Genomic DNA, 254,998 nt, shown 5'->3' on the forward strand with positions numbered 1-254,998 from the left:
GGGGACTTATTTTGGGGTTTATTTGCAACCTTTCACTGTCTCCTCAGTTATACCAAGTGTGCTTGCATTCCCTGACGTGTAAATATTGAGGGGATGTTGTCGCGCTCTCGAAGGCGTACCCTCCCTGTGCCTCCTCCCCTCTGAAATGCAGAGGTTGGCTGTAGCTGGTCAGAAGAGGGTCAGAAGAAATGGCAAGGTTTAGGGGCTGCTGGGCCAGCAGGCCGACCCAACTACTATGGTAGTATCATCCACAGACCCTTGCGGGCCTTCCTTCCGTTCCAGTTTCCACTATACGAGAGAGCTCCAGTCAATTACCATGCGCTACAGATGAAATTTTCACAATCAATCTACAGAGTCTTGCCATATGAGAAGGGTGATCAATGCTTATTCTCTCTTTTTTCCTCATATTTTTTCTTTTATGTTTCTTCTGCTTCAAGAAATGGGGGACCCCCTCTAGGTTACGTACAAAAATTGCTATGACATGTTGCATCCAACATAAGGAAGGACGGACACAGAGAGAGGGTCGGTTTTGGGCTAAGTACCATAGTATTCAAGTATCTATCCACTTGAGTAACTGTTTCGAGTACACGATCAGCGCACTTACCCGGTACCGCACCGTGCGCACCCACCATCTCGGAGGGGACAGGCTAAATTGTTTACTACACTATGGTAGCACTATAGTACATAGTACATGCTCTTCCAGGCAGGTAACATTGAGATCAAGCCTCGACAATCAACATTTGCAGCTACCGTGTATACCCGCACCCATCGCCTGCAGGCATTCCCCTTTTTACACACTACAGTCAAGGAGCAGCAGACGTGGAGAAGGCAGGGTAGCACCACTTCACCGAACCCCTCATCACACATAGCTTCCCTTGCCACCTCGTATCTTACTGATGGATGGCCAGTCAGTGATAACGCGAACAACTGCTTAATCCATGGCTCGGGAGCGATGCTCCATTATTTACCACCAATGGGTGTTTTTGGATAGTCACGACAGCGGAGGATGAATGAATGGAGAAATACAGGACACAGAAGGGCAAGCCGAGAAAGAGGAGGACAAGACAAGATGATGGATGCATATAACGAACGGCGGCCGCGCCCCATCGACACACATCCTGGCTTGTTTGTTGTCACACGGCAAGCTGTCTCGCAGCCAGATGTGTCGATCATAAACATTTCATCATGTTGACGACATTTCTCACCCTCCTCGCCGCGCTCGCACTGGCAGCCACCGTCACCGCCCAGGGCGACACCCTCGGCCTGGCGGATGGCTTCCTGAGCTTCAGTACACAGAACTTCGACCTCGAGCTTGTCAAGGATGCGCAGGTGCTGGTCTCTCTCAAGGCATCGGGCGGCACCTTTGACTTTTTGCCATTGGGCTATCTCTCGGTCCGCGCTGGAAACGGCCAGTATCACTGGGGAGACGTCACGTTTCGATACAGGACTGTCGGCAGCACAACCTGGATCGATGGCGATTCCTCCCAGGCACGAAACCCTGTAGCCTCCGTGTCGACAGCCAGCAACAGCACGGTCCTTGCAGCCTCCAACATGGCAGCGACCTTGCCGTCCGATACGGCGGGTCTGGGCGTGACGAGAGAGTGGCTCGATGTGGACGGCGACCTGGGGCTGTCTTTCACCCTCACTAATAACGCCAGCACGTCCATCGAGCTGGGCAGTCTGGGCTTCCCTGCCGAGTTCAACAACATCTTCACCAACTACACCGCAGAGGAGACCCAAGAGTACTGCAGCCTCTCGGACCCCTACATCGGGATGCATGCCGGTTACATCCGTGTCTCGCCCATCAACGGAAATGGTGCCGCACTGGTCGTCACGCCGCTTGGGGATACACCCCTGGAGGCATACCGCAACCTCGATGAGCCATACTACGACAGCACAGCCTACGAGAGCCAGGTCTTCGAGGGATTGTATGAGTGGCAGACGCTGACGGAGGCATGGGCCGAGAACGAGTGGAACGCGAGCGAGCCCTGGAACACGCCGTCCTCCAAAGTCCTGGCCCCAGGCGAGGCTTTGACCTTTGGGCTCAAGTTCTCGCTGGCTGATGGTGGCATCGAGACCATCGACGACGAGGTGCAGGCGCAGGGCGTGCCTTATGCGCGAGGCATCCCCGGCTTCATCCTCCCGGCCGACCTCACAGGCCAGCTTCTCGTCAACCCTGGGTCCGCCGGCGACATCGCCAACATCACTGTCGACCCTGCCGGGGCCCTCACCGTCACTGAGGGCTCGAGCAGCGGCGAGTACGACGTCACACCGTCCTCCAGCGCCTTCGGTCGTGCCCGTCTCACAATCGCCTACACGAGCGGTCAGGTCCAGACGGTTCACTACTATGTTGTCAAATCTGGTCCCGACCACATTGCCGCGCTGAGCAACTTCCTCACCACCGAGCAGTATTACACCAACACGTCGGACCCATTTGGCCGTGCGCCCTCTGTCATTTCGTACGACTACAGCGTTATGGCGCCTGTCCTGCAAGACATGCGCGTGTGGATTGCAGGGCTGTCCGACGAGGCCGGCGCGGGCTCTTTTCTCGCGGCGAGCATGAAGCAGGCTGCGCAGCCCAATGCCGACGAGATCGCCAAGCTCGAGGATTTCGTCGCGCAGGTCCTGTACAAGACGCTGCAGCCGCCCCAGAACGGCACATACGACGTGCGCATGAGCATCTTCTACTACGGCTTAGCCGGCTACCCTTACTCGAGCGCCATCGACTGGACGACGTGGGAATCTTGGACCGAGCCTGAGGCGTACGCGACGGACCGAGCATACGACTATGTCCACGTCGCAGCGAGTTACTGGGGCCTGTACCGTGCAGGGCGGGCCTACGAGGGCATCCTGACGCAGCAGCCGTGGGACTGGTATCTGAACCAGAGCTACAACACCGTCATGTCCGCCATGGCGCAGGATAGCGAAGGGAACTGGCTCGTGGGCTACTCGACGGATGGGCTGATGGGCGAGACCGTGTTTGGCGAGCTCCTCAAGGACCTCACCCGGGAGGGCTGGACGACACAGGCGGCGGCCCTCGAGGCCAAGATGCGCGCGCGGGCGGAGCTCTGGAGCACTATGGACGACCCCTTTGGCAGCGAGATGGCGTGGGACTCAACGGGCCAGGAGGGAGTATACTACTGGTCCAAGTACTTTGGCTACAACTCTACAGCGGAGAAGACGCTGGCAACGGTCCTGGGGTTCCAGCCCACCGTCGCCCATTGGGGCTGGAATGGTAACGCGAGGCGGTACTGGGATTTTATGTAAGTTGCTTGTCCTTTGTTTACCTGGTGGTCATCCCTTTCGATTTTCCCCCTCTTTTCTTTCCAAGACAAGACGAAACTACAAACTGACCGACTTCGTTCTTTTCTCTCCCCCTTTTCAAGATACGGAGGCAAACTGGAACGCATAGAGCGCCAGATCCACCATTACGGCTCCGGTCTCAACGCGCTTGTCGCCCTGTCTGCCTTCCGTAGCAACCCCAACGACACATATCTCCTGCGCATCGGCTACGGCGGCATGAACGGCCCACTGTCCAACATCCGCGCTGACGGCTGCGCGTCGGCCGCGTTCCACTCATGGCCCGAGACACTGCAGTGGGACGCTTACAGTGGCGATTACGGTCCCAACCATAGCGGGTTGGTTATGGGCACGGGCACGTATCTCGCCTGGGACGCAGAGCTGGGCCGCCTGGTGGCGTACGGCGGGCTGCTGGACGACGACGGCGCGGGGACCGTCACCGTCAGCCCGCGGGATGTCGCCAGGAGGAAGGTGTTTGTAGGACCCATCGGGCTGCTGGTCGAGGTGGATGCTGGTGTCATTGAGAGCTTCGCGTACACGACGGCCAACGCCTCGCTGGTCGTCACGCTGGGTCAGCTGGACGGTGTGCCGACCACGAACTCGACGGTCATGTGGCTGAGCCGTGAGGAGGGGGATGCTGGCTATGAGGTCACGGGCACGAGTGTCACGGAGGCACGACTGGGTTGGCAAATCCCCCTCGGATCTGGTTCCGTGTCTGTCAATATCGTGCCGTCGTAACTAATCCCTCTCTCCTCTTGGATAATCAACAAGCTGGAGAGAAAATAAACAACTCCCGAACCATGTTTGTCGTCCGTCCACGTAGCATCTAATCCCTTGATGACGGAAGAAACTGTCATACTTTGAACATGATATCATTCTGAGGACTGCAATATGCACTTCTCTTGATGCAGAGAGAGCACTTGCCGTGCTCAAGGATCTTGCACTTTTTTTCCCTTCAAATTTTTTTTTTTTTTCATTTTTTGATGGTATGGGACTCTAAAGGTCTATCCACTCTACAGCCACGCTTCCTAACGGCTGTAATCCTTTTTTCTCCTCTTCCTTTTGTCATCCTAGGCTGTTTCATTGTTGGGCAAAGTTGCTTAATCCTGCACACACGGGCATTGCTTGCATGCCACACCCAGGAATGCTATGTACTGAACAAGAAAGTCCTCAAGGTCCTCAGACGTTCAACTCAGCAGCCTTGGCCCCCTTGATAGACGCCTGGTACGGCGCAAGCTTCTTCTCGAGCTTGCCGCCCGGTCCGCAGAACTTGTCCACAATCTGTGCGCTGCGGCCAACGTACAGCTCCGGCCTCATCATGTTATCAAGATCAGGCCAGATGGGCTTGAAGAAGTCCGTATTCCGGATCCTCTCCACGAGATCGTTCGGCTTGCCCTCGTTCTGGACTTGGTGGGATGCCTGGAATGAGAGGACACGGATTTGCTCATGAGCACTGGGGTTGGTAGTTAGTAAACAAAACCATTCCCTTGTTTTCTGCTGTTTCTTTCCTTCTTGAGGTTGTAGGACTTACTCCTGTCTGGACACGCCCATTGCCGTCAGCCTCATGATGATGTTCTCGGTGATCATGAAGGGCAGCTCTGCCATGATGTTGGAGTGAATCTTGGAGGGAAACACCACAAGTCCCTCAGTCACATTCTGCAGGGTAATGGCGATGGCGTCGGCGAGAAGGAACATCTCGGGAATATCCATCCTTCGCTGCATAAGTAGAAGTTAGCCTGGCAGGAACATGGGGGCACCGCATGACAAAAGGCAAGAAAGAGGATTCCTTACACATGCGGAGTCATCCAGCGATCTCTCCAGCCACTGTGACGAGTGAGTACTGTTGTAGTTGGCGGCCTTTCCCTGCAGCACCCGCGCGAGACTGGCAATTCGTTCACACCGCATAGGGTTTTGTTTGTACGCCTAAAATTTGAGAATTAAGATTCAAGTGTTAACATGCGTCAAAATTGAAGAAGTAAAAAAGAAGGAAAAAAACCAAACCATGACATGGAAACGCGCCGAGGAGGGGGGGAAGAGGCAGAAGAAGCTGAGACTGACCATAGCACTGCTGCCAATTTGGGAAGCCTCTCTAGGCTCTCCGATCTCCTTCATGAACGCGAGATGTCTCAGATCAGAAGCAATCTTGGTCACGGAAGTTCCCAGGCCCGTAACGGCGTTTGCCACGAGACAGTCAACCTTCCTCGTGCTGCGACGGTGTGAGTCTCTCTCTGCCCACATTCTGTATGAGTTCAGGATTTGGCGTTTGTTTAAAGACTTACTATGTCTGTGTAGAGATCTAGTGAGATGTTAGACAGTGTTGCTGATGAAAATTGAGTAACACTCTTGTATACTTACATCGTAGCATTCGTCGAAGCCAGCCTTTTGACAGAGAAGCTCGTTGAGCTGCTCACATTTGGCGTGGTCGCCACCAAAGCTGTGGAAAGGTCAGGATGATTGGTTCTGTCAGTTCCTTGCATTGACCAAGGACGAAGACTCACATCTCGAGAAAGCTGGCCTGCGTACCCGTGGTACCTTGGGCACCACGGAATTTGAGCTCGTCTCGTACCCGTTCCAGGTCGGCCAGGTCCATCAAGAGGTCCTGTGCCCAGCCGGCGGCTAGGAGGTGAGATTGAAATCAGCACAATACGCCAAAAAAGGAGAGAAATGCAAGTGGCTTGCCAGGACTCACCTCGCTTGCCGACAGTGCTGATCTGAGCAGGTTGAAGGTGGGTGAAAGACAGGGTGGGTTCAGACTTCCACTGGAGGGCAAAACCCTGGAGGTTGTGCAGCACCTTGGCAATCTTGGGGATCAGGAGGTCGAGGGCATCCCTCATGAGAATGAGCTCTGTGTTGTCGGTGACGTAGCAGCTCGTCGCGCCATAATGGATGATACCAGCGGCAGCAGGGGCAACTTGGCCAAAAGCGTGGACGTGCTAATGTTGAACAAGAAAGGAAATATATAGATCAGTATACGAGGAGGCAAGTCTTGGGCTATTTCTCATTCATGATATATTTCTTACAGCCATGACATCCTACATATTAATACTTGTTAGCTTTTCTATGTTGTTGACTTGATATGAATTTCTGCCCCTCTCTCTCGGTAGTAAAGCTTACATGCCGACGCTTCTTCTCCTCGACACGGGCAATTTCAAAGTCTTGATCCGTCACGGTCAAGTGGGCCTTCATCTGCTCGAGGGCCTCATCGGTGATGGTGTTGATCCCAAGCTCCTTCTCGCTCTGGGCGAGGTAGAGCCACAGCTTGCGCCAGGTCGAGTGCCGAGATCGCTGGCTGAAGAGACCAGACATCTCCGGGCTGCAGTAGCGGCCCGTCAGGGATGTCTGGTAGGTATCGTACTGGGAGGCCATTTTGGGCAATATCACCACGGTTGAACGAGCTCACAAAGATCCAAAATTTGGCGATGGTGGGGCAAGAGCCATGAATGCTGAACAAAAAAGTTCGGGTTCGAGGTTGAAGCTTAAATACAGGGGTTGTATGATTAGGTAAGTACATCACCCCGCCATGGTGTGTGGGTTCTAGCTTTGCGTTGTTGCCGCCTACTATGTACATTGACGTGGCAGGGCGGCCTTGGAGAATGTTCAGCCCTACAATCTGTGATCAAGAAACTTATCATGGAAATGACTTGTCAGTTAATTGAAGTCGTAGGGATATTTTTAACAAAAAACAAACACACATACACGTCATGTGCGTACAAGCCAAGGCTATGGTCTTGTCTTTGGCTTGTATCGCAATCCAACCGACTTGGGCTGTGGATAGTGTTCAGTGAGCGAGTGAGTGACCTAACTGAGGCAGTGGCGACCCCCATGGTATACTTGGACCAGCTAGCGACAAAGCTCTAATGCACCTGAGTCATCAACAACAGCATGTTACAGTGGCTGATTGGTGATGATCAGTTTCTCGCCTAGACCCTGCTAGACCCTGCTGGGCTGCATGGATGCAGGTGGATCTTTTTACCCATGCATCCATGCTGCTGCTGGGCCTTCTGTGTCAGCATCTGCTAATCATCACTAAGTCTAAGTAAGTATTTTCTCTACTGCCGAGGAGGAAATGAGGAAGAATGTAAACCAGACGATATGATATCCTCTTAGCAAAGCATCACCAAATCATTTCCAATCAATCCAAAAACTCATCATCTCATTCATGATTGTTTTTTTGGCCTGCCTTGAGAGCTGTGCACTGAAAACTATATGAAGGGCATCATTCTCTGGGTCTCGTTTCTCGTTGCCTCATTTGCTTTGCTCATCTTCAATATTCAAGTTTTGACTGACCTGATTGGATCCTATTCATCACTACAACTCAACAACTTCAACGTCAATACACTGTTGTCACTCATCACGACCTACAGCGCAATCAAGACTCAGAATCGGGAGGAGGAGAAGAGCTCAGAACTCATGCTCAAATCCACCATGTCCAAGGCACTTGACCACGCAAAAATCTCCCCCCACAGGTCCGCCACCCGTGGCCACAGCGACCATGGCTGGCTGAACTCTTACCACAGCTTCAGTTTCGCAGACTGTACGTTCATGATTTTTTTTTTCTTTCTTCTCAGACAGTGTTCCGCCCAATATAATTGTAACATTCAAATACTAACAAATCCTTGTTTCCCTTCCTTCAGGGTATGACCCACGCTACACCAATTTCGGTGCCCTGCGCGTCCTCAACGAGGACCGGGTCAAGGCGCTGTCTGGCTTCCCCACGCATCCCCACCGGGACTTTGAGATCTTCTCGTACATCCTGTCCGGAGAGCTCACCCACCGGGACTCAATGCTCCGCAAGGGCGCCGAGGGCGGCCAGTCAGACAAGTTCTACCGCATGCACCGCGGCGACGTGCAGTTCACGACAGGCGGCACGGGCATCGCGCACTCGGAGATGAACGAGCACCGCTCAGACACGGTGCATTTCCTGCAGATCTGGGCCATCCCCTGGAAGCGCGGCCTGGTCCCTCGCTACCACACGAGGAATTTCCCCGACGAGGAGAAGCGCAGGGGCTTTGTCCCGATCCTCAGCCCGCTCAGGGCCGGCCAGGACGCCACCAAGCAGGAGGAAGACGAGGCGCGGCCTGCCGTTGAGGGCACCATCCCCATCCATGCCGACTTTGTCATGGCCGCGGGCATCATCGCGCCGGAGCAGAAGTTTGAGTGGAAGGTGGGCGCCGGCGCAACGTTTGGCGCGGAGGCGAAGCAGGCGGGCAAGAGAAAGGTATATGTGCACCTGCCCATGACCAAGGGCGGCAAGGCCAAGATCAGGCTGGACGGTAGAGATGACGCCGTGCTTGAGGAGGGCGATGGGGCGTTTATCGACGGTGTCAATGCGGGTGACAAGCTTGCTGTCGAGAGTGTAGGCAGCGCAGAGGCTGAGGTTGTGTTGCTGGATAGTGAGGCATAATAAGTGTAGTATAGAAGTAGAGAGAAAAGGAAAAGAAAGAAACGAAACAAATAATATATATATATATATATATATATCATGTCTACATATACTTCCCCACATGATTCTCAAGTCATTGATCTTCCACAGGAACTCCATAGCCACCACCTCCCGAGGAATTGATCTGCATCCACTCCCCAGCCTGCAAGTTCACAACAGCCTTCCCACCAAGGCTGATTCTCTCCTGCTCATCACCTCGGCCCGTATATTTGAACACAAAATTCAGCCCAGCCTCGCCAGGGAACCCACCCGCCATACCATACGGCCGAAAGACACGCCTGTCCGACAGAATACTAAACTTCAACGGGATGCGCGCCTCCACCTCTCGCGTGATGCCGCACCCGCCCGCCCACCTCCCCTTCCCGCCACTGCCCCAGCGGATCTCGTCGCGCCTCACCAGCACGGCCGTCCTCTTCTCGACAATCTCAGGGTCCGTGGCCCTCGTGTTGGTCGAGTGCACGTGCGTGCCGTGCTCGCCGTGGTACGCCTCGCAGGCGCCCACGCCGCCCGCCACGGTCTCGCCGTAGTTCCAGCCCGGCACGATCCTGCCTGTCTCGGGGTCCTTGCCGCCCATGCCCCAGCCGAAGCTGTTGGCGCAGCCCGAGCTGGCGGCGTGGCGCCCAAAGGCCCGGAGGATGGTGTCGATGACGCGCTGGCTGGCGAGGGTCGAGCCGCAGATGGCCACGGCGGGCGACGGGTTCAGCACGGACCCGGCAGGGACGCGGATGTCCACGGGGGCGAGACAGCCTTCGTTGAGCGGGATGTCGCTGTCCACGAGGCAGCGGATGGTGTAGATGATGGAGGAGTGGCAGATGGAGATGGGACAGTTGTAGTTGCCCCAGATCTGTGGCCCAGACCCGCTGAAGTCGTACACGGCCCCTCCAGAGTTTTTGTCGATGGTGATGGTGACACACATGGCTGTCCCGTCGTCGAGGTAGTCTGTGGCCGTGAGAGGGCCTGGGTGGTCCCTGGCCATCCTTTTGAACCAATCCCGCACCGCAAACTCGGCGTTCCTCTGGATCCCGTCCATGTACTTGTGCACCACCGGTAAAGAGTACTCGTCGCAGAGCTTGCGCAGGAGGACAATGCCCCGTTGGTTCGCAGAGACCTGTGCCTTGAGGTCGGACATGTTGTCGCCGATGCGACGAGTGACGCTGCAGCCAGGAAAGTCGCCGGCCCGCTGGAAGGCAGCCCGCACTTCGTCCTCGAGGAATTGGCCCCTGCTCACAATCTTCATGGTCTCGATGTTGATGCCTTCTTCCCAGAGCTCCTTGGACTCGGGCATCATGGAGGTGATCCCCTTGCCGCCAATGTCCGTGTGATGGCCTCGTGACGCGACGTAGAAGGCAATCCTGCCGTTCCAGAACACGGGCGTGACGACTGTGAGGTCGGGAAGGTGTGTGCCTCCCCACTGAGGGTGGTTCGTCAGGAGGACGTCTCCGTCTTGCAGTTTTCCCAGCCAGTGCCGGTGCTGCGCCTGGATGGCAAACTGCATGCTGCCGAGGTGGATCGGGATGTGAGGTGCATTCGCCACAAGTTTTCCTTCGGGGGAGAAAATCGCACACGAGAAGTCCAGCCGTTCTTTGATACTCGTTGAGATCGAGGTCCGCTGTAAGGTGTTGCCCATCTGCTCCGCAATGGCCATGAAACGATGGGCAAAGACAGAAAGCTGGATCGGGTTCTCAACTCCGTCTTGGGCTTCAGAAGAGTCGATGGTCTGGATTGGCCGTCCGCCATTCTGCAGGAGCTTTTCCAAGACAACGTGATGAGATAAAATCACGGCCTTGAATGCTGGCTCCACCAAAATCGTCTGTGTCTCGTCGATGATCAGAGCTGGCCCGACAATGACACTCCCCTTGGGAATGGCCCCAAGTCTGTAAACCTTACTCGTCACCCACCCTGTCTCAATGTACACCCTCTGTTCAGAATGTGGTACTGTGCTGTTCACAGACGGATTCGCCAAGACCTGTTGTAGTTCGTTCCAGTACGGCTGCTCCTCAGCCTGCCCGTCTGCCCTGCCGGTGCCTCTCACCTTGACCGATTCAATCACAATGTCTCTGTCCATGGAGAATGCAAATTCTCTCAGATGTGTGTCTCTAAAAGCTCTTTCGTAATCTCCATCTTCAGGTTTGGGTATTGTTATATTCGTGTCCGTCCCAAAGTACCGCAACACCAAAGACTCTTCGAAACTCAGCAGCTGTTCTTCTGCACCCTGACTCAACAATTCCCTGGCTACTCTCTGCCTTAGTTGCACCAGCCGTGACTCAATGTGTTGCAAGGCCTGAGAGCCGAGTGTACCTGCAAATGGCTCCAACAACTCGTACTGTAGCTCTGCCAGGGAGATGCCATGCGCAGAAAGAAGCGACGACCATCGATGGATCAGAATCCTTTGAATCCCCAGTTTCTCGGCAATCGAACACGCATGTTGGCCTCCCGCCCCTCCGAAGCAGACGAGATTGTGGTTCTCGGGTGCAAAACCACGGGCCTCTGTTGCGTTACGGATGGGCCGGCTCATTGCCTCGTTGGCAATGTTCAAGAAACCCAAGGCCACGTCCTCCGGTGACAGGCTCTGCCCGGTCTGGCTGTTGAAGTCGGCGGTGATGTCGTTGAATTTCTGTACAATAACAGCCGTGTCCAATGGTTGGTCTGCATTCGGACCGAATATCCAAGGGAACGACGAGGGAACCAGGCGTCCGAGGAACAGATTCGCATCTGTCACCGTCAGGGGCCCTCCTTTGCGATAGCAAGCCGGCCCAGGATGCGCGCCAGCGCTCTCAGGACCAACAACCAAGAGACCGTTTCTCGCAAACAGGATGGAGCCGCCACCAGCCGCCACCGTAGCAATGTTCAACATCGGCACATTGATGGTCCTCCCGGCGATAGTGGCCTCTGTGATATAATCGTACCTCCCATCATACCTCGAGACATCTGTGCTTGTTCCGCCCATATCGAACCCAATAATAGCCGCGCCGTCTCGCTCGTCATAGCAGGACCTAGCGATGCCGACAACCCCGCCAGCTGGGCCGCTCAGCAAGGCCTCATTGCCCCTGAACCTGTGAGCCTGCTTGAGTCCGCCGTCCGAGCACATGAAGTCGACTCTGTGCGGCAGCGTCTCGAAACCGCTCTCAAAGTTCTCCACGTAACGTTGGATGACAGGGTAGAGATATGTCTCTGAGCAGGTCGAGTTGCTTCGGATCAGAAACTTGATGTTCGGACTTGTGCTGGAAGACGTCGTCACGCAGTGGAAACCAAGCTCTCGTGCTATGTCTGCCACCATGTCTTCATGCGCATGGTAGAGGTAGGCGTGCATGAAAGAGATGGCCAGGGATGAGTAGCCCTCGTCCAGCAGCCCTGCCAGCTGGCTCTTCACGACCGCAGGGTCTGGTCTCCTCAGGACACGGATAATCTCTCCGCTCGCCGTCCTCACGAGATCTTCATCTGTCAGCTCTCGGTGCTTGTCTAGAGGCTGGGGATTCAGGTCGTAGTCCTCAATAGTAATACGCTCGTCAATCTCGACGACCTTGTCGTGCAGCGGCTTGGCCTTGCGCACTTTCAAGTCGAACAGTTTGGGTCGAGCCTGGTCCCCAATGATACAAACATCCTTGTGGCCTTTTGTCGTCAGTAGTGCGAATTTCTTTCCCTTTTGCTCGAGCAGCGCGTTGGTGGCTATCGTGGTTCCGATGCGGCACGAGGCTGTCCACCTAAGCAGTATTTAGCTGTCTAATGTTGCTACCACTGTTGAGTTCTTTACCCTATTGAAATTTTTTTTTTTTGATCTTTTTTCACTGTTCAGACTGACCTATCCGAGAGCCATCCAGCTTGTCTTGCGCAGGAATCTCTCTCCCCTCTACTATTTCTAGCACTCTTCGAATCGCCTCCGTGGGGGCATCTCGATAACTCGCTGGGTCTTCGGAGAGCAGCTTGAATGTCAACGGCTCTCTGTGGGGAATGTGGGCAATGACATCGCAGAACGTGCCGCCACGGTCGATGGCCACTCTGATTCCCGACATTTTTTTTTAAGACGATTAGATCAATGCACACTCCACTTGTTGATACTAGGACAGACTTGAGGAGAAACTCTTTTCATTATTTTTCTTATCCTTGTTTCCAGTGCTTGCAAACAACCGCATGTCGCAATCTAAATGGCATCTGACCACATCTCGGGGCTATCTTGTCCGGCCCGGTCTCGGATGATAAAAATAATGAAATCCAAACATGCAATGATCGACGCCAGAAAGATGCTTTAACGGACAATAATTGTCTATCGATGCTTATGAAGAATAGAAATCCAACAATGATGAGAACCCAGATACACGAGAATTTCATAAAACAAGTAAGTCTCAACCAAGATCCAATCTTATAATAATATTCTTAACCTCCAAGCCCGCCAGGTCTCGCACCGTTCGGATGACATTCACAATCCCACCGCCCGACCGAGATAATCGCCAGCTCCGGGCAATACGCATACGCCCTCTGCTGATTCTCCTGGCCCCTCGCCCCTCGAAACATGCCATCCGATGAGTACGGGTGAAACCCAAGCGGCATCTCCTCCGGATCCGAGTGGAAGTCGATCACCACGCCAAACTTGATGGCCTGCTCGCCGATGGGCTGCTTGGCCCAGGGCTTGTCGAACAGCGCCATGGAGAAGTAGTAGTCCTCGGACGCGTGGTTCCCGTCGAGCGCCCACTGCTCCATCGGGTACGTGTGCAGCAGCTGGACGAGGTGCTGCACCTTGCGCAGCGAGAAGCCGCCGCCCATGGCGTGGGGCCGCGAGGTGCTCTGGACCGAGACGCCCAGGAAGGACCAGTCCTCGTCGACAAAGTCGTTGAGCGTCTTCTTGGAGGCCGAGCAGATCATGCTGTCGTCCTGGAAGAGGAAGAGCCACTCCGCCGGCCACAGCCACTCCTCGTACAGCCAGGGCCGCGTCAGGAGGTGGTTCACGCTGTTGTAGTCGCTGATGGCCGAGACGACCTCGTAGGGGATCAGGTCGACAAAGAGCTTCTTGTTCTGCATGTACCGCTGTATGGTTGGGTTGCCCTCCATCATGGCGACGGACTCTTCGGAGCCCATGAAGCGGAACGACCACTCGGGAGGGACGACGGCGATGAAGTGGAGCAGGAGAGGAATCAGGTATGGCAGTGGCCTGTTCTCCATGAGAAGGGCGACACGTTTTCTGTTGAGGGGGCCGTGGGGGGTGTCGACCGCTGTGAGGCCCGTCCTGTCGTTCACCATCTCCAGCGCCATCTGCGCATGCCATGATGTGTTGAGCCGGGGGACAACCGTCGCCTCCTCTCCTCCCACGGAAAAGACCTCAGGTGCCGACGTGGGTGGCCCATCCAGAAGGGATGACAGCATGATTCTGTAATTCCAGATCCATAAGAGAACTGCTGTCGTCAGGAATCCGAGGGTAAAGGTGTGGCGAGCATTGCTGGCGTTTCCGAACCAGCCTGTGCGTAGCATAATGTCCCAATGAAGAAGTAATCACAACGCTTCAGCAGAAAGGGATTTTGCTAACCATCACATCTCGGAGCATGTCCAGAAAAGAAGACTGGCTTGCCTGTGGTAAAACGGTGACTTATAGCTCTGGATTTGCCGAGGGAGTTCAATTGTCTGTGGCTGGTATGTACTATAGTACTGTTTGCATTCCTCCCTTGCACCGGCGTCTCACCTTGGCCTTAAAGGCTACAAAGCTCCCACGCATACAGATAAAAAAACCACAGGGGTGGACTTGTCTCACTTGTCTCCGCGCCAGGCCGCAAACAAGAGAAGGCAGATCTGGTCCGTCGCCAAGGGTCCTAGACCTGTAAGCGGGCTGGTGGCCAAGAATTAAGAACCACTGTTCTTGGGCAGTCAATTCCGTCTCGTCAAGCTGTAAAAGTCGACGTGCAGTAGGTGTGTAAGTGAGTATCCTTTCCCTGGAACTACTGTAGCACATTCCCTTACTGCCATGTCTCACAAGAGGGATTATCGTGAGCGAGAGCCAGAGCCATTTCTTCTTCTTTTCTTCTTATCCTCTTTCTCGTCTGGCTTGGATAAACAAATCGAGTGGACAAGGACCGGGGGGGGGGGGGTTTGAGCCATAGAGACCCAGGGTTTAGAGGACCATGTTGCCAAAGTCTCTGTGCTGGGAACATGGCTTTCACGCCGCCACCGCTCTGGCTGACCTGGAAGCTAACAAGAGTCTTGATAGCACGGGTGAGGGCACTCCAACAACCATTCAGGTGGCCACGCTTTTGCTGATAGGACTCATGGCGGTAGCCCCCCCCCCCTTTTCGAAGTGCTTGGGGGTGATGAGAATGAGCTTGGGAGTAGTCTCTCCAGAGGGTGTAGGTAATGGTCGGATCGCCGATGACCACTTTATGGTGGCTTGAGATAGTTTCGGTTGACTTCTCACCGATGGCTTGATCCTTTTTCGCTTGGGTCTCATGTTCCTGACGTCTTCAGGTTTCCACAGTGCTTCGCGGCCCGCAAGATGCAGGTAGACAGACCATCTGCATTTCCCCGGGAAAGTTGTCGCACTTGATTCCAGTCCTCGACAACGATCTTGATCGCGGTCCAGAAGGCGTTCAGACCCGATGCTGATGCACCCAAATTGTGGTGCGAGCCTTCGCTGCGAGACCGTACTCCGTGAAGGACTTAGTAGAGCCTGACGGTTATTGGCGAGATCCTTTTTTTCGTTGATCGGCTTCTTCGTGGCAACCGACGGCCTGCCTCGGGCCACGAGCATTCACCAGGCCTTTTGCCCTTGAATCGTCGCACGTACATGGTCTCGACTGCAGTAGATCGGTGGTAGCCCACAGCCTAGATCCAGAAAAGTGTCCATATAGAGAAGTCAAGATGTCAGTGTAGAACTGCTGCAGTCAGGAGACGGCTGGCCATGACGATATGCTTGCGTGGGTGGCAGCAGCGGCTGACAATATTTAAGGGGAGTTAGGCATGGCCAGCGCCAAGCTCCATAGCCAAGGGGATGCAGGCTGTATGTGTGTGAGTGTGTGCTTTTGTTGCAGGTGGGCAGAAGAGGGCAGTGAACCGAATGCACTGTTGCAGCCCAAGCGAGGAGGACAGCTGGACCGATTATGGCATGAAGAACATGAAGTCAATACCTGTTGCTCTCACTGCAAATCGTAGATATATCCACCTGCTGTAGTATCATTAGCAAAAGACGACAAGTAGGGAGGTGGAAGACCTGGAACGCGTTCTCGTGTGCAAGTTCATGTAATACTTAGATCAAACAAAAAGAATGTGGAACTATAGCTTTAAGAGGTTGTTGGCAGCATCATTGAGAGTTGCACAGGCAGGCAGGCAGTGAGGCAGGCGTAAGGGTGTGGGGCAATGGGGCTGCCACGGCTGAGATTGCACATGCAGAGATTTCGTGCTTGGGTGCTGAGACGAGTGCACAGGCACACACAACAGCAGCTCTGCAAAAAGGGTTGAGAATATCGATGCAAGGAAAGTCGTGTCCTTGATGAGGTCAGGCTGCGCACTGCTGCCTGATTCAAGTCATGGTCATAATCGTTGCTCATCTGACAGCAAGACATTGAGCTTCTCTCTTCCTTCCTCATCTCAGCACGCCAGGCACTGATGACAATGAAAGTGCAATGAAAAGTCTCGATCAAGAATGAGGGTTCCAAAAATTCCCTAGCCAGCCGAAGCCAGCTAGGAGTGGTCATGTTATAGTTTTCAACTAGCAAAAACGCATTCTCAGGCGAACCTTCACTGAATTGCGTAAAGCCCGTGCACCAGGATGAAGAGGGAAGAAAAGAGAGGAAAGCAGCAAAGCTGCAGCGGTGGGAAGGGGGGATTATATATTCCCGTGCAGGGGTGCACAGACCATCTGCGCCTTCCTCTCACCGCCTGGCAGAATCACCATATCAGGACTAGCGTCAAGATGTACCTGTGAAAGGTGGCCTGGTCTGAGTCACTACTCACAGAGCCAGTGCAGGGATCAGCTTCTTGCGAATCACCCAAGCAGGCGCAACAAGTGAGTAAGCTGCTCCCCCCCCCCCCCTTCTTCTTCTTCTTCTTCTTCTTCTTCTTATTCTTCATTTTATTTTTTATTTTTATTTTTTAATATCATCCTCCTACTACACTTTAAAATCCATACAGTGTGGCACAGGAAAGGGGCTCCATTGAAGGCATCATACATGAGGTCATCCACGGATTCTCCATTAAATAAAAATATATCATCAACCATGTTTCATAGAACTAGAACTCTTGTTGTATAACGACCTCCACTGCCTTCTAGAATCACAACAGCAAGGCAACAGCACCAACAATGACCGCCATCCCAGCACCAGTTGCGCTCTTCCCTGCGCCACCAGTCACAATCGGGCTGCTGACAGACGTGCTGGTAGGTCCGACCTTGGCGAGACTGTATGTTCCAGTCACGGTGTCGTTGCCGTACGCGTGTCCTGCCCCGTAGCCCGAGCCCGAACCATCATTGCTCGCCGCCTCTGGTGCGGAGGATCCCTCGGCACTGGTGCTGCTGGTAGGAACGGCGACGGTCACGGTGTTGAAGACGTTCTTTGTGCTGGTTGCGGTGGCAGTGGTCGTCACGGAGAAAGAGCCCTGGCCGCCCTCCTCAGCACTGGGGCTCGGGCTGGAGCCAGAACCTCCCTGGGACGGGCTCGATCCTGACCCGTTGTTGTCTTGGGCGCCCATCGAGCCTGAACCGCTGTTGTTGTTGTTGTTGTTGTTGTTGTTGCTGCTGCTGCTGCTGCTGCCAGTTGATCCTGAGTTGGAAAAGCCGCTGCCAGTCGATCCTGAGCCACTGTTGCTGCTGCCGCTGCCGCTGCCGCTGCCGCCACTGCTGCCAGTCGACCCCGAGTTGGTGGAGCTGTTGTCGGCCGATCCTGAGGCACCGTTGCTGCTGCTGCTGCTGCCGCCGCCAGTCGATCCTGAGTTGGTGGAGCCGCTGCCAGTCGATCCTGAGCCGCCATTGCTGCTGCTGCTGCTGCTGCCGCCGCTGCTGGTCGATCCCGTGGTACCAGTCTCAGACGAAGAGCCATGATCGCCATTGGCGTTGCCAGAGCCCCATCCTGAGCTGCTGTGGCCGCTACCAGCCGATCCCTTGGTACCAGTCTCCACTGCCGACGAGGCCTCAGTGGCCGTCGAGCCTTCCTCAGTGACAGGGCAAACAGTCGTCGAGACCGGAACGATAACCGTCGTCACAGATCCAATACGCGCAGGACAGTCCGTAACAGTCGCGGCGCATGACGTGATGGTGTATGTCGAGGTGCTGTAGACTGTGCTTGTGGTCCACTGCTGCTCCTTTTCGGTGTGCGAACCGCCGGCCGGGAAGACGGTCGTGGATACGGGCCAGCTGGACGTCGACAGGTGCGTGCCGGCGGGGCAGTCAGTAACGGTGGGCGCGCACGAGGTGATCGTGAGGACTGTGGTAGACCAGATGGTGCTGGTGACGTCGTGGGCTGGGGCTGGTGTCACGGCCGGAGAGGCAGTGATAGGGCCTGCAGTCGAGGTAGCCTCAGAATGACCAGGCGATGAAGGAGTCCCGGTGTGGCTGTTATCGTTGTCGCCTGTGGGGGAGGCTGGGTTGGAGATAGGTGGGGAGAGATCAGTAGCGGAGGGAGCCTCTGTCTCGCTGCTCTCATCATCATCACTTGTGGTGGAGGCTGTGCTAGAAGCAGGCAGAGGCACGTCAGAAGCTGAAGGAGCGTCGGTCTCACAGCTCTCGTCATCATCAGAGGCCGTGGTCGGGGCGGGTGGAAGGTCGGTAGGTGAAGGGACTTCAGTCTCGCAGCTGTCATCATCATCATCTGCGCCAGCAGGAATTGTGCTGTTGGAAGTCTCTGGCCGCGTGGGAACAGAAGTCACATGGGGACCACCAGGTCCGCTGGGGCCGATCGGCAAGGTATGAGTGGACCCAGCGCCAGGGAATCCGGCCACGTTCGAGACAGAGTGCGGGTGTGCGTGTGGACGCGAGTGCGGGTGTCCCGTCACGCTTGGCGCGGGCTCATGTGTAGGCATCGAAACCGAATGAGGGTGCGAGATTGGGCGCGAGTGAGGGTGCGAGACTGGGCGAGAGTGAGGGTGCGAGACTGGGCGAGAGTGAGGGTGCGAGACTGGGCGCGAGTGCGCGTGCGAGACTGGGTGCGAGTGCGCGTGCGAGACTGGGTGGGAGTACGGGTGACCAGTCACTCTTGAAGTGGGCTTAGAGCCCAAGTACGGTGGCACCGATACTACAGTAGGGTGGCCTGGTGACGACGTGTCCGCCGAGGAGCTTGAGGCTATGGTACTCGCGAAGGAGGAGGAGGAGGACGACGACGACGACGACGACGACGACGATGAGCCAGAGCTTGTCAGCGCACCGCACTCACTCCTGAGAGCTTCGTAGAGGACCTCATCATAAGACACGTTGTCTTCGTTGAGATTGGCAGAGGCAAACGTCTGGTCCCAGAGCATGAGGCCACCAAACATGGTAAATTCCTCCGAGCTCTGGATGGAGCAGAGAACCTGGCTGGCGGTGGCGGCGTCCACATAGCCGTTTGACGCAGCCAATGAGCTGCCAGGCAGACCGACATAGAGCAGAGCTTCGGCGCTGGGTGTGGTAGACAGGAACTGCTCCCAGTTTGCATAGTTGAAACCGTCGTTCAGGCTTCCATCAGTGTTGACCATGTTGCACTCGGGGTTGTTGTAGAACTGGATCCAGAGGCGGTCGAACTTAACATTCTCAAGGAGGTACATCATCTGGTTGGTCTCGTCGAGAGGGCACTGGGGAGCTCCCGTGATGATGTCGTCTCGACCAGATGCTTCGATGTTGCCCCGAAGAGTTTCAATCATTGCCTGATAACCAGCATCGCCGGCTAGAAGAAATAGGTGTTAGCGCCTTGATTCACCTTGAATGACTATTTTCGATGGATGAATGAAAGGAGGGGAGACAAAAGAGACAGATCTTTGACGAACCTTCCCATTCGATATCAAAATCATACCCATCAACCGCGACGTGGCTATCCCCATTATCAAAGGGACGAGGCTGGTCAACCAGCGAGGCGTCATAGGGACCAAAGGATTGCCAGATGAAGTTGGCAAAATCGACGCCATTGTCGTGGCTCGAGATGCTGTAGCTCCCAGTGGTCGTGTAACCTCCAATCGAGAGCAGGATCTTCTTGTTGTACTGTTGCTGACAGATCTCGATGCCAGGCACGAGATATGGGCAGTCATCCAAGAGCTCAGACACATGGCCGTCCTTGGTGTAGTATCCCGCCCAACAGTGCCCAGCGAAGTTGTCACCAGGGTAGCCTGAATCGCCACCATTCTCGGGCGACGTGTTCACGAAGCCCAAGGTGATGTATTCGAAGGTGGACTCGGCGCACACATCGGCTAGGTAGGCGTTGCCGTTCTGCCCGAAGTAGACATTGACGGAGCTCGCAGAGGACGATGCCAGGGCTGGCACTGCGGCAGCCGCAACCACGAGAAAGGCCTCGTGGAGACCCATTATTTTATATGTATGTATTAAAGAAGCAAAATGCTTTGAATTGAGAACGAGTGGACTTGGCCGTAGCCGGATAGAACAAAAGAGTGTAGGTAGTCTTGCGATCAAAGACAGGACGCAAAGAGATCTTCGCAAAGCCAGATGGCCCACCGTCACTTGGTATCTTGACAAGACGGACGGAGAGAGGGATGGGAGAGAGAAGAAGAAAAGAGAAAGAGAGGACGGCAGAAACGCCGGCGAAGTTGATTCAACCTACATACATATTTGGTCCTCGATACAAGCGGCCTGCCTGGCAGCTCAGGAACATCCCCACCAAAACCACCTGAGCAAGGAGTAGGAACCTGCCAATAGTCGGGGTTCTGGCCTCACGACAGTGTCATGGGCCATGGTGGCGGACTTCTGAGCCCTGCATCCTCACCACGCTACTCTGTAAGCCCCCCGCGCACACACTGACTGCAGCAATTTCCTGTCTAGATGCAGGCAGGCGGAGTCTCGTCATGATAGAGATCCTCCTCATGGACACATCCAGCTGCTTGGATGGGGTCAACATTGGGACTAGCACCAGAGGCCTTTCCTTCCACAGATGGTGTCGCGAGGAACAGGAATAGCGTCAGGTCCCAGTGCTGCTGGTGTAACCGTGTCGAGAATGGCTCAAGGAGAATCCCCATTGGACAGGTCCACAGTATTCAGGCGGCTAAGGTTGGCTTGAAAACAAAAAGGTGACGGAGTACGGGCGTGACAAGCAAGTTCACCAGTCAAGTATGTGCATAGGAAGCTGTGTGAGGGTCTGAAAGCCTGATCTTGGATGTAAACGCCCCGGTCCCATGTTATCGGGTCCAGCTACAGACGAGGCGCTCCTGTCTGCAATCTCCCTTCAGACCGCTGAATACGACAACACCTGAGGCCTCACGATGATACTAGTCAAGAGTCAAGTGAGGCTGAAGATGTCCCCCTGCCTGACACCTGAACGCACGCACCTCAATGAGACCTACTAAGGACGTTGTCTGGCGTCTCGTCAGCTTCGTGGTCCATGAAGAATGGGGAGGGTTGACTACTTGTCTGTCTGTGCATAGGATCCGCCCAAAAGGAAGGGGAAAAAAAGATAGGGAAAAAAAGCCACACAACAAAATGTAAGTACTAGGGCCAGATTACAGCCTGTTCAGCACCAAGCTCGAGATCTATAAGGCATCTAGGCCCACGAGACCCCGTGCGTATCAAGTAATCCATGGTAGTCTAGGAAGTGCAAGCCTCGGCGTGCTCGGATTAGGGGTTGAGGCGGGCCGGCGATAGCTAGGTGTCCAGGTAGCCCCTCACAGCGGCTCTCATGACTCAAGAGGGGTTTTGAGGCCGCGGTTTGCTGACCAACAGCAGAAGACTGTGGCGTAGAGGTCTCGGCACAGCTGAATGGCGATGGGTTTGGAACACCTGCTGCAGCAACTCAACTTATCCAAACAATGACTTGCCGAATCCCAAGACCAACATAATTTGTCTGTCTGTGAATCATGATGAGGACGATATTGTTCTACACTGCGTGGTCAAGTTGGAAAGGGACCCGGCTGTGGGAACTTCCATGGATAAGGGCTCGGAGAATAAGATTGACATCAAGTTTAACCTTGATCATCCCTTAACTATGACTATGGCCGACGGAGTTCCCAGGATTCTATTTTGTGCATTCTCCACCAGAGTGGGTATAACTAGCACATACCAAAAGTCCCATGGTATACATTCTCTCAGAGGAACTTTTCTGGGGACGTGGTTCCAAAAGGACGCAAAATATTCTGTCCAGGTATATTGAGGGTGGTCGCTGCTATGGTATATGTCCGTGAACAACATTGAACAGACTGAATTCACCGCCAAGTTATGTTTTGTTCGAATTCTTGTCTGGACCGCTCCCACTCCGGGATGATCACTGCATCAACGAGCCCCTGAGTTAATATAGCGCTTCCATTTCCCTGGTTCCTTAGTATCAGGGGCAAGGTTCCTCGGTTGTCGCCGGATCAGCGCTGTGGTCCAGGACAGCACTGAATGACATGCATCCCCCAATACCACCCACCCACTTGCGATGCAGTCAGCAGGAGCACGGTGCACAGCCAAAATCGACTACTTACTTCCATTTCCATCGTCCTCCGTTCCTCCGTGTATCATGCGCTTTCAGCAAGAGCCCTACGCGCTGGCGAGATGTGTAGTCCTGTAATTATATCCTCCGTGCAGGGTCTTCAAGAGTACAGTAAACAATGTTGTCCCGATTCGTGCATACTCCCACGGACCAGGATGAGAAGCATATCCACTAGACCCTGTGAACCGCTGAGCTCATAGAAGCCAGAATAGGGAAAAGAAGATTAAAAAAAATTTACAGCCGGACCAGTGAAAAGGTACTGTACCATAGTAGACGTGAGGCTCTGTGGAACAGTGGAGTCAGCACGCGATTCCCAGGTGCCAAGCCCGAACCAACAGGCGCCGTCTGCGAGCAGCAAATTGAGGCCTGGAGGACATGCCAGGGGTGTGTAGAGAGGATCGTACGATGAGGAAGTGAATGATGGAGCGGGCCGCACTTCCGGTGCAGAACCTGATAATAGATCACCTCGAGTTAAATGCTGGATATTGAGGCACTCCACTAATTGTATCTTAGCTCTGGCAAAATCCCCTTCCGGCTGTCGCTTCCATCCCCTGTGATGGAACGAGCCACTTGGTGGTCTACTAGTAGGAAAGAAATCTCCTGCACGCTACAGTGGAGTACTACATGGTAGTCTCAAACAGGCACCAGGATGATAGAGCTCAGTCGGACACAAGAAAGGCCATGAATATGCTGTACTTCCTGCATACTTCGCCTTTTCCAAACACCTACTGAGATACTGTCGCTCTGCGGCATGTTTGCTCTGGCAATGCCATGTTTGAGAGCTTGAGGGTCTGAAACTGTATGAGAAGTGTGAGTGGACGGCGAACACCGGCCAAAGTGGCTGTCCAAGTTCACACTCTTAGGCAAGGCAGGAGGGCCAGCAAGCTTCCAGGTATTGACAATATTGAAGTGACGAAGAATCTGCCATTTCTTCCTCGGGAAACCCATGCTCTAGACAGATTTCGCCAATGAATACTATATGTTAGCTTATCATACGCTTCAGTCACTAAAGCTGCTGATCATCCTAGCATCTGCATTTTACTAAAATAAAAAATAAAAAAAAATTGCTGTGACTGAGAAACAACTATCGTCAATTCCTATGTTGTGCATAATTCTCTCTTCTTACTCGTGGAGAAAATGTGCATTTTTGATACTTTGTTTCACAAGGCTTGGTCCGAGGGACTATTCTATCTGGATACTCCAATGATCACCTACTTACTTATGTGCACTCAAGTAGGTGCATTCACAGGTCGAACCACTAGTCGCTGGACACTCCTGAACAAGCAGCATGCTCTCAGATGGAAAGCATTTATATCCACCTTGCAGCAACCTGGAGACCCAGTGAAGATGGATCCAATGACAAGCCATCCAGAAAAACCGTGCAATAGGCACCTCATCTCATGAGCATTTGATCAGTGTATTGTTTTGCGTTGGATTAGGTGATCACGGGAATTCAGATTATATTGCCACAGGCTTCTACAGCTTCGTTGGTTCAAACTTCCAATCATGATGAAAATTCATGCCTCTTGTAGATTATATTAATACTGTTCAAAAAGAATCGAGGTAACTTCCGTAGCAGAGGTCTCGTAGATAGATCAGCAAAGAGGCATCTGGTTTCAGTACCTTGGTGAGACTGTGTCCAAATGTTGGGATGGGTAAGTACTTGAGTAGGTAGGGTTTATGCAGATGGAGGTTTGGTACGTTAGAAACAGCACTACTAAGTACTTAAGTACTTACTTATGTACCATGTCTTGGCTGACAAGGTGTATTAAAGAAACATTTGTCACTGCGCTCAGCAACATTCGTTTCTCATGATCTATTGAGGTCCAAATTTGCACCAGAGATAGCCAATATCACGTTTAAGTCTTGTACGCAAAGCTACTGTGAAGCATGTACCTGAAATCAAATGCCTTCGTGGATGAAGTCTATATACTATAGGTGGCATCAAGTATGTCGTGAGCTTGAGTGAATCTTTTGTAAATTGGCAATCAGGAAATGAGTGACAAATTTGTGTCTCTCACAAATACTCCTCAGAAAGCTGATTTTAAGTCTTTTCCATCTCTTTTGGTGTGTTCATTCTTGTTGATTTAGGACTGAGGACCAGGGGCTATAGACACACTCTGCACTTGAGGAATGAAGAGACGTGGCGATTTTCATCCCAAGGTGTCTCTGAGTCCTGGGACTTGAAGAAGTACAGACGAAATCTTTCCATTGTCAGATCCGAAGAATGGGGGTTCATTGAGTGAAATTCTAATTTGTTTGCAGCCCAGGCAACCGGAAGAGAAATCTTGTTGCAGAGGCTGGATTTCTCAGAGAGGACTTTGCTTTGCTTGCCCACCTTCGTTGTAACAGGGTGATCATGTTCCCTGAAACAACCCACACACAACTCGTCACACAGTACAGAGAATCCCACACGTATTGAAATTCACATTTGGAGCTTTGCCTTCGAGAGAGCTCAGACATTGCATTGCCCTCTTCATTATGCATAATAATTAAAAAGGTGCGCAGTTCAGTATGGGAGGGGGGGGGGGGTGAAGTTCACAGCTTACAAAGAAGGGAAAAGCCGTGTTTGGCGCCTTGGCATCCGCAATGACGTCGAGATAATCAAAGAGCGGCGATAGGCCGCAGACGGTAATTAGGCGCCTGCCCTTGGTGGGGGCGGGGTTGAGACACACACGAGCACTGAGCCTCTTTGATCGTAGGCGGCTGAATCGTCCTCTAGCTTCAACTACCGAGAACAAAGATCACCACTCCCGTCAACTCCCGACCAGATCTGCTTCTTGCCACAAAGCACTTTCATCATTATCTAGCTTAACATAGTGCCTGGTAGCTTTATTCTTTGGACCTTGACCCATTCGTGTCTGTTCAGCACACCAGATCCCGTCGCTGTTCAGAGCTTGGTTGCCTCACATCATCCGGCAGACCCGACCGTTTGCGAATTGCGCCATCCTTGGATATAGGCAAGGAAAGACACCAAGATGAGGTCGCAGCTCAAGAAGCCCTCGTCTGCATCAAGCAGAGATGCCGAGCTATCAGCTCAGTTCTCCCAGGCCTCCCTATCCGGCCTCCCGCCTCTCCAGAACCGCGCCGCCCAGAGCTCCAGCCCTTATGTCCGTGCACACGCTTCTTCGCCTGTAGCATGGCAGCTGCTGGACGATGAAGCAACACAGAGGGCCAAGAAGGAGAACAAGCTGGTCTTCATGAATATCGGTTTCAAGTCCTGCCATTGTCGGTCTTGCCCACCTCGCCTTGTCTTGACAGCTACATCTCCCAGACACGATGTTGGTGCTAACACCCCTCTCTTCTCCAGATTGCCATCTTACCACCACAGAATCCTTCACGCATCCAGAAGTCGCTAGGCTGCTGAACAAATGCTTCATCCCCGTTGTTGTCGACCGTGATGAGCGACCAGATATCGACAATATCTACATGAACTATATTCAGGCTATCAACGGCTCCGGTGGCTGGCCTCTCAATGTTTTTCTGACATCGGACCTCGAACCCGTGTTTGGTGGGACGTACTGGCCCTCGCCTGGAACGGAGCTGGTTGGCATCGATGGTGAAGAGGTGTCCGAAGATGAGAGGTTAGATTTCTTGGTCATACTGCAGAAGATGAGAGATGTGTGGCCTGAGCACGAGGCTCGCTGCCGCCAGGAGGCCAAGGAGATTGTCTCGAAGCTGCGAGAATTTGCTGCCGAGGGAACACTCGGAACGAGAGGAGTAGGTTCAGCAACAAATGCCGGAACTTCAAGCGCTGCAGTGCCGCCGGATCTGTCGGGGAGCCCGATGGCCGCCGATTCCGATTTGGATCTGGACCAGCTTGAAGAGGCTTACACGCATATTGCTGGGACCTTTGACCCGGTCAACGGTGGATTTGGGGTTGCGCCCAAGTTTCCTACGCCAGCAAAGCTGTCGTTTCTGTTGAAACTAACCCACTTTCCGCCCTCGGTAGCGGACGTCGTGGGCGAGAAGGAGGTCACACACGCCACGCATATGGCCCTGCTCACGCTGCGGAAGCTACGCGACGGAGGTCTCCGTGACCACGTCGGAGGCGGGTTCCATCGCTATTCTGTCACGGCAAACTGGTCGATGCCACACTTTGAGAAGATGGTTTCAGATAACGCTCTGCTGCTGGGCGTGTATCTCGATGCTTGGCTGTCTACCGCGGCCAAGAAGAGCAAGATAGAGAAGGAGGATGAGTTTGCGAATGTTGTCTTTGAGTTGGCTGAATACTTGACCGCTGCTCCCATCCAGCGACCCGACGGCGGCTTCGTCTGCGGTGAAGCGGCCGACTCATATTACAGGAAGGGCGATGCGCATATGCGCGAGGGCGCATATTACTTGTGGACAAGAAGAGAATTCGACCAGGCACTCACAGGCCTAGACTCACAAGTCAGTGCCGTTGCGGCAGCACATTGGAAGGTCCTGGAGCATGGAAACGTGGACCGGGAACAGGATCCCATTGACGAGTTCATCAACCAAAACGTGCTATACACGGTCAAGGATGCGAAGGAGCTCGGGCAACAGTTTGGCATCTCTCCTGAAGAAACCCAGAAATTGATCGAAGTGGCAAGAGAGAAATTGAAGGCCCATCGGGAGAAAGACCGTGTCAGGCCGGAGACGGACGATAAGGTCGTTACCAGCACAAACGCAATGGTCATCTCAGCTCTGGCGAGAACAAGCTCAGCGGTCAAAAGCATCAGCCCCGTCAGTGCTGAGAAGTACCTGAAGGCGGCAATAAATGCAGCAGATTTCATCAGGGGGAAGCTGTGGGATGATTCGACCAAAACCCTGTTCAGATCTTATTCTACTCAGCGAAGCACGACACAAGCGTTTGCTGAAGACTACGCCTTTCTCGTCGAGGCTTTGCTGGACTTGTACGAGACGACGGGCAATGAAAGCTGGCTACAGTGGGCTGATGCCCTTCAGAGTAAGTCATTTCGTTAGACCTTTGTTTTCCCTCACATAGTACTTACTGAACGGCTGCACAGAAACCCAAATCGACCTCTTCTACGATCCTACGGTCCCCAGCACGTCCCGCCCGGTCACGCCGATGGCTCACCACTCGGCATGCGGTGGCTTCTATTCGACTACGGACGAAGCGTCGCACGTCATCCTGCGTCTCAAAGACGGCATGGACACCGCACAACCGTCCACGAATGCCATTTCTGCATCAAACCTTTTCCGGTTAGGCGTCATGCTCGGCGATACGCACTACACGAAGCTTGCTCGTGAGACCATCAATGCCTTCGAAGTAGAAGCCTTGCAATACCCCTGGTTGTTTATCGGCCTGCTTGGAGGTGTAGTTACAGCCCGGCTTGGGGGCATCGTGTGGGTCACAAAGGCCGACAAGGATGAGGAAGAACTGAGACGGAAGTTTTACGAGTTGCCACGCGCGGGCCTGAGGAGTCTGGTCCTTTCACAGGGAGGAGACTGGCTAGGAAGCACACGCAATAACAAGGTGGCTCAACTAGGCGAAGGGACGTACGTCTTTGATGGGGAGTACCAGCCTTTTAAAGAGGATTAATTTTCCTCGAATCGGCCTCATCTAGGGGTATTGAATGCATATCTGGGCGTCTAGGGCCGGACTCGAGGGGTTGGGGAATTTTCCTGCGGCGTGTTTGGTCTGTTTTCAAGTATTGCTTGTCGCGTTAAACATCGTGGCAGATGGATAATCTGGTTCCATGGGTGGGCTCAGGGGCGGCGTTGGTGTAAATTGAGCTAGATTCACAAGTGCGGGTCCCCCCCCCCCCTCCCTTTCTTTCTTGAATGGCCTGGCGTTCGCGGAGCATGGCTCATCGATCATTCCTTCGTGCGCGGGCCTGTTGCTCCTGAGCGGGCAGCCGTAGTATGATCCCAGAGGTATTATAGACAATCTCACCGCAATCAGTATGACGAGGTCGACATCATCGCGTGGGTCTCGAAAATCCATATGTGTGCTGGCCTCCCACCAGCCCTGCAATTTGACCCGGAAAGCTCATATGTCAAAAGCCAGATCTAACCTAGATATCGCCGTCACTATATCGACGTCACGACTTGGCCTTCTCACGCGGAACGCTACCAACTCTGGCGATGACCCCTCACGGATTGGTTTGGTTCCTACGTGGCTCCATACCTCGACCCTGCGGTCGTGTGTGTATACATATATTGTAACTTGGACGACGACTTCACCGGGCTCTACTCGCACCACACCGCACCACATCGAGCGAGACTAATGTTAGTTGTGCGCCAGCCTGCTCACTTGACTACTGAAGTAGTTAGCGCACGGCGGTGGATGGTCCTACACGCGCCTGGCACTGCCGATGATGTGTCCTGCAGGCTCTCGCATGGCAATTATTATTCACTGGACTGAAGCCAGATGGGCCTGTCGGGGGATATCCGCACTATGCAAGATGTGAGAGGACGGCCTACATCCGATACACATGCCATCTTTTATTTCATGTTGCCTCAAGTGTGTGCAGGTGGTCTATGCACAAACAAGCCGCACCGGCGAGCACCAGTTCTACGATGGTCTATCGAGGAAACAAACTTTTGTGAAGGCATAGCAAGGAACAGCGCTTTCGAATTACTGTCACTCGTTACTGAAATGGCCGAGTCGACTGTGTGGAAGGTCGCTGTGTAAATACGAACGGAGGTCAGAGATGGGTAAACCGGCCAAGCTCTTCAAAGACCGTGTCAGAAGAGCAAGCTAAAATGACTTCTGCGTAGTGGTATGATAGATCAACGAGCTTGGGCACGAGACACTATGTCCCCAAGCCGTTCAGGGATAAATTTCGACTACAACTCATCCGTCACGGCTTGCAGATCCGGTCGCAGACGTCAAGCTACAAATGAGAGACTAAGTAGATACTTGGTAGATATCGGAGGGTGAGGAGCTCTCATCACATGTCAATCCACCTTGATTCAGACTCAGATCTCCTAAGTTTAGTCTTTTCTCAAAGGAACAAGGTGTGTTGTAGTTATACATGATCGCTACCAACCGATGAATCATAGTTTACTGTGTTATGGCCAGACACTCCGAATAGTATTTCACATGCCTGACCCTCAAGAGTCTTGAAATTAGCAAACATCCCCGAAAAACTATATATGGTCGAGGAAACCCACCACTTTCCGTTCCTTCCCCTCTTCTTCCTCAGTTATCCTCTTGCTTCTGTAAACTCAAGCAATCTTTGACTTCTTCTACCTTTACGAATTCAGCAAAAGCCACCCACCAAGCGTTGACTTTTCAAAATTTCGTCTTTAACGAACATCGCCTGAGGTGCCTCACCTCTATTATTGTCGAACACCTTCTTATATTTTTTTCTTATACTTGATAAAAAACTTCCATCCCGTAGCGATCAATATGTTCGTCTACAGGATCCTCGCCCTGCTCTGCCTGCTCCTGATGATCGCTTTCCCCAACGCCGTTGAGGCAAAAAAACACAGAAGCGACTTTATTGTCGACCGTTTGAGCATAATCGGCCGAGAGACGCTGCGTCTCAACAAGACGCTTTACAAGTGGGATGGGTCTCCATTCGGTGCGCTGGCGATCCAGAAACAGCACAACAGGCTGGTCGACACCATCAAGCTCTCCACCAGCGAAATCATCCACAGCAGAGACTCGCGCTTACTGTACATCTCGGGCGCTATCAGAGTCAAGAGAGCGACCAAGGCCCTGATTACGACAACATCCGACACGCTTGAGACCCTGATAGCTATGGATTACAGGTTCAAGGACATCTTGATGCTGAAGAAGGTCCGCGACAACCTGAACGAGATTCGGGAGGTTTCAACACAGATGAACAACGCCATTCTACCAAAACTCCCGATAATCGCAAGGCCCATCGCTCGTCATGTCATCTGGACTCTGGACCAGCTTTTCGTACATGCCGTCCAGATATACGACTCCAGGCACGGAGACGGAGGCAATGATTAGTCTGACCGGATGACTTGGCTCTTTTGCCTGCGGATGTCGACACAACCTGGCTCTATGGAGACGTGTTTGTACAATCTGCTGCGGTTCAAACTGTTGGATACTTGCTCAAGGATGACTTGTGTCGGGTTGGCGTCATGGAATTGGAAGGCAAGGCGGCGGCGTTCTGAATATTCGAGATACCCTAGCATGGTTAATTAAAAAGTGTGATGATCAGGTCTCTACAGACTGACGATGTCTCGATTAACTCTATTTTTGATTGATCCCATTTTCCAAATTTTTTACATGTGCTGTGCCAAGTCTTCTCTGTTCGTCTTTTCTAAAACAACCCAGTAAGCAAATACAAAAATAACTAGGAGGGCAGGTTTGGCAGAATCGAGATGGCTCATTCTGATGTTAGATGAATCAGCAGTGATCACACAGAACGTTGCTAAGTACAGTACAGCAGTAGGTGGAAGCTGAGTGACCCCAGCTGTGCGCCCGCTATTTCCTCCCCCTGGCATAGCATTATCGCCCCGCCATTTTCTCTGCTTATCAAGCAAAGTTTTAATAATTCAACACCCTCGACAGTCGCAACTGGTGGTTTTCCTGAGGCTCCATTGCACTCAGCTCAACCTTTGTAGGGACTCTATCCCCTTTTTCCCCCCCTACAAGCACGCCCAAGAACCTCTATTTCTCTATTTCTCTTGAAAGCCCGCCATAATGTCCTCGAACAACCCCCACCACGACCCCGCCACGGGCGACGAAGAGCAGGACATGGTCGACCTGGACGAGGTAGCCGAGGAAATTGCTGCCGAGAATGAAGATGGTGACATCGACATGTCCGATCCTGAAGACGACGAGCACGAAGAAGTCCAACTCGTGAACGATTCCGTCGCGTACTTCGACACCCACAAGGACTCCATCTTCGCCATCGCACAACACCCCACGAACCCAAACATCATAGCCACTGGCGGCAGCGAGGGAGACGCGGACGATGCGCCAGGCAAGGGATATGTGCTCGTGATACCACAAGAGCTGGACCAAAGGGACGACGGTCCGGTGCTCCCCCCTAGCTACGCGGCGGACCCCAGCGCTGCCGCGAGGGAGCTGGCAAGTCAGAAGGAAAATATCCAAATACAGCCAGTATTCTCAATCGACGGACACACGGACTCGATCAATGCGCTGGCATTTACGCTGCCCAATGGAGACTTTCTCGTGTCGGGTGGTCTGGACGGTCGGCTGCGGGCGTACAAGGTCGACGCGTCGAAGCCGAGCTTCACGTTCCTAGGCGAGAGCCAGGAGGTGCCCGAGATCAACTGGCTGGCGCCCTGCCCAAATACAGATTACCCCAACTCCGTCGCACTCGGCGCCTCAGACGGCTCGGTGTGGGTGTACACGATCGACCCCTCGGATACCGCGACACCTCTACAGATCGTCCAGACCTACTTCCTCCACACCACGTCCTGCACGGCCGGCGCTTGGACTTCTGACGGATCCCTTTTGGCAACCGTCGACGAGGACAGCAGCTTATACGTATGGGACGTCTGGGGCCTGGCGGCCGCGAAGGGTCTGGCCGGTGACAATGGCCAGACGGTGGTGTCTCTCACGGGACAGGACCAACGGTTCGAAGTCGAGGGCGGCCTGTACTCTGTCGCAATCGAGCCAAGAGGCGGCTACCTTGCTGTTGGCGGTGCCGGTGGTGCCATCAGGATCGTCGGCCTGCCCAGGATCACAGACCAGACGGCGGGCTCTGCACCACAGGCAGGGTCGAAGGCAGGCAAGGCAAAGGGCAAGGCGGCTGGAGGCAAGGCCGCCGGTGGTGAGGCACAGGCGGGCCAGATTCTGGCATCATTGGAGGTGCAGTCGGACAGCATTGAGTCGCTTTCCTTCGCGCCGGCATCAGCACCGATACCTCTGCTTGCCGCTGGCTCAGTCGACGGTAGCATATCGGTTTTCGACCCTAGCCGGCAGTTCAACCTGAGGCGGAACATCCAGGGCGCGCACGAGGAGTTCAGTGTTGTCAAGCTGGAGTGGGTGAAGCAACCACAGGGAACCGGGTCAGGGGCAGCAGCACAGCAACAGTGGCTGCTCACGAGCTGTGGTATGGACGGCGTGGTGAGGAGATGGAACCTTCAGGGGGCAACACCTTCGCAGCATGCGCCGAATGCCGCTGTGGCGGGGCTGGAGAAGGAGTGGAGAGGTCACAGGGGAGATGGTGAAGGAGGTGGTGTTTTAGGATTTGTGCAGGGCAACGACGGCAAGAGAATCGTGACGGCTGGTGATGACGGACTGGCTTTGGTGTTCCAGGTGTAGGCAAGCATGATTGCACTTAGTCTAGCCCCGACACGAACATAGATTTGGTCATGAGTTTTTTCTCTCTGAAGATGCCCTTTACGGTACGTCTGCTCTGGCAGCTAGTGATACGGTCTTGCACTGATGATTCTTCTCGAGCGTATCATTTCTAGCATGAGCCCTGCCTCGAGATGTGACTAGCAGCCGCGAATTCCAATTCGACATCATGCATGGCTTCTATTTAACTTTCACAGACTGAACTGCAGATATAAATTTGCAAACAGAGATTCTATTTATGAATTCTCAAGTTTGCTATTCGGCAACATTCAAAACAAAAAAACTATGCCCATAGAATAACAGCGTCGCATTTTTATCAACAAATATGTCGTCAAAATCACAAGACCATCGTCGCTCCGGGCTCGCGCGCCCAGACCTCTTGCCCGAGGACAACGAATATATTGCCATGGCCTGTCTCACGGAAAAGAATGCTGCCGACCAGAAGCATCTCAGCAGCCTGAGAAGCATCCAGAGGACCGCACAGAGTTTTGTCCGCGACGGCGCCAACGCCACCGCCGACCTGCTGCTCGACATCGAGGAGCTCAGACGCGTGATTGAAACGAGGTCACGCCTTCACGACGAGGCTGCTGCTGATCTGGCCGACGCCATAGCCGAGTGTGGCCAGCGCCAGGAGTTGTCTGGGGGCCGGGATCTCTCTGCTCTGCTGCGGTCGTACGATTTCCTGGTGCAGAGGACGATCCGGCGTGCGGATGAGTTGCTCAAGGAACTGGAAACGAGGGTGCAGGCCCTTCAAAGCTCTTATCACCCGGCGGGAAGGCACGCTCAGCTGTTGGTGAAAATCAAGGATGCGGTGGTTGATGTCGAGGTAATCTTGAGGCACAACCAACGTTCTTTGAACGCTCATGCTAAGGAAACCGATAATGACAGCGTGTGTTCTTCTGGGGAGATTTTTTCGCCTTAAGAACTGACAGGCTGCTGACAGGCAGCTTGTCCATCATGTCCTAATTTCTTTTCTGCCTTGAAAAACCCCTGGAGTGAGCCTGCAATGGTCTAGATATCTGTGAGTGGAGAAGAGTGATTGAAATGTATTAAGGAACGACTTTTACCATCTGTCATTATATCATTTAGCAATTGCCTGTTCCACCAGGTTGAATTCTCGAGAATTGTGAAGAGACTGGCAACTGAACGCTGATTATGTGAACTATTCATGCATATACTAGAAATGGTCTTCTCCTTTTAGCTGTTGCAACAAAATGGGCATGCTGATCGCGATGAAGCACGACAAGACCGATAATCCATAGACTACAACTAGGTGCTCATCCATGTTACTGCTCGGAAACGAGAAGGGGGATTGCTATAGACCAAGCACGTCCACCACCTAATCAGAACCAAGTCAACCAGAACGTCCAAGGCTGAGCTTCGGAGGTTCACCATAAATGGTCGATATCGTGAGACTATGTGTGTCGATTTTACCCCACAGAAGTTGAAAAGGGAGCCTGAGATGCTAGAATCTCATGCTATAGCAATGTTTCCACTTCCTCCACATTCACCATTGTCAACAGCTCAACACGCTACCCTAATGCATCACCACTGTAAGTGCAGCACAGAACTATCCAGTCAGACCCTCTTCAGATTCACTTACCATGAAATTTCCATAGAAGATTGTCTCTTGGTTGCTTGAGAACCAAGAGAACACCAGTGGTACAACTACAGCCACCACCACTCACTCTCTCTCCTCGTTCAATACAACCCAAAGGCAGTCCACAATCTTGGACACATAATCAAGAGAACCTCCTTCAAGAAGGCTGTAATACTATCACCCAGTCAGCAACATCCTGGTACACAGTTACTGAAGATACCCCTCAAGATGTGCAAATGCTTCTTTGTCGAATTCGTCTGTAACTGCATCCAGGCAGATTGTCCCCACCACAATCCTCTGCACCACTCTTTCCACAAAATGGAAGCAATCTGGCAGGTCGACCACTTCAAATGGAAGTACTGCGCGTCCTTCCTCACAGCCTCAGGCATCCCTATTCCCAACGGCAGTACAATGTTTTCCGAGTTCGACGTCTTGAGCGTCGATAAACAGCCGAGGCTGACGAGGAAGCCGAGCACGCTGAAGAGACTATTTCCCTTTAGGAGCGACAAAGGTTTGTCTGACTCTAGCCAACGCGCCTCGACGACCGACCGCGACCACAATACTCCTCCTGCTATCCGCTCCAGCACCGGTCATGCGATGAGACAGAGCCTGGATGTGTTGGAGCAGAGCCGGCACAGGGGCAGTCAAGGACGTCAGTACCTTCCCCTGAGACCCAGCGAGGACCAGCGTCATGGGGCCACTATCCCGGTCTGCGAGGCCATCTCATATGAGGGCTGGAGGATCCGGCGGAGTTGTCGTTGGTGCGAGGATTACTGGCTGGGCCGTCGGGGAGTTGTGTGAGACTTCAGAGAAGGTTGTCTCGTCGAGACTGAAGTCTCAAGAATGAAGGTCTCGTGGCTTTACATGATCCACCAAATTATTTCATGGCGAGCCTCCCCTGCTGTTATAAAAAAAAAAAAACCCCCCCCCAATTTTGAAGAGTTGAATCACATCAATTACTTCCACCAATTGTGTGGAGATACTTTGTGGAAGAAGTTTAAGTCGCGCGCATGAAACCTATTCCCCAACATAGTGGTGATCTTCAGGGCTCCAGTGCTGTTCTGGCGCTTCTAATAGAGTAAAACTGGCCGTAGCAGCGCCTAACGACCGCGTGCCTGGAATTGCCGGGACGGTAAACATGCCCTGCAGTGATTAAGCTTAAAGGCCTGACCGGCCCAGCCTACCTGTACACGAGAAAATGACCTGCCCTTTCTATTCATTCCCTCCTTTTTGGCTCTTTTCTCCTCCAGATTTCGAATTTATGTTTCTGAGGATCTCTATCTAGAACACCAATATCAATATTACCAAGTATACAGTATAGGTAGAGTAGTATCGAGGTCCACTTTGAGGTGGCACAGAAGACTATGCGAGATTTGAACTGACAAAGGAGAAGCCTTGTGCATCCCAGAACACAGGACGTTCTAATATAACACCCCCAACTCGTCCTGTTCAGTAATAATAAATATTGTATTGTGCAATCATCGCGACTTAAATCAGCTTCCGCAATCGGAGCAATGTTGAGCCGCTGACACCATTTTAGGCAACAAGACTCTGAGTCCTCGTGCATCAGCACCTCTAACCGCTTTCTCGATACATGACCCATTACCTCCAAAGTCAAGGCCAAGATTCCCAGTTGACTCACTCAAACCTGTATACGTATCCTCACTTCCTTACCACCACCACCAACCACCACACAATGCCACGCAGCGCCCTTTTCGTGATCGACATCCAGCACGAGCTCCAGGGCAACCCCAAGACCCGCGTGCCTCACCACGAGCGCATCCACACCGCGGGCACGAGGATCCTCTCGGCAGCCCGGGTCATCATCGACTCGTACAGGGAGAAGAGCCATGAGTCACCGTCCATCATCGTATTCGTCCAGCATGACGAGCCTGCCGAGGGCGGGGGCATCCTGGTGAAAGGCTCGGAGGCATGGCAATTAGTCTTTCCGCCTCGCGAGGGTGTCGACGAGGAGATCCTGCTTGCCAAAACTACGCGTGAGAACTTGACCCGATCTCTTACTTCTTCTTCTTCTTCTTCTTCTTTCCTGTGTGTGTTTCTTCTCCCCCGGCGAGGGCTGATATGTTGTGCTGCAGGGGATACATTTGAGTCGAACCCGGATCTGGCCGACAGGCTAAAGGCTTCAGATATTACTGAGATCATCACGTTTGGCCTGCAGAGCGAGTACTGTGTCGTGTCGACGTCCAAGGGGGCTCTTGACCGCGGCTTCAAGGTCACTATCCTGCAGGGAGCCCACTCGACGTACGACGAGGCGCCGAAATCTGCAACGGATATCGAGAGGGACATCGAGGATGAGTTGAGGCAGAAGGGTGCAGAGGTCATTCCCTGGGAGGATGCCATAGCAACGTGGGAGCAGCGGCGAATGATCTCCAGCTACCCAATCTTTTCCGAATTGGCATAATTATGACCATGGATCAATCAATCGATCACTCTGAGATGGAGAGCAACAATGTGTAGTAGATATGCTTGGATGCATTGAGGACGAGCTATTTACCCCCCCCCCCCCCGAACAAAACAGGTCTGGTGTCAAAATATCAGATAGTTTGACAAATAATGCAATGTGAAACTGTTGGTATTTTTTTTGGGGGGGGGGGGTATCATACTGCTCACTGGGGAGCATAACGCGTCAAATCCTTTTCTGGCGCGTATGTTCTGCTCCTTCGAAGGCTTCCATCCAGCAGTGCCTGTGCCTGATCTAGACAGACAAAACAGCACCGCGTCTCGCTACGAGACTGTAATCTTCCAGGCCTTCCCTGTCCCATTGAACAAATCCTCGCGGCCACCAGACGGCTTCCAAGCAACCCTTTTCAACGAAGACGAACACCCACCTCTAGACAGTTCACCATCCTGGCGCGTGTTCCCTGCTCCTCAGCAAAGCCGCCTTGCTCCTCAGCATCGTCCTCATCGATAACCACATCTTCAAACGCCTCGAGCGTCATGGTGCGCAGGCTGACCATAACATCCGCCTGGTTGGTGAACCAGGCAGCGACGTCGAGCGTCTTGGGGATGGCGCGGCCGGTACCTCGAAGCAGGATCTCCTCCTGGTTAGCCGCAGTAGCGGGGGAAGAAACATGGAGGGCATCAATCCGCTTGGTGAGCGGTAGGCCCTTGGTGACGGCGTTGGAGTGGACGCCCGCGGGACCATTGTCGAGGGCCTTGCGCACACGGCTGATTAGGCCCATGAAAGGTGACTTTGTGCCGACATGAATGATGCGCTGCTTGGGGGACACAGGGGAGCCACGGTTCAGAGCCTGAGCTCGAGTTAAAGGGCGCTTCTGGACTTTGGAGTCTGCATTTTGTTTTCTGTGTGAGTCTGGTGTGTGCTGAGGTGGGATGAAGAGCGTGAGACAACACAAGGGGGGGGGGGGTTCAGAACATACTGGTGGGCCTGGGTGACAGCTTGTTCTCAGGCTTGTCCGCTGTATTGGTCTTTCGATCAGGCATGTTGCCAAAGACAGTCCACTTCTTGCCAGCCATGATGGACAGATCCGAGTGGCTTGTGCTCAAGGCTTTGTTGCAGGGTTGTTGTTGGTGTTGGTCGTTGTTTCGTCAATCACTCTCCAAAGAATTCTGAGTGACAGTGTTTTTGTTTGAGAAGTATGAACATGTCGAAGCAACCTTGCTTCATTGCTAGTGATATCAGAAATTATCTTTGGGAGCAAAAGACACTGGATGAAACCCAAACTTTCATGATAGCTGGGGTTTCACAGGCATTCAAATAGCAGCCTCGAGATCAGATCTGATATATCTACTAGTGAGTGAAGTTGAAAGAGTCTCCTTCAGTGGGTCCTTGTTCCCACTGCAGAGCGCGTGGGCACTAAAACATGGACAGACCCACTTTAGACAAAAGGCGGATCAGCGGGTAGTGAACTTTGTGACAGGGGGGTCTTGGAGAGATGGTTGTACCAGATGACGATGGTCACATTAAATAGTACTATACTGAACACAGTAACTAGCTCTAGGAGAGCCCCCTCCTCTGTCAGAAACGACCACAGCTCTTTTGGCCACAATCCAGCTCTCTCAAGACAAAGCATCCAGTCAGCCATCCAGTCTTAAATATCCCTGGACATGTCTGCTTTGGAGAAGTGAGACACTGAAACACCGTGGCACTGGGGACGAAGATGTCTGTAGAAGTTTGGCCTTCTCTCCGTCCGGAACAATTAAGACCGGCTGTCGACCAGACACAGGTGAGTTTCCCCCCTCCCTCTTCGCATGTTCAGCACTGCCTGCTCTGATTGTATTATCATGGTGTTTGCTATGGAAATAACGGTTTGTGATGATGATTGGATCCTTGTCACACGACCTTCCGTCCCGTCTCTTGCTCGACCCAGGAGGACGCAGACCCGACTGACAACCGCTGCTGCTCGCCCGCAGAGACGAGAACTAGAATGGCTCCTCAATGAACTGCACGAGACGCTTCACAACCTCAAGTCCGGCCTTGAGGACTGCTACGCCTTGCTGGCACCTGTCGACCCTGGCAGCACGCTCGTCGTGAGCACCCCGCGGAACGAGATCGTCAAGGGACATATCACTCGCGTTGGAACACGGATAGTCAAGGGCGTACGTACAATACACATATATATGCACCCACCCATTGGCCTTTCTTTACGAGCAAGAATCTGACATACACACAACATCTCTACTAGACCCTCACCCTCCGTCTTCGGACCCACCCCCAGCAGACCTACACCATCTCCCCGACCTCCCCCATCAGCCTCGCCCCGCTGGCGACCCTCCATACCCTCCTCAACCACTCCGTCGAGCTCCTCACCCTGACACTGGCCCACACCACACCCCCCTCGACGCACGCCTCCTCACCAACCTCTCAACCGCCGCCCTCGCCGACTCACAGCACGGCGGCCTTTCTCGCCGCGCAGCTCCTCCTCCTCTCCCAGTCCCTCGCCGAGGCCGCCTCCCTGCTCAAAGGGCCCCAGCCCCTGACGGCCTCCGACGCCACCTGGGTGTCCAAGTCGTGCGCGCCCGACCACTTCGTCCCGCCCACCAGCAGGGACCTGAGCGTCCACTGGGGCGTGCAGGACAGCTGTCTCGTGCTGTGGCTGCGCGCCCTCGAGCCCGCCGACGCCCCCGTGAGCGTCGGGCTCAAGCTGGCGCTGGCAATCGGCACCGCCAGGCGGATCGAGCACGACGAGGCGGATCAGGTGTTTGTCTATACATACCCGGAGGAAGGAGAATTTGGGACCAGCAGCGGCGGCGACGGGAGCGGGGCCGGAGGAGCGAAGAACAAGAGGGGCGGAAGCTCGGGTGCCGGAGGGGGTGGAGGAGGAGCCCTACAAGGCAGCAATAATAAGGACGACCAACACAGGGGTAATGAGGTGCAGGTGTATGTCAGGGAAAAGGTTCGAGTCGAAAGTGCAGATCCGAGTCTTTTGTCGCTGAGTGCGAAACTGGCGGCGTTGATGAACACATTGGAGCTGGCCAGAGGAAATCTGGCTGCTGTCATGGGGGAGGAATTTTGAGGTGTCTGGCATATAACAAGTGTGGGGAAAGAGAGAGGAGGGGCCTGCTAAATACCCTCCTAGCGACGAGGCTCTCATTGCATATATTGTACGGCGTTCCAGGGCGAAAACGCCACGGCAGGCGGGCTCTAATTGCCAATACCTGCGCTCACATAGAAACGGGCACGCCAAATAGTCCAGTGATGATGGCTATGAACAATTCTCTTATAGAAGACTGTCAAGTCTGATCCCAATTCCCTTTTCCCGGCGCCGTTTCTCAAAAGCAAACAAGAGTAATGCATACAGGCGTTATGAATGGGGGCCTCCGAAGCACCTTCGCAAATGCCAGAGAAGCTTCCAGGTAGACGACGAGCTCGAATCTCTGTATCACACTTCCCGACTATGCCACAGGTGACCAAGGCATGGGTATCAAGATCCTCGAGTGCATGGTCTGGATCAGCGGCACCGTCTTGTGCACCGTCTCCGCCCAACCCGGTATGCGCCAGCAGTCCTCGCGGCGGATCTTCCTCTCCTCCAGGTTGGCGAACTGCCACAGGTGGTGCACCGTATTCAGGTCTCCAATTTGCACGAACCAGGCGCCAACGCCCTCCATCACCTCTCGGCGGGCCTGCAGGCCCCTACGCCAGTGTGTCTCCCACTCGAGGAGGTTGCCGGGGTGAAGCGTGTAGGATCGCAGCTCGAAGACGCCGCCCAGCTGTCGGGGAGAGGTGGTGGGCCAGAAGCTAAACTCCTGCATCAGTGAGGTCTTCTTGCCCTCGATCAGCTTCTTGAGCTTGCGGTCGAATTCGGGGAACTCGGGGTGGTGGGAGATGGCGTTGAGAGAGCCATGGTAGCCGGTATAGCGCTGATACTCCCATATATGAACTATTCTCTTTTGTTAGGCGTATGCCAGCCACAGTGAATAAAAGCAGTCGGGGGGGGGGGGGGTTTAGGAAAAATTACACACCAAAGGTATCACAATCCCCGACCTCTGTCCGCCAGCTTCCGACCAGATGGACCTTGTTCTCCGGCAGAGAAGCCATGCGAGGGTACCAGTTGCCCACGAGGTCGACGTACTCGTCCACTTTGTCTGGCTTGACCTGGTGGAACACGATGCTGTGGACGTATTTCCCCCGGGCGAGGACCTGCGAGAAGGACGCCTCGAGCTGCGCCTCGTGCTCTCGACCCTCCTTGGTACCGTAGATGAGCTTCGCCAGAGGACCCTCCTTACGTGTTCCATCTTTCTCGGCGAACTCCTTGGCCCGTTCTTCATCGCCATCGTTTAGTGAGCCCAGGCCCGAGGTGTCAGTATCATGGGAAGAGGGAAAGGCACGAGACGCACTGGCTTCCCGCTCCTGTTGAGCTGCCACCAACTGCTCCCTGAATGTCTTCTGCTTTGCGTTGAAGGACTCGTGGTTCTCGGGGTGGATGTCGCCAAGGGCGGGAGTACGTTTCGAGGACGCTGCCTGGGTGGTGCCAAACAGCCTCACCGCGCTGGAGCTCGGAGCAGCTGTGGTCGCCTTGGCGGCGGCACGTGCGAGGCGTCGTGACAACATTTTGATGATGGTCGTACTTGATAAACAACAAAGTAGGATGACGGAAACGGAATGTAGAACAAACAGTTTTAAGGGAGGGAGAGTCTGGTATATCAGAGATGTGGTATTGAGATGCGGGTCCCGTTTCGTTCTGAGACGAGGATGGTACGATTGTGGAATGAAGTTTGGGCGAAGAATGCGCCGTGACAGATGGAGAAGAGAAGATGGTTCAGCTTGTGAATGTGGGTGTGAATTAACACCTTGACACGAAGTAGAGTTGGAGTACCGTTGCCGTGAGGGGTCCCGGGTGGTGGAGGTAGAGAGGTGCAGGTAGCAGGTAGAGGTCAAGGCGAACGTTGCCAATCGCAGCAGAAGCAGAAGACAAGTGGGGGTTGTTTGGTTGGCGAGCTGCAAGACGGGAAGTCAAATTGTCACCAGCCGTCAAGAAGAATGTCCAAGATGCTCTTCCACGTGGACTGTTAATATGCGCTGGTAACCAAGACGGACCGAAACAGCTCTCGGTAAGATGCCGCGATCAATATGAAGGAGGGCGGTCTTGCTATTCGATTGGCCGTTAGAAAGGGAGCTGTGTGGTAGTGAAAGAATCCCGAAACATATAGCTCTCCCCGCACTTTGTGACGAGGTATGTAGTGTTTGTGCAGCGTGTGCAATTGTGCCTTTTGTGGTTGGGAGGATGAGGACAGCTTCCCCAAAGCCTAAGTGAGGGAGCTACAATACGAGGTAGCCCCCCAGAACTGGAGCCCGGCCAAAAGCTGGGGTAGATGAGGGGGGAAAGGGCAGGGGATGATGTCACCTCAGGTTCCTTTTCAGGAAATGGCAGGGGTATGCAAAGGGCAGTAATGGGAGCGCTGACATAATACAGCCAAGCTTGCAGGCTACATCTGCTGCCTCAGGCCACTATCGGGGATTCGCCGGAACAGCTCGAAAAAGGTTCGAACAGCCAACGACGTCGCACCTTGAAGCCGTACTATCGAAAGCAACTATCACCACCCCATTCCGACTCTCCCTCACAACAGTCGAGATACCCACTCATTCAAGATGTCTTGGCTCGGAGTCACCCCCCTAAAGAAGTTCCCGGCGCCCGTCCGTACGTCAATTGCTATCCGAGCTCTCCCCTGTCCGAAGCGCTTTTTTACTGATGATCCTATAGTGAAGCCGATGGCCCCGTTCTTCGCTGCCGGTACGTAACCATTGTCGAGCTCGAATGCCACCCACAATCGATTGCGACGATGCTCTCTTGCCGTAGTTGCGGGATTTTGAGCGCTGGGGTTGAGGGAGAGAGAAAGAGAGAAAGAGGAAGCTGATGAAAGAAACAGGTCTCGTCATCGCCTACGGCATCAATGCCGCACAAAACGCGTCTATGAAGAGTACGTCTCTGCGAAAATAAACCTTGCGTTGTGCCTGTAAAGCTGACACTTTGAAACCAGGCGATGAGTTCAAGAACGACCCCAGGAACCCCCTCGCCAAGGCTGGTGGTGCACACTAAGATGGACGTTCGACGGACGAGGAGCATTGAGAGGAGCGACTTGACGATCGGAACCGATGCGACGACCGACCTGGCGGCTTTTGAAAAGGCATTGGGTGTATCATAGACAGCATCTAGACGAAAAATTCGATCGAGTTCCTTGACGACCAGATGTCATGACTGACCGCGAGCCTTTTTACTCCGCTGCACAATCGGTAACATTTGGTCCTATCCGAACCTTAGTCGGGACTCGCCCTGCGTGCTCGAAGTACTCCTTAGTATATATGGACAAGATTAGCCTGTATGTGTCGAAGTGACAGTCTCGCTGTCACGGCCAACCGGACTGAATATGCGAGCCGGACGGCTGGTCAGCAGCACACTTGTACATAAGACTAAGGTTGCGTTTCGCCTCCTAACATCGTTGTACAAGATAAACCAGGCCGGTCCAAATGCATGGTATCTTGAATTCGAAGAACTTTGATTACAAACATTATGATATGACTTGATAGTGAAGTGCTAGGTGCAAAGGCTCTGCCTGTGCTGTCCCCTCGACACATGGCTTGACTTGCGCATAGTGACTTGCTCCGAGCCCATTGTCTCAATATCTATGTGTCGAATACTTGTGCGTGGGTGAGAAGCACCGGGTCCGCGATGGCTAGGTGTATATAGGCTTGCGGTTGTATTGATCTCAGGCAGGCTGGTAGGCCTCGCGACTACGAACATCGTATGCCTAGTCCACAGACACGGATACTTTTTCCCCCTACGCTAAAGCTTTTCGCGTGGTACTTATGACGCCGGTTGTCAGTCAGGCCTTGCTTCTCTTCGTCTTTTGCCTGCTTGATCATTGCGTTGGGGAAACAGCTGGTGCAGCATTGTTGCAATCAATGACACTTTCATATACAAGCTAGGTCTGTCCTCTACTCAAGGAGTACAGCTTGAAGCTAGGAAGCCTTAAAATCCAGCCAGTCCACAGTGTCCTTCCAGGTTCCGAATGGTATCATCGCCATCTGAGTCCAGGATGAATGCCATGACCATCATCAGCCGCCTCTCCGACTGACATAGAGAGCCCGGCCCTCCTGTGATCTGTACACGAGATACGCGCGCAGCTTGCCATGTGCCGGAGGAATAAAGATACTTCCGGCCAGCACCGTTATTAACGGCTCCCAAGCCTTTCCATTTGCCGTGTTCCAGCCTATACAATATCACTTCGTATCGTAAATCACGCCGTTGATTGTCGCAGAGATATGCCGGTACGTTGCAGCAGAACGTTCTGGAGGTCTTCTCTCGCAATTATGGATTCCTCCAGAACATCGTCTTTGCTTGCCCCTTTGAGAACAAAGATCCAATCACCTGGGGCGCCGGGACCATGCATTATATGTAAGGCATCTCGAGGCGCTCAGTCCCCTTAAACTTTAGTTGTGGTCGTTGTATCCGTCGGCGAGGTCGGCGGTGGGCTCTTCGACTTCGGTCGGTACTTCGGTTCCAGTATCCCAAGCTTCAAACAATGCATTAGCTTCCCAGGGCATCCACTCAGTGATCAAGATACCCACCATTGAGAGAAACCTCCAGACCGTATCCGTCGGCTGTGCCCCAACACCGATCCAGTACTTGGCCCGGTCGATGTCGATCCTGATGTCCTTGTGTAGTTTCCCAGACGTGTCGTACGAATCCTTCTTCGGTATGGGATCGTACGTTCCTATGACCTCGAGAGGCTTGCTATTTCGTGCCGTCCTACAATGATTGGAAGGTGTATTGATTAGCCACTAAGCGGTCTTGGAGACGAGCAGAGTGTGCGTGGAGCAGGCTGTACCTTGCATGTGCGACGACAATATTGTAGAAGGGTGCATTGGTTCGCCCGAAGCGGGCGAGTCTTAATTTGACGACCATGGCTGCGCTTGCTTGGCTTGACGAAGTTGCTCCAGCAAGCGACGGTGAATGCACGCGATCAGAGGTCGATGGTGGTAGTTGCCGGCCTGCAACTTTTTGGGTGGGTCTTCAGCTCACGTTGGAAGTCCAATCAGCACGCGGCTGGCTTAGTCATTCCTGGCGTGTAAGTGACGTCGCCGGGAGCGGCTCCCCATCAATCGAGAAACTCCAGGACAAGTTTTGTATGAGGTTCTGATGCTTTGATCACATTTCCATCTTTCCCTTACTGATTACACTCGGATCACGCGAAGGCAATATTTCAAAATATTTCGGACCATTTCGAGACTTCCACTGTCAGAGAAGGACGACTCCATCATGGGACTAAAGGTTTCGCTTTCCCTACGTAACAAATCCACCTTGCTGGAGGGGCACGCATTGACAGATTCCAGTACCTCGGTGCGAAAGCTGCTGCGGCTCTTGATAAGGAGCTCATGAGCACAGGAGCTTTCTCTATCGATCAGCTCATGGAGTTAGCTGGTCTCTCCGTGTCACAAGCTGGTGAGATCTGTCATTCTCGCGTCGTTTCGCTGCCGCAGCAAGGCCGCATCGTGGTAGGAGCCACACGTTCTGAACCAGGCTGACCGAGATCTTCAAGTCTACCGTGTCCATCCTCCGAATAATGGCCGTAGGGTCTTAGTTGCATGTGGGCCCGGGAACAATGGTTCGTTGCCAGATAATGGCTCCCGTGTCGAATCCGCAAGTGATGCTAAAACCATGCATGACTCAGGAGGCGATGGACTCGTTGCAGCACGACATCTATTCCAGTATGGCTACCAGCCGACTATCTACTACCCTAAGAGAAGCAAGAATGAACTCTACCAGGTGAGAAACCCAGTCTCGATTATCATCTGCAGCCAGGTCTTTGGAGCCTAGAAGCCAGCTACTTCCGGTCACCAGAACCGCACAGAGCAGGGATGCCGTTCTCTCTCAAAGTCATTATTATGCCTTTCCTTCCGCCTGTTTGTATTATGTGTTGAGATATCCCACCCTCACTATGCCGTTTCCTTCTGCCCTCATCCAGGAAGGCTTTCGAACTCGACGGACAAAGCTCACCAGTTTTTTCTCTTCTTTGCTTCCCCAACAGCGCCTTGCCAAACAACTAGAGGACCTCGAGGTACCTTTCACCGAGGACTTCCCGACGGCCATCAAGTCCACCGACCATATAGTCGACGCAGTGTTCGGTGCGTTCTGCCGTTCGTGTGTTGCCAGTTGGGTTGTGATGTGTGCTCACAGATCACAGGTTTCAGTTTTTCAGGAGAGGTCCGAGAGCCATTTCCGGCCGTGATTCAGGCCATGGAGGAGACGAGCCTCCCCGTAACCTCGGTCGATGCCCCATCGTCCTGGAACATTGAGAATGGGCCGCCCCCAACAGGACTCGGTAGCACGTTCAATCCTACCGCGCTGATTAGCCTGACAGCCCCCAAGCCTTTGGTGAAGTATTTCAAGGGACGTCACTTCATTGGGGGAAGGTACGTACTGCTCGCACTCCGTTCTCCATTGCTCTTCAAGATCTACTGAACATGAAGCCAGGTTCGTGGCCCCAGCCATTGCCAAGAAGTTCGACTTTGATGTGCCCGATTACCAGGGGATCGACCAGGTCGTGGAAGTCGGTCCCAACGGGCAGAAACTGTGAAGTTGTTGATCGCGAAGGCGCGCTGGTCGCTATAGGGGCTTCCAGTAGGGCTGTTTTCTACCGTCGCAGATCGGGGGTCCATGGGTGTTAACTAACCACACACCCACCAGACCGGCTGTTTGGGCACACGGGGCTTGGACACCGCCCTCCGATCATGTGCTCTTCCCAGGTGGTGGTGTCGGCCGAGCAGCCAGAGTCCAGGCGGTATGTCGGACACAATTTGACGAATATAAGATACTCCTTCCCGCAGATTGGGCAGCCGCAAGTGTGCCTCTCACACATCAAGTCGAATCATGCGGGAGTCTCCAACAAATTTTGAAGATGACAACTCGACTTAGCGGACAAGTAAAAATGCATTGTCGACAACAACACGAAACTGTTCTGGTATTATGCACGGGGATGGGCGCAGCTTTTCCACCCTTAGGGTCTGTCAGCATGATGGCAACTCTAGAAATCTTATCCTGTCCAGGAAGAATCAACAACACCTGTTCCACTACACTAACATAAAAGATGGGGCGACCGAACGACAGCTGTCATCAAGCCGCCTCAAGGAGTAGTGTTCTGTCGTATTTTTGCCACAATGTAGTGGTATGAAGAGTACAGCCTTGGCAGTACAGTATACTGCTGTGGCTGTCTTGTTGGGAAGCCAGAAGGAGATGTGGCGATGCAGCGAGTGGACACGGAGCACAGCTTTGCGAACACAAGGGACGTTGTTCGTTCAGCACCTCGCCTGACTGACTATAGACCAAAAACTCGAAAGGGCCGAACCAAACTTGCCGAAGCCGAGCAGCAAGTCCTACTTACCAAATAATTATGGTCTTTCCCGAGAAACCTCCTTGCGACCTTTGCTTCCTTCGCAACAGTAACTGCATCCTGACCTGGGGGTTGCCCACAGGTTGAGCCGGAGCATTTGCTCCCTTAGCCGCTAGGATAGGCCCGTGCCATGGGCGCTTACTACCAGCTAAATCACCACAGTAGGCCCTTCCACACACTGAACATCCGAGTCTAGGCCCAGTGGACCGTCGATCGATGTAAACGGGGACGTTGCTATAAATCGCCACTACTCTTCCCTGCATTTCCAATCTAATATGCAAATGGACGTTCAACACCTGCGCCCTGAACTGCACATAAAGCTGCATAACATGGTTCGCGGCGTCCGCTATTGTTTCATGAATATGCAATAACTCAACATCTTTTTTTTTTGGGTCTCTCACGCCCATCCCAAATCCTCGTCTCGCACTCGACCCGAAATCTCCGAGGCATGCTGATGATCCGCAAGCCCTGGGCCACATACCGACCAACAAGCGACGATCGTACCAATGCGGCTTTCACGCAAGAGGTCTGAGGAGGGGGCAGGGGGGGGCTGATCACTGCAGGAAGGGCGCAGGCAAATCATGATTGAGCCGCGGTGTGCCGGCTGGGTGGTCATGCATGTCGCATGCAAAGCCCGTGGGTCACACTTCCCACCATGGTTGTGAAAAGAGCGATTTCTGTATTTGAATCCTGCAGCGAGCACATGAGACGCGCAAGAAGAATACATGGGGGGGGGGATGGAGATGCCACCCTCGATGGGACCCGGGTCTGTCCCGGTCGAGCTGTTCATCCGGCACGTCTGCAGAAGGATCTTTTGAAAGTCCCACACACGAGGACGGGACCCCTAAAGAAGACTACACTATCCTCCAGGTGCAGTAGTCTCGACGGCGGCAGGTTCCAGGGGGACACGACCACGACCCGCCGCAGTGGATCCCGCCCTGCAGAACAAATTATTACTATGTCTCTATGTAATGGACCTAACAGAAAACGTACTCAGGGCCCGCCGCCATTTATCCGTACGGTTTCTCACGAGAGAGCGACATTGATGGACAATGGGTCAGTCGACCGGCCTGGATCTGCGAGATCAACAAGCCATGGTTATGATCTTTGTGGACTCTTGTGGTGGCAGAAGGCAACAATCTGAAAGGCTCTCTTGTACGACCTCACTGGCAAGAACTCTATGAACTTGGGGCAGATTGACTGGCAAGAGGCGCACGCAGGGCAATGCATCTACGGCATTCCAGAAGAATACAAACATTTCGGTCCCAGCGTGAGGCGTAGTCTCGGCAGAACGCAGGTCAAGTTGAGGCTAAACTCGGGGGGAACTACCGCTGTGGTACTGTCTAAACCATCTCGGGGAATGTAGACCAGCAAAGATCGTGAGGCTGACCAGGCAAGCACCTTCGGAGCAATATGTGCGACACCGACGTCGTTGTCCGACTGTGAATGTCGCCACAGGTGGCTGTTGTCTTTAAGGCTCCAGCTTCAGTCTCAGGTTTACGTTTTCCGTGAATGCGTTACGTCAGATGAAAAGTAATCACAGGTGAAGCTGAGCAGAACCACCATGTGCATCATCACGACGAATCAGCTACCGTGGTGGCGTCTTACAAAACCCTTCCACGCCAATTCGATCAGCAAGATCTCGTGTCTTTGCAAGACCCAAAACGATGTGCAGTCTAGTATTGCTAATCACATTACGCCAAGCACAGGTTCCTGTCGATCTGTTCTCCCAATTAAGAAATTATTGCAACGGCGTGACCTCTTCATCCGAGCAGCCCGAGTGTTCTCTCAAATCTCGACTAACTATGGTTGACCCATCGCCGGATCTTCTCCGAGATCGTCGTCGAGAGAGCGCCCCAGCCTGCGCCACAGCGTCCTGCCGATCGCAGTATCGCCACCAGTATATACAGGTCTTCTTCCGATGCTCATTGGACTGAGCCACAGATGGCTTGCCGCCCATGCACGTTCACTGAACGATCTCGTGGCTGGGGAATGAGTAGTAGATGCTCTTTCACCTGCTTCCATCGCGGGTTCAGCCACGATGAAATCAACTTTCATCCTGTCCATCCGCTACCGAGCTGGACTATCGGCAAGCCTTTTGCCACCGTCATCTCGATGCGTCGACCCAGCTTTACAGGCTTCCCAAAGAGCATGTGATGATAGACGGTCTGCGGCGGGCGGTGCAAGCCTGCCGAAACAAGTCGCGTGTTCCCCCTCACCCATGCAAGCAATATGTTTAGACACCGAAACTGGCGCTCGGTCAGGATTCACGGCTGGACTTTCCCCCACGGATGAGGTATGCATACGCGAGAGCCGGTGTCAGGAGGTTTTCGTACATCGCGTTGGGAACAAAGCAGCCTCGCATCTGCATGTCAAAAGGGAGCGTCTTAGTTGGCTCTCACTTCCTGATCGAGGGTGGCAAAGCCATCCCTCCTTATTTCTTCTGCCGTCGAATCATCAGCTTCTAATAGCTCATGTCGGTTCAGAGGCGTGATGATGTCCTCGACGCAGATCGCTTCAGCCATTGCGATCAGCAGCCACAGTCATTCCTCCCCTCGAGGGAAGCCCTGATCGAGAAAAAGACATGTCCTTGGCGGTATTACCTCTACAAGGTCCAGTTCCATCTCTCGCCTCCTCACCGCGATTCGTAAGCCCAGTCAAAATTTCGTAGATAGCTTCGCGTTCCCAACAATGTTGTGGGTCTGTTCAGGAGCGAAAGCTCCGGCGTGGCGAGCATGATGGACTTTTGTCTGATTGTGCAGAACATTACTTGATCAGCGTTGCTACACTAGTCGGGGCATGAAGGGAACAGTCCTGTTCTTCTGCCTGCATAGTGAACAACTGGGGGAAGTGTCTTACTAGGAGGGTCTGCAAGGTGGCTGCCCTTCCCGTCCCTCACTCGGCCCTAGATCCAGCTGTTGGCCGCACACTCCTCGCAGGATCGCCTGAAGAGTTCGGGATCTTGGATGTCTTCACAAACGTCGAAGCAGGCGACGCCTAGAACCCGCATCGGGCACGGTGAGAACCATGTCGTATCGATGGAGCAACACGTGAAGCACTGAAGAATCGTAATACTGCACATGATTGTGTTACTGTCATGGACTGACATGGTTTGGTTGCAGCCTGTGGTCGATCCGTCCGTCTGTCTCTGGCTGCTCTTGGCCATGTTTTTAAAGGGCTCATCGTACTCTGGTCTGCAGCCGCTTTGGACTCACGGCCGGTCGATGTGGCTCAGATGTATGGTTTCAGAAGCGAGACGCAGGCTGCTCGAAATGCGAGGTTTTTCATCATTGTATCGGGTTTTGTCTTTCAGTCCTCCTGCACTTTTTACGGTATTGAATCTTCCCCCTGGCTACTTCAAGAGTTTGGGCTGTCACCAGCGTATAAGACTGCACTGCCCCTGACTGTTTGGTGGCGTTTTATTTAGGTCAAGTCTTGAGGAAGGCCCGACGCACATGGCATTGATATCTTGGTCGCAATTTGAAAAGTCGACTTCCCTCACCCCCGCACATAGATGTCACACCTCCCAACCATTACTGAGTTATTCGAATCGGAATTGCTCTTCCCGTCGAAATTGGTACGGACCTACTTTTTCGGACTGTCACCTTATTCTCCCTCTTTTTCTTTCTTCCTAGTTTCATCAAAAGAGTCACATGGATTCCTTCTGTCATCCTAGACTTCGGATAACCAGAAAAACAGACGGATCAATTTATAGAGGGCATTCAAACTTTATGGTACGTCCGTTTCAGCAATCGCAGCAACTCATCGTCCCCTCCAGGGCCGTCTTCTACACAGAACACGGTCCTGAAACTCTTGGAGCGATCATGTATATTCGGCCTTTGCCTCAAGCAATCCTTTTTAACCAGGGTGATAGCGCACTGGGGATACCCAAAGTACGCCACATTCTCCTTGGTTGTTCATCCAGCTACATCCAGAATAACTTTTCGGGCACCACCTCCTCGCAGGAATCGCATAATCAAAGTCCGCTCGACTCTTCGCAGCCATCACCATGCAGTGCCGTATCCCATTCCTCTCGCTCCTCCCAGCGCCTACTATTCGAGTCCTAAGGCACGAGTATCTCGTCGATACCCTTTTAACCCTGGCCCCGACAAGAAGCGCACCCAGCGGCTCGACACGAACCTCTTCCCATGTCGCCAATAGTACCGACCTGACCTTCCGAACATCAGCTCCCCTTCTGATCAATATGACCGATAAAATCACCGACACGCTCGTATGACACGCAGCCTTGCGGGAAGTCAACGAGTACGCGTCGCTGTGCGAGTGGCATGTGGAATCGGTGCCGTATTTCAAAACCAACGCGCCAGCCTTCGAATGCTGGGTCCCGATGCCTCCCCCCTACTTGTGTCTATAACACTGCCGCTGTGGACGAGCCTGCAGAATAAAAGCATCGCGGCCGTGGATCAGGCTATATTTATATCCCAATCGTGTTGGAGCATGTAATCGTACGTGGGAATGCAACGTCTCTCAAAGGCGGGCTAGGGTTTGTGGAAGTTGCACCTGCAGCCGCGTGTGAGGAAGGAGGCTGTCATGAGAGCTTGTCTTAGTTGCTCTAGGTCCGGGCAGGTCCAGATATTTAACAGGTGCCGCAGCTCGTTGAGGTTGTTTTGCTAAGCTGCTGATTTTATTGAGTCAGCGAGATCTCGATTGGAAGTGGTGGGAGGAGACACGTTGTGTGACACCCGGTTGTGAGTCCAAAACTTTGACAGGTCTCTCGCTCAAGCAAGACGGATGTAAGTATATTGTATTGAGATGGCCAGAAAGCGCAACCACCCCCCCCCCCCTTCCGCGAGGCGACCCAGGGAGCTGAGGGCCAGGACAAAGAGGAACTTGGGGGGGGGGGGGGGAGACAGCCTGCTTGACGTAGCCGTTACCTAAATGATGCAACATCAGACACAAGATGAATGCGTTGCTGTCTTCTTGAAAAGACTACCCTTTCGCCCTCGCATCTCATTTCTCATTTTGTTCATATGAAGTTCTTTCCTCACACGGGGCTCTCTTTCGCGACCATCTGAAGAACGGAGAAAGGCAAAGACAAGCTATAACGAGTCATTTTGATTGCGAATGATCTTGGCAGCAGGGTAAAATTCCCAAGCAATCATGCCGCTCGTGGAGACCGGCTCTTCTGCTCAATGACAGGAAAGGCCAAACATCATGACTAGCAAATTCAAGCAGAAATACAGGACTCACAGCAACCCTTCTGTATTAGCAAATACATTGTAAAGCTGCCCACCTACTTCAAGATGAAGATAGATACGATAATTTCCTCAGAAGTATTTCAGAAATATCGAAGGAAGAGATTTATATATAGACAGCTTTATAAGTTGTTGATAATATTACGATTACGGTATTATGATTAATTATTATAAGTTCTGAATCTTGACTATTCTTTCAGACTCAGTGATGCACAGTGCCTTTTCGTTGAGCACGTGGTAGGGGTGTAGGTCAGGAGCCTCCCCGAGCTCCTCTTCCACCAGAGCAAGGAGCCTCTCCCGCAGCCTGAGCTCGCTGGCCATCATTCGGCTACTCCAAATCATCTTCGGATCCTGGCTCAACGTGCTCTCGTCACGGTAGAGAATCAGCAACTGCACATTTTTGAGACCCTGTTTTTGAGCCTCGTTGACGTCGCCAAGCAGTCTCTTGAGCGTATCCTGCATGCGGCCCTCGACCAGATGTGCGAGAAACGCATCGTATCGGACCTGTCCTGCTTTCGGATGGTTGCGATAGCGTCCTGTCACCGCGACCCCCATGCCGCCAGCCAGACACTGGATCTGGAGACCCTTGCCGAACTCCTGGGCTTTCTGGAAATCATCCCAGACCTCGATCGAGTCATGGTCCGGGTCCCGAGGCTTGGGCTTCGTGAGCTTGTTGATGGGCGGGTTGTGAAACCTTGTGGGTGAGAGTAATGAGGGCCGGAGGATAGATGTCGGGAAACCCGGGGATTTAGAGAAGGAGGCCTTCAAGGGCGACCAGCCATTGCCCGAGTAGAGACCAAGAGCATTCTCCTTGGGCCTCTCGAGTTGGTGGATGACGATCGTCCCCTTGAATCGCTGTTGGCGAGCTAGTTTTGTTTGGAGAGACATAGGTGCGTTGACTCTGATGGTTGGAGAGTGTGGGCGAGGGTCGAGGTGCTTCGCATCCGATGCTGAGATTTTAACGTCCTGAGACGCTTCGATGATCTCGTTTGTCTTTTTATTCAGAGGGTGTTCTTGCTGCGAGAGTAATTGCTCCTCTGCTATCAGCCCGCGAGCCAAGGCTTGAGAGGAATATGCTGGCGGGAAATTAGAGATATCCGCAGAATATTGATTGTCCTGATTTGGTTTTATTTTGAAGTCAGATGTTGGCGGTCAATAGGAATCCTCTTTGACTTAGCTTCACCATGTTGAACTGGACAAACTTAAGAAAATTTGATTTTGTAACATACCTGTGATACAATCAAGTACTGCTTAATTATTATTAGACCGTTCAATAAAGAATGGTCTCAGGCAGTGATTCGTGAATGTGGATGATGGGAGAAAACAGAAGGGCGAAAGTGGGAAGAAGAGCAGTCTCACTCATCAATGATTACTTGTGTGTGGTGATGGGGGGCTGCGGTGCAGAAATACTGCCAAGAGGACAGTGGAAATTCAATAAATGGTCTGAACTATGGAGACCTCGTTCGAAACGGCATGCTGCGAATCTCGGGCTGGTGATGGGACAATCCAGGCGTGCGACCCGTTGAGCGACCACAATAAGCTTGACCCAATGGCTCGGTGCCTATGGCGGGAGTGCATACCTTCCTTTCGAGCAAGACAAAAGAACTTGAAGTTTATGTACTATAAGGAAGATATTGATTTCGAGTCTGCCTTCCCTTATGGATATACATTATATTCAGTGATGTGATTATCTCGAGGCTTTGAAGTGGTTGCTGACCGCGCATTTCGGCCCGAGCCTGGCCGAGCGTACATTTTATTCTCCAAGAGCAGCCACCACCGTTATAATCTCATGTCATCACACAATTTTGCAATGGCCTATAGCATTATAAGTGCCGTTAATTTGTTGAGGAGGACAAGAACCTGAAAAGCCTGTTCGAGGTTCGAGTTCAACTGGGAATTGTCAGTGGTCACCGACACTGCCTTTGGCCTGCCTTGCCAAGGGGGGGTTTTTTTTTGGGGGGGGGGGGGCCTCACCCACGGCCACCCTGTGTCAGCTTTCTAGGCACAGATATACCCTGCTCTCCCGTCAAGATTCTTGAAGGCATAACTATTATGAGATCAGGCAGCAGTCTAATGAACTTCAGCCTTGTCGAGATGCATCGTACTGGCACTAGCATCTGGGCTGTTTCCCACAGGCATCTAGATTGGGTTTTGGGGGTGGTGTCATTGAGACGGTCCGGCTTGACAGACGAACATGAGATTGATGCACACGACGATTGCTCAAAGCTCGTACAACGATTGCACAGATGTAGGAGTAGCAAGGGGGTTTCGCAAACACAGCACATCGCAGGAGGCAAATGTCCAGTACAGTTGCCTCCACGCGCCATGTCCTCTGGTTGGGCCGATGCCTGGGCTTCGCGTTCCTCATTCTCACCGATCACCTAGTAAATTCTGCTTAGGTGTGTTGTTGATATTTGAAATCTGATCATCTTGGACTGCCTCGTCCTCCTCTGAATTGTCTGGGCCTTTGTTGTTCAAATCCCAGAAGCGTTGCAGTTGATAAGGGATTTTTTCTCTTCTTTTGGAAAAAAAAAAAAAATCTTTTTGGAATGCCGCCCAGTCTATCTACACATCCATCCCAAACTGCTGCTGAATCTGCTTGCGCTTCCCGACGTCTTCCGTTCCCGAAAACCCCAACACTTTGTCTAGTAGCCGTCCTTGCCCCACTTGTTGTACTTCTCGTGCAGCTCCTGAAGGTTCGTGTCAGCAATTGTCCCTCCTCGCAGGATTGTAATCATCTAATAGTATTACCTTGGGCAGGTTGACGTTGGGAACGACAACGGTGTTGACGGCGCTAGGGGCTTCCTTGGGCTGGGCCGACCTGTCACCGCCGGGGTAGTACTGGTATTTGCCCTCACCACCGGTCTCCCAGGGGCTGCCGGCATGGGGAACCTTTTGCTCAGATGTAGATGAAGTCGGGGTACGTCCTGTTCGGGGTCTCAGTTTTCTTCCGCCATCATCCTCAGTCTTTGCGTTGCCACGTACCGAAGTAGAATCCAGCACCGCCGAGAGCGGCAACCATAACGGCTCCGAGGATCTAGAGATTATCGCCTATCATCAGCGTCCGCCCCGTGATTATTTCTCTACATGTTTCATTGGACACCATGCCCAAAGTGTTGAGAGAGCCATTGTGCGTGCGGGTCGGAGTTTGGACTCACCATGAGCTCGGGGTTGCGCTTGCTCTCCTGCTTCAGAAGATGCTCGCTGCCGCTGGCCTGCTGGGCCTGTAGCCGGCGGACGCTGGTAGAGAAAGCACGGGTAGCGATTCTGGATGCCATGGCTGCTGTTGTGACTTTTGCTCGTGGAGTAGGGATGCGATGGGTTCGTTTGGCTGGTACAACTGGGTTCGAGATGTTTGTCGTCAAAAGAGACGTCAGAATGAATCGCAGGTCGTGTCTCTCGTACGATTCCACCCGCGGTGGAGCTCCAAGGCGGCCGGAATGACATAATGATCTTGTGATTGGCTGCTTGTTGACAGAGCTTCTCATTGGCCAATGCTTCCATAACTGCTGGCTACAGCACAGTACGTACTATGTACATGTCACAGTACATGTACGGCCGGCAGACAGCCGAAGCGAGGCGGCGGACAGCTGCTAGAGCTCTCTCATTTGCGACCACATCGCCCCCATTCCTATTACGGTACCCCCCTCTTCATGGGCCAAGGCAGCCACAATTTCTCTACCTGAGAAGTAGTGCAGGGCCTCAGAACCTTGTAGGCACCCGGCCGGGGCCTGAGCGGCGTGCCTCAATCTGCAAAGGGGCTGGAACTTTTTATGATGTGATTCGAAACCCATCCTGGCACTATCTTTTGAGACTCGACTGTTCCGTTTCAAGGACACAATCAATCTCTCTCTGCCTCGAGGGAAAGCCGTCTTTCACTTCTCAACGATACCATCTATCAGGTGCGTCGCGAGGCCCGTGATCGATCAAAGGGCATCTCGAAATCCTCGTCCCCTATGGACCCATCTCAACACACCCTGACGACCAGTCGCCTACCAACGGAGAATAACGTACCCTGTGCAATCTGAGTGGGACAAACAGGGGCGACCAGCTGGTTCCAATCGAAAGGATCCGGATCCAATACCGCAATACGCGAAAAGAGCAGTTTGTCCAGCACGCTGTCCGTGCGGACCTAATTATCTGACGTGAACTGTCATCGGCGTCGCCCTCTTCTCTTCTCTCTCCTTTTCTGTTTCGCCGCCGCCGCCATCATTGTCCTACCTCACGTCACTCTTTTTGACCATCTGCGCCTCGTTGCGCTGCCACTCCTTTTAATCAACATAATCACATTCTACTTTCTTTCATTGGGCTACCTCGAAAAGCCTTTTTCTTTTTCTCTCCCTTTTTTTTTTTTTATTATTATTTTAAATTTCGATTTTTGGGCGCCGAATCTGCATATTCAATTCACACTCCCGTGTGACCGTTTCCCCCCAAGTCAAAGCACAGTACAACGTCGCAATCTCCCGTTAACACGATCCGGGAAGGGCCCTGTACAAGGAGCAAACACCAGAAAGTCTAGCACACGAGACAACCTCGAATCCTCCCATTCTATCCCGAGCCACCTCTTCAACCCCCGCTGCAATCCTGGATCGCCTTCGTCGACCTGCGCAGGAACATGAAGTTGTAGCACGACGATCCCACGAGACAGACGATCTGACGTACGTGCAAAGCGGAAAGTTTTCCCGGATTTCAAGCGTGTGAATCAAGACAGGATCGGCGACATGGCATCTCAGGAGGGCTCGAGATCAAATACTCCAGCTGGCGCCACAGGCAGCGACGACGATGCCGCCCCCCACTATCCCGGCAGGACAATCGGCGGAGGCCCGCCGAGTATCATATCCTCGCGGATGACTGATATCGGAACAGAAGACGGAAGAGAAGGCGAGGCGCAAAATGCAAATAGGCAGAGCCAGGGGCCGTCGCAGACGAGCACAGTCAGGTCGGCAATCTCCTCTCAGAGAACTCCCGCAGCCTGGCCGCAGCCTATACCGCTCCGCCGGGGACTGTCTGGGAAAGGAAAAAGAAGCAGTCTCGCCGGGAGTGTTGGGGGGAGCTCAACCGCAACCGGGGGCCGGCCTGCCAGCTCGGCCAGCCGAAGTCACGTCCCATCTGTGCAGTCGTCTGCCTTCTTCCGGCCGATGAGCTCCCAAAAGCTTCAGGCGCAACGAGGCGCAACGCGACCGTCCAATATGAGCAGGCATGTGGAGGTGATTGGCAGTGGCGACGAGGAGTCCCCGTCGAGCCCCCAGTTCGGCGCAAACGTTGTGCGCCATAGCATCACATCGAACACAGCCTCAGGGCGATTGGTCACGGATGAAACTCCGCCTTCCCGTGGCACCGAGATGACCGGCCATGGGACCTACGATCGCCACACTGCACACACTAGAGACAGCGTGACCGACAGCGTGCGGCCTCTGCGGAAGAAGACGGCGGAGGAGAAGGGTCTGCAAGTCGCGACGGATAGGCCATTTGACAAGAAGTCCCAGCCATCGCCTCTGACTGCTCAGTCGATTCGGTCGAGCTTCATGATGAGGAATGGCGCCGGCTCGCATACGTCCAACCGTGACAGAGAAGGGGCCGAGAAGCTTGAATCTGTGGACTCGTCTCCTCAGTACCAGGGCCATGAATCCCACCACAAACGATCGCACAAGGCAGAGGCACCGCGGCCTGTGAGGCGTGAGATCAGCCGCAACTGGGAATATTTCACCGGGAACACTGTCTTTTGCTTAGGAGGCAGGTTCCAAAACACCAGATCTCGGCCAGTCAACATTGTGACCGGTACCCTTCTCATCCTCCCTTGTATATTGTTCTTCGTCTTCTCGGCTCGCGATCTCTGGTATGATGTCTCCCCGGCGGTACCAATCATCTTTGCCTACATCACTTTCCTCAGCGTGTCTTCTTTCTTCCATGCCTCTGTTACCGATCCTGGTGTAGGTTTCTTCTTTGCTTATCTCTCCCTTTCCCCGTGATTTCGTCACGCCTGCTGACTCTTATTAGATCCTGCCGCGCAACCTACATCAGAACCCCCCGCCTGATGTTGACGAGGACCCGTTGAGACTGGCTCCGCCAAGTACGGACTGGATCCTGATAAAGTCAGCCGAGTCTTCCACGGCAGCCATGGAAGTGCCCACCAAGTACTGCAAGACATGCCAAATCTGGAGGCTTCCACGAACGCATCATTGCCGCATGTGCGATAATTGCGTCGAAACATCGGACCACCACTGCGTGTGGCTCAACAACTGCGTGGGCCGACGCAACTATCGCTACTTTTTCGCCTTCGTCTCGTCCACGACCCTGCTGGGTCTTTACCTCATCGGCGCCTCCCTGGCACAGATTTTGGTGTACATGGATCGCGAAAAGGTCACATTCGCACGTGCTATCAACCACGACGCTGTGCCTTTCGCAATGGTCATCTACGGGCTTATCGGCACCCTCTACCCTGCCGCACTCATGGGTTACCACCTGTACCTAATGGCCCGCGGCGAGACTACGCGCGAGTTTCTGAACTCCCACAAATTCCTGAAGAAGGATCGGTTCAGGACTTTCACCCAGGGCAGCTGGTATAAGAACTGGACCGTTGTGCTCTGCCGTCCACGCCCTCCGACGTACTATAATTTCAAGAGGCAGTATCATGCGGGTGACCAGCGCCTCGCGGCGATGAAGCTGAAGGAAAAGAGGAGGGATGCGAAGATGAAGAAGCAAGAGGACGTCGAGCTGGACAGCATCCCCCAGAAGGGCTTCCAGGGCCCGACAGCGCTGAGGGGCTCGTCTCCGAAGGCGGCATGATCCCGTTTCTTCTCTGCTGCACTGTACTGTCCCTTCATCAACCGTATATTTTTCTGGTGTCTCTTTCTTTCTTGTGTATACTCGATTGCTTCTTCATCAGCGTGTGTCATGAGCGAAACGGTGCCTTTGGAGGAGCCAGGAAGGAGAAGCGGCTCGCTTTTGGATATATGCACGTCTTCGTTAATGTGTTGGCGCCTATGCCCAGGACCTTACGCCACTAGACAAACTCTTATATCAGCGTTCTACATAGAGCTAGCGAGACGGGAATGTCAATGTCTAATGTTTCCACGATGATTGAACAAGCAAAAGAGTAATGCCACCCGAGAGCGAGTGGGTTGGCAAGCCTGAGAAACCTGACCTCTTAGCATCAGTGATATCATATACGCCCCTTCGCAGGTTCCATATTCAGCTGAAACTCCTTGAAGCCTTGTCCTGTTCTTCTCTTAAGTCCCAAGTCCAATTGATTCCCAATCCTGCAAAGCCCACTTGTGTGTGAGTCACATGTCTTGTCCAGAATCTTGCCCAAAATAATGTCCAGGAAAATACCTTGGCCAGATCGTCTTCAAAGAACCTAGCAACCATCATACTTTCTGTGGAATTCCACGAGATACCACAAACATCTTCCCCTCCCCCTGCAGCCAGCCTGCATTTCACTAGGTATACAGTAGTGATAGGCGGCTTACCAGGTACCTTGTACTACTACACATGCTACAGTAGCCTTGGGTGAGTAGCTAAGTTGGGCGAACCCATGTTTTAGTGTGGGCAAGTGGGGCAAAAGCTGCAGGTGAAACCAATCAGGTGCCAGCAGCCCCCCAAAAACATAATGCAGCAACGGCAAACCGATCTGAATGACGGCTTGTTTCCTCTTAACATCAACACTGACTGACTGCATTGCACTGCCTCTGCTTCAGGACCCGCAATCCTGCAAATCTTCCTTTCCAACTTCATTCAGTCTCCTTCCCAGAAGGCACTTCTCTGACCAAGTTCACTATCTTGGACGTGTTTGCGCGCTTGTAGGCCTGTTCGGATCTGACGCGAAACAAAACGATACACGCACAGAAGCAAATGAGAGCAGCTGAAAGGACGCCAAACCACCCCGTCTTTTACCACGCTCCTTTGTATCCGGCAAGCCAAAAGTTGGAGCCAAGACGCGCAACGAGGCTAGGACACAAGACAGGCTGGGCTGCCCAACCCCGACAATCCCGTCACATCGTCCACAGCGCGACCGTTTGAGCTTTCACCGCGTGTCTCTAGACAAGTCTTTTTGCCCATTTGTCGACATTCTCTTCCCCATCAAGAGCCAGACTGGTTGGGAAAGCCGCAGGACGTTATCTGCGCTAATCCAGGTACGTGCATGCATTTTCAGTCAAGTCTGCTCGTTCACCCGCTGCTGCAACGAGGGGTTCCAAAAATGGAGCCAGCCATTTCTCGCTCGCAGAGCAACGCCCCGCTAGGCGACCTAAATATTACGAACTCGCACTCATTGTTTTCGCACCTCAGGCAACGATCTGACCTTCGCTACATCAAACCCTTCCCACCCAACCTTTTGATACACCACATAGCATCGTCCTTCCAAATCATACTCCCATCATGGCGGACGGTGCACCCGATATCAGCACTGTCCTGACGAATTCGCTCAGTCCTGGTCAGTACCTTCCTTCCCTCGAAAGCCTCGCTCTGGCCCAACGACCCCTCTCAGCCACCCCAGCTTTTGAGACCCAGTCGCGTCACGATGCTGTCCTAGGATAGTGAATGAAAGAAAAGTCTGCTGACAGCCGCTTAGATGCGAATCTTCGAAATGCTGCTGAGCAACAGCTTACCCAGGCCGCCGACAACAACTTTGTGAGTCTTGCTCGTCCTTCTCTCCTCTTTTCCACGCATCCCCTCCCCCCCCCCCCAGAACAGTAACCACAGCTAACCACAGATGATTCTCCTCTACCTAGTCACTGTACCTCGCGACCCTCGTACAAGCACTCGCAGATGAGAACGGCGAAGGTCACATCCGAGCCGCTGCTGGTATTGCCCTGAAGAACGCGTTCACTGCTCGAGAATATGCACGGCAGGCAGCACTGCAGCAAAAATGGCTCCAGCAGACAGACGAACCGACAAAAACCAGAGTCAAGGAGTTGGCCCTCCAGACACTCGGCTCAAGTAACACACAGGCTGGCCAGGCGACGGCTCAGGTCGTCGCCTCCATTGCAGCCATCGAGCTGCCCCGCAACCAGTGGCAGGATCTGATGGCTTCGCTCGTCCGCAACGTGTCCGAGGGCAGTCCTCACCAGAAGCAGTCCTCTCTAACTACGATTGGCTTTATCTGTGAGAGCCAGGATCAGGACCTGCGGGCCAGCCTGGTCGGCCACTCGAATGCCATCCTCACGGCCGTGGTTCAGGGTGCTCGAAAGGAGGAGACGAACCTCGAGGTTCGTCTGGCCGCCATAACGGCCCTGGGCGACTCCCTCGAGTTCGTTGAGAACAACTTCAAACACGAAGGCGAGCGCAACTACATCATGCAGGTCGTATGCGAAGCTACTCAGGCCGACGACCCTCGGATACAGCAGGGCGCTTTCGGCTGTCTGAACAGGATCATGGGCCTCTACTACGACAAGATGCGCTTCTACATGGAGAAGGCCCTGTTTGGCTTGACCATCCTGGGCATGAAGAGCCAGGATGAGGATGTTGCTAAGCTGGCCGTTGAGTTCTGGAGCACTGTCTGTGAGGAGGAGATCGCGATTGAGGATGACAACGCACAGGTAGGCTCGGCTGCTTCTCCCACAGTTGTCGACATTGCCATGAGGACTAACACGTTTTAATAGGTCGATAGCTCGGACCAGATGCGACCTTTCTACAACTTCGCGCGTGTCGCTACTAACGAGGTTGTGCCAGTTCTATTGACCCTCCTGACGAAACAGGACGAGGATGCAGCCGACGACGAGTACAACATCTCCCGTGCTGCCTACCAGTGCCTTCAGCTCTATGCACAGGCTGTCCAGGCCACCATCATTCCTCCCGTCATCCAGTTCGTCGAGGCCAACCTGCGCTCTGATGATTGGCACAACCGGGACGCGGCAGTCTCTGCCTTTGGCGCCATTATGGAGGGACCCGATGAGAAGGTGCTCGAGCCCATAGTGAAGTCGGCCCTGCAGATCCTCATCCAGATGATGGAGGATCAATCTGTCCACGTTCGGGACTCGACGGCTTATGCTCTTGGTCGTATCACCGAGGGATGCTCGGACGCTATCGACCCGGCCACACACCTCGAGCCTCTGATTCGATCCCTCTTCTCTGGTCTCCAGACCAACCCCAAGATGGGTCCTTCCTGCTGCTGGGCGCTCATGAACCTTGCCGAGCGGTTTGCCGGCGACCCTGGCGCGCAGACCAATGCTCTCACTGCTCACTTCAACGACAGCATCCAGTCCCTTCTCACTGTCACGGCGCGGCCCGACTGCGACAATGTGGTCCGCACTGCCGCCTACGAGGTTTTGAATACATTTGTCACCAATGCCGCCCAGGACTCTGCCCAATCGGTCGCCCAGCTCTCGAGCGTCATTCTTGAGCGTCTTGAGAACACAGTTCCCATGCAGAGCCAAGTCGTCAGCGTGGAGGACAGGATCACACTCGAGGACATGCAGACAAGTCTCTGCTCTGCCCTCACAGCGATAATTTCTCGCCTGGACAAGGAGATCGTGCCGCAGGGCGATCGCATCATGCAGATCCTCCTTCAGCTGCTGAGCTCAGCTGGTGCTAAGTCTAGCGTTCCCGAGGCCGCCTTCGCTGCCATCAGCTCGCTTGCGAACGCCATGGAGGAAGAATTCGTCAAGTACATGGAGGCATTCCTGCCCTTCCTCCACAATGCGCTCGGCAACCAGGAAGAGCCCGGGCTGTGCTCCATGGCTATCGGCCTTGTGAGCGACATCACCCGATCGCTCGGAGAGCAGAGCGCGCCCTGGTGCGATGGCTTCATGAACTACCTGCTTAACAACCTGAGGTCCACGACCCTGTCCAACCAATTCAAGCCCGCTATCCTGCAGTGCTTTGGTGATATTGCCACTGCCATCAGCGGCCACTTTGAGAAGTACCTGTCGGTCGTCGCGCAGGTTCTCCAGCAAGCAGCCACTGTGACCGCGAGCCCTGAGGCAGGCTATGAGATGTATGACTACGTCATCTCACTCCGGGAGGGTATTATGGACGCTTGGGGCGGCATCATTGGCGCTATGAAGGCCAGCGAGAAGAGTGAGTCTCTTTCTGCATAATTCCTACTCCAACAGGGCCTGATTGATACTGACCGTTTGCTTTTGCAGCCCAAATACTTCATCAATACGTTGAGTCCATCTTCCAGCTGCTCAACGTTATTGCCAACGACATGAACCGCAGCGAGTCCCTGATGCGGGCCTCCATGGGCGTTATCGGCGATCTTGCAGATGCATACCCTGATGGACAGCTCGTTGAAGCTTTCCGCCAGGACTGGGTTACCGCCATGATCAAGGACACGCGGTCCAACCGCGAATTCGCGCCTCGGACCATCGAGACGGCCCGCTGGGCTCGTGAGCAGGTTAAGCGGCAGCTCGGAGGCAGCGCCAACCTCATGACAACCTGAGGAATAAATTGGAGCTAGCTCCCTGTGGCTCCCCCTTCTGTATTCCGCAAATCACATTCTTCCCTTTTATGACAGCCCCACGAACGATGCATCACGACGCAACTGGTCTTCGGACCATTCACTCCTCTCTGTCTCTCGAAGCTCACGAAAACTTCGCACGAGAGGAAGATTGCAGCATTACCCGATCTCAACCCCCCACCCCCCATCCCTTTTCAGACATCACACTACCCCTGGACGGCAACCCACGACACTTGACAACATAAATGTACACAACCCCCCGTGCGTTACAGGTTGAGGAGTCGATATCCCCCCCCCCCTCTTTCCCCCCCCCAAATACCCCCCTTCCCCAAAGACACTACACTTAGAACACCTTTTGAAATGCTGCTAGCTTTGTTATGTTGCTTATTCACCCTGGGTTTTCCCATATTGGCAAAAAAAAAAAAAGAAAAGGGAAACCACTCGAATAGCAAATCATGTATCGCCCACGCCACGGCTGGGCAAACTTCACGTCATGTAAAGAAGGGTGAAAGAGAGGCGTCAAAGGAAAGGCAAGAAAGGCAAGACAAGAGTCGAGCCGAGCCTCGGATTGGACTCCCTCCAAGTGGACAGGAGCCACCGGGTAATGCTCGCGTTTTCAGGATCGGGGGAAGACTTTCTAGCGATGGGAAAGTTACTCGATGTTACTCCTGGGCCGACTCGAGGAGTTGAAAGAAGACAAAGACGACACATCACGGCTACCGCAGACTTTGTTATTTTTCGGCCGATGGCATCCTTTGACCCTTTTGGCTTATGACGAGATGCTAGATGGCGTTTCTACATCGAGTTGACTTGGCAAGAGAGAGAAAAGAGCTGATGGCCGGAGTCTGGGAAGACATAGACGATGCCAGGCTATTTGGTCGAGTGACCATGGCTACTTTATAAGGCTCGTTTTTTGGTAGCAAAATCAACACCCTGAATACCCCCCCTCCTTCTTATCTGACATGCATTGGACGATCAATAAAATTGCTCTGATATGCATACCTCGTAGAAACTTTCGCGCATCTCACACGGGAAAGCCGTGGTTGTTGTAATAACATGTGGACCAAAGATGGACCCTTTTGGTTTTTCTTCCCTATTTTTCATTATGACAAGACAGGACTGGTGGAGAGAGACCTGCTGACATCATTTCCATCCACGTTGGTGTCTCAAGCAGACCACACCCGAGTTTAGCCGTAGCAACCGTTGCACCGGGGCCCTGTTCCTCGTGACGACATAGAAGGATCCAGAGTAGCTTTCGTTAGCTGTGGAGTGTAGAATGATCTGATGATGTGCAATGACAGAAAAATGAGGGAGGGGAAAGGAAGAAAAATGATGGTCTTTCTCATATGACTAATTTCTGGGGGTGCTAATCATCAGACCGGTGCAGGGCCTGAAGCGAGAAAGGATGGATAAATATTTCTCAACGAGAACGAACATATTCTTGTACCTGACGGACGAGTAATGGAGAACGTGGGAAAAATTGGGCCACGTGAAACCCCTCAGTCTGGATTCCTCCTCCTCTGTGGAAAGGAAAAAGGAAAACAATCAAGACTCTTTTTTTCTGACACGGAACGAGTTTGCATGCTTGGTTAGAACAGAGAGAAAAGGCAAGAAATTCCTACTCCAGCAGCGAAATCGCATTACCCAGGTACATATACAAAGTACTACGTACCAGCGCGGGAGCCAAAGTCGAGTCTCTCATCCATCACTCTCCTTTGCCAATTGCATACTTTGTTTTTTTTCCCCCACGGGTAATGAACAAGAAGGCCGTTCAAAACGGGCTCTCATATCGACCATACCAACTTTACTCAGCACATTTTCACTCAAGGGGGGAGAAAAAAATTGAAAGGGGAGAGAAGAAAAGAAAATAAAGATGAATCCTAATCACAGTCTGTCCTCTCACCAGCCAACGCCACCATCGTCAGAAAAAATTCACCGTCCTCCCCAGGCTCACTCGCAGTCTCATGTCCCTGCGGTTCCGACTGCCTTCACCCGCCGCAAGACTGCCATCCTGGCGCAGCTGGCCCTCCCGGACGAGGAGTACGCGGACCTCAGCCCCAAGGGCACGGTAGACGCGGGTATTCGCGACCTGATTGGGGAGATCAACGGGGCCGAGGGCCTGGTCACCACGTCTAGCTGCGCGGGGCGGGTGAGTGTGTTCCTGGAGGGGAGCCGGAGGAAGCACGGCGAGGGCGAGGGTGGGGCAGCAGGTGGTGGTGGTCGGGATTTTGGCAGCGGGGGCGTGCCGGGAAGTGATGGGGGTGGGGAGCTGCCGTCACATCAGGTCGTCGACCCTGGGGAGGAAGATGGTGGGGGGGAGGAGGAGGAGGAGGAGGAGGAGGAGGAGCAAGAGAACGGCGAGGGAGCTGCAGTGAGGGTGTCGAGCACGGTGGCGGGCGTGGGCGGCAAAGGCGGCGGCGGCAGGTGGCTGTTTGTGTCTCACGAGCCTGTGGAGCTGCACGGCAAGCTGGACAGCGAGCCCAACATCGTCGGCGCCCTGCTGGGCATGGATGATCCTATCTTTGACGGGCGAGAGGGGGCGCCGGCCCAGGAGATGAGCGGGGGCGAGAGCAGGCTGATCCATTTCAAGTTTGAGCCCATGGTATGTTTTTCTTTTGTCTTTTCACCCCTTAAGGCCTGGCCACAGTGATGATGAGTGGGTTGGAGATCTCGTTTGTCTAATTTTCTTCTTTCTTTCTTCTAGATTCTACATGTTCTGACGGCGTCACCTTACCATGCGCAACTCATACTCCGCTGTGGTCTACAAGCCGGCTTCCGAGAGAGCGGCGCCATCAACCTCATCCCCCCTTTCTCGTCTTCCAATTCTTCGTCATTAGCAACACCACCACCACCACCACCAGCAACACCAATAGTGGCAATCCGGTCCATGGGCCTCGGCCTCGAGAGCCTGATTGGTCGCGAGACCAATGGCATCAAGCACTGCACCGTGTCGGGCGACTATCTCAAGGCGTTAATTAAGATCGCCAACGAGAGGTTTGGGGAGAACACGAGGCGCATCGAGCGGTTCAGAGGCCTGCTGAGGGCGGCCGTTGGCGGAGGCGGTGGCGGGACGGGAATCGGGAGAGTGAGGATGGGCGACGGTGGCGGAGCGTGGGAGAATGCCGAGATCAGGCGGGAAAGGAAGAGGTTGGAGGGGTTGAAGAGGGCTGAGGAGGTCCGGAGGGCGAGGCTTGCCAGGCAGGAGGGGGGAACACGAGATGAGCTGGCTGGGTTCGAGTGAGGCCCGCCCTGGAGAGAGATCAGATGGGCCATCGATACACTCTCAACGAGGAGTACGTATTAGACCTCCAAGATGTTGATTCTTGTCTTGCCTCTGGTAGAGCCTATATCGCTCCCAAGAAGATGACATTTCTCATTCATAATACTCGCAGGTGACAACACCGCGTTTCTTCACCTCGCTCGAGATTGTAGTGCATCAAAAGCTTGGTTTAGCGAACAGTGTCAAAAGGCTTTTTGTAGATTCCCTCCATCATGCAGAAACCCTCATTCTATGATATACAACACATACGCATCCCTTCTCCCCTTTTTCCTTGCATCTCCTTTGTCTTGCTCTTCATCCTATGCACGCCTTGCCTAGAAGAAACCAGCCCCCCTCACCCCCCTCTTCTTCTCGGTCCGCTCGCCTTACGAGATGATCCTCTCGACCCAGCCCTTCTCCATCCTCCTCACCTCCTCGCGGAACCGCTCCACCTCCCGCCAGCAGTCCAAGGGTCTGCGGTCGTTCTCGCGAAGGCACCGCACAACATCACCCCTCGCCTCCTCCACGCTCTCCGGGACCTCCCGAACCAGCCTGCGGGCCTCGACCTTCTTGCGCAGCCGCTCGACGTCCGCGTTGACAGCGTGCTGAGAGAGAGGCGCCGCCCCGTCCTTGTCCTTGCTGCCCTCCCCCTCCTCCTTTCCCGAGCTGCCTACTTTCGACAGGACGGAGCTGAGCTGGGCGTCGGACTCGCGCGAGAGCTTGCGGAGCTCGGCAGCTACGCGGGCCTGGATCTGGGACTCGAGGAGGGTGGTGCGGGTCGTGTCGGTCTGTGAGCCATCCCCAGGATACCGTGTCAGCCAAAGGTCTTTGGCCGCCCATCATTTGCCTCTCTTTTCCTCCTCTGGCTCTATTCGTGGTGGGGGGGTGGGGGGGGTACACACCTCTGAGCTTGACTGTAATGACTCAACCATGTCCTGGGATACACTGGCGGGTGAAGATCTGTAAGGGGACGGGGTGGAATTGTATCAATTAATCTGAGGATTCCCAAGGAGGCGCAAATACAGCGCGCAGAAAACACTAAATGCAACCAGGAACATACCCCTTCCAAAGGTATGTCGGCGCAGGGCCAGATTCTTTCGACGAATTCGCGCCCATCCTGTCTTCTCCTAGTCGATCGTTGTCGTTGTCGTCGTCGAATGAACGAATGAATGAATGAAGTGCACTTGTTCCAAAAAAAGAAAGCGCCGCACCGTTACCGAGTTCCCGCTGGGCGGGCTGTTTTTGGGTTCCGCTCGTCGTTTCCTCAAATTCGCGATAACGCGATTTCAAGCTTTAGCCTGCCGGGAAACAGGGGGACACACCCCAAGCGCCTAGGGAAGGAATGACGTCCGGCCAAACCTCCCCCCCTCCCCCAAACCTTGGCGCTCGGGAGCTGCCAGCTGGTGCACAGCTGCTGAGGCTTGCCGACGGCTGGCGGTCGTTGAATTATGCCTCGGTTTTAATCTTTCCAAACGCCCAACTTTAGCTCGCGGATCTCGCAGCCTTAGCAAGCTTAGCTCCCGCCATACTAAATGGGTTGCTTGGTGGGGGGGATTTGCGAAACGCTGGCCGATGGATCTTGCGCCTATATCTAGAGTGTACTGCAATTTACTATGTGGCTTGCTTCTATTCTTTCGGCAGGGCCGTGGTAGTGGATGTGTTCTTTTTTTCTTTTTTTTCTTTCTCTTTATTGACGCGGAAGAGAGACCTAATCGCAGAAAAGATGGGCAGAGAAAGGGAGAGATAGGGAAGTGAAGCTTTCACCTGGGCATCCTGATTTTGAATAATGGAGATTCCCTGTATATTCTGCTGCCAGTTGTCTACATGGTGGCATACTGGCTGCCCAGAGTCTGACCTGTTCGACACGTGGATGCCACAGGCAATCATCTAAAACAGTGCAGACAACCATAGGAAAAGTAGTGGCTCGCTGCTTAGAAGACGAAAAAATTCACTTGGTCATATTACAAGTCCCACGAGGGTGGGTTTTGCAGCTCGGCACCGCCCGTATAGTGTTGGTCTGTACAAGCGCTGTCACGGTGATCTTCCTCAGTCCAGCCTTCCACCATAGTACATAGTAGACAGGGCCCCCAAAATGGGTGATAAGAGCCAAGATGATTGAGATGGTGCTCCATAACCGCCAAGACTAAATAACGAGATCTTCTCGCCAGATCATGAGACCCATGGCCTCGTGTTGGCGCACCGACTGGGCTGCTCTTGTGGATGGGCGTCTTGGATCATCACGGTTGGGCTGCTCACCATTGGTCGAGACCGAGCTTGACAACTCTAGCGCCTGCGGGCCCCTTCGAGGTCTCATCAAGCTGTTTCCCCTTTCCCACGTTTCTTGCCCTCGGGTCTGTGAGTTCGTGACAGGGAATTGGGAAGAGGACCTGGCCAAGGTCCAGAGGCCCTGTAGCGACATGAAAGGTGGCTCCCTGTGCCTGGAGGGCAATCAAGATGGTGAAACAAGGGTGGGGATGCATGCATGCTGCGTGCAAGCTCTGCAAGCTTGACATCTGGAGCTCCCCTGCCGCGGGGGCCCGGCGGCCGTGGTTCGAGAGGAGACGTGGCTCTGAAGATTGGTCGTCATCGGTGAACGTTCCCTCCTTCGAATGGAAGGATATCGGGCATGCGTTCGTGGGCCTCTTCACTCGTCATGATCACTGGTGGGATAGGGAGGACGTCGTTTGTCGGCTCCCCTTGTTTCCTTTTCTTGGAGCCACTGCATACACACACACTCTCTCTTTGAGGCTCCGCTTCCCGAGTCTGCCGAATTACATGCTGCAACCCTCCCTCGGCGGCGGCTTGTCTGAATCGGGACGGTCGCGGCGGCGGGATGAGCCTCAATTATTTCGCTTGGGTATGAGAGGCTGCAATGGTGGGGAACATGAATGGCCATGTCCCCTACGGCCGAGGTCCTTCATTGACAGGTCAGAACACCAACCCTCAAGAAACACATGATGGCCGATCCTCTATCAGGCTCTCCTTCTCTTTTTCTCTCGTTTGTAGGATGAAGTGGGTTGGGCAACACTGCAAGCGGCGTCAGCGCCACCAGCGCCGTGTCGCTTGGCCAGCCATCCCACCCCCTGGGGATAGAGAAGGGGGGTGGGGTGGGGGCGGTCACCCAAACGTCTGACTTCTGCAGGCTTTTACCATGATCAAGGTGACGATGACAGCTGATGATAGGCCTGGTCGAGCCAAGGCCCAGGTGAAAGAGGCAGAGGAGCAGCAAGAGAACAAGAAGAAAATCGGAAGAGACGGCTAGAGAACGTCACAGGCTGATCAATGTTTCCATCCCGTCTTGGTTTTTGAATGTTGCAAGGCTGTCAAAGAAAACATGGAGGTGGTTTGTTTATGGGATGATTCAAGGCAGTGAAACTTTGAAACCCTGTCAATGCAAGTGGTAGCCGCGAAAGGGGGGGGGGAGGCGAACAACTGGGATGCGAACGACGTCGTGTTCTACGGTGTAAGACCCCCCCTGAATCGGCAGGGCTCATGCCCTTCTAGGCTTGGCCTGCGTAGCTGAGCCAGGGGGCCTGCGGGCTGCGGCGAATCGCTGCAGCGTTTCGTTGCTGGACAGGGGTGGTGCTGAGGGTCCTAGGTGGTAGGAAAGGCGCGGAGCCGCCATGCATGGCGCTGCCCAACCAGGGTCTTGACGGGAATTGATTTGCCCTCGTTCAACGTCTCTCGACGCTCCAGCCACTTTGACGCAGAACCAGGGCACAATGACTGGACAGCAGGAAATCCTGTGCGGCCAAGCTGAAGCTTTCCCCTTCTCTTTGCCTCGTCAAACCTTCTGTTCACAGGTGGGGCCCCCGCAGAGCAACCGGTATGAACATGCCACGAAATTCATTGATAGGTCCAGAAGGCGTGGGACGTGACACAGAAAGGTCATAGAGTTCCTCGGGCAAAAGCAACAACCTGCCCAGCAGGATGGTAACGATCACACAAGCATTCCCTTGACTATCAAAGAGAGAGAGAGACAAGGGGACGACAAGGGCAGGAAGTGGGGGGCCTACTGCTCAGGGTGCTCCCTCCCTTCGATGACGGGACTAAACCTGGTTATCTATCAAATGTTTTCGTGCCTACCTCGTACTATGGCACTTATCCCACTTCCTCCTTCTCGTCTTCCCCCTGCCTGTCGTTTCTCGCAGTCCACTCTCGGCGAGGCTTGGGTTGTCCCATTTCTCGTTCATATCTCGGCAGAGACCGAGCCAGAATCTGCCCACCCAAGAGCCCCACTCCTCCTCCTTGTCGTTCGCGTCCCCTGCCTCGCCATGCTGTCGCCTCCCACCACCTTCTCTTAATTAAGCCTCGACGATCGTCGTTCCCCTTCGCCTCGGTTCCCTCCTCCTTCTTGCTCGGTACATTTTTGGTGGCAGACCGGTTTTGACAGTACATCCAAAGGCAGATAGATCCATTTGGTGATCTCTACCTTCTTCCATTCTCAACTTTTCTCCTCCACTTTGGCCTGAGCTTTCCCACGCGTGAACAGGGAACCGCAAACATCATCTCCCAAGGCCACTTTTTATTTTCCTTCTCCTTCTTTTCTTCCCACATTTCGAAGACCGATCTTGTCAAAGGACTATCCCTCCAGCTGGTAGGAGGAGCCAAGGGCCGGAAGACAATCAAGGCGATCAGTCAGAACAGTTCACTTCACCACAGTCAACAAACATCTTTCAGTCTCCACAGCTCCGACCTGGCAAGCTTCACGCTGCTGCATTCAACCTGTGTATCACGTCGTTTATGACAGTTACATTCATTGTCTTGTACCATCTTGCAACACCTTGGTCCCCGAGACATACAGCAGAAGCAGCAGCAGCAGCAGCAGCCGCAGCAACAATACCAAACCATTTTCTGATACCCCAAACGACTTGTTGATCGAGCCACCACGGTCCCTACCATCACTACCAATTTTTCCATCTTACCAAAACGATATTGAGCATCCTTATCCGCTGGCACGGATCAGCCGCTATTCTCATCATTTACACTGACAAAAGGCCTTGTCACAAACAAACGCACAAAGACAGCTAGCAACGACATTGTGGTCCTCTTCGTTCGCAAACAGAATGCAATTGTTGACAAGAATACAATCTACCAGACGACAATAACCACTCTCGACTCTGGGGTTCAGGGGACAGGTAGGATCTGGAATATAGGTCCTGAGCATCTCGCCTTGGCCTGGCTTCGACCTGTCGAAGCTCGATCTGCTTAGTTTCAAGACTACCAGACCCGATCGATCAACAGATCCTTCTTCACCAGCTTTTGTCTCTTCCCGAACCTTCCTTTCTCAAGTACACAACATGGATTTCCACCGGCGCCGGCTCGCCTTCGCGGTAGAGTCCACCCCTACCCTACTTCGCCGAGCTACAGATGTTGTCGCTTCGGCAACCTCCTCTATTTCTGCAGCAGAGGAGACCATCGCCCCTTACGATCATGGCCTGAACGGCGTTGCCCAGACAAACAACATGATCTTTAAGCAGGGCCTGTGGTGGACGCTGGGCGGCTTTGGCTTCATCATCCTGTTGGTCAGGATATACCAGATCGCTTGGGCCCACATCCGACAGGTCTCGGCCATGTCCGTCGACGGAGAGAAGCAGACCTACTGGAAGTACGCACAGGCACACTGGATGCCGTCCTTCAAACAGGACTTCTGGTATGCCCCGCTCTGGAATAAGCGGCACAACCGCGAGATCAGACTCTCCTCCGCCATGAACATGGGCACATTGCCCTCGAGGATGCACTTCATCCAGCTCGCCCTCTACAGCATCAGCAACCTCGTCTATCTCTGCTACGTGGATTGGTGGAACCCCAACAAGTACTCGCTGTGCGCAGAGATCCGAGGTCGCTCTGGGACGTTGGGCGCGGTCAATATGCTCCCGCTGTTCCTCTTTGCGGGCCGCAACAACCCGCTGATCTCGTGGCTCAAGATCAGCTTCGATACCTACAACCTCTTCCACAGGTGGCTTGGCAGGCTGGCGGTGGTCGAGATCCTCATCCACCTTCTGGCCTGGTCGATCGTGCAGCTGACGGCCACGGGATGGGCTGGGCTGATGGACCGGGTCTTCCATGACCCCTTCATCGCATCGGGAACCGCCGGCACTTGGGCCATGTTCCTCATCCTCATCCTGTCTCTCTCGCCGATCCGCCACGCTTTCTACGAGACCTTCCTCACCACCCACATTATCCTGGCCTTCATCACCCTCGTCGCCTCCCTCATCCACTGCTTCACCCCCAGCGAGATCCCCACTGGTCTCCCCCAGCAGACCTGGTTCATGGCCATGTTCATTATCTGGATGTTCGACCGCACCGCCCGCATGGTCCGTCTGACCTACTGCAACTGGTCGCACCGTGGCTTTACCGAGGCCATCGTGGAGGCGATGCCCGGCGAGTGCTCTCGCGTGACCATGCACCTGCCCCGTCACGTCGACATCAAGGCCGGCTCCCACGCCTACATCCGATTTGCTGGCATCAAGCCTTGGGAGAACCACCCATTCTCGATTGCCTGGGTCGATCACCACTCCGAGGAGCTGCCGACGGACGAGAAGGAGCTTATGATCCTTAAGAAGAAGACAACAACCTCCGTCTCCTTTGTCATCGGCGCCCAGACAGGTTTCACCCGAGACCTCTACAACAGGGCCAGCGAAGCGCCCAACGGTGCCATCAGGACTCGTGCCGCTATGGAGGGGCCTTATGGCGGCCACCACGAGCTCGACAGCTACGGCCACGCCGTCCTTGTTGCGGGCGCCACCGGCATCACCCATCAGCTCAGCTACCTGAAGCCGTTGATCGAGGGCTACAACGAGGGCAGCGTCGCCACTCGCCGCATCACCCTCATCTGGATCGTCCGTGACTACGAGGCGCTCGAGTGGATCCGGCCGTGGATGGACGAGGTGCTGCGGATGCCGAACCGTAAGAAGATCCTGACCATCAAGCTCTTCATCACCAGACCCAAGAACAGCAAGGAGATTGTCTCTGCCAGCACGACCGTGCAGATGTTCCCCGGGCGGCCCAACATTCCACTGCTGATCCGTAAGGAGGTTCACGCGCAGATGGGCGCCATGGCGGTCACTGTGTGCGGGCCGGGCGCGCTAGCCGACGATGTCAGGTCAGGTGTGAGGCAGGTGCAGGACGAGGGCACTGTGGTGGACTTCTTCGAGGAGAGCTTCACCTGGTAGATGGGAGAGGAGGCCACGATGCCTTCTTTGTTTCCAGAAGCAGCGAACTCACGAGATACCACGGCGTCAAATCACGAGACCACGACGAGCTGGCAGGGGCAATCTTCTTTACTTTCTCTTCTCCTTTTCGAGGAGGTGGACTTTTCTTTTTTAATCTTCGACACATCATTACTGGTGGGCGATCCAGAGCCAAGATTTAATCTTGATCTGGTGATTTTAACTCTACTTTTTTGTACTGCTTTACTCTTATTTTTCTGCCACCCATATGCAAGCGTTTATACATTCTCTCTGTTCATAACTGCACTTTGTTTTACTACACCCACATGCCTTACTACGGAGACTTGGCTGTCGCGCGGTGAGGGAGAAGAAAGAAGTAGAAGGAGCCAGTGGAGAGGACGGCAATATCCAAGAGGTGGAAGATATTTTCCCTACACATGATATCCCAAACTGCATCGTTGTTGCATTTAATTCGGAGTTGGAGAGGTGGACTCTTAGATGAAAGACTTGACTTTCTGGGAGGAAAGAAAGGAAGATGGGAGAGGGAGAGAGAGAGAGAGAGATTTTGATATCCGAACTGTACATAGTCCACACGATGCTTTCCCTGTATCTTTCCCATGGGGTGTACAATAGTCACCCGTGTATAAAATGATTAGCATTGATTTGTTCACAATATGATACTCTACAATATTTTGTATCTTTCACTCGAGGTATAGAGAATTTGTCTGGTTGCCCGATGATGCTGCTCATTGGGACAGGGGCAAAGTCGTTGGAAGATGCCCGAGCCTCTTTTCCACCAGGGTCTTGTTTCTGCTTCCCCAGACGCTCACCTACAGCCGGGGTAAGCTCGTGCCATTTTGGCATGATTTGTTTCGAAGACAACATCTTTCGTTTGATGAGGGACCCCGGAAGGATTGGTGTATTGCGGGAGGACTTGGGTATTTTCCGATGGTGGCACGATATTGTAAGTTTGTGGTACGATGCGGACCCGGCTTATGAGTATCTGTCTGTGGAAGTGAGATGTTGGGTCTGGTGCCTGGGAAAGGGTTTTGAGGGGGGGGGGGGACCAACTTGACAGATGGATGGATGAGTGGGGAGACTGCGTGTGCATAAAGTGCTTGATTGCCTGGGGTTCGTCGGATTGGGATGGGTGGATGATGAGTGATGCTCTAGAGGAGGAGAGGAGTGGTGTATATCATGTGAAGCCCCCGGGGGGGGGGGGGGGATGAGGACCGTCCTGTAGAAGATCTGCTTTGGTGTGGACAAGGCAGTGACATATTAGGAAACGTGATCAGTCGGATGTCAGGTCGAGTCTGCACCGTAAGTCGAGATGGTATGAGGGGAGAGAGCAAGAGGCTTCATCCGAGTACATAACGGTTAAGAGAGGGTTGAGCGAGAAATAGGTTCAAACAGCAAGACAAACAAAGAAATCTGCTGCTGGGGTTGGTCACTTTGGTCAGGACTAGAAAAGTATAGTCTTCTTCAATGGATGCCATTTTGGTCTTATTTTGCTTTTTTACTTCCTTTTTCTCTCTCTGCTTTCCTCTCCTTTTTCTTTTTTTTTCCCCCCGCTGCACACCGTGCCATCGCGACAAGGCTTTCTCTCAAATTTGCTCCTGGAGACTTTATTCCCCTAGTATTTCGTTAATACAGAGGGGGCGAATGAGGGTAGGAAAGTCAAACCGCAATCACTTTTTTAACCCCCCCACCATCCTTAAACCTCGCCACTTTTCCGACAGACCGACGTATTTGGGTTTTTGCTAACGGACAGAAACCAAAGGACAAATGTGAGTTACAAGACATGAATCGTGAGCCCGGTAGGAATATGTCTGCAAGAAACCCATCATATCAAACAACACCTTCTTCCCCTGAAGTTACATCTCGTCAGCTGCGGTCTCCAGGCGATTGATGATATCGGACTCAGGGTTGGCATTCGAGGCGGTGCTGCCATTCGCTGACGCCAGCTTGTTCAGGATGGGGCTCTTGGGCTGAGAGACGACAAACTATAGAGCAGATAGTATCAGCATTCATTCAAACGATATGGATTGAATGTAGAGAAGGGAAATGAGCCGGGAAGGGCGTTTACATTGCTGGCGGCGCTCAGCAGCGCGACTAGGGAGCTCTGAACAACATCCTCGTGGATACCCACGCCCCAGAACCTCTGGCTGGAGCCTGCAGTGGTGCACTCGATGTACGTGGCGGCCTTAACGTCACGGCCCTTGCCGACAGCGTGCTCCTTGTAGTCGTTGACATCGACGTCGACACCAATCTGGCGCAGGGCATCCGACAAGCTCGACAGGGGGCCATTGCCGCGGCCCTTGAGCTGGTACTCGCGTCCCTCAACCGAGATGACGCCCTCGAACACCCGCTGGAGGTTCTTGGTGTCCTGCGTCTTGCCCGGCTCGGGTGGCGCGGGGCTTCGCGACCGGTCCGGCGAGATGGTGTAGTCCACGATGGTGAAGCGCGGGTTATCGCGCAAAAAGTACGTCTTCTCGAATAGCTCTGTGATCTCGACGGGTAGCAGCTCGCGGCTGCGCTCGTCGGCGACCTTCTGCACGACCCGGCTGAAGTCCACCTGCAGGCCACGAGGTAGGTCGAGGTGCAGATGTTGTTGAATGATCCAGGCGGCGCCCCCCTTGCCACTCTGCGAGTTGACGCGGATGACGGCCTGGTAGTCTCTGCCGATGTCCTTGGGGTCCAGGGGCAAATAGGGGATCTGCCAGTAGTCGTCGTACTCGGCGCCAGACTGGTCCCGCGCCAGGAATCCCTTCTTGATGGCATCCTGATGAGAGCCGCTGAAGGCGCAGACGACCAGGGAGCCGCCGTATGGCGCACGAGGGTGGACCGGGATCTTGTTGCAGACCTCGACCGTGTGGATGACCCCCTGCAGGTTCGAGAAGTCGACCTTGGGGCTGATGCCCTGGGTATAGAGGTTCAGCGCCAGCGTGACCAGGTCGACATTGCCGGTGCGCTCGCCGTTCCCAAACAGACAGCCCTCGACGCGGTCGGCACCAGCCATCTGCGCCAGCTCCGCCGCGGCGACCGCACAGCCTCGGTCGTTGTGCGGGTGCAGGGACACGCAGACCTTCTCACGCTCGGTGATGTGGGTGCAAAAGTACTCAATCTGGTCGGCGTAGACGTTGGGCGTGGACATCTCGACGGTGGCGGGCAGGTTGAAGATGATGGGGTTCTTCTCGGTGGGCTCCCACTCGGCCTTGACGGCCTCGCAGATCTGGACGGCAAAGTCCAGTCCCGTGTCAGAGAAGGTTTCGGGGCTGAATTCAAAGGCCCATTCGGTGCCCTGCTGGGCGGGGTCGTCCTTGGTCAGCTGACGGACCAGGCGCGCGCACTTCTTTGCCAGCTCCAGACTCTCCTCCTGTGTGAAGCCGAAGACTATGCGCCGGAAGCACTCGCTGGTGGCGAGGTAGATGTGTACGATAGCCTTCTTGGCGCCTTTCAGGGACTCGACAGTTCTGCGGATGAGGTCCTCGCGGCAGGGGGAGAGAACCTGCAGGTAGACGTCGTCGGGGACGGCGCCTGGAGTGTCGATCAGACGGCGGGTGAAGTCGAAGTCGGTCTGGGAGGCAGAAGGGAAGGAGACCTCGATCTCCTTGTAGCCCAGGTCGCAGAGCATCTTGAAGTAGGTCCACTTCTCATCACCGTTCTAGAGGAGGAGAACAAGGTCAGGGGAGAATTGTTCATCAAATCCAGACCACAGCAGCCTGAATTAGCGAAGGAGGGTGGTAGAACAGAACGCACCATTGGATCGACCAGACTCTGGTTGCCATCTCTGAGATCTGTTGCCAGCCATCTTGGGGCCTTGTCGATGACCTTGGAGGGCCATTGCCGGTTGGGCAGGTTGATAGGCGGAAAGGACCTATATTTCTTGGAGGGATCCTTGAGCCTGCAATGTTGAAGCGGAAGTGACAACCAGATTAGTAGCTGACTGGTTGACTGACTGACTGCGCTGCATAGGTGATGCAATTGATAGCATTTTGAGTAAGGGTGGGCGCGTGAGCTTACATGGGCATCGTGAAGGTTGTTGCCGAGTGCGGAAGGTGATTCTTTGTTTGTGTTGCGAGCTCGGCGGGTTTTGGGCGCGAGGGGGAGGGGCAATTTTTCTCTCGTTTCTGATGTCAGCCTTTTCTTGAGGAGGGGCAGGAGCAGACTAGGGTCTACCAGTAAAGAGTCATCAATTTCCTTTGTTCAGGAATGAACATGTGAGGTTGGAGCTTGAGCTTGCCAGCAACAAGGAGGTACAGACAAAGAGGGAATATGAATTAAATACTTGGGAAGAGGGAAATCTGAGAGACCAACCAAAAGAGTCATCATCCATGAATTGATTGAGTCACCATCTTTGCCTTTTCTTTTTTCTTCTTTTTTTCCTTCTTTTTTTCAAGCAAGATTGCCCCCATTCCCGTCTGGTATTCTGGGGTAATGCAGGGGTCCCCTCTTGTACTAGCTCTTCTCCAACAGCAGGGAGCTAGCTACCTACAGTACCGTGAGTGCCTAGTACTGCAACTTTCTATTCACTCAATACTACTACATTAACGTGGTATCGCTGTGGGTAAGCTGGCATGTGAATTCTGCCCAACTGCGACACAACAGCACACCAATAATAGCATGCGCATATGCGCAAGCCCAAGTCAATTGTACATAATATGGCCTCCAGAAAGAGGAGGGGTATTAGTTTCCAGAAGAAAGAGGTTGGCCGTCCTCGGAGCTGACTTTGAGACTTCGGCTAGGGGAGGGCGAATCATCATGGTCTTGCAGGGCTCACAATGATCCAAAATCATTACGGAAATAGGGCTGGGCGAACTGATGGGGCACCAAGCCTTTCAGACCCAAGCAAGGCAATACTTCTTGACTCCGATTCTACAATCTTTCACCATGAACCCGCGAGAATCTTTGCCAAAACAAAACCAAAAAAAAAAACCGATTGTAGCCGCGGTTGCCCCGCTGACCCGCTCTTCGCTCATCAAAAGATGGCCGGTTCCTTCAGTGCCGGGCCGGATGGCATAGGTAGATAGACACATCGCAGCTCATCCCGACTCAACATGAAATCTGTTTAGCAGGAAGCCGGTACCAATCAGGAGACCATCTGCTGTAAGGAAGTTGACAAGCTTTCATTATTCTCTCGATCACTACGTTATCTTTCTCTGATTGTGTGCCGCAATAGAACCTAACGCCGATTGCCCTATTTCGTTCCGCCATCACCCAGCTACCGATCCGCCCAAAAAGTCAAATGCCAGCCAGGGTGGAGAGCGCATAAATGTATATCAGTAGAGCCCGCAAGACAGAACAGCGCCCACCAAAATCAGTCCGACAGAGAGAAACTTGAATCAGTACCCGTATACACCTGGTCCGCCTGCCGCCCACCCGTGGACATTTGTTGGTCCGTCAATGTAAAACTGCAGTTCATGCTCGTACCCGTCATTGCCCGGCATGGCAGCAGCGCCTGGTTGACCGTAGTAACCAGTCTGGCTCACCACGACATTCGGATCGTAAGCTTGTTCTGCCTGTGCCGCCGCAGCTGCTCCCTGGTGCGTGTCAAAGGCCTCCAGAAGCAGGCCGAGGCCGTCAGTCGTCTGGCGTGCCGCAAGCTGCTGCTGCTGCTGGTGGTGGTGGTGCACACCACCCATGGCTTGTGCTTGTTGTGCCTGCATCTGTGCCTGTTGCAGCTGGTTTTGCGCCCGCATGTTCGGGTCAATGTACATCATAGGCGTCGGCAGTGTGGACGGAGCTGGCAGAATAGTCTGTGCCGATTGTTCGCCGTTGCGGTGCTGGTTCTCGTCGGCCTTGCCAGCCTGGCTTGCCACCTGTCCATGCTTAGTAGTAGGGGAAGAAAGGGCAGTCTGCAAAGCCTCGGGAACGGGGTCGCGCTGCAGGACTGTCAGCCTCTTTTTAGTTCACAATGTGAGTACCTGAATAAGATACGTACGCCATCTGCCATGCTCCCTTCAATACCTGCGACAAGGCCCTTATTATCACGCGCAAACTTCTCCAGTATCTCGAGCCATCGCCCTGCCAGCGGCCAGACCTGGCCTGCCTCGCTGAGGATGCTCATAGCCCGCTGGAGCATGATCGGCCCGTCAGCTCTGAGTGAGAGGTCTGGGCAAACTTTGGGGACATATTAGCATTTTGCAGGCCTTCGCTTCTCGATCTCTCTCGTGTGTTCTCGCTTGGTGACCACGTACTATTAGGATATTTGCAGAGATAGGTGGCCATATGACCGCAACTAAAGACACAGAATAACTGGAAGATGGTCAGTCTCATCCGCACGGGCGAAGAGGAAGCTACCGGCACAGGAACCTGCTTACAGCCATCTGGGCACCCATTGTGTCATCATGGGCTCTCTCCATGAACTGCGTCTCGATCTGTTCGTGTAGGAGCTTGACGTTCGTGAAAAGCTCCATTGACATGTTTGACCAGAAGGTCTGCAGTTCGGGCTCTGCCTGCTCAGAGTTAATCATCTCACTCAGATAAGCCTTGCGCAGCACGATGTTGCAGAGTCGCGTGGAGTTGGTGATGCTGAGGTAGGCAAGGTCCTGGCCGCTCGCCTTGTACCCCTTCAACAGCAGTGGGCTCCACACGTGGTCGTGCGGCAGGCTGGACTCCCAGTCGTGCAGCCTCTGGACAAGCTCATGATACTGGCTCGTGTCCTCCCAGGGCCGTGAACTCCGGTCATACTTTACGGCTCGACGAGACACCCTACCCCAAAAGTAATGCGTCTGGATCAGCGTTGCAAAAAGAGACCGCCTGGGGTCGGAGATCAGTTGTGGGTTCTCGATCGCAGGAGGCGTGTCCTCAAGAGCTGCCCGTGATGCGGGCTCCTGGCCTCTGGCGAAGTCTTCCTCGCTGCAGGGAAGCAGGGCAGTGATGTCGCTGGCGGCGAGGGAGATAGGGGACTCGGGGCCGGAGTGAAGGTTGTCCTGGCTGTGCAGCATCCACAGCGTCCGGCGAGCGGACTCCGAGGCGATGACCATCTCCTTAGAAGGGTTCTTGAGGGTGTACGTCTCCTCCCGGTGAAGACGCAACAGAGCGGCCATCCGCATGGCGATACCCATGTTCATATAGCTTCTCTGATTGTATCCGCTGCCCTGCTGGGCAATGCTGAGCAGGTAGAAGGCCTGGCATCTCTCCAGGCTTGGAGTCTGGTAAAGCTCGGACAAAGCCACAGCCGAGGCGCGATCCATGAACGTCTCGGCAGCCTTCATACCGTCGCCATGACGCTCGACCAGTGCTGGTGTGAACCGGGCTGATATGCTCAGGATGCCGAGCAGCAGGAAGACGCTGAGTGAGCGATGGTCGGTTCTCAGACGATCGACAAAGGCCTGCTTGGGGATGAAGCCGAGTTGGAAGTAGTTCCGAGTGAACTGGTTCACGGCTTCGATTGTGTCCGCGAGCGGTGGTAGATAGTCCCATTGGTCAACGCCCTTGACGTTTTTGGGCGGGACGGGAGGTGCAGGTATGACGGGTGCGTCGAGTATATCACGGCGCATCTTCGCAGAGTCCCGTTTGTGGGCCTTGTCGGCCCTCATGCGTGGGTGGCGATATTCGCGGTCATTATCGGGTTGGCCGCGGACGGGGAAGATGCTTGGAACAAGTCAGTACCTTGCATATTATTTACTTAATCGAGCATCACGTTCGTGGGCTAGGAATCAATATACCAAGCATCTGCACCAAGACCGGCCTCGGCACATGCATTGCATGGTGGCTTCGCCTTGTCGTGTACACATTTGCTTCTCATGCGACGGCACCTAAAATCACAGATAAGTCAGGTCAGCGCGGATGAACGACGGCAGCAGTAGAGACCGAACAGACTGCGCAAGGCGAAGCAAGGGACAGGGCGAGCGTACCGACGACATGCTATGGGAGCACGACGTTTGATGGCAGAGCCAGACTCTTGCTGCTGCTGCTGCTGCTGCTGCTGCTGCTGCTGAGATCCCTGCTGAGATGCCTGCTGCGGCGTCTGCAGAGACTGCAGCAACAGCTGCTGTTGTTGCTGTTGAGAAGGAGACGAATCATTGGGAGAGGGCGATTGGCGATCAACACTCGGTGGCTGAGGATGGAGAGACTGCTGAGGCGGTCCCACTCCGACACCAGGGACGAGGCCTGTATTGAAGCCTCCCGTCTGGACCGAAGGTGGAGGGCTGGCGTCGTCCATCTCGAAAGGCGATTAGGGGAGTTCTTTTCGCGATGAAGGCCGGCAACAAGACTCGCGCACGCGATGATGTTTGGGCCGTCGGCAGGCAGAAAAAAAGCTGCAGAGGAGCTCGTGTGGTGCCCGTGGCAAAAGAGTTCCCACTTTGTTGAAAGTGGGCCGAGTCCAAGGATTCTGTGCTGGGATCTTGGACTTGTTGGTGTGGGCTTGGGGGCTGTCAGCCTGTGTCAGGCGGGGTACGGAGGCCCTGGGGGCCCTTTCTTCGATCAGATCGATCTTTGGAGGAGGTCGTGCTGCAAGGGCTTCCAGGGCCTGTGCTGCCCCAGTGGTGGAGGCACCTAGGCCAGTCAGTAAGCTCTGTTGAAGGCACAGCGCAGGCAGGGTTAGGACATGTTATTTTCTCAGTAGGAATCAACAATGTCGGAGCTGGGTCGTTTCTGGGAAGGAGTAGAGGCAGTCCATGGTGTATAAGGGAGTTGGATTGGGCATCAATGGCAACAAAAGGGATAATCAATCATATCTACATGTCTGTCTACACCGAATTCCGACCGGCTGGCCAACCAGCTATGAGTGCTAAGGAGGTGCAATTGCTTTTGCCAAACGTGGTCGAGAATTCCCCCGCCTCACGGAAGTATGAGGAGCTATCTTATCTAGTTCAATACTACATACATGCAGTACACACACCTCTTGCTGGAGGTACTCTTCGTGCCCCCTGGCTGTGTGTGCACACCGGTGTGCCACCCTCACCTTTCTCGACCTCAAACAGGCAATACAAGAACATGAATTGCTTCCACAGAAGCATGTTGGGCTCTGCTTTATATATTTTGATAAAGCAATGAGGAGGGGTAAGTCGAAGGTGGTGATCTGCACCATTCACTGCACCTAGCCATGTTGTCATACATGACGGGTATATTGATACGTTGCGTGCAACCACCTTTTCTTATTTCTGGCCACGAGAACAAATTAGCCCAGAAGTGGGAGGCCTGCCTGGCCATCAAGGAGTAAATGTACTGTACCACACCTACCAGTAATAAGATGTCTACTGTATCTCTGGCAGGGATAACTTCTCGGCGGGCACCTTCTCAATACACTGCTGTAGCTGCCGTAGCTGCCTGCCGTTGACACCCAGAATATCCACCTAGCAGTTGACCCCTCGAGAAAAAGAGCACACCATCGCGCCATTGAAGTACAGATAAATCCTCCTCCCCTTTTCCGAGAATCGAAGCTGTTTTTCCAGTCCTTCTTTGTCCTTCAGAGAAAAAAATCCAATCAGACTTGAAGGTGGTCCTCTCCTGTTTTTTTTTGCCTCCTCTTGTATCCTTACCACCTTTGCCTTCCTCCAGCAGATCGTTGGTCGGCTTCCCTTGCCTACGGTTGCATACCAACTGTCTTGCATTCCGTTGCCACCGCTGCAGCCCCATCGAGAAGCTACCCCTCTCACGCTCTCCCTTCACCCAAGCAACCCCCAAGATCACCTGAGATCGAAAGCTCACCGCATCCCTGACGACATGCAGTCACGGTCTCTCCGATTCTTCTGGCGAGTCGCAAAGCAGGTGGCGACTCTGGTCCTGACGTCCGAGAAGGGGTGACGGCCGTTACTAGGAGGTGTCCGTGGGTGGACACCGCCCTCGTTCTTGACCAGTCCTCCGAGGGATTGGCCCTGGGGCGACTTGCGACATGGCACTGACATGATGACTCCCTGCGGCGGATACGACGATTTTTCGGGCGCTCTCTGCTCGAATCAATTCTCAACCTTCAAATTGGTCTCGGACCTTTCATGGGGTGCACGGAAAGGACCCTCTCGGGGAGGGGAGGCCGGACCCTTTTTTGCCCACCAGTTTCACACAGAAGAGTCGTAATGGGTGGTGGACATGACTCTCATCTCCTGCCCTCACCACATCTATAGCTTGTCCACTAATGTCGCCTCTAGGGCCAAACGCCCCAAGGCGCAATCCGGGTTTGCGGTATGAGTTTTGCCTGTTTTGTTCGTCCGCAAGCACGGCACGCTCTTCCAGCTATTGTGCCGCGCCTTGACAAGCCGCTAGAACTTCTCACAGACCTTCTCCCGACTCAATCCCCTACGGCCCTCGGTACGGCTCAGACGTGGTGGTCATCACTAATCGGCCAACACACACACACAGACACACAGACACACACACACACACACACATACAGGCATTAGGCGTCCCTGCAGGGTGCAGTGCATCAGCAAACGCGTTAGCGGCGTGTCATGTCAACCACGAGGGGCACTCACGCAATCCAATACCTTGCAGCCCAATGCAGTGCAAGTCTTGGGCAGAACCCGAGGACGGTCGGCTTTATTTGCTTTTTCTTTCTTTCCTTTCCTAATTCGGGATACGGAATTGCTATTCGTCCCCTTCCTGCTATTTTGAGGTCGCAGATCGGGCTGCAGAACCCGCATTCACGGGTCGCCCTGGTCTGGGTCTGCCACCTGGGATATTATGCCGTTTCTGCAAGTGAGAAAAGCATAGTGTGGATTTCCCCATCGGCGACTCCAGCCAAAGGGACGTTTGGACGCCCCTCCGTACACTAGACCCTCCTCCGATCTGGCATGCTGGCAATAGTTGCAAGCCTAGCTGACGATCATGTTGGCACGAGCATTGTCGACGGTCCAACGAGCGTTGAGCCTCGGAAGGCTGACCGCAAGATGATTTCGTCACGGCCCCTTCGGAAACACTCTCCACTCCTCCCTCCTGTGACCCTCCTCTTGCGGTCGGGCGCTGGGTTCCAGGTATTTGACGGCGCCTATCGAGTCGTACGCCGCTGATGGATCAAGGACCGCCGAGAGTCCTTTTGTCCCGCTTGTGAGCTGTCAAGTCACCCTCTTAAGCTGCATCATATTACTTGGTATTTGGTCCCCGCGAGTAAGGTCAGCACGTTGACCATCTGATCACATGAATCAGTGTGAGTGTATTCCAAGACATTTTCTTCTTGTTGATGGAGTTCAAAATGCCCATAAATCTGGCAACATGGCTGGCATTCTCTCGTCTCCTCGCCCTGTCAACAACATCGTGGAAGGGACAATGTTACGCCAAGTCCACATCACGGGCGACAACCCCAAGGTGGCCGTCTTGGCACTGTTTTGCATACCTGTCTTCCTCTGGTTCCTCCTCACTTCTCTTGGCTCTCGAAGACGATCTCCATGCCCGCTTCCCCCAGGGCCCCCTGGTAAGTTCCTGTTGGGCAACCTCGGGCAGCTCAGCGCACACCCCGAGCAGGACTACATGACGTGGGGCAAAGAGTACAGTACGTGTTTGCCTGGTTCAAAGGTCAATGGCAGATTGTTACCAGGACGTCACGAGCTGAGAACTTATTTCTTCTAGACTCCGATGTCATCCACATCAAGGTTCTGGGCCAACACATGATATGTCTGAACAGCAACAAGGCGGCCGTAGACCTCCTCGACAGGCGAGGGTCCAATTATTCTGACCGGCCTCGCTTCACGCTCTTCGAAGTGTACGTCAACACTACCTTTTGAGAGAAAAGTGCTGCTGGGCAGGCACAAGAAGAAAAAAAGGAGGACACAATGCTGACATCCATCATCGTTATCATCTCCATTCAGCATGGGTTGGGGCCTCACCTTGACTTTCCTCCGCTGGGGGCCTCGCTTCAAGCTCCACCGGCGCCTCTTCCAGACAACCTTGACTCGGTCTTCCATCAAGACTTTCCAGCCGATACAGATGCACGAAGCTCACAAAGCAGTACGATCTCTTCTGAAGACTCCAAACGACTGGCGAGACGTCACGCTTCTTCTCACCACGAGTATCATCTTTCGCATCGCCTACGGCCAGGAGATTAAGTCCAAAGCATCGCCTTACACTGGCATGTCTCGCGCAGCCAACGATGTCACAACCAACGGCGGCATAGCAGGGTCCTCGGTCGTCGATATTTTCCCGCTCGCGCGGTACTTCCTGCCGTCGAGCCTGTCACCAGCGCTGAGGCATGCGAGGCAGAGCAGGGAGACCATCAAGACGATTCATGAGGTCCCCTGGGATAACAACATGCGCGACATCAAAGCAGGCACTGCAACACCAAGCTTCATGAAGACACACTTTGACCGCTGGGTCAGCAATGCGAAGGCCGGCATTCACCAGGAAGCCACGATCGAGGATCTGAAGGGGGCGACGGCAGCTGTGTTCATCGCGGGCGGGAACAGCACATGGGGCACAGTGCTGAGCGCGATTTTGTTCCTCACCAAGTTCCCCGACGTCCAGAGGCGCGTCCAAGAAGAGATTGACACTGTTGTTGGCACGGGCCGGCTCCCGACGTTCCAAGACCGGCCGACGCTCAAGTACCTAGACGCCTTCTTGACCGAGTGCATGCGGGTCCTCCCTCTGAATCCTCTTGTCATCCCACATTGTAGCCTGAAGGACGATGTATACGAGGGCATGTTCATTCCGGCTGGAAGCGTGGTGTTTGCAAACGCCAAGGCGATGACGCGCGACCCCAACACATACCAAGACCCGGAGAAATTCGACCCAGATCGATACGCTAAGGGGGAACCGTCTCCTCCGGGAAATTTCGGGTTTGGGCGGCGAAAATGCCCAGGGAATCATCTCGCGCTTGCGACAGTTTACATCTATGTTGCGACAATGATGAGCGTGTTTGAGATCGAGAAGGTCGTGGATAGAACGGGGAGAGCAATGGAGCCCGAGATCGAGCTGACTGTCGGCCTAGGAGGGTTAGTAGTCTCACCACTTTGCCGGGTGGCCACGTCTCTCAAGTGTCATGTGTGCTGACGATGTGCTAGTCATCCCGCGCCGTTCGAGTGTCAGCTTAAACTTAGGTCACCAGAGCGGGCCTGGCTCCTACAAGATGAGGAGATGCAGGAATACTATTGACGTCTTGATGACTGATGACTGACGATGGCACGCATAGAAGACTTGCATTTACGGGGACAAAAGTAGTTTTAGATATAAATAGACTCCCAAGATTTACTCCACGCTGCTGCTTTTCTTCCTCTTCCCCGCCCCCCCCCCCTTTAAATAGATTTTCACTCTTCTTCTTTTTCTTCTTAATTTTCGTCTAATTTTCTTGAACTTTTCTTTCTTTCCCATCTTTGCCTTCTTCAATAAACACACGAAGTTTTACATGCGTTGGCCTGTGCAATGATAAACGACCTGACTGCCAACTCCATTTTCCAGCATCACCGTAAGGCGTCAGTATTTGGGATTGTGCATAGTGCGCTCGGCGCAAGACGGCGAAGTGAAAGTGTTTTCCGTCATCAAACTGCTATTAGACCACCCTAAAAAGACCAAGACTGTTGTCTAAAAGTTTAGAGACGACCGCCTCCAATAGCGTAAAACTTGGGCCACCTCCGACTTCTCCTTGTATACGGCCCTAGTTCCAGTCAAACTCCCTGAACGCCCTCCAAATGCAGACGGTCCTAGAGGCGATTATCATTTGTGTTCGAGAAAAAGCTGAGCACTTGCCGCGAAGCTGTTGAGGTGCTCGATATTACAGCATATGATGACCTTTCCTCGATGGGAAAGATGCCGGGATTTCGGGCCGCAATGGGGTCCGTATTCTGCTGGGAATAAAGACCTTGGGAAAAAGACAGAAATAGGGCGGTGGTCCCTTTCCTTCTCCTTCTTTCCCTCGCGGTGCAACAGGCCCATGACTAGTTGTGACGTGCTGCTGCAGCAGCAAATTGCTCTGCTTGCAACCGCTCTAACTCTTCCATCGACATACCGCTCTGGTCGAACTTGTTGAGTTTCTTCTCACGGCCCTATCATAACATTTGTCAGCTGCTGCCGTATCGCATGGTCTATGGGTTTCATTGACCCCGCGAAGGCGGGGAGGAGGGGCATCTCACCTTCTGCTGCTCCTTATGCTCGGACGCGGCCTCGAGCACGGCAGGGACGTAGTCTGAGAAGCCCAGCTGCTCGAGCGCCTTGGTGATATGGTCGCATGCAATGGTCTTCTTGGCCTCCTTCTCCGAGATCTCGTTGGCCTCTGACGAGACGAGAGTGATAAACTCGACGCAGCATTCTATGAGCAGGTCACGAGCCTCTTTCGAGAAGGCCGTCCCATTAGCGGGTGGTAGGATTTCGGTCACGATTTTCTGGACCGTGGCTGGAAGAAAAGTCAGCATCGCATTACTCTGGATACAGGGCGCCATCGAGACTTAGAGAGCTGTTGGATGAATCTTCCGAGAACGATCCGCCCATTCAGGACTCTGGAGGCCCAGATGAGGCCCAAGTTGACATCCTCAGTCCGGATCACCGATACTCCCACCACCGACCCCTTCTTAGGACGGGATGAATTACTCACCCTTTGGCAGTGACAGGTCGTCGTTTCCTGCTTTCCCAGTCAGCATACATTCACTAGTAGCATCTTCAGGTGTTCGATGGGGTTTCACACCGACAGACATGTTATAGGAAAAGGAGATATGGGTGATATTGGGATGCATAGGAAGAAATGTCTCCTGGTATATGGCTTCGGATTGAGGAGAAAACAAGGGCTGAAGGACGAGGATCAAAAGAAAGTGTGTACATAATCAACTTTGACTATATAAGTCTCAGCAGCACAGCAAAGCATCAATTGCATCATTTCAGGATACTCGCAGATTAGGAGCCAGTGGTGACACCTCTGCAGTGAGCAGTGATGGAATAATGGATGCAAAAGACACCAGCAGTAGTATCGCTGGAGAACCAGCAGTAGTTGAGATCAAAATTTATCACTTACCTCCAAATTCGTGGTCAGACATGGTTGATGATAGAGGCAGCCGAGGCGATGCTAGGGTACACGCTTCTTAGTGGATTTGACGAAAGGATACCGGGTAAAGTCAAGCTGGAAAAGGGTTTTGAAAGAAAGGAAAGAAAGAATTAGAGTCATGAAATCAGATCAGACTCGTCATCGCATTATGCTCTTCAGAGTTGGAGCAGCATCGTCAGGACAGGTAGGCGGGCTTTTCTTTGAATGATGGCCACATGCGGGAGAGCTGCCTTGCCGCGAATTGAGGTCGGCCTTGGGCCTTTAAGTACTTTTGACTCGATGTTTTATGGTTCCAGAGAGAATGGCAGCAACAGTCAGCTTTGGGGCTGCCTGCAAACCTGTGGCTTGGTATCGGCTTATCGTTCACGCCGCTAGCCATTTTCAGCCATAGCTTGTAGGTCAAGCCACAGTTCCACCCCCCAAATATTTTCGTTTGGAGAAAGTTGCATGCAATTTTCTTCCTGTTCCAATCTCTTTCTACCACTCATCCCCTCGACACACACGCATACGACTCCAACGCTTCGATGGTTTCGTTCGCGCGAGAGACTAATGCTCGGCTGTGGCAAAGGGATGGAAGGCGTTTCGTCTATGCCGTGCTTGGAAGTTGCTTCCAGATGACCACCGACTACGTTCACGTTAAGTACTAAAAGGTATGTGTGTTCCAGCTTCCCCCCTTCTTCTGTGCTTTATCCTACATGATGAGCTTCATGTCGCCCCAGGCATACAACCCCATGGTGATTGACCTGTCTTTCCAAACGGACGCTTCTGATTTTTACACATATTTCTCGCTCTCTGCTTGTCATCTACTCTCTTGGAAGATCGTGCTTGCTGACCCAGAAATCACAGGTTTGTCACGACTACCCTCAGTCCTTGGGAATCCCACCCTCCACCTCGACCCTCTCCAAATCTCGAAACCTATTTGCCATGATGTTTGATCATGTACTATCAAATCCTGATCACCTTATGATGACCACTTCTTTTGATTCCTGAGCAACAACAACTCCATCCCACACGTGTGCAGACCGTGGAGTTGGGAAGAGGCGCTGACCCTGTTACGAAGGGATGGGCAATAGACCGACTGCTCTCCGCATCGTAATGGATATGTTCAAGGTGAGCTTTTTTCTACTTAAAGACACGCGACGACATGCAAGAGCCTATGATTAAGAATTTACATTCCATGCTAAATCCGAAGCAAATAATGTGGAAGAAAATGTATTGCTTTTCATCTTTCGAATGAGGCTCTTCCAGTCGTCTTGACCTCTCTAGCATCGCGTAGCCCAAGCTATTTGCTAACTCTGTGTGTGCAGTGAACCCCTCAGTCCCCCTGGAACGCCGCCAGCTCTGGGCCATTCCATTGCAACCATTTACCGCTCAAGTCGGGCGTAGCATTCAGCGCGAGCTGCGCAAAGACTCGTCCTGGGCCCTCTGGCTTGTTTAGCTTTCCTTCCTCGAATACAGCGAGAAAACCGGCGTGGTCTGCAGCATCCATGTGACCTTTGCCATGTTCTCGCAGCAATTTCTGCATTCCCGTATCGGTCCTGCCTGGATTGCCAGAGACGGTAACAATATCCTTCTCCTCGACTGCCAAGTGTTGGGCGAGGGAATGCAAGGCTGCCTTTGATGATCCGTAGGGACCCCAAGCTGCATAACCTTTGGAGGCTGCTCCTGAAGTGACCAGGACGATGCGGCCCTTGGTCTGACGAAGGTGAGGTATGGCTGCTTGTACCTGACGTCTTCTTAGTATGGAGTTCCAATAGGCTCACCAGTATGCGACACTTACTAGAGCAAGAGCGCTGAAGAAGTTGATGTCGTACAGCCTCTTCCAGTCGTCGACTGAGCTGTCCGCTATCCGTTTGATGGGCTCCAGTGCTCCATGATTGACGATGAGCCCATCGATCTGGCCCCCAAACTTCACAGCAAGGTCTGTGATCTTGGTAGCATTCTGTCGTAGAACGTCAATACATAGATTCCCCTTCTCTAAGTCGTTTCCTGTGCCGAGTTCTTACCTCTAGTTCAGTTAAGTCTGCTGCTATGTACTCTACTTGCGACGGGTACTGCTTCTTAACAGCATCGAGCTCACTCTCAGTGCGGGCAACAAGCACCACCTTGTGCGACTTCTGTAGGAGGTATTGTGAGATGGCCAGGCCAATTCCACGGCCAGCGCCTGTCACGATGATGGTTTTTGAAGTCATTGTCAGGGCGTGCCACCAGCAACGTCGAGATCGAAGTGCGTGTCTGCCAAGTCTTGCAGGTTTTGTCAATCACACACAGAAATTTGAGGTCATCAGTGGGGCTTTGGTGTGCTTACATAATATAGAACGTCTTTGAGCCGGGCCTGGCCCTTTTATATGCAAGTGATTCTGTACTGATCAGTAGAGTCTGTAGGCTGTTGCTAGTGAGACGACAGCACTGTAGCTCTCTCTCCTCGTTATACCTAGCGAGACACACTGCCAAGATATGCTTTCTTCCGAAGCAGCCTAGAGGCCAGCTCCTCTGCGTGTCGCAGGGCTTACGTTGAGCGTACCACTTGTTTAGAGATCATAAGTAGACTCACATCCTGGAAGCCGCCTCACGAACTTTCCAGCTTCACTGGCGAGACCATACCTGCGTTGAGATCTAATCATGGCGTGTAGCACATGTGAGCATGCCAGTTCGATCAGTACAGAGAGAGCTGCGCTTTCCATTTGTCCTAGTTTCAACAATCAACCGTCTGTGAGAGTCTTATTACCACCACTATTATCCAATATAGTAAATGTTCAGTGTTATTGTTCCAGATTTACCCTCATATAAACATTTGAAAGATTGTCAAAAAGACAAAGGTGTCCAAACTTGACAACAAACCACATTAGGCAATTACCCACTAAGTATAGTAAATAAAGCTGCCAAATTATACTTCGAAACTTGACTCTATTGCACTACACTCATCACGCCATGCTCCTCCTTCTGCAGTAGATTAGCTCAAGTATACCGGCCAGTATAACCGGAAATTTTCTCCATTAAGAGACCACTACAGACCGCTACCAGAGCAAGACGCTCGAGGTTATGATGGACGAGGCCAAAGCCGACATCATCGTCGGCCCACGTCTACGCACCGTCAACTGGTGGGTCTAGCGACCTGCATCGGAGTCACCTTCTCGGGAGGATTCCGCGCCTCACATGTACAGGGAGAAGCCCACTATGACGATTCCTCGCACACCTCTTAGAAGACGCACAGATGGAGCCTACGTGGAAGCGACTCGAGAAATGGTGCTTGACGCCATCACTCGCGGACTGTCTACTGTAAGGGCGCTAATCTCCGTGCTCGACACAGTGACATTCAGTGAGGACGAGGTTATTACTTGGATATTTGCCGTGATCGCGAACGAGAAAACCCTCACAGACCACTACTTAAGTAGACTAGCAAGATACAGGGGCTGGTGGAGGGGAAGAGCCGGGAGTATGGTCAAGGCCGATCGGCACCATGTCAATATGGCGAAAAGGCGAGAGTTGAAAGTCAAGAATTGTTGGTGAGTGTGTTGGCTCCGCCTCCCTGAATTTGCAAGCGAGCGCTTATGTAGCTGTTCTCTAATTATTTCTTTATTTGTGTTTTCGATACATGCTTTCCAACAGGATACGTGTAGCATCTATTGTTGTGGCAGTTGAAGTACAATTTCTGCGATATCATGGCTGCATTGATGACGACAATCCTGGTCTCCATGAATCGATGCATGGTTCTGCCTGCCTATTCACAGGCACATTCGGGTGATTCTTCTGCATCAAGATTCCTCGGCACTATATGTGAAGTTAGTCATATCACGAGTAGACAAACAAGTTAATTTCCTAGAAGCCAGCATATCTTGCCACACGACGAACATTAGCATACATGGTTCGACCTAGCCAATGGCGAGCGCTGCCTGAAACGAGGACCCAAATCTCCCAAGAAATATTTTCTTCATCATGTACCCTTGTCTCGTGTCATGGTTAAGGCTACCTCATCCTTCAGCCACCCCTGCCTCTTCACCACTTTTACTATGTTCTTGTGTACGGCGCAATCCATGGATTCGGGCCGCGGCCCGCCAGTTGTAGAGGAAGGTGGAGGCCAATACCGTCGCTTGTAAGTGGCACAGCTAGTGGACGAATCCTTTGTTAAGTGTATTGGCTGTTCAAGCATAACAACAAGCATGTAGCGGTCAAGTCAGCACTGCAGGCAGGGCAGGCAGACAAACCAGGGGCCCTGGGACTCCAACAGGCAGCCTGGCCCTCATTCTCCTTTTGCCATGTTATCCACGGTGAGAGATCATGATGAGTGGGAAAGGTATAAAAGGATGGACGGGGCTCAGATATAAAACAGAAGGAAGAGAGAAAGAAGAAGATTAAGGGGGAAAATAATAATAAGAAAACCTTCCAAGCTCATCGTCGCTCGCTTCAAATTCACACATCCAAAAGCATCCCGTCAACATGCGTTTCACCAGTATTCTCGCTTTTGCCCTACCAGCAGTGGCCTTGGCTCAGGTAAGTTTTCAAACAATTGCTTACTTACTGGGTGATGAGTACCAACTTGACACTAATGACCTATTGCAATTATCCAGAGCACTTTCACCACAACAGCGTCAAGCACAGCTTCGGCCACCAGCTCCGCAAGCGCCACCGCCACGCCGCTGGACTACGAGACCATCTGTGAGTCTCAAGCCTATGGGTATAGCGACAAATGCCCACAGTGTCTATCGGCATGCGAGTTGGAGATCACCGAGGTAGCCGCCGAGCAGTGCTACTACAGCGTGTTCACCGAGGTGAACTACATTGAGTCTATCTGCGAGGCGCAAGACGGGTACAACTGCGAGACGACAGCTGTGAATGATGTCTGTGGCTCGTAATGTGTTTTACTTTCCCGTGTCTAGAACACATTGGCCGAGCTAGGAATGGATGGGTGGCTGATTGAAACAAGGCTCGGGCGAAATGGCGAGCTTTCCACATTTTTACTGTCGGTCGATTTGCTTCGGTTGAATTTGAAGGGATGTATTAGGTTTACGCGGAGAAAACTCACTAGACTTACCAAGAGACACTATTGATTATCATCCCGTTGCTCTCTCTAGAACACTTAGTATTCTGAGGTACGCTTCCTGTTGCTGCACTGTTGAAGTCTTGAAGTCACGGGATGTCTTTCACAAATGTTCCGAACGCCACCAGGAATTCAAAATGCCCATGAGGTATTTGGTTCCGAATTGAATCATCAGAGGGGAATAGGACAACTGCACTAATACGTCCAATTGAACCTTATAAACTCCGCAAGACAAACATTATAGTCAATTATTTCCCCTCCTAAAGCGATCTGAGACCCTGTAACAGGAGGGTTCTCAACCTCGTATCCTAAGGCTTGAGATGATTCTCGGCTCAGGCGTCACAGACCGTCTTCGTAGTTGGGAACCCTTCTTCGATTCCCAGACCCATCGAGATCCCAGGGCTGAGCGCTCAAGCCCCGGGCCCAGTTCAAGTTGCCCACCGGAGGGTTTCTTGCTTGTCTAGATTGCGATATTCGGGCTGATGAGGCTCGAGAGTCTCCTGCGGAGACCAACGGCGTGATGCAAGTCAGTCAGCTCCAATGGCCTTCCGTGGGGGTGAGAGGTCAAGCCAGGCGACAGGCAGATTGTTTTATGTCTTAGGTACTGAGAGAATTCCAGAAGGTGCGATGATAGGGGTGCCGGATGCTTCGTAGACCATAGCGAAGGAGGCCAAAGAGGCTGCCTATGACGGTGGTGTGTTGCATGGTATGACGAGGGGAAGGGGCTGACAAAATAGACGGGTAGGAGGTAGACGGTGAGGGACAATTACCTGGAGCGTATTATTCCTTCTCTATTCGTAGATAGGGATCGCTTGGAGAGTGTGTAATCAGTGAAAAGTTCAGCAGCTCACAAAGTGTGTTGAGAATTGGAAAGAGGAGCAAGAGTCTGCTGGACTATGCATCTGATAATCGATGGTAGGGAATTGACGAGAGAATGAGAATGATCAGTACAGGACCGAGACTAACAACTTGAGGTACTTTCACGATCCAGGAAACATCTCATAGCAGGTTCCTCCTGGTTCAGAATGTCACTGTGTAGAATTGGCAATACTGCATGTGAGTCGTCACCATTTGATCCGTGTGGCCTTGCTCTCAGATGGTTAAAGTTCAAGATGGTCGATTCAAGTCTCTCATCTCGCCTTGGAGTATTATGAATTGAGACGTTTAACCTCAGTTGGGTAAAGATGATTAAAAAAAGACTCGTCCTCTAATCCCCATGTGCGGACTCAGTCTGGGAGGCGCACTCGACCGCCATGGCCTGACTTGACTTCTCCCAGGCACCTGAGTAGGTTGATCCCGTGCTTTGTAATTGAATCTTCAGATTTTGACGTCCAAGGTTTTTGAAATAATTTAGCAGTTCGTCTGACATCCTTTCAGGCTTCAATCCGATGGAGAAATGACAATTTTGAGGGGGATCAGCCAGATGCCTAAGTCTGTCTGCTGTGCTGAGCTTTTGGGAAGGGCGGATTGCAGTCAACCTCTTAAAGGGAGATAAGCCCCATCCCGTGTCTCACAGACTCTACCCTCGTCGATGGCTGCTGTCAGCTGTGTAAGTATTTAGCGATCTTCGGAAGGATCGCATGCTCTCGTTGCGGAAGAATCACGACGTTGCGCTCCGTGACGAGCTGGACCCCCCCGGACTCCCTGTGAAGATTTCCCATCAAGAAAAGGCAACATGCACAGCTATTGACAATTTTTTCGAGACTATGCAGTCACTGTAATTTGGTTCATGTTGAGATAATATCTTGACTGCCCTCGTATTAGTACGGCAGTGCTTGTTGAGATGATCATAGAGGGAATATTTCTCAACCGTTTGCCCGTGTCACACCACCAAAATCAACTATCACATATTCAGTAATTCTTTGCAGACTAAATCCAAAGTAAGGAAACGGATAACTAACTGTAAAGCCCTCTCTCGATTCACGTAATTCGCAGCGCACTGTAAATATGCAGAGAGACGGTGAGACAAGGAAAGAAAAAAGAAGAGAAAGGGAGAAAGGGAGAAAGGTCACACTCGGCCGATGGCTTACCCTAAGTGCGTGGAGCGTCTACGTGGCGGCGCTTACAGAAACGGGACATGGAGGGTGTGACTGGAATCAGGACAACCGAGACTTGGGTGCCCAACGAGTCGATAGATTGAAGCAGTGATACCCAATGCTTTTCTTGTGCGCATATGACCTGTGGGAAAACCAATGCAGCAGCAGCTTCTCAACCATTCAGATGCTGTTGATGACTCTTCCCCCAGAAGGTTCCCGAGGTAGGATTCGGGCCAAAATAAAGAAAAGAAGATCTATTCTGACATGCAATGTTTCGTTTTCCCCACATCAGAACAAAAAGTAAGTTCTTCTTCTGACCGATCCCTCGTTTAAAGGTCGGAAGGTAACATCAAGCCTTTGAGAGGGGTGAGGCAACGGCACACGAGTGGACGTGGACGTGAGCCGTGAGGGCTTTAGTGTGGGCGTTGGGCCTGAAAGGGCAGCTTGCAGCTGTGCCCCCCTACCGTGCCAGGGCCTCTTCCCCTAATCCCACTGTCCACTGATTCCCACCCCCTTGCCCCCCCCCCCCGCATCGAAGGTGCTGCAGCACTGCAACACTGCAGCACAACACTGCAGCACCAAGGTGGAACGAGAGCAAGTCACTGGAGCTGAGGCGAGCATTCCACCGATTCGGATTCTGCTTGCTGCATTGGCGAAGTCAATTTCTGGCGAAAAGTGATGGATTCTTGCCACTGGGCCCAATCACATCACATCACATCCCCTCACCTTACTCAGGGAAGGAATGAAAAAGACAAAAGAGAGAGAGAGAGAGAGACATAGAGAAAAAAGAACAATACAAACATACCTACAAATCCCAGGCTACCCCAAGATGACAAGACAAGAAGGACGGAGATTGATTGAGTGACTTGACTGGAGACTGACACACTGGGGGGGCCTTCCGTTTACCAAGGTCAGTTGCTATTTACTTCAGGGTTCAATTGAAAAAGAAGGTTGGGAAACTGGGGCTTACCCCGTACATTTTTGTACTTGATCAGCTCGTCTCCACTACGTCAACCTCTTCCCATCGAGCCCTGCCTGGCCCTGCCCTTCACCGTTCAGGTGCGATCCTCCTCCTCTTTCCTTCCTCTCCTCCTCCTCAGAACCTCACCACCACGTAATTTTTTCTCCCGCCCCCAACCAACGAGCGACTCATCAACCCCAGAAGGGTCAGGTTTTCGGGACAGCCTGAATACGAGGCAGAGAGAGGCAGACAGACCAAGTTCTAGCCCTGCGGCTAGGACAAGCTCTTTAACGGCTGCGGCCCGCAGGCCACTACGCGCCCACCTGATCCCGTCACATCCCGTCACACTTCCCAAAAACCCAGATTCAGCTGCAACCCCAGCCGCAACTCAACACATCCCAGCCCAGATGGGCCACACCGACCGAGAATATGTCACCCAGCAATCGCGATCCCGATGCCGACATCGAAGAGCCGCCTCGTGAGAAGCGAAGAAGCAGGAAGGACAAAGGAGACAAGACAGACAAGGACCGCGACCGAGAGTCACGGCGCCACCACAAGCACCGGACGTCAAACCCCGTCATAAGCACTGGCTCTTACGTTTCCCAGTCCAGCTCTGTTCGCCGCCACAAGACCAGGGACTTCTCTGGGTCCAAGAGCCGTCTAGAAGAGTCAGACTCTATGACAGACCTCGTCCCCGAGCTGAACCGCAGTAGGGAGCGTGTCAGCATACCCTATCCGAGTTTCAGCAAGGCACACAGCAGGGAGGCTGTCGGCCTCGGGAGCAAGGAGGATGTCTCCTCCACCACGTCGGCAGCGGCTGCTGGTGGAAGAGGCACCGGTACAGGGCCGCCGACACCAGAGGCAACTGACATCGGGGCCGACGAGATAAAACGATCCAGGTCGGCCGATTTTACCGCTAGGAGGGGGTCTTCACGCAAGAGCAACCGTCCGCCGAGCCCACCCGAAACCAATCTCGAGGAGAAGCGGACGAGAGCCGGCTCGCTGAGGGAGAAGGAGAGCGACAGGCCACGCTCACGAACCTCGGCGGGCTCGAGGCCGACTTCGAGAACAGATGACAGGTCCAAGGTCTCTCTGAAATCCAGGACGTCAAGCCAGGCGACATTCGTCAAGTCACCCACTGCCAATGCACCACCCTACACCGAGCCGGGAGACGAGGACACACTCGCGAGCGCACGTGGGTCAAGAACAACGGCCAGGACGACCACCTCCAAGAGATCAGTGTCCGGACAGACATTAAGGCCGCCAGAGCCCGTCGAGATTGTCGATGACTCTCCCGAGTCCGCCCAGGACTCGTCCTCCCCGAAGACGCCTACGATAGCGACTCCCCAGTTTCCTCCCCCACCCGCGTTCCATGACGAGAAGCACGGCATACCACACCACATCCGATTCGAACCACCTCAGCCAGTACGAACGCCAGCAACAGACTTCAGCACTGCAACGTCTGCTGCTGCTGCGGCAGCCCCGCCGCCGCCGCCGCCGCCTCCGCCTCTCACCATCCAGGAAGCCCCCAGGGTCGACTATCTCATGCAGAACGGCGGATTACCGAACATTGTGCCCAAGAACTTCCTGGCAGTCCTTCCCAGGCAGACTGGGACGAGGCCCTCTAACCCGCCTTTGCGTGGGGCAGATGTTCTGTTTGCGCCCTTCTATAACCTGTTGGACAACTACCAGACAGTGCTGAACAATTCAGGCTCGATTGCCGTCGCCACAGGACATCGGACGGTGGCCAGGAGGCTACTTGATCGGCTGGAGAACGTCTTCAATAGAGATCTTCCCGAGGAGGGTTGCAGTTGCATCATGTGCGAACGGTCACCAGAGCCGCATCGGGGCTTAGGCTGGGGTGAGGTCTTGGAGCGTGTCAGTGGTCGGGTTGAGATACCCTCGTGGCCGCCATTCGACATTGGTATCCTTGGCGTGAAAGCTCGCGAAGACAGGGATGATCTTCCAGCACGACCCTCATCCCCGGTGAAGATGGATCCCGACATAGCGGAAGAATTCAGAGAGCACTACCTTCAGCAGTCCAAGAAGGTAAAGATGGCCGTGGATAAGTGGCTGACAAGCTGCGCGGAAGCTCCAGCGCCACCGCCACAAGAGGTTGACGATGAGACGTTGACCTTTGCAATTCTCACAAGTCTCGACCAGGAGGACCGTCCCTTCTTCAACGCTCTCCTCACGGGCTCCAGGGAGCTTCAACCAGCCCTTCGCGCCCCCACGCCACTACGCAAACCTCGAGCTGATTTCGTCATCAAGTCTGGCCTGGCCTTGCAACGCCTATATCGCCTCTCCCAGGCACCACGCGATGCCGAGGTTGTCTGCTATCTGGTAAAGTATCCCCAGATGCACGACCTGCTTAGCACTATATGCGACATCAACCCGCCTGAATGGGAAATTCTCATCTCTGGCCGCTTCGACGGCTTTCTCTGGTCCGGCGCTGAGGACGATGAGGCTGCCACGCCCACAGGCGGACCATCGCGTGGCTCGACACCAAACTTTTTCGCCCGGCCGCCGTCACGCGGTGCGGCTATGAGCCCCAACAACATCGCCCGCCATACGCCTGCTCTCGGCATCGGCTCTCGCAACGCGACTCCCTTCAGCCGCGGCGCGACCCCCGCCTCCTTTGTAAGCGGCGCGTCCTCTACTTATCCGGGCCGCCATCCCGTCTCCAACGATGAGGAGTCCGAGATTGCGGTTCTTGCCGAACTGGAGCGTGAGATCTATTTAGGCATGGAGGCGTTGGAGGACGCCTTCGAGGGCCTACATCAGCGCGCGGAAATGGTCCGCACAGCACTGCGGCAGCGTGGAGCAGGTCTCTCAATGAACCTACAGCACCGTCGTGGGTATGGGTTCGGCGAGGCGGGTGGTGTTCAGGTACTGCCGCAGAGCGGCGGGTCTGCTTCGGGCCTGGACCGGCCAGCGTGGGCGGATGAGTCGGAAAGCCTGGCGAGCGAGAGTGATGACTGGGGTATGGGCGACGAGTTCGAGCTGCGCCCGGACGACAGCGCGAGTAACATCAGTAGTTCCAGGCAGAGGAGGCCCAGGAGGAGGGATGAGAGGAGGACAACGCCGGCACCGATTCGGGAAGAGGATGAAGGGTGAGACATATCCGATTCTGCTTATTCCTACTTGGGGCATTGGAGAATCCTTTTGGAACGGGGAGGATGAAGATGTTATTTAAGGCCATGAACAAATGCAATAAGATGAGTGGATGATCATCATCATCCTGGGGACTGCATTGGATGCATGGAAGGGATCTTTGTGTGTTTTAATCGTTGTTGTTGTTGTCATTGCTGTTGCTCCTACGTTTTGGGATCGTTTTCCCCTTGTTCTTCTTTCTCTGTCAGGCGGATACCACTGATGTATGATGTTTGGTTCTGTCTTTCATCTTTTCATCTGCATCATTTCGCACGGCGTCTTATGCGAATTCCCTATTTTTTTTCTGGAAAGGGGGGGGGGAGGCTCTTCAAGTCAATCCAGGTTATCTACATGGGATAGGCAGGTACTTGAATGCCATGAATGGATACTTGTGCTTGAAAGTTCATACTATCCATGTGATCGGATTGCGTAGATGATGAGCTCGAGAGGTGAGGTGAGGTGAGGTGTTGCTACGTACAAGATCATCCAAACTAAATGATTGACTTGTATAAGAAAGAAATGCCTATCCATTTGCGCTGATCTGATTCAGGAGGGGTAGAAGAAAGAGGACGAGGACGAACGGGACGTTGATTGGATAGCGCGTCTCGTGGTAAGCTTATATCGATGATTTCCAGCTCCGGTAATGTGTCCAAACCCTGCTTGATGCCTTGACACGCGGGGTTGCGGGCATGTCCTCGTCTCTGGCGGCGATACAGGTGATGGTGCAGTCCTGCATGAGACAGGCGAGGTGGATTTGGCTTGTGACCTGAGCGAAGCCGTGCAGTTCCTTCGTCGTCATGGTGAGATTTTTGAGTCTGAAGAAGGTAGCGAAGCATCCGTAGTATGCTTTGGCCTCGAAGACGCCACTGGTCTGTCAGGGTGAGAGTCAATCTCATGGTGCTCAAGCAGTCCACGGTGATCTCAACCAGCTCTCCTGGGAGCTTTGCAAGAAGAATGATACCATTGTGCGAGGCCGATCTGCTCGAGACATGCTGCAGGATAATGTCCACGGGTAGATGAATGCATCTCTCGGAAGGGAATGAGGTCAAGCAGTTTTCGCTTTAGATTTGTTGGTATAAGAATAAAGAGGGAGCAAGAGCGTTGGAGTTTGACTTAGGTGTCGCTCTTCCGTATTCGAGAGAGATATACAGTCTCTCGTCCCTTCCTTGAACACCACACCACAGGATCAAGGAGAATCACATGACAACCTCTATCGTTGGAAGGCTGAAAAAAATACGTCCTAGTTCTCGACTCTTTCGACCATTTGTAAATACTTATATACCTACAGCCTCATGATGACTCTTATATTCCCGACGGTCTGTCAAGGGTGCCAGAAGACAGCTTAAAACCCTTGGTATAGTAGCTAAAGAAGAGTTACTAACTATCGTCGGCGCGACAGAGGACTGCGGCCAAGGATGCTCTGCAGGACAGCTTCACGATCTAGAGACGCTAATGGCGATGAAACTAAGGAGAGCAGCGAGACGGCGTCGAGTCAGCGCTGGATGGGGATCAGCACTCCAACTGTAGCCAGCCTTTTGTTCATCACCGGAGTATCATACAGCACAATGGTAGTACATACAGAGTAAATCTCCGACATAACATCATCATGAGGGAGAATATCAAGGCAGCGAGGTCGTTCTCGACCAGGCCAAGGCTCCACAGTGATATCAGCCTCGCACGCCAATATTTTGGTGCACATTTCAACAGGCATAATGATTGTACTATCCATAGTACTATAATGCAATGCTACAGTACTACGTAGTATGCAAAGTATGGTATTTATCGGCTGGAGGCGGCCCTTTGGGAAGCGCCTGGCCCACTTATGGTGCAGGATCTTAGTCTCAGAGATGCCACCAAGCCAGCCAACCACGAAGAAAATTTTTTCTCGGATGGTTAGAAAAAAAAAAGAAGATGAAAAAAAAGAGTGTGGCGGATCTGCTTGGCTACCCCGCCAACGAGGGAACCCCGCGCCTGTCGGGCTGACTTGGTCGTGCGCTCATTGTTGCACCCTCCGCCACAGTTTTTTATCCAGAAGATATATGTAGAGCTTAACAGAATCTGCTTGATGATCCTGGGATTAGAAAGCTGTGATGACGGACTCTAGAGGGTTTTGGTAACTCTGTACAGTGTTGACTCATGCCAGCTTGAGGAAGGTGGGGAGTTGATGGAGGGGTTACAGGCTGATGTGAGAACACACGGAGCCTGGTTTTTTTTTTTCTTTCTTTCCTCTTGTTTCTCATGGAGGGGCAAAAGGGTTGGGCATCACTGCCAAAAATTCGACGTGGACAGCGGCTAGGGCTTATGTAGTGCCTTAACACGACCCAGGTAGCGTTTCAGACAGGGCATGAGAGGGGTTATATTCAGCCTGCCGGGCAGTTGAGGCCCCTCCTTTGATGTGGTGCTGTCAATCAATGGCATGTCATCTATTTGTGTGCCTTCTTCCGTTGGGAGAGGCGAGTCCCCAGAGGGCATCTCAGGAGCCTTGTCTGTCTGACGATGGTTTTGCTATCTCGTGTGCGACTCCCTTGGGTGAGCCTTTGGCTGGAGCACCAAAGGCAAGCAACAGTCTAACCAGAACATGTTCTGCATGGTAGACACCATCAGAGAGAGCACGAAAATGGAAACAGATACACCCCCCCTCTCTATATCTCAGAATTTAGATCGTTGAAGTCTTTCCAAGAAACAACACATGTTCACCCTCCATTGCTGGTCAGACTGCTATGAGGGTTTAATACGGTTCACCGTTGAGAGCAGCGAGGCAGGTAAAGGAAGGAGGAGGTGCCACTTGCAGACCTGCGAGCTGTTAAGCAGTGACTCAGTCATGGTCTGTGCGCCAATACACTAGCGGCAAAAATCCAAGGGCGGACCCACAGGGCACCGCTTGAAATACCTGGCGCCCCTCGCAAATTCTTTGAGCTTTTCTCCCTCCTTCCTCTCCTCGTCTGCACACCGAGATCTATTGCGATCCATCCTGCAAACGTACGAACAATCCCCCCCTTTCCTCTCCCTTTCCATCCTCCATTCCATCTCTCGATCAATTTATCGAGCATCCCATCTAACTCTTGACTTTCAACAGTTTCCATTCGCGAAACCTTTAACTACTTTCACACAAACAAACCATCACCATGGGTGAGTACCACAACCCCGCCCGCGTCGCCGCTTTATCTTGCGCATCACATCAAAGATGTGCATCGCGAGAGCGTCTGCGAGAAGCGCAACATGGTAACTAACAACAGAGTAGGTAAGGAGGAGAAGACTCACATCAACGTGGTCGTCATCGGCCACGTCGACTCCGGCAAGTCGACCACCACCGGCCACTTGATCTACAAGTGCGGTGGTATTGACAAGCGTACCATTGAGAAGTTCGAGAAGGAAGGTATGTATCAATCAGCTGCACATATTAATCTCCTCCCCATCCCCAAATTCAACTTCCCATACCATCAGCAGCGGCTGCGCTGTGTTCTGTCTCAGTCGTCTGCCCTGTTTCGCCCAACGCACATTTTGTATTTTTTTGGTGCGGGGTTCAGCAACGGTTTCGCTCTTATCTCAGATAAACGTGACCACCCCTGTACACCGCCACCTCAAAACATTCTCCTCCCCCTCCCCCACCACCGCACCCATGCACCTAGATAAGCTCTTGATAATAAGTCTGTCGATGCTAACATTACTTTCTTCACAGCTGCTGAGCTCGGCAAGGGTTCCTTCAAGTACGCCTGGGTCCTTGACAAGCTCAAGGCCGAGCGTGAGCGTGGTATCACCATCGACATTGCCCTGTGGAAGTTCGAGACTCCCAAGTACTATGTCACCGTCATTGGTACGTCCCTTTCCACCCCCCTGCACAATTGCTCCCCCCTGGCGATGCCATGCAGGCCTGGCAGCTTGGTATTCCTTGACTGCTCGCTGGCCCGATTCTTTCCACTCCACAACTCCTGCTGACCCCTGGTCCTTACAGACGCTCCCGGTCACCGTGACTTCATCAAGAACATGATCACTGGTACTTCGCAGGCCGACTGCGCCATTCTCATCATTGCCTCCGGCACTGGTGAGTTTGAGGCTGGTATCTCCAAGGATGGCCAGACTCGTGAGCACGCTCTGCTTGCCTACACCCTCGGTGTCAGGCAGCTCATCGTTGCTTGCAACAAGATGGACACTGCTGAGTGGAAGGAGGCCCGTTTCGAGGAGATCAAGAAGGAGACCTCCACCTTCATCAAGAAGGTCGGCTACAACCCCAAGACCGTCGCTTTCGTGCCCATCTCCGGCTTCAACGGTGACAACATGATCGAGAAGGAGTCTCTGGACAAGCGTGCCTCTTGGTACAAGGGCTGGAAGAAGTTCGACTCCACTGGCAAGGAGATTTCCGGCTGGACTCTCCTCGACGCCATTGACGCTGTCGAGCCCCCCAAGCGTCCCACTGAGAAGCCCCTGCGTCTCCCCCTGCAGGACGTCTACAAGATCGGTGGTATTGGAACTGTGCCTGTCGGCCGTATCGAGACTGGTGTCCTCAAGCCCGGTATGGTCGTTACCTTCGCTCCCTCCAACGTCACCACTGAAGTCAAGTCCGTGGAGATGCACCACGAGCAGCTCACCGAGGGTCTCCCCGGTGACAACGTTGGTTTCAACGTCAAGAACGTCTCCGTCAAGGAGATTCGCCGTGGCAACGTCGCCGGTGACTCCAAGAACGACCCTCCTCTGGGTGCCGCTTCTTTCGCCGCTCAGGTCATCGTCCTGAACCACCCCGGCCAGGTCGGTGCTGGATACGCCCCAGTTCTTGACTGCCACACTGCCCATATTGCCTGCAAGTTCTCTGAGCTGCTCGAGAAGATCGATCGCCGTACCGGCAAGTCTGTCGAGGCTGCCCCCAAGTTCATCAAGTCTGGTGATGCCGCCATCGTCAAGATGATTCCCTCCAAGCCCATGTGCGTGGAGGCCTTCACTGACTACCCTCCCCTGGGTCGTTTCGCCGTCCGTGACATGCGTCAGACCGTCGCTGTCGGTGTCATCAAGTCCGTCGAGAAGGCTGTTGGCGGTACCGGCAAGGTATGTTACATACTCACATCGTCTCCCCCCTCTTGACAACAATCGCTAATGACCCCCCGTCCATAGGTTACCAAGTCCGCTGCCAAGGCTGGCAAGAAATAAATTGCCCCCGCCTTCTGATGATGCCCTGATGAGTAATGCGGTCACACATTCTCATCAGTTCAACCTTCTCCAACCTTATGACACATTGCTTCGGATCTTTGGTGTTCGTTCCGGGTGCCTGATGAGCTCTATGCTGTTGTCTGGGCACATATGAGAGGAAAAACCGTCGGTGATTTCTGCGGTCTGAATGAAAACAGATAGAGGTCCACTCCTAGACGAGAATAGGGTCGCAGTAATCAGGAATTCAGTTGTGTTCATGAATCATCTCCTAACAACCCTACCATACCAATGTGATATTCTCTACGTGTGCTTCTACTGGTTGATAATGCTGCTTTCACATTGTTTAGAGTGATGTTCATGGTTTTTGGAATCTATGATGCTGTGTGTCGCCCCCCCCCCCCCTGGGAGGACAGGAGCGGAACGAAAGTATTGATGTATCATGCAGGCCTAGTATTTCTTCCATAGTAAATTCGCCGAGCCCGAACCTCTTCAGAAATTATCATCTTTGGCATAACATTCTGCGGAGGAATCGATTTGACAAGTGCGTAAAGCATAGAACTGGTGGAGAGAAGAATTCGTTATGAGGACGGCGTTTGTCAAAGCGGCTCCCTGGGATATTTTTCTATCGACACCCACCAAACTCCGTCACCTTCTACAAACCAACACATCGCATATTTGTGGACAAAAATTCCCATCTTTCTTTCTTTGATCTGATGTCCCTGTTCTACTTACTACAATATCCTGTTACAGTTTCTTTTCCTTTCGGTCTGGCTCCTTGGTCTACTTTGCACCGAGCCACCGGATTGTAGTCCTGACCTCCTTACCGGCGTCCTTTGTGCGCATCAGATTTCCCTCCAGTCCCCTTGCAAGTGTATAGATGGACCGCAGGTACTGCTGCGTGTTTATGCTGTCCGCATCACGGCGCAGCTGCCTGTCACCGCTGGGGACGGCGTCGAGGCTCAGCTCGGCGCGCCGGCGGCCGCCCTGTCCGGCCTCGATGGAGGTGTAGTTGAGGCACCAGCCGTTAAAGGTTGTGTTGACCGGGCGGTGCAGTTCTAGGCCGGAAAAGGTGTAGGAAATGGGGCGGAGGGCATTGTAGGTAGAAGACCGGTGGGCCTCGGTATAGGCAGGGAGAGGTTCGAGGGTGGTCTTCGATTTGGACGTCCTCGACTTCGAGGAGCGAGGGCGTGATGCCTTGGTGGGATCTGCGGGAGCTCGCCTACGCGGCGTTTTCGAGAGGAATGGGCTGTCGGCGTCGTCCTCGGGCTGGTAGAACATCCACATTGGCAGTGCGAGGTTCTCTAGGCGCGGCGGCGTAACGAGCTTGCCACGGTGCACCTCGAGGCGGGCGTCGTCCAAGAATCGCACGAGGGGCGCCATGGCCTCCAATGTATAAATCTTCTCGCGGGGGAGCTCGGCGACCAGTCTCTGAGTCACACGGATGTCGACTTGCTCTGTGGGGAGCAGGATGTCGGATACATGGGTGTGAGAGATGGCACGCAGGGAGTCGATCTCGATGATTTCCTCGTCGGTGGCCTTGATACGCAGCTCAAGATGAGGTGCGAGGGGGTCGGGAGGCTGGCTGGGGTTTTCTGAGTATGGGCTGAAACGCAGGAGAACGAGGCTGGTCATCGATGGCGGTGATTTGTAGGGGACCCAACCAGGGAGTTGCATGCCGGCAAGAGGTGGGATGAGAGGGTGAAGAGCACGTGGAGAACTCGATGGGTCGACGTTGTCGGGAGTTTTGCTGTTAAGATCTTGGGCAACGCTGTCATCATTTAGGTGGAGGATGTGGCCAAAGACTGCGTTCGTCCTGACGCGAAAAGGTAGCCAACTTGAGGGCGTTGGCTCGGTAGGAGCTGGCTGAACCACTTTCTCCTGGGCCCTCGGAAAGGTCAATGGAACCCCTGCCAGCGATTTGTAGAATTCGTCGTGCTTGGCTTTGAGCGTTGACGTGGGTAGGATGAGGTCTTCTGGCGTAGCCTGCACTTTGTACTTTATGATGCTCTCGTCCAACGGCCAACTGGTGGCTATTTGTGGTGCTTCTGTATTGAGGGGAAGACAGAGCCGAGCCCACCTCTGATGCCTGTCCGACCAGGACAGCTTCTCTTTGCCACCGATGGCATCGACCAACCTGCCCTTGCCTTTCGTATTAGGGTAGATGGCCAGGGTTTTGCCTGTCCTAACAGAGGCATTCGTCGCCTGTAGGAGGCGGAAGACGACATCGCCTGAATCTTCCAAAGCAGATTCAGTCTCACTTCTGATGTGGATCCAGGTAACGATGAGCTATCGATGGAGTGTCAGAAAACTGCCGAGATTCGTACCTTGCGGCCAAGGGCTCTCTTGCTTACCTCTTTTTGATCTTTATTCAGTTCCACGGCGGTGTTGGTGGCTTTGCTCAGGTCCTCGATCATGCTGGTGCTGACTTTTTCCATAATGTTGCTCTCCAGCTTGAATCTCTTCGTCTTCATCTTTTGTAGCGTCTCGTTAATTGCTGACAAGCAGACCTCAGCAACGCCTTTCGGAGCCACGATTCGGATCATCTTCTTGGATCTAACGACCTGGATCGATCTTCCAGGTCCGTCACCGAGGTGAACTCGGCAGATATTCTGCAGCCAACGCTGAGCGCCCACTACAGAAGACAGTCTCATCAGTCTCAGCAAGCACAAGTCGGCAGCTATGGAACAGCACTTACATGTAAGGAGCTTGAACTCCGGATCCCTGATGCGGAGTTCCAGCACACCAGGGCCATCCATCAACTCCTGCGCCGAGATGCCCCAGCACTCGCGCATCAGCTGCATCGTCAGGCGCTGCTTATGCCGCATAGACTTGAGTATGTAGCCTCTCAGTTGCGGATCAACGTCTTGCAGGGCATTCGGAGTCTCTGGTGTCCATTGTGTCTGCTCGAGCGTCCATGGTTGTGGCTTCAACAGCTCAGGCAGGACACCGAAGAATGGGCTCTCGTCACCATCCGCCAACCGCTGACGATGGCGTTGAACATAACCGTGGAGCTGGGGAACGGTGAAGCCTTTCATCAGATCCTCAAGTACCCGTTTGAACTCGTTTGTTGGCAATATCCTATGTTGCGGTCGCAACTCGTCAATATTTTCCAGGACGATGTCCAAACTCAATCCCTCCTCTTGGTCGATGTGCTCTTCAATCCCCAAGTCTTCGTCAGCTGCCTCAATTTCTTCTTTCATGATTCTCCGCTTCCATTCGCCCCCTTCCCTCAAGACAATGATCTCGGCTTCCTTCCCTAGTGCGGCCACCGAGAGCCTGGCCCTATCTTCTCGAAGTAAGGTATTGCCCTTCCGATATGCGTTTGCTTTGGGCTTTGGCAGTTGCTTGGACTCGTGGCCTGTGCGTTCCCGAATGAACAGTGAATCGCCAACAGTGCCTGCATCAGCGTCGCCATCTTGCAGTGATTCAGTCTCGGGAAGGCTGTCCGGGCGCGCAGGCGCACGCGCAGGCGCATGAGAGGGCTGCTTTGCATCGTAGATCGGTGTCTCATCGAGGTTCTCTTTCTGAGTCTTGGTCGACTGCTTTCGGGAGGAAATTGGTCGGCGAGAACGGGCCTTTTCGTTATGGCTTTGCTGGGTCAGAATCGCAACCAGATCCTCCTCCTGGCGCCCCGTTGCCTCAGAGGCAAATCGCCGTCTCCGGACCCGACTTTGCGGTCGAGCCTGCGCTGAGGCGGCGATGGCGGGGGTGGCTCGGCGGGTAACGGCGCGCAGTTGGCATCCAATGCAGATGGAGCCACCTGCTACCGAAGGGGAGAACATCAAGGCAATTTCATGAGGTGTGGAAATGTCCTTCCCTGGCGTCGAAGAGGGCGGGGGAGGCGAAAGGCTATTCACAGCTTTTATTCACAGCTTTTTATGGCCTGCGCGGGACGAAGGAAAAAGCTCAATAATTTTTTTTTTTTGCCGGGGGCAACAACGGCAGAGTACAGGGGCAAGGATCGGCCCGCAGCAGCGCGTACAGGGGTCTTCCACACTTAAGCCAGTCGCGTCTCCCATTCAAGACGCTGAGCACAAGATACTGACAGCGCCTTAGAAGCATTGGTCTCAGGCTTGAACCGAGGTTTGCAAATCCAATTCTCACAAAACTGTGAAGACTGTCGACTCTAAATTAGCATTGTCTTGTCCTTTGTCCTGCAATATGCCACCATCTGCTAGAAGGCCACGCCGTGTGAGCTGCTCTCAGTCAAATTGTTGTTTCCCCTCCAGCTAATCAATCCATGCACACAGGCTGTTGACGACGAGGGAGAGGAGTCTGATGAGGAGCAGAGGCCTAGGCAGCGGCCTCGTATGGTTTTAGATCCAACCGAGCATGAACGGTCAGAGAATTACGAGGAGGAGGAGGGAGACGGGGAGGACGAAGTGGAAACCGAACACCCCCGGCGACAATCTCAAACACCAGAGACAGAGGACGACGCGTTGATCCGAGAGCTTGTCAGATATGCCATGGCTTGTGATTTTGCTCGGGTACCAATACGAAGAGAGGGAATCAAAGAAAAGGTCCTAGGGCGCGGGAATCGATCATTCAGGAGGATCTTCCAGGGAGCCCAGGAAAGGCTCCGCGATGTCCTCGGGATGGAGATGGTCGACCTGCCCGTCAAAGAGAAACTGACCAAGGAGGACAAGAGAAAAGGCGAGAGTCCCTCTTCATCTGCCCCACTGAAAATCAGACACACCCATACGGATGCTAACAACTTGACTTGCTCTATACAGCCATCAAGTCCCAAAGCAAGATCGTCCCATCTAACTCGTACGTCCTCGTCTCGATACTGCCCAAAGCCTACAAGAACCCCAAGATTCTAGCCCCCTCACGGCTCATCTCGGCCGACGAGGAAGCCGCCTATGTCGGTTTCTACACTCTCATCGTCTCTCTCGTTCGTATCAGCGGCGGCGAGGTAAGCGATTCGGTGCTGAAGCGCCACCTGCGGCGCCTCAACGCCGAGACCAACGCATTCGCCGATTACAAGACGGAGGACATCCTCGCGAAGCTGCAGAGGCAGGGGTATCTGGTGAAGACCGGTGATAGGCAGGCGCAGCAGCATGGTCAGGCGGACTCAAACACGACCTGGTTCATCGGGCCGAGAGGGAAGGTAGAGTTGGACGACGAGGCCGTGGCGGGCTTGATCAGGGAGGTCTGGGGCCCCGTGACCGACGCCGACGCCAACGAGTTGGAGGAGAAGTTGGCAAATACCCTGGAAATACAGGCGGGACAAAGCAATGGGGACAGCGTCGCGGACGCCCATGAGGACGAGAACGGGTTGGATTCCACGAGCGACACGGAGGAAAATGGCGGACCGAGCTTCAGGGCACCTAATCGGCTCACATCTCCAGAGGAACGCGAGTACTAAAAACAGACGAAGGCGTCAGACAAAGGCATTAGATGTACATGATTCGCAGAAGCGATGCGAACGAGGCTGTGTTTATCCTGTTCCAATTCCTGCGCCGGTGGACCAAACAATCGACGGGCTGGCTGCCTTTTTGCTGCTATATGAATAACAACTAACAATGATACCCCTTTATTATTTGCACGCAGATCCACCTGCGCACTATTGCGTCTACGCCTGATGACACTACGTAATAGGTGAATCTCCATAAGTGCTCTGCGTCGGGTTTCAACGATGGGGCTTCTCTGCCCTCCGCAGTGCACACGACAAGGTAGCGGCGCTGTTTGTTGCTGCTTTTCCCTTGCAAGCCGACTGTACAGCCGCAACCATGAGGCGCGTCGCACGCCCCGATGTTCCAAGAACCCAAAAATAAGGGACAAGACTCCTTGTAATCTAGGACCTGATCCAGAATCAAGCTCTTCAAGTACCACCGCCCTGCTGCTGTTGTGAGGCAGGCAGCGCGAGGAGCTCATCCTCCCTCGGTGGTGGGGGACCCACGGGCTGGACCATCTGGCGGATGAGCTGCGCTCTCGCCTTGGCCATGGGCTCGTTCTGTGCCAGGGACATGTAGGCCAGAAGGGGGGTGTGGCCGACGATGCTGGTCTTGGTGTCGCGGTGAATGTTCGTCTTCCACTCCCAGCTCGTCGTGTCCGGATGGCCGGTGCCGATGTACTTGGCCTGCAGGCGCTCGAGCTCCTGCTGGGTGCGGAGCTTGTCGGCCTGTAGAAAAGAAAACAGAGCCTTATTGTCAGCGACCACTTGTAGAAATGGAAGGGAGAGGGGACGAGATGAAAAGGGAAGGGAGGGGTGACATACCATCTTGACCTATCTTCACACACACACGGGTTGTTGCTTCTGGGTTGCAAGTGTTGCTGAGGCTCAGAGGCAAATTAATTGGTAGGTTGCCCGCTGGCCCAGTTCTGTTTGGCTAGTCACGGCTGTACTCGGCTAATTCCATGGTTAGAAAGGCCGTACACGTTTAGATGCATGCACCCCGCTATCTTCATCCGGAGATGATAAACTTGGCACATGTGAACTAAGATAAAAGTACACGGCCAGTACGCTCTTCCAGAATAGATTCAAAACACACTGCAGATGTTTCTGCAGAAGAGCATGTTAAGAGGTATACATTCTCTGCCATGCATGCTCCTGTGAGCAGGGTTCTATGTTGGAGGTGAGACGCACAAAGACCAACCTTTCAAGCTCAACCCAAGGCTACACCTGTGATTCTAGTCGTGCTCCAGCCAGAAAGACTAGTCATCCCATAGCTTCCCAAGGCATTTCCGTCCTTTCCACAGTTTCCACCGTACGCCAATATACAACGCCGCAGTAATGTACAGATGCCTCCTGCCAGTGAGTGTGTCAAGAGGACGGCATCACCGTCACGCACCTTTTGCGGCCGGTAACCTTGGCCACTTTTTGCCTCGATAAGGGAAATGTAGTTGTTGAGACAGGACCATAGAGTCCACGAAGGCAACTCTCAGTTGAAACTGACAAGGCAGCGAAAAAGATTGTCAGCAAGTCCGTCTCCACCAAGGCGCAAGAGAAAACATGGAGATTACGGCCGTGTATACGTACCCCTGTTGCTTCTGGCGGACGATGTCGCCTTTTGCGCCCTTTTGCTTGCCCTGATTGCTTGTCAGTACTATTTCATGACCTTGATCGGTGTCTGCAGCCGACATACCGACAAGCCCGCCTCCACAACCAACTTGTCCATCTCAAAGAACTGGCTGACCACCGTTTGCCGCTGTGGAAGAAGAAAATGTCAGCCACCGTCATTGCTATACACGAGACACGTTCGGAGAGGCCATGTAGATGGCAGAGGCAGCAGGCTTCAGCGCACCTTCAGCATCTGTAGCTCCTTCAGGCCCTTCTGTAACAGCTCCTGAACCTGTCTCGAGTCCTCCACGTTCTTGTTCTCTCGAAAAGCATCTCGTGTCCGCCTCTTCGCGTATTCTCTGAAATTGTACGATGCGAACTGCTCGCCCTGTCGGAGAAGCTGGCGGTACTGTGTTGTTTGACCGTCAATATAGGAAACTTCGAACCCAACGTGTACCTTGAGAGGCGAATTTCTGCCCTCCCCTCGCCTCGCCGATGTCGCCTCCAGAGGAGAGCAACGGAATAGAAGAAGTACTTACCAAAGATTTGACCTGGTGGGCCGAGTCGCCCTTGAGCGACGACGATAATGACATGGCGAGAGGCTAGTCTTTGCGCATCGAGAAGGGAGTGGTGGAGGTGGGAGAGACAGGGAGGAAGATCTGGGGCGGCAGTAAGGCCTTTTGAGCTTTGATGCCGCGGGTTCAGAATAAATTCGGGCGCGGCGTAATGATGTAACACTTGCCGATGCCGAGCGGCCGACCAAAACAAAAGGGAAAAAAAAGTTCGGCCTTTCCGATCTGCAATACGGCATACAGGGATGAGGCAATTTTTCTAGCTACACAAGGTCCCCGATAATTACATACTTTTCTAGGCTGGGGGTCCTCAGCACTCTCTCAACCATTTCTGCGAGAGGCTATTCATTCATTCATTCATGCACGACCAGTCACAATTGGAGTTAGTTAAGCTAATTGTATCTTATTTACATGGGGTATCTGCTAAAGACTAGTCTTTTTGGCTATGCGATATATCATGGCCATATCGTCTCGGTCGCTTCAATAGCATTCTTGTGCTGGAACTCGTTGAGGAGATCTTTCAGAGATGCCAGATGAGAACGGATGTTCTGAGGCCGATATTTCGTTTTACTGTCGTCGACGAAATGGAGAGCGCTTGCGTCCCTATCAACGTCGAGGTCTCGTTGCTTCCGTTCAGGAAAGTGAACGCCTTGTCTATGTCTCTGGAAGTTGAGGTCCGCGCATCGCACAGAGCAGTACACGGAACCTTTCCTAAAGTCATTCAGGCATTCCTTGCATAGGAAGGGGCCCGAGCCGTCCATGTCCATCTCAGTATCCTCGTCCACCAACTGCACGCAATTGTCACCACCGGCACAATCATGTGTCGTCTCCACGTGAGATTTCTGTTTCTTTCAGTTAGCTCCATTAGATGTCTTGGGCGGCCGCGACGCTGAGGTGGAAGCAGGCTTACCAGTCCGTTGTTACCAGAGAAACACGCCGATGAGCAAAACACTGTTGGTTTTGCTCGGACGCCACCTTCGACCAGGACTTGACAGAGCGGACAGATCATGTAATCCTGCAGATCAGGGTTTCTGCCACAATTGTGACATGGTGGTTGCTCGTACATTTCGTCGGGAATCTGCGGTGGCTTTGGTTGGCTGCCCTTCCGACCGGTTGCCTTCTTGGACTTCTGCAGCTCGTGCGCGTTCTTGGCTCTACGGAGCTCTTCGGCCCGCTGCCTGTGCTGTTCCTTCTGTCCCTGCGCCCCTATGCTGGAGCGTCGGTCCACCGAAATCTTGTTGATGATCTCGTCCATGGTTGCTCCCTCCTGAAGCCTCTGAAGATATGTCTGGATTTTGGCTGATGCTTTCTCGTCCGAGGTCTCCTGAAAAAAGGTCTCCTTGTAGACCTGAATTCTGGCCTCTGGCGTCGTGACCTCCACGAGGCGATCCAGGGCTATGTCTGCCTCCTCTTCCTCCTCCTTCTTCTTGGTGATGGCCTCCCCGTTAGTCGTGCCCGGACCCTTGAGGGCCTCCCTCACTTCTGACACGATCTGCTCGAAATCGACTCCTTTGGTGCCGATCTTGTCCAAGACGTCCTTCTTTTCCAGCAGTTCCCGGAGAGCCTTCCCGATGCTCGGTGACGCCCTCACCTGCTGCTCGTACCACCGCCGCCTCTCCAAGTCGATGCGCGCATCAATCCTTTCAAGGTCGCCTTCATACTCGCGCGCGGATGCAAAGAGACTGTCCAGATCTCGCAGCAGGCCGTCCCGCCCAGAGAACCATTCCCGCGGCGCATCACCACTGGGGCCCATATATCTGCTGCGCATACGGTCGATGACCTTCCCATAGCACTCGCGACACTCCAGCACATGTTTATATCGCGGGTGGTCGCGCGCGCATGCAGCGGTGAGCTGCGACACGTCCTCGGCGCATCGAGCGTGCTGCGCCCGCTGGACGGCGAGATAGTCCCATGCCTCAGTCATGACAAAAGGCTCAAGACTGATAGAGGACTGGAAAGGCGCCAGTATGCGCTGATATCTCAAGACGGGCGACCTCGTAAAGTCGTACTAGTTCCTGTTTGCGATCGAATGGCAGAGCTATCCTCAGCAGTGATCAGATTGTCGCAACCTCGCAAAGTAGCCCAGGTAGCTCCCAGAATATCCGCTGCTGATGAAGATGGCGTCCAAGAAGAGGCTTTCCTATCAGTCAACGGCACCCCTATCGATCAGAAAACCAGTCTATTCGTATATATCGTCTGACTTGCGGTTGTGAAGAATCGCGCATCCGGATGAAAGAGAAGGCTCTATGCGTTATGAAGCGTCGTGCGCAAGGCAGGGGGACAGCGCTGAAGGAAGGTTTGATGCCGTCTTGTGGTTTTGACTATCCAAGTCGGAGGTCTGCCAGAGATATTACGAGGGATATCCGCGATCTTATGAGATTTGAGTCCAAGAGAAAGGTTGTAAAGTCGCCATGAGAGGTACACGGTTGGCAAGGTTGGTGTTCGAAGTGAGATCTCGGAACTTGAGGCGCGTTGAAAATCAAGGGTTAGGGCGCGAGGGACCCCCCTGTCTGAGCCTTACCTAGCGTGAACGTAAGCTGCAGCCACTAGCAATTAGCAGTGAGCATCACCAACCTGCGGGAGGTGCCACTGCGACGCGACTTTCAACATCATCATTCTCCCGACGATTACTCAATTCCCACCGCCCTCCCCCTTTCGTTACAATCGGCGCATGTTTCTTGATATTTCAGCACCGCTCGAACTTACCAGGCTCGACGCAGGGCCCAGGTCGACGACTTATCCTCGAATAATACCAAACGACTTCGATTTTAGCCAGCAAAACTGCCTCTCTCTCGCCGGCGCGCGTATACGAGAATTCTACTCGACAGTGTGACGCGTTATCAATCGAAAGCCTGATATAAAAAAAGAGAGTTACAACAATGGCGCCGAGTGTGAGTCTATTAGATGAAGCATCAACGCCTAATATGATTGGTACGGCTCTGAAGCTGATGATTGACGGCGCATTGCAGTACAGGACCAACCCGAACACTCGACGTGGTAATCGAGGCGGTTTCCCAGAGCATGACGACTTTGAAGGTACTAAACCAGCGATCAATCCCTGCTACCCTGTGTTCTCTACTTCCTTTCCAGCCAAGCTGGCATATCTTGAAGGCCAGAAACAAACAGCCTCACGAGCAACCAAAGGTTGACCATGAGTTTGCAGGACTTCCGGTTCGACAATGGCGCAAGACAGAAATCACCGTCGCACCCCCTCAAGAGACCGAGGAATCCAAAAAGAACGACCGCTGGGCGGTGGAGCTCCCGCACGGCATGCCAAAAGACTCGGAGCAGCTTCCCGCCCACAGCCTGGCCCTTCTCAGAGCTGCACGGTCTGGACGCCTTTACAAACGCCCAACGCCTGATGACGAAGATGGCGACGGCGATGGCCTTCCTGGTGAAAAGAGCGACAGGAAAGGGACCGGTAGTCAAGAAGGCTACAGGGCCAAGGTCTGGAAGCAAGTGCCCCGAAATACCGAGGGTCCGACCATTTCGTATCTGGCCAAGAGGAAGCCAGGCACTATCACTCTGCCTTCCAAAGCCCTGGCGCTGCAGACTACCGGCCCGACCATCACAATGGCTATCGTGAAGCGGAATGATGCGGCCGGGAATTCATACACACAGGAGGTGACGATCGCCCCTGGTCAGCAGATCGAGGGTGAGATCATCTCGACGAGTGTCATCCCTGCGCCTGAGCAGCCAGGGCCGGCGTCCACAGCAGGTACACCTGCCCGGAGGAAGCCCCCGATCCCTCAGAAAAAGAAGGGTCGTGGACGTGGTCGGGGCCGGGGTCGTGGCAAGATCCCGCTGCCTAACCCCAGCATACGCCCAGAGCCGCAAGGTAGCACTGGTATGGATGGGGTGGCTGATTCCAAGAGCGATGCCACTGGCCCTAGTGTGAGTTGCAACCTGTTCATCTGTCCGAATCGGTTCTAGGCAGGAGGTGACTGACCAGAAGTTGCAGGGTGTCAAGATTGAGGGGTCCGAACACGACAAGAGTGGCCAGGACGTTGAGATGATGGACTCATCTGCAGTCGACGAAGACGGCGACGAAGGGGAGGGAGATGGTGATGACGATGAAGAGGGTGAAGGAGATGACAGTGTGACACCTGCTGAGAACGATGACCACGAGATGGAGGATGCCCCCTCTCTACCATTGTCAACTGCTCCCACAGATACCGCTCTCACATCAACAGCGCCAGCCCCGGATGCCTCAGATCCAGTCCTGAACTTGACAGTTCCTCCATCGAAACCTTTGGGCGCCGATGGTCCCGTGATTCAAGGCAGTCCCCTCAAGAATGTGATAGTGCCGTCTCCCGCGGAGCCGTCGACTCACATCTCACCCGTTGCAGCTCCATCCCCTCCAAGTGCTCCTGGCCTATCAGAAGTCCCTGGAGAGCCAACACTAGGCCTTCAACCATCACCTGTCGAGGGCAAAGACTTACAGACTGCAGTTCCAGAGTCGATCGCTGAGGCCATTGTGGAGGACCCTCCGCAGCCTGCAGAAGCGGCGGCTCCGACCTCGCCCCAGCCAGCTCCCGAGGAGACGCCTGGCGTTGGTATTGTCGCCATCACCGCTGCCCAGGAACCCGAAGTACCAGCTGCACCGATACCAGATCAGCCAGCCGTGGCGCTAGAGGCCGTCGAGCAACCTCCACCGCCTGTCGAGGAAGCTCAGCAGGCCGCACCCTCTACAGCTGATGTTCCACTGCCCACGAGTGAGGAGCCAATGCCAGGGCAGGTACCGGAAGTTGAGCCTGTGCAGGAACCCCCAACATCTGCCATGGGACCGTTCAAGGAAGAGTCTACAGAACCGGCCACAAAGTTGTCTACGGAACCGCCTACGGAACCGCCTACGGAGCAGCCTAAGGAACAAGCCACGGAAGCACCTACTGAGATACCTATGGAAGTACCCACAGAAAAGCCTACGGAACCACCTACGGAACCACCTACAGAACCGCCTACAGTACCGCCCACAGAGCAGCCTACAGACCCCATGTCGGCCGAACCTCCAGCGGCAGTAGAGGCTCCAGCTGTTGACATGAAAGCCCCCGTTGAGGATAGCATCGAAAACGGACCGGATCTCCTTGGCCCTCTTGATGCCGCATTAACCCGGCAAGCCGAGGAGGACACGCCACCAACTTCGGCGCCTGCCACAGCACCAGTTGAGGAAGTAGTGCCGCCGAAGCAGGAAGAGACGGTGCCTGCGGGTGGTTTGGGCGTGGATGAGTAGAACTGGCCGCTGCCTCCACAGCCTCTGGCAGGTTCATCACAGCCTTTTCCAGCATCGATGCCACAGAGCCTATTGTTCGGCCAGTCACCTCACCAACCTACAGGGCCTGGTTTTGAATTCCCCCAGCACGCGGGACACCAGGGCTCGTCCTACCTCGACCCACTGCCTCCACTCCCTCAAGTTGACTATCTATCCTTTTACTTTCCGGGGCTTCAGAATTCGTTTCTCCTCGGCCCGCCCCTCCAACCCTCACAAGTCCTCCACGAGACTCAGCCTATAGCGGCCCAAACCGCAACGGTCCCTTCCCAGGACCTCCAGGCTCCGGGTCTTGAACCTGCACCTCCTGATTCACAAGGTGAGGCGGAAGAGCCGGATATATGGGAATTTGTCCTGCTAGATGACGTGGAGGACATTCCGCCAGGCCCGTAACGGTGCATGGGAGTTGTCATGAGCTGGAAGCATGTATGCTCTGCTAATGATCATTGTTCCTTATCGAAATGGGAAAGGAGATAGCGTTCTGAGTACGCTGTGACTACTAAACGATTACTCCCAAGCGCAAAAAGCGTGTTACTCTAGACTTTTAGGGATAGATGAGGTCTATGTGGTTTTCTGAGTGAATGCATGGATATATCATTAAATGGACAAGAGTATTGTAAGAGATGCAGCGTGAGCCAAAATCCTCTTATGAAATGCAAGACACTTGTTGGTTTTCGCTTTTGATGTCACACTCGATGAGGTGTGCTGGTCTGTTCGAGGATTAAGCACAATCATGGGGATCATAAGTCTTTTCTTTGCTGATGAATAGCTGCGTTCTTGATTATGTGTGTAACTCAAGTTGTCACCCTGATGAGAAGAGTATCAACTACATGCTTACTTAATGATTGAGTACTCATGTACTCAGTATGCGCCCTTTTCAGTGTCCCTCGTCTATCTGCCATGCGAGGCTGACAAACACAAACCAAAAGGCACAACTCCCTCCTTCCCCCATTCTACTTCTCCCAATAAGGCATGTCCAACCCCACAGTCCTGCACTGGGAGGGTGTTAAAAGAAAGAGAAAAAAAGGAGAGAAAAAAAAAAAAGAAACAACAGCCGCAGCCGCGCGCCTCTTGCCCCTCCGTCCCTCGAAAAAGACAACCCAAAACACCCCCCTCTCCCCTTCCCCCCAATCTTTTTCCCTTTGGAGGTGGGGACCCACTCCATCACCCACAGTGCCGTCCCGCCGCAAACATTAGCACTGTATTGCGCCATCGAGCCCAAATATGCATGATTGCCGATAACCGTGCAGCCGACAGATGCGGCTCTGTCGTCGCATGGAGACCGGGGCCGACACCCGCCAGACCCACCGCCGACGTCCTCTCTTTCCCGTTGCCGCCACGGGAAAGCCTTCACGCCCTTCCCTCTGCTTTTGCCTGCGCTTCCCCCTTCCCGAACCGATCCGCGCCCTCAAATGTTTTCTTACGGTTATGAAAAGAGAGTCAGCACACACAGTAGGAGAAAGTTGTGTGTGGGAGAGAAACCCGAACCCTGGGGCTTGGTGGGACTGACGAGACGGGTTAGACAGACCTCATCGTCTTGGGAGGAGGATGAATGGTGAGTAGTAGCAACCTGAAGCTGGGTGTTTGATGGCGGTTCACTGCCAGCACTAAATGGATATTGGGACATTGGCAAGTAGTTACGATTTCATCGCTTCTTTGTTTCTTATAAGAAATTTTAAAATGTTATAATTGACTGCTCTATCTATTTTTGATAGCCGTTTTTATGTATGCCCGAGTGCTTTTTACCATGCAACAAAGTCTGGTTGGATGGCAAAGGGGAATAATCAACACTACACAGAATATGCTTCCGCCAACGCCAAGCAATGGAATCCCATTCAGTTTTTCAACGCCCAAGAAGGAAAAAAACACCTCCACCTTAGTCCCTTTTTCTTCAACAAGCCGATAAGAGCAACGCTTATAATTTCATCAGATCATCCTTTTCGCACCTCGTCACCCTATGACGAGACCTGGATGGCGGATGCATCGTGATTGCTACCGCTGGTGCTGATGCGCTCCTGGTTCTGCTGAAACGCCTGGGCCATCTCCTCCTCGCGGCGCTTCTGCTCCATCTCCTCGAGGTACTGGGCATATCTGCTCTTCTGGTTGTGGATGCCGCACTCGGTCTTGTCCTGGCCCTTCCACCGGCCTGCGCGCTCGTCCTCGCCCGCGGCCACGGGGCTTGTCGAGTGCCAGTCGCCGACGCTCTTGTAGCCCCTGTCGAGGAGGGCGTTGTAAGGAACGTCGTTGTCCTTGATGTACCGGTGGACCTGATCAAAGTTCCAGGTGACGAGCGGGTTGATCTTGACCACGCCGCGCTCCTCGTCCACCTCGATGACAGGGATCTTGTCGCGCTGGCCCCCTTGCGACCGCCGCCGGCCCGTCAACACCGCCGCCACATTGAGCTCCGTGTACGCGCGCTGCTGCGGCTCCACCTTGGCGTACCAGTCGTACATCTCGGCGCTGGTCTCCCACGAGCGCTCGCCAAAGATGGCCTCGAACTCCTCGGCTGTATTGCAGCCGTCGGGCTTGAAGACGTGTACTTTCGTGTTGGGGTAGCGCTGCCGCACGCGATCGACAAGGTCGAGCGTCTCCTGGAAGTGGTACAGCGTGTCTAGGAAGATGATGTCGACGGGGCGGGCATCCTCAGCCTCCAGCTTGGACAGCATGTCCAGCGTTACAAGGCCTGTGAGGCCAAAGGCGGTCGACTGGTACAAGTTGGGGAAGAGAATCTTGCAGAAACGCAGGATGTCCTGAGGGTGCATGGTCTCCAGGCGCGCGTTGAGCCACTTGAGGTGGTAGGGGGTGAAGGTCACCGCCGGAAGGGTCATGGTGGATGATGTGGCCGAGGCGTAGCCCGACTCAAGGTCGTCGGCCGACGAGGTGTCCGATTTTGTGTCGAGGGCCTTTAGGCGAGGCGATGCCTCTGCCGAGGATGTGTGTGAGTGGGTGTAAATGCCCATGTTGTGTGAGAGGAGGTATGTGAGGTGATGATGACGTGTGTTTTGGTATTGCTATACCACTGGGAAGCTTGCTTCCAAACAGTGCTGGGCTGCGCGTGTTGAGAGATGTTTTGAGGATATATAAGTGTGTGTAAATATATTGACGAAGTACTCGAGGGCTGAAGTCTCGAGCCCTTTTTTGCGATGGACAAGAAGCAGGTCGTTGCTCAGACGAGAGCAGATTTATAGGAAGAAGTGGGAGGAAGGAAGAATGCAAGATGTTTGTATGGATGCAGTATTTGTCAGGCAGAAAGGGAGGTGAGTGTGTGTGGTTGGTTATAATATCAAGGAAGGAACAGAAGAAGAGTAGGAGAAGCAGCAGCAGCAGGGTCTTTGAAAGATATTCTCGGCCGCCTTGGGTCCGTCATTTTTACAAACCAACCAGCTCAGGCCTGGGAGGGAATTGCGGCATCGCACATCATACGAAACGGAACGACGGGATACCTTGGCTCCTAATACCTTGCCTGGGGCCCTTGAAGGGCGACCATCTGTCAGTCCTAGTCCTCCGTGTCATTGTCCCCTCCTCTTGGCCCCCTCTCTACCACCCACTCGTCCTTCATCAAGCACGCCCAGGGCATGGCTCACAGCCCAATGGCCCATTATTAATCGCATCCTGACTACTGTTGACACCGTTTCCCCCCCCTCCCTCCCCTCCCGAGGTCATCTCGCTCTCCCACTTTCTCTGGTTTTCTCGACACGAGACTGGAGCAAAGACGGCTCCCCTACTGGTACAAGGAGTCTACCTCGAGGGGACTACCTCATGTGGAGGGGGGCCCCAGGACAAACTGGGGATTGCGCCATTCGACGCTTTGGGGCAGGGCAAAGAAGGCCATCTGGTATGTCAAATGGATGATCCGCCCATGTATGTGCCTGATATAAGCCATCGATGGTGCAATCCGCGCTATTCCTTTCGTGATCAGGGCCGGGCTCTCATTGGTCCCCAGGACGAAAAATTGTGACGGTACCTGACAGTGACATGCTGGTGTCCTCCAGAGGAACGAGCGTGGTGGCTGGTTCTTTTGTTTCCTGGACATTAGACCCGCCGGCTGTCATTGCTCGGACAGGAAGTCCATCAGTCAATGAGACCCGTCCTCTGCCCTCCCAACTGCCGGATGTTTCCTATCCTGTTGGTGGTTTGAGTGAGGTTGAGGTACATGTCCCCCAAAGTTACTCCCCTAGGATTAGTCGTCGACCAAGGTTGCGGGAAGGCTGAAAGGGATGGCGGGCTCGGCTGCGTCTAACAGAAAACAGACGACAGGGGTGTTATTGCCCCACAAACTAAATCTTCTTTTCTCTCTTGAGGCCTGACATAGCACGAACCCATACATAAGCGGTTGTACCTAAGTATCACTGTGTAAAGTCCACAAAAACTTTCTCTTGGACGCTCCCGGCAGAGACACCTCCCCCCTTGTCCCTGCCAAAACGCCCAAGCGCCCTTTCCAACATCGCACTGTCCTTGGCTATGTAAGAGCCTAGAAATGTGTGTCTCTATTAGATAATCACGCTTGCAAATCGAACCTCCTGGATCCAGAATCTTCCGTGTAACCAGCCGCGCCCTGTACGAGAAGTGATTGACTACCGTTTTGCAACGACATGGGGCAGGGCATGCCCACGCTACACACGCATCTTGCCTCTTCAACGTCATCCCAGATTTTCTCATCTCTCGACGTCATGAAGAAATTTGTCAAAGCTACAGATCATAGTACTTTCGTAGCATCCAGAAAGGGCAAAGACAGACGAGCTGCAACCCCAGACTTTTCCCCCTTCCATTTCCGTTTTTCTCAATGTTTTCCCTAGACATTGATTGCCCAACATGTTGTGTGAATGCGGGCGTGTGTGGCGGCATCCCCGTTTTCCGGCCGGATTAATCTCGCACAGGATTGTGTTGTGATTCTGATCAAGATGACAACACCGGCCCAGCCGGTGAGTCGTGCTCCCTTTTTATCTGCCTATCTCTCTCTCCCTTTTGATGACACGCAGATACATGTCGCACGGCAAGGAGGAGGTCAGCAAGCAGCATCGGTTGGCTGTCATGCCCTGAACTGTGTGAGAGCCAAGGTCAGACAAGAAGATTTGTCCGCAGGGGTGGTTGCGAACGACAGCCTTCTTATGGCGAGCTTTCTTTTCAGATCATCGGGCGGTGACTGTATCAATTTTACTTTCGTAGCAAAGCCTCCTCCCATGTTCCCTGACTCACGACTTAGCGATCCCCAGTCGAAATGAGAGTGCGCCCCCCGGTCTTGGCTTGTTCCCCATAGTCCCGAGTATCTGGGCTTTGTGAGTAGCTTGCTAGTAGTCTCAAGGCGCCCTCCCCCGGCGCGCCCAACTTTTTTCGTGATGCTCCTTCATCTCAAGAGATAATATTCTTCAGGCTTCTCTGGTACCTGAGTACATATCAAGGGGAGAGATCTATGCCTGTCCAATGAAGTTTGCGACGTCTTACAACAGCGTATTGCTTTTCTTCTCTTTTGCCACGACGCTTGGTTTGCTAGCCAAGCATGCTGCCTGACCACCCGGTCTGGTCGAGTCCAAAGACCAAGAGGGCACGGCACAACTAGCACGATGTGGCCAAGCAACCGTGGTAAAGCAAACTGGCGACTAACTTGAGAGGGAGGCAGGGAATGTCATTCTGATATACACAGTATGGAAATCCTGCGCAGAGACAACATTGTCAACTACCCAGAAAGCTTGGGGTCACACCGCCACACAAGAGAGTCACTGGCTACGTATCTATGATTATGGATCAGATACAAGAATCTGTAGAATCATTTATCGTCTGTAATTGTAGGTACTTGGAGGACTTGTCGGACGTTCCTTCAAGCTACGTAATCATTCGGCAACCCACAGCAAACCACTGGCCTTGCCTCTCTCGTGTGGCCTGGACTACCTAATGACGCTCATAACAGGACAGTCTAGTCAATTCATTTCCCATGGCTCCTATCATCAACTGAGCCTCCACGGAACAGGCAATCATGTCTCAATGGCCGCAGGCGCATGCAGAATCCTTGCGAGTACTATAGCAGCAGACCGCTGGGCTTGGCAGATCTGCTCATGGCAACATCAATTGAACCGGATCACGGCAAAGCAGATCGTCAATGTCTGTCACAACTCTTCACCTGCCCTGGTGAGAGTTGCAGGGTGTGACGTGGCATGACAAGACGAAGTTTCTGTATATATAGATCAGGAGGGGATCAAGTATCGTCGTGGAAGATATGCTGCCAAGTCAGAGCTCTTCCGTAATCTCAGCCTCGGAGTCAAGAGGGCAAGACTGCCGAGAAAAAGTGGGATGAAAACAAAAACCCCGAACCTAATACAGAGATGCCGGCACGGTATGTTCAATTTTCTGGACGGGTTCTACACTGCCAGTCACATACCCATTCACCAGTATTGGGAGCGGAAGACTATGAGAAGTTGCACAATGGTAGTAAGTAGCTGTGTTGTTTCCGTTTTCCGCCGACATCGGGCAATTTTGGGGAAGCTGGAGAGTTTGGAACAGCGGGAATTCGGGGTCGCGTCGCGGGTTGGCCCGAGGTGGCCCATGCTTCTGCGGAGGTATTTTCTTAGGTGAGGTACTTGGCAAAATACAGTAGGCCAGCAACCCAAAAAAAAAAAAAAAAAAAAGCAGAGGCCAAAAAAAAGAGAGGTGTCCAGTGACGAATCCAGAACAAGCAGAAAGTTCCAATTGGATATCTGTCAGGGCATTGGACAGAACACCCGCCTCCACCCTCCTCTTTTTCTTCTCTTAATGTATCCTCAAGCCTCGGTTCCCAGAATGCTACAGTCGGCACGAACATGCGCCTCCGGCTCGGCCAGGAGCTGGCTGCTTAGGCCGAGGGGCAGCAGCACGAGGGCTCTAAGCACATGCTTGAACTCCAACAAGCCGGCGGCAGTCAACCCCCTCCGTACCCCTCATACGTCACTCCTTCACAACACCACGACGACGACAAGATATTTCCACGCCTCGTCCACAAGAATGGCTGGCACAAGAACCGAGAGCGATGCCTTTGGCGAGATCCAGGTCCCCGCCGACAAGTACTGGGGCGCCCAGACTGAGCGGTCCCTCGAGAACTTCCGCATCAACCAGCCCCAGGACCGCATGCCCCCGCCCATCATCAAGGCATTTGGTATTCTCAAGGGCGCGGCTGCTGCTGTGAACGTGCGCTATGGTCTTGGTATGTCCCCTGGGCAGAAGGACAGATAGAGGTCCAGACGAACGCGAGAGAAGAAGAAAAGAGACAAAGAGACAAAGAGAGAGAGAGAGATATCCTGCAGGCATGGGAAGACTCACACGTACAAATGTGCACACAATCTAGATCCCAAGATCTCCGAGGCCATTCAGCAGGCCGCCAAGGAGGTCGCCGACCTGAAGCTGATCGACCATTTCCCCCTCGTCGTCTGGCAGACCGGCTCCGGTACTCAGTCCAACATGAACGCCAACGAGGTCATCTCCAACCGAGCTATCGAGATCTTGGGTGGCCAGATGGGCTCCAAGAAGCCCGTCCACCCCAACGACCACGTCAACCGCTCTGCATCCTCCAATGATACCTTCCCCACCGTCATGCACATCGCCGCCGTCCTTGAGATCGAAAACGAGCTCGTCCCGAGCCTGAAGAGCCTGAGGGATGCGCTGCAGAAGAAGGTGGACGAGTTCGACGCCAAGAACATCATCAAGATCGGACGGACACACCTGCAGGACGCCACTCCGCTGACCCTGGCGCAGGAGTTCTCTGGGTACGTGGCCCAACTGGACTTTGGCATCCAGAGGGTTGAGTCCAGCCTGCCAGCCCTGCGACAGCTGGCGCAGGGAGGCACCGCCGTGGGCACTGGCATCAACACTTTCCAGGGTTTTGCCGAGGCCATCGCCGAGGAGGTCTCCAAGATGACGGGCACCAAGTTCGAGACGGCACCCAACAAGTTTGAGGCTTTGGCCGCCCACGACGCTGTCGTGCAGTCGCATGGCTGCCTCAACACCCTCGCCGCCTCGCTCACCAAGATCGCCCAGGACATCCGATACCTCGGCAGCGGGCCCCGTTGCGGCCTGGGCGAGCTGATCCTGCCCGAGAACGAGCCTGGCTCTAGCATCATGCCCGGCAAGGTCAACCCGACCCAGTGTGAAGCTCTGACGATGGTGTGCGCCCAGGTCATGGGCAACAACGTCGCCTGCACCATCGGCGGCATGAACGGCCAGTTTGAGCTGAATGTGTACAAGCCCCTGGTCATCCGCAACCTGCTCCACAGCATTCGCCTGCTGTCTGACGGCATGCGTTCGTTCGAGAAGAACCTGGTCGCCGGTCTGCAGGCCAACGAGGAAAAGATCTCCAGCATCATGAAGGAATCGTAAGTTGTTTCTTCCTTCCTTCCTCCGCTTAGCTATATAATGCAGTTGGCAGCCCGAGTGTTTGTGCTAACGAATGGGGCCCTAGTCTCATGCTTGTGACCTGCCTGAACCCCAAGATCGGCTACGACATGGCCAGCAAGGTTGCCAAGAATGCCCACAAGAAGGGCCTGACCCTCAAGGCGTCTGCCCTGGAGCTGAACGCCCTGACTGAGGATGAGTTTGACAGCCTCGTCAAGCCTGAGCTCATGGTCGGCCCCTCAGCTTACAAGGGATGATGATCATCATCAAGCAGTGTATTGTGGTTCAGCGAAATGTCATAGAATTTGTACGAGAAAAATCTAAATAGGACCTGGAGCAGTGCCTACCTTTTACACTACATTCTGCTTTCCAAGCATGCCTTGTACAGCACAGTGACATCACAGACTCTTTTTTTCCCCTTTCTTTCTCTATTCTTCATTCACTTCCGTCCTATAGAGCATGTCTGGTTGGTTGCTACGAAGGTTATGTATATATAAGAAACCATCCCTATGTAGGATATTTTGTCCAGGGGGCTTTTGATGTCCCATGCCTACTACTCACAGCTAGCTATACATAGAACCATTGCTCTGTCAATCTGCAACTCTTTCCCTTATGTACGCCACATGTGGCTTGTGGTGAATGACGATTTTAGTCAGGAACGGGGCTTTTTGGGCGAATCGGAGTCTACGGCTGGTTCGGCAGGGGAACCCCCCACTTTGGGGCTTCTGCTTTGTCTTGGGAAAGTTGGAGTCCCAACGCAATTTCTCTCGACAAGCCCCTCAGCGTTCACTGCTACCTCAGCCTTCTTTCTTGTCCTGGGCCCCCCACCTCTCTCTCTCTCTCCCTCTGTGTCTTCTTCCAACCGAATACCCCGGCACCTAAGGCTCTGTCTCTTGTCTTTATCATTATCTTCGCTTTTCCCTCTTCCTTCCTTTCAACCACACTTCTCGAGGCTTTCCCGGCGACAAGTCCTCTTGAATCGTCACCAGATCACGACATTTTTTTTGTTTTGTTTAGTACGACCATAATCAATAGTCAGTACGAAGGTGTAATCTCGAAGCCCAACATCATGTCGAGCCCCACCACCCGCCCAGCTATGACCCGACCTCGTCTCGACTCCTCCAGGAAGAGCAGCTCGTACCTGCAGGAGTTCCAGCAGTACCGGCCGCCCAACAAGCCCGAGAGCCACTTTGGCATCGACACCGTCGTCGAGGATGTCCCTGGAGCTCCTGCGTCGTCTGCGGCCACGCCCCCCAACTCCACGTCCCCTCTCTACTACAGGGGCGTCCCCTCGGCCGACAATCCTCCCAAGGTCGTCGACGGCCTGAGCCACGACCTCTCGCATCCCAACTGCGCCCCACCCCGGGGACAGTCGTCAAGCAGGCTGATCGCGACGCTCTTCTACAAGACCAAGTCGCAGCGCGTCTCGAACAATGCCGTGCCCTCGCCCCAGAAGCCCTCGTCGCCCCAACCCGGTGCGGTGATATCTGAAGGGTCTGACATCCCCGCCAATATGGCCCCTACGACCGACCCCTCGACCTTCCCCCTCGAGCCGCCCGCCGCCGAGCCCGAACCCCTCGACCACCTCTACGGCTCGTATATCTCGCCGCTGTGCATCACCTCGTTCCTGCACCTCACATCCAGCTTTCCGCTGCCGCCAGGGTCCGACAACATGACCTCGGCGCACAGGTGCCTCGACAGCTCGGAGCACCCCCTCGTGGTGGAGCTCACGCTCTCGCCCGCGCCCGCGCCGTCGTATCTGTCGCTCGCGGACTTGCGCAAGCACGAGCTCATCTATCGTTTCGAGCGCGAGTGGAACGTCGACGTGGCGCTGCAGCCCGACCTGCTCTGGCGGCGCCATCCACGCCTGGTGGTGTTCGATATGGACTCGACACTGATCACGCAAGAGGTCATCGACTTGCTGGCAGCGACGATCCGCGACCCGCCTGACCTGGCGGCCAAGGTGGCGGACATCACGCACCGGGCCATGCTGGGCGAGCTGCAGTTTGAGAGCGCGTTCCGCGAGAGGGTGGCGCTGCTGAAGGGGTTGTCCGAGACCATCTTCACGGAGCTGAGGGCGGTGCTGGACGTGACCAAGGGCGTACGGCCGCTGCTCAAGGCGCTGAAGAGGCTGGGGGTGCGCACGGCGGTGCTGAGCGGGGGCTTCCAGCCGCTGACGAGCTGGCTGGCGTCGGAGCTGGGGATTGACCACGCGCACGCGAATGAGGTGGTGATAGAGGGCGGGCGGCTGACGGGCGAGGTCAAGGGCACGATTGTCGGGCGGGAGAGGAAGGCAGAGCTGCTGCAGGAGATTGCCAAGAAGGATGGCATCGACCTGCGCCAGGTGGTGGCTGTGGGAGACGGGGCCAATGACCTGAAGATGATGGCGACTGCGGGCCTGGGCGTGGCGTGGAACGCGAAGCCCAGGGTGCAGATGGAGGCCGGGGCGAGGCTGAACGGGGAGAGCCTGTTGGATCTGCTCTATCTCTTTGGATTCACAAGGGAGGAGATCGATACGCTGACTGCATAAGGGAGGACAAGGCCCCTTAACTCGGGCGTCTTTGCACAGGAAGCAAGCATTCAAGCTCTTGTTTCTTTCTCTTTTCTTTCAAAAGACTTTCAGACTTGGGCCGTCTCTCTGTACCGCACTAATACTGAAATATGTATGCCATGCATACAGTCTACATACTTACCCTTGTTGCTAAGAGTAGTTGTAAAGATAGCACCAGCACCAGCACCAGCACCAGCAGCACCAGCGGTAAGGTCCAACGGCATTCATTGATATATGAGGACGAGAAGAGGAAAAATTCAATAAACAAGTTCATGAAAAGAAAGAAAAAAAAAGAAGAAAAAGTTAATGCGGCAGGAGGTGCAAAGCAGAAGGAGAGGGAACAAGCGAAGGAGGAACTCCCAATGGTTCAGACCATTTCACGCTTCTCGTCCCGCCCCGGGCCGGCTACGGAACAGGACCCGTCATCGCGTGAGTACTTGGTGCAACCCACAGCAAATCTACGACCTTCTCTTTACTCCTATGCTTGTCCCTGGTTGCACATGGATCCGAAATAGCCTGTCTTGTGGTTGACTTTGCTGTGAGGACCAGCAGTATAATTTTGTTTCTTGTTGTTTTTCTTTCTCTTCTGCTTCATCATTGCTCAATGAAGAATACGGGCCAGGGATGAGAAGGAATAATAAGTCGCAGAGCCAGTCAATTGATCAATGTTTTCTTATCTCGGTGAGGTCTTGCGCCGTTGCGCAGGCGCGGATGCGAATCTACTGCCACATGCCACGGCACATGAATCATCCATGCCTGCCCGTTCTCACCTTCACCCTCACCTTCTCGATAAATAATTACTGCTTGATGATTTATTTATAACAGATCTGGCTCGGTCCTTAAGATATCAATGTATACAATAAGCTACGCACAAAGCTACTAGCCACACACACACGCTTTCTTTTTCTTTTTCTTCTTCTTCTTCCTTTCTTCCTCTGAGACGATCAATCTCTCAAATCTTCCTCTTGTTGGTCTCTTCACCCAACCAAAAACCCAATCCCATCCCTCACCCCCTTCACAAAAGCCCAGCGGCCCCTCCCCTTTCCATCATGGGCTCCATCACCACCCCACCCCCAGGCACGACGCCCAAAGCAGCCACCGCCCCAACCTTCTCAATCCGCAAAGCCACCCTCCAAGACGCAGAACAGATCGCCGCTCTCGGCGCCGCCGTCTTCACGCACACCTTCAAGGAGTCCGGGTGCACGGCTCAACAGCTCCGGTCCTACCTTGACGAGGCGTACACGGTGGCCGCCATCCGAGCCACGCTTACGAGCCCGGCGCAGGACACGCTTGTGGCTACTAGCATCGTCACAGAGGGGAAAGAGAAGGCGGAGAAGGAGAGTGGTGGTACTGGTGATGACGATGACGACGACAATGGCAACGGCAACGGCAACAGCAACCAAGAGAAGCTGCTAGGCTTCGCCGTTCTCAACCACACCACCTCCCCCTCCGAGCCAGCCATCGCAGGGTTTCCCCACCCTGTCGAGGTGCAGCGGCTGTATGTCGACCTCGGCGCACACGGTCGGGGGATCGGGACAGCGCTCATGGCGGCGGTGGAGGAGCTGGCGAAGGCCCAGGGGGGTTATGAAACAGCCTGGTTGGGGGTCTGGGAGCGGAATTTTCGGGCACAGAAGGTGTATGGACGGTTAGGGTATCGACGGGTCGGGGAGCATGTTTTTGATGTTGGGGGGGATGAGCAGACTGATTGGATTATGGTAAAGGCGTTGTGATGGGGGTAGAGAGAGAGACTAGACCTGGGTTGACTTCTTCTTGTATCATGGCGCTGGATAGGCATTATAGACATGTATATCTTGGGGAGGAGATTGTTGTGAAAGTAGATCACGGGGGGGGGGGGGCGGTTGGTGTTTGTGTACTTGGAAGGTGTTGGGACCTCAGGTCATGGCACTTGGTGATTTAGTGAAAAGCGGTTGGTCCATAGAGCAATAGCTAATGCTTCGGTAAGAGGACTTGGATATGCAGTCACGGCACTTGACTTTGTGAGGACAATAATTATGGTATGTCTCCTGGCAATATTGACACTTGGCTGTTTGGTGGAAACACTCGGCCTTGTATATGACATGGACATTTGGCTGTTTGGTGAGAGTATCATGAGGTCCGTACGAAAGCCAGGTTCCTTCAAGGAGAACGCTAGGGCTTGTAAGAAGGTCTCGAGAACTCATAGGATGATACTTAGGACTTCTGGTAAAAAAGCCTTGCGTATATACACTTCAGTTATGACAATTAGGTATTTGGTAGGGGGTGTTGGGCCTTGTAGGAAAAAGTACTAGACCCTGTAGAAGAGCGCTAGCACTTTCAGAGAGCCGCCAAGCCATCTAGTACAGGCGCTTGCTTCTCTACATGGCAGTTGGGTGTTCTGGGAACGGCATTTGGATGTCAGGGAGAAGAGGCTAGATTCTGTAATGACGAGAGCGTTTGGTCATAGAATCATTTATTTCTGGATAGCAGAGCATGGTGGTTGGAGGAGGCGGGCTTGATATTGAACGCCTTGATGTAAATCGGTGCCTTCTTGGGAAGAGTGGTGGTGGTAAGTCAAGTTGTGCTTAGGTGGCTGCTGGAACCGCACATCATAAACCTTGGCTCAGACCCCCGGCACCACGGGCCTAATTTAGAGACTGGTTCGACATTCTCAGGAAATAGAAAAAAGAAAAATTGACATTTTGCTGCTGCAGTATACAAAGATATCTATATAAAAGACAGATCACCGCCAGAAATGTACATATATATATATTTATATATATGTTTGTCCCCAAGCTTCACTCAGATCAAGGTTTATCCTGCTCTAGGGAACCTTTCTTCTTTCTCCCTCTTTAACCCGTTTTATATCTCTTCGCGCACATAAACAACCCCCCCCCCCCACACACACATCCACATTTAGAAGCGGTCCAGGAGACCCTGGCTCTCGAGCAACAGCACGATCTGGTGAACAATGGACCGCACGCTCTGCTTCTCGGCATCAACAACCAGGTCAGGCTTGGAGGGGGCCTCGTAAGGGTCATCAACACCAGTGAAGCCCTTGATCTTGCCGGCGCGGGCGGCCTGGTAGATGCCGCGCTTGTCGGTCTTCTCGCACTGCTCGAGAGAGGTGGCGACGTGCACAAGGTAGAAGTCACCGTACTTCTCGACGAGCTCGCGGGCGTGGCGGCGGCTCTCCTCGAAGGGGGCGATGGGAGCGGCGATGACGGCGGCGCCGGAGCGGGTCAGCTCGGAGGCGACAAAGGCGATGCGGCCAATGTTCTTGTTGCGGTCCTCCTTGGAGAAGCCCAGCTCGGACGACAGCTCGGAGCGCACCGTCTCGCCCAGCAGCATGGAGACGGACCGGCCGCCCTGCTGGTTGAGGGTGACCTGCAGGGCACGGGCGATCTGGTCCTTGCCAGAGTTCATGTAGCCCGTCAAGAAGACAGTGAAGCCCTGCTGCGACCTGGGCGGGTGTGACTCGCGCAGCACCTTGACGACCTCGGGGTATGAGAACCACTCGGGGATGTCGCGGCCGCTGCGGAGCCTGGATCGGAGCTCGGTGCCCGAGATGTTCAGAGTGCGCACGTCCTTGGGAATGGTGTCGACGGGCGCGTACTCGTCGCTGTCGGGCAGGTACGTCATCATCTGGAAGGGCACGACCTCGATGCCCAGCTCGTCGCGGTACTTCTCAACGGCGTACTGGGCGTCGTAGGGGCCGTAGAAGTCGGTGCCCTTGCTGTTCTTGCCGGGGCCGGCGTGGTCACGGCCGACGATGAAGTGCGTAGCACCGTGGTTCTTGCGGATGATGGCGTGCCAGATGGCCTCGCGGGGACCTCCCATGCGCATGGCCAGGGGCAGCAGGCCCAGGACGGCCATGCCGTTGGGGTATCTGGGGAGGAGGGCCTTGTAGACACGCACGCGGGTGAAGTGGTCAATATCGCCGGGCTTGGTCAGGCCGACGACGGGGTGAATGAGCACGTTGGCGTGGTGGGAGCGGGCAGCGCGGACTGTCAGCTCACGGTGAGCACGATGCATGGGGTTACGCGTCTGGAAGGCGACGACACGAGTCCAGCCCAGCTTGTCGAAGTGCAGACGGATCTCAGCAGGGGTGTCTATGTAGGGATTGCCAGTCAGTACTCTTTCTCTTTATACACAAGACTATGAAGGATGAAAAGAAAAGGAAGAACAGGATACGCACATCGTAGGTCGACAAAATCATAGTGCTGCAGGCGGTTGACAGCCTCCAGCTTACCACCGACGTAGTACTCGCCAGCTGTATGGTGGAGGTACTTGACGGCAGGGTGAGCCTCGTCGTTGTCGCCAAAGACCTCCTTGGCCTCGAGGACCCTGTAAAGATGCGCTGTCAGGAACCACGAGCTCGCTCATCATACTCTCTCATGTGCCATTGGTGGCACACACAGAGACAGGCGCAGCGAAGGCAACTCACTTGTCAGGCTTGTAAATGTCCTCAATAGTCATGATGGCCAGGTTGCGGTCATCACGGAAGTCTCTCAGGGCGACCCTCTTGCCAGGCTTGAGGGCAAGCTCTTCGATCTCGGATTTGGACAGATCCAAGGTGATGGGCATGGAAAAGAGGATGCCATTCTCGAGGCGGTTCTCCTTGACGACTCTGTTGTTGTGAGGTACATTTTATCAGCCTTTTTTTTCTTCTTTCTTCTTTCGTATGAACATTCAATTTAAAAATAAATCGTGCCATCATCCAAAATCTTTCGTGATAAATGACAATATCTTCAAGAATTTGTCGAAAATGATATGTTGCGTTGCGAAGAGTGAGTGAGTGAGTGAGAGAGAGGGAAGAAAAGACATACCCATTGTAGTCCTTCTCGTTCATGAAACCTACAACCAAAGAAAACGAGTCAGTCCACACACGTCATCGTAGCGAGGTCAGAGCTTCAAAAATTCCCACTCCCCAAACCCCCTGTGGCCCGCAAACTGCCCGTGGCGTCGCATCGCATTAGGAATCCTCAGCCAGCCGGCCACGCAATGAATAGCGGGGCTGCACAGGCTCCTGAGAATGCAAGATGGAGCCCCGCCGACAGGGGCACACGACAGCTCTTTTTGGTGGCTCTGCCCCTCGTTTTCCCCCAATTCCCCGACGCACTGCCTATTGGCAGGCAAAAGCTAGGGGAAGTTCAAGACCAAGAGGGCGCGTGTATTTGTGTGTGTGTGTGTGTGTGTGTGTGTGCGGCGCTCGAGTAACGATAGCCATACGATGGAGGTGGGGGAAAGCAAAGGAGGGTGGGAGAAGAAGAAGTATGAAGGGAAAAGGGAAGGGGCAGGAGGGGGACCAATAGCTGTTGCATGTAGTTCCCTTTCTGAGTCTACTTATTCCACCTGCGACACGTACCTTCGAGAGGAGAGAAGCCACCGTTCAGGATCAACTCGAGATCGCAGAGCTGGCGCTCGGTCAGAATGACAGCCGTCAGGGTCTCGGCCTCAGCCTCGAGCTCAGCCTGGCGAGGGGCATCGCGGGCGAGCAGGTCCTTGAGGACACCACCATGAGGGGGGTTGGCCATTGCGTCTTTGTGTAGAGGTGAGATCGGGTCTCGGGATGGTGATTCGAAGCTTCGGGGCTTCTGGATCTGGGCTTTCGCCTGTGTCTTGGATCCCCGGTACTTGAGGACGGTCGCTAGGACTCTGGAAGAGAGGAGGAGGAGGAGGTTAGGAAAGGAGAGAGGATGAGGACACGAAGAAGAGAGGGACGGTGGTAAGGAGTAGTAGTAAGAGTACTAATGTACTGATGAGGTGGCTCGAGGGGTAAGTGACAGGTCAGAGCGAAGAGGATGAGGGAGAGGAGGAGGAACAGAGATGACAACAACAGGCTGTCGTCTTCCAGAACGATGAAGGGAGCGGTCAAGTGGGTTTTATGTAGTGTGTAGATCCAGAAGCTCATCCACCGCGCATGCGACTTACGAAACCCGGTCCAGGGAGGGTATCCAGTCTTACCAGGTTGTGTGTTCAGGAGAAGAATACGTTTGACCGTCGGTCAAACAAGGTTGGCTGTGGTTTCGATCTTGGCCTGTCACTTCTCTTTCAGAGGTGGTTAGTTGATTTTCTTAATTTTTCTCTCACTGTGCCGGCAACGGACTGAAGACGGACTGACAAACTGCTACCGACAGGGCTTTGAGGGGCTTGAATGCTGCTTGTTGTCCTCTAATCTTGAGCTCCAGGGTATCTTTCCCGTCTTTGATTTCTGTTCTTGTGGATGTCCAAAGTGGTAGGTGTCATTAGCGATTTCCCTTATAGAGAGGAGACAAACATCGATGGCACGACAAGATATACCTTTTTTACAAACCCGGCGTTGAACCGGAGCATCGCCCAGCCCTGTAGTCCTGCAGCCCTGTAGTATTGATATCTGCTACCACCATAGGGCTTCTAGAAATTCTTTTCTACCCTTAGTGCCGGATGACGTGATTATACCACCCAAGGTACTCTTCCGCACAGGATCTGCTCAAAAGGTACACCCAACCGACTCCCGCGCGTGTGAAAAGGAAGGGCCGACGGCAACGCGGAGGCGCTACGGACAACTAAACTTTCAGACCTAGGCCGGCCAGACATAGAGTGCGCAGGTGCGTTGGAAGCTAATTAATTCAGCCCTGGGACCGACTGCCGCGCTCTGTTCCACAGTGCCAAATCAATACGTTGGGAATAGTTTTTTTTGGTGGCGCTATGGTCCTGGCGTACGCGGCCCTTCTCCTGAAAAATGACAAAGTACATACACATGGTAAATTGATGAGGAGGAACAATTAATTAATATGCTAGTTTATGGTCTCTTTTTCCTTGTTCCATCCGATCAACCTGGCGGAGAACTTCTCCTGACGAGGATTGGATGGACTTTTGCCAGGCTCTTTTGTCAATCACTCAATCTGGGAATACAATTCTCCACCCTTTTCTCCTTCTCTCCTTCTCTCCTTCTCTCCTTCTCTCCCATGCATCTTTCGTGGCCTTGCTTTGCTGCTGGCCTGACCATCTTGGACACCCGACTTTAGACACAAGCAAAGCTGAGTGACCACCAGTCATGAAGTCGGTGGTAGTAGGGCTGCGGCAGGCCGGTGGGGGGAAACGGATCCCCGGGCCAAAAACACCACCCGTATTCCCATTTTAGAATGTTTTAGGCCCTGTTCCCTTGTCTTAGAGCCATGTTGACTTCATTTGGAATCCCCCCCCTTCGGACGCCGAAACGCACCACCACTCTTTCCCTTCGCCTCGGGGTTTTCACCAAAAAAGCAAGCAAATAAAGATTGTGTGTGATTTTTCGATCACACAACCGGGTAACGACAAAAGAGCCAAGCAAACAAACAAAATAAGCCACGGACCGGAAGCGATTGGCGCTGCGGCCGCTCGGGGATTTGGGGCAGCCGACAGCTATGAAGCATGCCTGGATGAGGCAGGTCTCGCTATTCTTTCTGATCTTTTCTTCTGCGCTGTCAGCCCTGATAACGAGGCTGGCTACGAGAGCTGACGTCCTCCGTTCGAACATTAAAGAGGACAGTGCCCCCCCCCCCCCCCCCGGGACTGCCCGTGGGTTCATGTCCTCGTCAGCTTTTGTCCTTGAATCCCACGAACTGGTGGTGGTGGCGGCCGTCGCAGTGCAAGTGCAGTGCAAGCAATAAGCCCCTGTTCGACAAGCCACGACGCGTGTGTTTTGGTCTGTGCGAAAGGAGCCCTACCTTGCTGGCCACGTTGCAGGGTCATATCCCGTAAATATGATGCCACGCTGCCATGGTGTAGTGAAACTTCAAACCTTGCTGAGGAAGACAGTTGCCATACAGCTCAGCTCCGACACCTTTTGGTGGGACATGGAACGGGTCGCTGACGACTATACTCAGGCTGCTGCTCCAGCCCATCTCTGATCAGCAAGGCTACGTTTCAAGAGTGGACTCTATTTCCTCTGTTACCTTTTCTCTCTATGAATTGCAAGCTGACCAGGGGCGGGGCTCATCAGCATCTTTCTTGACATGGCTTGTCTAGGGGGCAGCCGCCTGTTGCAAATGGATTATTATCCGCTACCCCGCCAATTTCATCATCACAACAGGACAGCTTGCATCCAGTCCCGGTAAGACTGTTGTTCTCACACTCTCTGATGGAGCTGCGAAAGTTGGTTTAAAATTGGGTGGGTCTGGGGGGTTCTGTCTACTCCCTGCGTCAAAATCGCTCGGGTCCATCCGAGAAATGATATAATTACCCTCTAAGTCAGGATGCAGGTTGTTACCACGGAGAGCGAGCAATGAAGCCGGAAGGAGAGAGGCCATGATACTAACATGGTCAGGTAGAGGGTTTGAAAAGCCAGGCGCGCATGAAACCCGTCATCTTCCCGCCGAATGCGTCTAGTATTTGTCGCAGATTGTCGGCTTTGGCAACGAACGGCCCTGGTCTTTTTCTTCTTTTTCTCTTTTCTTTTTCTTCGGACGGATGGACGGTGACGTCTGACGTCTCAACATTAACTATTGTGATAGCCAACAACAGGAGTGCTCAGCTGGAATGACAAGTGTCAGCCCACTCTTCCAAGAGGAAGTTGGCCCTGCCGGACTCTAATCAACACGTCGATCTTGTCTTTCTCCTGACGGTGCCCTTATTGTCTGATCTCTCAAGGTAAGGATGAGCTCCTGAGAGCTATGGCGATCACCAGTTGGCGTTCCCACCCTTAGCAATGGATCATTTTCCGATATGGATGTGACCATATGCGTGCTTAGGCTGAGTCCACATTTGAATATGTGGGATTCATTGACAGGCCAAGGGGTGGGCGATGGAAACTGCAGGATGAAGTGAGTCTCGACTTGAGACGGGTCAATCCGTCATCCTGTATATACTTCGAAGTATGTACGTATCTTTTTTATGATTGGAATTGCTTCACCCTTTGATGGCGGTGAGGTAAAAACAGCTGCAGCCAAGGACAGACAGCAGCAAAGGCAAGGATGCAGTGGCACAAGGCACAAACAGGCTGAATTGTCCTTCTTTGTTATGCCCTTGTTTGGCTCGCGTCTCCTTCCCTCTTTCCACCTTTTTGTCTCTTGCACGGTAGCTCCTGTCCCCTCCCCCTCCCCCTCCCCCCCAAAAAGACCCAAACCATGACAGCAACATCAATGAGCACCACAGAGACACCAGGCTCTGCAGACGATACAGCCAGATCGCCTTCGATGATGATCTCAGAGCACCTACGCATTGGATGACGGACAGTTACAAGCATGGATTCCTCAGAGCGCTATGACAAGAGGAAAGCAGCGCATTTCCAATGTGACTAGGACTGCGCGCTCGAGGAGCACTTCTGCGTGCCAGAGCAGCAGCAGCAGCAGCAGCAAGATGGATGGGTGCCTTCAAGTCATTCTTCATGACCTAGGAGGGCGACCTCGACTTCGAGAATCAGAGCCTGTTCGAAATCTGCGCTGCCGCCGTCAAGGAGTATACGAGGAGGAACATCAGCCCTACCAATGAGGTGAATTGTTGGCGGAGACCTGCTCCCCAGCCTGCGGGGACGGCGGTATCAGTTCCTCGCCCTGTCCCACACGACACAGTGGGAGTTTGACAACCCGTCGTGGATTACGTTTACAAAATTTTACCGCTCATGGACACATTCTGACTACGGGAGGTCGGACAACGTCGTGTATCAAGTAGGTTAAGGCGTCATGATTGTAAGAATGATGATGACGACGATGGTGATCACGACAATGATGGAGACGAAGACATGATGATTAACTCGTGCTGGGATACGACGTGAAGTATGGTAGGCCCATGGTATTTCGGTCGCTGTACAACGTGCTGCTACTTTCGGGGCATCGAGATGGCGTCGTGGAGAGGCTGGGAATCGGGTACATGTTGATGCGATTGGTGCTGCCTGTCGGGAACAGGTTGTGCTGCTCGGGTAAATTTGTAACGGATGACTTGTGATTGTTGGTTACGGAGATTAATCCTGAGAGAGTTCAAATAAGCATATCAGTGCATAGACAAGCAACTAAACACAGAAGTACTCAAGTAGTTACTCACTCAAACGGCACAAATCTCCATATGCAGTACATACAGTACAGGTATACGTCGGATCGCACGTGGATCTCCTGTGTACAAGCAACGCACACCTTTAACTCCCTTTTCCCCACACTCTCCCTGAAGTTTTAACTTACCAGAAGATGCCCACATTAGCCAAAGCGTACGACAAGAGTAAATCCTCGAACAACATACTCAAATTCAAACAAGATTCTCATTTCCATCTTGAAAAACCTAGAGCCGGTGTCCAGATCTGATATCCCGAACACATTCCATGCCTGCCTCCTCTAGTAGCGTCCATCACCAACCAGCAAAAAGTCTCGGGTCCAGACCCGCCAAAACGATCCGCCGCATTACCATTCCGTTCTCCGTGCCAGGCCATGCTAAGTTAAAACTTCCCGAACAGGGGACCCGCTAAGCATGGTGGAGGAGGGGTAAAGAAGTGGGCTGCTGTTTACTGTGAGCCGACGGTGACGTGCGTGATGCACACTTCCCCCGCACCCCTCACCTTCATAGTTCGAGAAGAGAAACTCTTTTATAGTGCTGGAAGGGACCAGGAGGAGGAGAAGAAGGAGATACTACCATTGCCGTAATTCCGCAACTCCGGTTAGACTACTAGAGCGCGTGTTTGTACTACCATCTCAAAGCGCCTCGTTACCTTCTTGGCTTTAGAAAAGAAAGGTCCCTCTGAATCACCTCCAGACATCCTCAGGACGTGAGTAGGTTCCAAGTTGCAAGGTCTCTCTTTCGGAATCTTTGTATCACGACTTGCGAGTGAAAGAGCATCGCACAACTGTCACGATTTACGAAGTCAACCGAGACGAAGACGTACCACCTTTGCCTCGACCTTCATCGCCCTCTTCTTGTTAGCTAGTTCCCTCCCGTCCAGAAGACCCTATCGCAGCCATGGCCCCCCAGGAGGTACAGACACCAGAGCTTCTGGACCTGACCATCGACAACATAACGCCCAATACCATCAAGATCAACAACCAGACAAAGGATGCGCGTCTCAAGTATCTCATGGAGCGCCTGGTCACACACCTGCACGACTTTGCGCGCGAGACGCGCCTGAGCACTGAGGAATGGATGGCGGCGCTGGGCTTCCTGGTCCAGTGTGGACAAATATCCACTGACGTCCGGCATGTACGTTGCATTGGGCTCTTGTTCACAGCACGAGGTTGTGAAAAACACTCGATATTTTCTTTCGTGTAAACTGACCACGCGTGCCCTGGGCTCTGCTCTAGGAATTCATTCTTCTTTCCGATGTCCTCGGACTGTCCCTCCTGGTCGACAACATCAACCACCCGAAGCCGCCTCAAGGCACTGAAGGGTCGGTTCTAGGTCCCTTCCACACCCACGATGCTCCCACGATCGAGAATGGCGCCAGCATGACATCTGACCCAGAAGGTGAGCCGATGCTGGCCATCTGCACTATCAAGGACACTTCGGGAAAGCCTATCCAGGGTGTGAAGATCGACATCTGGGAGACGGACAGCAGCGGCCATTACGATGTGCAGCACTCGGATCGCCAAGAGCCCTCGGAGCGTTGTGTCATGATCTCAGATGAGCAGGGCCGCTTCTTTTTCAAAGGCATCAAGCCAGTCAGCTACCCCATCCCGCACGACGGCCCTGTAGGGAAGCTATTGGCTCTGCTGGGAAGACACTGTTGGCGGCCGGCACATGTGCATTTCATGTTCCAGAAGGAGGGCTGGGACCATCTCATCACGTAAGTCCAGTCCCCGTGTGAGGTCATATATGGAGGTGAATGCTGTTTGTGTGACGGCACTGCATGGGCGGCGTCTCTTGCTGACAGCCACCTGGATACAGTGCATTGTATATCCGCGACGATCCATACGAAAAGTCTGATGCCGTATTTGGCGTCAAGAAAAGCCTGGTCATCGATCTCGATAAAGTTGACAAGGAGACGGCCAAGGAATACGGTGTGACAGAGGGAAGCTGGTTACTGAAACGAGACTTTGTCCTGATAACCGAGAAAGAGAGCCTGGACCTGCGGGACAAACTTGCAGCCGAAGAGCTCAAGAAGCTTGGTCTGAACATGAAGTTGGTGGATCACTTGCCTGTCCCCGACCTTGATTGAGAGTTTGGTATAGGGCTGCACCCCAAGATCTTGAGCGCTCTGTGTGTAGCGCCACCCGTTATAGGTACTCGGGAATGATGACTACGCATCACTGAGGGTTGTCGATGTCCACCACTTGACCGAGGTCATGAGTCACGATGGAAGACCAAGTTCCAAGCGGTCATGAGGCCAGTGATGTGTTCTGCTGCTTGCTGTCTTTAATGGCCCCGGGCCGATGCTCTGAACAGCTTGACGACGTTGTCGTAATAACCACCAGTCCCACCATACTTGTACAACAGAGCGTAAATATCCAATTCCTCCTCGTTAGCAAGGCGCCGCCCTACCAGCGCCACATTCCGAGTCGATGGGATGCGCAACACCTCCTTCTCGACCTCCCAGCCGCAGTCCTCGGCGATCTCAGCAACCCACCCACAGAGCGAGTTGTAGGCCGAATGGGAGGCCATTTTGTCCTTCGGTGGAGGTGCCCGCCACCTGTCGCCACCGAGGTTATGGCTGCAACATGGTATCATAATGAACGGGCAACCCGACAGCCTCGCGAGAATTGGTGTCCATGGCGTCAGCTCATCGGCATGATTCGAGATAATGAAAGTACCCTCAGGAAAAATGCCATCGTGGGTCTGGCCCTCACTAATCTTGATTCCGCTGTTGTCCGTCGGCTTCGCGGTAACAGCAGGGAGCAAGACATGCGCCTTCAAGGAATCCTGGACGTGAAAGCCGCCGTCTAGGCTGCGGACGGAAACACTCGAGTTGTATTTGGCCCAAGATCTTCGCACTCTTGCATCAAATCCCCAGCCCGCGTAGTTCTCGCAATTTAGGATGTGGACGAGGAGGCCATTTCCACAACCGATATCGACGAAACCAGGAAAGTCAAGGTCCTTGTACATCTCCTTCCAGAGCTCGATCAGGAAGGCGGCGATGCAGAGGTCCTCAAAGACGTGTTTCGAAGGATCCGTCACCTCCTCCCAGCCTTCGACAAGAGATTTGGCATACTTTTGCTTGAGTGTGGCGTAGGTACTCTGCAGGGAGGCTTGTGGAACCAAGACATCGTGATGCACTCGTTTCTTGTAGCCAGCCACCTGGCCCTCACCGTGCTTGTGCAACACTCGGAGCAGATGCAGGGCCGTCCTGGTGAGCTTTTCGGTCCTGCTGCCTGAGTCAAAGAAGAGGTACTGCGTGGAGACAGTGCCCTTGCCCTCTGCTGGCCTCCAATCATGGAGAAAAGCTATACCTCTCACGGCTGGATGGTAAAAAGGGATGTCCTGCTCGGATCGTACATGTGGGAGATATATAATGAGAGACCTCTGGACACCTTCAGAGATGGTGCCTTGGTAGAAGACGCAGCTCTGCTCCAGAGGCTTATCCCTAAGTTCATTCCGAGGGATCATCCTGCGGACGAGGAGCCTCTTGATCACCAGACCTTTGTACCCTGGTATCAACGGTTGAGGGCTTGAAGCGGAGGCTGGGCACTCGGAAACTTCTGAGACGACCCGATCGAGTAGAATGTCGGCCCTGAAGAGCCATGATGAGTTGATGTTAGGATTCTTGATCAGATTCAACATGACCCTCTCGAAGATCTCAGCGTCGAAGTTACACTCGTCCCTGAACAGAGGCGTCCATCTGGGAGAGGGGCCATCCTGATTTTCATCCTCCTCGAATATCTGAACAGAGGCAGCAGCGGCCTGGTTCTCGGGCTGATTGAGATCGACAGGCGCAAAGGGCATATCTTGACCACTTAGAGGGCAAGCAGCCGATGAGATGGCTGAGTGAGGGTGGGAAAGTCTTGTGTCTTTTCTTCTAGAATGTACGGAATGAGCGATCAGAAGATCGGGAGCAGGGCCTTTGGCTTCTAGGCCGATGCCAAGCAGGGTTCAGAGCCTGGACCATTGGTTGGGGGGCAGGGGGATAAATGGAGGGGCCGCTGCAAGCTTCAAGCCACCGCCTTCCTGCAGGGCATACGTGCTATCACAGCATAGGGCCTACTCTGTAATACAGTGGCACTGGCACCGCCCTAGGGTACTCAGCAATGGTACGTAGCACCGCAGTACGAAGGTAGCAGTTGCAGCAGCAGATGATTGGCGTGGCCGAGCACGGACCTCTCAGTGCCCACCACCCTCCCCTGCGTTAGTCACCCACTCGGGCACCCCGCTTCCTCGCCTCCTTGTGCGAACAATAAAACCGCGGAGCATCACACATCACGCATCTCTCTCTCTCCCTGTTCCCCCTCCTCCACACCAGCCCACCAACAACGACACCTGTCTTCCATCATCTCGAAACACCACGACTTACTACCCGATACAGGACTTCTACACAACACTCGCAGTCTCCATTCCTCCCAACAAATAAAACCTTATTTCCCATCAGTGAGACGTCGCTAGAGCCGTCCGTCGCTGCCTATGTCAATCGAAAACAACAAGGACCTTGGTAAGGCTGAAAACGGTGCCCCGCCCTACGCCCAAGTCCTGTCGATGCTGACCTCACCTCCTCGTCTAGTCTCCTCCGCCGATGTGGCCGACGGTCAGATAGGAAAGGAGCATCCGGCCCAGGTCGCTGAGGGAAACCTCAAAGACTCTGGCAAGAAACAGAAGTCATCCAAGGCCGACGATCAAGCCAAGAAACAGAAGTCAGCCAAGTCCGCCGACGCTGGTGAGGTCATCGAGAACCTTCGATCTTTTGGTAAGTTTCAAGAATACGGTTCCTCCCCAACCTTGTCGCTTTAGTATACTATCAATGGTTAAGACCCTGACGCTGACCGCCTCTTACCGTGTGCAGATCCTTTCGCCGAGGTCGACGAAGACGGAGGTGAGGGCGAAAAGAAGGCGACCAAGGCTGCTGAGAAGATCGAGATCCGTATCCAGCGTATGTTGCATGACTCCTTTTTTACCTATTCTGTTATCCATTCTTCTCACACAAGGAGTACACGTCGCCGCCACACACGTGCGGCGTGGCTCCTCCCTCCTTTCTGCGAAATACAAAATGAAAGTGCAATAGCCCGCTGACAAAGGACCCGATGGTACAGAGCGCAATGGACGCAAGACCCTGACCACGGTTACGAACATTCCCAAGAAGTGGAACCTCAAGAAGATCTGTAAGCAGGCCAAGAAGCGGTACAACTGCAATGGCACCGTCATCGAAGATGAGGAGCACGGCCAGGTGATCCAGCTCCAGGGCGATCAGCGCAACAACATGCACGACTTCCTCTGCGGTGAAATCACCAACGACGAGAAGACCACCGGCCTTGGCTTCGACAAGGAGATGGTCCGAGTCCACGGTTTCTAAGGGCCTTCATGTCATATTGGCTCCGCCCACGAACACGTCCGTGCGGGAATAGCTGGCCGTAGAGATACGGCCTGCACCGGTGACGAGGACACGTCTCGTCTTCTGCAGAAATATCTCGGGCTACACGAGACTGTTTATTTTTGGCTTGTCGAGCGTTACATGACATGATCCCACTTACCAATCGGTGGTGATCTCTGGACTTATCGCAAAGCGGACGTATCTTTGGAGGACAGTGTCAGGGAGCGAGTCTGACGATCACGCTTGACACCTATAGTAGGTGCAAACAGGCACTATGTCCCTTTTGTTAGTGAATTTGGGGGTAGATGAGAATCCACAGTCCCCTAAGGCAATGGCTATTATTCTTTCTCCTGATGACTTGCTGTATGTATGGCTGATCACACATCGTGAAGTCTAAAATCGTGAAGCTTAAAAAATCCATATATTCTCTCCACGCAAATCGGGGTATCATGAGCAAAAAGCGAACGATATTTTCCAAGCAGAAAAATGACAAGGACGTAAAAGTTGTATATTTCCTCGGCCCCTCCTTTCATCAGGGTGCCACCGTGATATTCGCATACTTGGCCACCCAGACCACCACCTCTCCGCCACCCCTGAGAACCCGACAACCCAGCGCAACGAATGGCAGTTCGAGCCAGTCGGTCCTATCCCAATGCTGCTGTATGAGAAGAGCCACCATGCTAATATAGCTTGCCATAGAGAAGACACTGATGGAGGTGGACGTCTCTTTGCGGATGTTGATTTTGCGGTATGTGATATGGTATACTAGAGTAAGAGTCTGAAAGAGCGTGTGTCAGCGATCTTGTGAACATGTATTGTCTATTTCTCTTTGTCTGTATGCGTGTCTAGAACCCCTCCACCGTCGAAGGGGAGGGGGAGGGGGAACGGGAAGGCGGGCGAGGGAAAAAAGCTTTGGGAGAGAAGAGACGCACACTGGTAATTGTGATCCAGGTAGGAAGGAGGAGAAAAGGGTCCTGCGAGCTGCCGCTCAGATGGAGAGTCCATGACTGCAGGTAACCGTTGAGGGCAGATATGGAGACGAGGCGGAAGGCGGTTGCGGAGGGGGTGTAGTTGATGAGCCTAGGAGCAGAGAAAGTGCATTCACGATCAGTATCATTCTCTCGCTCTCTTTCTCTCTCTGTTTGGTTGGCACAGGGAAGAGGGACCAAAAACTCACCATCTGGACATGAGGTAGTCTGTAAAGTAGAATGAAAGATATCCCGAACACCCACACTGTTTTATCAAGTTAGCCTAACCAGGCCTGTGTTTCACGATCCGGAAAAGAAGAACGAGGGTGGTTTAATACCCATATGATGGCCAGCATCAATTCCGTCAGCAACAACCTCTCCTCGCCCACGCCGCCACTGTCTTCCCCGAAAATCCCAGCCTGTCCATCCCCCGTCGCCGTCGTCGCAAACGTATGCAGCATGAGCAAGAAGCGGATCGTAAGCGGGAAGCCGAAGCCGATGGCTGGCAGGATGGACAGCAAGCGTAGAGAGAATAATATTGGATGCCAGTGTCTGGAGACGCCGAGGACGGCGGCCACGCGAGGCTGGAGGAAGGACGGTGTGGCTACCGGCTCGCCGTCGAGGGCACTATTGTCGTCGGTTCGCGGGAAGGAGGAGGGAGACGGTGAATGTGAGGACGAGGATGCATGTTTCGTGGTGGCGGTGAGGCGAGCGTGGGTGTGGGTAGAGATGGTATCCTCGAGAGACGCAGCAGTGGTTGCGGTGGTCTTAGTCGTGGAGGCATAGGACGGAGGGAAGGAGGACGGCAGGGTGTTCTTGCGTGTGCGCGGTGTGGGATAGGCGTTGGTCGACCAGGTCCGCGATCTGGTCGGGGCTGACATCGCTCCCCGACGCTTGGGATCAGGGGTCCCGAGTCTTCAGCGACGGTCTTGTTCTACCGGCACGACATGTATGCCACTCTTGCGCGCTGTTGGATGATATTTCTTCTTCTTCTTCTTGGGGGTCGCTTTCTGGGTAGGAGACGAAGGAAGAGGGTAAGACTTCCGGGGGGGGGGGGGTGCGAGAGCGAGACCCGTATTTCGAGAGATGAGGTCACGGCTCGGCTCTGGGATCGAAGCCTGATCGGTCTTTTCTTGAGAGCATGGCTACAAGCTCATGAAAGGCGACCGGGCAGGTACGCAGGCAGGTAAGTTGTGACCAGAGTTTCTCCTATTAGATACAACCATCGTCGCATACCTCTTTCTGCTGTGCGACAAGATCAGAATCGCGGGTTGATGTAACCAAGCCTGCATACTACAGCGAGAACGGCTACGCGTTTGGCCGTCGAAACCGGCCTCAGAAGCTCGCTGGTACGCTACGGCGGTCTGGAGGGGTCTCACTGGGGAGAGGGGGCCGCCTGGAACCCTGTCCGTGCACGCGAGACAGAGCTTCAGCACGTGATCAAGTACGTACACTTGCTGTACCTGTACGCTGCCATTTTGTGTCTGCTGTGCCTCCAGTCTGCCTGGTCCTTTTCTCCCTCGCTTTTCTCATTATTGTTACTTCAACATACCCGCCACGCATGCGTGGCTCTCATCATTCTATCATACGGTGTCAACTTACATGCAGTGGCTGTTTGCACCGGCGCGTTATTCATATCAGACAGCAGCTCGAGGCAACTTCATACAGAAGAGACTAGCTGATCTGCGGTAGCATTTGAAGACAGCAGAGTGACGTTGATGTTACAGAGGCCAAACCCACCGGCAGAAAGTTTATGAAAAGTGAAAGCCGACAGCTGCAACCCCCGTCTCCGAAGAAGAAGAAGACAGAAACAAATTCCTTTCTATATTTGCTTTTGATAATCACACATTTGTTGCCGAAGTTTATTCTCACCAAATTATCACCCAGACTCATATACTGGTCCTCCCGACAAGCAGGACGTCCTTCGATACAATTCTTCGTGCGTGGACAAGCGGAGCGACAGCATTGTCTCGATCACGTTCAGCGTACCCAGGCACCACGCTGTCATCTCTTCCGACTCGGTTGACTGCCCCACGGCTCGCTCCCCAAGCCGCTGCCAAGCTCCAAAGGCTATCCTGAGCGCGGGGAGATGCGCAATTTGAGCGCAAGGGAGTGTCGAGTCGATCTGCATGCAATAGTCAGCACACATGGCAATGGCATGGGCGCTCTGAATGTCTGTCTCATAAGCGGCTGCGAGGCTGAGGGCAGAAGGAAGACGACCCGTATCCGCGAGCCTCTGAATACAGCCGCACAGGATGACACGACCTGCCCAGAAAGTCACTATGAGCTGGTACAGCCGTGGAGACTGGAAGCGATACGAGTGAGTGACCAGGTGATCGTTGGCAACGGAGGGGACCACCAAGATCCCCCCAGATCCCATCAACTCGCCGATCCACGCCTCTATGCTGCTCCCAAATAGCCGGCCGGCGAGGCTAGTAGCATCAGAGCGCAGGGCGACGTCGTGTGGCTTTTGCTGGACCCGCCGGGTGAGGTGGACCAGCCGCGCAAGCTTTGTGAAGCCCTGCATAGTATCCTTCAGGGCTGCTGCGTATCCTGGCCATGTGTTGTCAGCGAATTGGGGCGCTGGCATGTCGGTCCACGCAGTCTTCTCGAAGGCCGATCTTTCTCCTCGAAACATAGCGGATGTGATCTGTCAGAGGCTGGCTGTCAATTTCCGTTCCCTCATCCCTTGATTGGTATTGTATAGATATTGGGCCAGGCGGGGTCTGCGTACCTCCGTAAAAAAGTGACCGTAGTATATAGATTGAATTGTGTCATCATAACCGTGATTCTGTGAATATAGCCGGCGCAGAATATTCACAAGCCCTCCAACGTGGTACTGATGGTCGTGCGACTCAGGGTTGATAAGAATCTTGCGCAACGCTATCGTCAGTGTCCAGTACTCTTTACTTCCCATTCGAACAACTAAGCTTTCGTCACATACCTCGGCAATATACAGGAGCTTCGTAGCTACCAATGCCATTCTGCTGTCGCTCTCCTGGTTGTCCTTGGCGAGAGACAGCCGGAGGACTCGCAGGGCGTTGATATTCGACTCACTTGCCGTCGCAATATCTTCTTCTGCTCTGCTCGACAACGCTCTGGCCCCAGATACGATAGCGATCACCGCCGCATCCACGACATCGCCCCTGCCAATGTATCTTTGCACAATATCCATCCAGTCACCCATACAGTACAACGATGACTCTCCAGAGGGCCCGCTCTCGAGATATGACAGCCAGAGGGACAGTAGTGACGCCTGATGCTCATTCGCTTGCGGCGATTCATCTCCACCCCCGTAGCGAACCTCTCCTCCGTGGCTGGACTTGTCTCTCTTGTTGGCGGGCACAAGGTTGAAAGTTTGCATCAAATTGTTGCCTGACTGCAAATTCTTGGATGATCTTAGACTGAGGACCATCTCTTGGTCTTTGGGTCTGTGCTTTCGGTCTGCGCCTTGTTTCGAGTCTCCCTTTCCCGAGGGAGAGGATGATGAAGGGCCTGAGCTTTCATGCTGATAATTGACGAATTTCGACACATGGCCGTAAGTATATTTGCAATCTCGCCTGACTTTCTTGCACGGACCGCAAGTCGGGTGAACCTCATCGCACTGAAATGAATGGACTGTTAGACTTTCTTGTTGCCCAAGATACTACCAGTATACCAATCTAAGAACTCACCTTGACCTTGCGCTGCCTACAGCAGTCACACTTGCCGGCCTTGGTCATCTTCTGAAGCTGGACAGTTTCTCCTGGCGTAAAATCTATAACAAAATAAGTGAATACATCCGTGCTCTCACGCTTTTCTTAGTCAAGGACGATAGTTGAGAGAAATCGGCGTCCGAGTTTGCGAATGAAGCCATGAGAACTTCATTCCCTCCAGCTCGCCGGAGTAGGAGGCCTTTATCTCATCGCGACCAGACACGAGACAACCTGGCCACACGAAATGCGACGTGCCAGGCCCAACAATGCCATGAAGCTCACATAAACCTTCGGCGCTTCTATCGTGCAACGGACGGACATTGCTGAACACACCCCACAACGCATCGACCGCATCCTCCAGCATGTCTCCTCCCCCACGACACGAATGGTGGGAGTACGGAGTTCATACTGCCTTCCCTTACACATGTCTGCCCCGTATGCTAGGGCTGAGCGGCGCCTCTCCAAGACTGAAAGAGCCAGTCGTTGAACTCATGAGCCCTGGCAGGAAAGTCTGGGCTACTAAGCCCTCGGTGCTCCTTCAAAGACGCTGACTTTGAGTTCCTGGATGTGGGTCCCGCTTCCGTCGCAGTTCAGTTCCGAAAAGAGTAATTCAGTTTAGTTTACTTTTCAATCGTTCGGCCGCCGCCGTCAGATCTTTAACATCCCAGAAATTCGGTCTCATCCTACCGCTGCAGTGGTGATGACCCCTGCTGACAGCTGATGAGGGCGCAGGTTTGCCCTTGCAGGTTGGCTGATTCCCGCTCGGTATTCACAGCGCTATCTGACCAGACGACAAAACCGTTGTGGATATTACGAGATGTGTGTGTGTCTTTTCGAGATAGCGTCTTGGAAGAATGCCTTTCCCGAGGACTTGGTCGCGTGGCAGCAGGGGTAGGAACCGAGATTGACCCGTCCCCCCGGTTACAAGTGAGGCTGTATATATCGAGGGTCACGGCGATAGCTTCTCTTGATTACGAGATCACCCTGTTGGCCCCCAACACAGCCGCCCTGCCCTTTGCGAACTCCCCACGCTGCGCTGCGAACGCTGCACTGCCACAGGACTAGCCACTTCGTATCGATTACTCACCCGAAATGCAAATTGCGATAATGGCATTGAAGCAGATCATAGTGAATGCCTCGTTCTTAGGATCGGTAATTGCTTAGAAATTCATCTTTATACTATCGAATAGGTAATCAGCGCTCTTGAAGTTTCGCTAATACTCATCACACATGTGCTACTAGGCCTTGCAAGTAATGAATGAGTCTATTGCTCTGTGATTTGTATCGTCACTGTGGCTCAGGATTATTGCCTCCCGAGCTTAATACCTAAGAAGAATCTCCCCTCCATTCTACGTATAGACAATGATGTACACATGGGCGTGCTTTTCTGTACGTACTAGAGAGGCTATGCCTTGGTCAGGGCATGATACTTCAACTAAACAAATCTCGATGAGACTGATCCTTACAGAGAACCTGGACAGGGAAGTTATCAAACAACCTTCGTGACCCTCCACAAGACACTGTGCATCAGTGCAGATCTTGGGGGGAAATGCCTTTCCATCAACAACTGTCACATGGAGCGGCCTTGGCGAACACTGGGATGTTTGGCGCCGTATCTCGCCCAAAAGCAGACTTGACATGATTCCTTTAACGCCTAAAGCTGAAGCGAGTCTCTGACTACAGTACGATGTTGGCGTGGTCTATATTCAGTCGAAGACGGACAATTGCTTGGCAGTCATCGCTTGGACGAGATCCTCCTCGTTAGTTAAAGGACGCAATGCATACATACTTACCCAGCACCACATTACGTGGGTGGCAAAGAGCAAGTGCACCAATCTTGGACTGAATATCAGGGACTCTCAACTGGCCCCGATCGTAGGAAATTTGCCACTCTATTCTCGGACAGTATTCATCGTTAGGGATAGGCAATGAGCTGAACTACGCGATGGCGGTCAATACGTGATAGTGGACCACAGGGTTCATTCGTTACGGGCCTCTAATAGAGGCCAACCATATTGAGTCTACCCCAAATGGTTGTAAATATCCATACGTTATTGGTCAGTTCACAGTCTCGAGCCCGTGCGGAAATATGTAACTCTCACCATATTAGGCAAACAAATGCGATAAAACATGGGGTCAGCCCTGCGAATTGTGCCCAGTCCTAAGCGCCGTAGGTTGTGAATGCTCTAGCTTTTTGGAGAATCAGACGGCCTCCTGCTGCCCGCATCGTATTAGGAGAATGATGTTGAACACCCATTTCCCCGCCCTCCCTTTTGCTTCTTCTTGGTGTATGTTATTCTAGGAGAGGGGGGGGGGGAGGGCAATACAACTTCCTTATCAACGTCCAGTGTTTGGCACGAAATTCCATAAGGGAAGCCCTTCCCCTAGTCGAAATATCCCCATGTAAAGCTCGCCGATACGGTGAACTGGAACAGAAACAGTATCATTCGATTAGATATCCCTTACTTATCACAAATAGGTTTAGACAGCATTTGAGGTCGACGAGCACGTGGCTTCGAATATCGTGAAACTTGGAACCCAAGCTTACACTGCATGCGCCTGTCGCACAATAAACTGTCCACAGGTGCCAAAGTGAAACACATTTGGTCAGCCCTCGCATTCTCACCCACGTGGTTTTCCTAGAATGGAGAAGAAGGGGGGGGGGGGGGAACTTGGCTGCGGGAGATCTTAGCTGACCGTGCTACATCACCGCCCGGGGTTAGCCGAAGGAGGATCTGGTGAGGCTGCCACTGCTTTGCGCTGACAGTCTCAATTGGGGCTTGACACAACTACGTAAGCTAAGCAAGTAGCAGCAACAGTGAAATTTGACGTATTATGATGCAAAATTTGTTGACTAGAATCTGCCTTGGCGGGTTGCCTTTCCGCCAAATCAAATTCTCACTCTGCACTGCCTAGGAATTATTATACTGCTTTTGACAGATACTGGCAGATTACATCCAAATAACTCATAGACGGGTTTTGTATGGTGACATATGGGGTTGGATCCTTTGTATTTCCGCCGAGTGCGCAGGTGATTACTGTGTAATCGATTTATATTTGGTAAAGTTGTGAGAAGGGTCTCGAATTCTTTCCTTCCCCAAACCAAACAGAACAGGGATTCCCAACGCGCAGAGGATACTTACTGTTTCTCAATCTCTACTTACAGTCTCGATCATGGAAAATTTGAACTCTAGATTGGCTTTGTCCAAGTTGTGGGTTCCCCGTTGCGGAGTGCCTCTCTGGGTGGCCCCCGGCCCCGTTTCACAAATTGGAAGTCTATGTTGTTATCATCGATAATACACGCCGTTATATCCTGACTTTGCCGCACTATAGGAGGTAACATTTGTCAAGTTATATTTATCTCCCACTCGCTGAACACAACCACTGTCCAACTTCTGCCAGTTGCTTTCTCACACAGTAGGTATGATTCAGCTTGGGGAAAGAAACATGAGACGACCCGACAATAAGGCCGTGGGGCTTTCATTAGAGTTTGATGCTTGGCTCTGGTCATGAGTCCGGACTATCAGCCCTATATGTGCTGTTTTTAGAATATCTAGAATGGTAAGATCGGAGCCTTGGTGCGAGAATGAACACTGCTCAGAGTCTGTGCGTATGTCGCATTCCGATTAGGGTCCAGTTTTCTAGGCCTGCACCATAGTATGCATGCTGCTTTTACGGGCTGTCATGAGACTTGGAAACCCTCTCGTTCATGAATTCTCCGTAGGTTACCCCATGATTGCTAGCCTAGTACAGGTGCATGTCTCTGCTGAACTCTTGACGTTCGAGCTCAACGTTACTTGAAAACAATCGTTGTACCTTTGCTGATTGCCCTCAGTGCCTTGGCTTTGCTGTAGGATCCAAGGCCAACTTACTCAAGATCCCCCCTCCATACCGGTTTTGCGGATAGCCAGGCCAACAGGGCAGAGTCATTCCACTGAGACTGCCACTCTATAATCACCTGTTTCACTGAAATGTCCTAATAGTTGAGTCCTGTCCTGTCTAAAGAGTTGAAGTTGCCCCAGGCGAAAGCAGATCAAAGGCTACCAGCCTTGACCGGGCAAGCCATTGTTTCGGGATATTTCCGACTACCACCTGTGTTAATAATGTGGAGGTCAGAAAACAACAGGGGCCAAAAGCTGGGACGTTCACACATGTACACTGACCAGGGGTGAGGTCTGCCCTTCCTTGCTTCTTGTCTCGTCTGAAGAAAAACAATGAGAACTTTTGGGGGGGGGGGGATGGCAACAAGAAAAAAAAGGCAAGAAAATAAAGATCCCAGCCACGGCGTAATGCGGCGTCCACGCAAGTCATCCCAGGTTTTCAAACAATGATTGAGGCGCAGTGCTGTGACTAGCGACAGCGAAATGGGACGATCAAAACATCCTTGAAGATTTACACTGGTACTTTTTTTCTACAATGCTGCTCGGCAGTGCGGCATTAACCTGAGTCAAAAGCTGAGGTACTGTTCCAACACATACAATTGTGATGAGTCTTCTTTGGTGAGCGGAAGACGCTTTCTGATCTAGAGTAGACGCTTGATGGAATGTGGGCGGTGGCGTCCAACATGCAGAACACGGAGAAAAATGGACGGAGAGAAAGTGAAGGGAAAAGGAAGAAAGAAAATAAAACAGGGGGGAAACCAACACCACAGCTGCGTATCTTTTGGTCGTCGCAGTCCAGATAGGCTGACCAAAGATCCTTGATGATAAGGCCGAAGTTTTGCTTTTCCCCCTCCCTGAGACTTGCATATCGACGGTCTACTTCTACTATGGTAGAACTTGGAAGGTGACTTCAATAGTAGCTTTAAGCTCCAGCAAATGGTAAATTCGTTTCCCCTTCAAGCCTGCAATAACACACACACACACACATACACATTCGCAAATACGAGAAGCACAATGGGCAAACCCTAAGTGAAGCGTACGAAGCAATGAGGCAACCCTTACTTGTTGGACCACGTTGCGAGTCCGGGGGGAGATTCATCCAGTCTGGGTTACCGAGAGCCGTCATGCTGGTCCTTGTTTGAGCTGCAACCTCCAGGAGTCGACTTGAATCGTGGGGGAGGGGGAGATGACGGGGGTCGGTCCAAGCTGCTCTTGCATAGTAGTATATATTGTATTGTGTTATCGCCGTGAAGGCCGGCAGCCTCGCCATTGCAAGTGTTGTCTCGGTGTCGCTTCGGCAGATAAAAAAGGCGGCCAAGCCCACATACACACATACTATGTACACACACACACACACACACGCATACTTCATGCAGGACAAGATGTCGATCTACTTCTGTATGGAGATGTTATCCCCGCAGCGCATCGGACTCATGCAGTTTTTGTGTTCACAAGGCCACAGCCATATAGAGAGAGAAAGAGAAAGGCCTCTCGATGAAGACCGAAATTAGGGCGAGTGCTCGGAGCCGATCGTACCCCAAACCCCAAGGGGATGATGCCCTGACTTCCTCACCAACTGAGACGGGGGCTTAGGACACAAAAACGCCGACAAACTTGCTTTGGTCTAACCCCCCACCCCCCATCTTTTCTCAAAAGTGATGAATGTTGCGAGAGATTTGGTGACGAGGAGGTGCAGCTGTGTCGGTCACGCTCAAGTGTGCTGATGGCGTTGTTTACTACTACTGTACAGTAGTCCGTCGAACTACCTATGCGTCATGCAGGAACTACTGTACCTTTTCCTCGACCCAACCAGTCTCCGCTCCTCGCTTGGTTGACGTGCAGCGGAAATTGCCCCTGACGTGTCTAAATTGTGGTCCATCTGGGGCAGAGGCCACCCCGGGAATTTTTTGATTTTATTTTAACTGAAACGTGGCCCACATGCCACATTGTGCGCAAGAAGAAGAAAAAAAAGGCAAAAAGGAAAGAAAAGGAAGATTGAAAGAAAAGAAAAGGAAAGATGTTCAGGCTATTTTTGATGGAGTTCCCCCAATGTACAAAGCCAACCTCCGGCGACGAGTATTGCGCTTCCAGGTTGGATGGTTACAATCCACGCGCCACCACTTTACATGCCCGAGGACCCATCTCCCGTCCTCCTTCCCCTGCTAGATTAGACAAGGCCCTCGTGCGACGAGGTCATTTCTTCCTGCGCAAGTCTCGGTCACTAAATGTCTAGTCTCGTCCTGTTACCATAGTCTGTATGAACTATGCCGACTGCCACCCACCCCCAGAAAGTGAGGAAACGTGGAGAAATTCAGGCCCTCATGCAAGGGCCCCGCCGGCTGAATGCAATTCTTCCACGCTACACAGCCGTCTGGGATAGATGTTGCGTGACATTGAAGACCTGGACGCACGATTTAGCGGCAACATGGTAACATGATAAATTGATTCATAGCAGGATGGAGGGAACGATGCGCGTCTTGTCATCATCCCTTTGGGTGTGTGTGGGTGGGTGGGCGTGTGGGTGTGTGTGTCACCCTCGCTCGTACGGCGACTGAGCCCGGATCTTCGTCCGGACTTATACAAAGTACAGACGACTCGCGAGGGAAGGGCGGCCCGAGGGGTAGGTAAGAGAAGGGGGCAAAAGGCACTGAAATAGTGAGAACACATCTATTTCTAGAGAGCCAGGTCCCCACAATTGTCAATTGTCTCGTCCTCGGATGCTTGTCTCAGGCACGTTCCGAGGCAGCAGACCGGATAGAGATCTCTCTCACTGTCTGGAGAGAGGGACACACACACACACACACACACACACAGAGAGAGAGAGAGAGAGAGAGAGAGAGAGAGAGATCACTGGATATGATTTGAGGCCACCCCCCCCGGGCTTTTCGGGTCCCTCCACAAAATCGCAACCACCTCAGTCCACACCACGCAACGCGCCAGGAGCGCATCGTTCGCGAACAAACAATACAACATGAAGCCCGGTGCCAACGCTGGTGGGATTCTGGCTGTAGCAAGTATAGCCATCGTTGTGGGCACCCTGGCTGTGGCTCTGCGGCTGTACACGCGCAAGTTCGTCTTGAACCAGATATGGCTTGATGATTATCTCGCCGTCGTCTCTTGGGTAAGCTCAGTTGTGACCGTGTGCTATGCACACATATACACACGCGCACACACACACAGACAGAGAGAGAGAGCTGACATTCAACCTCGGTTTTACGTTCCAGGCCTGCCTCATAGCTCTGGCAATACAAAACTTCCACGCCGTCAGCACAGGTCTCGGATCACATTTTGACCAGATCCCGCCTTCGGGATACAATGCATTCTTCAAAGTGAGTACAGCCTTTTTGTTGTCAGCCCAACACAGCGCATCATGGGTTATGAATACTGACCTCGACACATGACCATGGACAATAGGATCTATGGCTGGGTCTCGTGATATACAATATCACTCTTCTCTTCACAAAACTGACCCTCTTCTTCCAATTCTACCGCGTCATCCGGCAGACAAGTTGGGGTGGGCTGAAGATGTTCAATGCTTGCGCCATGTCCATCATTGCAGCATGGCAATTCGCCCAGATTTTCGTCCAGGTCTTTGCCTGCGTCCCCGTCGAAGCCGCCTGGGACCAGACCGTCAAGGGTGTTTGCCAGTCCATCCTCGTGACGCGGACAATGAACAGCGTGGGCAACATCGTGACCGACTTTATCATCCTTTTGCTCCCGTTGCCCATCATCTGGCGTCTGGCACTGCCCCGAAAATCAAAATATGCTGTCATAGGCATCTTCTCTCTGGGGTTTTTGTGAGTGATCGCCCCCCCCCCCCCACCAACATACATCATCTCCCCACCCCTCTCTTCTCGCCCTGAGATGAGATGACCGCAGCTGATTTAAAGGGATAGCACCTGCATCGTATCCATCCTGCGTATCACTCTCACCCCAACGGGTGAAAGCGATATAGCGTTCCAGACGGTATCAGTGATTGCCTGGACCACAGCAGAAGTTCTGACAGGCGTCATCATCGCCTCGCTGTCGACTATGCGCCCGCTCATGAGCCGCTATGTATCTGGTTTCACGACCAGGGGAACGAGCAAGGCCACGAGTGCCACGAGTCGCAGCCGCGCAAGCTACGGCATGCAGAACCTGTACGCCAAAGGAACCCCAGGGACGAGCAGGGCCGACCGCAGGTCTATGTTGGCGTCTCCTGCTAGGAGGTTCAGTGGCGGCGGCTGGCTGGACCTGTCTGAGTCGGATCGAGAAGACATGGCGAGGCATGGGGTTGCAGGTCTCAGGATGCCCGACCTGGCGCGGCTGGAACCTGGCATTGGTCGTCATGGGAGCATTCGAGTGACGAAAGAGTGGTCAGTCCGTGGCGAGACTTGATTCCGTGGCGGAAGAAGAAAGAAAAAGAAAGAAAAAATACGAGAAAAAATCGCCCCACCGCAGATACAGGACGTGTGGAGGAGAAATATTCGGGCGAAGCTTTATTCACTATATTATCCATTTTAGTGTATAATATTCAAATCGTCACTATCTTGTCTACAAGCCAACAACAATTGCTGACCTCGGGATCGTTTGGGTGGGTACCCTCCCTGACAAAACAAGATAGAAGGATCAGGATTCATGTGTTAAGCTTGCTTCACTCACATGATGTGTAGCACTGTTTCCAGGCTTTCCTGTGACAGGATAGAGCCATCTCTGTTACCTGCTTCATCCTCTGTTGGTTCAGGTGGTTGGTGGATTTCGCCCAGCAGAAGCTGTTTAGGTGTTCTCCATGAATGGTCAGGCTAAGTCGAAGTCGATTGCAAAGCATGCATACTCTTGATGAACAAGTTCCTAAGCATTAGCAGACAGACAGACAGACACCCTTCATCCCTAGTCAGCAGGATGGAAATCTCAAAAGGATCAGAAGGTCATTTGTTGTTGCTGTAGCTCAATCAAGATTCATTACTACAGTAATTGCAAGATCACAGTGCCTTGCCGCAAATCGTGCAGCTCTGATTTTTGGGGGGGGTTGCGGGGCAGCTTCCTTCCAGCCCAACTAATCGGTATCTTGCTGTGCTAGCTCTAATGTGCCATGTACCCCAGAGAGTGTTTGGTGCCAATGGACCCCTGTCTTTATGTGAAGAAGAAATCCTTCCCCCACTACAGCTCCAAAACTTCCGATCCCAAGACAACAATCATCATCATCATCGTCCAAGGCTCGAGTACACCACACACACAAGCACCCAGCTCATGTGGAGGCTGCCGCCACCATAGATCACACTTCCTACAAAGGAATGAGACTGCTAAAGCAAAGACCCATCTCACCACCAAGAGCCGACTTTGTCCTCTGCTATCACCACAGGTGCCTCAACCTGCTAGCGCAACAATTCCTCCTGCACGACGCCTAAATTCTACCATTTCAGCTCCTGCGGGTTCCTCCTTCCGAGACATAGGGTCCTAGAAGCCACGATGAAGCCAAACTCAAGCCTCTCAGCACATGCTGCCACAGGAAGGTTCCTGTCCAGCACCCTCAACAGATCCTCTCCAGTCCTACCACCAATAGTGGCTTTGGCACGCCACCGCTCACTCCACGCCTCGTCTCCTGACCCTGCCAATGTCGCTCCCTTCTATGCTACTGGTCCCCCTCCAGAACCACCACAGCCAGCAGTAGAACACCCATATGCCAAAGCGGAGAGGAGGCGGAAGCAGGCTGAGCTGCTGCGCAATGCAAAGGAGATCCGGAATGAAATCAGGGCTGGGAAGAACAAAACACCATTGAGGAAGCGATTCTGGAAGGATGTTCATGTGAAGGAAGTGGATGGTGAGTTGATCTCCCATTGTCTCTAGGGGCTGGACATTTGGTCCCTCCCTAGCAAAGTCCCCCAAATACAAGCAAGACTAACCAAGAAACTCAACAGGTGTCTACCAAATCTACTTGGACGCCCGCCCCCTCCGACACCCAGAAACCAAAGAAATAGTCAATATCCCTCTCACCAAGCCCCTCCTTGCCTACGCCCTCGCCTTGGAATGGGATCTCCTCACATCAGCACAGCAGGCGACAAAACAGCACCTGATCCCCCTTACATCCCTAACCTGCCGTGCCCTCGACATAGCAGCCAATGATGCTGTGACCTCATCTGACAGCACATTCAGCCCCATACGCACAAGCATTACAAACATGGTCCTCAGGTACCTGGACACTGACTCCCTCCTGTGCTGGGCACCGCCCCCCAGAGAACCACAGGCAGAGGGAGAGGGCAGCCTGCGCGAGCTGCAGGAGCGCACTGCTGGGGCTATCATAGGCTACCTGAGCACACATGTCTGGCCTGGAGTAGAAATTGAGCCTGTCCTAGATGAGGGGAGCATCATGCCCAGAGGCCAGAAGGAGGGTGTCAGAGAGGTCATCCAGGGCTGGGTGATGGGCCTTGATGCATGGGAACTTGCTGCTCTGGAGAGAGCTGCATTGGCTGGCAAAGGGCTGCTTGGTGCTGCGAGGCTGCTCGTGGAGTGGAGCGAGGGCGCTGCTGGACAAGTTGGTCGTGATGTTGCTGCTGCAGAGGGGCTAGGTGCCAGGAGGAAGTTTGACGTGGAAGAGGCTGCAAGGGTAGCAAGCCTCGAGGTGGACTGGCAGACAAGCAAATGGGGTGAGGTAGAGGATACTCATGATGTGGAAAAGGTTGATCTACGTCGCCAGCTGGGAAGTGTGGTGTTGCTGGTGTCAGGGACTGGACCAAGATAGAACTTCACACTGTAGAGAGGCCAACATGGAGACATCCATGCAAGATACTCCCAGATCATGAATTTTGGCTCAGGATGCTGTGTGAGTCGAATGTGTCAAATTGCACCAAAATTGGCAAATTGTTTAGCTAGCTACCAGGGCAGTCTTGGTGGATTCGCTGCCCATATGTGCATTGCAAATAGCAAATGTAGGAGATCAAATCGATGGCAAGATCTCCTTCACCCCAGAATTCCCCATACTTATGGAGTCCTCATCAAGAGGTTGAAATATCCCTCCTTCAAGATCTGCCTGTAGTTGCAGTGTGATCATGAAGAGTAGAAGAAAGCTCTAGCTTCTTAACTGTGCCGGAATTGCAGAGTCAAAGCAACAGTCGAAAATCGACCTCTTATGCTTATCTTCGTTGTCGCTGCTGCAGAGTCAGGGTGAAGGGGGAGCATCCCTTTTGGAACCCTGCCTGTGATCGCAAGGCCAGAATGGAAGGGATTGAAAAGTCCCTCTTTCAGAATTAGATCAAAAAAGAAAAAGAGAGGAAGAAAAAAAAAAGAAAAAAAAGGCAAGGTAAGCATGGTTTGTTGCCAGTCGGGTCTCCTTTGTAAGGGACTGGCAGGGAGCAGGCCATCACTGGTCAATATGAGGCTCGAGGTGAGTTCCTTGGAACTCGTAAGCGCCAGCATGCGCAGGGATGTGACTGGCCTCAAGCATCTTATCCCGGACTTTCTGGTCCTTGTAGTGGCTGATATTGATTGTGCGGCCTGTGAGGGCGAATCGTCGCACACCAGTCGGTGTTACCTCATGCTGTCACTTTGTTAGAATCGTGTTCCAAATTCGAAAGGGTAAGGTGTTGAACTCACCTCGGACAAGGCCTGGAGCTGCGTGCCGCACATGGTAACGGCATCACCATGCTTTAGCTGCACCTTGAGGACAACCTTGGGGCTGTTGTCGGCCTTGTTGACCTTCTTGCTTTTCTCGCCTCGCAGACGCAGACTCATCTCAGAAGGTGAGCCACAGGAGGCTGTGGTAACTGTACCATCCAGCTGCTCCTCTCCATCATCGTGCCACTATTCAGAGTCAGCTAGGATCCTGTGTATTATTATTGCTCAAAAAAACTTACGCGGATGCGGTTGTCCTCAAAGTATCCAAGGACCAACTCTTCATTGTAGGCCTTCCAAGGCTTCATGATATCTGAGGATGGCACATGGACATATGAGCCCTTGTCATTGATGAGACGCTGAGTGGTCTCAACAGCTTGCTTGCCGTAAAAGGTGAGCATGGCAAGTGACTTCAGTACGACATGAGGTGCATTCTTGAATGCCCGAGTGGGAACATCAACCCGGAATTTGTAGGCAACACCCTAGAATCAGTTAGGAGACATGGTTCTGCTGATGTAGTCTTGTTGGGATGGGCACTTACAAAGTTGACGGAGAAGTGTCGGCATAGTGTCTCTCGGTAACCTGTAGTTTTTTGGTCGGTAAAAGTTCCTCCACTGCATATAGTGATGGACTTAACTTACCACCTGCGTGCAGAGCTGCATTGCGCTGCAGCTCGAGATCATGGGCATTCTGAAGCTCTTCAAAGAGAGCATCAGCACCATTCTTACCAGACCTGATGGCCTCACTAGGTCGAGAGTGAATCAAGCTTCCAGCAAGCTTCCCATTCTTATCCTTGATCAGATAAGCAGTCACTGTAAAGTCGTTGTCTGTGATGACAGTTTTGTCAACAAATCTCTCATCAATGTTGAACGTGACGCCGTCTTGCTGTATCTTGAGGCTGTGAGTCTCATTCTCACAGCTGATGTGGTCCAGAGTCACAGGTCGGAAGAGAGCCCGAAGCTCAAAGCTGCACTTGTTGTTCTCGCAAACCCAGCCTTTCCAATGCTTGCGACGACTGCAACAGCTGCATTTTGGGCAGACCATGCCGTTGAACTGGCCCTTCTCAGTTCCGTACATGGCATTGTCAGCACTGGGCAGGGGTGTGTACCACGTAGGCACATCCAGGTCAGCAGGCAGAGGCTTCGCCCAGTTGATGAACTCCTCGCTGTACTCCAGACCTTCATTTCCCATGAGCTTCACGCCATTGTGAATGAAGAATCTGTCGCACTTGTGGTGGAGACAAATCCACTCCATATTCTTGAAGATCTTGGGGCTCTTCATCAAGCAGGTGGCGCAGGCCTGCTCAGAGCAAGTGGGGACCTCGCTGTAGACCCGCTTGTCATCAGTCTTGTCCTTAGACCAGACTGGATTCTCGCTGCCAATACGCTGTAGTTTAACTTTCCACAAAGGGTAAGAACCCAGCATACTGTGAGGTTTAACCATCTCCTGCCATAGGGCAGTAATGTAGTAGCGACCGAGCACAATGCCAAAAATTTTCTCTCGGTCCTTGTTGTCGCAGGGGATGATAGACAAGTCGATCTCACCGGACTTCCAGCTGGTGTGTTCCTTATCTGATCAAGGGAATTATTGTCAGTGCCAATACTTGGGCTACTGGGTTAGGGTACTTACCCATAACAACCAAGACAGACTTCTTTGTCTTCATTGTGTCCTCCCAATACTGGGCCTGTGCGGGCATGGTCTGCTTGCGAATCTGGATCTTCTTGGCAGTTCCCTTGGGTCCGGCAGGGAGGCTCTTTCCAGTTATAGGGTGTTTGGCCTCGAAGTGATTACCACCACTAGTGAATGATAATTAGCCTCTCGTTTTTGCTGTGATAGATAGGATCAGGCTGACAGGACTTACGAGCAAGTGATGATGCAGTCTCTCTCGAACATGTCTCGAGGTTCACCATAGCCACCAGTCCGGACTCCGAGGACAAAGCGTTGCTTGGTGTAAGTCCCACTTTCATGGGCCTTGTAATACTCCTGGCTATCACAGATAGCTTGTAGGTTGTAAGACCACACTGGAATACCTTTGTTGTGACTGCTAAGCAGCTGGTTATGATTGTAGACTCGGACCTTGGAACTTCCAGAGACAACAATGGTGCCAGGGGTGGAGGTGGAGGCCTCGTCGACAGAAGAATCGTCGAAAGAAGGAGCGACAGGAGTGGACTTGCCATCAGTTGGGGCTACGGGCTTGTCGTCGCCAGCTGCAGAAGAGGACGCAGGACTGGATAGGGTATAGTTGGAAGCATCCTCGATAGAAGATTCATTGGTAGGAAGATCAATAGTGATGGACTCAGCTGATCCATCACTGTCACTGAGGGTCAGGTTCTGCTCAGCTTTGCAGCGCTTCGGAGTAGGGGCTGATCCAGTCGAGCAGCCTCTCTTGAGGCTCTCGCGTGATGTCATCGTGACTTCTTTGTTAGCGCTATGGCGCGTGAGTGGTTGTTTTTAAGTGAGGAAGGTACTGAGATATTAATAATTGTGGGTTCGCAGGTAGGGCTTGGATGTATGTAGGCAGGTGGAAATAGATGTGGTGCACAGGTAAACTGGCAGATCAATGTCAGCGCATATGCAACCCCGACCACTGCTAACAAGGTCTTGCACCAATACTAGGAAGGGATAGAGTGAAGAGGAGGACGGATTTTGATAACAAATGTAGGTGCGCAGGTAGAAATGAATACGGTGGAAATGTAGGGCTTGGATGTGGTGCTCAGGTAAGAAGTATGCAGATGGAGTCAAGGCAGGTATACTCAGATGAGGATGGGTGCCAAATCGGATCGTTTTCAGAAACACAAGCAGGAAGGTGCGTGGGACTGAATGTCCAAGTGTGCATGTAGATGTGCCAGGACTGAATGTCTAGGTCTGGAGATGGGTGTTTGGAACGAAATGTTCTGGTACTTACTGGAAGCAGTTGCGTGATCACAGACAAGATGAATGTGTGAGGATAAGGTGTGCTGTTGTGCGGGTTAAGGCGCTGACACAGGGTGCGCGCAGGTATGCTGGTGAGGATTCTGGAAGAGTATGTCCAAGTCTGCAGGTGGGTGGTGACGATGTTGATGATGATGAACTTTTAACTGTGTTATGATAAAGGTTGATGGCGAGACTGGTGTTCAGGCTAGAGGGTGGGTGGGGCTGAGGATTGTTGTCGAGAAGAAAGATGTGAAGAAGGGAGGGAAGAGGTTGTTGGAGGATAGAAGGTGGAACGAGAAGAGAGACTTGGTAGTGGCAGGGAATTGAGGTTAAATAGATGGGTAGTGGGAGAGGAGAGGGCTGTGACAATTCGAAGAACGTGACAGGCGACGGTCTGCAACAAGAAGGAAAGAGTGACTGTTTACTTAGAAGCAGCTTGTCGAGGGGGACGAGGAAGGAGCTCTCCTCAGGGTGCACCAAGTAGGAAGGCACATCGAGGGGTAAGTTGCAGGATAGAAACCGACATAAGTAGCCAGTCGGAGAAGGACTGATCATTATGAAGAGCCCGACATTTTCATATTCCCCAACAAATGCCAACAGGATTATAGTAGTGCGATCATTATGCGCAATTGAAGCAGCTAATACTGGAGTATAATCGGATTGTTTATTTGCAGTAGACTGTGAAATTTGAGCCAGTATCAATTGTACAACTTGAATGATGTTCTTCAACTAACGTGGGCCATGTAAGCCTGCCAATCCTCCTTGGAAGACTTGTTCATCATATCATCAGGAATCCATACCTTAATTCAGATAAAATACAGACACGTGCACTCTCTAAAATTCAATCTGAAGAGTACAAATGAGAAGCTGGGTAGCACAGACCTGAACCGAATACCAGAGCAGATCCCAAGTTTGACAGACTGGGGGAAGGGGTTTGGAGGCTACTACTGCCTGAAGGTTTGAGCGGAATTTGGAAATGGAAATGAAGTCATCAAGAGCTTTGGCACAGGCCAAGAGAAGGGTCTCGCCCTATGATTTATTAGGACACCGAGGATCGGCACTGGGGGTTTTACTTTTGAAGCAGACATTTCTCCAGAGTAGTCGAGGACTGGTGCAGGTTCTGAACAGATGGCCTCAGTGTCCTGGCATGACGGGCAGCTCTGGTCTCATTCTTGATCCTGGAAAGAGGAGCAAGAGAAGCTCTGAGCAAGAACACCAAGACAGAAGTACAGCTGGCGATTTTATGTATAACTGAAAATAACAGAAAAAAGGATTCAACAAGATGTCGACCAGGCGGCGCTCTCAAGCCTGCGAGGTCCCAAAAGCAGATGCTCCCAAAGCTTGGCAGAGAGATGTCTTTAACATCCGGAATCTCAATCTTGAGCAGGATGGCGGTTTAGAAAGAAGGACAGGTGAAGAAAAGGCGGGAGAAGATACAGGTATTTATACCTAGAGGATCATGATGGTGTCCTGTGGACAGCTCTCCACAACCAATGACAAGAATCACAGTTTGACTGACGTTTATATTTGCCATGAACACTGAGTTTGATTTGCTGCCAGCAATCCACAAACAAACTTTGCAATACGCATCAAACTGACTCACAACAGGTTTGACGTTGAGGACGGAGTTTGCGGACTCAAACATTTCTCCTTTGGGCCGCAGGTTCCACAGCGGCTCCGCGACGCCTTGGACTCCTGGGAGCCTGGGGTTTTCATGGGGGTGGGGAGGGGGTGGGAGGGGCGAGGAGGAGAAAGGAGCTCAAGGAGCGCCGTTGTGGGACGCGCTACCCTCTCCATGCAACCTGGCTGGCTACTGACTGGGCCTGACCTGCTCGCTTTAGGGCTCTAGCGATTCGTGAGAGAGATGAGACCCGGGGGGTGCGGGGCAGAAACGGCATTGTGTAGCGGCTGGTGGTTTTGGTAAACCCTCCGTATACCGAGGTCTTTCTCCCTGGGCTCGCGTCATCGGACCTTCCGGCCATCTCTCTTCCCACACACAGCTGTGTCTGGTCTTCTCTTGTGACCTCAACCAGAATTTTTTCACACACACATAGAGACTTGCTTCTCTAACTTTTCGGCCTTTTATTGCCTCCAGTTACCGACCTTGATAAAAGCGACAAGACCTGATCTCTTGAAAAAGAGAGGGAGGGAGAGAGTGAGAGGGAAATTGCGCAGGATCGAGACAGCAGCGTGAAGATGGTCTTTGAACCGCCGAGCTGGGTCCCCAAGCTGCCATTCGGTTAGTTTTCACGTACAAAATTGGTTGCGCGCCGAAAATATAAGAAGGGCTCGGGTATGAAGGAGAAGAAGAACAAAAGACAAAGGCTCACTCTCGTCTCAGATCCTCCAGACAGCATCCCTGTGGCTGAGTTCACCACCAACGACAAGCATGGCCGCCACCCCGCCGCCCAGAGCAGGAATCCCTTCACCTGCGGTCTCACGGGCAAGACATTCTCCCTAGGCGAGTTCAGTGCAAGGCGTGAGGCCCTCGCACGCGCGATCGGGAAGCGTCTCGGGTGGCAGCCGAACGAGGAGACAGAGTGGGATAAAGTGGCATGCATATTCTCATTCAACACGGTACGTACTGCTACTACTGCTGATTACACATGATTTGCCCGCGTTCTTTCTTTTTTCGGGCTCTTTAAGACATCGAGGAACGAAAACACGTGCCTGTGCGACAATGCAGTGTGCCGCCCCCCCCCCCCTTCCCCACACACTGTGCTGATTGGATACCTCTCGATTGCCCGCAGATCGACTACATGACGGTCGCATATGCTGTTCACAGGCTTAATGGCATTGTCACGCCCGCCAATGCGGCCTACTCGGCGCAGGAGCTCGCACATCAGCTTAAGTCCTCTGGTGCAACGGTCCTATTCGTTGGGGGCCCGCAGCTCAAGGTTGGCCTCGAGGCAGCCCAGGCTGCCGGGATCCCCAACGATCGGGTGTGGTTGATGGGCATGCCGGGTTTCGAAAAAGCCGATGGCTTCGTGAGCGTCGAGGATCTCATCTCCGAGGGACAGAAGGCCAAGGAGCTCGATGTGCTGAGGTGGACCAAGGGCCAGGGCGCACGCCAGGTCGCGTTCCTCTGCTATTCTAGCGGCACCTCGGGCCTGCCCAAGGCCGTCATGATCTCCCACCTGAATGTCATAGCGAACACGATGCAGTTTGCCACCCATGAGAGCCACGCGAGGAAGAAGTTTGGCATTGGCCTGCAGGCCTCGCTCGGGCTGCTACCATTTAGCCACATCTATGGTCTCGTCATCATGGCGCACGGCAATGTCTGGCGCGGTGACGAGGTCATTGTGCTGCCCAAGTTCGAAATGCCAACGTTCCTCGCTGCTATCGAGCGGTTCAAGCTGAACACATTATATCTGGTATGTGATATAACCGCATATCGCTCGTTATGTATCGCCGATGTATCAATTTTTTTTCTTCTTTTGTGTGTGTGTTGACATTCTGCCACCAGGTCCCACCTATCGTCATTCGCATGACGAGAAGCCCCGACGAGTGTAAAAAGTTCAACCTTGACAGCGTTAGGGTGGTCTACTGTGGAGCGGCACCACTGGGAGAGGAAACTGTTGCGGATATGAAGAAGCTCTATCCAAAGTGGCGAGTAGCACAAGGATATGGTAGGTTTCTTTCGCTTCTTCATCCCTTTTTCTCAGGTCCATAAATTGCAGCGACGCGTGTGCTGGTACTGAACATGTATGATCTAGGCATGACCGAGCTCGCGACATTAGCTGTCTCCTCCAGCGAACACGACATCATGCCCAAGTCCTCTGGCTCCATCTGCCCGGCGACTAGGGCCAAGATCATCGGGCTGGACGGGAAGGAGGTCACTGAGTATGACGTGCCCGGCGAGCTCTGGATACAATCGCCGTCTGCGACCCTCGGCTACCTCAACAACGTCAAGTCCACTGCCGAGACCTTCGTGCACGATCAGGATGGCCGCTGGGTCAGGACAGGCGACGAGGCGCTGGTGACGCTGGCTCCTTCTGGTATCGAGCACGTGGTGATAGTCGACCGGATCAAAGAGCTTATCAAGGTCAAAGGTGCGCATGAACACAAACCCCCCACCCTCTATTGCAGCTGCCTACGAGGACACATGAGGGAAAAGTGACTGCTGACATCGACTTCCACCATACTTAGGCCACCAGGTTGCCCCCGCCGAGCTCGAGGCCCACCTGCTCTCTCACCCTGCCGTGGCCGACTGCGCTGTCATCCAAATCCCCGATGACCGAGCCGGCGAGGTTCCCAAGGCGTTTGTCGTTAAAGCGCCGGCGTTCGCAGGCAAGCCGGAAGACGAAGTCACCTCGGCAATACTCAAGCATGTCGAAGAGCACAAGGCCCCCTACAAGTGGATCAAAGGTGGCATCGAGTACCTGGATGAGGTACCCAAGAGCCCCAGTGGGAAAATCTTGAGGCGCCTTTTGAGGGACAAAGAGAAGGCTGCTAGGGCAAAGGCTGGCCCCAGATTGTGATCGATTCATGCAAATAGAAATAGAGAATGTATCGATATTCTGGACATACATATCTTGGAGTTCTGGCTGCTATGAATGGGAGGGGGGATAGAATTAGTTAGCAGCACTAGCAACATAGCAATTCGTACACAGCAAGAGCTTCAGGAGCTTCTAATCTTGTATTGAGATATCTGGCATTGTGTGTCACTACTAAGCAGCAATCTAGCATCATGCTATCGATCCTTTCCCTTCCTTTTCCTTCCTTGGTCACTCCTGTCGTCCATCCTCACCCTTCACCTGTTCAACCCAAAATAGTACACTAATTTTCTCACCATGGGTATTTGGCAGCTCAACATTGAGGCCTATCATTGTCGTCGAGACCCAAACCACCCTGACCAAGAGCCCATTCCCCCTCCCATCTTTCGACCTGCAACCCTTCTCTTTCCCAACGAGATGGAGCCTCAGGATTCAGGTAAGCAGACAATCGCGTCCTCTCTCGCCTGCCAATCAATATCCCCACCTCTCTTCTACCCTGGCCTTAATCTCTCCATTTCACTCGCCATAGTCTTCTGCTGACAAGCTTAATCGTCTTATTGCAATGATTAGGCTCCCCTGGTCGACCTTCTCAGCAGGCTCTTCGTGCTGATTTTGGACGCATTGGCGGCCTGCAAGCTGGCATTCTTGCTGATGCTGAGACGCGTCGTACTCTCGCTGACGTGACCTTCATGGCCACGAGCAGCTTCATGGCCTACCATGTGCTGAAGCCCATTGCTCAAGCCAAGCCTGTTCATGCTATCGGTGCGACTCTGGGCCTGGCAGCAGCCATGTTCCTTCATAGTGTTCGTCACTAATCCTCCTTTCGACGAGATACAATAATCATTCACAAGAGTGAGCATAATTCTTTTACTCCTCCTTCATCAACAAGCTCCTCATGATCCCCTGGATACCCACATTTTTGTTTTCTTTCCAGTTTGCAGTATGTGTAACAAGCTAATATTTTTCTCGTGTTTGGAACTACAGAAGAGGTATTCGGACATGTGCTTAGGAGGGATTCAATGGATGATTGGGATAGGAGCAAACAGGACATGGCAGAGCAGGGCGAGCTGGACCAGATGACATCTGTACACAAGGTAGAAGAAAGGACAGAACAAGCCAGCTCATCAGCGCCTGCAGTGAATGACAAAGGGTGGACCTCAACAATTGCATAAAAGCGAGCACTGCGCAAGACGATGGCCCTCCGTAAAAGAATGAGATTCTCTTCAATAGTTGTCGTACTGTCTTCTATGTTCCGCTCCCTGAGAACGTCAACGTCTGTCCTACTACCGACTTCAAGACTGTATCCGTAGGAATTCCCGGTACCGTCCCATTTCCACCTTGCATGATGGACGCAAAGCTGTTGGAGACCAATTGGATGCCGCTGGAGAAGCCTGCGCCATCAAACTCGCAGTGACCTCCATTGGGCGTGTTGTCTGCGGTCTGGAGGGCACCCACCTGCTGGGCGCTGAGGCCCGCGTCGGTGGCGAGCTGCTCAAACGCGCTGATCGACTGGGGGATGGACTGCTGCAGCTCGGCCAGGTCGTCCTGTGAGGACTGGAAATGGATCTTGGTGGTCGAGACTACCTGGCTCGCGTTCACAAATTCGACCTGCGGGGCCAGGCCACCACACATGAGCAGCACGCCCGTCCCTGCGAAGCTGGCCATGTGCGCGGGCACGAAGAAGCCAGACAGCGTGAGCGAGCCGCCCGACACGCCCGTGAAGAAGACGTTGGACGAGTTGAACGCGACCATCTGCGGGAGAACCTGCTGCACGAGATCGTTGACGGCCTGCGAGTGCGCGACGCCGTCCGGCCGCTCGAGGCCCTGCGGCTGGCCTGTCGACTGGCCCCAGAGGAGCTGCTCCGAGGGCGCGAGGATGACGACGCCCATCAGCCCTGCCTGGACGGCCTGGTTGGGGAAATCGAAAAAGGACTGGCCTCCGTCGCCGTGGAGGAGGACGTTCAGGCCCATTGCGCCTTGGGCTCCGGCCTGCTGGGTTGCGCCTTGGATGCCGGTCGTCGTTGCGAACTGGTCTGCGGGAGCGCTGATCCTGAAGCGGAGGTTGAGGCCACTGTGTGAACGAGGTGTTATTAGCTGATAACTTTCAGTGTGCGAAACACACAGAAGTACAAGAAGAAGGAGAAGCGAAAGATGGCCTTGGCTGGCATGTGATTGCTTACTTGACCGTCGCATTCGTGTCCATGATAGTAGATCCATCTGTCGCCTGAGATATCCCTTGAGGGATCGCTGCCGCCTGCTGCTGAAGTGTTTGAGCCTTTACACTACCGCTTCCTCCGCCTCTGTTCTTTGGCACCGCGCAGGCATCTTTGGCGAAGAAGCTGAGGAGGGCGAGGAGGGTGACACCGACTGGCGAACGAATGGTCAACATTCTGAAAGTATAAAAATTAGAGAGACGAATGTAAATTGTGTAAAAGGTCTGGACCAGCCACCTCCTAATCAATCAATTATCTTTCACCGCAGGTAAGGAGGAGAAAGAGAAGCAGCAGTCTTGCACCATGAGAAGAGAGAGACACACACATACCCATTTTTTTGCAGCGAGCCCCTACATTTCAATTGATTTCATCAACACTAGTTGACCAGTTGACCTTGACGAATCGGTTTGGCGCTCTTGGCGTTGTAGAGACTTGTCGTGAGTGTTTTGGGTCGGTCTTACAAGACTGCAATGCACTGCACATCACCCCGACAAGTCGACAGAGCCCATGATCTTTTCCGACTCCAAATGTAAGAGAATTTGACGAAACATGGGATGATCTAGACGAAGCTCTCCCGCTTAGCCTTCCTAGGTTTGCTCACCTCTTCTTGGCTGACACTCTCGCGTGGCTTGTGCCAAGCACAGGGTGACCTCCGTTTCTTGGCAGCTGTTTTGGTCTGCAGCGAACAGCTCGGATCAAGTTATGAGTTTACAACCCCTTGGGGTCTCCGCCTGTCAACTAATAATCATTTCATACTTTCAGAGAAGGGATGAACCGACCACTTCTTGAAGCAGAGCATGGGCCTCTTGGTCAAGTGCTGTCTTTCATATTTAGTCTTGCGTGTCTATTTCCGAGCTGTTGATCTTCAAGTAGCCTTCGAGATCAACAGAACCTCCCAAGGCTGATAGTATGAATTGCGGTGGATGCCAGTGAGGTGTTGTTTCTCAAGGCTCGAAATGTCGCTCGAGGACAGACTAACAGCTTGAACCTTGGCATCAGTACCGACATTGGTGAGGATCACACACATCAAACTTACAAGTGATTTTGGTCTGCAACATTGATATCGACATTCTGCTCCTTGACTAGTAACTTAATTGTCTCCGCCTTTACAACAGATGCAGCGGAACTCTAGCTCTTTAGTCACATCAACAAGGCATTAATTAAGGTATGCAAGGACAGAAGAACTGATCCTCTGTGTTGCGCACTGCAGTCTGGCCTATCCACGTCTATGAACCCGACACCTGAGCAGTTGACCACTACAATAAGACATTCAAGCTTCTCAAGACTTATGCCTGAAGAGCGATCGAACGGTTTCGATAAACGCTTGTCGGAGAAAAGGAAGAAGGAAACGTTCAAGATCCCGAAGAAGTGGACTAGAGAATCCTTTCCTATCTTTGGTCCCCACCACAACGCATCGTGGAATCCAAATGCTCAGCTTCTGGTCTCTTCGATGGAGTCCACCCAGCTCATCACATGCCGAGAGGAGACACATGGACTCTACATTTGGACTGCCTGACGCTACCTTAAGAATATGCTTCAACCCAAAAGGCTCGGCGTGACAGTGGGCGGGATCTTGCCAGCTAGACCTCTGAGCCCTGGCAGCCGTATGGAGACGTGCACTGAATAGCCTCACCGAGCTTGGCCCCCTGTTCAAACATGAAGATATTGACACGAACGATCTACCATCCACCGTTCTAGTCTCCAGGGTAAAATTTGTTCCCGAGCAAGAAAGATCTATCATTTCATGAACCACCAGTTCTTCATCTTGCCGTCATAGTTTGACCAGTCAAATAATTCGCAGACTCTAGCCTGGAGATCCGCCGGCCAGTCTCCACATTAAGACTACAGTACTATGTATCAAGTAATTAAATTCCTGACATTGATGTTGACGAAACTATCTTTGGCTCATGGTTACGTTTTTGACAGGCGTGGATAGCCCAGACAATACCACAAACGGTTCGCTGGTGGGTTATGATGATAAAGAGGTCCACTGCCCTTCGCAAAGTCAGCCCGGTTCGAAAGGGCAATACAGAACCGAATTGACAAGAGCCAAGAAGGAGTCCTCAAGGGGTTCCTCAAGTGGCCATAGCATATGCATGCTGTCCTCCTATTCCTGCACCCCATACTTGCCATCAACATACCATGTACGCAGGGTCGCATTCGGCCTCTTTAGCGAGCTCTTGCTATCGATTTTGGGCGAAGTGGACATGGGTACTGTATGGCTCAATGCCAACGTGACCCAGAACCCGAGGCGAGCTTTTGGACGACGAAAAGCCCCCTGGTATGTTAGTATGAAGCGGCAGAGGCAGCAGCAGCACAGCGGCCCCTGATTTCAAGGACGGCGTACCCTGCTCAGGGGAGAACACAAAAGCCAGAGCGAGAACCAATGGGAGGTTCAGGGCCCTGTGGGGAGAACCACTCTGCCGTTGCCACCCTGTGGTTCCACAAATAAATACTACTACTACGGTGAATAAATATGCAGATCCAATCATGCACTGGCTCCTCGATCCAGGCCACCCATGCGCCTCTATAAATATTGAGAAGACTCGTCGTCTTCGATCTAATTCTGCGTAAGATTGGCAGCTCGCGAGATGGGACCTGACAGGTGTAGGTGTGTGTGTGTGTGTGTGTGTGTGTGTGTGTGTGTAAGTTGTAAGTACTTGGACTCCTCAAACATTCATTGAATGAGGGGGGGGCATGAGTCCCGGGTTATATTATTTAACCGATGCCTTTGACACGCACGCAGTTGGCTGCTCAGGCTCGCTTGCCTTGGTGGCGTTTTTTTGCGCCGCAGGAGATTGATAGCGCAATTACAGGGTAGCGAAGATCGTCGGTAGATCTCCACAACACGCACCATAATGGTATAATTTTGTGATAAACTACGTATAATAGCAGCATAAAGTACTATGTATCGACCCTCTCACCCCTCTCTCTGCCTCTTCCCCCTTACATAGTACATTGCCTACGCACCTATGTTACAGCACGAGTGGACGCCTGTCGCAACGCTTTTGCCCCACTGCCCAGGGCGTATGGACCGGGAAAATCAAGTTATATGGTTCCAGACTACCGGAGCTCTGTGCCAAAAGCAACGGGTAGACCCGCGACATCATGGGTCTGGTTTGCCCAAGCCACTTTGTTTGATGGGCTCCTTTTTCTTCCCACAAACCGAACGTCTGGTCCTGTACCATAGTAGTAAGATGGATAACAGGAGAAGGGCATCTATCTTGTCACAACATGTGGAGGGGACGGAGGGTACTGAATCCTCATTGGTTCATCTGCTGTGCCTAACAGGATCTGACACCTGGCCGTTGAGAAATGACAAAAATTCCTCCGAATTTATAGTTCTGGCATTCATACTAGCAATCAATGCAAGTCGGTGTAGCCGAGCGTCAAACTTCTGCAGGGGACGCATAGAACCGCTTAGCTTGTGAACCAGGTGACATGACCCACCGACGAAAGAATTGCCTACTACAGTAGAAAGATAACAGTCAAACCCTTGACAGGTTTTTCTTCAGGGAGGGGGGAACGTGACCCAAGCCTACCGTACCCCAGAGATCCGTCCCATAGGCCACTTCCAAGGTTGCCAAAATGAACTGCCCACTGGCGATGGGACGGAATTTGCCATTCGGACGATCGAGTCATTCGATCTCTAAAATCTTGAACCCCCCCCCCCCCTTTGTCAAATGTCCTTTCTCTGCCGCCAAAGTAGGGACCATATTGCGTGCCATGAGACAGATGGGTGCATATTGAACAGGTCCGTCCGGCCGTTCCCCGAACCAAAATACGCAAGAGTGCCTTTGACCATATCGCTGTGGACGAGTTTGTAAATGGGCGACGAGGCGACGTTCCGGTCGTGCCTCCAGGTTCTTCTTGTCTTGCCTTCTACTTCATTTCCTTGTAACAATTTGGCAAGCCTTTTCTTTTCCTTTTTCAAACAAGGGAGTCTTCCAGTGATATCTTCAACTTTGGGCGTGTGGATGTGTATATGCCCAGAGGTGTAGGTGTGTGTGTGTGTGTGTGTGTGTGTCCAAGGACTCACAATGTTTTGACAAGGACTTTATGTGTTCTGTTCTTTGTTCTTTCTCTCCTCTGTTTCTTTCCTTTTAGGGAATACCGTTATCGCAGAGTCGCATAGGGTGGGAGGATAATGACGGTGATGATGACGACGTTAACCGAATCACTCTCGCCTCTACCAGCAGAGACTCGAAACATTCTAGTGGCCTTGACCACGGCTGGCTCTATTTCTCTCGTGTCGACAGGCATACTACTCATTCACATCACATGGAGTCTTGTTTGCTGGAAGATCAGGGACATCCGGTATCAGAGACAACAGCTTGAGCAGCCCGTCGAAGCCCCCGGCCCAATTCAGACGCCCATCGACTTGAGCCTGGGGCTGTCTGAGAACCACTACTACCAGACCAAAGTGGTGAGGAAGGACGCAGATCTCAGCATCGAACCATCGTCGTCCTCGTCGACCCAGCAGGATTTGGAGACTCTGGGCACAACGCTGAGCGCCCGAGGGGAAGGAGACCAAGCACAGCCTGCGCCCTCGACACATCACGAGAAGCCTCCAAACCCACTGCTGCTGCTCATCTTCAACCTCCTCATCGCCGACACCACATTATCAACTGCATACATCCATAATGTCTACTGGCTCAAGATCGACGGGATCCTCGTGCCGTCGTGGAACTGCAGCACGCAAGGATGGTTTGTGAGCTTTGGGTGTCTCACTACCAGCGGCTTTCTCTTCACCATATCTATGTTCAGTTATCTGGGCATCATCCGAGGGTACAAGGCGACCTCGCGAGACGTCATGTTGGCGTGCTGCGTCGTTTGGGTCTGTTCGCTTCTGCTCGCCAGCATCGGGTCGATGTACTACCAGAGCCTCGATTTCTACGGAAGAGACACTGCCTGGGTATGTTGTTGATAAACCTCGTCGAGCTCCGTCCCGTCCCTCTTCCTCTACGCGGGCGGATCATCACTTGCAATCACGCTCCAGATAAAAACTAACAAGACCCGCTACAGTGCTGGATCAGCAAGCATCGAAGGACCTGGCGACTCTCGGTCTATCTCTGGGGGTTCGGAGCCATGTTCGCGACATTCGGCATTTATTGCTTCATCTTCTTCAGCCTCAGACGCCAAGGCCGCTCCTCTCGCCTGATGCCCAGGCGCTCCAACAGCCCCAGCCCAGACAGCTCGACGACGACGACAAGAGAGGAGGGCGAGGCCAACGACCACAGCTGCAGAACCGGCACGGCGCTTCGACCATCAGGTCACCACCCGGCCTTCCTCATATACCCGTGCATCTACTGCGTGACGGGCACGCCGCTCATCGTAGGCTCCATGGTGCCGTCGTTTGAGCAGAACAACATTTTCATGGCCGTGGCGGCAGTTTTGCTGGCCACGACGGGTCTGATGGACGCCATCCTCTGGTCCAGCATCATTCTGTTCAGCAAAAAGGAGGATCTAGCCGAGATTGGTCTCGACAAGTTCACCTTTATGCGTACACCCGAGGGGCGCACCCTGGGAAATATCGTGTTTGTGCAAGGAGGCAAGGCCAGGGATAGCCGCATAAATCCCCATCGACAGTCATGGCACTCGAAGAAAGACCAAGGCTGGTGGCGGCTGGGGGACAGGAATAGTAGTCAACCATCGTTGCCTCAGTATGGGCACGACGGGGACTTGGATGGTGGCATTCAGATGCAGATCATCACGAGTGTCGTGGTTGAGGAACATGATCGGCCAAATCAGTCTCGTAATTATAGGAAGTCCTCGGAATCACAGATATGAAGACGAAGTTGACTGGCTATATACAAAAGATTGGTGCATTTCTCTACACAGTGTTTTGTGACTCGAAGCTTTGGATTGACCAAGGAACGAAGAAAGGAAGCAAGCCAGCCAGGCAGTCCTCTGAGGTGATCTTCGGAGGCCCAGGTGCCACGTACCGTCTACTTCTGGATGTGTTGGGCAGCGGCCTCTTTCGAGCCTGGCTATCTTCCTCTCTCGCCTACCCCCACGGCCCTTTGACGGGTGGGATACACTTATCATGAACTGCTCCCAACTCACCTTTTGCTGGACAACATGACAGAACACAGAGCAATGGCGTAGAAAAGTTGAAATCATGCATCCATTTCCCATCTTTATCTTTGTTGCCCTCGTTTCAATGTCTGTAAATATTATCCTAGCACTACTAGTTCCAGGTATCGATCGACATGAAGCCTTCGTCCCTCGTCCGATCAAGCGGTTTATAAAAATACCACGCCATGACTCTTCACAGGCAAGTACCGAGTTTATGTCAATGGACAGATTTAGTGCTGTTCATTAGGCTCATCAAGGAGAAGAGCTCATTGGTCCGCTCATCTGTTGTGGGACGACCTTTTTAGGTTCTCCAACAACACAACACCTATAGAACGGGATCTGCCTCTTCAGAGAAATAGTCCATCCTGGCCTCTCAAGTACAGTAGCCAGAATCATCGATCCCTAAGAAGAACCTGGACAACAAACCTTGGGACGGCAGAGGACCGCTCGACCGGGACGAGTCAGGGCAAAACCCAAAACCAAAGCAAATTATTGTCTAGTGTCAACCCGTTGTCGCCGCCAACATTCAGACCATCCCCTCCCGGCCCGGCAGTCTGAGGGAACTGGTTGCCTTTTCTTTCTACTCTGGCGGGCATGTCTCACACTCAGACCTTCCAAAAGGCTTCCATCGAAGGCAAGTTCAGTGGATCATCTGTTGCATGTGCCGTACTCGGCCGTCCCCTCTTTGTGGGACGAGTGAGACATCCCGCAGCGCCCACCATGGCCCCATCACCGTTGCGCTCGAAAGCGGCTCGATAACAATTTAGCACGCTTTCCGCAACCGTCGAGCCCACGTCGAGCCTATTTTTCTGTCCCGCGAGAGCTGCCGCGAGCTTGCTCTCCCTCTTCCTGCACGCTGTCAGGCGAGAAAAGGATGGGCCCGGGAAAGAAGGGGGGGAGAGGATCTTGGTAGCTAGCCTAATGGAAGGCGAGTGGTGAGTTTGCACAATGTGATCGGGATGAGGTGCTGGGTCTTCAAAAGACAACTTCGCTCTGAAGAATCTCATCTGGAGCCATTTTACTCTCTTTCGATGTCATCGCATGTGTGCGCAGGCGTGTGCGTGTTCACAATGCTTCTTGGACAACACTGTACGTTCATTCAGTACAGTAATTAGTCTGCCTATGCTCTTGGAATTCCACCTCTCTTAGACACCCAACTTGAGATCATCATCACTCTATGATTCTCTTCAGAATAGGGATATTTGCCGCTCGCTCCGTGCCCCCCTCCTGAATCGTGGAGGCCAAAGGGCTGCCAGCAACGCAACTAGAAATCATGGAGTCGACATCCTCCTCCTCCCCCTCCACCTCGTCGGACAATAGCGACGGCATGCGGTCATGGCTCATCGGCGTCGTCTCATCGGTGGCCATACTAGCCACGCTTCTCGTCGGACTCCGTCTCATCAGCAGACGACTGGCGCATCAGAATCTGTGGTGGGATGACTGGGTCATCCTCCTCTCCATGGTAAATCAATGTCTTAGTCCATTCAATGAAACGAGATCCTCAAGTCTGACCATGCTGCTCTTCGTCTTCTTCTCTCTCCTCGCCTACAGTGCTGGAACCTCCTCTGCGTCGGCTTCTTCATCTCAGCCATGTACTCCCAAGGCCTAGGCTTTCACGTCCTACAGGTCCAGCCCGACCACATCGTCCGCATGGCCCAGCTCCTCCTCGCCGCCGAGATCATGTACGCCTGGAACCTTTGTTTGACCAAGGTCTCGATCCTGTTCCTGTTCTCCAGGACCTTTCGGGCCCTGTCGGCTCGTTCCAGAGCCTATCTCTGGGCCACCGGCTCGCTCGTCGTCATCTGGGCCATCACCGCCACCTTCATCTACGTGTTCATGTGCGTGCCCGTGCAAAAGATCTGGGACCCGAGCCTGCCTGGCACCTGCATGGACCAAACAACCATTTGGATCGTGACTATGATCCCCACGGTCGTCACGGATCTTGCGATCCTGTTGTTCCCCATACCGCAGATCTGGGCCTTAACGTTCAGACCGATCGAGAAGGTTGCTTTGGCCATCGTTTTTGCACAAGGATTGTTGTAAGTCGTCTAGAATCTTTGGTCTTCTATTCCCCTGGTCCGTGGTGTTCATCCAAACTGACACCTTCTTTTCTTCCACTTTTCCTTACTGCCAGTGTCGTCTTCACCTCAGCATATCGTTTCAGGACTCTCTTCCAATACACCATATCCGACCCAACCTACTCTCTGGCCCCCGTCGTCGCCTGGACAGAGATCGAGATCGCCGCTGGCATGATAGCCGCCTGTCTGCCGGTACTGAGACCCATCATGAGCCTCTTGCTTACTTGTAATGGAGCACGAGAGCCCGTTAGGAAGGTTGACCTCAACAACATTGAACTCAACAGCCACCAGTCTTCTCGGCGAAAAGACAGCTCGTGGCGCACGAACAAGCTCTCTGCTTCCGACAGCGGGACGCCGCTCGTTCCGGTGCTCATGAAGTCGCCGCAGCTCGCGTCCAGACCAGACGCGTGGGAGTGGGAGCAGAACATGGAGAGAGCAACGCGGCAGAGCGAGATGTGTGTTGTGGAGAGTGAGGTTGTCAGTTCGGGAAGGAGATGCACGCCGGATGGAGAGGAGGAAGGGGATTTTCCAGAGAATGGCATATGTATCACGACAGAGTTTAGACGGTGGAGTGCAGCAGCCCCAATGCCATGACTTCCAAATTATATCATGCCATAAGATGGGCCTCTTGTAGAAACACAGAATGTACTGCCGCCATCGTGATGGATACACCACCCCCTTGATGTTCATTCACCCCTGAAGCCACACACACACACACACATACACACACACTCTCAAACTCTCGGTCCGCCAAACCCAGCAGCAAGGACCACCTCCTTTAGTTTCTTCTCCTTCTCCCTCTCAAAAGCATCGACAACTCTCAGCCCAGACCGATCTTGTCTAACCTCAACAGCCCCCCAGTTCTGCTCCCTGCACGTCCTCGGTCCTCCCCCTCCGTCCACCACCTTCTCCCGACCCTCCCACACGCCCATATCGTCCAGCAGGACTTCCACGACCCGCGCGTACTCCACCTGCCTTGCCACACCAGTGCCCGGCGCGTAGAGGGACTCGGCATCCGCCCTCGTTTTCGGTAGTGTAGTACACAGCAGGTGCATGTCGAGCATCTGGGAGAAGATCAGCCCAAAGGAGGGTTTATTGCGGCGTCGTGAGTGCTGCTGCGGCGTGTCGTATGCGTACACCGAGCTGATTTCGGATATTGGTAAGGGGGGCTGGTCAAAGATGGAGCACAAGGTTGGGTCGAGGGGTCTGCTGTGCGCTGGTATGTGGTCGGATGGAACATTTAAATGCTCAGGTTTCTCGGGACCTTCTGCATCTTCTGGTTCCTCAGGATCTTCAGATTCCTCTGGGTCTTCTACATACGCAGGGTCTTCTGCGTCATCCTCATATTGAATATCCTCTGGAGCGGCAGCTGCGTTGGCGCCCGAGGATGTGGTGGAGTTGAGGATCATGATGAGGGGTCCGCCGTGCTCAGGGGAGCGGCTGATGTAGCGGAGGTGCGAGGCAACGAGCTGGACCATCTCGTGGGCTGTGTTGCGTTGGCGTTGGATAAAAAGGGAGCGAAGGAGCTTCGACATGTGTGTGATAAGAATCATGTCTGGGCGTGTGGATTCTTCTTGTTTCTTGACATGAGCAGGTCTCTCGAGGGCGGGGTCTTCGCCTGGTTTCTTCTCGAATATCAGCTCAGGTTTCATCTCTTTGATTGTATCACCCGCAGCCGTATTATCGTCGTCGCTCTTGCTGTCGTCATTGTCGTTAGACACTTTAGGATCTTCCCCAAACGTCTCAGCTCTGCTCGTCTGTTCGTGCTCGAATCCAGGCTCAACAGTCTCGACATAAGCTCTCGGCGACAATGCCCTTTTGGGCTCCAGCGGAGACGACAGCAAGTCCTCCTCTTGACTGTCGGGTATCTCTTCCCTCTGACCAGGCGGTGTCCTCCGAGGCAACTCCACCTCCCGTTGTGAATCAGTGTTCGGAGCCTCCCAAGGAGGCGTGTTGGGCAAGCTGCTGGGCGGGTCCGACAACGGGCTGGAGAACCTCTCTTCTCGAGCAGGGAGTTTTCTCTCGACTTCGTCCTCCTCCGTAACCATCGACAAGGGGTCGTCCATCGTGGAATACTGGAAATCGTCGTCGGTGTTCCTGGGCTGGCTCGAAGGCGGCTCTTGCCCCTCCCCGACCTCCTGGCTGGGGGGCGGCGGCTGGTCCAGCTCGGCCAGCGCCTCCCACAGGCCAATAATATCAAACACTCTCGATACCGCCACCCTTTCAAGACAGTCTGTCAAGAACGAGCCCGTCTCGGTCCCTTTCTCTTCCCGTGCTCCCGTCTCCAGTCCCAGCGCCGTTATTTGTCCTGTAAGCACAGCCCTCAGCTCACTCACAACCGACCTCACCGCCGCCGCAGTGATGATCATAACCCTCGGCTTCCCTTTTCCCTCTCCGTCTTCCTTCCTTGCCAGCAGGCACCTCACCAGCGTCTGCAGCCCAAGGACCAGCCCGCAGTGCTCATCCTCCGCGCTGACCCCCACCACACAACCCCTCTCGAACCCGCCACCCACAAGCACACTCTCGTCGATCTCCCGGCACCCCGTCGTGATGTTGCCTCGCCCATGGTCCCAGAGGATATCCCTCCGTCTGGCCTCAGTTTCGAACAGGGTTGTGCCTGAGATTGGTTCCTGGGGAAAATGAGAGGATGTCTGGCTAGGTTTGGGAGGGCTTTGTGAGGGGTTGGGGGTGTTGTCATTGCTTTCGTCATCATCCTCAGTCATGGTAGTATCCATTTGGGTAGTTTTCGAATACGGCGTGATTGATAGAGTAGTTAAGGACCGAGTTTCTTGGTGGAAGAGTAGGGGTGGTGAAGAAAGAAAGAGGTAGACACTGATCACACAGGGGGAGACGGCTGATGATGGGTTGTTAGACACTGCTATAAAGAAAGAGATGCAAATTCCACTGCGGTCTGAGAATGCGTCCTATCACTAACCAAGTTAGAAGTTGATTTATTTTCTGATTGAGATCAGCCCATGATAATGAATGTAGGAAGAGGTTGAAGGCTTCGGCAGCCACGCTGATGAACTTTTTTTTCCTTTGTGAAAGACAAGAGGAGCTTGATGCCTTCAGTGTTGGAAGTCACTAACAAAAGTGCACCAGGTAGATAGCCCCCAGGGAGGGGGCGGGAAGCGTCAGTTAGGGCCTACAGTAATAGTACCATGTTCTCATTTCAGCGCACGCAGGCCCTGTACTGCAGCCACTAAACAGGTATCAAACAAACAGTCAATGGCTCTCACCACTTCTGCGGACATCCATAACAATTGCCCTGGATTGAATCTGACAAGGAGATGTGTGTCTATCGCATTAGGCATAGCAATTCACAAACAAGTATTACTTCCACACCTCATCCCACTTTGCACCTCGGTCCTTTCTGTAGAAAGAAGAGAGAAAAGGAGCTTTTCGTCCCATAAGGACTTGCTTTAACGCTCGTTATGAAGCAGGTCCTACCCACAGCCAGTCTGCTGTCTTCCATCCAGTCCCTTGATCCTGTGTCTGTCCTGCTTGGCCCTGGCCACTTTGCTTGCATAGTCCATCTCATAGCTGTTCCATGTCATTGACCATGGGCTTGTCTCTACAACAGGCCTTTATGCACAGCTGGGTCCTCTTTCCCTTCCCTTCCCTTTCCTTTCCTTCCCAAAGACGCCAGAGTGGTAACAAATAGGCATCTTACCAGACTTCTGAAAAATGCTTATTTCAACCAATACCGCAAGAAGGAAAAATGTACAAGATTTGCTGATGGTCCACCATGAAGACTCCCTTTCCAAGGTCAGGTCCCAGCTGGGATGCAAGTAGCCTAGACGTGAACAGTTCTCGTGTGTTGTCACTACATGGCCATACCTACTTAAAGGATGATAAAAGTGTTCATGGGGCACAGAGAGCCTCGTCCACCCGACGTGTCACCCTTCTCGAAAGGAAACCTGGGCAGTGCCAGCGGTAGCAGGGCATCTTTCTGGGGACAAAGAAACTCTCTCACAGGAGAAAATAATTGTCACTCAGACATGTCAGCCTACTCTGCATTTCCGAAGTCTCTGTCGGCAGGGCGCGATCGGGGTCCTCCCTTGAGACTCTTCATGCGGCCAAGGAGGCCAGTCTTTTGCTTGGGCTGGTCGCTGAGTGCATCCGTCGTAGCGCGTCGCTCGAGTCCGCCGGGGGGCGGAGGCGAGGTCGGGCTATTGCTGTTCATCTTTTTGACAGAGATCTCCTCTTCACCGTCTTTGCCTGGCTCGTATTCGGCGAAGAAAGGATTGTTCTCACCGCCACCACGGGGGCTCGAGACGCTGCCGCCAGATGGACGGTCACGGTAGTACACGCCCTCTGGGTTGGTCATGCGACCAGAAGCGCCGAATCCCTCACGCGGTGGGCGGTTTATGCCTCGAATGCGCTGCGCCAGTGACTTCTTCCGCTGCAGTCCTCCATCTTGGCTCTGGGCACTTTCCTGCTGTGCCTTCTCCACAGCAGCTTTGGCAGCTGGTGTGCCCTCGAGGAAGGTCGAGCTGCCGAGGCCGACAGTCTCGTCGCCGTGGATCATAGACGCGCGGTCGTGAGGGTTGAAGAGCGCCACATCCTTCTTAGAGGGTGGCGCAACAGAGATGCCGTAGTCGGCGAATGCCTCATCAGTCGCCCTGCCCATGAACGTAGAGTGATCGGCCCGGGCGTTGACAGGGCCGGAACCACCGATAGACATGTTGGCAGAATCCTTGGCAAAGGCTTCGAGAGGCGAGTTCTTCTTCTTCTTGCTGAAGACAGCATCGTAGGGGCCGGCGTGATGGACTGTGTGGGGGGGGGGGGGGGTCGCGTCAGCTCGTCGTATTCACAGAGAGGGGCAACAGACGCGCCAGTTATAACTGGCGCTCGCAGACTTACCCAGAGAGGCGCCGAACGGGTTGGTCTCATCCAGCTTGTCAATCAAGTCGTGGTCCCTGTGGGGTCTGGCCTTGCTTGACTTTCCGTCGCGGTGTTTGCGTTCGTGCTCTCGACGCTTCTTCTTCTCTTCCTCAGTCAGCGGCCTCCCAGGGGGGCGCGAAGCTCGTCCAGCCCCCGACGCCATACGACGCGGTGGCGATTCTGGTCCCCGAGGACCGCTGCCGCGCGATCGGTGGCCTGGTGGAGGGGGGCCCCGCCGACCAGGAGGAGCCCCATTCTCGCCTCGAGGTGGTGGGGCACGACGGTTCGCTTGGGGCGATTGAGGGGAACGAGTAGGGCTCTTGCCCTTTTCCTTGTCATCGATGTTGAGGCTTGCCTGATTGAAGGGTCATATTTGTTAGTGATGATGAAGAAGCCTGAGTCGGGCACAGGTGCTACTGCGCCCTTGACAAAAGACGAGAAAGATCAATCATCACCAGACTGTTGTCCCTGGTCGGAGCAGGAGCAGGAGCAGGAGCAACAGCGAGAGCAGCAGCAACAGCAAGTCAAGGGAGGCAGACAAAGGATAGACATACAAAGAGGTCCTCAGTAGCAGAGGTGGTGGTGGTGTCCTTTTCGTCGGCCATGGTGATCAGGGGCGGTTCTGCAAGTGGCCTTGTTGTTGTTGTTGTTATTGGGCTGGCAGGCTTCTGCGATGGATCGAGAAAGGGGTTGTTGGAAACAGGTCGAGCAGGTTGTGTCTGGGTCTGCGAGGAGGGATCGTCAAAGGGGGACGAAGGGCTCTTGGGCAGCGGCGATCCTGCTCGGTTGCGAAAGGGATTGTTGGAGGAGAGGTTGATGGAAAGACCAGGCGAGGGCTGGTCGTCTAAAATGCAAAAGAAAAAGGAAAACAAGATGTTTAGTTAGCAGTCTGGTCTTTGGTAAGGTTGAGATGGGTCAGGAACGCAAACGGTGGGTTGCAATGCAATGCAAATGACGACTGTGATAGGGGACATGAAACAGCAATCTCCTTGCCACAGCGGGTTGAGCGTTATGAGTGGACCCAGCCGTCCCCCCATCAACATTCAACCCAGCACAGGCAGCGCCTGCTATCAATTGCTGCCACAGAGAGAGTGTGTGTCTGGCTAGAGTGCCACACCCTCCACCCCCCGTCTCTTGTTTCTTTTCTCCCGTCTTTTTCCCCCTTCTTTTCTTTTTCTGTTATTTTAATACACAATTTAATGGAGGGTAGCACCAGACCCCATTGATTGGGACCGGGCATACCCAGCCAAGCAGAAAGAACCCACACAACCTAACCAAGTCCCTGTGACTTCATCTTTGTAGATAAAAAGCAAGGAAAGGGGGGGGGGGGATTGGGAAGGGAGGTGGGCAGCAGAAGCAAAAACTGGGAAGTCGGCCAGGGGGGTTTGTGGTGGCTATCGGCAATATCCAGAATGTAGAGTTGCAACTTGGCACCACTCTCACCACACAGACATACATCCACATAGACACACCAAGAGCAGATCGCTGTTATCTGGCAGGGGTTCTTGATGCTTACCTAGTAGTTGTGGTTGGGCAGCAGCCATTTTTGTTTCCAAGTTTGGGCCGATCTGGGATGGATGCTTGAGGGGCAAAGAGTGGATAGTTGCGCGTCCTTCTCGAGGATCGTTTCAGGGGCTGTCCCGCTTCGCTGAAGATCAAATACCACTAGAAGCCCGACGACGTGTCCGGATTCAATGCCTCAGGCCTAAGCTCGGAGCGACTAGGACAAACACAACACAGCGCTTGACTCGACCACAAGATGGACTTCTTCCCTGCACGCCAGTACGTTCGCAGTGATGCGTGCGTGGTGCAGGAGGAATCGGACTGCGGGAGCAGGAGGCCACTGGGAACAGCGTTCGTTGTCTGAGAGACTCGGTGACAAGACTTCTCGACCGTCAATTGCGCGCTCGCTGGTTGGTGAAGTTACGCTCGCGACCTCTCTCAGAATCACGGCTAGACCAGATCAGCCTCAGTCACAGGGCGAGGTGGTTCTTGAAATTGTTGCAGCACGTCTGACGAGTCGTTCCGTGCCACGCTCTTCTCGTGTTGAACCGGTGACTCCGGAGTACGAGGTATCGTCCACAACGGAAGGGCGTGTGTGTGAGTGTGTATGTGTGTGTGTGTTGATTGGTATGGTAGCAAGTGGGCGACGCTGGTCCCAAGGGTGATGGCCCGTTGAAATACAATATCTTGTGCTCGAAGGGACGGTTCGTTTCAATTCCTCTTTGGTTTTCCCCCCTTGGTTACGTCCCGCTTCAGCCGCCTTGGGTCCTGGAGAGTGCGTGGTGCAACGTGACGTGAGCAAGCTTCGTCGGGTCGGGATTGCTGTACGCTCCAAGAACGAGGTGCAGCAGTGCAGCAGTGCAGCGCGATCGAGAGTTCGAAGGCCGTGGTTTTCGCGCTCGCTGGGTGTGTGCAGGCACGAGGTGAGGATCTGAATGAGAAGCAGTCGGGCTGTGGCTAGCAATCGGTGGAGGAAAGGCCACTGAGGTGGTCTAATAAGAGAATTGAGTAGCGCACTACCGGGGCCGGACACCTGGAGTCCGGGTCGGAAGAACTTGGCGTGGCATGCGTGGGTACTTGGGCTTTGTGAAGCACTGTACTATGTAAGTTCTCAATGATGACGGCAGAGAGGAGCTCAAAAGTGCGCCCCAGATGGGCCAGACAGTGTGGGAATGACGTTGGGGAGTTGCAGGCGCTGTCGGAACTCGGATTTGATTGCTTGATCCACCGCTCATAGATCGTTAGAAGAAGGGGGGTGGCCACGACAAGGGCTATTTCGCTGACTCTTGGGTATCGCTGGGAGGGTGGAAGTAAGGTTGGGAAATGGTACAGAACCAGGAGTGGCAATGCCAAGGCAAAGAGAAGGCAAGGTAGACTAGGCTTGCTTGATGACAACCCTTCGGAACAGAGATCATACGGTGTATTCCTCGATGCTGGCCTGGGGGAGAACGGGTGAGCTGACTGGGCCCCAAGCAAGGAGGGGGGGAGTACGGAGCCTGTCCTGGTAAATCTTCTCTCAATTATACAGGTGGTGGTAGATTATCACAGCTGTGTTGAGCGCAGAATAATGGTTCGAAGAAGAAAGATTGTTTGTTGTAGCACCTGGGTGGCTGAAGCAGAGAGGAGTGTCAAGTCTTAATTTTACTTTATTTGTGCTGTATGAAAGGGAGAGAGTGAGAGAGGGAGGGGAGAAAAACTGTGAATTCCAGCACAGACTGGCTGACGACGTTTGATGAGCTGTGTGCATGCAGGATTACATACGATGGGTACTAGTCCATGTATGTGCCAGGTACTTTCTCTGCCATTGCTATTGAGCCTCCAATTCAGCTCGCAATTGCCCTTACCATGGTACTGTAGTTGGCTGCCTCGTCCTCACCTGTCTCGGCCTGTCAAACCTGTCTGTGAAGGTTCTTTCCTTCCTACCCTTTTTTTCTCTCCCACTGTGCGAGATCCTCACTGGTTCTAACACCTAAAGACGCCATCTTCACCTTCTGCGGACCACAGTGGATCCTCCTGCAGGGTCTCTCCAGCTTCATCTCAATTTTTGCCAGCCCCCTTCTAATGAATGCTATACATTCCTACCCCCCCCCTTCTCTTCTCTCATCCAGGTCTTAGCTATTTTCATTGCATACTGTGCATTATAGTTTTTATATTAGCAGGGGAGACCAGTGCAGGCCATCTGTGCCCCTGAGGCTAGGAGCGACAGCCTGGACGGAAGAAGCTACAGTGGCCTAGGGGGCAGCTCTTGGTACCTGACTAAGTGTTGACCATGGACAAAGCCATAGCATGTCGCACGTCTCTCAACCAGCACTATAATAGCTCCATGGGATAAGTTAGTGTGGCGTCAGCAGAGGATAGACGAGGGTAACCTGCCCATAATCCAGGTGATCATGATCAACAAGGCGATCATCCCAAGGGCAGATCTCGCTGCCTATGCGCCTTTTTTTCCTTTTTCACTTCTTCTTGATGCTCTATGGAGTAGCCCAGTACTATGTAGTATAGTAACACCTCGCTACAGTCTCTACAGTACAGTACAGCCATGAAATTGGGAGCAGCAGCATTTCCCACAACCCTTTGACCATCACTGGAACAAGCTTGGATGATCTGCACCCTTAGTTCTTGTTCTCTCTTTCTTTATTTCTTCTTGCTGTTGCCTCTCAACCATGCTTGACAGAACACATGATCAATCCTGCTGATGCTTGGCAACCTTTCAGGGACATGGTTGCCAAAGGCATTCCATTGTTTGATCTTGTTCCCATTCAAGCCCAACCCGGCTTCGAAATTATCCCAAGTCTCATAATGATTTCATGCAATATCAACCAAACTTGCACTTTTTCCCCCCCACTCCAGCAGCAACTCATACAGTACTGTAGTAAGTACAAGCTTTCCAACCTTTGAGGAGAGAAAGGGCCGGGGGGGGCAGAATGGAATAGACCCCTATTCTGGTACCCCTGACTTTTCCAGGTCATTCTGACCCTCTGGATCCACTAATGTTGCGGGGTAGGTCAGATTGGCATCTCATCCCGAGGTGCTAGAGGGCCACTTCAGCTGCAACCACAGCAAGGGCCGTCGTCGCCGCCCGTTTTATGCCGCGCCAGAAACAAGAGAGACAAGAGTCGACCTACCCCTTCAGTGTTCCCTCCCGAGTTCTCAACACGCCCAAAGGATGAATCTGCAGGGCATCAAAAGTCGGGTCAACTCCACCCGTGAAGACCTTTTAACCCTTTATCTTTTCCTATTTTCATTATCAAAAAATCAAAGCCAACCAGGGTACAGTATGGTACCATACAATAGCAGTTGTACTGTGTACTGTGCTATGGTAGGACCGACCCTCAGAATGGCTTACCATTCAGCCCTTCTGGCTCGGTCGACCGTTCTCGTGGTGACTGGCACAACCATGACAGGGAGAAGGCCACATGTGCTTCGAATAGGGCTGCTGCACAGAGAGACAGAGAAACAACCCTACGGCGTATACCCGGCTAGGAGTACCACCCATGATTTCATGGTCAGACGGGCCTCTTATTTGCGGCTGAAGGAGTCGTTCCACGCAGGGCTAGACGCGTGCTGCTGCGAGCTGTCGCGGAATGGGTGGTGAGGCTGACCTCGGTGCTGAGGCCTGCTGAGTCGGGCTTGGCATGCCTTCCCTCCCTCTCTGCGCAGGTATATACAATCAACGCCAAATTCTTCAGTCTACGAAACCTGCAGGGGGTGACATCTCACAGCACTGCTGCGAGGCTGCGTGCAGTATGCCCCGGGAACATATGAGCGAACGAGATCAAGTGTGACAGTTCTTGCTGGTCACAAATTAATTTTGATGCGCCTTCGGAGCTCAAGAAATCTGCCAACGTGAGGTCGAGAGCGAGCGTTTCAGCAACCTTGGAAGCTTCACGCGATTGCCAAGAAAGAAGCAGAACCAGCCAGGATCTTGTCTCTCTCTGTCTGTCTTTTCTTCTCTTTCCTTTCGCCTTTGTAAGGCTCCTGATCGGTAGCAGCTACAAATTCTCGCGGGCATTCCAGATATGGCGACGACTGCTTCTTGGCACTCCTCACTTGTTTCAAGGCGAGACAACTTCTGCCCGTTGTGGGTTCAATCATCCCGCGCAGGACGCACGTCTGTCTCAAACGCAGCTGTCAGTGTTTACAGGCTCGGAGACTAGTGCTCAATTCTACGTGACGTGGCGTGGCACCTTTACGATTCCCCCCCACGCAGTCTACAATAGGCTCCATTCGTGCCCGATATTGCTCGTGGTTCACTTTCGTTCTGCGGTGGAAGCTCATAACTTGGGTGATCATGTGCCAATACACGTGTCGCGAAGAAAGGATCACAACAACGACGTGCATTCTTGCACTTGGCAAGGAAACTCTATCGGCTCTTGGGATGTGGATGTTATAATCTCTGGTCCAGGAGTGACGGGCCACGACGAGGACGGTAGGGCCGCAACGTCGAGTGGTGGTTCAAGCTGGGATGCCCCAGACCCGAGTGATCTCTGCCCCTCTGTTTTGCGGCATATGACTTTTCAGCCTCATCGGTGTCGACGTTGGGCTTCCTGGTGTACCTCCAAGTCTTCCTTTTTTTTTTCCCTTTTTTTTTTTTTTCCTCTCTCTCAAAGCTTCAGACAGTCCTCTCAGTATAAATTTTCAAGATAGTCTCGGCGGTGCTACGTCTTGTAGTCTGTCGCTGCTCTCTGTCCTTACTTTTCGTACCTTCAAGCTCCCCAGCACAGTGAGCAGTCAAAATTGAGCACGTCTGTGGTAGACCAAATCACCACCCCCCCCCCCCGGGAAGTAACAATCAGAATCCATTATGGGCAGCACAGGTCCGATTCTATCTTGAGAATCAGCTGCCAAGTTACCTTTAGGTCCCAAGCCATACGCCCGTCATCTTCTCAATATGACATCTTGGGATGAACGGACCACCGCGAACTCAGCACCTGGAGCCCTTTGAGACAGGACTTCCCCAATAGTGCTCACCCAAGTTTCACTTTACTTGGTAACAGCCTCGTTAAATCCTCTCAGACCGGGCTCACCATGAGCTTATTCACTCATGTATTCGAACTTCACGGCGTGTAAGCTGTGGCTTCCGAAAGGCTCGAACTGTGGTCAACGCGCCGCCATCGTTGCAGCCAAACGACCGCACCGTTGATCCGAAATATGATCAATGCCTCGTGCAAACACGAGCCCGTTCGCTCTCTTCTAGGCACTTCACAAGCAAGTATAAAGCGGCTGTAATGTGATGTTGGTCGGCCTCGAAAGTTTCCTCCTCTCCCAGCTCATCACCTCTCCTCGTTCATTTCTTCATTCCTCATTCCTCCAGACTCCTAGCCTAAGCTCACCCCCCAACCAATCCACCAATCTCGGCATGCATCTCGTCCTTATTACCTCTTTGGCCCTCGCCGGACTGGCCGCCTTCGTCCAGGCATCCCCGGCTCCGGCTGCCACAACACCTGGTCCTCTAGCAGGCCATCGGGGAGGCAAACAATGTGAAGCGATCCTCGTGTGAGTCATCATGACGCCCGCACATTCACATTCCAAGGGGCTAATCTTTTCTCTTTGTGGTGCCAGATGCGTGCAAAAAAACTGTGGCAAATGCCTATGCGGGTAAGCATCCCATCCCGAGTCGCCGGCCTGTCCTCTCTGTGGGGATATGGATGTGGATTACGGGTGGCTCTCTCTGTACTTTCTATCCTGGTTGTCTGTTTCATGGAACAAGCGACACATGAGAGGAAAGAAGGAATGATAACTCTTGCGAATAACGAGGAGTCCGCGATCGGTGTTGTGTTCTAGACCAGTGCTGATTTCTACTCCCAGGCACTGTTGCCCTCCTTGCAACGCCTCCGCCTCATTTGTGCCCTGGGCGGGTGCAGTTTAATACAAATATAGCTTTCTGCAAAAAGAAAAGAAGAAAAAAGAAAATAAAAGAAAGGAAGAAAAAACCGCTGCTGGTGGGAAGTCTGGGCTTGAAAGGCGGTGCGAGGACAGCGTCTTCGTTACCTTTATTTGTGCCAATCTGGCCGTCGGACAGCTATACTCAATCATCCCCAATCAGCGGGCAACGCCAGTTACTCCTTTTCCCTTGTTGCACACTACCCAAATAATACCTTTATTTTTCCAAATTTCTTGAATATCTTGAAACAAGCTCTTTTGGAAGGCCATGTTTCTCTTGTCTGTGTCCTGGCTTGATGGAGGAGAAGCGCGTCGGTGAGGAGCTGAAGAGCACGCCTCTGTCCGAATCTTTGCTCGATCATGCAAACAGATAGATTGACAGAACAGAGGCACTCACTCGACTCATTCTTCTCTTTTTATGTCCCTTATATATCTACATCTATAAGACACAGCTACTTCATCCTGAACTCCTTTCCACCTCCAGGCCCAGGTAGGGCCTTGTGGGAAGGAAATATAAGGTACAGCCACTTCTGACAGACTGCGTGGCGATCATCTTTTCCCCCGACGATTCTTGCCCAGCCTACGACGCTATCCTATCTCGCCCTCCTGCCTGGCACCCACCCTCATCAGAAATACCTGCTTCCGGGCTTTGAACTTCGTGCCCGTCTACCAAGAACTGCCGCCCTGTACTGTATGTGTGAACGGCAATAATGCCTACTGCAGAACAATGTGACTAGACGTCGATCAGACTCGTCCATACTGTATTATTTTCCAGTGTGGTCCTTTTTCTTTCTTTCTTTTTTTTCTTTCTTAAATAAAGGAGGATTTGGCATTGATATTACGACTTGATTGCAGCAATTGAGTTCTGCCCGGTGATGCTTTTGACCTCCCTCCATATGCCCCTGAAACGCCGATTAACAAGCAGTCCATAAGGTATACATTACTTCGAGGACTCCTTCTTGGCCTTGTCAACAATCTCCTTGGCCTTTTCGGACTTGCTCTCAAGTACCTGCTTCAGCTCCTGCAGAGTCTCGCGGACCAGCTTCTCGCTCTCGTCAGTGTGCTTCTCTGCAACCTCCTTCAGCTGCTGCAGCTTCGGCAAGATCTCGCTCCCATTGGGGATCTTGCCCAGAAACTGCTCAAGCCCTGAGCCACCTGCCACCTGCGATCCCTTGGACTTGGCCTTCTCCACGGCCTGGTTGACGTAGCCCTCCAGATCACCTGTCTCGCCACTCTCCACCGCACTGCGGGCCCTGGAAAAGAGCTCTCCGACATTTCCCTGCTTCAGCGCATCCTGATTCTTCTCGATCAGCTCCTTGATGCGAGGGTTCTTGTCCAGAAGGGGCTTTGCCTCTTCAAGGCCTTTCTTCCACGCCTCGTCCCCCATCTTCTTGACTTGCTCCGTCTTCTCCTGGATGAGGTTCTTGGCCTTGCTTATGCTCTCCGCAGAGAAACCGCCCTTGATAATATCGGCCACCTGCTTCCATGTCTCGTCGACCTGCTTCTTGGCCTCGGGGCCGTACTGCTCCCCCAGCTGCTTGAGCTGGTCGATGCTGCCGCCGAACTTCTCCTTCACCTGAGGATGCTCATCGAGCAGGTCGCCGGCGGCGTCCTTACCCAATTCGGCCACACTCTTCACGACGTCCGCGAGGACGTCCAGTCCTTTCCTTGCCGTCTCCAGGCTCAGCCCGCCCTTGCTGACCTCTTTGAAGCGGTTGTATGCGTCCTTCAAGATGGCGTCCGCCTCGTCCTTGTGGTTCTTGCGTACCTTCTCGTAGTCCTTGAAGGCTGTGTCTACGTACTGCCGGCCGCCGGGAATCCAGCCCACGTAGCTGTAGCACAAGTCTTTGATGTAGTTGACCGTCTGGTCAGCGTCCGGCGTGGACTCTTGGAACTTGGCCGCGGCCTCCTTGTACTTCTTTTGTGCCTCCTTGGTAGTTTTGTTGATGGAACGCGAAACCTTGCCAGCAGGGCTGACGAGGTAGATGCCATACAGGGCAGCACCAGCCGCGAGACCGCCGACAGCGCCTGCCAGGTATGGTGACTGTGCAGACCCGCCTGAAGACGACGATGATGATGTCGTGGTCGACTGCAAGCGAACCTGGTGGACACGAGGCGAGGCGCGAGCGGAGCGGGCAGCTCGGGGCAGCGCGGTGCGCGTGAGGGATCTTGCTGGAATCATGATTGTTGAAGTCTGGGAAGAAGATGGTTACGGTTCACGCAAATTCTATGTGGACGTGGCGAGGAGCTTGGGTGAGTTTGATGAAACTGCTGTGGATGTGTTGAAATGTTGGATGAAGGTGAGGGCAGCTTTTTAAGAGAGAAGAGCTAGGGGACATTTAAAGCTCTTGGAGCTTCCTAGCTTGTAAGGAAGTCGCATCTCGCTGATTCTAAGCGTGCAGTGACATCAGTTCTAGCTCATGGGCTTTGGTATGACGCGTGAACGACTTAGGAAACGAGACGGATGGCCGTTTGTGGAGTAGAAGCTCCGGCGTGCATACAAGTACAAGCCGCAGCTGTAAGCGCGTCGTGATGACGTCGGTTTGGTGGTGCCCTTCAAAGAATGTGTCACAGCTAATTAGCGTCTAAGGCCACGGATAGTTTTCGGCCAATTTGATTACCAAATCATTTCTTCGACAAAAGCCAGGATGGATACAGCAAGAAGAAGAGAAGTAAGAAAGAATGCACTGGGCCTCGCCTCGCAGGCTGTACTAAAAATTACATCTCAGGAACAGCCAAGGGCATTGAAGTATCTCCTTCGACGTGGAAGGGAAGGAAGAGGGATTCTTCTAACAGGTGCACAGCTGTCAGAAAATAATGCCTTTTGCGTTACTTGTAGTAGCACAGAGTAAGACGACAATTGATTAGAGTTCATCTAATGGTCTTGGATGCTCTTTCGTGGCCACCAGAGCAGGCCACCCAAGACACAAGGTGACACTCAAATGGAAATATTTTCTACATCAGTCCTTCTAACAGCAAAAGATTGGCTTCATCAACCTCTTGTTAGTGCAACAAGGGCTGGGTATATACAGATTAAGTTTGGTCACGCAGAGAACCTAATACCGAATCCTGTCATATAATCTGAGGTAATAAAATACCAAGGATTTTCCATTTCACCTTCTATAAACACTAAAACAAGATCAAGCAGGTAAACTGCACCGCAAATTTCTTTGTTGAATCTCAGATCCGACATAAATAACCAACCCCTGTCGAAACGAATTTGAAATGAAACGCCATGATGTGTGAGCGGACTTGCGTCCTCTGCTTTCTATATAAGTATCTATGCCATGATTTATCGACCCAAGTTACCGATATCCTACACCCACAGCCGGATTCCATCAAGCAGTGTTATTGTGGTATACAAGCCTCAGAAGGCCGCCATGCCTCTGCCTGTCATGAACCCCATGACAGGTGAGATATAGGAGACGGGAAGCTTTGTTGGAGACATGAGCGCCAACACTGCCAAAAGCCCGGCAACTTGCGACATGGTTGGACAGGTGATCCCCAACGCCACTGTTCGCCTTGTTGGACCGGCCTTCGTGTGGGGGATTTTGATCGACAAAGGTGGCGAGAGCGGCCGCCCATCATTCGTTGCACATGGAGCCTCGACATCGTCGAAGGTCGTATCTGCCACCAGGGGGTTCGCGGCGACCTCACGCCTCGGCAAGTGGTCGATTCTGCCGTCGTTCGTGGCCATCGGCTTTGTGACTTGCACTGGAGAGGCCACGACCGTAGCCTCGAGGCTCTCAACAGCAGCATCAAACATGGTGTCTGAAAAGGCAAATTTGACGGCGGGCGTTGAAGTGGCTCTAGACAATTGTGTCTTGCTGATGCCAATGGTCGTTGAGAAGTTGATGCTCCCGTCGTTTGTTGCTTGTGGTGCCCGTGGTACAGTAGGCTTCTCCCAGAGGTCGGCAGCGGTAGCTGCGCTGGCGAAGAGGGCCAGAGTGAAAGAGATAAGTGGCAGCTTCATGATGATGATTCGAAATGGTCGAGACACGGTGAAAGACGATTGTTCAGATGGTCTTTGCAAAGTAGGTGGTAAGTGCTCCTAGTCCAGTTTCTGATGGAAATTGTGTCGTTTGATCATCTTCAAACACTTTCCTTGGACAACGGCCTCAGCTGCCTTATATGCTCGTGCATGGTGTCGACGTTGACGATCTTGACAACCAACTACAGTCATACAATAGGCACCATGCTCTAGCCCCAGAATTGTTATAGTTGCTCATCGGGCAAGGACCGGATTCCTTCGCAGACTGTTGGCCCAACGTAGGCCGATTATGGCGGCCAACATCTGGACGGGTGAAAGCCCCGAGAGCGGCTTTCAGTCATCATAGCTCTCATGATCCTTCGCAGACTGTCACCCGCCGTTTGAAGTTTTGTGGCTGAGTTTCTCCGTACGACAGTAAAAAGTAGTGTTTTCGTTGGGGGCAGGAAAAACTTCTGGAGGCTTGAAAGACAATCATGGCTCGGGGCAGAAAGCATCATTTCGGAATACTATTGGACAGGTGGACGAAGTCGTAGGCAGTTGTTCTCTGTCCAGTGACGTTGTACCCACATCCGATAGTGGTAATGAGTCCCGCCGTCAGGCTTCAGTGAGCCGCGGCGCGCATTTGAGCAGGGCTGGGTCGGCCTCGCCCACGGGAGGTTGGATGATGTAATAACTTCATGACCAACACGATATTTGAAAGAGATTCTTCTGGACACTTGCTGTTAGTGTCCACTGGTTGGGACGAGCGGAGGAATGTGTCCTCTGCGTACATTACAAGGATGTTGCAGAGAGCCCTCTCGGAATGAAAATCGCGACACTGACTGCCTGAAGCGGTCGTGACAACCAACGGTGTCGGATATTTAGTCTGATTGGCCCACTGCGCAAGCCGTGTCATGAATCTTGTGTGGGAGATAGAGAGATATCACACTAGGCAGAGAATGCGCTGCCTATCCTACAAGGCTAAAGCATATCCTCCAAAGGAAGGTGCCAGGGAATTGCGAAGACGTAGAACCAACAGGGCGTACTATGAAGTGATAGTGAAGAGCAAGGATCGAGGGTTGATATCCGTATATTGCGTCTATGAGATTCGGTACCGCATTTAGCACAGTAACGGGCGTCAGTTTTCATGAACAGATCGTGCTTCTATGCAGCATCTACCCCACGTGCTATGCGTAACAATCTTTCAGTCCTGCCAATCCTGATCAGCCGAGGTTTTAGCATGAGGCTAGGCCTAACCAAAATGAGAACAAAGGTACATGCAGTGCTTTTTAAAACAGGAAATACGGGTCCATGAAATGCGTGGGCCCTCCCCCCCCCCCTTCCTTTTCTCTCTCTCTTCTTTTGTTCTTTTGTTTCTAGAAAGGAGTCACGTAATTCTACCTTTGGACGGCAATCCATTCACACTGCGAGTGGACCCTCAAAAAAAATTCCTTGGTCCGGTTATTCCCCTTCCTTTTTACATAATTCGGGAGAGGGTGGAGCGAGCCACACTAATTATATGTCACCCGGCCGGCCGCGACTTGTTCAGAACCAACATCAATATCATAGTAACGTTCTCGAATTAGCCTGCGCCGCTAGAGCTGCGCATCTGTGCATGCAGGGGGGCCTTCCAACTGCCGTCCAGGTTTCGTCCACTCAGAGCCCTGGATGCCATGTCCATATACACAACACTTATATAGGGTCATAAGCTGATGACGTGCGGCGAGGTATGTTGGTTCTCCTAGAGCCACCAGGAGCCAGTCCTATCAGAAACCTGCAACTGCCGTCGTCTTGCCAATCTCATTGAGGTGTGTACTAGGACTTGAAGGCATGCAGAACGCACATCTTGGTGTTCGGAGGTCTGCACTCCCGCGGCATTGTTTTGCCGACCACGTAGCACTGCGGGTGGGTGTGTCCTGATTAAGGTGCCTTTGCTTTCCTTTTTTTTTTTTTTTTTTTTTCATCCTTTTCTTACGCTTGTTCATCTACAGGACAACAACTTCTAAAAACTGTGCACCCGCCTCCATGTGTTTGAGTATCCTTCTTAAATTTCCATGGCATTGTACCTGCGTCTGTGCTGCTTCAGTTTTCGTTCCCTCAGCCCTACCCGCACGCTGAAAACCTTAAGTTGGGCCCAGCGGCGTAATCCTCAGCGCAGGGCTGCGGCTTACTCCCCCCATATGGTAGTATCCAGCGTGCTCACGGCGTGGCAAATGCACAAGGCCCCCAAACATGGATTACACTACGGCCCAATTTTTGTGCAGTTGGCTTGCTAAGCAAGTGATTGGCTGCGAGCTGGCAATAACAAGGGAGTCATATTTGTCAGTTGATTCTCCTCGGGAATATGAGTCAACCCGGTGGCAGGATGCTTTGACACGGTTTCAGTGCCATCATAAGCGAAGAGACGGATCGGAGCCGAGCTTGGAGAGTTGTCCTAAAATAGGAAGAAGCATTCTGTCCTAGACAAGAAACTGTATGTAGATACGAAAGGACGTTAAGCAAGTATTCCATGTGGGACCACCAGTTAATTATTTCCGAATCTCCTTACGCCAGTGGACAGGCCAATACATGCAGGTGTCCAGTGCCTGGATGGTCACGTGAGGTCCCGTCCTGCCGGTTTTCATTCTTGAACCACTCTCTACTAGCCCAGCTGGACGCTGTTGTTACTCGGACGTATCTCGTTAAAGCATTAGGCGGTCGACCTTCAACACGGATGGCGAAGTTAACCTACGAAAACACATGCAACATCCACATGTAAACACCACGAACTGATGAGCCCCTCAACGTCGACGTCAAACATTCTACCTGAGCAAAGAAATTAAGTCTAATCGCAGGATTCTGTGGTTAGTTGTATATGTGGGGCCAACACAGTTTTTTCTTCCTCTTTCGTAATTAATGTAATCTTCCTATGCTTCCAATCTATACCCCAAATCCTTATGCAAACAACATCATTGGTTCATGTGGATCTGACTGGTTGGCTCGATGTTACCCAGCCAGCTCCGGTTTAAACCAGAAGTTGGACCCGAAATTATATAGGTAGGTAGTATTGGGCCAAAGGGAATCAGGAAGCCCTTGGCTGTCCTTCCTTTCGACGACGATCAATAGAAGAGATAACCTGCACATAGTTCCTCCACTGAACCTGGCAGCGGTGGTCATCAGGAGGGCACCAACTGTTTGAGGACGCTGATTGTGTTGGATGTGACCGCATAGTAGACCCAACAAGCCTTTCTTTTCAGAATATAGCTAAATCATCATTGAAGGAACAAGCAAGGATAATTATAGTCACAGATAGGGCAAGATCGAGCGAACAAGATAAGTGATAATCACCTTCATTTCCACCTGAAAGATTCAGTATCACGAACTTCAAGGCTTTTAGGGATTAGTGCCACAGAAAATGGTCGCAGGACACGGAAATAAAGATTGAATTACTAGTCATACGCCTCTGAAACATAGATGAGCAGTCATGGCGACACGCTTCGTAAGATGTAGTATATAGTAATGATCAATTATGACGGCCTTCTAGAATCTGCCCGCCGAGGGGGGGTTTGTCAGCATTGCAACCTTGAAGATGAGACTGTTTTGCGTGGATGACCACAGCTTACAGTTGTAACCGTAATCTTTGATTGTGTTCTAATTATCTTCCACGTCCCGCCCCCACCCTCTGGCCACCTTGACGCAAATCTCAGCCTCCAGGTGAGGACTTTTCTGGAAGGGTCTGTTCCTGGTTTGCCCCTTCTCCCACCCCCCTTCTTTTTCCTTTTCTCTTCCATTTGAATTTCTTTTGGTAGGGGGGGGGGGCACGCTCTCTTGACAAACGTGATGGCGAGGATCGGGTATGTTAGTGAAAAATGTTGTTGGTCGACGATGTTGAAGGAGGCTGGTGGAGGGCACCCATGGATCTAAAGATAGACCTCACGTGGTTGCGTTTGCAACGGGGCGTGGACACCATAGCCTGCATAGTTGACGGCCGCCGACCGCTCACGGCTCTTCTTGCCCTCTGGAGAGCGAGAGAATGAAGGGAAAAGGAAGAAAGGAAGAGGGGATAAAAGAAGAGAAGAAAAGAGCAGGAAGCATTACCAAGTTGATGGACTTGGACCAACTAGAATCTGACGACGAATTTCCAGGTCAAGCTGGACTCATTCCCGTGTATATCATGCGCAGGTCATGCAACGCCTCATTCATAGCCCTCAACTTGGATTCAGACTGTCAACCAGTATCGAGAGGGACGATGGCCAAGTAGCAAGATGCTTTGGTGCAAACAAGATCAAGGAGCTCGCTATACGGATCTATGTCAAAGCACACAAGAGGTATGGAAAGATGCAACCCTAAATTATCATCTGTGACTGCTTATGCGGATGTCAGCTCGACCAAAAGGAAAAGAAAATGTACATGGATGCTCTGCTTTTGTTCCTAAAAACCTCCCAATACACGCCCTCCCGCCAAATCAGTCTCATCGATCCTGCAGACGAGGCTGCGGTTGCCACCCGTTGATGTAAGCCATAAGACCCATACCTATCAACACCACGCCCAGCATCGAAGCATACGGGAGTGATTCGGTGATGGCCTGGCCCGATACTGCTCTTTTTGATGGTGACCTCGCGGTAGGTGTGATGGTGTTGGCTCGGGATAATGTTGGCTTGTCGTCGAGCGAGTCTTCTGCGATGCTGTCGAGGCCAGGCTCGCCCCCCACACTGGACGCAGGTCGGCCCCGGCTGGCGGACCTGGACGCAGTGATGGTCGAGCCCCGCTCCCTGCCGTTGGACCTTGACCGTGTTCGAGCCCGAGCCCGAGCTGCTGCCTTCAGAGCTGCTGCCTCCTCGTCCCTCTGCCGAATCTGCCGCACCATCTCTGCCAGTGTCTTGCGGTCCGCATCCCGTTCCGCTGTTGCCTGGTCTGCCTGCTTCTTGTACACTTCAACCTGTTCCCTCAATCCCTTTACCTCTGACAACATTTGATCGATTTGTGATTCCAAAAACGTCGTCCTTTCATCCTTTGTTTCTGTCACTGGCACAACCTCCTCTGGTGCCTTGGGCCCGCTAGGGGTCTTGTCAGACAGGGGTTCGAAGGCATCTTCTAATGTTTTGTCTTCAATGTGTGACTTTGTTGATCCGTTCATGCGCAGTTGAGCATCGCCCTCTAGTCGTTTCGCGAGCTCCTCCGCGGCCTCGCGTGCCTCCCTCTCTTTCTGTAACATTTCTTCCAGATCTCGCATCTTGACGGTCTGGTTATCTATCTCGCGCTTCGCGCTGTTGAGCGCTTCAGTCAACTGGATGATCTGACTTAGGTTGTCCTGGCGAATAGGTGACGTGCTCGTGGGGGCAGGCTTCGGGGGCCGCTCGGTTGTCGCGCGCTTCAAAGAAGGCACATCACCTTGGGCTCTAGCGGAGTCGGGTTTTTCAGGCAGAGGCTGCTGGGGCGGGGGAGCTGGCGGGTCGGAAAATCGTGTTTTGGCATCTGATCGGAATGACAGAGAGTTCCCATTCACAACTGCTTGCTTCGGCGGTTCCGGGACCTCGACCTTTTCCTGATTCTTGATATCTTCGTTTGACAAAAGCGCATCCAAGAATTTACTGGTGCGGGACAGGTCTTGTGCCTGCTGGCGGGCATTGCGCATCTCGTTCTGCACATCGTGTGTCAGTTATCTCTATGTCGTCAAGAAGGAGGGCTATCATCTCACAAACGAGGATACTCACTCGTAATTTCTTCACTATCAGCTCGGCTGACGGGTGCGTGTTGATGAAAGCACGGTTATTGAATGCCATGTTATTAGCCTGATTGTTCATCATCTGCGCAGCTGCGCCAGCAAGCCCTCGACCGTTTGAGCCAGTCGATGCTTGGCTGCCGGTTCTGCCTCTGAATGGCATTCCGCCGCTCTGCGGCATCATCATGCCGCCAGTGGCCGGATCCAGGTCGCCAAAGTTCATGTCCAAAAGGTTGTTCGAAGGGTTTGGAAACCCAGCATGTTCCACTTTTGCCGCGACTTTGTGATGTACGACCGATTTCTGATCCTCACTCACGATGTCTATACCCAATTCAAGATGATCTGAGGTCTGGAGCTCGTGGGGTTCTGATTCCCGGTTCTCTGGAGACAGCCGTGAACCATTTACAAAGGTTCCATTGGAAGACTTGACGTCGCGGATCCAGATCTTCCCCTGACGATCTGCCCATATCTCTGCATGTTGCCGGGACAGCACTTTACTGTCAAAGAAGCCATTTAAAGGGGTGGGTATCGTCTTGTTATTGGTCTGTCGGCCGACGCGTAAGGTCTCTGGATAGAATGGTACCTGGATCGTCTTCCTCTCGAACGTGCCGTTGAGAGACAGGAGGTAGAGCACCGGCTGCCCCGGGGTCAGGGGTTCAGCAACCGGCCTCTGGGGCGCCATCTGCGCTGGAGACTGCAGTAAAGGGGCCGGGGACATCGGCGAGGCGCCGTTTAATCCGTTGGCCAGCTGTGGACGACCAGCAGGCATTCGTCCCAGCTCTGTACCGCTCTCTAGCCGCGGAGCGCTCCACTGCCCTTTTCCCTGTGGCCTTTTTCGTGGTGCAGCATTGGGCCAACCGCCGAGCTCGCCTGCTGCAGACTGCGCAGTCACGCCGTTGGTCTGGCCGTTGGTGCTGCTGACGGCCGTGGACGAAGAGGAGATGGAGGAGCTGGAGGAGATGGAAGACGACGAGTTGTTCCGCGGGATCGTTTTTCGCGGCATCAAGGCGCCCCTGACGTCGTCCGAGTTGACGGAATTGAGAGACTGGCCACCATTAAGCCCCCATGCCGGCCTGTTGATGTTCGCAAAACTGGGAGGGCTGGCGACAGCAGTCATGAGGAAGGATCGAAGCCAAGATGCGGCAGACGAAAGGAGAGGGCTGGTCGATGGGACGAGGCCAAGGCGTCGCGAGGGACGAAGATGGTAATGTGGGCTGTCGCAGGTGTCGTCTCGCCCGGGACTGCCACCATGTATGGCCACGGGTCGCGGTCGCGATCGCCGTTGGGAGAGCAAAAGACCAGCAAGAGAAGGTCGTCGAGGGTCCGCGGTCGGCGGACGCGCGGATGCGTGTCGTCTGGTCCAAGGGCTGGTCCGACTTTTTGGAAGGAATAAAAATGGTAGCGAGCACGGGACTCTGTTGACTGGAGATGCTGTGGCTGGCGCTGGAAGTGGAGATGATGAGGACGTTAGCCTTTTTAGCCCTGAGGTCATCGGCTGGGCAACGACGACAAACAGCGGCCAGATCACGCGTGCCACGGGGCCATAGGGGTACAGAGGCTGCTTCAGAACGAGAGCTCCTGCTCGAGAGAGACAAGCAGACTTACCAGTCAATTGAATCTGGGCTGAGGAGGCCTTGGTTGATGGTATAGAAGTGAGGATGCTGGGTTGCGCTGTGGGATTGACAATGGCAACAGTGGATGGGTCCAGGTTTTGGTCGTTTCGCTCTCACTGTTTGCTCTGGACCAGTGATTTGCTCTGTCAGCAGTCCTGCGGTCCTGGTCTCTCCACTGGGCAGTCCCCTGATTGATGGGCGCTTAGTGCTAGTGTTACCGTCCACACGCACGCTTCACGCCCTGGCCAGTCACACCAGTGGACATGTACCAACCAAACACCTAGCGGAATGCGTCGGCCAGAGAAAATCTCACCGGGAGCTCTTCAAAACGAGAGGAAAATCTGTGGGAGCAACAAAACTTGAGCAGCAGACCAAAAGAAGAAGAAAAAAAAAAATCATCTGCACTCTCAAAGTATCAAATCGCTGACACGGGGCCCTCAGAAACACAAAGACTTTTTAGATAGGAGGAGGCTTCAGTCCGAAGCCACAGTTGCTGTCAAGCCACAGACCACTGAGAGACAAACAGGGATAGACGCTAGAGCAAGTGTGGCTTGACAGGTTGGGGAAAGGGTCACCAGGTGGGGAGGCTATTCCGTCACCCCATTGTCGCTCCACCCCAGAAGATGAAGAAGAAGTCCGAGCTTCTGATTTTCTGAACTTGGAAGCCAGCCTGCCACCACAGACAGCTTCAACACCAAACTTGTCTGGCCTCAGAAGAACAAAACACCATGCCAGTTCCAATCAACACTGGCCATGCTGGCCCTTCCAACATTGACAAGGGTATGGGCCCTTTCTGCAGACATGGTCCTTAGACATGGTCCTTACTCCCGTCGTCGACCAGTATGGCTAATTTGAAGCAGCAAAGATGGGTGCTATGATGGGCGGCAGTATGTCTCATGTCTTTCCCCATTGGTTTTGACAGATTTCTGATGGTACCAAAATAGCTGTTGGGGTGATCATCGGCTTCATTTACGGTATGGGATGGACCACATCTCCGCTTGCCTCCGCCCTTTCCACGTCCTGACAGTCTCTCTAGGAACCGTTAGCATTTTTCGGTACGGTGCTGGACCCAACGGTATAATGAGAACACTAGGCCAATATATGGGGGCATCAGGGGCAACATTCGGGTACGCATCAAAGGCAACATTTGCGAGATGCTTGCTGTTTTGACTGACACGTCCTCCATCCATAGTTTTTTCATGTCCATCGGTAGCATCATTCGGACCGACGCCTCGCCCATTGTCCAACAAGCCTACGCGAACTCTCGACGAAGTCCGATCATCATGGCAGCGTCTCATCGGGCACCCTTCCCAGCGCGTAACCAGTCCTAAAGCGCGAGGCGTCTGGGCGAATGTGAAGATGCACCGAGCTGAATCGACTCGCCACCCTCAACTGTTATGTATAACGACAATGTATATCCCACAAACCAAAAGCCGGCAGCGCTTGGCATAGGAGTCATCGGACGCTGCTCTTAATCAGTGAAAAACGAAGAATATCAACTCATTATACTTTGGACACGTGCTTGGACATTATGTACCGTGAAGAGCGTGAGCGCAATCGTGTTGGAGGACCAGGCTGACCCGCTTTGCCCCCAAGCAGGAATATCTGGAGGCAGGACTATGATTCACTGAAATCTGTGGACTTTGCGCGACCTCTTGGGTGCATCGGCGATGCCTTTCATTGTCGGCACGAGGACATGACTGCTCGGAAGTTCTCGTAGTCTCCCAAGGGTCGTGTGTAACCCTCCACCTTCGGCCGGCCACGCACGACACTTCCTGAGAACAATAGCGCGACTAGAGACCGTGCCTCTCCAAGGCAGATTCTCAGGACAGAAGCCAGACCCGTTCTTAAATCCATGTTGAGGATGGCCCATGAGGAGCCCGGATATTTGTCCGCCTGCGATCGATCCTAGCGTCGGCTGAGTAGACGGACTGCCAATAGTGCGCGCTATGAATTCTTTCTTTGTCAATCTTCGTGCGCCTTTTCTCGCCTTTTGGCCTCAACGACATGGATTGTTCTCCCGTTCTTCCGACGACATTGGTCAAGGTTTCGGCAACATGAGGTTACGCCAATGTATCTTTTTCACCCGTCAGGGTAGCGTCAGAATGTCTTGTTCAGCCCTCTCTCACTCGACGAGATACTTCTTCGGGACGGCTTGAATCCTTGCGAATCTTTTTCAGCAGACTCGGGTTGTTCAAAGTCCTCACGGCGTTCCTGGGCATTGACTATGAGTCTCACGTCAGCTCTCTGTGAGAGGACTGTCCTAGAGAAGGTTACATGGCGGATCATCCAGCATATACTTTTCTCAAGTGATTGACTGAATCTGGTAGACGACCAACCTTGATTCCCTACCCGGGATCAGCCGGCCTCCGTTTACGAAAAGTTTTGCATGAGCTCGGACGCTGTGGTCTGATCGCTTCTCTAGCCCCGAAGAGGGAGGGAGCGTCTACTGGTGCCGTTTCAAGGCTCATACTATCATATGCTCGAGCTCTCCAGCGGCGCGCAGCTCTGAGGATAGCCCGGCGTTTGTTTCGTTTCGACGCTGTCCAAGCGGCTCAAGCTTTTGGGCCGGTGCTTACCTAAATTTAGCTTTTTGCCGTCTCCTCGGATCTTAGGGCTTCGATACGCCCCAAAAGCATCTGTTGCTCCCATCTGTGCTAACATGCTGCTGGCCTTCCCGCTGGCGCCATCTAGCTTGGACGATGCTTTCCAATTGGTGTCCCGGGCCGGCGGGTTTCTCTTTATGCGTCCTCGAACAAAGCGCAGCAAGGCCGTGAATAGTTTCATGTGGTCCTGTTAGCAGCCATGGCGTATACTGTGTATGTATGTGTCTCGGCTCTTATTCAGTAACGGCCCTCAGGTATTGTATGCCATTTTCATACTCGAGAAGCGAGCTTCTTGAAAGTGTGGCGTTGTTGCTGGGCCCGCAGCTGAATATTTCGGCCGAGATGACGGTCGACGAAAGCTCGTGTGCCCAGGTCTGGCGCTACTTACCTTTTCTTATCTCAACACGGTCATTTTGTTGCAGCGGGCTCTGCGCTTGTGGGCCGAAGCCCGTGAACTTAGGGGCAAGCACCTGCATGGTTCAAGTTCTCTCGAGCCTCTAGGCTTAAATCTAGCGGATCGTGTTGCTCACGTTGGACCTATACGAGGCTCCACCTACCGACAATGATTCGCAGCCATGAGTGACGGTGGCTGTTTGGTACTCTTCTCGTCCAAAACAAGAAAGAGAAGAAGGTAGCCGTGCATCCAGTTGGAAGGCATGGCTATAAGTATCGATAAGTCCCTGGGCTCTCTATTGCTGTGAAGATATCGTGTATCAAGGCTCACTCGTTCAGTTGCTTCTTTTGTTCGCCCTTTGTTCATTCTCTACTCCTCCACTCGTTCGACCGCGGCGCGGCCTTCATTCGTTACTTGAAATTCTTTTTTACTACACCTTTCGCTTAGGACTGTACCACGAACTTTGAAAGATGGCCGTTTTCGGTGGCATTCTCAGTGGCATATATAATGCCATATCTGCAGCCCTCAGCTGGTTGTTCGGCGTCACACAGGCTTTGGCTCAGGCCAAGACTAATGGGTACAACAACGAATATACCTGACATTAAGACACAAACAGAAGCTGACTCAATTCCCTCTAGGGCGTCATTACTGGGAACTCTATCTGCCGCTCTCTTACCTCTATTTTTAACGAATAATCCACTACCCAATGGTTATCCGTGGGGCCCCAGAACTTCAAGCAATACCAGCCCCTACACCCAGTCTCCGACCACCGGAATCATCCGCTCGTACGACTTCACCATCAGTCGAGGCGTGATCGCCCCTGATGGGTACCAGAGGGATGTGATGCTCGTGAACGGTGCCTTTCCTGGGCCGACCATCGAGGCAAACTGGGGTGATACGATCCAGGTCACACTGCACAACAACATCACTGGCCCCGAGGAGGGAACTGCTCTCCACTGGCATGGCTTCTTGCAGACCGGAACACCTTGGGAAGATGGTGTGCCTGGCGTCACCCAGTGTCCAGTCGCGTCAGGCAAGAGCTATACCTACTCGTTCAAGGCCGAGCTGTATGGAACCTCGTGGTACCATTCTCATTACTCGTCGCAATATTCTGGCGGCGCCCTTGGACCAATTGTCATCTACGGGCCCACAAACAAGGCCTACGATATCGATGTCGGCCCAGTGATGCTCTCTGATTGGTACCACAAAGACTACAACACCCTTGTGGAGGAGACGCTGAGTCCTGGCACCGCTCCAGTGCACTCAGACAACAACCTCATCAACGGCAAGATGAACTTTGACTGCTCTACCGTCACGGCCGGCGACAAGACGCCCTGTACAAATAACGCAGGCATCTCCAAGTTTAAGCTCACCTATGGCAAGACGCATCGCCTGCGGCTCATCAACAGCGGCTCTGAGGGCGTGCAGCGGTTCTCGATTGACGGCCATACACTCACCGTGATTGCCAACGACTATGTTGAGGTGCAACCTTGTAAGGGAGATTTTTTTGATTTTTTTTTTAATATGCTCGTCCTCCCCCTCAGTAGATCAGTACCCTCTAACATCCCTGACTAGACACGACCCAGGTCGTTACGCTGGGCATCGGACAACGCACCGACGTGCTGGTGACGGCGAACGTGGGCAGCCCAACGTCGGCGTTCTGGATGCGCAGTAATATCACCAGCTGTTCGATCGCGAACCAGCCGTACGCTGTCGCCGCGGTATACTACTCGTCAGCAGACACGAACAAGGCGCCAACCAGCACCGCTTGGAATGTGCCCGACCCAGGAACGTGTGCCAACGATGACCTGAGCAAGACGGTGCCCATGTACGCGATGCCGGCCCCGACACCAAGCTACACGCACACGTACAACATCACGTTATTTCAAAACGGGTCCGGCGTCACGCTGTGGGATCTTGATGGAGAAAGCGCACGGGTGGACTATAATTCGCCTACGCTTCTGTCGGCCAACACAGGCAACCTGGTGTTTGATGCCGAGGCGAACCTGAGGAACCTGAATACAAACTCCAGCGTGCGGATGATTGTGAACAACACCTCGCCAGCCGCGTAAGTCCTTTTTTTCCCTTCTTTTTCTTTCTTTCCTCCTTCTCCCGCTTCTCACTCAACATGCCCTAAACCACATAATCGTAATTTTTCTTGTTTTGTTTTTGATACAAAGACAGAAAATACAATCGCTAACAAGTTTTGTCAAAATTAAAGACACCCAATGCATCTCCATGGATTCAACATGTACGTCCTGGCAGAAGGAACAGGCTCCTGGGATGGGAAAATCGTGAACCCCAAGAACCCCCAGCGCCGCGATGTACAGCAGGTCCGGGCCAACGGCTACATCGTCCTGCAGTTCGACACCGTAAACCCGGGCGTGTGGCCTTTCCACTGCCACATCTCGTGGCACGCAAGCGCGGGCCTCTTTATGCAGTTCATTGTGCAGCCCGCCGCCGTCAAGGCCTTCCAGATCCCGATGAAGGTCGCGAATACGTGCACGGACTGGGCCGCGTACACGAGCGTGGACGTTGTGGACCAGATTGACAGTGGTGTTTGAGAGGGACGGGCGGCAAAAGCTTGCTGCTTCTTTAATTATCATGTAATAGTTTATACCCTTAATCATTAATCATTGTCATGTCACATGTTGTATCAGCAGCTTGGACGAGATTGTCTCTCTCAGAACTTGCATCAGGCGCTCCGCTTGGAGGAGTCTCGTTAGCGACCCTAATGTGTAATGTCTTTGACTTTACATAGAAGTATGACTAAGTACACATGCAAAATGGGAATCAAAATCTGAATCTTGATTTTTTTCCCCCCCCCCTTCTTCTTCATTTAGCACGTCTGCCTGATTTGATGGAGATCCAGCCGAGAAACCAACATGCCCACCAGATACGGATTTTCCGAACAATACTCTAATCTAGAACGGTCAAGTTTCAGCCACCAGCGTTGTGCACGAGCCGCCACCACCTTTATAGTCCAGCCCGCTCTGATTATCAGTCGGACGTAGGTTACTGTTTACGTCGCAAGCGTAATTGAATATAAATTTCAAGACTGGTGATGAAAAACGAACATGGGTGGCCTTGTTTCGTGAACGGGCTGCTATTTGACGTGTGGATCAAGGAACTTGGTTCGTTGGCTTGAATAGCGACGAGGTTCTAGACATAGGCAGACGAATAGTATGGAGAGTGGATTTTTTTTTTTCTTTTCATTCTCATCATACTATCTGGCACATTAGTTTGTGGTGCACGCTTCGAAACTGCGAAGCTGGCTGGATTTCACACATGTAGCGTCATCCAGACTTGTACAAATCGCTACTGGAGCCGCATCGGATCCTCCTATCACGGGAGTGTCGATAGCAGGATTGTGACATTTGCATGTCAAAGCCAATCTTGTAATCCTCTCAGCAGCTCACCCATGCCACCCCTCAATCCTCCTCTAGTCTCAACAGGTTATTCTCCCTCGGGGGCTTCCTTCCCCTCTTGGTCCTGCGCTCCGGCCTCTTGCCCTGCACGCCCCTCGTGCGCGCCGCAAACATGCCATAATCGTTCATGTCAACATCAACAACGGTGGGCTTCCCCTTCTTGGCCTTCCTGCCCTTGGCGTCGAAGCCATTCAGGGCCTGGGCTCGTGCAGCCCGGACACCGCCATCGTTGGGCACCGACTCGCCCTCCTTGACGCCTCTGCCCAGCCGGATGGAGCGCCGCACGCGCGTTTTAGCGCCGAGGGCCCAGAGGTCACCCCAGCGAGCCTTGCGCGCGTCGTGGTAGGCTTGCTTGCTGAAAGACTTGGGGACGGTCCATCTCTCGATAGATCCGGAAGGCGTGCAGAGGTCGAGGGTGACGTGCCCCTTGCGCTTGAGCGGAGGCAGGATGTTGCGCGGGAGGGAGAGGGGGTGAGGGCGGGAGGTAGACGTTGAGGGCACGGATTCGTAACCTGCCAAGGCGGCTGTAGTGGCGGACTCGCCCTGGAGGATAGATTTCGGAGTGAGGACTTGGGAGTCGTGCTCTGCTTCTGGGGCAGTTGATGAAGAGGCCTCAGCCAGCCCGGCCGCCGCGTTTGCTGGTGGGACGGGCATGCCTCGCCTAATAGCAACAAAGCTAAAGTTGATGTCCTCATGGTTGCGGTGGGTGGCACCAAGCACGTGCTGCAGGAACTGGGGCCGAGCAAAGCGCTGGCTGAAGTGGCAGAAGTCCTTGCGCCCTGGGCTGATGCCTGGAACCAGGTACATGGGGCACTTGGAGTGGTTTGTGCAAGGGGCGACAATCATGCCGGGCTCGCGCACTCGCTGCTCCAGTTCTGGCTCGGTCGTCTCTGGCCGTGGTTGTGATGTTGTGGGTGGAAGAATGAACTCGTCCAGCAGCCTCTGGCGCACGTCCGCCACTGCCTCGAAGCCTCGCGGGTGACCCTTCTCCAGCACGATGAGCACGCCGCCATCGGGCGACAGCATCGACCAGAGGTTGTCAAGGATGTCTTTTCTCCTCCACTCCTTGTCGAGCGGCACCAGGAGATGCGTCGCAATGATCACATCATATACCTTGCGTTTCTGCGGCACTTCTGGCGCGTCCAGCTGTTTGCCTCTGTTTTCGACAGATGCGTAATTTGGTAGGCGTGGCAGGAATTGTGTGTTTTGCAGGAACCGCGAGATCCTATGCCGGAGGTTGTTGGAGCCCACAATGACCGTCCTCTTCCCTGGCGGCTCTGTATCAACAAGGCCGTCGTCCTTCTCCCGCATGAGGTCCCACTCGGCCTGGAGCACATTCTGCCAGGCCGAGAGACCTGCCCCGCCAGCTCCAGCGTCCAGAACGCGAGGTCCTGCATCCTCGCCGTCTCTGCGCTTCTTCAACAGGCCGGGGAGCCAATCTGGCCCCAACCGCTTGCGCACCTCGACGAGGGCGCTCATGACTGATGCGTAAATACCAGGCAGGGCAGTCGCTATGAACGCATCAGCCTCGATTTCGGACATGCGATGATGCCCGGCTTCGATTCCGAGACCCTTTTGCTGCAGGTTCCTGGCAGACATGGGGGTCGCTGGAGAATGTGGCAGACCTGGCCCGCCGAAACCCTTCTCAGCGGCAGCCCGGACGTGTTTCGTGTCCGTTCTCTTTAACATTTCTGTGATAGGCTCGATGAAGTCGTCCTTGGGTAGGAATAGCGTCTTGGGTGACGTTGTGAATCGACCCTCCACGGTGTACTCGTGCAGTCGTGGGCCCTCATAGTCAGGATACCAGGCCCTCAGCGCATCCAGTTCCGCGTCCTCCTCGTCCTCCTCTTCGTCACGGCCCTCATCCTCCTCCACTTCCTCCTCTTTCCCATTCTCGGCCTCTTCTTGTTCCCCCTCCTCTTCAGCCGCGAGCTCTTCCTCGACATCAGGCCTTTGCTGCAGAGCCCTTATTCTCGCGACCTCGAAGTCCTTCTGTAGCTGTAACAGGGCCTCGTACTCCCTCTGGTTACTCGCGTTTGCCTCGATGAAGTCAATCTGCGCCTCGCTCGGCGGTCTTGCCATGATTTCCACTTCCTCCTCTTCAACGAGCACTTCTTCACCGTCCTCGCTCACCTGCATCGCCCGCAGCTGCTCCATGGTGTACTCCACCTGCTCGAGGTTGCCGTCCTGGTCCTCGCGGAACAGCAATGTCTTGGTCGCTGCGTCCCGAGCCGCATCCTCCTCCTCCTCCTCCTGCAACTCGCCAAACGAGCCGAAGCCGACGTCCTCTGGTACTGTCGGTCGCAGCGGGGCCCCGTAGAAGCGCTCGTACAGCTTGTATTCTTCGGCGGAGAGGTAACCCGGAGGCAGGGTGTTGCCAAACATGCGCTTTGCCTGGCGGACTATGGTCTCTGGGTCGGCGTCTGGGGGCGTTTCATCCCCAAGGAATTCATCCGTGGCGTCGTTGTCTGGTTCAGGGACATCCTCGCCGGGCTGCTGCTCCTCCTCGGGAGCGAGGTCATCTCTTGGCGGTTGGGCCAGCTCGTCGGGAAGCTGCCCTGGTGGCGCATTTGTATCCCTCTGCTCGGTGCTGCTTCTACCTTGTGATCGCCTGCAGCTTGTCGACAGGAGTCGTGCACCGTTCCTCCGGGCGTGGTCTCTTGATCTGGGAAGAGTATGGCGGATGGCTCGACGCGGCGCCGCAGTGGCTGCTGGGGCAAGTTCTGCAATTGAGCTCATATAGAGCCTGAGAATCTGTGCCGTGCACGACGGGCAGCCATTTTGCAGTCTTCTAGCCGCAAGCATGGCAATGGATGTGGTGTTGAGGGTTATAGTAGGGCGAGGAAGAAATTCCAAAGTGGGCTGGAAGAAGAGCGTGCTGGGCTGTCCAACGAGAAGGTCGAAATTTCTAAAGTCGATTGCTTAACTTTCTTAAGCGGCAGAATCGCGCCAGCGCGATCTAAGACGTATGCACTTTGGCATTCCCCACTACTGCTACTACTACAAATACTACTGTGGCGATGCCCGGGACAACGGCTCCTGACAGTTCAACTGGTAGGTTATTCTCGAGGCAGAAAAGAGAAAGAAAAAAAAAAATCAATTCGATTTGCAAGTCCTCAAACTTGGGGGAAAACGAAAAGTCCATCCCGGCGCATGGAAAAGTCCTTCGTGGCACATGGCAAAGTGCTGTGCTTCCCATCTTGCTCCGCAAACGCCATGCCCGTCCAAAAATCCTGCCGTCAGGTCAGTCCTACCTATTATTCGCCACTCAGATCGGCCAAGGTCCTGAATGTTGCCCTTGGTGCTGGCTTCTTCGCACCCCCATTAGCATCAAATTCTGAGGCTGGCTTGGTCGCGACGGGATTGTGGATGTTGTATTGGGAGTTTTGTGCGGCCTTGAAGGGGTCGAGCTGTCGCCACAATCTTGTTAGCCAGGCCATACATTCCCATCAAAAGAAGGAACAGCCACGCTTTTGGGTGTGCACACACCGAGAACAGTGACACCAGATACAGGCCAAAGAAGCCAATGATCGAATTAACGAAATTATTGAGGTCCCACTTCAACGGCCTCCGTAGGCTCTGTCCAGATCCGGTGCCCGTGTCGCCCAGCGTCCTCCCGGGTGCGCTGAACCCCGAGTTGGCAACAGGGCCAGCCATCTTGACGGCGTTGTCGACGGCAGCGGTCAGCTTGGGCGGGTTGGCGCCAGAGATGGTCTCGATAGCGACCCCGCCCTTGAAAATAATGAAGGTGGGCATGGCGCGCACGCCGTACTGCGAGGCGACGTCGCGCAGCTTGTCGACGTCGATCTTGGCGAAGACGATGCGCTTGGGCTTTGCGTACTTGGTCGCGAGGGACTCGAAGGTTGGGGCGATCATTTTGCAAGGGCCGCACCATTCGGCGTAGACTGTAGAGAAGGGGAAGGGAAAAGTAACCCTGTTAGCGAACACAACACTACTCGTGGTGCGCCTGGAGTCTGGGCGCAGGAGGGGAGTAAAGGAAGCCTGTTCGTGTGTGGACGTACAATCAGCGACCACAATATTCGATTGCAGGATTGTCCGCCATTCGGATGAGGATCCAACGTGGACAGCCATCTTTGGATGCTGTGGGTGAACAAAAAGACTGGATGTAGCGAAAGTGTAGGTCGTTGTGGACGATGACGAGTCTGGTTGGTAATGATGTTTCTCGTTGCGCTTGGAAGTAATCTGGCCGGATCCATCCTGCATGGTACAATAGCGCAGTTGCCTTGCATCTCCCCTCGGTGCGTCAGCGTCCCAAAAGGGAAGGCGGACAAGTATAGGTCCCCACCGATAAGCCGATAAAGACCCTCTCAGTGAATTTTACGCCAGGGTTCTCTCATATGGGACCTTTTCTTTTATTTCATTCTGCGTCAGTAACTAGAAAATACTGATTATAGCAATTCCGTCGAGAACTTCACAGAGAGGAATACTCAAAATGGGCTATCCAACAGATCACAGGGCAAAGGTATGTCAGAGTCTCAACTTCACAACCTCATCACAAAAGCCAATCTCACTGTCCTTGGACATGGCATGAGATGCAGACGCCAATTGTGGCTGTACTTGGGCAAACATTTGCTTGTGCACATGCCTCCTGCTATGCTTTCCCCATGAATCTCATGCTAATGATTCACAGAAGCGCAAGATTGAGGACGAAGGCGGTGACGGTGGCGCAAGCACCTTCAAGCCATGCGCCAGGTTCCAGCCCACTGGTGGTCGTGAATACACGGTCTCCATCGCTATGCCCGGCAGTATCATCACTGAGTGAGCAGTCCAGTGGTCTCTCTTTTGCTCTCCGTGGTTTGCTGATGAAAGAACAGCTTCAAGACTGCCGACCAGAGGATAACATCTCCAGGCCGGATAGCAAGGGCTCTGGCCGTCTTCTGCGTCGACGAGATTGTGGTCTACGACGATAGTCCTCAGGATTCTCGGCCGCGTGCCGTCGACCACGACAGATACACAGGAGACACTGACCCATGTCACTTCATCACACACGTTCTATCCTATCTGGAGACGCCCCCCTTCATGCGCAAAGCCCTGTTTCCCTTGCACGACAATTTGGCAAAGGCAGGGTTGTTACCGAGTCTGGATATGCCCCATCACCCACACAAGGATGAGTGGCTGCCGTTTCGAGAGGGCTTCACAGTGAAAGGGAAGCCTGATAGCGGGAAAGGGTGAGCCTCTTGGTACATTACCTTTCGTGAGAAAGAAAAGTCTCTGACGTGTATTATAGAACGCTGGTCGAGGTTGGAATGCGAAGGCCAGTCACCATAACCAACGACATCCCGCCAAACACCCGAGTGACGCTTCAGTTCCCCGAGCAGTCCTTCAACAACCCAGAGCCAGTCCACCCTCAGACGCCTCGCACAGAGGCAGGGTATTACTGGGGATACAGTGTCCGGAGCGCCAGCTCACTCTCGGCCGTCTTCACGGAGAGTCAGTTCGAGGGTGGCTACGACGTCAGCATCGGCACTTCCGAGCGGGGCACACCGGCCTCGAGAGCATTCCCATCCTTCAAGAAGCCCAGTTTCAATCACCTGCTCATCGTGTTTGGCGGGCCTAGAGGACTGGAATATGCGGCTATGAACGATGGCGAACTAGGAGGCATGGGTATCAGCGGTGGGCGGACAAAGGAGCTGTTTGACCACTGGATCAACGTCCTGCCGAACCAGGGCAGCAGGACAATCAGGACGGATGAGGCGGTCTTTATTGCACTGACGAGCTTGAGAGGTCTCTGGGACAACAGCTGAATTTGCTGCAGCTGAGGGTAGGAACGCTTGATCAACCTTGAAAAGGAGAGCCAATGGGTTCTTGGCGTCGGACCAAGCCTCCAGAATTCCTGATGGAGTGCCAAAAAGAGTCGGGGGCTCTGAGCCTATCAAACTTCTCGGGTCCAAAGTTCCTTCTTCCAGAAACATGTTACCTGCGCTCGACCAGCCGTCATACCGCACAAGGGAATGGCGAGGCCAATACATCAGAGGCTTGGATGCCTTTGTGTGTAGAGCTTCCGAGAGCCTCATCAGGGCATGTGAGCTTGCGGATTCGACCGTGTCCGGCGAGTTACGATCCGAACCCAGTCAAGGCTCGGCCACGACGGGATAAATGAGTTGCCCGTCGAATATACACATTGCTATCTATCCAGTCCCTGGGTCATTGTCATATACTGTCATCATCCTGTCGATTATTTTGAACGGACTTGATTAAAGTCATGGCATGCAATTAAGCTCTCATCCGATCCAGAAGTCTGGTCCGCGGCTGAAATACTTCGGACGATGATGTTCCTCCGACTTCCATGCCTGGGTTAGCCAGACTAACAAGATGCACCCTGAACATTGTTCATACATCCGAAACGACGTTCCATAAAAGCCGGCGCGGCTCAAGAGGCTGAATGGAAGTGAGGGTCATCTATGTCATTGCCGCTTTGCACATTTTGCAAGAAGGAAACTGACAATCCGCGATATTACCCAGGCAGATCACGGGCGACCGGAAGGGACATATGAACAGCCATGGCCCAGCAACTGGAAGGTCCTCGGTTGGCATCATACGCACTTGTTTGACCGATCCATCATTCTAAGACCGAAATAATAATTACCATGAAGTCCTTCCATCTGCTCTTGCTTGCGGCCAGCTCTGTCGCCGCTCAGAGCGGTCAGGCCACGACCACCGTTCGTACATACCTTATGACTACATGTCCTGTGCTCGCGTCAAACTAGGCTGATATGCATGCTATAGCGTTATTATGATGGACAAGAGGGGGCCTGCGGCTGCGGCTCGAACAACCAGCTTTTCTCCTGGCAGGCGAGTCTCTCTTGGACCCTACTTCCCCTCCTCAACCTCCCCTCCTAAGTAACAATATTGGCTCTTGTCCTCAGAAGAGCAACATGTTGAAAAAGAGCGGCTCCTATTCCTCTCATATTCCAACCATACACTAACACTCTGTCCCGCCCCTCCCTCTCAACAGACGGGCGGCAACGGCTTCTACACAGCCGCCGGCTCCGCCGCTCTCTTTGGCAGCGGGACCTGGTGTGGCTCGGGCTGCGGAAAGTGCTACAATCTCACGTCGACGGGCAACGCGCCCAGCGGCCAGGGCACGGGCGGGGACAGCGGGGCGAGCATCGTCGTGATGGTGACGAACCTGTGTCCCTATGCGGGCAACGAGGCCTGGTGCCCTAACAGCGGCGCCTCCAACGAGTATGGGTACCAGTACCACTTTGACATTATGGCGCAGAGCCCTGTCATTGGAGATAATCCGATTGTCAACTTTGCCGAGGTCTCTTGTCCTTCGGCGGCGTCGAGCGATTTTGCCCAGTGCCAGTGTGCATCCTGAAAGTGAGGGGGGGGGGGGGGCGTGGGCGTTGCGGTCTGAGATGCTGGCTTGGGGGTGGAACAAGGGAAAGATGCATCTCCTCGTGGCATAGTCAAGTGATGAATCGAACTTTTCACCGTTCCCTTTCACCTGTCTTTTCCTCCCTGCCAGCAGAAGATATAGACTTTCAGTCGATGCTCTCGAGTAGTGAACCAGATATGGACTACATGGAGTGAAGCATCGTTCTCTAAACGACTTCAAGTGCTTAACATAGAGGGTGAAGCTAGAAGGCAATTGAGGTATGATCCAGGCAGCATACTTACCTATATGGCAGGACGTAAGAGCCGCTGCGCAAGGCTCAGCTTGATGAGACGTAGCGAACTTCTCTTGTTTTGCCCTCTGATATCGTGCGCATTGCTCACAGACACTGGTGCCTGAGCGTCAAGGTGGAAGTGAAATTCAAGGAGGGGGAATCCCCCGCTTTGCGGTGCCATACAAACCTGCGGCCACGCCCTGCCGAACTGGTGTCGTCGCTCGCCATTCTGCTGTGTAGTGTTGGATTCTGTGAGCTAGTTACACCATGCGATGCACCACGCGGATTCCAAGACGCAGCACGGGTTAGACGGCATTCCATATACACTACAGCAGGTGTACAAGAAACATATGATTTAGGAGGCTTCATCTCATTGAGAGCGATGACCGTTGTTTCCAAACAGTCCTCGTTTCGAAATGTTGGAGGGAGGGGGAAGAGGGGCGCCTCTGCGCAAGGGTGAATCTATAGTACACAATACTATGTATAATCTCGCATACACACACACACATACACACACATGGGACGGAAATTCACATTGATACCATCGTACGAACCCATCGTCATCTCGTCCTTTTCCTCCGACGGCCTGGTGCGCTTCACGGTCGGGATGCTATGCTCCATCAGTTACGCGAGGCAGGAGAGAGAAAAAATCCACGAGAATCGATAGGTAGCCGAAAGCGAAGCGTAAATGCATGCGGACCCGGGACCCCTAAAATCTCCTTGAGTGGTGGTGTTCTGTGTGGACTTCCGTGGGGAACGTGGTGAAACGAGCGCCCCCCTGGGTTGTGTCCTACGGCGAGCGGCTGCATTTACCGCATTCATGCTCAACCGCCGCCGAGTCCAGGCATTGGACATAGCACATACAAAGACGACCATGGGAATGTCTGAGCTCTGGGTCCGAATCCCTGATGAAAATTGACGGACATTTCTGGATGGAACGACAACCTCTCTCCAGCTCGAGGCTGACGTGGAATCGAGGACAAGAGAGGCTGTCTGTCAGCTTCGGCAGCGGGAAAGCAACGGGCCGCACGTTGCGCATAGCTAGCTAGGGCCTCCAGGGACGTACAGAGGCTGAGAAGGTGGTGAGGACGGGAAGTCGGTGTGGCAGCCCAATCTTTTAGTCGCAGTGCGGTGTGTAGGCAGACTGTACAGGTTGGGTCGTGCGCCTAACATCTCAACCAACCATTTCAGCCCTCGGGAAGTCCACACGGCCATGACGGCGGTCAGCACGGGAACGTGCGTCCAGGTACCGCGTCGATGATTAGCTGAGGAGACACCAAAGCTTAATTGGGCGCCTATTGTACTCGCCATCTGTCTTGACGTAGGCCAATAACTTTACTGCCTCATTAGCCCGAGCAGAGTCCATGAGAGGGAGAGAGGCGCTTCTCTCATTTTTGGCGCAAATTAGCTGATAGGCGTAGTAGTTTAATGAGCGCCATCAATATTTGCATCCCATAGGATTGTCGTGATCGGCAGGTTCGTCCAGATCGGAATGGGCCGAGCCACGAGGCAGAAAGTTGGGTCTGCAGCACAAGAGCTGATCAGCCGGGTAAGGTTGTGTGTGTTGTACTCCAGGTACGTTACATCTGCGCCATCTGGTCGGATTCCCTTTCGCTTGTTCATTTTTTCTTTCTTCCAAAGTCCGAAAGCCTAATGCAGGATTTTGCATGGCCACCAAGAAGAAGAAAGGTTGGCTGGTTGCCGTCTTTGGTGTGCAGCGCCAACGCAGCATTGTGGTCCGTCCATGAGGTCGGCTCGCATCATTCGCGTGGGCTGTGGGTCTCTCTGTGAAGCGCGGCTCGCTTGGAAGACTGACCGACCTAAAGGGCCTCAAAAAAAAAAAAAAAGAGACGAGGGGAAATGTGACAAGTGGAGCAGACGTTGCAAGGTTTCAAGGGTGCCAGTAGAAGAGGTGGTAGTCCAGGCTGCCTAGTTAGTCGCTGGGCTCATCTCCCTCCTTCCCTTGACCCCTCATGCCCTCCTGCTCCTTCTATGGTGGCATGTCATCGTGCGGATCTCAAAAAACAGGGGTTGGGCGTCAAGGGGTCACGAAACTAACGTCGATCTGGTCAAGAGCTTATTCAGGCGGGCAATTTTAGGTTTAGCGTCAGGAACCGACCCTTGGCCTTTGCGCAGGTCCCAGAGTCAGATTGATGAGGTTTTTCTGCAAAGGCCAAAACAAGTCCCCCCCATTGCGACATTGGACTCCCAATCCATGACCCTTAACCCATGGCTGCCACCTGGCAACACAACACAACGCTGTGCTGCGCTGCGCTGCCACGACTATAGTAGGATGGAATGGATGCTTTGCATAAACCTTATGAAGGATCCTTGAAGGAAGGGGGCAGGGGAAAAGCCAACCACAAAAACAACTGGTTACGGACGGATCGACGGTGAGGCTGGCGGTCGGGCTTGCTGACGGGCTCAGAGAATTGGCGCACCCAAAATTGGAATGAGGACAAGATAAAATTATAACGATCTGCGCGGCACACCACCAAAGAGACCGCACACCCACACCACGCATACCCAGTATTGTGTAAACATGTTCGCCCAACCCCGAGGAATGAGGAGTCACACAGTTCGCTAGGCCTCTCCGGTCACTTTCATGGTCCAAGAAAGTTATGTGTGGGGAGAGGGGGGCTAAACCAAAGGAAGCACAGACTGGCCTGACTGGTTAAATGAGACTGGTCTCGAGGCTTGGCCCCAGCTTTGTCCCTGGCCAAACAGTACAATGTTCAGCCAGCGGACCACCACAGCCCAGCCGGACCTCCTCCGTCTGACACAAGAGACCCCAATCAATTCCCGCCCCAAGGCGCAAAGAAGTGAAGAAGGCAAAGAGCATAGCAGGAGGAGAGGGGGGGGGGGCATGAAGGTCTTGGGTGCGCAGCGGTTGCAGGTGTGCAATTTCCCACCGGCCCTCCTGGCGCGAATAGGATTCTTCCGAGTCCAGAATACCTAGGCGCTTGGCATCACCAACAGCATCGTCACGTGTACCAGGAACATTCTCTCTATTTTGTTGTTGTAAGAGGAAGGCAGGGCTGGCCCGGGCTTTCTCATGTTCGAGGCCAGGAAGCATGGTAGTCAGTACATGGCACCTAGGTCTGACCTAGTCTGTCTACAGCCATTGTCACGGGGATGCCCAGTACCGTATACATGGCCCTTCCTCCCATGACAGGGATTGTGTGACCGCCTCAACGTCTTGTAATTTCGTCTGTGTGTTAAACACCCCTGCCCACCACCTACGACCCATGTCCTACCCCATCCTGCCCCCATCATTCTATGGTAAGGTTTAGAGAGAGAGAGACGACACACTGAAATCCCTCGTCGTCCCCAGCAAGTCCCATGTCCACCCCTCTCTTCCCCTCTCACTCTCGATCCCTTCATCTTCCATCCAATACCCACGGACTTCGTTGGCAAAGTCTACCACAGTTCACTATCTTTCTACCCCGTGTTACGATACCAGTGTTTGAGATAGATTCAGCCTCTGCTCGAACCCCGGACCAGTCGGCAATCTTTGCTCCCACAACGCTCATTCTCAGAACATTGTCTACTTTCATAAAACCGTCACAAGATACCACTTTGTGCGCCGTGCTTTCCATCTTGTCGGATTCATTCGTTTTCGGGCAAATCGAATCAGACAATCGCCGGACGACTGCACATACACACACAACTTCACAAAACAATTCTTGCGACGGACAAGACTACAACAAACCAGAAAACACCTGTGTCGACTTGGACTTTGTCAAGAAGATCAGGAGACTATAGATCTACAGAGATCACGACGAACGATCAACGCCATCACGCTACGAAATACCTTCACCGTGGATTCACACGCGACAGCTCGCATTCTCTATCCATCATCATGCAGTTGACCAGCATCCTAACAGCAGCTATGCTGCCCCTTGTCGCCCTGGCGCAGACAACCACCGCGTCTGGCACGACCACCTTGACCGCAACCTCGACCAGAACCAGGACCATCACACTGGCCAGCAATACCGTGACCATGACTGCCAGTGCCAACACCAACTCGACCGTCGTCTACGCCACCGGCTCATATACCGGCAAGGCGTCCAACACCGCCTCTGCGACCTCGACCGGAGCCACAGAAGTCCCAGGTGTCAACGGCCTCGGCAGCGGCGCTTCCTCGCTCCACTCTGCGCATGTCGCCGCTGCCGGTCTTGCGGGTATGCTCGCTGTGGCCTTAATGTAAAGCGGCTAAGAGATGGTGCTCTTGGGGCAATTCTGGCCCACCCACAATCTCTTTTCTCTCTTTATTCCCCCACTGTCAAACCCGATCATCTTTGATGCGAGCATCGGACCAGTCCATTTCCTTTTTGCCGGAACGAAGGCAGCGATCCATGGCGCACACGTCTGAGATATAGTTATCAGCGCATCAGCAATGGTAACAGGATCATCAGGCACCCAGGATCAGCCTCAGGACAACTTGGATGACAACATCCACGGTTTCTTGAGAATATTGCAGGCGCCGCGCGCTTGCTTCTGCTTTGGTTCCGCCAATCAAGACAGCAATATGGTACTCTGCCGATACACACACAAACAGAAAGAAAAAAAAGAGAGCATTTTGCACTAGCGGAGTTGGGAGAGCGCAAGAGTTTGGTGGCATAAAATTCCTTTTTCATATCATTTTTCTCTATCCTCCTTTGCCCTTCACCTACGGACATTTTCATGTGGAGACTGGTGGTCAACCAAGTTGCATCGATTGCGACTTTGGACGACCCACAGCGACCACATGACCATGTCTGGTTGGTTGGATCGACAAAACTTTACCTTACAACTTATCACCTTTCACGATCTACGAATTCACCGACTTATACATATCTTCGGATGACGGCGCGCATGAGTTTGGAGGACATGCTTCACACTTTTTACCTACCGACATACGGTATTATTATTTAGTAGCTCCGGCCCCGTCTCCCGTCTCTACCGCCGAGGTTCGGGACGGTCCGGGGTGAATCACCCTTGGTTGATACCCTTTCATTTCAATTCTATCATGTTTTTCTTTGCTCTTTTCACATCTTTTCAATCTCAATGCAATGCATCTGGGGCTGGGAGTGTAGATGGCAGTGCTTGGGTCTCCTGTCGCGGGAGGAGATGAGGCCTGGCTTGGGGGGTTTTTGACATACTGGATGTCGGATCTTGAAGGAATTCAATCAAAGCTTGATGCCACATTGAATACTTGGAGATGGCCGAATGGGGAACAGAGGGGAGGTTGAGCTTGGTGTCATTTCAAAAAGGGGGAGCTTACGCGCATGTACAAGATACAAACCCACACAAAATTCCATGAGTGTACTCTGCTCAATCGCATGTTCCCTCACGAGTGTCAATGTTTATAAGAGCAAATTGTGTCCTCACCGCTGGCGCAGCCGTGCGTAAAAGAAAAACCCACGGTCCCCTCCCCCCCTCCTTCCCCCCCCCCCCAAAAAAAGAACAAAAGTTCAGCTTCTCTGTACAGCATGGCCAATTCGAACCACACAGAAGATTACTGTCAGACAGGACGGACAGACATGGGCATCTTTGTGTCTCGCAAGACTTCTTGAGCAGTCATCTCAACGCCACCCCCCCCCCCCCCGAACCTTCTTCTCCCTTCAGTTCTGAGGTGAGAAGATAATCGTTCGGCCGAAAATACTGTAAGCCTGACCGAGGGCTACGTGGCCGGGGCCTAGTGGCCATAGCCTTGGCCTGGCTGGTTGAGGCCACTACTACTTGGCCTCACAGCTACGAAGACATGCGGCTCCCGGCTTGAAGGCTTGGGGCAGAAGAGTATTTGGTGTTATGTTTTTTGTGTGTAAGTGATGTGTGTATGTACCCGGGATCTGGATCTAGGTTCTGCTGCTGAATTGGCTTTAACTTGCATGATTTCTATAATTGGAGGCACACCTCTGAGGGCAAAGTGGAATAGAAAAGTAGGTAGATGGAGGGAGAGGTTTTGTCATTGAACGACTCAGAAACACCTCTGTGTATTCTCAGCTTGGGTTTGCGAGTATATTCCTCTTCTTCCCAAGATGTCAAGTGGTATCGGGTGCGACAGACTGTCAACAAACCTTCAACAAGTCAAAGACATCTCTTCCTTCCCGAACTGTTCATGCTCTGTTGCTGGTCCTCTCTCCTGTTGTTCCTCCATATTAGGCCTCCAGCTCCCTCCCCTCAAAAGCATGCTTGTTCAACAGCCTCACGGCATTGCCCCGCAACCGCTCGGCGCTCAGTCTGGGACCCCTCACGTCGTTTTGCACGAAACGCGTGTGTTCCAGCACAATGTGGTCGATGGCGACCTGTGGGGCATACGGGTAGTCACTGCCAAAGAGTACCCTCTCCTCGCCGCCCCTGCCGACAAAGTCCAGCAGGCCGTTAAGCTGGGCCGGAGTGGTGGACAGGGCAATGTCGTAGTAGAAGCGGCCAACATCCGTGCGGGCCTGCAGGACGCCGACGGGGAAGCGGGAGGCGAGGTTGGGCATCATGAGCGAGCCGAAGGCACGGGTGCCGACAAAGGGGAGCGCGCCGCCCGCGTGGGAGAGGATAAAGTCAACGTCCGGGCAGGCGCGCACCGTGCCCGTGATGACGAGATCCACGGCGGCGCGCGTCGTCGCGAGGGGGTAGTCTAGAATGGGTTGGGGCAAGCCGTTCTCGCCGCCGACGAATTTGGGCTGGACGTCGAGCATGGTCGGGTGGATGAAGACGAGGGCCTTGTACTTCTGCAGCCGGGCGAAAAAGGGCTTGAAGTCCGGGTGGCCCAGGAGCTTGCCGCCGTACGAGGTGAAGAGGGTGATGCCGCTGCAGAGCTTCTGCTCCGTGAAGAGGTAGTCAAGCTCGTCCAGGGCGCCCTCGAGGTCGACGAGGGATGGGACGACGCCGAAGAAGCCGAACTGCTGGCTGTACTTGTCGGACGTAGCGAGGCCGCCGAGATAGTCGTTGAATGTGCGGGCAAGTTTTCGGGCTTCTGGGCCGTGGCCGAGGATCGCAGCACCGGGGGTCGAGACGGAGAGGATACCTGGGAATTGCTTTTGTTAGAGGTATGGCGACAATATGTGACAATGACGGAAAGAGAGAGAGAGAGAGAGAGAGAGAGAGAGAGGCGACAGCTTTATACCGAGTGTGGTGCCGATTCCTTGCATTGACTGTAGACAGGACTCAGGCGTCCATTCTGGTGTGGGGAATCCTGATGGGTTGCCCTGGACATTTGAGGATCAGCGTCTTGTCTGCAGAGGGTGGTGTCGGATGATAAGTAGAGACGAACCCCAGCCTTGTTGAGCTCCGCAAGATATTGTGGCGGCAGACAGTGTATATGCGTGTCAATCCTCCCAGCTCCAGCTTGTATCCTCGATGCCCTCTTCGCTGCAAACCGCACCACTGGCTTCATCACCGCCTGGATAATTTTGGTGAGATACTGCCCCATGTCTGAGGAGCAAGAGTGGTGTCGAGGACCACCTCTCCGTTGCTAATTTTGGGGTTTTATGTCAAAGCACGCTTCCAGCAAACACACTGAACAGTCGGGGTCAGCAGGCAGTGGGGCTGGCTACTCCTTTGAAGGGAGGTTCTCGGGCCAAGGTGCTCAGCCTACCATATTGAAGTCAGTGAGATAATTGGGAAATGAATCAATTCTCGACGGTGCAAGCTGCCAGAGCGCACGTACAGGGCCGTTATCCATCCTATTTAAGGCTCAGGGTCCACGGCGGGAAGACAGATTTCATAGGCGGCAACTCGAATTCGGCGACGCCTCGGATGTCGGTAGCAGGTAAAATCACACCCACAAGGGTAGGTAGGTGACAGAAGCCTGGGTTTTGGTTGTACGGTGCATTCAAGAGGGATAGAAATGCTGGCGTTTTCGGTGCCCGAGCCTCGGGGCTCTGCAGGGTGTGCCCGGGACCACAAGGCGGCAGCAGACAAGAGGCATACAACCCACGAAGCTCTCGTAGATTGACACTCTCTTTGGAGCTCCCAATAGTCAGATACTGGTTTTGTCAAGACCGCCGAGATGTTTTGCATGTACCTTTTCTAAAGGTGTAAAGCCAGATTCAGGGACGCAAGAATAGAGTGCCGGTGTCTCGGTCCCTTGACGTTGGGGGAATGGAGGCCCACTTTTCGGTAGTCACTCTTTGCAGCCTCGCAGCAGATTTACCACTGTTCGGCTTTCTATGTTAAGAGAGCTGGCGCTGTCGGATGTCCATCATAGTGGTTGAATGGAGGTTTTGGCTGTGTATAGATTTTGTCGAGTGTGCACTAATCTTCTTCAGATTGACTTGACATGCGCGCTTTGAGGGCGACATGCACAATCTTGGAAGGACCTGAAGATATCAAAGCTGGAGCTCTGGAGAAGTGATGACTTTTTCTCGACTCAAAATTGATGCCAGAACTCCCCACAAATTGAGTGGCTAGGAAGAAGAAACCACAAGCGGCCCAGCTTCACGAGGTATCCAGATTGGCGTCATCCTTGGTCCAACAGGTGCAGGTCATGCTGTGTCGATAGCCGGGAATCGCAACCAGGAAGCTCACAGCTGCAATAACATAGGATCCAATGGCAAACCCACCAGAGACATCATTGTGGATGAAGGACCACCACAGAGACAGAGCCAGACTCGCAGTGAGCCCGAGGAGGCCTGTTGCTATCAGGACATGGCAGAAGCGCAGCTTGATAAACTGAACATGGCTGCGCCTAGGCTTGACTGTCTTTTTAAGGGAGGATGCTTCTGGTTTGGCTTGGTCTTGTTCTTCTTCTTCTTTTCCTTCCTCTTCCAGTGGGCCAACTCTTGGTCGCAGACTCTCGACATCACCATTACCAAGGTCTACCGCAGACGAGCCCTCTCCTCGTCTGACCTTCTTGCGTGCCATTTGATCGTCAGTGAGATAAGGAAAGAAGAGGGGAAGCAGAGAAGAAAGGAGCAGAAAAGAACGAGAAAATGCACTGATGCATCAAAAGTGGTGAGTCAACATAAATGAAAGTTGTATGCATCCGAAGAAGGGTTCTTGATGGCGGCAGCAATGATGGCGGGAGGCTAAAGATAGAAGTGACAGATTAGCAATAGGTCAGCTCTCAGACCCCGATTCTGGAGTTTGGAGAAGGCCCGGGTCCACTGTGCCACCCTACCGCACCTAGCGGCTGTGTGTCACTTTAGGCTTATCGTTTATCGAGCGATAAGGAGGAATATGCCGAAGGACCCTAAAAAAAAAAAAAAAAAAATCTAAATCCTGGAAGGTGAGGGGCTTAGCCTTGCGCTGGTGGCACTTAGTAGTCTTTTTTTCTTCTTGATTTTTTTTGGCCCATTGCATAGTAGATGCCCAATGCTGCTGACTGACTTACTGACCGACCCCCCAGTATCTTCTAAATAAAATTTCCCCTATCCGATCTTCTTGATTTTCTTTCATTCATTTCTCATCCGCCACCACCCATAAAAACCCCTCCAACTCTTTTTCCCAGGCCCGTCTTTGGGCCAACCTCTCCACTCCTTCATCTTTTTCTTGTTTCTCTTGTTTTGCATTTCTGGCATTGTAGAGTTGTTTTCTGCAGAGTTCCCAGAGAGAGAAGGGAAAAAGGAACTTCTGCAGTAGACGATGCCACACCCCGTTTCCCCCCCTTCCGCGATGAATCCTCCCACGGTTGTCGCTAAGGGTGACGCTCCGCCACCATCGCAGGCGGACGTCTCGGCCTTCCTCGATGCGATTTTTAATGCAAAGACTTCCAACGCCTCCATAGAAGCCGCCTATGGCCTGTGCGAGCTCCTCCAGAACGCCCCCTCGGTCGGCTTCCGCGGCCTGGAACAATACGGCATTGTGGACGAGATCAAGAAGGCTGCCGCAGACAAGAAGTCGGGTTTGAGGAGAGAGAGCGCCCAGAACCTGCTGGGTGCCCTCTTTGAGCGCTTCCCTCCCAAACAGCCCATATCCGAAGTGGTCTTCCTCGTCAAAGATGGCGGCCTGGTCGGCACTGCCTTCGATGCGCTGGCAGACAAAGGCGCCGTTGTCCGCGACGCTGCGCAGTACGGTCTTGATGCACTGTTCAACCAGCTCAGCCCCGAGGCCCTCGTGGTCGGCCTCCTCCCTGCGCTGCAGGCCTACCTGTCCAAGAAGACTGGAAAATGGCAGGGCACGGTCGGCGCACTCACGATGATGCAGAAGATGGCCGACAAGGCCAAGCTGGAAATTGGCACGAGCAAGGAGGAGGCATACGACAAGGAGGTCCTGCGCGAGATCATGGGCGCCAAGCTGGCCGCTCTGATCCCCCTCGTCGAGGACGGCATGCACGACCTCAAGACCGAGGTCGAGAAGCAGGCTGTCAAGACCATGGACTCGCTCACGGCCCTGCTGCAGAACGACGATGTCGCCCCGAGAATACCTCTGCTTCTCGAGTCGATGCAGAAGCCGTCGGCCCAGTCCGTGCAGAAAGCCATCCACGCCCTCTCCCAGACCACCTTTGTCGCCGTCGTCACCTCGCCCGTCCTCGCCCTCCTCACCCCTTTCCTCGAGCGATCTCTCAACAACCCGGGCACCCCGCAAGAAGTCCTGCGACAGACCGTCGTCATCACCGAAAACCTGACCAAGCTCGTTCATGATCCCATCGAGGCTCGCACTTTCCTTCCCAAGCTGCAGCCCGGCGTGAAGGGTGTCGTCGAGAGGGCGTCTCTCCCCGAGGTTCGTGAGCTGGCTACACGGGCGCTGGGCGTCATGGACACGGCCATGGCCACGGACAAGGAGGTGGTCGAGCGCATCAGCGCCGAGGACGTCGCCAAAGTTGTGGACGCCGAGATCAAGAACAACGGCGGTCTGTATGCTGGCCATCTAGACTCGTACAAGCTGATCCGGCCGTACATGTGCTCGATGGCCGCCGAGGACGTCAATCACCGCTTCGTCGACCGCATCGCTGCCAGGATTGCGCCGTACCTCCAGGGTCTCCTCCAGAAGAAACCTGATGAGGCCCCTAAGGCCGTCGCCGAGGCCGTCCAAAAGTACTACGTGGATGAGGATCACCGCAAGTACGGCGAGCCCGAGAAGGATGATGATGGCGAGGTTGAGATTGTCAATGCCAACTTCTCTTTGGCCTACGGTGGCATGCTCCTGCTGTCGCACACCAACCTGCGCCTTCTGAAGGGCCACCGGTACGGTCTCTGCGGTCGCAACGGTGCTGGCAAGTCGACCCTGATGAAGAGCATCGCTGGTGGTAAGCTGGAGGGCTTCCCCTCGCAGGATGTCCTCCGTACCTGCTACGTGGAGCACAACCAGGGCGAGGATGCCGACATCAGCATCCTCGAGTTCGTCGCCAAGGATCCTGAGATTGCCAAGAACGGCATCGAGCGCATCTCCGAGGTCCTGTCCGAATTTGGCTTTACCGCTGGGCCCGAGGGCAGACAGGCCGAGCGTGTCGGCTCCCTGTCTGGAGGCTGGAAGATGAAGCTCGCTCTCGCCCGCGCCATGCTGCAAAAGGCCGATGTGCTCCTCTTGGACGAGCCGACTAACCACCTGGACGTCGCCAACATCGCCTGGCTGGAGAACTACCTCAAGACGCACCCAGATATCACCAGCCTGATCGTCTCTCACGACTCGGGCTTCCTGGACAACGTCACCACGGATATCTACCACTACGAGCCCGGCAAGAAGCTCGGCCACTTCAAGGGTAACCTGAATGCCTTTGTCAATGTTCGCCCCGAGGCCAAGAGCTACTACACCCTCTCGGCCAGCAACGTCCAGTTCAAGTTCCCGCCCCCTGGTATCCTGTCGGGCGTCAAGTCCAACACACAGGCCGTCATCCGCATGTCCAATGTCAGCTTCGCCTACCCGGGCGCGGCCAAGCCCTCGCTGTCTGAGGTCTCGTGCAAGCTGACCATGTCGTCCCGCGTGGCCATCATCGGCCCCAACGGTGCCGGCAAGTCGACCCTCATCAAGCTGCTCACGGGTGAGACCATCCCGAGCACCGGAAAGGTCGAGAAGCACCCCAACCTCCGTATCGGATACATCAAGCAGCACGCCCTGGAGCACGTCGAGATGCACCTGGAAAAGACGCCCAACCAGTACCTGCAGTGGCGCTATCAGAATGGTGACGACCGCGAAGTCCACCTGAAGCAGACCCGTGTCATGTCGGACCAGGACCGCGCCCAGATGGAGAAGACTATCGATATCAATGATGGCAAGGGCGCTCGCCAGATCGAGACGCTTGTCGGTCGGCAGAAGTACAAGAAGTCCTTCCAATACGAAATGTAGGTTTTCTCTTTCCCTTATATCTCTCTCACCATCACACCATACGATGCCCCGATCCACACACATACACCTTTGCTGACCAACCCACCTCTGCAGTCAATGGAAGGGATGGCTCCCCAAGCACAATAGCATGATGTCCCGTGAGACCCTGATCGAGCTGGGCTTTGACAAGCTCGTCCAGGAGTTTGATGACCACGAGTCGTCCCGCGAGGGTCTCGGCTACCGCGACCTGCAGCCCGCGGTCATCTCAGAGCACTTCAAGGACCTCGGCCTCGACCCCGAGATTGCCAACCACAATGAGATTGGGTCACTGTCGGGCGGACAAAAGGTCAAGGTTGTCCTCGCTGGCGCCATGTGGAACAACCCGCATCTCCTCGTGCTCGACGAGCCCACCAACTTCTTGGACCGTGATTCCCTCGGTGGCCTCGCCGTGGCCATCCGCGACTTCAAGGGCGGTGTGGTCATGATCTCCCATAACGAGGAGTTCGTCGGCGCCCTGGCCTCGGAGCAGTGGCTCGTCCGTGACGGTCGCGTCGCACACAAGGGGTCCTCGGCCATCGCCCTCGACCGCTTTGAGGACTCGCGGCCCGGGTCTGCCATCCCGTCTGGCGTCAACACCCCCATCGGCCTTGCCTCCACCGTCGCCTCCACTGTGGCCTCGGCCGTGTCCAGCGCCGTCAACTCGGGCGTCGAGGACAATGCCGACGACGTGCCGCTCAAGTTCCGCGCCAAGAAGAAGAGAAAGAAGACCAAGAAGGAGCTCAAGGAGCAGGAGGTGCGCAGACGCCTCCGCCACATTGAGTGGCTGAACAGCCCCAAGGGCACCCGTCACCCGCCCGACACGGACGAGGAGGACGAGGGCAGGGGCCGCAAGGAAAAATATCCCTGCTGCAACGCCAATGCTTAATGGTGCCTGGGGATCATGTGATATGATGTTCATTTTTTCTTTTGATTGCTTTATTTCTTTCTGTTTTACCCCCCCTGAAGGCGAGAGGGGAGACGAGACGAGAAACCTACAACAAGATCACGACTGCTGCTGCTACTTCTACTATTACTTTTTTTAGTACTATGATAGAATGAAAGTGCATGATGATAGATAGATGGGAGGGCTGCTTCACACCAGAAAGAGGAGAAAAGCATTGGGTCTTGATTTTTTTTTTTTTATAGACACATAGGCGTTTGATTTAGACTGGATCGGGTGGCTCAGCTCTGAACTTTAGACTGGACATGAATGCACAATTTTATTGGTCTTTCTCCCCCTGATTCTCGAACAGTTCTTCGTGTTTGCTGCAGATGTGTGTGAAACTAGTACACCTATCACCTGGGTACAAGACAGAGAGGCCCCCCTTCATGTCCATGAGTGTGCCCACGATGCCCTTTCCACAACAGTTGCTATCATTGGTGTTGTTATTGTTCTTAACAGGGGGGTTCATCATTGATTCAAGTCAGTCCCCTTCCTGCCTGTGACATGGAATAATTCTAGCGCAACTTTCTCAAAAGGAGAAATCAGGAGCCTTGTCTGCGCATGCTGAGTGATTGAACCGGATTGTAACTTGTCTTTTGCATTTTCAAAACATTGGGGCAAGTAGATGGCCCTCACTGTACCCAGGTCGTGTCGAGCAGTGTGGGTGTTGTCGTCCGAGGTCCATGAACACAAAAATAGATATATATGTTCATACCTGTCTCGACGAGGCAGCGTTCTTCAATGTTTCCTCATGTCGTCTTTGAAACCTTTGTCCTACTAAAGCTCTAGAACTTTTCTTCTCATTGCTTACTCACCTGCCAGTATCAGCACATCCTGTAGCATGATATGCATGAAAACCGATTGCCAAACAATTGAAGCAGGAACCTCAACATGACAACCTGTAGATGATTTCAAGTACATTGATGAAATATAACAACGCTGCTGCTAGTAAAATTGCTATGAGCTGCTTGTAATTCATGTGTACCGTAACGCCTCTGCTATGCCCAAATGCCTCTCTGCTGGAAAGCCTTTCTTGCGTCCTGTTGGTCTTCTTTCCCCTTTCTCGGCTCTCAACAAAACAATGAAGAATTTCTTCCCTCATGCAATACCTTTCTTATCCCCCGCGCGGTTCTCCACCGCCCAGCCCACCAGTGCGTCCCAGTCCCGGCACTGGTGCGTCGAGTTGGCCCCTGAGAAGCCCGTCCTACGCCCGTCGCCGGCGTGAGCCTCGGCGTAGTCCAGGGTCGTGTCGCCAGCGCACATGATGGACTGCCGGAGGTAGTCGATGCAGTGGTACTCGTGGCCTGCGCCGGCGAAGCGGGATTTGGAATGAGACTCGTACTTTTTGATCACATCGCGGATGACGCCCTGGCCTCGTGTGTAAGCTACAGTTTTGCGGGAAGGGGGAAAGAGAGAGGTCTCTAGTGCACAGCAGGGCCGGGCGGGGGGGGGGGACGATAAAGTGAGAGGATCGACAAGGTAGACAGAAATCCATGTATAGAGAGAAAGGTGGAGGGTCCCATCACCTACCAGACAGTGAAGTTGGTGAAGGGCAGAGACAGAGTATATCTCTGCGTCTTCCGGATCGCCCTCAATGGCCTTGCTCGCCGGCATGTCGTACTGTCTTGGGTGCGGGACACGCACGAAGCCCGAGCCAACTGTTTACATCCCATTCATCCGCGGTCAGCCAGAGAAATTCCCGACAGACTACTGACCAGGAAGGAAAAAGGAACTCTAGCTCACCTGGCATGAGATCGTCCCACAGCTTATCACCATCGATGCTCGTATCCTCATACGCCGTTGGAAAGTCAAACTTGACCTCCTTCATCGGAACTGCCGCAACACACACGCAAGCATCAGTTTCTTTTGGTTTCTCCGAATTCCATCACTCTCCTCTCTTGCTCCTCGCAGAGTATCATCCTCCCATCACGACTTTGGTAAACGTACTCTCCGCGACAAAAGCCTGTGCCGGCAGCAGCCCATTGTCCAGTCGCCCCCCTGACGACCCTAGCCCTACTCCGCCGCCCATGTTCATCTGCGGGTGCTTCCGCCCGACACAAAACCCCAGGACGATGGCCAGGAGGAGCAGGAGGACCAGGTAGAGCACATTCTTTACACCCTCGTACAGTGACCCGCACCTTCTTCTTCTCCTGTCGCCGCCGTCCTGTGCGTCCAGCGCTGCGCTGTCGTCCTCTGTGGCGAACAGTGGTACTCGAGTGTAGTCGTTGCCCATGTTGTTTTTCTGTGGCCGGGCCAGCGGTGATAAGGATAAATAATATACAAGGAAGTAAAGAATGAGAAATGAGGGGAAAAGAAGGGTTGCAAACGAAAAGAACTTGAGATGGTTGAGAGAATGAAAGAGAGAGAGAGAGTGTGTGTGTGTCTGTGTCTGTGTCCGCGCACGCAATAGAAAAAAAGAAGGATGACGGGAAGGAAAAACAAAAGTCTGAGGACTGAAGAGACAGAAAATGGGAGTGAATCTTGGTGTGGAACACCGATGAGGTGAGGTACACAAAAATACACACGACGGTCGACTTCGTATGGTCACGTAGTCTGACCACCATGGAGAGAGGTCGCGGTGCAAGGCCGGCCGGCCCAGGGAGAGGAAGGCGCGGCGCACCGTGGCACCGTACGACAAAAATATCCGGGGGGGGGGGGGGGTGGTTCCGCTTGCTGTTTTGGGACGGGGCTCATCTATCCGCGACAGGCCCCTGTCGTGCCTTACTTTTAAGTACATCAGTCATCTCCATAATTGTATATGGATATTTACTTAGTGCTTAGGTTTTTTTGGTATCAAGTCCTGACCCTATAAAGGACCCTAACCCCCGAGCTTGATGGACTATGACCACGACGACGACCAAGATGGAGACGGTCATGTCGTGCAGTTCACATCACTATGGCCTTACTTCTACGGTGTACTTGGTTGGGAGTGGGTAAAGAAGGAATGTAATTGCGTTTGTTGCTCGTATGCGTGTGTGTGTCTCAGACATGCTAATCTATGTGCTTTTTAACAGATGCTCCCGTGCGTGTGCAGTACCGTCTCTATGTATAAACCTTGTGGCGTGAGCCATGACCCATCTAATGCGCCCAAAAGAAAGTAAGAGGGAAGAAGGAAAATTTCTAGCAAAAAGGATGAAACAAGGGAACAAATGAATGTACGTGTCTGTATGCCAGGTGCCTCCAAATCGACCTCGGGATGATATGTCTCGTGTACGCCATGATCGCGTCCCAGGACCAGCATCGAATGCTGTTGTGACATCGCCCGTGTGCTTTATGATAACGTGAGAGAGAGAGAAATAGAGAGAGAGAGAGAGAGAGAGAGAGAGAGAGAGAGAGAGGGAGAGGGGGGGGGGGGTAATAAAACCAAGGGAAAAGCCCTCGAACAAGCTTAGACCGGCACAGGAGAAGGAAAATCGTACACCCCGCAGTGACACCGTTCGGTTGTTCTAAAAATACCAACACGCAGCGTAGAAGTTGGCAGCAGAATGAGCAGACTATATCCCGTAGCCGACTTTTGTAGCTGGTCGTACCGCCCAAAGTATCGTCTCCCTCACCGGATCACCATTGCAAGACGTCGTCAAAACGGTGCGAGGTAACATCCTCCTGCACCCTATACTGAAGGCTCGCCAGGCCATGACTGCAACCAGAAAAAGAGGATAGCCCCGCGAACCACGTTCCTTCACCATCCTAGGGGGTATGAGGTGGAGTGGGCGTGCCAGGAGGCGGGTTCGGCCGGATTGGCCCCGGACGAGGGCGAGGGCGTGGAGAAGGAGGCGGTTGTGGGGTAGGGCAGACGGTAGGCCGTACAAGAAGACCGAGGGCAGTGAGGGGCTTCTCCGCACCCAGCTTGGCCAGTCTGAGGACCGGTCTCCGAGGGGTGGGTGGCGGGGTCGGGACGCCTGGCGGCGGTCCAGGTTGAACAGGTCCAGGACGGGGGCGAGGACGGGGCGAGGGCGGCGGTTGGGGCCTCGGCAGGGTGATGATAGCCGGCTGGCCTCTGACGAGTATGCAGATGGTTGATTGTTCCGAGGCAGGATATCTATCTCTGTCCACAACTCGCCGATGGAGTTCTCCAGTGGCTTTCTTGAGCCCGGGGTCTTTGGTGGTACAGGCCTCGCCGACGCCACCAAGGGCTGAATATGTATGCATCCCCATCTCCAATATTGTACCCGTTGGCGGTGTTACAAGGTCAGTGGGGGTTAGTTGTTACTGGAGGTGGCCGTCAGTACAACTAGTGGCAGAAAAGTATGCGCTTGAGGGAAATTATGTTGTGTCGAGGGAGCTTGTAGGCTAGGGATAAATAAAATTCGGGAGCGTCTTTAAGGATACCAAATCATCTTTGGATGGATCCTCGGTTGTCTACTTGATGCCCATCTCGAAAGAAAGGGGAACCATCCACGTCTTATACAGGTCTTGATGACACATCAATGATCAGACGAATGAGTAATAATAAAGCAATGCCCCATCACCAAGTCGATGCCTGATGCTGTTTTGAACACTGTCCACAACCTGAAGAAGGATAAATTCATGGTGACACCAAGGATGTGCCGGAAAGAATTATACGACCGATCTACCTCATCGTCCTGACAGACCGTAGAGGTCAGTGCTATTCTGGTTCTCTCGGCATCTAGGCGTAGTATCTCAGGGGCTGTTGGTAGAGACAACGAATCTGGACAGGTAGGATAGCCATCCTGAAGGATTGAGCTTGGGTTGCAGGAGGAGAAGACATGTCGAGAATCCCCCCAGCGCTGTATGTGTACAGGCTATGATCTGGCCACCTGGATTCGCGCACATCCTCTCTCTCCCTCGAGAGAGCCTCGCAGGATGAGACTATCTGATGCAATATCCACACTCTGGCGGGGGCCAAAAAAGAAGAAGAAAGAAAGAGTGGTCGCCAACAAGGCCGGTGACAATTCCTGGTATGAACAAGGTCGTTGTCTGTTGCACTCTCAGGCCCGGGGTAAGAGGGGGTCCGAGTTCTGGGGCCCTGGGTTTAGGCATGCCATAAATGGGCCGCCATCGAACATGGATTTCAATTTGTCAAGGTGGCTTTGGGCCTTGATGTGTGTTGTGCTCACCGGTCCCCAATCGAGAACGGCGGGTATTCGGGGAGGCTTAGGCGGGCGCAACACTTCCGATCAAGGTTGCCTAGGGTCACCTCAGCGACCTGTCGTTCCAGCTCGTGGGGATCCACGTGCTGTGTGCTATGCAGGAGGGGAGGGTTCCAACTGCCGCAGCCACCTGCAATTGTCCGGTCCGGGATGCGACCCATCTTTCCGCTATGACCAGCCTTCTCTTGGGTATAAGCAAGTACCCTGAAAGAGCCGCAAGATATCTTCAAGTGTCAGCGTAATCAGTCATGTAGCACTGCTGCTTACGGTCTCTGCAGTGTGGCTCATTCTGCTGCAGGACATGCAACGTAGCGTGGGGAAGAGTTCATTTATTTGGTAGAGATGTGCGCTCTAGACGCTCTAGTTGACGCCTCGTACGACCATCCACGTGCGAGTGTCTGTAAGCGACGCAGTCAAAAGTATGGGTTGTCTCGCCTTGGAAAGGATAGTTCAGCTGATTTGCTCACCTCGATCGAGAGACGCACTGTGGTTAACGCAAAAAGTGCACATACATACTTCAATATGCGCCCACGTGTTTCCTCAGAACTTGTGTGCGTACTATGTTTCCATGGTTCCAAGGCGTCGCGCAAGTCCAGAAGGACAGAACTCGTCGGCACTCGTCGGCACTCAGGCCGCCACCAGTGTCGTAGGGCTGAAATGGAGGCAGCCGAGTGGCAGGCATGTACAGGAATCTCACCCCCCGTCCCCCTCTGTTCCCCAATCGGAAAACCCAAGCGTGGGGCTGCTTAAGTCAGCGATGTTGGACACAGCATAACCGTCAGTTGGATGGCGATGTGCTAAAGGATCCGAGTCCTTGTTCCATAGCTGTGTCCTGACAGGTCAGATTAGACGCGCTTTTCAGGACCTTGGCACCTCTGTGATACCTAGAATCTCAGTGCGCATGCGTCCAGTTGCCTGATCTAGGTCTGGCGTGTTGCTATCAATACAACTCTCCTCAGTCTCAAAATATCACATCCTCAGCCTGTAAGCTGCCGTCTCTCTGGCGGCCTCCGTTCAAGGCGTTGAGTCGGAGAAAAGACTGTTTGACAGCGCAAAGTGAGTGACGCAGCTTTGTCTCGGGCGATCTCCCAGGAAATGAGACTTCCACAGGCGCGTGGCTCGGAAATTGGTCGAAGATGCCCGCATTTTGAGCCATGCTTGGTTGAGTGTACAATCTCGCCACACCATGGGTCATTATTCACAACGGACGACAATGTTCGAGAAAGAGGTCCACTCTGACGTTAGCATAGCTGTAGATAATTGTTACCAGCTTAGTTTGTGTAACTGTTCGAGGATTCGAAGACTTACTATGCGCAAAGTACTCTGACCTGGGGATTCGCAGGCACCCGGTAAGGAGCACAGCGGCAACGGTTCTTTCCGAGCGGTTCGCGCAGGCAGAAGTCGCTGGCGTGAGCTTATATCCCTCCGGAGAGCATCGCATAGCCGTTTCGAGAGTCAGCAACTCACTCCTCTGCAACAGCGTGCGCAGTTGTGCCTTCTTTGACGTCTGCCTGTGGGGACAGATATTCAGATTGTGCCTAGTCATCTGGACCTGAGCCTCCATCAAAAGGCTGAAGGTTTGAGGGTTTCCAATATCCGCACTTCGCAATCAGGAGGAGCATAGCTTCGGACGAAGACACAGAAGCTCGCACTCCTTCGGCCAAGGCGAGACCGAGAGGCGATCTACGCGTCAAATACCGCAACCGCTCTCAAACATTGGTATTGCGGCCAGGTCCCATGCAAGACGCAATCATTCCGTGTCCGATGATGCCAATGTATGTCGTACATCTAAAAGTGAAAGGAAATCGGATTCAAGGCGTCGTGGTGATCTCTGAAAGGACGGAAGGACCATGGGGGGCCTCCAAGTTTCCGTAACCGCCCAGCAGCCATCCATTCATCAAGGTCTCAGCCAATGAGAACACGAGTAATCCGACAGCTCGACCATGAAAAATTACCAATTGGACAGAACAAAGGTCAACGTAGAGGTCTTTCTTTTTCTTTTTCTTTTTCTTTTTCTCTTCTTTCTTTTTCCTATTCGACATCTGCCCACCGTCACTTTAGCACGGCGGCTAACTCACCATAGCCCGGGGGTCGGTGTCCAGAACGACCCGTTCCCACGTCAGATTGAGGGAGACTAGCCCTCGAGGGCTACATGACGTGTTCAGCTTTTCCATTTGCTAGTATAGCTCCCTGAGATCATTATGTGGAGTCAAGATGTTTCGATAGTGAAAGAGAACAAACCTAGACGCTCGAGGCTGCGCGCAGTGGCCTGGCGCCGACGACTTCTCTTCCACACCACGGCTAAACAAGACAAGATGATGCGAGAGGGATTGCTGTTTGTGGTACAGTTCCATTCCTTCCTGCTAAAATCCCGATGCTACCAATTGCCTCCGAACTCGCCGTGATTCAGTGCCACGAGGATCCGACTGTTCATCGGTGTCGAGTCCTAAGCGCTCCGCTTTCATCAGCTCAGCCAGCTCCTCGTAGGGCAGGACAAAGTAAGTGGTGGTCAGCCGCGCCAGCCCACCTTTCACTGAGTATCAGCACCTCTCCAATCGCACAGCTGCATCAGTCAGAGTCCTTCGTCCGCGAGGCTGGCCTACAGTCGTTCTGCGAAGAGGTCTTGTAGACAGCCGCCAAGATATGCTAGATCCACGCAGTTCCATCGCGGAAATCGTGCTGCTTGAGGTCATCTCACTGTAGGTAAGAGTGGGGATGTGCTCTTTGTCAGATCTCCCGGATCCATCTCTTCACACATATCGGTAACCCGAGCCTTTTTCAACGATGGCTCCTTCGGTCTCTTGAACGGCTTCTGCCTGCTCGGTGGCCACCATAGCTCTCATAGCTTTCGCGACTAGGACTACGCCGCCGGTTGTAGTCGTCCTCGTACCGCCTGCCTCTGCCGCGCCGCGATGGTGGTGAGCTGCGCGACCTGCTGCGCGAGTAGGATGGCGATCGTGCGCGGTATCGTCCACCCCTTGTGGAGGCGGCAGGGGACCTGGATCTAGATCTTGATCTTGAAATGGACCGCGGCCGCCAAGTGTCAGATGGAGGCGCACCACGACCATATCGGCCGCCTCCCCGTGGGCCTCGACCACGTGGACCACCATCGAAACCTGGCGGGCCACGGGGGCCTCGGGGGCCACGACCTGGAGGCGGAAGCCTAGGGTCGAAGTTGGCTCCACGGGTAGCTGTTGGTGGCGGGGCAGAGAACTTTCGGCGCGGCAGGACTATCGAGACGCTGATGGTGGCACCATCCAGTTGTGCTTCGTGCATATGTGCAATGGCGGATTCAGCGTCGGTCTCGTTCACGTAGAGGATGTAGGCAGCTCCGCGATTGGTACCATCTAAAAGGCAGCGTGGTCAGCGCCGGGGCAAGGCAGCACGCAGTGAGTAGAGGAGGGGAAGCTCACATTGTCGGCTCAGAGGCACGTCCATGTCGTCAATGTCACCGTATTGACCAAAGATTTCGCGCAAATGATCCTCAGTCACATTCTTGGTCAATCGCTCGACAACAATCTGCTACAGAGGTCAGTCTTCCCCGTTACATAGTTTCTATAGAAAGACGAGTCGGAGAAAGGAGGAGCGACGGACCTTTGTACTCCTAAGCGGGCTCTCGCTGCGGGAGCGACTGCGACCACGGCTCAGGCTTCGCATCCTATCATCGTCCCTGTCATAGCTGCGGCTTCGACTTCGGCTCCGAGTACGGCTCCGGCTGTTGCGATCCCGGCCATTGCGACGTGGTGGAGAGCGACGGCGCGAAATGGATTGAGACCTGCTTCTGGATCGCGACCGGTACGAGCGCGAGCGACGAGAGCGGCTGCGCGAACGAGGCAGGTCGTCACGGGACCATGATCGCGAGCGTGAGAGCGATCCTGATGGCGATGGCATGGTCAATATGTGGATCTGTTTCAAATTGTAGATAGAACAGGGGAAAATAAAAGTTGAGGTTGGAGTGAATTTAATCCACGAGCAAGAATCCCGTCAAAGAGTTGGAGCGCGTACATGCTGCCGCCTGCAAACAACTTTACAGCCTTGCAGGGTTAGGCAAGCACCTTCCTTGGTCTACCATAGTACATAAGTTGCTTGCTATAACTCAGGGATCCTTGTAGAGGTCTATAGGGTTAGGGTCAAACAATATATTCCGCCATCCCCATTAGCCAGTAGAGAGTGATAAGATGTCATCAACCATGACGCCCCCCAGCCAATGCCAGGAAACAGACATCACCAGTCAATCACTCATTTTTGAAAATGCACAGCTTTCTAGAATTATGTTCTACATTCATATAATGCAGGAGACAGGATTTTTGACAGGATACCCTGTCAGCTATTGTACATTATTCAAATAGTCTTACTAAAAAGCAGAGGCAGCAAGGTGTTGAGGCTGACATATCAGCTAATTAGATTACACTTTTCTGGGACAAGTGTGTGTGATGAAGACTGCCGCATATCAGGTGCTATCAACCCCCTGGACTTGAATCGCGATCTGATGAAAGCTATGATTGAAATGGAGATTTACATAATTTGTATATTCTAAGCTGACTAACAATACACTTTTTGCATATCACAATCAGTCTACATTTATGTTGGGGTAGTGTTGATTTGACAGATCCTGAGGGGGAGCATGGCCAATGTAATCTCCCTGAGAATATTACTAGCATGGGAATCAATGCCCCTCGAGGGACTGTAATACAGTATGGATAAAGGGATACACCGAAGGCATAAATTTTCGAATAATCACCCTTATGGCCAGCTTGGAGAGTACTCATGGGGTCACTGTATGCACTTCGAGGGAAGTCCACGGACACAAATCGAAGATGCATCATGATATCTGGCGTGCATTCTATTTTCTCTTGATATTTACTTATCTCAAGTGCCCACTTACTACCTACGCGCCTGTCTACTTACTTCTACAGTGGTCACGCGTCAGTCAGTCTCTCCAGTAACCGCATCTTACCTCAGGCTACACCCACCTGTGCAGTTTACACCGTGTTTTGTGGGACCTGACTTGCGTTACCTTTGCTGCACCTTCCTCTTTACCCAAACACTACCTTCTCCCAGCATCCACCTGGGCAGGCTCGAGTTTGACTACAGCTCCTTGTCTACACTAGTCGACGCCTTCTTCACCTCGACCTTCAAAAAGCTGCTCTCTTCTATCCTCGAGCCATCCTCTCCTTCGCCCCACATCTTTCCCATCCCATTTGATCTAAAAATTGCTGCTTCCTACCTTTGCCATACCCTTGAGCCTCGTGTCTACTGGTATCAAAGATGCAGGGCTGGACGATGATCCTCCCCATCATCTTGGGCATCTCATGCCTCGCCCAGTTGGCATCTGCCTACTGGATGGATGACATTGCCCATCAGGGAGTCGCCTCTTTCAATCCACATGCTGCTATGTACCAGGTCTTCCGCAATGTCAAAGATTACGGTGCTGTGGGTGATGGAGTAGCTGATGACACTGCTGCCATCAATGCTGCCATCAGCAATGGTGGTCGATGCGGCTTTGATGGTGCCTGCTCTGGGTCTACTACTACGCCCGCCACTGTCTACTTCCCAGAGGGGTGAGCTTCTAGCTAATTGTTCCTAAACAAGACTGCAGGATATGGTCGCTAATAATTGCTTCTACAGAACTTACCTCGTGTCCTCTGCCCTCTTGGTGACCTACTACACGCAGATGATCGGTGATCCCACCGCTATGCCTGTCATCAAAGCCTCGCCTTCATTCAACATTGACGATGGCATTGGCGTCATTGAGAGCGACAAGTACAACAACACCGATGGCCAGCTTAACTACGTTGCTACCAATGTGTTCTGCCGCCAGGTGCGCAACTTGGTCATTGACACTACAGACATGTCGCCTACCATCAATATTGCAGGTATTCATTGGCCTGCAGCCCAAGCCACCTCCATCCAAAATGTTGTGTTCCAGCTCTCCCAGGTTCCTGGAAACCAGCATGTTGGCATCTTCATGGAGGGGGGCAGTGGTGGCTACATGGGTGACTTGACCTTCTACGGTGGCATGATTGGTGCTCAATTTGGCAATCAACAGTACACAACCCGCAACTTGACTTTTGTCAGCTGCCACACTGCCATTCTACAGCTTTGGGACTGGTATTGGGTCTACAAGGACTTGACCATTGTGGACTGCAACATCGGCATTAATCTGACTGCCCCTTCTGTCGGCTCTGCAATCATTCTGGATAGCGTCTTTATTGACACTCCCATGGCTATCGTCACTAATTACAGCAGCACCACAGACCCAGGCAAGATGCAGAGTCGGGGCACATTGCTCATGGAAAATGTTTCCTTTGGCAATGTCACTTCCATCCTCCAAGAAGGTACCGAGACCACCTTGCTCCAGGGTACAGCTTATAATGAAACACTCATTACTGGCAAAGTGATTGTATGTTTCTCTACTCCACAGCGGTCAGGGTTTGCATGCGGCGACTAATTCATATCTCTCCAGGGCAATGTCTACACCCCCACCGGCCCAGACTACGTCTTCTCTAGTCCTGGCGACTGGTTTCCAGAGATCCAGACTTTAAAGAACCGCACCCAATACTACGTGCGCTCCAAACCTCAGTATGACGACGTTCCCGCCAGCCTCTTCGTTTCCGCTCGCAGTTTTGGTGTCAAGGGAGACGGCATCACAGATGATACCTCTGCCCTCAACTCCTTCTTCTCGCACATTTCCGAAAACTTTGATTCAGGCTACATCGGATTCATCGATGCAGGGTACTATAAAGTCTCAGATACCATCAAAATTCGAGGCAATACCCGCATTGTTGGCGAAGCACTGGCGTCAGTCATCATGGGATCGGGCCCCAACTTCTCTGACATGAACAGCCCACGTCCGGTGGTGCAGGTCGGAGAGCCGGGAGAGAAGGGCTATGTTGAGTGGAGCGACATGTTTGTCTCGACACAGGGTGGCACGTCTGGAGCCGTCCTCATTGAGTACAATCTTGGTGACTGCGACTGCAACCAAGGCCCCTCTGGCATGTGGGATGTCCACATCCGCGTGGGCGGTTTCGCGGGTTCCAAACTCCAGATGGAACAATGTCCTAAGACACCGAATCAGACTAACGTCATCTATTCCGACTGCATCGCTGCGTACATGGGTATGCATATTACAAAGGGAGCTTCAAACCTCTACATGGAGAACACTTGGTTCTGGGTCGCCGAGTAAGTGATAGGCCGCCGGCATTTTATGCTACTCTGCGCTTGTATGGGGCTGCCTTGTGGGAATCTGATGCTGACTTCTATCCGGCCAGTCACGATATGGAAGACTTCCACTCCACACAGATCACCGTCTTTGGTGGCCGTGGTTTCCTCATTGAGTCTCAAGACGGTCCAATCTGGGCTTACGCATCTGCGGCCGAGCACTGGACCCTGTATCAGTACCAGTTGTACGAAGCACAGAACATCTGGATGGGTCAGATCCAGACGGAGACTCCTTACTACCAGCCCAACCCCCCTGCGCCGTATCCATTCGACATAGCAAACATCGTGCTGAACGACCCAGACTTTGGCACCGACTGCGCCAGCCTGATCAAGGGCGCCATGATCCCTGGCGCCAACCTCACGGCGCCTTGCGAGATGGCTTGGGGTCTCCGGATCATCGACAGCAATGACGTTGTCATCTACGGTCCAGGTCTCTACAGCTTCTTCAACAACTACAATACCACATGCAGCAATGGACCATACGGCGGATCTATGCGATGCCAGTCTCGGATGGTCTGGATCCAAGATACCACCGGCGCCTCGGGCAACAACGTGGTGCTGTACGATCTGAACACCATCGGCACCATCAGCATGGTGACCTACAACGGCAGCGATGTTGCTTTGTGGAAGGACAACTGGAACGTCTTTGGAGAGACGCTCGCCATCTTCCAAGGTCAGGTTTGAGATCCTGTCGACGCAATCTAACCACAAATTTCTGGGATTGTAGGGGACACTACCAATTGACTTGTGGTGAATCAACGTCGTAAGCAAATCTTGGAGCGCCGCAGTATTTTCCTCTGGTGGATGTTCATTCCAAAATTCGGGAACAAACAGTGAATTGATTGCTCTTCTTCGGTACCTGCATTTTCACAAATCATGGCGGTCAGCATAGTCACCTCTGAACATAGTAGGAAATTCAGTACATAGGTGACACTGAACACACACAATGATTTTTACCCCAAGTGTTTGCGTCGGGTATGTGGCGTGCGTGATACATCACCTGCGATTCTGTGTTGGTCCGAAGTCCCCTACAATGTGTATTCTTGAGACACGTTATGCATCTTGACTATTCGAGGATTTTACACTACGTACACTTTCGCGTCTGCGAGAGCAGGGCTGACTGCTGGATGGCTGACACTGTAGAATTCAGGCAGGTTTTGCAGGAGACACTCATGGATTAACCTGCCTGTTATCTCCCTCCTCTAAGGCACAGAACGAATCCCAGCCCAATCTAGTCTCATATTCCTTGTGAAGGAAAGTCATCAAAGTTCTGGAAGCATCGAGATCAGAAGGTACAGTACATAGAAGCATGCAAAGCATACACTCAGGTAATCAATTCAACTTGCTACTGAATCTCAGAACCCCCCACTATACCAGCAGATTTCGTCCCAGAGTGTATGTATCAACAGCGACAGGCCAGACTTTTCACTGAGCTGTTCCATCTAATTTTTGCCTCATCTCCTGGAGAAAAAGCAATATTTCCCGGACTTGCACCCTGTTCTCTCTTGAGCACAAATCTGTTTTTTTCTTTTCAAGAGCTTCAATCTCCAATATCGCAGAAACCAAACAAAATGAATTGAAGGACAAGATGGATCCTGCTGAAAGGCATAGACCTGGTTGCCGTGTAAGTCATCTCGAGGTGCACCCACCACTTCAGGGGAAATCAGAAGCTGTGGTTTTCACATGTTCATTTTCAGGTCAATGCACACAAGACTGGAAAGTGGTGCTGGACTGACGATGAGCTCAAGACCCTCAAGTCATGTCTCGTCCCGTCCCAAGGCTTGACATGGAATTTCTCAGGTATGATGATGTCTTCTATTCTAAGCCTAGACCTTGTTTTCTGTAGCAGAATCTGTAAAATGATTACTGACGAGGACAACGTGGCACTCTAGCAAAACTTCAAGGTTCAGAAGCAGAACGGCACCTGGCTGTACCGCCACCATTCCTTTGATACTCAGAAACAAGCTGTGAAGCAAGGCTGGGGGTAGAATCGAAGCATAGCAGGAAGCACTGTGGGGATGGGGGGTCAAAATTGTTAATAGTATTTTAATAAGTAGACAGGCTACCAATAAAAGGCGTGGCTTAAAACTTGAGGGTGCATGGTGAACATCAACTAGAGCATGAGACCTGCTTGCTACATGGGGAAAGCCCGCTTTCGGGCCTCAAGATAAGAAGTGCGTGATTGCAAAAATGGACTGGCATTCCAATTTATGAACCCCCAATTTGCACCACTGTGGTATCGAGGTGAATCAAAGTTCTTGCGAGCTGATGTGTGGAATGGTGACCTGTTGAGATTGGAAAGAGCAATATGATATAAACATGCATGTAGACAGGACATCGAGAAACTTTGACTTCCTCAGTGAGTGCTAAGGATCTCTTTAGTGTCTGTCTCTGGCGAAGCTATGCTTCAGTGCCCGATCTGTTCATATCGGGCAAATGTAGATCCACCGTAGAAGGTGCTCATTGACATCCGAGCGAAGGTATATGGAAGTTTCACCACATGGCACAATGCAAACATTCTGTGACAAACATATATTTCGTCGGGCCCAACCTTTGTTTTCAGTCGATGACGATACCTTAGCCTTTCTGGGAGACTGACATACGAGACAGGCATGATAAAGCCCGAGATATCAGGACAGGCATCTTTTATTCTCCGCATCCCCTCCCCAACCTCTCTTTCATCCCTGGCAATAGCACATGGACAAAGCCATCCAACAGCAGGCAGGTCAGGCCCAACACCATGTAGGCATGTCCTAGCTGGTGTTATCAAGTAGGATGCGGGATGGCATCAGAGGTCCGAGAACGATGATGTCGCCTTGCAGAGGCCCTGGTAATTTTGGACCCTGCATATTGGCTGGAGACTTTAGGGGTCTTGCTGCACCCCTGTCGCGCCCTGCCTGACAGGGCCATCAGTAGGCGCCCATGTTATGCTATTGGCTGCAGCCAGCCAGCAGGGGTAGCCACACTGACGTCATGTCATGATCGCAGCTGCTGCCTCTGATGGAAAAGCAAGTTTCGTAATAGCACTATGCTGATGGGAGGGTGGGATGGATTGCGACGGTGATGACAGGGCATTGGGGGGTGGAAATCAATGAAAAGGGAGTCGATCTGCCCCCAAGAAAGAAGACAAGAGACAAGACAACAAGACTATTCTCCTCGATTCATCACTTCAATTACTGATCTCCAGCCGGTACCCTAAAGACACCGCAAAACTCCCGTATCACTAAACCATTTGCATCTTCTTTCACCACCAATACACAAATCTCCAAAGATGCCTTTCTTCTCCCGCCGTGAAGACGAGGTCGAGCCAGAGCCCCAATACGAGGAGCCAGCCCACAAGCGCGGCCTCTTCCACCGCCGCGAGGCATCGCCCACCCCAACCACCTCGACCAACAGGACCACGTCCACATACCGGACCTCACAGTCCTCGGTTTCCGACAGACCCTCTCGCGGCGGCAGCCTCCTGCACAAGTTCGGCAGGGGCAGCAATGAGGAGCTGGACCCCAGCATCGTCCAGGCCCGCGAGCGCGTCATGAGCGCCGAGGCCGCCGAGAGGGAGGCCGACCGCGTGCTGGAGACGGCACGCCGCGAGGTCCGCGAGGCCCGCGAGCATGTCAAGAGGCTCGAGCTCGAGGCCAAGGAGGAGGCCAGGCTCGCCAAGATCAAGCAGTACCATGCCAGGGAGGTGTCGAAGCGCGGAAAGGCTCTTGGCCGTGAGTACACTCTAGAGGAGGATGACGATGTGGCATCCGCATTGGGACTTGAACAACCTGACTGACACATCTCTCTCATCACAGGTCACGATCTGTAATCAAATGGGTCTATCCACCTACCACCATCATCAAAGTCCTCAGGAGGACTTTTCACTTTTCATTTGTTTTGGGATCTCCATATCACTGTACATTTTAAGATCCACATGTTATCTATTTCTTTTGTGCTGAATGATTTCACGTCTTTGGGATTTTGAGATTGGAGCGGGGAGTTGGAAAGCATCAGTATACCACGCGCAAAATTACAAAATATTCCAGAAGAGACAGAGAGAGGAGAGATCCTGTATATTTCCTGTGTGACTTGTCTCGAGTACTTAGGTAGCGAACGTTAACGTTGACTGCCTGTTGAAGCCACGCTCTCAAGAAGTCCACATGCATGATAGCCCTTGCTACTCTCAAGGTATAAGACCAAGAGTAACCCTGCAGTCCAGATTTGATACGGTGGAGAGCCCATAGCTGCCTCCACGTTCATGAGACGGCGCGGGGTGGAGAGGTATGGTCGAATTTTGTGTCGGGCACACACCACAACCACTCCGCACAGCTGTTTCTCGGCGCCCAGTCGAACGAGTCTGAGATCAATGTTGGCACGGAGGCGGCCATCGACTTCATGGTCCTCAGGTCGGAACGGGCGGTTGATCCAGTGCCTGGGAGATTGGAGGTCAAGTTCTGCGCAGCCGGACCGGAAGAGGCCTTTATACGCTTCACGATAGTGTTCGTTGGGAACGCCCCGTTGCATATAGTGGTTGGCGAGCAAGACAGGGACGTGGCCAGGCCTCTATCGACAGCAAATAATCCATTTGGAAGACTGTTATTGGCCCCAGCAGCCGTGGATGATGGTGGGGCTGTCACAACAGTCATGAATGCGTCTCCTTGGGTTGCGGTTGGAACTGTGTTGTTGGCCCTCGAAGCCGGCACCTGGGAGAGGAGTTGGGCTGCAACTCCAGTAGCCCAGGCTGCAAGAAACCAGACGAATGAGACTATCTTGGAAGGCCACATGCTGATATTCTTTGTTGAAGTCCTGTTGATGAGAAGGAGGAGGAGGTTGTTGTTGTTGTTGTTGCTGTTGATGATGATGATAATAATGGTGGCCGCATAGCAGGTCTTGTCAAGATGAGGCTCATGGTGGGCCTTTTAACCTAGAGTGAAAGCTTCAACTGTATCTGAGTATACCTTCAAGGTTTGGAAGCGACAGACGTGACACACCAGCTTGATCACAATTCCAGAAATGTTGAGATGTAGTGACACCAATAAGGACTGTAGTCGATAGAGTCTCACATGTGCAGCCTCAGCCTCCGATGATGATGACCTCAACAACTATCTCTTCCGGTTCTACCTCCTCAGCCGTAATCATTGTTCCTTGTCTACTTACACCAAAATGCCAGTTTATTGACCGAAAAAAATACTTACCAAACAAATACATCCTTTGAATTGTGTTGCTCAAGAGCGCTTGTGAAGGCCGGGATGATTGTTGGGTAGTGTTACAACAAGCTCTGTACTCATTACCATGCGACGCGACGAGGCCTCAAGACAACAAATCTGAGTTGTAAGCTCCTCCGTAAAGACTGTAGTGGAACCTCCAAGTAACACTCGGTTCCTGATCAGAGGGATCTCCAGCGTTTTCAACTCATCACCAGCAGGATGTCCATGGATGGAAGCTGCGAGATTATTATCCAGGTTTTCAGTGTTTCTTCGCAACAGTTGAGTGAGACAAGACAAGAAGCAGTGAAAAGCTCTCTTACGCGTCATATTCACACATCTACTTGCTTGAAGCACTCTCGATCGTCTGGCTAAGCCAGTTCTCTGTAATCAACTCTTGTCCAGCTTTCCTTCAACCCCTTAGGTGTGGGATACACGGATATCGTGTGAGCTGGCTACACGAGCACACCCTCCTTGTTTCGACTAAATAACGGTTCCGGTCTTTTACAACTTGAATTGCCGTGGTGAGTATGACTCGAGATGGCGGTCAAGTCAAACAGTCAGATCAACAATGGCCTCGGTCTGCTCGGAAGCAATGGATGAGGGACACCATCAATCCCTCCGAGACAGATGGATGCAGGGACTGTCTGTCCATGGCATCTCATAACAGCCAGAGTGAACTGTTCCAAACATTTTCCCTCTATGTTTGAAGTCCGTTTCCTGCTGTCCAAAACCTTGATGTCATTTGACATGAGATCGAGGCATACCTCGAAGCCAAGGAACATATCTCTCTTCACCTTGGCTCGCCCAGAAGCTAGATATCATGTTTGGCCAAGTCTCTGTGGGGGAAAATATAGGTACAGCCAGTTCTGAGAGATTAGCGATGGTCTTTCCCCGGATAGTCTCAGGTCATGGGCAGGCGTTCGAGCTGTCAACTGAATCGTGACCGGTAAAGTGGTGATTTTGGCTTGACTCGTGCGTACCAAATCAGAGAACTGACGAGACAATTAGCTATGAACCAGACCCAGTGAAGGAGGGTTTAGGGTGTGAAGCTAAGAAGTTTATTCGATTCATCACATCCACAACGTTGAGACACATCACAGACTATATGAACTTTGTCTGTGTGAAGATGGGATTTGCGTTCAAAGTTCCTGTAGCGTCCGATTTGAATCGTCCAACACTCGATTGGGGACGACAGGGACCCGCGTGGCGACCTGCAATCTCAACACCAAAGGGACCCATCAGAGCTAATCCTCTTCCCCCCCACCCAACGACGTGATCCAAGAACTGATGGCACGGGAATCGTTTTGGAAAATTGTCAAAAGCCCACGACAAGTCCGTGCTCAAGGCAGGTTTGTGCCACCCGCGGAGCCAATCCGGTCTGGCCGTCTGGTCCTCTTTTTCACGACTAGCGTTCCCAGCCGTTCCCAGTCGTGCCAGTCTGCGTCTCGAGGCTGACCTATCGGGCGGGGCTAACCAAGACGATCGACTCAGGGACCGTTGCATCGGGGCTCATTGTTGGCAGTGTGATCCGCGCGTTTCTCGAACAAAACGGATAACTGCTCCGGACCACGCATTACACGAGGTAACATGGATCATAAGAGATCTACAGTGTCAAGTCATGTCGACGACATTTTTTCGTGATGGAGAAGGAGACGGACTTGGGGGCTGGGCAAGCCACATTATATCGCTTGCGTAGCTGAAGTCTAGATAAGTGCTTGGTAGATCAGAACCTGTTCCTGATTAAGAATGGAGAGGAAGATACCCCATAAATTAAGCTCCCAGCTCAGGTCACACTATCTTTCTCCTTCACACAAATGCGGACGTGCGCTTTTTCATCAATCTCGGCCACATTTATGGGAATACACACAATGGCCCAGGGTTTTCTACCTTGGTCCCGCTCCGTGGGGCATGTGGCCGAAAGGGGGATTTGATCATCTACGACCATAGTTACATAGTACATATTATTTTTCTCTAAAGGGGATCTCGCATCCATTTCCCTCCCTCGTTACTTTAAGTACATAAAATGTAAAGTCTAGCGTGAAGAAGAAGCTGTCTCGTCTCCTCCAGCCTGGCACGTGGTTTGAACAATACCATTGTCTTGTTCAATTGACAAGTGCCTTCAACACTGACCCTAAGGGAACTAAGAAGATACATGGTGAAACCGAAAAAGACTGGATCGTGACGGAGACTTGCGTCTTTTGATGGCGTAAGTAAGGGGGCCGGTTCCTCCCCCCCTTCCTCTCCTCAAAGGGGGCTTTTCTTCTTTTTCTTTCCACAGGGTCTGTACGATGCCTTGGTTCCGAGTGTGAGTCTGCAATGTGTGTGTGTATGCATGAAAAGTCTGTTATGAGCATAGGAGAACATGCCAGGACGTTATATGGTACAGGTGTGGGACGCCAGGGAAATTCAAACTGCTGATCTCTCTGATCGACGGGTGGAGCAATCACATTTACCCTGAAGAGGAGTGGACAAGTTCAAAGCTACCATAGTACTTAGAGTTCAGGAGGAGCGCAGGCACTGAATCCTTGGCTGCACCACAGAGGAGGCACTGGAGTGAGCACACACGGGCCGCGCGACATCGTATCGTCGTGATGGCCTAGGATATGACTCGCACCCAAGGTCTTTATCGCTATTCTGTCTTGTTTCTTGGTTCTCAAATCCGGAATGCGGGGTGGGTTGGCTCCAGAACCGTTACCGGCAAAAGGAAGCAGTAGATGAAATAATACCAGTGACCGCTCCCTTTTCTGGATGTGTGTGTGTGTGTGTGTGTGTGTGCGTGTGCTCATTTTAGACTGCCTTGGATCCGGAAGACAAAGATGCTGGTTTTGGACATCAATTAATGTCAATATGGGTTTCTGAATAAATCCCTTTTCGTTTTTTCTCCCCCTTCAGATCCATTTAGTGCCGTCCTCTTCGATGGACGGACACTCACAATTACCACCGCGCTGGTCGTAACCAACCGCTCTCCAGATCGAGAGCCCCCCCCCCTCCGGTTCCTATCGCCGGAAAAAAGAGATAGAAAATAGGGAAAGAACAAAAAAAGATGTCGTCGTCGACAGAGGCGGCGCAAGGTCCGCTACTGTCCGACCAGACGTCTTGGGAGGCAACGCGACCGCTTGTCCACAGCGCCATCGTGTGCATCGCCATCGACACTGTCATCGTCCTGGCCAAGACGTACTCGAGAGTGCAGATCGCAAAGCTGAAGTTCTGGTGGGACGACTTTTGGATCATCGCGGCCTATATCCTCCTCATGCCGATCTGCGCCATCGGCCTGGCCATGGTGAGCGTGGAGGTGGCCTGGAGCGACGAGGACCGCATCATCTACGACCTGGACGAGAACGAGATCCTGCTCAAGTACATCTACGCCTTGATGCAGGTGCTGTTCGCCTCATATGCAGCCACCAGATACTCCATCCTGGCCCTCTACCTGCGCATCTTCTCCGACCGGCGGCTGAGAATCGCCCTATGGGTCGTCATCACCATCGTCTCGCTGCAGTGGCTGGTCTTTGGTACCATATCGCTTTTTCAGTGCCTCCCGGTCCAGTCGTACTGGGATAAACATCTAACCGGCAACTGTGTTGACTATGACAAATTCTACCGTTCTGTCACCCCTTTCAAGTAAGCTCTGACTCTTCCCAATCATCACGAAACCCTGATCCAACATTCTCAGCACTCTGTCAGCCTAGAATTCATCATGACTAATCTTGCTTGCTTTCTCTCTCTTCCAGCATGGTCATCGATACCGCTCTGGTCGTGCTGCCTCTGCCGACAGTGTGGAAACTCAAGGCGACAAACACGCGCAAATGGGCACTGTCGCTCCTCTTTGGTGTCGGCATATCGGCTCTCGTCACCTCGTCCATCCGGCTGGTTGTGTACAACACCCACACCGCCGACTATATCGGCCCGTCATTGACCAATGTCATGATCATGTGGTTGGTTATCGAGCCGTCGGTATACCTGATCGCGGCCTGTTTGCCTGCTATGCATGTGAGTCTTGTTTTCTCCCCCCCTTCCTTTTTCTCTCTCCAACCTTCTTGCCATGCTGTATCTCTGCTGTGGGTTTTGGCCAAACGCTGACCCTAGAATTCTTGCATTCAATCTAGCATATCCTCGCAGCCGTAGTGCCACAAAGAGTAGCAGACTGGCTGTCGCAGCGCATGGGCCGGCTGTCGTCTTTCTCCACCGACGTGCTCACCCGGTCCAAGACGCGCAACATGTCGCTGACCAGCGACGATGCCGACTATGGCTGGGAGCTCACCAACAGCGCCTTTGCGGCCAGGACTGGAGTGCGGGCCTCACCGACCCAGGAGGACAATACGGATTGGGGCGAGCTGAACAGGGCCATCGTTGTGACGAAGGAAGTCCATGTCGAGTACTCGCAGGAAGAGAGGATAGAAAGAATCATCGGGTTCTGACACTTACTTTATAATGAATACTATCTTGTGGCCAGGTGCTGCAAAAGCTAAAATTAATTCAAACCTAAAGTCATGGATACCTAGAGTACCTTTACGTACTTGATGGCTTTGTTGTCCACACAGTTGATAACAGCACATGCACTGACCATATTCAATGACCACCAAGCGGCTGAATTTACCTTACAGCCTGCACAGAGCATACTCGGGTGATAACAGCCCATCTCCAAGAAAGCCTGTTCAACCATCGTGTTGTCTTGTTTCGTATATTACTAGACAGCTTGCTCTCAACGAGTATGGAACAGCTTTTGAGCCAAAATGGAGTATTACCTTCTCAATGAGCAATTGCAGTCTTGTGCCTGGGTTCGACAACCTAAGACATTTCAACATCAGTGTCATCCCTGCTATGAACAGCCAGGACTTGATGTGTCTTCTTGACTCGAGTCCATCAAAGTCGCGTCTGAAATTCCTCTGATGGTAAGTGGGCATTGCTACATTGCCCACTTGCATCTGGGTATTAGTGAGAAAGAAACATGTTTTATGTATATGTATAACTGAAATTGGTGTCTGTGTTACGAGGCCACTATGCCTATTCAACAGGACAAATATTTGAGACGTTGCAACAGCCACGTCAAGACATAGTTGTGAAGAAACAACACAAAGAGACAATCCTGCACAATCAGGACAGCCAATGGAGCGACGTCTACACGGCAACTCTCCTGAACATAAGCTCCTTGGTTGGATCTGGAACAAGCTGGATGACAGTACAAGTTAGCCGCGGTTTTTAATAGCACAACAGTAATCACACGTGATTCATCACGGCGACGTGACGTCGGTCCAACTTACAGACTCTGCGAAAACAACGTTCTTATACCTCTCCGTCTCCCCGTCCACCATCTTGATATCATAGTCCAGCAGCGCCCGGCCGACAATCATCTTGATCTCGTTGGCGGCGAAGAACCTGCCCGGGCAGGCATGGCGGCCGTAGCCAAAGTTGAGGGAGACGGGCGATACGGTGACCAGCTGGTTGGCTGCGCCGACACTGGCTCTGTCGACGCCCTTGACCTCCTCGTTCTCGCGCAGGCGGGACCAGCGGAAGGCGTCAAACTTGTCTGGGTTCTCGACCATGTCCGGGTCATGCATCGTGTGGTACGAGGGCACCTCGATGATGCATCCTGCGGGTATGACCTGGCCGTTGGAGAGCACTATGGGCTTCAGGACCTTGCGGCTGAAGGAGGCTGTGTCGGGGGTGTGAGTAATTAGTATACAGAGAGGAGGCAGGATGAAGGAGGAAACTTGGTATGGAAAAGAAAGAAAAAATTGACTTACCCAGTGAAAGAGGATACACTCTCATAGACTCACGCAGAAAGCTATCCAGCTTCTTCATCTTCTGCAACGCGGCCGACGTGAAGGTGCCGTACTCCCTCAGAACACCCCGAATCTCCTCGCGCAGCTCGGGGATGAGCTCCGGCATGGCGGCGATGTTGTAGAAGGCATTCGTGGTGCTCAGCGTGGTTGTGTGGATTGCAGCAAAGGTCAGGCCCAGCTGGATCTCGGTGAGCTCCTGGTCGTCCTGCTCGCCGTACTTGGACTGGCCGTCATCCAGGATCCATTGCATGATGTCGTCTGGCTTCTGGAAGTCTGGGTCCTCCTTCATCGCCTTTTTCCTAGCCTCGATCATGGGCTTGATGAAGGTGTAGCTGTTCTGCTGGCGCTGGCGGAGCTTTTCGACCTCGGGCAGCTTGAAGGTCGTGACATCACGTTTGGAGGGTTTCAATTGGCTGATGGCATTTACGGCACTCATCAGGTCTAGCGTGTAGTTGATGCCCATGTCGATGTACTCCTCGGTGCGGCAGAGCTCGGGGCCGACAAAGATGCGTCCAGAGACCTTGCTGACGACGCGCAGGAGGTGCTTGTTCAGCGGCACCGCAGTGAACTCCTTGGATTGTGGGAACTCTTCCTGGAAGGCTAGATCAACCTCTTCAGCAATGACGGGGTTCAAGCGGCCTGTCGTTTGTCCTTGTCAGCCAAATGCATCGTTGTAAGGCCTATGTATATTTGTACAAGACAATGACTTACTGAGGCTCGGAGTTAGATCCCTCTTGACGACGTGAGGGACAATTGCCCGGTCTGATCGTATGTTGGTGTACCTTGGGTGCATAATCTGCCAACTTCTTTTCAGCTCGTTATGCCTTGCGAAAAAAGAGAGATTTCGGGAGGTCCAGGCAAGACATACATCTTCGATGGCGCCACTGAAGCTGAGAACATCATCGGGCAAATCCTTTAGCTCTCGCAGGAACAGAGGGTCGACAACAATCACATGGGACTCTATAATTCATTGAAGCGATTAAGGAGGAAGAGGTCAGCAATGGGCATTCGCGCTCGTATTGCCTTGTGCGTTCTCACCTCTTGACGAAGTAATCCTGAACAAGCTGTTCTTGAACTTCTGGTATCCATCTGCGTAGATTGCCTTGGCATCTTGCATAAAAGCCACCCTGCGCTTGTTCTCGTCACCAATGTCGCTACCGGCGAAAGGTATTTTAGACAGAGGGTCCTGCTTGAACAGTAACTGAAGGAGCCACGTGCCCACGAGGGCCAGAAGTGTGGTCAAGATGAAGGGCCATTTGGTCGACAGGCCCTCTATCGAGCCCGAAGCGAGTTCACCAAGAGCCATCGTGATGATCTATGCAAGAGTCCGGGTATCTGGAGTGGGGGAGGGCGGGGTTAGGTGAGTATTGTTGCTCTCGAGGGTGCAGTTCGTCCAGTGTATATGACAGCACGTCTAATGCAACTCAAGAATGAACGACGTGGGGGGTTGGTCGTTTGCGAAAGACTAACGGTCTAATTCTGGGGTTTTGGACCCTTTATTAATACCAGTCGAGTCGGCCTTGTCCACATATCTTTGAGGTGCATCGGTAAAGTCAAACAGTCCGTTGCTGCATAACGCATCTCCGCACTCTCAAGTCAACAAGTATGGGACGGGCCGTATGCTAATCAATATCGAACATTGACTTGGAATTTAGGCCAGGTATGGGACCCCCCCTTTTCTTCTCCCCCCACTTCAGAGCCCTAGAGCCCTAGACGCACTATTTTTCACATGAGTCTCCTCAAGGTTACCACCGAGGGCGAATTGTACGAGGATGCGGGGAGGTACCATAGTAGGCATCGCTATTAAGCGCCCAAAGTGCTTCAGATCTGCCGGCTGGTTTCATTATGTCAAATACGGTTGCGAGAGAGAACAATTGTGCTCACCAAGGGGAGCAACAACGTATTCGTAATCGTATCAAGTCGCATGCACACACCCTGGCAAAGCACACCAAAGGATGGATCTGCATCTCGACTGCTATGGTAGGACAATGACTAGCATATCTGGGGATAAATTGGCCACCACAATTTCGAGCGACTACTGCACAGATGAACGGCGAAAATCGAAGAGTGGATGCCTACTTAGGCAGGTATGCGGGCGGACGTGCCTCGCTTGACTCCAAGTGTAGGACTAACCAATCACCTCTCTGAAATTACCGAACACATGCAGCTGTGCTTGCATTATCGGCAAGCACGAGCTTTCAACCAGACGGTATGACGCGGGTGGGTGTAGTGTATGGCAAGAAAGCCGGGCTGCTTAAGGAATGGGGGTTCTCAAAGCCGTCCCGAATTGTTTCGCTGGGGACTTGTTCGCTTTTTGGTGTGAGATCAACGGAGTCCGCCTAGTATCCGAGCAATCGATTCACGAAACTTCGTGAGCGTGATGAAGATTCCAGGAGACCTCATCTTAGCACGTTGAGCCTATGTTGCAACCGAGGAATGGCGTTGGAGGGCTTCCAGACTGAGGTGACGAATTCTCCATCACCACCTGCCGGAACGGTCCACTTGGTTGCTACAAGCCTCGGCTGATGCTAAGTCCATGCGGGCCGGGAGTTGGCCTCGCCAGTGTGGTCTGCCTCTGGAAATGATCAAATGGAG

The 254,998-nt window shown here is 53.1% G+C and overlaps 79 protein-coding genes across 79 annotated transcripts; 43 read left to right on the top strand and 36 right to left on the bottom strand.

The window, feature by feature from the left end:
* Positions 1–1,185: 1,185 nt before the first annotated feature.
* M406DRAFT_286769 (uncharacterized protein) lies at positions 1,186–4,113 on the top strand (the record flags this gene model as incomplete). Its single annotated transcript, XM_040918697.1, has 2 exons — positions 1,186–3,263; positions 3,387–4,113. The coding sequence occupies 2 exons, from the start codon at positions 1,186–1,188 to the stop codon at positions 4,036–4,038; spliced, it is 2,730 nt and encodes a 909-aa protein (XP_040779742.1). The 3' UTR covers positions 4,039–4,113.
* Positions 4,114–4,251: 138 nt separating this feature from the next.
* Positions 4,252–6,713, bottom strand: AD-4 (adenylosuccinate lyase catalytic activity protein). Its single transcript, XM_040926423.1, has 10 exons — positions 6,415–6,713; positions 6,321–6,332; positions 5,990–6,233; positions 5,799–5,916; positions 5,656–5,734; positions 5,580–5,596; positions 5,359–5,506; positions 5,092–5,223; positions 4,832–5,016; positions 4,252–4,753 (listed from the first exon to the last, which is right to left on the bottom strand). The coding sequence occupies exons 1-10, from the start codon at positions 6,664–6,666 to the stop codon at positions 4,480–4,482; spliced, it is 1,461 nt and encodes a 486-aa protein (XP_040780359.1). The 5' UTR covers positions 6,667–6,713; the 3' UTR covers positions 4,252–4,479.
* Positions 6,714–7,725: 1,012 nt separating this feature from the next.
* Positions 7,726–8,704, top strand: M406DRAFT_337144 (RmlC-like cupin; the record flags this gene model as incomplete). The annotated part of the gene is made up of 2 exons (XM_040921223.1): positions 7,726–7,834; positions 7,935–8,704. The coding sequence occupies 2 exons, from the start codon at positions 7,726–7,728 to the stop codon at positions 8,702–8,704; spliced, it is 879 nt and encodes a 292-aa protein (XP_040779743.1).
* A 112-nt stretch (positions 8,705–8,816) lies between these two features.
* On the bottom strand, positions 8,817–12,753 carry M406DRAFT_250695 (uncharacterized protein; the record flags this gene model as incomplete). Its single annotated transcript, XM_040916717.1, has 2 exons — positions 8,817–12,436; positions 12,543–12,753. 2 exons carry the CDS (start codon positions 12,751–12,753, stop codon positions 8,817–8,819), a joined length of 3,831 nt encoding a protein of 1,276 aa, XP_040779744.1.
* Positions 12,754–13,114: 361 nt separating this feature from the next.
* Positions 13,115–13,975, bottom strand: M406DRAFT_249826 (uncharacterized protein; the record flags this gene model as incomplete). Its single annotated transcript, XM_040916642.1, has 1 exon — positions 13,115–13,975. The coding sequence occupies one exon, from the start codon at positions 13,973–13,975 to the stop codon at positions 13,115–13,117; it is 861 nt and encodes a 286-aa protein (XP_040779745.1).
* An 11,079-nt stretch (positions 13,976–25,054) lies between these two features.
* M406DRAFT_82026 (uncharacterized protein) lies at positions 25,055–28,205 on the top strand. Its single transcript, XM_040926025.1, has 4 exons — positions 25,055–25,539; positions 25,622–26,035; positions 26,072–27,241; positions 27,303–28,205. Exons 1-4 carry the CDS (start codon positions 25,290–25,292, stop codon positions 27,836–27,838), a joined length of 2,370 nt encoding a protein of 789 aa, XP_040779746.1. The 5' UTR covers positions 25,055–25,289; the 3' UTR covers positions 27,839–28,205.
* A 1,448-nt stretch (positions 28,206–29,653) lies between these two features.
* M406DRAFT_71767 (uncharacterized protein) lies at positions 29,654–30,226 on the top strand (the record flags this gene model as incomplete). The annotated part of the gene is made up of 1 exon (XM_040925494.1): positions 29,654–30,226. The coding sequence occupies one exon, from the start codon at positions 29,654–29,656 to the stop codon at positions 30,224–30,226; it is 573 nt and encodes a 190-aa protein (XP_040779747.1).
* Positions 30,227–30,792: 566 nt separating this feature from the next.
* M406DRAFT_273274 (WD40 repeat-like protein) lies at positions 30,793–32,572 on the top strand. The gene has a single exon (XM_040918179.1). It carries the CDS (start codon positions 30,926–30,928, stop codon positions 32,516–32,518), a length of 1,593 nt encoding a protein of 530 aa, XP_040779748.1. The 5' UTR covers positions 30,793–30,925; the 3' UTR covers positions 32,519–32,572.
* A 307-nt stretch (positions 32,573–32,879) lies between these two features.
* M406DRAFT_327209 (uncharacterized protein) lies at positions 32,880–34,955 on the top strand (the record flags this gene model as incomplete). The annotated part of the gene is made up of 5 exons (XM_040920179.1): positions 32,880–33,380; positions 33,570–33,575; positions 33,909–33,973; positions 34,039–34,107; positions 34,340–34,955. The coding sequence occupies 5 exons, from the start codon at positions 32,880–32,882 to the stop codon at positions 34,953–34,955; spliced, it is 1,257 nt and encodes a 418-aa protein (XP_040779749.1).
* An 895-nt stretch (positions 34,956–35,850) lies between these two features.
* Positions 35,851–36,708, top strand: M406DRAFT_286780 (Isochorismatase hydrolase; the record flags this gene model as incomplete). The annotated part of the gene is made up of 2 exons (XM_040918698.1): positions 35,851–36,151; positions 36,251–36,708. The coding sequence occupies 2 exons, from the start codon at positions 35,851–35,853 to the stop codon at positions 36,574–36,576; spliced, it is 627 nt and encodes a 208-aa protein (XP_040779750.1). The 3' UTR covers positions 36,577–36,708.
* Positions 36,709–36,982: 274 nt separating this feature from the next.
* M406DRAFT_71770 (uncharacterized protein) lies at positions 36,983–37,652 on the bottom strand (the record flags this gene model as incomplete). Its single annotated transcript, XM_040925495.1, has 2 exons — positions 36,983–37,464; positions 37,556–37,652. The coding sequence occupies 2 exons, from the start codon at positions 37,650–37,652 to the stop codon at positions 36,983–36,985; spliced, it is 579 nt and encodes a 192-aa protein (XP_040779751.1).
* A 516-nt stretch (positions 37,653–38,168) lies between these two features.
* M406DRAFT_344801 (uncharacterized protein) lies at positions 38,169–39,837 on the top strand. The gene is made up of 4 exons (XM_040922013.1): positions 38,169–38,362; positions 38,550–38,735; positions 38,822–39,377; positions 39,447–39,837. The coding sequence occupies exons 1-4, from the start codon at positions 38,297–38,299 to the stop codon at positions 39,650–39,652; spliced, it is 1,014 nt and encodes a 337-aa protein (XP_040779752.1). The 5' UTR covers positions 38,169–38,296; the 3' UTR covers positions 39,653–39,837.
* M406DRAFT_355019 (NIPSNAP-domain-containing protein) lies at positions 39,829–41,327 on the bottom strand. The gene is made up of 3 exons (XM_040923058.1): positions 40,974–41,327; positions 40,599–40,898; positions 39,829–40,516 (listed from the first exon to the last, which is right to left on the bottom strand). The coding sequence occupies exons 1-3, from the start codon at positions 41,185–41,187 to the stop codon at positions 40,032–40,034; spliced, it is 999 nt and encodes a 332-aa protein (XP_040779753.1). The 5' UTR covers positions 41,188–41,327; the 3' UTR covers positions 39,829–40,031.
* Positions 41,328–42,225: 898 nt separating this feature from the next.
* M406DRAFT_321004 (ATPase, F0 complex, subunit J) lies at positions 42,226–42,816 on the top strand (the record flags this gene model as incomplete). Its single annotated transcript, XM_040919461.1, has 5 exons — positions 42,226–42,274; positions 42,338–42,367; positions 42,504–42,554; positions 42,615–42,662; positions 42,809–42,816. The coding sequence occupies 5 exons, from the start codon at positions 42,226–42,228 to the stop codon at positions 42,814–42,816; spliced, it is 186 nt and encodes a 61-aa protein (XP_040779754.1).
* Positions 42,817–44,190: 1,374 nt separating this feature from the next.
* Positions 44,191–44,539, bottom strand: M406DRAFT_224773 (uncharacterized protein; the record flags this gene model as incomplete). The annotated part of the gene is made up of 2 exons (XM_040915693.1): positions 44,191–44,383; positions 44,463–44,539. Coding segments are annotated over 2 exons (270 nt in total), but the record flags the coding sequence as incomplete, so codon positions are not given.
* Positions 44,540–44,970: 431 nt separating this feature from the next.
* M406DRAFT_286788 (YjeF N-terminal domain-like protein) lies at positions 44,971–46,624 on the top strand. The gene is made up of 6 exons (XM_040918699.1): positions 44,971–45,076; positions 45,174–45,239; positions 45,306–45,400; positions 45,663–45,759; positions 45,819–46,047; positions 46,109–46,624. Exons 1-6 carry the CDS (start codon positions 45,010–45,012, stop codon positions 46,209–46,211), a joined length of 657 nt encoding a protein of 218 aa, XP_040779756.1. The 5' UTR covers positions 44,971–45,009; the 3' UTR covers positions 46,212–46,624.
* A 4,053-nt stretch (positions 46,625–50,677) lies between these two features.
* On the top strand, positions 50,678–51,564 carry M406DRAFT_355024 (uncharacterized protein). The gene is made up of 2 exons (XM_040923059.1): positions 50,678–50,758; positions 50,899–51,564. The coding sequence occupies exon 2, from the start codon at positions 51,034–51,036 to the stop codon at positions 51,259–51,261; it is 228 nt and encodes a 75-aa protein (XP_040779757.1). The 5' UTR covers positions 50,678–50,758; positions 50,899–51,033; the 3' UTR covers positions 51,262–51,564.
* An 841-nt stretch (positions 51,565–52,405) lies between these two features.
* M406DRAFT_327216 (uncharacterized protein) lies at positions 52,406–53,125 on the bottom strand (the record flags this gene model as incomplete). Its single annotated transcript, XM_040920180.1, has 1 exon — positions 52,406–53,125. The coding sequence occupies one exon, from the start codon at positions 53,123–53,125 to the stop codon at positions 52,406–52,408; it is 720 nt and encodes a 239-aa protein (XP_040779758.1).
* Positions 53,126–54,763: 1,638 nt separating this feature from the next.
* M406DRAFT_349892 (uncharacterized protein) lies at positions 54,764–55,515 on the bottom strand (the record flags this gene model as incomplete). Its single annotated transcript, XM_040922512.1, has 4 exons — positions 54,764–54,927; positions 54,989–55,164; positions 55,223–55,274; positions 55,396–55,515. 4 exons carry the CDS (start codon positions 55,513–55,515, stop codon positions 54,883–54,885), a joined length of 393 nt encoding a protein of 130 aa, XP_040779759.1. The 3' UTR covers positions 54,764–54,882.
* A 1,569-nt stretch (positions 55,516–57,084) lies between these two features.
* On the top strand, positions 57,085–59,023 carry M406DRAFT_62847 (uncharacterized protein; the record flags this gene model as incomplete). Its single annotated transcript, XM_040924802.1, has 2 exons — positions 57,085–58,167; positions 58,235–59,023. The coding sequence occupies 2 exons, from the start codon at positions 57,085–57,087 to the stop codon at positions 59,021–59,023; spliced, it is 1,872 nt and encodes a 623-aa protein (XP_040779760.1).
* An 888-nt stretch (positions 59,024–59,911) lies between these two features.
* M406DRAFT_107579 (uncharacterized protein) lies at positions 59,912–64,581 on the top strand. Its single transcript, XM_040915253.1, has 6 exons — positions 59,912–60,369; positions 60,524–60,668; positions 60,807–60,865; positions 60,967–61,773; positions 61,837–63,253; positions 63,322–64,581. The coding sequence occupies exons 2-6, from the start codon at positions 60,614–60,616 to the stop codon at positions 63,615–63,617; spliced, it is 2,634 nt and encodes an 877-aa protein (XP_040779761.1). The 5' UTR covers positions 59,912–60,369; positions 60,524–60,613; the 3' UTR covers positions 63,618–64,581.
* A 927-nt stretch (positions 64,582–65,508) lies between these two features.
* On the top strand, positions 65,509–66,876 carry M406DRAFT_250987 (uncharacterized protein; the record flags this gene model as incomplete). Its single annotated transcript, XM_040916734.1, has 3 exons — positions 65,509–65,833; positions 66,008–66,237; positions 66,340–66,876. 3 exons carry the CDS (start codon positions 65,509–65,511, stop codon positions 66,874–66,876), a joined length of 1,092 nt encoding a protein of 363 aa, XP_040779762.1.
* Positions 66,877–67,280: 404 nt separating this feature from the next.
* M406DRAFT_337155 (DUF1690-domain-containing protein) lies at positions 67,281–68,010 on the bottom strand (the record flags this gene model as incomplete). The annotated part of the gene is made up of 3 exons (XM_040921224.1): positions 67,281–67,682; positions 67,797–67,854; positions 67,955–68,010. 3 exons carry the CDS (start codon positions 68,008–68,010, stop codon positions 67,281–67,283), a joined length of 516 nt encoding a protein of 171 aa, XP_040779763.1.
* Positions 68,011–69,348: 1,338 nt separating this feature from the next.
* On the top strand, positions 69,349–70,156 carry M406DRAFT_327222 (uncharacterized protein; the record flags this gene model as incomplete). The annotated part of the gene is made up of 2 exons (XM_040920181.1): positions 69,349–69,576; positions 70,037–70,156. 2 exons carry the CDS (start codon positions 69,349–69,351, stop codon positions 70,154–70,156), a joined length of 348 nt encoding a protein of 115 aa, XP_040779764.1.
* Positions 70,157–72,194: 2,038 nt separating this feature from the next.
* M406DRAFT_250312 (uncharacterized protein) lies at positions 72,195–74,069 on the top strand (the record flags this gene model as incomplete). The annotated part of the gene is made up of 1 exon (XM_040916688.1): positions 72,195–74,069. The coding sequence occupies one exon, from the start codon at positions 72,195–72,197 to the stop codon at positions 74,067–74,069; it is 1,875 nt and encodes a 624-aa protein (XP_040779765.1).
* Positions 74,070–75,549: 1,480 nt separating this feature from the next.
* M406DRAFT_273301 (2-isopropylmalate synthase) lies at positions 75,550–78,326 on the bottom strand. Its single transcript, XM_040918180.1, has 4 exons — positions 78,090–78,326; positions 77,826–77,970; positions 76,153–77,730; positions 75,550–76,069 (listed from the first exon to the last, which is right to left on the bottom strand). Exons 1-4 carry the CDS (start codon positions 78,095–78,097, stop codon positions 75,941–75,943), a joined length of 1,860 nt encoding a protein of 619 aa, XP_040779766.1. The 5' UTR covers positions 78,098–78,326; the 3' UTR covers positions 75,550–75,940.
* An 848-nt stretch (positions 78,327–79,174) lies between these two features.
* Positions 79,175–81,816, bottom strand: M406DRAFT_344809 (uncharacterized protein; the record flags this gene model as incomplete). The annotated part of the gene is made up of 5 exons (XM_040922014.1): positions 79,175–79,948; positions 80,008–80,186; positions 80,264–80,321; positions 80,387–81,662; positions 81,737–81,816. 5 exons carry the CDS (start codon positions 81,814–81,816, stop codon positions 79,409–79,411), a joined length of 2,133 nt encoding a protein of 710 aa, XP_040779767.1. The 3' UTR covers positions 79,175–79,408.
* A 1,682-nt stretch (positions 81,817–83,498) lies between these two features.
* M406DRAFT_355028 (uncharacterized protein) lies at positions 83,499–84,363 on the bottom strand. Its single transcript, XM_040923060.1, has one exon. The coding sequence runs from the start codon at positions 83,918–83,920 to the stop codon at positions 83,720–83,722; it is 201 nt and encodes a 66-aa protein (XP_040779768.1). The 5' UTR covers positions 83,921–84,363; the 3' UTR covers positions 83,499–83,719.
* A 953-nt stretch (positions 84,364–85,316) lies between these two features.
* M406DRAFT_273302 (putative cytochrome P450 oxidoreductase) lies at positions 85,317–87,192 on the top strand. The gene is made up of 4 exons (XM_040918181.1): positions 85,317–85,497; positions 85,575–85,707; positions 85,814–86,932; positions 87,002–87,192. Exons 1-4 carry the CDS (start codon positions 85,476–85,478, stop codon positions 87,090–87,092), a joined length of 1,365 nt encoding a protein of 454 aa, XP_040779769.1. The 5' UTR covers positions 85,317–85,475; the 3' UTR covers positions 87,093–87,192.
* A 679-nt stretch (positions 87,193–87,871) lies between these two features.
* On the bottom strand, positions 87,872–88,960 carry M406DRAFT_71784 (uncharacterized protein; the record flags this gene model as incomplete). The annotated part of the gene is made up of 4 exons (XM_040925496.1): positions 87,872–87,979; positions 88,067–88,326; positions 88,525–88,551; positions 88,939–88,960. The coding sequence occupies 4 exons, from the start codon at positions 88,958–88,960 to the stop codon at positions 87,872–87,874; spliced, it is 417 nt and encodes a 138-aa protein (XP_040779770.1).
* A 1,323-nt stretch (positions 88,961–90,283) lies between these two features.
* Positions 90,284–91,160, bottom strand: M406DRAFT_251328 (NAD(P)-binding protein; the record flags this gene model as incomplete). Its single annotated transcript, XM_040916758.1, has 3 exons — positions 90,284–90,694; positions 90,749–90,898; positions 90,975–91,160. The coding sequence occupies 3 exons, from the start codon at positions 91,158–91,160 to the stop codon at positions 90,284–90,286; spliced, it is 747 nt and encodes a 248-aa protein (XP_040779771.1).
* A 430-nt stretch (positions 91,161–91,590) lies between these two features.
* On the top strand, positions 91,591–92,610 carry M406DRAFT_327229 (uncharacterized protein; the record flags this gene model as incomplete). The annotated part of the gene is made up of 5 exons (XM_040920182.1): positions 91,591–91,606; positions 91,982–92,069; positions 92,133–92,247; positions 92,364–92,474; positions 92,578–92,610. 5 exons carry the CDS (start codon positions 91,591–91,593, stop codon positions 92,608–92,610), a joined length of 363 nt encoding a protein of 120 aa, XP_040779772.1.
* A 795-nt stretch (positions 92,611–93,405) lies between these two features.
* M406DRAFT_321013 (uncharacterized protein) lies at positions 93,406–93,821 on the top strand (the record flags this gene model as incomplete). Its single annotated transcript, XM_040919462.1, has 2 exons — positions 93,406–93,459; positions 93,630–93,821. 2 exons carry the CDS (start codon positions 93,406–93,408, stop codon positions 93,819–93,821), a joined length of 246 nt encoding a protein of 81 aa, XP_040779773.1.
* A 3,611-nt stretch (positions 93,822–97,432) lies between these two features.
* Mbd4 (putative Mbd4, methyl-CpG binding domain protein 4) lies at positions 97,433–100,120 on the top strand (the record flags this gene model as incomplete). The annotated part of the gene is made up of 1 exon (XM_040915254.1): positions 97,433–100,120. One exon carries the CDS (start codon positions 97,433–97,435, stop codon positions 100,118–100,120), a length of 2,688 nt encoding a protein of 895 aa, XP_040779774.1.
* A 2,983-nt stretch (positions 100,121–103,103) lies between these two features.
* Positions 103,104–105,604, top strand: M406DRAFT_355033 (elongation factor 1-alpha). Its single transcript, XM_040923061.1, has 6 exons — positions 103,104–103,135; positions 103,233–103,285; positions 103,398–103,532; positions 103,836–103,970; positions 104,109–105,193; positions 105,260–105,604. Exons 2-6 carry the CDS (start codon positions 103,282–103,284, stop codon positions 105,293–105,295), a joined length of 1,395 nt encoding a protein of 464 aa, XP_040779775.1. The 5' UTR covers positions 103,104–103,135; positions 103,233–103,281; the 3' UTR covers positions 105,296–105,604.
* A 471-nt stretch (positions 105,605–106,075) lies between these two features.
* M406DRAFT_71789 (uncharacterized protein) lies at positions 106,076–109,077 on the bottom strand (the record flags this gene model as incomplete). The annotated part of the gene is made up of 3 exons (XM_040925497.1): positions 106,076–107,581; positions 107,647–107,927; positions 107,991–109,077. 3 exons carry the CDS (start codon positions 109,075–109,077, stop codon positions 106,076–106,078), a joined length of 2,874 nt encoding a protein of 957 aa, XP_040779776.1.
* Positions 109,078–109,456: 379 nt separating this feature from the next.
* On the top strand, positions 109,457–110,663 carry M406DRAFT_337165 (MAGE-domain-containing protein; the record flags this gene model as incomplete). The annotated part of the gene is made up of 4 exons (XM_040921225.1): positions 109,457–109,486; positions 109,546–109,677; positions 109,720–109,954; positions 110,029–110,663. 4 exons carry the CDS (start codon positions 109,457–109,459, stop codon positions 110,661–110,663), a joined length of 1,032 nt encoding a protein of 343 aa, XP_040779777.1.
* A 183-nt stretch (positions 110,664–110,846) lies between these two features.
* Positions 110,847–111,554, bottom strand: M406DRAFT_321027 (splicing factor 3B subunit 5/RDS3 complex subunit 10). The gene is made up of 2 exons (XM_040919463.1): positions 111,516–111,554; positions 110,847–111,419 (listed from the first exon to the last, which is right to left on the bottom strand). Exons 1-2 carry the CDS (start codon positions 111,516–111,518, stop codon positions 111,120–111,122), a joined length of 303 nt encoding a protein of 100 aa, XP_040779778.1. The 5' UTR covers positions 111,519–111,554; the 3' UTR covers positions 110,847–111,119.
* A 413-nt stretch (positions 111,555–111,967) lies between these two features.
* On the bottom strand, positions 111,968–112,929 carry M406DRAFT_355044 (uncharacterized protein). Its single transcript, XM_040923062.1, has 5 exons — positions 112,838–112,929; positions 112,543–112,707; positions 112,384–112,446; positions 112,278–112,327; positions 111,968–112,189 (listed from the first exon to the last, which is right to left on the bottom strand). Exons 1-5 carry the CDS (start codon positions 112,889–112,891, stop codon positions 112,180–112,182), a joined length of 342 nt encoding a protein of 113 aa, XP_040779779.1. The 5' UTR covers positions 112,892–112,929; the 3' UTR covers positions 111,968–112,179.
* A 396-nt stretch (positions 112,930–113,325) lies between these two features.
* On the bottom strand, positions 113,326–114,794 carry M406DRAFT_249862 (uncharacterized protein; the record flags this gene model as incomplete). Its single annotated transcript, XM_040916644.1, has 2 exons — positions 113,326–113,712; positions 113,781–114,794. The coding sequence occupies 2 exons, from the start codon at positions 114,792–114,794 to the stop codon at positions 113,326–113,328; spliced, it is 1,401 nt and encodes a 466-aa protein (XP_040779780.1).
* Positions 114,795–120,091: 5,297 nt separating this feature from the next.
* Positions 120,092–121,735, bottom strand: M406DRAFT_337168 (putative PHOSPHOADENOSINE PHOSPHOSULFATE reductase; the record flags this gene model as incomplete). Its single annotated transcript, XM_040921226.1, has 2 exons — positions 120,092–120,994; positions 121,685–121,735. 2 exons carry the CDS (start codon positions 121,733–121,735, stop codon positions 120,092–120,094), a joined length of 954 nt encoding a protein of 317 aa, XP_040779781.1.
* Positions 121,736–125,108: 3,373 nt separating this feature from the next.
* On the top strand, positions 125,109–126,748 carry M406DRAFT_337169 (fumarate hydratase; the record flags this gene model as incomplete). Its single annotated transcript, XM_040921227.1, has 3 exons — positions 125,109–125,307; positions 125,449–126,472; positions 126,559–126,748. The coding sequence occupies 3 exons, from the start codon at positions 125,109–125,111 to the stop codon at positions 126,746–126,748; spliced, it is 1,413 nt and encodes a 470-aa protein (XP_040779782.1).
* An 812-nt stretch (positions 126,749–127,560) lies between these two features.
* On the top strand, positions 127,561–129,286 carry M406DRAFT_273324 (phosphoserine phosphatase serb; the record flags this gene model as incomplete). The annotated part of the gene is made up of 1 exon (XM_040918182.1): positions 127,561–129,286. One exon carries the CDS (start codon positions 127,561–127,563, stop codon positions 129,019–129,021), a length of 1,461 nt encoding a protein of 486 aa, XP_040779783.1. The 3' UTR covers positions 129,022–129,286.
* An 805-nt stretch (positions 129,287–130,091) lies between these two features.
* M406DRAFT_44705 (uncharacterized protein) lies at positions 130,092–130,772 on the top strand (the record flags this gene model as incomplete). The annotated part of the gene is made up of 2 exons (XM_040924255.1): positions 130,092–130,349; positions 130,449–130,772. 2 exons carry the CDS (start codon positions 130,092–130,094, stop codon positions 130,770–130,772), a joined length of 582 nt encoding a protein of 193 aa, XP_040779784.1.
* Positions 130,773–131,934: 1,162 nt separating this feature from the next.
* Positions 131,935–134,555, bottom strand: Met3 (sulfate adenylyltransferase; the record flags this gene model as incomplete). Its single annotated transcript, XM_040925498.1, has 6 exons — positions 131,935–132,209; positions 132,352–133,130; positions 133,217–133,365; positions 133,466–133,648; positions 133,848–133,875; positions 134,387–134,555. Coding segments are annotated over 6 exons (1,583 nt in total), but the record flags the coding sequence as incomplete, so codon positions are not given.
* Positions 134,556–139,923: 5,368 nt separating this feature from the next.
* On the top strand, positions 139,924–141,115 carry M406DRAFT_45194 (putative catechol dioxygenase; the record flags this gene model as incomplete). The annotated part of the gene is made up of 3 exons (XM_040924268.1): positions 139,924–140,160; positions 140,262–140,743; positions 140,845–141,115. The coding sequence occupies 3 exons, from the start codon at positions 139,924–139,926 to the stop codon at positions 141,113–141,115; spliced, it is 990 nt and encodes a 329-aa protein (XP_040779786.1).
* A 197-nt stretch (positions 141,116–141,312) lies between these two features.
* Positions 141,313–143,301, bottom strand: M406DRAFT_62868 (uncharacterized protein; the record flags this gene model as incomplete). Its single annotated transcript, XM_040924803.1, has 2 exons — positions 141,313–142,732; positions 143,249–143,301. The coding sequence occupies 2 exons, from the start codon at positions 143,299–143,301 to the stop codon at positions 141,313–141,315; spliced, it is 1,473 nt and encodes a 490-aa protein (XP_040779787.1).
* A 53-nt stretch (positions 143,302–143,354) lies between these two features.
* On the top strand, positions 143,355–144,828 carry EIF3 (translation initiation factor SUI1). The gene is made up of 4 exons (XM_040926217.1): positions 143,355–143,536; positions 143,606–143,788; positions 143,885–143,971; positions 144,132–144,828. The coding sequence occupies exons 1-4, from the start codon at positions 143,509–143,511 to the stop codon at positions 144,389–144,391; spliced, it is 558 nt and encodes a 185-aa protein (XP_040779788.1). The 5' UTR covers positions 143,355–143,508; the 3' UTR covers positions 144,392–144,828.
* A 146-nt stretch (positions 144,829–144,974) lies between these two features.
* Positions 144,975–146,072, bottom strand: M406DRAFT_18795 (uncharacterized protein; the record flags this gene model as incomplete). Its single annotated transcript, XM_040915430.1, has 3 exons — positions 144,975–145,187; positions 145,342–145,489; positions 145,750–146,072. Coding segments are annotated over 3 exons (684 nt in total), but the record flags the coding sequence as incomplete, so codon positions are not given.
* A 1,184-nt stretch (positions 146,073–147,256) lies between these two features.
* Positions 147,257–149,436, bottom strand: M406DRAFT_327247 (uncharacterized protein; the record flags this gene model as incomplete). The annotated part of the gene is made up of 4 exons (XM_040920183.1): positions 147,257–148,027; positions 148,322–148,945; positions 149,052–149,134; positions 149,355–149,436. The coding sequence occupies 4 exons, from the start codon at positions 149,434–149,436 to the stop codon at positions 147,257–147,259; spliced, it is 1,560 nt and encodes a 519-aa protein (XP_040779790.1).
* Positions 149,437–155,678: 6,242 nt separating this feature from the next.
* M406DRAFT_107592 (uncharacterized protein) lies at positions 155,679–157,869 on the top strand. The gene is made up of 4 exons (XM_040915255.1): positions 155,679–156,074; positions 156,178–156,282; positions 156,368–156,750; positions 156,850–157,869. The coding sequence occupies exons 1-4, from the start codon at positions 155,925–155,927 to the stop codon at positions 157,328–157,330; spliced, it is 1,119 nt and encodes a 372-aa protein (XP_040779791.1). The 5' UTR covers positions 155,679–155,924; the 3' UTR covers positions 157,331–157,869.
* Positions 157,870–158,429: 560 nt separating this feature from the next.
* Positions 158,430–159,731, top strand: M406DRAFT_98778 (DNA-directed DNA polymerase B; the record flags this gene model as incomplete). Its single annotated transcript, XM_040926424.1, has 3 exons — positions 158,430–158,445; positions 158,496–158,753; positions 158,851–159,731. The coding sequence occupies 3 exons, from the start codon at positions 158,430–158,432 to the stop codon at positions 159,669–159,671; spliced, it is 1,095 nt and encodes a 364-aa protein (XP_040779792.1). The 3' UTR covers positions 159,672–159,731.
* Positions 159,732–160,289: 558 nt separating this feature from the next.
* Positions 160,290–162,949, bottom strand: M406DRAFT_327250 (uncharacterized protein; the record flags this gene model as incomplete). Its single annotated transcript, XM_040920184.1, has 9 exons — positions 160,290–160,466; positions 160,523–160,729; positions 160,783–161,022; positions 161,082–161,122; positions 161,182–161,238; positions 161,269–161,937; positions 161,968–162,111; positions 162,170–162,336; positions 162,402–162,949. 9 exons carry the CDS (start codon positions 162,947–162,949, stop codon positions 160,290–160,292), a joined length of 2,250 nt encoding a protein of 749 aa, XP_040779793.1.
* Positions 162,950–165,649: 2,700 nt separating this feature from the next.
* Positions 165,650–168,067, top strand: M406DRAFT_344822 (acetyl-CoA synthetase-like protein; the record flags this gene model as incomplete). The annotated part of the gene is made up of 6 exons (XM_040922016.1): positions 165,650–165,692; positions 165,795–166,030; positions 166,204–166,827; positions 166,920–167,082; positions 167,170–167,505; positions 167,603–168,067. The coding sequence occupies 6 exons, from the start codon at positions 165,650–165,652 to the stop codon at positions 167,932–167,934; spliced, it is 1,734 nt and encodes a 577-aa protein (XP_040779794.1). The 3' UTR covers positions 167,935–168,067.
* Positions 168,068–168,246: 179 nt separating this feature from the next.
* On the top strand, positions 168,247–168,764 carry M406DRAFT_71807 (uncharacterized protein; the record flags this gene model as incomplete). Its single annotated transcript, XM_040925499.1, has 2 exons — positions 168,247–168,385; positions 168,520–168,764. 2 exons carry the CDS (start codon positions 168,247–168,249, stop codon positions 168,762–168,764), a joined length of 384 nt encoding a protein of 127 aa, XP_040779795.1.
* Positions 168,765–169,194: 430 nt separating this feature from the next.
* On the bottom strand, positions 169,195–170,495 carry M406DRAFT_71808 (uncharacterized protein; the record flags this gene model as incomplete). The annotated part of the gene is made up of 3 exons (XM_040925500.1): positions 169,195–170,020; positions 170,130–170,316; positions 170,492–170,495. The coding sequence occupies 3 exons, from the start codon at positions 170,493–170,495 to the stop codon at positions 169,195–169,197; spliced, it is 1,017 nt and encodes a 338-aa protein (XP_040779796.1).
* Positions 170,496–174,321: 3,826 nt separating this feature from the next.
* Positions 174,322–175,952, top strand: M406DRAFT_71809 (uncharacterized protein; the record flags this gene model as incomplete). Its single annotated transcript, XM_040925501.1, has 2 exons — positions 174,322–175,077; positions 175,188–175,952. 2 exons carry the CDS (start codon positions 174,322–174,324, stop codon positions 175,950–175,952), a joined length of 1,521 nt encoding a protein of 506 aa, XP_040779797.1.
* A 1,561-nt stretch (positions 175,953–177,513) lies between these two features.
* On the top strand, positions 177,514–178,522 carry M406DRAFT_239568 (uncharacterized protein; the record flags this gene model as incomplete). The annotated part of the gene is made up of 3 exons (XM_040916091.1): positions 177,514–177,702; positions 177,792–178,279; positions 178,375–178,522. Coding segments are annotated over 3 exons (825 nt in total), but the record flags the coding sequence as incomplete, so codon positions are not given.
* M406DRAFT_355048 (uncharacterized protein) lies at positions 178,518–178,921 on the top strand. Its single transcript, XM_040923063.1, has one exon. The coding sequence runs from the start codon at positions 178,526–178,528 to the stop codon at positions 178,910–178,912; it is 387 nt and encodes a 128-aa protein (XP_040779799.1). The 5' UTR covers positions 178,518–178,525; the 3' UTR covers positions 178,913–178,921.
* Positions 178,922–179,052: 131 nt separating this feature from the next.
* M406DRAFT_337181 (uncharacterized protein) lies at positions 179,053–181,041 on the bottom strand (the record flags this gene model as incomplete). The annotated part of the gene is made up of 4 exons (XM_040921228.1): positions 179,053–179,627; positions 179,700–180,012; positions 180,103–180,228; positions 180,346–181,041. The coding sequence occupies 4 exons, from the start codon at positions 181,039–181,041 to the stop codon at positions 179,053–179,055; spliced, it is 1,710 nt and encodes a 569-aa protein (XP_040779800.1).
* A 531-nt stretch (positions 181,042–181,572) lies between these two features.
* M406DRAFT_355049 (uncharacterized protein) lies at positions 181,573–183,033 on the bottom strand. Its single transcript, XM_040923064.1, has one exon. The coding sequence runs from the start codon at positions 183,003–183,005 to the stop codon at positions 182,328–182,330; it is 678 nt and encodes a 225-aa protein (XP_040779801.1). The 5' UTR covers positions 183,006–183,033; the 3' UTR covers positions 181,573–182,327.
* Positions 183,034–191,531: 8,498 nt separating this feature from the next.
* M406DRAFT_337183 (uncharacterized protein) lies at positions 191,532–192,773 on the bottom strand (the record flags this gene model as incomplete). The annotated part of the gene is made up of 1 exon (XM_040921229.1): positions 191,532–192,773. The coding sequence occupies one exon, from the start codon at positions 192,771–192,773 to the stop codon at positions 191,532–191,534; it is 1,242 nt and encodes a 413-aa protein (XP_040779802.1).
* Positions 192,774–193,958: 1,185 nt separating this feature from the next.
* On the bottom strand, positions 193,959–194,564 carry M406DRAFT_71814 (uncharacterized protein; the record flags this gene model as incomplete). Its single annotated transcript, XM_040925502.1, has 1 exon — positions 193,959–194,564. The coding sequence occupies one exon, from the start codon at positions 194,562–194,564 to the stop codon at positions 193,959–193,961; it is 606 nt and encodes a 201-aa protein (XP_040779803.1).
* Positions 194,565–198,740: 4,176 nt separating this feature from the next.
* M406DRAFT_286845 (uncharacterized protein) lies at positions 198,741–201,946 on the bottom strand. Its single transcript, XM_040918700.1, has 3 exons — positions 201,868–201,946; positions 200,243–201,705; positions 198,741–200,154 (listed from the first exon to the last, which is right to left on the bottom strand). The coding sequence occupies exons 2-3, from the start codon at positions 201,377–201,379 to the stop codon at positions 199,012–199,014; spliced, it is 2,280 nt and encodes a 759-aa protein (XP_040779804.1). The 5' UTR covers positions 201,380–201,705; positions 201,868–201,946; the 3' UTR covers positions 198,741–199,011.
* A 657-nt stretch (positions 201,947–202,603) lies between these two features.
* Positions 202,604–203,389, top strand: M406DRAFT_286849 (uncharacterized protein; the record flags this gene model as incomplete). The annotated part of the gene is made up of 5 exons (XM_040918701.1): positions 202,604–202,655; positions 202,736–202,762; positions 202,820–202,849; positions 202,912–203,002; positions 203,068–203,389. The coding sequence occupies 5 exons, from the start codon at positions 202,604–202,606 to the stop codon at positions 203,204–203,206; spliced, it is 339 nt and encodes a 112-aa protein (XP_040779805.1). The 3' UTR covers positions 203,207–203,389.
* A 1,956-nt stretch (positions 203,390–205,345) lies between these two features.
* Positions 205,346–207,439, top strand: M406DRAFT_327261 (uncharacterized protein; the record flags this gene model as incomplete). Its single annotated transcript, XM_040920185.1, has 4 exons — positions 205,346–205,452; positions 205,604–206,367; positions 206,451–206,943; positions 207,097–207,439. The coding sequence occupies 4 exons, from the start codon at positions 205,346–205,348 to the stop codon at positions 207,437–207,439; spliced, it is 1,707 nt and encodes a 568-aa protein (XP_040779806.1).
* Positions 207,440–211,560: 4,121 nt separating this feature from the next.
* On the bottom strand, positions 211,561–212,395 carry M406DRAFT_327263 (thioredoxin-domain-containing protein; the record flags this gene model as incomplete). Its single annotated transcript, XM_040920186.1, has 3 exons — positions 211,561–211,713; positions 211,793–212,208; positions 212,326–212,395. The coding sequence occupies 3 exons, from the start codon at positions 212,393–212,395 to the stop codon at positions 211,561–211,563; spliced, it is 639 nt and encodes a 212-aa protein (XP_040779807.1).
* A 355-nt stretch (positions 212,396–212,750) lies between these two features.
* On the top strand, positions 212,751–214,068 carry M406DRAFT_349913 (DUF171-domain-containing protein; the record flags this gene model as incomplete). The annotated part of the gene is made up of 4 exons (XM_040922513.1): positions 212,751–212,786; positions 212,955–213,082; positions 213,139–213,492; positions 213,552–214,068. Exons 1-4 carry the CDS (start codon positions 212,757–212,759, stop codon positions 214,066–214,068), a joined length of 1,029 nt encoding a protein of 342 aa, XP_040779808.1. The 5' UTR covers positions 212,751–212,756.
* Positions 214,069–214,911: 843 nt separating this feature from the next.
* M406DRAFT_71819 (family 45 glycoside hydrolase) lies at positions 214,912–215,645 on the top strand (the record flags this gene model as incomplete). The annotated part of the gene is made up of 2 exons (XM_040925503.1): positions 214,912–214,983; positions 215,280–215,645. 2 exons carry the CDS (start codon positions 214,912–214,914, stop codon positions 215,643–215,645), a joined length of 438 nt encoding a protein of 145 aa, XP_040779809.1.
* Positions 215,646–219,349: 3,704 nt separating this feature from the next.
* On the top strand, positions 219,350–220,147 carry M406DRAFT_107597 (uncharacterized protein; the record flags this gene model as incomplete). The annotated part of the gene is made up of 1 exon (XM_040915256.1): positions 219,350–220,147. A coding segment is annotated over one exon (353 nt), but the record flags the coding sequence as incomplete, so codon positions are not given.
* Positions 220,148–221,871: 1,724 nt separating this feature from the next.
* On the bottom strand, positions 221,872–223,540 carry M406DRAFT_355051 (amidohydrolase 2). Its single transcript, XM_040923065.1, has 4 exons — positions 223,514–223,540; positions 223,190–223,434; positions 223,043–223,124; positions 221,872–222,943 (listed from the first exon to the last, which is right to left on the bottom strand). The coding sequence occupies exons 2-4, from the start codon at positions 223,346–223,348 to the stop codon at positions 222,081–222,083; spliced, it is 1,104 nt and encodes a 367-aa protein (XP_040779811.1). The 5' UTR covers positions 223,349–223,434; positions 223,514–223,540; the 3' UTR covers positions 221,872–222,080.
* A 609-nt stretch (positions 223,541–224,149) lies between these two features.
* On the bottom strand, positions 224,150–224,843 carry M406DRAFT_321037 (uncharacterized protein). The gene has a single exon (XM_040919464.1). The coding sequence runs from the start codon at positions 224,779–224,781 to the stop codon at positions 224,356–224,358; it is 426 nt and encodes a 141-aa protein (XP_040779812.1). The 5' UTR covers positions 224,782–224,843; the 3' UTR covers positions 224,150–224,355.
* A 688-nt stretch (positions 224,844–225,531) lies between these two features.
* Positions 225,532–229,045, top strand: M406DRAFT_249522 (uncharacterized protein; the record flags this gene model as incomplete). The annotated part of the gene is made up of 2 exons (XM_040916616.1): positions 225,532–228,137; positions 228,235–229,045. 2 exons carry the CDS (start codon positions 225,532–225,534, stop codon positions 229,043–229,045), a joined length of 3,417 nt encoding a protein of 1,138 aa, XP_040779813.1.
* A 1,155-nt stretch (positions 229,046–230,200) lies between these two features.
* M406DRAFT_327269 (uncharacterized protein) lies at positions 230,201–231,335 on the bottom strand (the record flags this gene model as incomplete). The annotated part of the gene is made up of 4 exons (XM_040920187.1): positions 230,201–230,470; positions 230,633–230,760; positions 230,846–230,935; positions 231,050–231,335. 4 exons carry the CDS (start codon positions 231,333–231,335, stop codon positions 230,201–230,203), a joined length of 774 nt encoding a protein of 257 aa, XP_040779814.1.
* Positions 231,336–236,991: 5,656 nt separating this feature from the next.
* Positions 236,992–238,104, bottom strand: M406DRAFT_337192 (RNA-binding domain-containing protein; the record flags this gene model as incomplete). Its single annotated transcript, XM_040921230.1, has 3 exons — positions 236,992–237,560; positions 237,627–237,732; positions 237,808–238,104. 3 exons carry the CDS (start codon positions 238,102–238,104, stop codon positions 236,992–236,994), a joined length of 972 nt encoding a protein of 323 aa, XP_040779815.1.
* Positions 238,105–239,496: 1,392 nt separating this feature from the next.
* On the top strand, positions 239,497–242,118 carry M406DRAFT_44622 (family 55 glycoside hydrolase; the record flags this gene model as incomplete). Its single annotated transcript, XM_040924254.1, has 4 exons — positions 239,497–239,774; positions 239,842–240,610; positions 240,680–241,395; positions 241,485–242,118. The coding sequence occupies 4 exons, from the start codon at positions 239,497–239,499 to the stop codon at positions 242,116–242,118; spliced, it is 2,397 nt and encodes a 798-aa protein (XP_040779816.1).
* A 2,462-nt stretch (positions 242,119–244,580) lies between these two features.
* M406DRAFT_355053 (uncharacterized protein) lies at positions 244,581–245,557 on the top strand. Its single transcript, XM_040923066.1, has 2 exons — positions 244,581–245,147; positions 245,232–245,557. The coding sequence occupies exons 1-2, from the start codon at positions 244,706–244,708 to the stop codon at positions 245,243–245,245; spliced, it is 456 nt and encodes a 151-aa protein (XP_040779817.1). The 5' UTR covers positions 244,581–244,705; the 3' UTR covers positions 245,246–245,557.
* A 4,109-nt stretch (positions 245,558–249,666) lies between these two features.
* Positions 249,667–251,038, top strand: M406DRAFT_71826 (uncharacterized protein; the record flags this gene model as incomplete). The annotated part of the gene is made up of 3 exons (XM_040925504.1): positions 249,667–250,241; positions 250,352–250,610; positions 250,727–251,038. 3 exons carry the CDS (start codon positions 249,667–249,669, stop codon positions 251,036–251,038), a joined length of 1,146 nt encoding a protein of 381 aa, XP_040779818.1.
* Positions 251,039–251,851: 813 nt separating this feature from the next.
* M406DRAFT_337195 (cytochrome P450) lies at positions 251,852–253,709 on the bottom strand (the record flags this gene model as incomplete). The annotated part of the gene is made up of 5 exons (XM_040921231.1): positions 251,852–252,273; positions 252,365–253,042; positions 253,115–253,199; positions 253,272–253,363; positions 253,442–253,709. 5 exons carry the CDS (start codon positions 253,707–253,709, stop codon positions 251,852–251,854), a joined length of 1,545 nt encoding a protein of 514 aa, XP_040779819.1.
* Positions 253,710–254,998: the final 1,289 nt, after the last annotated feature.

The sequence above is a fragment of the Cryphonectria parasitica genome (assembly GCF_011745365.1).
Source record: "Cryphonectria parasitica EP155 unplaced genomic scaffold M406scaffold_2, whole genome shotgun sequence".
In the NCBI taxonomy this organism is placed as follows: domain Eukaryota; kingdom Fungi; phylum Ascomycota; class Sordariomycetes; order Diaporthales; family Cryphonectriaceae; genus Cryphonectria; species Cryphonectria parasitica.

Excerpts from the sequence above, each read along its gene's own strand:
- M406DRAFT_82026 (XM_040926025.1), top strand. The coding sequence starts at position 25,290 with ATGAGGTCGCAGCTCAAGAAGCCCTCGTCTGCATCAAGCAGAGATGCC. Across the intron at positions 25,540-25,621 it reads CGGTTTCAAGTCCTGCCATT|ATTGCCATCTTACCACCACA; the intron begins GTCGGTCTTGCC and ends TCTCTTCTCCAG. Across the intron at positions 26,036-26,071 it reads ACTCGGAACGAGAGGAGTAG|TGCCGCCGGATCTGTCGGGG; the intron begins GTTCAGCAACAA and ends CAAGCGCTGCAG.
- M406DRAFT_355019 (XM_040923058.1), bottom strand. The coding sequence starts at position 41,187 with ATGTTGTCACGACGCCTCGCACGTGCCGCCGCCAAGGCGACCACAGCT. Across the intron at positions 40,899-40,973 it reads TCAACAGGAGCGGGAAGCCA|AACGGGCCAAGGAGTTCGCC; the intron begins GTGCGTCTCGTG and ends ATGGCGATGAAG. Across the intron at positions 40,517-40,598 it reads CGGGGATTGTGATACCTTTG|TTCATATATGGGAGTATCAG; the intron begins GTGTGTAATTTT and ends AAAAGAGAATAG.
- M406DRAFT_286788 (XM_040918699.1), top strand. The coding sequence starts at position 45,010 with ATGAGCACAGGAGCTTTCTCTATCGATCAGCTCATGGAGTTAGCTGGT. Across the intron at positions 45,760-45,818 it reads TATAGTCGACGCAGTGTTCG|GTTTCAGTTTTTCAGGAGAG; the intron begins GTGCGTTCTGCC and ends CACAGATCACAG. Across the intron at positions 46,048-46,108 it reads CGTCACTTCATTGGGGGAAG|GTTCGTGGCCCCAGCCATTG; the intron begins GTACGTACTGCT and ends ACATGAAGCCAG.
- M406DRAFT_286845 (XM_040918700.1), bottom strand. The coding sequence starts at position 201,379 with ATGACTGCTGTCGCCAGCCCTCCCAGTTTTGCGAACATCAACAGGCCG. Across the intron at positions 200,155-200,242 it reads AATTACGAGTGAGTATCCTC|GCACAAGACCTGTCCCGCAC; the intron begins GTTTGTGAGATG and ends GCCCGCCAGCAG.
- M406DRAFT_344801 (XM_040922013.1), top strand. The coding sequence starts at position 38,297 with ATGTCTGTAGAAGTTTGGCCTTCTCTCCGTCCGGAACAATTAAGACCG. Across the intron at positions 38,736-38,821 it reads GAACACGGATAGTCAAGGGC|ACCCTCACCCTCCGTCTTCG; the intron begins GTACGTACAATA and ends CATCTCTACTAG. Across the intron at positions 39,378-39,446 it reads GGAAGGAGAATTTGGGACCA|GGGGTGGAGGAGGAGCCCTA; the intron begins GCAGCGGCGGCG and ends CGGGTGCCGGAG.
- EIF3 (XM_040926217.1), top strand. The coding sequence starts at position 143,509 with ATGTCAATCGAAAACAACAAGGACCTTG. Across the intron at positions 143,537-143,605 it reads CGAAAACAACAAGGACCTTG|TCTCCTCCGCCGATGTGGCC; the intron begins GTAAGGCTGAAA and ends CTCCTCGTCTAG. Across the intron at positions 143,789-143,884 it reads CGAGAACCTTCGATCTTTTG|ATCCTTTCGCCGAGGTCGAC; the intron begins GTAAGTTTCAAG and ends TACCGTGTGCAG.
- M406DRAFT_355051 (XM_040923065.1), bottom strand. The coding sequence starts at position 223,348 with ATGGGGCAGTATCTCACCAAAATTATCCAGGCGGTGATGAAGCCAGTG. Across the intron at positions 223,125-223,189 it reads CGGAGCTCAACAAGGCTGGG|GGCAACCCATCAGGATTCCC; the intron begins GTTCGTCTCTAC and ends TCAAATGTCCAG. Across the intron at positions 222,944-223,042 it reads AGGAATCGGCACCACACTCG|GTATCCTCTCCGTCTCGACC; the intron begins GTATAAAGCTGT and ends AGCAATTCCCAG.
- M406DRAFT_355049 (XM_040923064.1), bottom strand. The coding sequence starts at position 183,005 with ATGTCTATCGGTGGTTCCGGCCCTGTCAACGCCCGGGCCGATCACTCT.
- M406DRAFT_107592 (XM_040915255.1), top strand. The coding sequence starts at position 155,925 with ATGAAGCCCGGTGCCAACGCTGGTGGGATTCTGGCTGTAGCAAGTATA. Across the intron at positions 156,075-156,177 it reads ATCTCGCCGTCGTCTCTTGG|GCCTGCCTCATAGCTCTGGC; the intron begins GTAAGCTCAGTT and ends TTTACGTTCCAG. Across the intron at positions 156,751-156,849 it reads ATCTTCTCTCTGGGGTTTTT|CACCTGCATCGTATCCATCC; the intron begins GTGAGTGATCGC and ends TTAAAGGGATAG.
- M406DRAFT_355048 (XM_040923063.1), top strand. The coding sequence starts at position 178,526 with ATGAGCCTCTTGCTTACTTGTAATGGAGCACGAGAGCCCGTTAGGAAG.
- M406DRAFT_273274 (XM_040918179.1), top strand. The coding sequence starts at position 30,926 with ATGTCCTCGAACAACCCCCACCACGACCCCGCCACGGGCGACGAAGAG.
- M406DRAFT_355053 (XM_040923066.1), top strand. The coding sequence starts at position 244,706 with ATGCCTTTCTTCTCCCGCCGTGAAGACGAGGTCGAGCCAGAGCCCCAA.
- M406DRAFT_355033 (XM_040923061.1), top strand. Across the intron at positions 103,533-103,835 it reads TGAGAAGTTCGAGAAGGAAG|CTGCTGAGCTCGGCAAGGGT; the intron begins GTATGTATCAAT and ends CTTTCTTCACAG. Across the intron at positions 105,194-105,259 it reads CTGTTGGCGGTACCGGCAAG|GTTACCAAGTCCGCTGCCAA; the intron begins GTATGTTACATA and ends CCCCGTCCATAG.
- M406DRAFT_321037 (XM_040919464.1), bottom strand. The coding sequence starts at position 224,781 with ATGGCACGCAAGAAGGTCAGACGAGGAGAGGGCTCGTCTGCGGTAGAC.
- M406DRAFT_355028 (XM_040923060.1), bottom strand. The coding sequence starts at position 83,920 with ATGTCAGTGCCATGTCGCAAGTCGCCCCAGGGCCAATCCCTCGGAGGA.
- AD-4 (XM_040926423.1), bottom strand. The coding sequence starts at position 6,666 with ATGGCCTCCCAGTACGATACCTACCAGACATCCCTGACGGGCCGCTAC. Across the intron at positions 5,017-5,091 it reads CGCTGGATGACTCCGCATGT|CGAAGGATGGATATTCCCGA; the intron begins GTAAGGAATCCT and ends CTACTTATGCAG. Across the intron at positions 4,754-4,831 it reads ATGGGCGTGTCCAGACAGGA|TGCTCATGAGCAAATCCGTG; the intron begins GTAAGTCCTACA and ends TACCAACCCCAG.
- M406DRAFT_107579 (XM_040915253.1), top strand. The coding sequence starts at position 60,614 with ATGGCGGACGGTGCACCCGATATCAGCACTGTCCTGACGAATTCGCTC. Across the intron at positions 60,866-60,966 it reads AGGCCGCCGACAACAACTTT|TCACTGTACCTCGCGACCCT; the intron begins GTGAGTCTTGCT and ends TCCTCTACCTAG. Across the intron at positions 63,254-63,321 it reads TATGAAGGCCAGCGAGAAGA|CCCAAATACTTCATCAATAC; the intron begins GTGAGTCTCTTT and ends TTGCTTTTGCAG.
- M406DRAFT_273301 (XM_040918180.1), bottom strand. Across the intron at positions 77,731-77,825 it reads AGAGTCTGGTCGATCCAATG|AACGGTGATGAGAAGTGGAC; the intron begins GTGCGTTCTGTT and ends CTCCTCCTCTAG. Across the intron at positions 76,070-76,152 it reads TGCTGAGCGCCGCCAGCAAT|TTTGTCGTCTCTCAGCCCAA; the intron begins GTAAACGCCCTT and ends TCTGCTCTATAG.
- M406DRAFT_273302 (XM_040918181.1), top strand. The coding sequence starts at position 85,476 with ATGACGTGGGGCAAAGAGTACA. Across the intron at positions 85,498-85,574 it reads GACGTGGGGCAAAGAGTACA|ACTCCGATGTCATCCACATC; the intron begins GTACGTGTTTGC and ends TATTTCTTCTAG. Across the intron at positions 86,933-87,001 it reads CTGACTGTCGGCCTAGGAGG|TCATCCCGCGCCGTTCGAGT; the intron begins GTTAGTAGTCTC and ends ACGATGTGCTAG.
- M406DRAFT_355044 (XM_040923062.1), bottom strand. The coding sequence starts at position 112,891 with ATGTCATTATCGTCGTCGCTCAAGGGCGACTCGGCCCACCAGGTCAAA. Across the intron at positions 112,447-112,542 it reads AGGAGCTACAGATGCTGAAG|CGGCAAACGGTGGTCAGCCA; the intron begins GTGCGCTGAAGC and ends CTTCTTCCACAG. Across the intron at positions 112,328-112,383 it reads TTGTGGAGGCGGGCTTGTCG|GGCAAGCAAAAGGGCGCAAA; the intron begins GTATGTCGGCTG and ends ACAAGCAATCAG.
- M406DRAFT_355024 (XM_040923059.1), top strand. The coding sequence starts at position 51,034 with ATGCAGTGCCGTATCCCATTCCTCTCGCTCCTCCCAGCGCCTACTATT.